Genomic DNA, 277,873 nt, shown 5'->3' on the forward strand with positions numbered 1-277,873 from the left:
CAAAAACTGTTAAAATTAAAAAAAAAAAATTTAAATCATGTGTATACAACTTTTTGCCAGATAAAAATGTAGTCATTTTTATTTGAAAGATGTGCTTTTTGGTTTTGTATATTTGTAAACTTATAGAAAACCTTTTCCACACACCTCCTCCTTCCTGTTCTCTTTGAACTGTCCAACACCTCTGCCTTCCTCCCCTCCCCAGCCCAGTAAATTAAAACGATTAACTGAGTAACTTAATTAGGCTCCAGTCCCGGGCCATACGGCCCAGACCAACCAGGCCCCACATGGTTAAATCAAACATTGGTCGAACCAAACAGCCTCCAGAGAGGCTCGGGCCTTCCGTGGGCAGCGAGGGGCATGAGCAGGGCCCTGAGCTGAAAAGAAAGGCTGTGGACCATAGGGAGGCCAGGCAGCCCCCCCAGGAACTGCTTCTGCCTCCCCTTTTCCTACCCTCAAAAGCCTCAAGGGGGCAAAGGGCACAGGAAACCTTGTGTGTTCTGTGCCCACTCAGTGACCAGTAAAGCAAGAGGCCATCGGAAGGACGGGGTGCTGTTGGCAACTGTGGGCTGAGATGGTGTGGTTTATAGACCGGGGCACCCTGTATAGTTCTGGAATGTTCTAACCAGCCTGTCAACCAGCACATAAAGCTGGGTTGACTTAGAAACTCAGTGTGTGACTCCGGGTGGCGTACCACCCTGGAGCCCTCCTCCCAACAGTCAGGGAGGCTGATAGGGCCTGTACTGAATGCCGATGGTCCATCTGTTATTGGGTGAGGAAGGCGATTGGTAGAACCACCTTGAGAGAGACATGTTCTCAGACCCTCAGTTGCCAATACAGCTGAGTGTTGTTCTTAAAAAACAAAAAAACAAAAAAAACCAATTTCTTCATGTTTTCACCCCACTGGCATGGTACAGTTGAAATCTTTGTGCACGTACCTTTGTGGATATTGTGGCTGCACTGTGGGCACCTGAGGATAGGATCAAGGTAAAGACTCCAGAAGGCTGCCTAGGGTACTGGGACCTGCCCCCAGAGAGCCATTCTCACCATTCTGACTCATTCCTGAGAATGGCTTAGACCTGAGAACATGTAAAGTCTTGGAAGAAAACTTTCTCTTTGTAACTCACTCGGCTGGCACTCCAAATTGACCCAGACTTACCACTGCCCCCCCAGCCTGCACGATGCCAGGTATTGGGCGGTGGTGACTCAGAATAACCCCTCTCCCACCCAGCTGGCATTGGCTCCCTCCAGTCTGCTGATAGACATGTCCTAGATGGGCTAAATGACCTTCTGAGGTGTACAGGGTGAATTCCTCCAAAGGCAGAACTCCAACAAGGTTTTTTTGGAATTCTGGAATTTCTCAGAAACTACTCCAAAATGGCAGCCAGCAGGTGTCAGGGCTGATTTTTGTGTAGTGGGTCTGCCACACACCATCAGCCTAAGAGCTGATCTTAAGAGAGGAATCTATCTTCAGGTGAAGAGGAAGCAGGATCCCAGTGGGCACCTCTTCTGGAGGGCAAGGACCAATGTATGAGTGTAACTCAAATGTCACGTGTTTAGTTTTTATATGTGTGTACATAATTATATATATAGATAGACTTGTGTATACACCTTCCACAGACACATCCTCACAAAGAGATACATGTGATCAATGTATATTCTTGTCTTTCCTGCTCTCAAGTTGGAACTTGCATTGTGATAAAAGTTTTGGAAATTCAAAAGTACTGCGACGTGTTGAAATAATATTCAATATTGTCAAATAATCTGTGATTGTCTTGCCATCAATAAAAATAATGCATAGATGTGTTAAAACTACAGGCAAAAATAGCCCAAGGGAATATCTCCACCACCTCTCTATGTACTTACATTCAGGGGGCACGTGCCTGCGTGGGCCAAGGTTTCCCTACTTCCCCGCCATGGGCACACCCCCAAGTGGTGCTTGTTGGAAGAGTGCTTTCTTACCTTGTGAGAATCTATGGGAGTCTACATTACAGCATCTGGCCTGGCTGGCAGTGAGGACAGTCACTTTGGGCCTCTAGGACAGCTCCGTTGACAGGGATTTGCACTGGGTCTTGGTGAATGAATATATGGTGGGTTTTAGTTTTCTTGGCACTCAAGGGTAGCTTTACTTAAAATATCCTATAAAACAAAGTAGACACTCAGTTCTCTTCTCATGTGCACACAATCCAAGGCACCATGATGTTTCCCATCATGACACAGAGGAGCAGATGGCATAGAGAATGGCAGATACCATTTGGATTGACATGACCTCAGGGAGTCCTGATTTTCCTAGACTGCACACAACGTCCTCTCTTGAGTTCAGGCTTTTCCCTGAGCCTGTGGCCTCTGAAGGTAAGGGCAATTGTCCCTTCTCATCCTCCCACCCCAGTGGGCCTTGCCATTCCATGACCCAGTCATTCTCAACCTGATGCCACCCTGCTCTCCCTAGGGTCTGTAATGGTAACCAGACCTCTTTCACAGAAATGGGTTGGCTCCTTGGCTGTCATCTTGAGTCGGTGCCATTACTATCCATTTGCTTGAGGGAGGATCTTGTCTCAGAATTAAAGTTTAACAATAAATGGCCAGGTCCTCTTGAAGATGATGTCATGAACTTGCTTTGAAATCCGCAGTGAGACTCCACATCCTTGCTGAATCAACACTGGTTAGCAGAGGACGAAGCCTAGGGTTCCTTTTAGGACATGATCTCAGTTTAGTCATTCAGCTCCTCTCCCCAAAGCCTAGAGCTGACCTGGCATTTGAGCAGGAGCCTCTTCTTTTAGCCCACTTTCTCTTTAGGGGACTCAAAGAAAAGTTGTCAGTAAAGCGCCTATTCCACACCAAAACAAGGCATCAGAAAAGTCAAGATCAAAAAAAGCAGATGGCTTATTTACAAAGGCACGTATGCACCAGCAGGAAGGCGGGACCTCAGTATCTGGAGCGCTGTGTGCAGTTGTGTGATCCCAGGTTAAAATCTGCTTGGTGGCTAGAGGCCTTCTGCCATCACTCTCCCCACTGTTTCTGTCACCATACTGCAGTGTTCCCAGGCCCAAGGAAAGCAATGGATAGGTAAGTTCTAGTGTCTCAGGAAACAGAAACAAGAATTGAAAGTGGTAGCCAAGTGCAGACATATCTAGGGTGCAGCGTCTCTATTATCCGGTGGCTAACCAGTGCCAGGAGCCCCTATCTTCAAGTAACAGATGTGACAAAGGAATGCCACCGCTGGCTTTGGTGTCCTACAGATAGAGCAGCCTCATTCCTTCACAGATGAAAGCAGGTGAGGATGTCAGGACTGGAGACCAGGTCACTGAGGACTGCAAATAGTCAGAGCCATGTGAGGGGCAGCTGAACAGATGTATGTGTGTGCACTGACTAGAGTGTTGTGTGCTAGTTTCCAAACTACCTCTCCCCAAAGAATGTGAGGCACCGTCACCTTGCCACAGCAGTATAAGGCAGAGATCCCATAACCCTTCCTGTTCTGCAGGCGGAGAATAAGACCAAGAGGGTGACTTGATCACCCAGCAAGTCAGGATGATCTGAACCAAGGTGTTGCCATTCTTTATCCATCACCAACCTGTGTGTGTCCCTCAGGCCATCTCTGCTTTGTGGTTAGGATGTAAGATTCTTCCCAGTGTATCTCAGTGAGATAGGAGAAAATACAGATATTATTTGGGGTCCCCAAGTCTACTTAGATCATCTGGGGTGACCACAGACATCAGGGCACCCTTTGAATTTCTGCTTGACATCAACTATTTTGGTATTCCTGAGTCTTGAGACCTCAGTGTGCAGCCTCCCTGGACTCCAGACCTTCCCATTAGGGTATGGTTTATCAACAAAACCTGGCAATGGGGCTTTGGCTGTTTCCTTCATGAGGTGGGAAATCTCCACAGCGTCGAAGGCCAGCCTACATCTTGTGGTGTATGTTGACTCCCCAGCTCACTTTCCCCTCTCCCCTCCCTTTAAAGCGATCTGCTGTGAGGAGCACAGAGGGTGGCCTTTCCATCTGTTACGGGCTCAGAAGGCATAGCGGCCATATTGACTTTACATTAAACTGTGTAAAATGTGGAAAAGACTCAGCATGTTGGTCAAACAATAAACTGTCCTAATTCTCAACACAAACCTCTTGTCTAATGTTTCTAAGGGGGGGGGGGCAGTCACACATGGGGGGAGGGTTCAAAAACAGATCCTCAACTGCACGCTCCCAAAAGCCCTCTTCTGTCCTGGTGTCTTTCTCCTGCTCACTCGGGCTCTATACCAACTCTGAAGGGGTAGGGTGGGACACTGGGGAGATTACATCCACACAATTCCACAATCTTGTCTGCCTAAAGGCAGATGGAAAGGGAGGTTCCAGGCAGAGCGGAGACTCAGGTGTGACTTTTTTCATCATTCAGCTCTCTAACTGCCTGGGTTAGGGGTTATGGGGGGTGGTGGTGTAGGGAATGGAGCTCCTACCCTGACTTCCAGAGAACCATTCGGAGACAAGAACTTAAGGGTGATGATTCAACCTGCTAAATAGCATTCGTAACTCACCCTACACCAGCCAGGCGACAATCCTGCAAGGCCCCTCAAGTCTGTCATCTCCAGACAAAAAAGTACCCTAAAAACCCGTTTAGTTCTGGGACCAATTCCAAAGAATTAAAAGCAGAAATGAGGCACAGAATCGCCATAGCCTGAGAATGCTGGAAATCTCTTCAAGTCCAGCTTCACCAGAGCCTTTCCCTTTAAAGGTTCTGGAACATCCTCCAATCTCTCAAGGAAGCCATCTCTCATTAGAATAGATGTGCCTCCCCACTAAGCCTTCCTTTTTCTGGTTTCCAGTTTTGAAGTGTGAGGTGGAACGGTGCAGGGAGGTCAAGGGGCAGAGGCTGACCACCAATGAGGCTTGCATGGGCCAGAGAAAAGCTATTCCGTGACAAGCAGTCCTCCCAGGGTGACGGCATTCAGGGCAATGTGACTTCACACAGCAAAGGGAGTGAGCGCTCTCCCTGGGTATGGCATTGCCACTCACAGCTGCCCAGCTGTCCCTGCCTTTGCCACGCTTAGGAAGCTCTGCTGGGATTCCCTCAACATGAACATGATGACAGAGCTGTGTGAATGTCCTGCCTGAGTGCACAGCGTGGCATCCAGGGATGCTCAGAGAGGTCACCATATGCTACACTCAGATATTTTTAGAAAGCTCAAACAATGTTCAAGTCAACAGAACCTAGCCAAGTGCATCACTCTTGGCAGACCATACAGGCACTGAGAAGAAGTGGCAGGCCCCAGGGATGCTCTAGCTTTCGTTGATCAGGAGCTAGGGCCCACAGTAATGGTGGAAGAGAAGCCTCCAAGGCCTGGGCTTGAATGAAGACCCTGAATAAAGAACTGCAGCCAGTGGCAAGACCCCTCTAGACTGTGGGTGTGCTCCATAACCACTGAAGATTCACTCCAGAAGCGGGCCTGTTTACCAATGGAGTGCCCAGGGCTTGCTCACAGCAACTGCCCTCCTTGCAGCTTTCCCTCAGCTGGACACAGGAGGGCACCTGCATCAGGTGCCCACATACAAGGCGGCTCAGACACCTCCAGTTCCTAAGGTGTTACGAGCCTTACAGTCAGTCTGTCCCTGTAACCTGATAGTACTTTCTACTCTGGTCACATCTGCCTCCCATCTTATGGAAAAAAAAAAAAAAGGGCCTGCTTTGGTTGGATGGCTTCAGAGGATACCACCTGAGTAGAGAACGCTCTCACCTTCCACCCAAGCCCTTCCCAGCTGGACGTGGTGCCATGCCTGCATATTCCAACTATTCGGGAGGCTGAAGCAGAAGGACCACAAGTTAAAGGCCTGCCTAGGCAGCTTAGTAAGACCCTGTCCATGTGAGGTAAGGACAGGAGAGTTGGCACCTGCGTACCCTGTGATCGCTGGGCTCAGGTAACTTGGAGTTAGGCCTGAACCCCACACATGCTTCCATCTGTTGTCACTGTTTCACTTTGAGCTGGACAGGTTGGTTTATTTATTAAGGAATGTATTACTCACTTAAAAAAGCAATAAAAACCCAAATGTTTAAGACAGCAAAAAACATCACTTTGAAAAGGCAATCTTTTTTTAAAGCATGAACAAATATGCACTTCAAAAATCTACAGAAAACTTTTCACTTGTATTTGTTCCACAACATTCCAGCTAAGAGTACAAAACAGGAATAACCTGAGCAGCACATGAACAAAGCCCAGGAACCCTCGGCCATCGAGAAAGCAGAGCAGTGTTTAAGTCTTCCTGTAATCTCTAGTATGACCACTAGAACACGTGAGACCCTTGGCATTTAGAGATTTGGCATCTACGACTCCATCCTCTGGGAAAGACTGATGAGATTTTAAAACCAAAATGCTGAGGCTGGAGTATGACAAGTCACTGAGCTGACAGAGAACATACCCACTGCCCACTCAGCCTTGCAGTCTTCATGTGGGGCAACGACCACAACTGCATCTGCAAAGCTGGGAACACAGAGGACTAGACAGTGCGCAGTCCGTGAATGTCAGAGGTGACTGGAAATCATCTAGTTTCATACACAGGCAGGTCTGCTTCCAAGAAAAAGGAACCAAAGCACAGAGGCAGAGGATAAGAGTTTTCAGATAACCAGAGTCTCATGATAATATCCTCTCTATGTGAACTGTGATGTCACATAGACCTCAATCTAAATCAAGAACACACTAAAGGGAAGTTACACACACCTTAACAGAGGGAAGATGAGCCAAACAGAGGTGACTCCTCTGAACGGGAGAAATACGGGAGAACTAAATTTAAACAAAAAATCTAAGCTGGTGCCAACAGTAATTTGTTTCCAAAATAAAGAAATTTTTCTAACCACATCTTGTGCCCTTTCTTTATCAATGCCAGACTACCCTTTCTCCAAAACTGCCAGTCACCCACAGACAACCATGGCTGTGCTTCAGATATACGCTCAGGCGATTTTCGCCAGCCATTTCTCCAAGTCCTGGATGTCAGCAGAGCCAGTGTCTCCTCTTCCGCCCTTGGCACTGCACTCAAGGAACTCCACTTTGAGGGGCAACTGTGAGAATTCAAACTCTTTGCCTTTCTTTCCCAGCTGAACAGGGACGGTGCTGGAATTATCCAGCGTGCTGGGGGCAGCGGAACGCGTAACTCGTAAGGTGTTGCTGTAGGAGGAGAAGAAAACAAGTCAGCAACAAAACTTTACACAGCAATTAAATCACACTTCTAAATATGTCAGCACTCATTTAAGACTAGAATAATCATGAACCTGTAAATTATGCTATTCAGGTTACTAAACAATCCTTTGCATTTGCAAGATGGAGCTCCAATTTCTCACCTAGGTGACACCAGGTCAGTAGTGGACCCAGGTCATAGCAACTTTCTCTCAGCCAAGGCCCTCTTCTGTTAGAATCTCCTGATGCCATTTTAAATTATAGTTTAAAATTCATGCTATAAGTGTTATAAAAACTTAATTTATGAAAGCTAAGCACGGGTAGACAGGGTATTTATTTTACCTTGAGTCTATTTGGATATGGAACTTATAAATCCACAAACTCTAGACTCTTATATCTAATTTGACAAAATTAACTGCTCTCCGATCTCTTCATTTGCAAAAACCTTCTCCACTAAGTCACCTTACTGCCACCTGCTGGCCCTGACAAAACAGTGCATGAACAATACATTTGCTAACTCCTCCCTTTCTGCTCCCAGAAGCAGAGGAATGCTTGCCAGACCAACTAACTTTCCTACAAGGGAAAACATTTCTTGGTTCTATGAGGTTGCTTAAAAGTTAATGAAGACCAAAGGCAAAACTAAATAATACGTTGTTTAAGAACAAAAACAGAATAAAAATAGTTCAAAAAACAGATAAATTGTTAAGAACATGAAGAGACATCCTACAGAATGGGAGAGAATCTCTGCCACCTGTTCCTCAGGGCATATAAAGAACTCAAAAAACTTAACTCTAAAAAAAAAAAAAAAAAAGAAAGAAAGAAAACCCCAATTGAATAAATGGGAAAGACTAATCATACACTGGTCAAAAGAAGAAATTACAGTTGGCCAACAAATATATGAAAAAGTGTTTAACATCTCTAGCAATCAGGAAAATGCAAAACAAAACTACATTAAGATTTCATCTCACTCCAGTCAGAATGGCAATTATCAAGAATTCAAATAATAATAAGTGTTGGCAAGGGATGTGGGGAAAAGGTACACTCATACTTTGCTGGTGGAACTGCAAATTGGTGCAACCACTCTGGAAAGCAGTATGGAGATGTCTCAAAAAACTAGTAAGAGTGGAATTACCAGATGACCCAGCTATCCCACGCCTCAGTATATATACAAAAGATCTAAAATCAGCATATTCTAGTGACGCAGCCACGTCAATGTTTAGCAGCACAATTAACAATACCCAAGCTATGTCCAACCTTCAACAGATGAATGGATAAAGAAACGTGGTACATATACACAATGGAGTATGACTCAGCCATAAAGAAGAATGAAATCATGGCATTTGCTGATAAATGCATGGAACTGGACACCACAATGCTAAGTGAAACAAGCCACATTCAGAAAGCCAAAGGTCAAATATTTTTTCTGATATGTGGAAATTAGTCCAAAATAGGAAGGAAAAAGAGAAAGAATGGGAAAGGGAAAAAAGAAGGAGGGGAGTCTGTCAAAAAAGGAGGAAGACCAACAGGCTAAATGAATGGAACTAAGGGGGAAGGAAAAGAGTCGGATAAGAGAAAAAGAGAGGAATCAATCTAACCTAACTTTCCTATGTTCATACAGGAATACACCTCAGTGAATCTCATATCATCTATATCCATAAGATACTAACCAAAAAGAAAAAAAGATCTAAAAGTAAATAGCACACAGATCAGTAGAGCAGAGAAAAAGGAACAGGGAGACGGGGGACAGGAGAAATACTGAGGACTGAATTTGAGCAAATTATATCCCATGCTTTTAAAATTATGTCAACATGAATCCTACTGTTATATATAACCCAAAAAAGAAACAATAAAAAATGTAAAAAACTGCTACAAAAAAACTTAGGATATCATTTACCTTCTGAGGGAAAGCTTTTGGGAAGGAGCACACAGCCAGCTAGGCCTTTTAGGCTTAGTGGTGAGTACATAGTATCCATCTTATAATCTTCAAATTTAATATATGCACCTTATATACTCTTATATGTATACTATGTTATAACAATTTTTAAGAAAAAAAGAGCAAAACATTATGTGTAACCAGCTTTTGCCACAGGGTTATAAAAAATAACCCTTGTAATTCAAAACTTTAAATTCCTTCAAAACTGATAGGGCCTAATTCTCAAAAATAAAAAAATTAAATTAAAATTAGGTTTCTAATTTAACTAATGTTAACCTTTACGACTTTTCAACATTTTACTTCACTGTTTATAACAGAGTGTTTAGTTCTGTACTGTTTTCCTCTAACCCTACTGTAAAAAGCAAATAACCAAAGAAAAACCTGTTTTAAATATGGGTAAACTTGGGACTGCACTGTCAAAAAAAAAAGTGGGGGGGGGGGCAAAAAGAACCCTGAAACACAAATAATATTATAATAGCTTTTGTTCTCCCAAAATGATTCCCCACAAATGCAACACAATCTTAGAAACCAAATTATCTAACTGTTCCCATGTCCCTAGCCTAAGGAAAGTACTGTTTATGGCCTCAAGAGAGAGAGCACTGAGACAGACACACAATTTCAGAAGGGTAGGATCCACAGAGAGCAGCACAGGTCAGGCCAGCAAGAGCCAGAAATTAAACATTTGGGGCTTTGTGAGCCGTATTTGGTCTCTGTTGTGTATTTTTCTTTTTTTAAACTGCCCTTTAATAATGTCAAACTACTCAGCTTGCAGGCCCTGGGCAGGAGTCTGCTACTCCTGAAGCTGACTAAATTCTGAGTACGCCTGATCTGATGAGGAAAAACTGTATAAACTGTATAAATTCAACTTTGAGAACATTTTTCCCCATCATGATCTACTTCTTTATTCATTTAACAAGCATCAAATGGTGCATGTAGCTTTTAAGCAGGGTAAATAATATTGTCAAGTAGCATGAAAACAATACAAGAAGCTACAAAATGCTACCCTTGATTTTTATATTCCTCATTCTGTCAACAATAATTTCCAGTGGCTTTAAAACTGTTTTCCTTCTTTTTTCCTGATCTTTGGTTTTTGTCTGTTTTTATCTTATTATTTTTTTACATGCACCTTTAAACAGTTTTACTGTGTGGTGAACAAACACTTCCATTTTCTGAAATAACACTGATCTCAATTGGTGTGTACAATTTTTTAGTTTCTAAGATCTTTCATATCAATTATGAGTCAGTAGCGGTGGTAAAACAAATTGAGCAAATGGTTTCAATAAATCTTCTCTACATGAAATTGAAAAAGCCAAAATACATTCTACTGTCATGTACAGCTAAAAAGAACAAAATTTTAAAATTAAAAAAAAAATTAAATAACCTAAAAATATCCCATTAATGCTTTTAACAATTCCTTTGGTGATTCTAAAAATTATTTAATAAGTACATCTCACACTAATATTCAGACAATAATTGTGATCATCACTGATAACCAGACAAAAGAAATATGAACATGCTGTTTTAAGCCTATATGTGAATGTGTTTAACCAACAGGCTTTATTCACACTTACAGTTCTTTCTCAAGCTGTTGCTGAATTAATTTTGCTGATTTTGCCATTGCAATATCTGTAAAGTAAAAACACTGTTGTAGATTAAACCAGAATGTAAACCAGCAAGTTTCTTCTCACTTCTTTTCAAAAAGAGCTTTTATCACTAATTCTTTCTCTATCAAAGTAAACATTAGATTTGCACATATGGATTTCCCAAAGTAATGCTTACAAACATGTTGATGACCCTAACATGGACTTAAGTTTTCCATACCTTACAGACCTTTCAATTCAATACGTATGAGTCCAGTTTAACATAAAAAAAAAAAAAAAAAAAAAAAAACCCTTACCAGTTCTCTGACTCAACCAAGAACTTTCACTCCAATAGACAAAACCCTACTTGTCACTTAAAAATAAACTCAGCATGCTTTCAGCTGATACTAATGATGTGAAAGCATCCTTCACACTACAGGGATGCTTGGTGTGGCCACAAACCCCAAATAAACATTAACTGCTCTCTACATGCTAAGTAAGAGAAATCAAAAGAAGTCAGGTAATGATGCTAATAAATACATCTCTCGTTAAGTATCAAAATCTAACCACTTCTGAGAAATGCTTTAAGTTCTTCACAGAACTTTAAGAAACAGATCAGTGAAAGGACGACTAGTTTATCTTATTTTATTGGTAGCAGAACTGAAGGGCAGTTTAACTGGGCTTTTAATGGTTTTTAATGGTTACCAGTTTAAAGGAAAATCTTGTAAACTCCCATTGATAAAATTTGCTGAATGATAAACTTATTTGGAAGGAGAGACTCCAACCTCTCCCTCCAAAATAGTGCAACTGACATGACACATCGAAATCTGACAAACTTAATTTGGTAAAGTAAAATAATTTATAATCTTAAAAAAAAAACAAAACCTATATCCCCAAAAAATAGGTAACAATTCCTCTGTTGTGGACCCTTAGGAAAGCCTGGTAACAAAATGAGTGAAAAGATGGGAGTAGAAATAAATTTTAAGTTTTAACCTCAGAAAACCTGAAACTCAATCACCATTTGACCCAGTTATCCCACTCCTCAGTTTATACCTAAAGGACTTAAAATTAGCATACTGTAATGACATGGCCACATTAATGTTCACAGCAGCTCAATTCACAATAGTTAAACTATGAAACCAACCTAGGTACCCATCAACAGATGAATGTATAAAGAAAATGTGGTATATATACACAATGGAATATTACTCAGCCATAAAGAATGGAATTATGGCATTCCCAGCAAATGGATAGAACCAGGGGCTATCATGCTAAGTAAAATAAGCCAATCCCCCAAAATCCAAAGGCTGAATGTTCTCTTGACATGCGGATGCTGACTCACAGTGGGGGGAGAGGAATGGGAAAGACAGTAGAATGAATCAGATATAACTTTCCTATGTTCATATATGAATACACAACCCGTGTAACTCTACATCATGTACAACCATAAGAACTGGAAGTTATACTCCATGTATATATGTCAAAATACACTCTACTGTCATGTAAAACTAAAAAAACCCAAATTTTAAAAATTAAAAAAAAAAAAAAAAAAAAAAAACCTTCCACTTGTAGTTCACGACAACTGTCTCCAAACCTCAATAATGACAACTGTGGACAACTGAACTAATTCTTAGTAGTGATCTCAGAAAAAATCTCAATTATTATGGTAGGAAACACAATGGCACCTTGCTTGTTGCAGGCTATCAAGAATGATGGCGTGTTCTTCAGACTCATACTATCAATGAGGACTTGATACAGAAACTCGGCCACATCCTTCACCTCTCGCTGGAATGCTGCGCTGTCCACAACAAACACAACAGCCCTAGAGGGAAAAAAAAGAAAAACTCACACATGAGCCTGCAGCAGTGCACCATGTTCCTGAAAATTCTAGCCTTAATTTCTTCAGATTGGTGAATCACACACTAGAGAAACATATGCAGGTCTGTGTAGAGTTAATCACACAACACTAATCTTCATTTAACAAAAACTAGTGCTGAATGATACTGTGGGTCAATGCCTGAAGCTGAGCAGAGACTGAGGAATGATGTCCACCCTCAGAGACCAAGAAATCACTCAGAGCTCTATGATAAATGCCAGGACAGAACTATGCCCATGGTGTAACTGGAACAAAGAGGTGATCATTTCAATAAGACAAGGTCAAAGACAAGGAGGATGGAGTAGTTGAGCTGAATTTTAACTAGATAAAATGTCCAGAACATAGTATATTGAAGGCACAAACAAGGGAAACACATACATTAAAGAAGTCAAGGCAAGCTGGTACATAGGGAGATGGAGAACGACACACGACCAGGTCACAGAGCAAAGAGTGTGACACATCAGCCTATGAAGTTTACGTTTTTCTGTCTTGCACAGACTACTGGTACCTAAATGACAGAAATCGTAGAAGGCAACTGAACTAGAAGAGCATGACCAGGGAGGGCCTGACTTAGCAGTGAAAATCTTCATGTGCCACAAACAAAGCTATATCAGAGTTAAAGCACAACAGCCCAGGGAAACTATAGACGACGGGCTTTAGGGACAATGGTCTAAATGCCCAGTGGGGCAGGAGACATGCAATGGCTGACATGCACTGGGGAGCTGGAACCAAACCCGCTGCACGAAGCCTACAACTTAAAAGCAGTCTACTAGAGGCCCAGGGTTGGAAAATAATACCAAAAGAAATTGAAAAACCAGGCCTCCAGGTATGGAGTGTGAATTTACACTCTCCCCAGGTGCAAGATTCCTAAGTAGAAAGATTTACATAAAAACTGGGCCATATTCTAAACCTCTCTGGTCCCAACAGAAATATGTAACTCCTTCTCGAATGAGGCTTTCATATACTAAAGTATATCAATCACAACAACAATAATGCATCCCCTTGAAGGGTTCTGGATCAAATATTACAAACCACAGAAGAAAATAAACAGTCATGCCAGAGAAAAACAAGCACCCCCAAATTAGAGATAATGAAGCCATCTACAAAACACATGGTTAAAATTATTTAAGCGCACAATACTAGGAATTATAAGAAGAAGAAACAGGCGATTATTGGGGAAAAAAAATTTAAAGACCATACATAGTAAATGAAATTAAAAACTCAATGAAAAAGTTAAGCAGAGATTATTCTTAGCTAAAACAAAATGCAGTAAACTAGAAAGCAAATTTGAGAGTATCACACAATATGCAAAGTAGAAAAATTCAGAAGATACAAGAAACAAGAAGGGCAGAAATACTAAGGTTCAATTGTGCAAATGAGTTACAAGATGTGAGAACTGAGAATGGAGAAACAGCACTAGCCTGAAGAGATTATGAGAATTTCTAAGAACTGAAGACAGATATGATCTCTGGTCTGGGACAGCACATTTAAATTCCAAACATGACAAAGCTAATCCACCCCTTGACAGAAGGCAGACCAGACAGATTTCCTAGAAAAATAACAATGAGACTGCAGCAGCAGACACAGAAGTCAGCAGTCATGCCTTCCATGTCACCATGGAAACAACTACCACCCAGGACTTTATACTCAGCTAAAATCACCATTCTAGTACCCAATAAAGATAGCTTCAAATGAACAAAAGATGAGAAATTTTACTACTCACTCACTCTCTGGAAATATTTCTAAAACTGAGAGGAAAAACAGATCCTAAAAGAAAAGAGCAGAATGCCAGAATTTGGCGAAAGAAATCATAAGAATCCAGGTATGTCTCAGTAATCATTGAATATAAGGGCAAAAATCAGCAATCATTGGAGGTGAAAAAGAATGATGTGAGGAAGAGCAGAGTTAAAGCATTCGAGCTTTAGGAAAAAAGAACTAGTATTATTGATTTTATGAGATGTTGTGCAACATTTAAAAGGAGGGACAAGGGGCTGCTGGTGTTGTGGCTCACCTAGCATGCATGAGGCACTGGGTTTGATCCTCAGCACCACATAAATGTAAAATAAAGATATTGTGTTCACCTAAAACTAAAAAATAAATATTAAAAAGGAAGGGGGGCGGGCAAGTGGAGAACCACAAAGAGTAGAAATAACATATTTCACAAGTAAAGGGGAAAAATAGAAATTAAGGAAATTTGACTTGTAATAAAAGGCACATAATAATCTTTAATATGCATTTATTATGATGAAGATTTCTTTGAACTCAGTTTTATCTTTTTCTTTTTTCATGGGGACTGAATCCAGGAGCACTTAACCACTAAGCCACATCTCCAGCCCTTTTTTATTTTTATTTTGAGATGGGGTCTCACTGACTTGCTTGGGGCTTCTCTGAGTTGCTGAGGTTGGCTTTGAACTTGCGATCCTCCTGCCTCAGCTGAGATTACAGGTGTGCACCACTACCCCATGTTTGTTCTATTTACCTATAATACTTGAGTCACAGAGTAATTATACTGCAAATTATAAAATATTTATAACTGACAACATAAAAACAAAAAAATTCAGTGGTAAATTAATACCCAATTCTAGATCTGTCTAAATTGTCTGAAGAATTAAAAAAAAATCACATTCTCTTCTGAAACAAACTGCTCATCATCACCATCTTGTAGGTAAGGAAACAATTTCAAAATCTAAGTCCACATGTGTTCAATAAAAAGGAAAGAACCAACTCACTCATTCCTCAAACCTAAGATGCCATCAATTCAAAGAAACATTTCAGGAACCACTAAGAGGAGAAAATACTGCCAGTTAAACTATCACACCTGGGATAATTGCAACTGTAAGATGCCTTTAAAATTCAGAGACATTAAAATGTCTTCAAATCATTGAAATGTGTCAGACTAATTTCCCTCTCCAGTTCTTATCAATGTTAGATATACACATGAAGAGAACACTTGCAAATGCAGCATAAGAATTTTAGTAAAGAATTTAAGGGTTAATAACATGAGGGCAGACACTGAAAGAATTATGAAAATAGTGTTCTTGAAATAAAGTTACACATAATGTTGGAGTTTAATAATTTCTGGGACCCAACAGAGCTTTAAAATTTTTTCCTAAATATTAATAATCCTGTATTATGTCACTGAATTCATCTTCAGAGTATATTTTAATAATAATGAGGGAACACTTCCCAAACACTCTGAGAAATATTCCTGAAGCATTATCCCATACAATCTTCACAATCCTAGCAAAGGTGGGCTTGCAACCCAGAAGTGGCTCACTCTAAGCTCCATGTTCTTTCTACTGCAGGACAGTGTGCTGCCTCCAGAATCCCACCAGAGCAAAACACCAGTCCCACATGTGCAGACTTGATACACAGTACCAACTTCAACAAGCCCACTTCATTTCTTTCTACTTACCTGGCTGAAGACTTAAACCGCTCCAAGAACTGAAGCCTTAAGCTCTCATGTCCAGGGAGGTCAATCAAGGTCAAGCTGTTGCCCTGAGGATGGCAGCAATAATATTGAATTAATGTTTCCATCTAGATCCATGTGCACATCAGGATCAAATTAAAGGCATATAATACTGGAGTCTAGTTAATTAATTAATACAACAAGTGTTACTCTAATAAATAAATCAAACAAATTTTCATGGAACATTTTCAAATAAAACACCAGCCCAGGGATGGGGAATGTATTCATTGGCAGACTGCTTACTTAGCATGCATGAGGCCCTGGGTTGAATCCCCAACACCAAACTCCCCCCACAAAAATAAAACACTGGTCAAAGTTCTGGGGATATAACAGTGAACAAAGATGTGGCTCCCAGTCTAACATTAAGCATGATGTAAAATTACATATAAAGTAACAATTTTGATAAATGTTGTTAGGTTTCGTAGGAAACCTGACCGAGGGAGTTAGGAATGTGTGGTCTATCTGAGGTTTAGGAGACACCAGTGTGAATAAAAGCAAAAACATGTTAACAACTGTAATAAATATTCACAAGCTTATAATGCAAAAAAGAACTTAGAATTTATAGCACATGTTGCCATTACTGGGATCCTTAATCATTATAACAAAGCATACTTTCATAGTTTCCACCCCTTAATTCTTAAATATGTGCTTACCAGATACCCATTTATTTGTTTCAAATCTGTCAAATTTTTTGCCAATTTTTGAACCCCTATTGACCAAGCACATTATGCACTAATACTAAGTCCTATTCACCATTCCAGGACTTCATCCTTGACCTTATGATCAATATAAATGTGTCTGTGCTCAGTGACAAAACTCTTAGATGTGGCTTTAGTACAAGTATCAGACTCATCAATCATTTCTCGCATGTTTACCTCCAACCATAATCACGGTTCAATAGAAGGGAATCAGTATCATGTACAGATCTGACATAATTCCAGCTGGATTCATTATGATCTTTCAGAAAGACAAATAAAAATACCTACTAGCCTTTTCAAAATATTGGTAAGAATCTGGTGAACCCAGATTAGGATCTACTGCTCCATTTCAAAAATAGCACTGAACCACACAGCATTAGCAATTCAGAAGATTCATGACTAGGTACATTACTACCTAGAGAAAACTAAATCTAAACTTAAGGGAGTGGGAGCAGTGTTTGTGAAAAAAGGGGGGAATGTTCTATATTCTCAACAAAAATATAATACAAGCCACATGTAATCTTAAATTTTCTAGTAAATATTTAAAAAGTAAAATTTGTTATAATAAGTTATATAATCCAGTATATCAAAAATATTATTAATATGTACTAAGGAACCAAGACATTATTGATTGCTTACATTCCTTTTTTCACACTGGTTCTTCAAAGTCTGGTAAGTACTTGACACTTATAGGACCCCTCTATTTGGACTGGTCAAATTTCAGTGCTCTACAGTCACGCAGGGTCAGTAGCTACTGCACTGAGAGATACAGGTCTAACACACCCTCAAATAGCCCACTTTAAAAAATTCAGTACAGGACCCCAAAAATTAATGATCTCCTAAACCTGAAATTTCAAAATCCAAATCTTTGGAAATTTAAAAAGGTTTTAGTCAGAAAAATTGCCATCATTCAAATAAACAAAAATATCTCTAGATATTTAAATGGAGTCCCTGTACCTTTGCCTACAATGTTTAACTCTAGAGGCACCACAAAGGGGAAGTGGCTCTAGGGAAAAGAGCCCTAAGATCACAATTCTAAGTCACTATCCTTTTGTCCTTCCACTCTTCCAGTCAGTCACTTAGTCCTCATTCCACTCACTCACTACAACTCATTAAGTATCATAACTGGCTTGCTTGTCACTGTTTACATTCTAGAAAAGTCTTTCTCATGATTCTTTATGGGTATTTTTGAAAGTGCTCATATATACTTTTCAAGATATCCATTGCAACAGTTTGTAAAGGCATAAGATTCTAACCACAAACAAAACTAAATATTAGCAGTACTTTGATTACATCAAAATTTAATTATATGGTACAGCCACAGAGCAGAATACTATGCAGTTCATAAGTCAGCTAGATAGTACTATGTGTTTAAATGTAGGAGAAAAAAGTGAAGTTCTATCAGTCATACTGTTAAATAAAAAAAATATGGACAAAAAAGTGTGTTAAGAAAAAATATAATTAAAGGATATATAGATACAACTGTATATGCATTGAACACTTAGAAGCTTACACACAAAAATAACAGCGGTTATTACTTCCAACAACAAGACTGGCTTGTGGGATTAGAAAAGGAAAAATTACTTCTCAATTTTTTTGTTCCGTGTACATGTATTACTTCTTTAAAACATAAAAGAAAAAGACTTAATGTCCATTCTTTTTTTTTAATATTTATTTTTTAGTTTTAGGTGGACATAATATCTTTATTTTACATTTATGTGGTTCTGAGGATCGAACCCAGTGCCTCATGCATGCTAGGTGAGCACTCTACTACTGAGCCACAACCCCAGCCCTAATGTCCATTCTTAAATAAGTAAAGTTAGAAAGAAGACAAAAAAAAAAATTAAGAATGAGTCATAACATTACTGTACATAAGTGACTACAAAGGAGAGGTAGAAATGACTACATTGGCCAACAGATTATAAAGGGCAGAATTTGTCACATAATATATTTTTATATTCCCTATAAAAATAAACTTTAAATGGTATCTACATCCTCAGACTAATTCATTCCAGTCAGATTGTCAGACTCTTTAACACTGCAGTCACATCTTACCCTGTTATTGTTGACTCTGTATACAGCAGAGCTGTCAGTAATGGAAGTCTGAGTGTCTCTGTAATGGCCTGTTAACAACTGTAAAAAATAAGATGGGAGAGATCAGAGTGAACATATTAACAATAATAGCAAATCTAATGAGTAATAATAATGTTCTAGCCTGCCCAGGTTAAAGATCAAATAAAATGAATGCTGCTTACAATAGCTGAAAAAGATTTTAATTTTTTTTAACCTGTAGAAAAATTGCAAACTTCCTCCCCCTCTCTTCAATAGGAGAAAAAAAAATATTTTCAAACCATAGTTAGTGGCCAAATTTACTTCCCTTTTGTAAACATTTTTAACCATCATAAATAATTTGAAATTATATTTCTTTAGTGGAAGGAAAACAAATTCTACTGTCCAAAGGAAGAATAAAAAGCAGAAAATCTGTCCTATTCTCATAGTAAAACACATACTCAGTTAAAAATACCAAAAACAGCAGGGTATGTTGGTGTACACCTATAATCCCAGGAACTCAGGAAGCTGAGGCAAGACGATCAAAAAATTGGAGGCCAGCCTTTGCAATTTAGCAAAGCCCTATGCAACTTAGTGTGACACTGTCTCAAAATAATAAAAAACATAAAAATAAAAATGCTGTATACATTAAAAATAAGTATTAGTGAAAAGAAACCTAACTAGCATAAACAATTAAAGAAGAATCATCCTTCAAAAAAATAACTTTTGTCAAAGCTGGGCTGGTCACTTGGAAATGGTCATGTTAGGAGTATTTACACTACAGAAATCAGCAAATACCACAATTTAGAGCTTTGTTTACTGCTTCATAGGCTGTTTAGACTTAAGAAAGTGACAAAGAAAGGTTAAAATTAAAACCATGTTGTCTAGAGCCATTACATGTGATTAGCACAAGACACCGAGAAAGTATTTCTCTAGTATTATCTGATTCATCAAAGAAGTTATTCATGTCATCGATGAATGAATAAAGTTTGACATACATTTTCATGGTTTCATTTTCCTCTTGTGAACACAAAAGTAACAACTAATATTCACATCATGTGTCAGATTTAATGACAATAAATTTATAGAGGAAAGAATCCGCAGACTGGGATGTAACTGCATTTGCCAAGTCATGGTACAAATACAACCACAGTTTGGCTACTGGGGCAAATCTTCCAAAATCCAAAAAAAAATTGAAACATTAAAAAAAAAAAAAAAGTCTTTCACAGGCTCTCTGAAAGGTTTGTTACATGATAAATTATAACTTTTAAGTAGGTCAGGTTTATATGTCTTTAACGGCATCCTTAGCCATTTAACACTTATTAAAAAATCTTGTGATAAGAATTAAATATCAGCATCTGGTAAGGAGAAAAAAAAAGAAACAGGAATGGCTATAAAATTTTAGTTCATAGGATTTTCAAGAGTCTTTTTGTTTTCATAAAGTCTAGAATTCACTCCAAATTTGGCAGGATAAGTTTCTTTTGCCAATTAAAACATGAAATCACAGGAATACAGGGATGCCATAATATTAAGTTTAACAAAGGTATAAATCAAAGCACTTACCCTGACAAACAGCAATGTCTTCCCGGAATCACAAAGACCAACAAGGAGAACAGCTCTCTGACTGCTCTTTCTGCTCCAGATGAACTTCCAGAGCACTGTGGAACAGAGGGGAAAGTAATAATAAAACAAAGATATCTATGATAACCTGTGATTTACTTTGTTATTAGCACTATTTACGGTGGTTACTTAGGCACCCGCTGAGTGCCAGCCACTATCAACTGTCAACTCTCTGTGTCTACACCTCTTCCCTGAGCGTGGATATCTCAAGGGGTATCTTATGACTTTTGTATTCCCAGAACCCCGCTCGCAAACATAGGATGTCCGCACTGGTCTTCAGACCCCGTAGGTCCCGACGGTAAGTGATGGAAAGGGAGGGGACTGCGCGCCCAGGCTTAACAGGAGTGGAGTTAGGGAAACGCGTGTCCCAAGCACCAGGACTTCACTCCCGGGGTCGCCCGGGATCCCCCTTTAACGCAGGGCTGCGTCAGACAAGAGGGTGGGATGACAGACACGTTGAATCTCACATCTAAACTCCAGTAAAACGCCCTCTCGGCTCCCGGGCCTGCCGAAGCATAGCGGAGGCCGGGACCCCGGCCACCCCGCACCCACCATAGTCACCCACCGCTTCTTTACCCAGCGTCAGCAGCACTACGAGGAGCGACACCAGTACTGACAACAACGTTGGGTCCCTCTGCTGCAGCTCCTGCCTCAAGGAGTCTAGGTAGGGCTGGAAGGTGCCCCCGGCACCACCGGTGTCTCCCATCCGCCGGGAATCCGCGGAAGCCATGGATGAGGCGCGTGCTCTCCGGTGCCGCAAAAGCGACGTGGCCCTATGCTCTGCGCAGGCGCGAGCAGCAGAGCTTCACGGGAGTGGTAGTTCCCACTTTCGGGCCTGTGGGATGCCCGTGTGCCTGATGGGAGTTGTAGTTCGCTCATACACCCAGCTCCTCTACGAAGGCCAGAACCCTCATTCTTCGCCACCTAAATGACTGTGGAAAGAACAATGAAATGAATGGCTCTCGAAATTTCCACTTAGAATTTCTAGTCGGTCTCTACGTGAGGTGAGACGCATCTGAAGGATGAGTGAGCCGCTGCGGGCGCTTAAAGGGGCAAGAAAGCTCCATAAAGAAGAAAAGAAGTAGGAGCCGACGGCATGTGCAGGAAACACAGTAATTTAGTCCCCTACACTGTACACCTAGGCATGAGACTCAAATGACTGCACTAAGGGAAGCAGCCAGGAAAATCAATGCTAGGTAAGTCTAGGAAGGCATTCAGCGGTGCTCAGGAACTTAGAGTTTAGTCTCATTGCAATAAGAAGTTGCAGTTGAGGGTGACATAGTTAACTGTAGATCTATGGATCCCAAGTGGTTGGACTCCTACATACTGCATGTTCAAACAAAGTAGGATTCACTCAATAAAAACAGACAATGGGGACTCTGGATCAAGAAAGGATGTTTAAAATGTGAGGGTTAAGAAAGTAAATAAATCACTTGATTATAAATTACCATCATCAATTACAAATATCAGATCTTGCCACATTCTAATTCTTTCTTATGGTCCTAACTCCTGCTCCATATCTACTTTCCAACACAAACATACCTTCCTAGCTTTACCTCTGTCACTCTTGCTAAAATGGCTATTCTAACCAACTTTTATGAATTTTGTAATTGATGATTCAGCATCAATTGCCAACAAGGTCAAACTAATGCTCAAAATTGTATTTCCCGCCATGGTCAGTTTTTCAAGGTTTTGCCTAAATCATATTGTTAACCATCCAAAGATCTTAACATCTTTCTTTCACTTCCTGCCCGATCAAAAATGCATCCTCTTAGCTACTCCCTGCAATACTAATAATGAGGAGAGAACTCCATGCATACACACTTTGCTCCTTTATAATAACCATTGGTTCTTCTTTAGAAAAATCCATGAGTGGGTATTACCCAAAGAGGGATTGCTAGGTCGTATGGTAGTTCTCTTTTGAATTCTTTTTCTTTCTTCCTATCATTTTTATAATGACTGTGCCAATCTTCATTTCAACCAAAAGTGTACAAGAGTTCCCATTCTTCATGCCCTAACTGGCACTTGTTATCTTTTGACTTTTTGATAATAGCCTTCTAGATGGGCATGAAGTGGTATCTCATAGTGGTTTTGTTAGCATTCCCTGATCATTAATGATGCTGAGCACATTTTCATATACCTGTTGGCAATTTTTCTTCTTTGGAGAAATGTCTATTAGGTTCTTTTGACCATTTTTTTTATTCAGACTATTTGTTTTTCTACTATTGAGTTGTATGACTTATACATTTTGGATATTAACTATCAGATACATGATTTGCAAATATATTTTCCCAGTCTACGCGCTGTCACTTCATTATGTTGATTGTTTTCTATGCTGTGCAGAAGTATTTCTGTTTGATATAGTCCCATTTATTTATTTTTTGCTTTTTCTGTTGTTTGTTTGTTTTGTTTTTTGTGGTGCTGGGTATTGAACCTGGGGCCTTATGCATGCTAGGCAAGCCCTCTACCAACTGAGCTATATCCCTAGCCCTGTTTATTTTTTGCTTTTGTGCCCTGAGGTTTTGGTTTGATATCCAAAAAATGATCCCTAATGCAAATGTCCAGGAGCTTATCATACATTTTAATAGATGGAAGAGGTAACTGGTCCACTATCATTACTCTTTTCTCAGACTTATTCTTAACTGTCTCATGTTTATTTTTTAATTGAGCAGTACTATAATTTTCTTGAGTTAAAAAATTGCTTGTATATTGATTAAGGGAGAATTGGCATCTTTACAATACTGAGTCTTCCTATCCAAGGCACTATGTCTTTTTTGTATTATTTTTTACTGAGTATGGTTTAAATCACTTTTAAATGTAGTTTTCATGAGTTTAGTGATGCATTTTACTTGTTCTTACAAAACATTATTATTCTAACTCACTCTTATTTATGTAAGAGAAATTTATTTTGTATCTCAATTTTTCTTTCCGTTTTACTGAATTTTATTTTACTTTTAAAATTTATTTTTAATACATTATTATTTGTTTTATTGATTTTCTAGTATATAGTTCTCACTAGAAATTTTGATGTTTCTTTAAATATTATATCTTATTTAGTTTTCTTATGTAATTGGATTGGCCAGTAGCTCTAAAACACTGTGATCTAAGGTTGGTGGTAATCAATGTTTCTTTACCATAGGCACATGTTAGCTTTTGGTTATATGTATAAAAGACCACTGCCCAGTAACATCTGCCTATCCTGTTTTAGTAATTAAGGATGGTGGAAGGGTGCCGAATTATTGCCATCTATTCTAGCTGGCGACCTATGCCGGGTTCACAAATCTGTCTACTCCAATAACTTAAGAAAATGGCAAAGAAAGCACACAAACACAAAGAAGTACCTTTTCAATAATCCAGGATGGCTCTCCGACCTTAGGGGTCCATGGAAAAAAAGAGAGAACCACTGGAATTCTTTATTCTTATACAGGGGACACACAAGGGGAGGTTCCATAGAACATTCTATCCCAAAAAGGGCAAAGGGGTAGGATTACAAAGGAACAGGTGAGTGTAACTCAACTCCATTGGGTGACACCTACTCCTGGAGCCTCCTCATTATCTGAGCATAAAGCCCAGGTTATTATGGGACACAATAATTGTTCAGTATCTCTTGCTCAGGACTTAAGGGTGTGTATTTCCAGAGCGACTCCTGACACTAAAAGTTGTTGTACTAGCCCAAATGCCTAAGAGTTCTGTTAGTCTATCAAAATTAGGTGTATTGACCTGTTACAACGAGACAGACCACATCCCAACAAAGGACAAGTTGACATTATAGGATCTGGGGTGACGGTGGACTTTAGGTGACTTTTCAATAGGCTGAGGATTGATAGGTTCAGAGTGAATCAAGGCTGGTATAAAAAGGTTCACACCAGGTCTAGACTGCAAAGCACATCCAGAGTCCTTATTCCTGGGATTAAGAGAAGTGTGAAAGATTTTGTGCAGAAACCCCTTATCTGCAGTTCTGCATCTGAATGGAAAGTGAGGCTGTGGTAGGAGTTGGTAAAAGGGGCAAGTGGAGAGTTATTTAGAGGTTCAGAATCAACATAGACTTTGGATGTGGAATGGAGGAAAATGGTGAATGAGACTTGATACCTCTGTCTGCAGCATGAATGACTGAGTAAATGACAGTGTCTTCAGCCAATATACTAACAATAGTTAGTTTAGGGAAGCAACAGAAGGAAGAAGGACAGGATGATTCTCTTGTTTTTTGTTTTTGTTTTGTTTTATTTGTAATGCTGGGAATCAAACCTAGGGTTTCACACATGTTGGGCAAGCCCTCTATCACTGGGTTACACCTCTAGCCCAGATTTTGATTTGTTGGGTTTCTGCTCACTGTAGGACTCTACAATATAGATCCAATGGTAATAGGTGGAATCAGTGTGTCGGGGGACACTGGAGGCTGGGGTTACAATGACCAATATGGGTGCCCAAGAGTCATTAGCATTGCTTGAAGGAGAGCTTGGAAAGTGAGAGGAGCACTGGATCTAGAGAAGAACTCCAGGAAGATTCCCGCCCCCTCCCCCCCCCCAATTCCAAGGTAGATAGGATGAGTCTACAGTAAGACCACAAATGAACAGAGAGGTAGGAATCAAAGCAGAGGAGAGAGGTCATGTCCAAGAAGCTAAGGGAAAGAGTCCCAAGGAGGAAGGTCTGGTCAACTGTATCATGTGCAGGAAACAGGTTCAAGAATGAAATGACTGAGTTGGTTTAACAGTGGGAAGGTGGTGCTGACTTTCACCAGAGTAGCTTCAGGTAAGTGGGTGGAGCCAAAGACTGGTTTCTGTGTGTTCATTCAATAATAATAAATGACACAAGGAAAAATGAGCCTCCCTCTTAGAGGAAGCTGGGTGAGAAGGGAAGGAGATGGCAGAAACTGTCCAAGGGATGATTTTTAGCCAAAGATGTTTCAGAATCAGGTTAGAATCAGAACCTTGGCTATGTCAGATAGGATGCATTCAAAATATAAAAATAAATCCAGGCATATGGCACATGCCTATAATCCCAGCAGCTCGGAAGACGGAGGCAGGAGGATCTCAAGTTCAAAGCCAGCCTCAGCAACAGCAAGGCACTAAGCAACTCAGTGAGACACTGTCTCTAAATAAAATACAAAAAAGGGCTGGGGATGTGGCTCAATGGTTGAGTGCCCCTGAGTTCAATCCCTGGTGCCTAAAAAAATAAGTCCTCTATACTCATTTCTATACTCACTGAACACTTGATCTTTGTAACTCACTCCCTGTCCTTCCTGCCCCTTCCCTGGTAACACATATGTGCACATACATAGGAGCACATGCATTTGATTCTATTATAATGAACACACAGACCCTAGACCCTTTTAGAAAATGTTCCTTCATGCGGTGGACCCAAGAGGTATGGTTATGGCACCACACAGAACTGCAGGGAAAATCTAGATGGGTCTTAAGCTCAGAAGAAGGGGTTCAGCTGCACACATAGATAGATAAAGAAATCCTTCTGGTGGAAATATTTGTAAAAAAAATGAAGTTGTTGAAATATAAAATCAACAATAGTCTTTATTTTGTGACCTATGCATGTGACAACAGAGCTGTGAAGACAAACACAGTTGACACAAGCCCCTCAAGCTAGCGAGATCAGGGGAAGACCACGGGTCACCTGAGCTCCCGTCTCCATCCGAGGAGCAGCCCCACCTCTTGGATTTTAATATTTGTGGAAAGTGCAGGCTTCCAGGAGTCCTGTAGAGCAGAGCAGAGGGATAGGAAATTCAGAATGTACTTATATTTCTTTATGAACCATTGAGTGAATAGACAGTTAAGCGTAGCACAGAGGCAGGTACTCAGACTGGTTGCCCTGCTCTTCTTGTGACATACTGGACCATTTCCCAAGTGCCCTTCCCCACTTGCCTGCACAGCACCTATGCCTCCCTCAGGGAAGGCACCACACCAAAGCTACAAAAGCTTTAACATGGTTTCCCTGCTGTATAGTATCCCCCTACCTTGTTTCTTATGGGCAGGGCTTACACACCTGAGTTCATGTGGGTGGGTCACCCTGGAAGTCTGCTCTCTGCCTGACCTCTTTAAGCAGGTGAGGAACTTACATAGTAAGAAGCATCTGCCAATTTCTGTGCTTGGGCTAGGGATGGAGGCAGAATACAGAGCCAGACAACCTCCCTTTAGAGGATACAGGTTAAGTAAATGTTAACCTGATTTTTGTAACCATGGCCCTGGATGACCACGTTGCTTACATTAGAATTATATGGGCCAATTTTTAAAGCGTAGTCATCCTGAAATAGCACAGACTTGCTGAATCAGTGTTTTTTTAGGGCCTGGAAATACACATTTTTCATCAGGACCAAGATTCACTTATTCACTTTCTATAGTTGAAGAATAACTACCCTATACCACATCTTATTCTCCCCATCTTCCAAATGCTTCCAAGTGATTGGGTTATTTCACAGATAGTTACACTGCAGAGGTGTGTTTTATTCTATCACAGTTCCTATAACCTGTTCCAGATGAGTGGTATGTTTGGCAACTTTGTATTACCAGAACTTATCTCTAGAGCCTTACTGTCTGAAAGTACTTTCTGCAATGATGTTCTCTTTGCTGACCAATAGGGAGTCACTTGTGGCTACCAAGCAATTAAAATGTGGTTGGGTAAGACTAAGGAAATAATTTTTTAATTTAATTCAGTTTGGGGCTTGGGATGTAGCTCAGTGGTAGACTACTTGCCTAGAATGCACGAGGCCTTGAGTTCAATCCTCACTACCGTCAAAAAGAAAAGGGGGAGCCTAATTTAATTCATTATTAATTCATTGAAATTTAAATAGCCACATCTTGATACTGGCTACCATACTGAACAAGTCAACTCTAATAAAAAGTTTACTGAAGAGCAATGACACGTGCTCATACCCATTAACCTCCTCATTTTCTTAGAAGATGTCCAATAAGTTCACTATCTTAGTATCCTGGGCCTCTGTCCCCCTTACTACCTGCTCATACGGGCTGACCTATCATACGTTCTGGGCTTAGGTTAGATTGTTCTCTTACTGTTTCATTTTTCCCATGGGACACATCCTGAGGGCCAGACTCCACTTCTCGTTTGCATCCACCACCCCAGGACCCACAACTGTGCTTTATTTGCAACTTTCTCATGCTGTTCCTCCTACTCACGTGAGGTGGAGCATTTTCTCAGGTTTCCAACAGCTGTGACATACTCAGCCCCTAAGTACTTTTCATATGTGGTATCATCTGGAAGTCTGACCAAACATTTTGTGTCATCCCTGAACAGAAGGTCCTTGGTTTCCGATGAAAACAAACAGAACTTGTTCGAGCAGTCCGATACATGACTTCCAAACTCAGTCTGTCAAAAGACAGAAAATAACGTGAGGACCTGTGGCCCTGAGCAGCTGGGAACATGCATCAGAGGAGGTTCAAAGCTCTGAATCAGTCCTAGCAACAAAGGGAAGCTACAGATATGCCTCGGGAATTTCCACCTCCCTCATCCACCATTTATCCACTTGAAGTCCCAATTCCAGGATTTTATGCAAGTCCTCTGTAAGGGGCCTTGTCTAGCTTCTTCTGAGATGTCCCTCCTTCCACCCACCCACTCTTGCCTTCTCTGGTCTCTTCCCCTGCTTCATTGCCCAAGTCCCTTGGGGGCTGCTTATAGGAAATGAGAGGACAATAACATGTTCTTCAATGCCCAAGAAGTTGTTCAATATGACCCCTCCTAGAGGAGTAGTAGAGGTCACTGTTGAAAGTTCATGTTTGATTGCATTTCTAGTCTTATCTGGGGCCAGGCATTTAACTTCTCCAGCTATAAGTAAAATGATGACTATAAAAAGTTTAGAATTCCATATAGCACCTAGGGGATGGTCATTACATACTCAGTATTGTTTTCATGCACTTCTGAACATTAGGACTTTTCAAGATATGCTATCTTAATTTTCTTGAAAAAAGTACTGGAGACTCATCACCTAAGAGGAAGGTGATGTTTACTTATAGAGGGGTCTTCAGGATTAGAACACTCAAGCAGCCCCTCTCTTCTCTGAGAATGGCCCTGACATGGTTTTCCTCCCCATAGGGAAGGCTTGCTAAGCATAGAGGTCCTGTGCTCTTCACACTATCGAGCATCATGCCCAGTCTGCCTAAACAAGAGCAATAGAAATCTATTCTTCAAGACTTGAAGAGTCTTGCTAGGAAACAGGATCAATCTTCTTCACTTTTATAAAGGACAGATGTGGGGAAAAGAAGGGTACCCTAAGCAAGGCTAAGAGGAGCAGGAAGGCATATTCGTGGTCCTGAGGACACAAGGATCAGACAGGGACTTATTTCCAGTGATCGAGAGACAGAAATGCCAGTCCTGAGAGGTCCAGTTGTATAACTGCTTAGCTAGCATGTTTGGAGCACTTCCCATGGATCACACATTTTCCTAAACCCTTTGGATCTAACCGTTAATCCTCATATTAACTGAGAAGCAGGCATAAGTATTGCTATTCCTGTTTTACAATGAAGAAACTGAGGCATAGAGAGGATAAACCATATAACTAAGATGGCACAGCTAGGAAACTACCAAACTGAGATTCTGGTCCATAATCCATGGCCTCTCAATTCTAGTTTTCAGAAAGAAAAGGCTTGAGCCAGGGTTGTACTTAGCTATGAACTCCCACAAACAATCTGTAACTATGTAGGAATTAAGGGCAGGAGACTCTGGCTGGTTCATACCACCTGGCTACGTAACACCTCGCGAACACATGCTGCCTTATCTTTCCGTGAGACTACAGCATGATTCGGGGCTCGGGCCAGGTGGCAGTTCTTAGCTTCAGACACAGGCTTCCTGGTACCATCAGGGCACAGCAACTCAAAGTCTTCCTCCTTCAGATTCTTAGCCCACTCATCAGGGTTCTTTCCTGGATAGAGAAAGAAAGTGGATCAGCCTGAGCTGATGGCCTTGGTCACTGGGAGGATGTTACTGACCACTGGGGTGGGGAGGATCTGGACCCTCTGGCCAGCAGAAATGCACATGCTGGGTTTACAGCAATGTGGAGAGGAAGGGACACTCAACTTGGTCTACAAGGTGATACTCGGCTCACACCAGGACCTATTTATGACTACCCTCTTCTGATCTTCCCTCCCCAGCCAGGTGAGAAAGATGTGGTTCCAAAAAAAAAGTCCTCATTTTTATTAAATTCCAAAGCCTTCAATATTTCTTGCTCTAGCATAGGAAGAACATGATGTTCTGAGCCAGGTTTATCAAGATCTGTGCTATAAATGGCATCTCCAAACAGAAACTCTTCCCCAGGGGACACTTCTGCAATCTGCACCAGCATTTTCCATCTGACTCCCCTGTAACTTGTTCTAATTCACACATGCGTATGTGGTGCAGGTCCTGGCTTATCTCAGCCTCTTGCCTCAATCTTTCCTGTACTCTCTTTGAAACACACACACACACACACACACACACACACACCATTCTCAAGGTTTCAGCTTCTTCTCCTGAGGTACTTCTCAAATGTGTTTTACCAACTTTTATTTCTCTTCCATAATATGGGATTGCAACCTTTTTAAATTTCATTCATTTTCATTTAATTTTCTTTGTTTCACTGAGCAAGTAATGCAAGAGATCATGCTCATATGTTTTGGAATATATATACTGTAGCTCTAATCCTTTATATCACTTTGTTTCAATCCAATACTTGTTATGTCTTTACCTCTACTGTGTCTATAAGATGTTACATATTTATAATTTTTCATTGCATTAGATCTTGTCAAATATAAGCCACTGACAGCTGGTAGCTTCATCTGTGTTAGCATATGTTAATCAATTTCATTCTTTTTAACTACCATATCCTAGTCCTTAGTATGGACGTAGCATAGTAGTTGTTTTCTTTTTTTATACTGGGGATTGAACCTAGGGGTACTTAACCACTAAGCCACATCCCCAGCCCTTTTTATATTTTATTTAGAGTCAGGGTCTCGCTATGTTGGTGAAGATGGCTTTGAATGCATTAGCTTCCTGCCTCAGCCTCCGGAGTTGCTGGGATTACAGGCATGCACCCCTGCATCTGCTGGGTTTACAGCAATGTAGAGAGGAAGGGACAGTAATTTTGAAAACTATTCCTTTATTAATGGACATTTAGGGTGTTTATGATTTATTTTTTTGCCACTACAGTTGGGTTAAAATGAGTAATATTGTTTGATTGTACTTTGGAAATAGAATAGCTAGTTCAAAGGATTTGTGCATTTTTATGTTAGTTGAATGAACCAAATGCCCTCCTCACCACAACCCTAAGATACACAAACACCTTTGAGCACTTGCTAACACTTCTCCTTCCCTTTCTTGCCTATTGGTCAAAATTCACATCTTTCAAATAGAATCCATCAGCTTTCCATCCAAATCTGTTCTGTTCTATTTGGAAATTCAAGTATTTATTGAGTAATACTATATAGTCTCAGCCCTTTGCAAGGAACGGTCTTTGGAGCTAAGAAAATAACACACATACCAAAGGCAAATAATCCAGACAATAAATTTTGTGGAGCACACTCTAAATGCTGTGCAAATTCAGAACCAGGGCTTCAAAAGCAGATCGATTAGGGAAGCTAGTCGGAGGAGGCAAAGTTTTAGGTGTATTGTGTATAATGCATAGGATGAGAGGTGGAGAAAGGATCCTTCTATGTGGAAGGAAAGGATAACACAGGGAAGACTCAGGAACAAGTGTGTGCCTGGTGATTCTGGAACAGAATCTTGGGCAGTGTGGCCAAACAGATGAGATGGCCAAGCTCTAAAGGGCAGTGAGTGAGGTGCTCAGCATGAGTCTGTGAAGACTTGTTTTATTTCTAGAAAGATCAAAGTAATGCATGTCTGTAAGAATTTGTAGAATGCTATATGGTGTCTGGAAGAAAATTTTGAAACATTTATAATTCCATAGCATATTCCTTCAAAATGATTACATTTCATCTAGTCTTTTTACTACACATGATTACAACATATACACACATATATACATAAAATCAAGAGCCCATGTGGTTTTGTGTCTTGCTTCTTCTATACCATAACATATAACAGCACATTTTTTGAGAGATAATATAAGACTGACTGACAGTCTCAATCTGGTTGTGATTGGCAGGAAGTATAACAAGATTCTCTATAGGGATAGAGACTATGAGAAGAGAAGGGAACTCTGAGAGAAGGACAAGGAATTTGGACTTATGCAAGTTGAGCCTACAAGGCTGGGGTACTCTGCCTGAAAATGAAACCTTGTGAAATAGAGATACTGGGCTTTTCTGTCTTTCCTATTCCTTCTACATTTGTTAATTAGATTCTATGATGAGGAAGAGCTTTCCTTCCTTTGTCTGAGCAGTTTCATTTCATGGATTCCTACTTCATTCTGTGGGTTACTATCCTCTTCTGCTATTATTATTTGTTAGAATGTTCAAAATTCCCAGATTTGGTGGTGGGAGGTCTTTCCAATTGTCTCCTGAAGTTTTGATTCATGCCATCAACCTTTTTTTTTTTTTTGAGAGAGAGATATGCATCTGTCATTTTTTGAGTCCTTCAGTGTGAGTGGGTCGCCATATAGTTTGCTGGCCCCAACCAGATTTAGCTATTTTTCCAAGGAGTTCTGGTTCCTTTTTGCAGAGAATAGAATTTAGAAGCCAATATCTTGATGCTCATTGCTACTGGTATGTAATTATCTCTAGGCCTTCTCAGTGCATGGAGCAGAAAAATATAAAAAATATAGCTATCATGGGCATTATTGGAATGATTGACAAGTCCTGAATATGTACTATATGGGATGAAATCCACATAATGTAAAATTTCCTGATCCTGATAACTGTACTACAGATATCTAAGAGAATGCTTTGTTCTTGGAAAATAGGCACTAAGGTATTTAGGGGAAAGGAGAGCCAGGCCTGAAGCTGTGGACAGGGAGGATTTAGGGCCATTGGGAACACTATGGGCTTTATTATTGTGCTATCCAGATGAATGCTTCTCTCTTCACTGAAGACCCAGGTTGAGCATTAAAGCTTTGCAACCTGTCAGTGTCTGTGATACTTCTCCAAAGTCATCCCTGCATATCAATTTTTTTCTAGTGATCCAGATTTTATGGGGACACAAAAGTATGTGCACTTACCACCAGTATTTTGCAAAACAGTCTGGTGTTTCACAAAGGCCACATCTCCCTTCTCAACCAGACACCTGCAGAGGTCCAGACAAGGGGAGAGAGAAGAGAGGTGGTCAGACAGATTCATGTCACTCACATTATAGATCCAGGATAGCCAGCTGATACCAGCAATGGTAACTTCCTCTCTGTCGCTAAGCAACATAAGGAATGAAAAACCAAAGGCTCTAAATTGCTGTACAATGATATAACCTTGGGTCCACCAACTAAGCATGAGTTTCTATTACAGCTTCTTCAACAGATTGCATCCTTTTCCTAATTTCCACACAAGGAAGAGAGAACTGGTTTTTCAGGGAGGTAATGTCTCCCCAGTATATGAAATGTGGACAAAAAAACTCCATTCCTTCAAATTTTGGAAGATGTAAATGCTGATACTACATTTGTGAGAAACTGAAACCATTAGAAATTTCAATTTAGGATACCCTTCATCCCTTCCAAAAAATTAATATTCAGGGAGCAATTTGGACATTTTTTGGACATTTTGTTTTCATTTATTTGAAAAGTACAGAGAATGAGGCAAAACCTGGTATGAAGGCACTCAATTCGACTAAATCTCAATCCACATAGCCCTGGGCAAGGTATTGGAGGTTGTGAACCACAAGTCTGAACTTCTAAGCTTCTTGTCCCCAAGAAGCTTCTAAGTCCCCAAAACCATACTAACAAAATTAACTCTGCATGAGTGTGGATATGTTATTGCTTTTTACTGCAATTCTCTGAAAATGCACAGCACACAACAAACTAATGTGTGCTCCATCATCTGCACAAGGCCCTACTCAAAAGATGCAGATGGATCAGATTCCTATATGATAGGCCTAGTGCTGCTCTCCAGCTTCCTTGACCCTATTTCCTCAGGGAAATAACCTGATTCTTCCTGCAGCTGTTTAAGAGTTTGGGGGATAACTAGCTGAAAAAATGGGGCATCTGCTGTGCCCTGTATTAATTGCATTTCATTTTCTTTTGTGTTCAGAATCTGTCAGTTTGATATGTTTTATGTCATAACTTAATGTTTTATAAGCTATTTCTAGAACAAAGAAACCTTCAAGGCACATTATGTAAGCAAAGTTTGAGCCATTTCTCCTGACCTACAATTCTCAAACATGTTACCATCAGAAAAAGATAAGGTAATCATCAAAGGGGTACTATACTTTAAGTCCCCCTAAACTCTTAAGTCCCCATAAAAACAATGCACTCCATTTTGTACAATTAGAAATGTGAATAATTGGAGTGTGAATAGAACTTGCTGTTAACTCACATAGTAGCTGTAACTGGAAAATAGGGATGACCTTTGTTTTTCCCTCCACTACTGGGAAATTCAAGTATAATACCACCATTATGTGCAGTTCATGGATTTGTGAACTACCAAGATGACAGGAGGCCTGAAGCAGAAAGCATAGCTAAAAAGTAGTAATGTAGTAAGGTACACAGGTGTCTCTTTAAAAATGATAGGCATTCTGGGGCTGGAGTTGTGGCTCAGTAGTAGAGTGATTGCTTAGCACAGGTGGGCACTGGGTTTGATTCTCAGCACTGCATATAAATAAATGAATAAAATAAAGGTCCATCAACATCTAAAAATATTTTTTAAAAAATGATAGACATTCTATAAAGTATGAATATAGTGAGGAAATTTAGAAATTATGTACTTCACTATTCTGTACCTTCAGAGGAGTCTAGTTCTAGGTTTCCCCCAAGGTGCATGGAAGAGCTTGAGCCAAACTCCTGACTCAGTGTAGAGTAAGGTTTATTTTTGCATTGGCAGTAGTGACATTTGGAACTAGATAATTCTTTCTTCTATTGTATTGTCCTGTGCATTATTCAATGTTTAGCTACCCATGGGATGCTAATAGCACACTCTTCCCAACATTGTCAATCAAAAATGTCTCTAGACATTGCCAAATGTCTCCCGGAGGACAAACTTGTAAGTGAGAACTGATAAACCATACCTAGAAGTCATAGACAGCCAGGTCTAGCAGACAGTGCCCTCGAGGAGCCTGGTGCCCCTTCACAAACAGTTCTACATTTGGTTGCAGAATTTTCTTCCCTAATACATATGGTACTTAATGAACTAATATTTGAGAATCTCGCCTTAGTTCCTGAAAGGAGTCTGGTCAGGTTGGGATGTTGTTATAGTTGTGTTAGGATTAAAAGACTCACCTGAAAGCCCCTGTGTAGCCATAATATGTCTCCTTGTTGTTGGAAGCACAAACACTTGGGCCAATGCACAACTCACAGAGACTGGAATTTTTCTCATACCCAGGGGCACAGCCTTGACTGAAAAATTCATCTGCAAAGAAGGATAAGAAATCAGGACTGGGGATATAGCTCAGTTGGTCTAGTGTTTGCCTCACATATACAAGGCCCTGGGTTCAATCCTCAGCACCATCAAAAAAAAAAAAAGAAGAAGAAGAAGAAATCAGCTCTTCTAAGTCACTACAAGTAGCTCTTATCTAACACATAATAGGGCCACAAGGTCTAGGAAAGAGAGAACATATTAATTCATTCTGTGATCTGCCACCCACCAACTCAGAATTGCTAGGCTATAGGTTTTAAAAGGAAATTTAATGAGGTTCGGAAAAGGAGTTTATGACCAGTGCCTTTCATGGTGGAGGGGATGCCCTTGAGCACCATGATGGTGTCACCACCAGCCAAAGAGAGAAGAAATGGGATTCATGAGCTTGTGCCATCTGTTTTCAGATATCTCTTCTCCCTGCTGTTCATTAGGAGAGACTTTCCTATGTCTTCAAGCTCAAGAAAGGGATGGGGAGTTTTCCTTGCAGTTCAGCTGCTCACCCATGACTGTAAATGCACCAGGAGGCTCAAGAGAGTGTAAGCAGTCCTTTGCTGATAGGGAGCCCAAGCTTTCTGAATGTGGCCACAGCTGCACTTTGCTTAATGTCAAACAGGTGTCCCAGAGCACCCCGGTGCAGAGATGTGCTCCCATCTCCAGTCCCCACATACAAGATTTAGGGGCTTCTCCTTTTTAAGGAGTTGCCCAAATTTGGAGGCGGCAGAGAGGAAGTACTCAGGAAGCTAGTGCAAATCAAAAGCATTGCAAAGCATTTGCTCTGGGGATATTTACACCGAAAAGTTTAAGGAGATAGAAATAAACTCCTACCTGATGGTGCTCAGAGGACACAGAGAATAAGCTGGGATCTACCCCTTAGGAGAACCCTAGGAGCTGGTCAGTGACTCAGTGAGACTGCTAACACCTTCAGAGACCTAGGACTACCCACACTTGTCCAAAACCCCTGTGGCAAAGATTGCTAGCTCTCTATCCAATGTTCATTTCCCTTTGTTTCTTAGTAACAAATATCTAGTCTTATTTGATATAGGAACACACCCAATGATTGATTATATTTCTCTTTTATAGCTAGGAGTGGTGATATACTCAAGTTCTGAGCAATGGGGAGTTAGCAGAAGTAATCAACTAGGCATCCTAAAAGGCATCTTTCTGACAGCATCTGGCTCTAACTCCTTGGTGCTTGGGGCTGCCTGGATCATGAATGTGATGGATCATAGGGTGGCCTTGAACATGGAAGCCTCGTCCTGGGAATAATGGAACAGAAAGAAGGAAGGAGCCCTCCTGACCATGCCTACCATGGTCTGCACTCCTCTGGTCTTCTTCAGGAGGGATAAAAGTAAACATAGATTCACTGAAGCCATGATGTACGACTGAAATGAACCATCCTGGCCCAGCTCCCCAGCTCTTCAACTCTCCTAGTCTTTTCTGATATTTCCTTAAAGTTTACTTTTACCAAATTTTACTTCCATAGAACCAGGGCCCACAGCATCTTGGACTGCATCCCTCTCCCCCAGGACCCTTCTTTCCAGTGTGTCCCTTGCTGGATTTGCTCACCAAATCTGCAGTGGTTGATTCGGCTATAGAGCAGGCCCATGGGAATGTTCCAGCCAGCTGTCCTGTCTACTGCAGTGTGGCAGGACTTCTTGCCCTTCAAAGAGTTCCAGGTGATATCAACATTTGATTTCTTTACCACTGCCACAGCATAATATCCTATAAGAAAGACACCAAAAAGGATGTGTAGCCTCCAAAGTGTCTGCTTCCAATTAAAGCCACCATCTCCCTATGGTGGCAAAGATGGCCTGAATCGTTCAGAGTATCTTGAAAGGATCTCTGCAATAGCTAACTGTGGTGAAGGACAAGGCATTCTGTAGGGAAAAGCTGAATCTGAACTTCAAAAACAAAATACTATGATAACCACAACCCATTATTAAGTACAGTTTTTATGTTTTTAGGTATCAGTTAAAAAATAAACTCAAACCCTCAAATACTAAGAATACATTATTATTAAAGCGATAGCTAGTGTACAACCCTTTCCTGAATGCACGAAGTCATTGAAGTGAAAAAACAGCAGTTCACCCTCCAATGTACTATATCAGAGGAGTGGAAACTGAACAGCTAATGTAATGCCCAACATTTCACAAATTAACACTCATTGGGAGAATGTAATAAAAGATCAGTAATTAAAACATAATATTTACTATCCATAGGATAAGAATGGCTCTTTCCAGATCTGCTAAAGAGCTTGACTCCTTGAGTGATGGGAGAGACTAGGAGGTTGTACTCAGCAGAAGGGACAAGGACAGGCTCACATAGGGACAGCCATCTGGAATATGACCTTCAGGGACCTGAGCACAAGGCCCAGTGCTCACCTTGGTATAAGATTTTCTAACTTGTGCCTGCCCCATCTTTCCTGATTCACCCCTAGCCAGAGCCCCGGGCAAGAGCCAGGTTGGCCGGGTTCCTGGGGCCAGGTAATTTCCTGTTCCTGGACACCTACCTTTGTAAGACTCTCAGCCCTTTAAGGAGTACATAAGCAAGGTTCCTTGTATAGTTCTCTTATCTAAAAATGTGCATGTCTCATGTAATTCAAGATGGTGGAAGCTGTGGGATTTGCTTTTTAGATATATGTTCCTAAACAATCTGTAAGCTCTCTGAGCCCCAGGGTCCTCTGTGCATCCTTAGAAGATGCCTGCCTTATAGGATTAAATGAGAAATCCTGTGTATAAGTCATGGCAAATGTAAAGGAATAACCAGCATTATTAATTACTACCTTCCATAACCCTTCTGCATTCTAAAAATTTATCTCTTCCATTGCCTTATCTACTTGTGATTTAAATTTCAAACTTACCAACCCCTTCCCCCAAACAGGGGAATTTACCTTATAATCTCCAAGGGTACCAATTCCAACTCACCTTCCTCCAGTGATTGACAATTGGCGCTTTCTGCAGGAAATAAAATGAAGAAGGCATTAAGCACATACAGATTAGAAAATCATGCCTTTCTCATGTAGAAACTATGAACAAAAAAGAGTCAGCTAAATCTATACATGTCACCAAATCCCCAGCAAGTTCATTCAGCTGTTGGCCTCTAAAATCTATCCACAAACTGTGAATCTCACATTTCCTGCTCTGTCTGAACAGAGCCCACAAAGGGGTGCCTGCTGACTATATTTAAATCCCTGCAACCAGGCAGCAGTAAGAAGCATGTGTTCTGGAAACTGAAAGACCTGCCAGGAATCCCACCTGCTCTGTGCAGTCAAGTCACTTTTAGCAGAAACTTCACAGCATAGAGCTTCCATAGAGCTTGAGGGTATGATAGCTGTCATATTTTCAGATGACTGTGGGGATCCTATGTGAGGGAACCCAGCAACTTGGAAGTAGAAGGCACTCGGGAGAGGAGAGCTTTAAGAAAGCCATGGTGTGAATCAGTCTATGTCTTTTCCATCTTTCCTCTCCATGGTCCAGGAGGAATAAAACCACATCAATGTTTATAGCAGCACAATTCACAATAGCTAAACTGTGGAGCCAACCTAGATGCCCTTCAGTGGATGAATGGATAAAAAAAAATGTGGCATATATACACAATGGAATTTTATTCAGCAATGAAAGAGAATAAAATCATGGCATTTGCAGGTAAATGAATGGCATTGGAGAAGATAATGCTAAATGAAGTTAGCCAATCCCCCAAAAAACAAATGTCAAATGTTTTCTCTGATATAAGGAGGCTGACTCATAGTGGGGTAGGGAGGGGCAGCTTGGGAGGAATATATGAATTCTAGATAGGGAAAAGGGGATGGAAGGAAAGGGAGGAGACAGGGGATTACCAAGGATGGTGGAATGTGATAGACATCATTATCCAAAATACATTTATGAAGACACAAATTGAGTTTCGACCTACTTTATATACAAACAGAGATATGAAAGATTGTGCTGTATATGTGTAATAAGAATTGTAATGCATTCCACTGTCGTGTATTTAAAAAAATAAAATGAATTAAATAAAAATAAATAATAAAAAGTTAATGGTAGACAAGAACATCGGGAAAAAAATAAAGTGCTTTGAAGAAATGAAAAACAAAAAAATAAAAACAGCACTCTGTACTTACCATAGTTCTCCGCCATGACAGGCATCAGACCGCACTGGCCTGCAATGTAGACATAGCCTCCATCCAAGCTCATGGCATCTGCTTCTCCATTCTGCAAAGACACAATAAATCACAACAGATGAAAAGATGCCATTTTCTGTGCCACCTGCCCTTCCAGCTGTTTCCTTGAAGGGCTTTCCCAGCACCAGCTGTGAATGCCAGAGAAACAGCAGGTGCTGGTACTGAACCCCAAATGGATCAGTCAGGCAGGCCCAACATAGAAAATAAAATGTACGTTTATGTTCACCCAACCAGTATAAGCATCATGAACTGATGATCAAGGCCACATGTCTTGCTGAGTTTATTCAAGAACAAAGACCTATATTCAATCCTCCTGTCTTCTCATAGGACTCACTGTCCCCAAGATGTTCCGACAACACCTTTTTGACCCTAAGCATCTCATCTGAGAGATGGAGGGGTGCAGTCGGGGATGTATCTGTGGAACAAAGCACCTCTGGATGGAGCTCTAACTTTTCATTTTAGTCCCATTGACTGGGTGCTATTTCAGTGCTGAGTGCCCAACAGATGAGTTTGATGGGTGAGTCAAATATTTGCAAATGATCTAGTACTCAGAGCTAATAAGTCCCAAATTTCAGAGATGCTTGGATTTAACAAAATTTGCAAGATTTCCATGTGGAAGCTAGAAAGAGGGGAAAGGAGTGGGGGGAGGGGATGGATCTCTTAAAAATAGAACTGAGAGCAGTGGAGTACAGGGGAGTGAGGGGAGAGAAAGGAGAAGTACTGGGGAAGGAAACTGACCAAATTATATGCATGTACCCACATATCACAATGAATCCCACTATCATGTATAATCATAATGCACCAATAAAAATTTTTTAGAAGATTTACAACACTTTCCTTGGAATATTCCCCTGGCTAAATACTTTATAGCAATATACCATAAAGGAATAATCAGATATGTGGACAATTATTTGGGCAAAATGTATAAGTGAGAAAAATAACAAATGTGATTTATAAAGCAAAAAGAAGAACCAAACTATGCTCAGTGACAAGAAATGGCTAAATAAATGGCAGCCTATCCATACTATAGAATAGTTATCAACATGAAAATATCGTGTTTTTTCTTTAAAAGACAACTATGGGCAGATTTGTTTCTCTCAATGCAGACAAGAATCATTGTACAGCCAAAAAAAAAAAAAAAAAAACCTTTTCAACAATGATTTGATTCATAAGCATTTGAAATTTACATAATTTTAAATGAATATATAAATACTGTAAGTAACCAGCTCATTTTTTTTATCTTCCTCTACACATCTAAACTTTAAAAAATGACCAACATATATAGTGTTTGAAAACTTGAAGTTTTGAAATACTGCTTTCCCAATATGTCTCAGAAACATCCTTATTCTAATAATAGGTGGTATATTGTAGGAGGGGAAAAAGAAAGAAGAGATATACCAAAAATTGCCCTCTTAATATCCTACCTATCCTGTCGGTTAAAAATGGTAATATCTCTAGCAATAATGGATTAGGTTGAAGGTGAAGAGTGGCGTGTACCTCGAGGGCTAAGACTAGTGTTGCAAGTATTTTCCCATTTGATCTGAGCTCAATGTAGCAAATAGTGCTGAAGGAGCAAAGTTCTTTCCTTCCACACATTTGCTCACTGTCTTCCTTTTAAGCTCTTTGCATTTCAGCTTGAAGGCTCTGTCACCAGAACAGTTTCAGAGCTCACAAATCAGGGCTCATATTAATTTTTAACACATTTTAAACTTTTCCAGATTTGCTGAAATAGCAGCTTCAGAGAGTACCTGTATCTCATTGTCTTTTTGGCAACTGTTAGTTCTTCCCAAATCCCTTTAAGTCCTTTCTCTTGGGGTAGTCCTGTTAGTTCCTCCTTTGGATTTGGCACCAGAAGTCCACTGACAGAGAATGATCTCTGTTTGCACATGCACAAATGTCATCTATTAGTGGGAGTGTTAGAGCTGCTTCTACTTTACCAAGAGAAACATATTCTCCTGCCTGTAGTTTTTTTTGTTTTTTTTTTTTAACAAAGTCCTTTTCATGATCAAAGGTCTTTCAACAACTGTCAAATTCTCCAAGATCTCTAGTACAGAGCCACTTCTGTCCATGTTCATCTTCAGAAATATCTGCTTTTGTTTTGGCTCCATGTTTGCAAAAAAATCTCATTGTCGCATGTTGGCCACCAATAAGAATTTCACCTCTGGGGTGTGGTTTACCACTATGAAGGTGTCCACCTTCCTTCCAGTTCTTTACTTTCATTTCACAGCAAACTCATGGGACTCGCACTTCTCCCGGTATTGTAAGCCCACCACCCTTGTCCAAGTGATCCAGCTGGAGCAAATCCAGCAAGCCCATGGCCTTGACCAGCAGGAGAGCAAAACCAGACAGCATGAATCTGCATGGCTGCAGAAAGTGGAGCACCTCCACACAAAAGAAGCCTATTTCCACCTAGTGAGCACTGAGATGTCCAGAAAACAAAGCTTACACAGTGGAGTGCTGTGCCCTTTTGAAGTCTGTTCCATTTCATACTCGTGGGCCATAATAAACAGATCATATTGAAAAGTGATCATTTCATCCACTTTCTTCATGATATTTTTGTAGGTCTGAGCTATGATTTCTAGAACAGCTGCCATCAGTGCTGCTTTCAACCTAGATATAGCCCCTTTTCCTCCTCTCTCTCTCTCTCTCTCTCTCTCTCTCTCTCTCTCTGGTAGTGGGGTGTACCAGGGATTGAACTCGACCACTGAGCCACATCCCCAGCCCTATTTTGGATTTTATTTGGAAACAGGGTATCACTGAGTTGCTTAGCACCTCACTTTTGCTGAGGCTGGCTTTGAACTCCTGCCTCAGCCTCCCGAGCCACTGGGATTATAGGCATGCGTCACCAGGCCTGGTTTCCTCTCTTTATTTGTAAAGATGGATTCACTAAAGTCTGGAGGAATTGCCAATTAGACATCCGTAAGAAAGACAGACAAGCTCAATATTAATTCTAGAATGTGGAACAGGCAAATATCCAAGGAAAATATCTTCTCGTGGCCGTGGAATGTGTTCCATCATTCTGATTATAACAGTAACATTACGATGGGAGATCATGGATCCCTTATTAAAGAAGCCTGTGCACTCACTTATGTGCACAGTTACTGCAATGTCTAAAGAATCTGGTTCCCTGTGAAATCTGTTTTCAATGCTCACCTTCACTTTCTCCTGCAATCATGACATGCATGGTAACATCTTCGTAAAACTTGGCCAGCGCAGTGGTTTCCCATCAACAGTGGTGATGTGTCATAGGTGTGGGACCTAATAAACTATGTCCTTCAATTTTGTTTGCAAGAGTTCTTACTAGCACTGATGTTGGTCACTTCTGTTTCATCTAATCCATGAACAAATCCTGGACCTCTTAAGGTAGCATATTATGTAATAAGCTGATTGTTACCCAGGAAATACACTTGTGCAGCAATCAGCCACTGAGCTCTCTAAGCAAATATGCTGATTTTGGTCCTTGCTTTCCGTCCCAACATCTGTAAATTATCTCCAAAAGTAAAGGCTCATGATGACATTTTAGGAAAGCACAAATTATAGTGTCCAAGAATAACTCTTAAAAAAATGTTTCTATTTGGTTGAATTTTGTCTTCCTTATTTAAGATTTCATGTATTCCCAAGAGTCTTGCATTACTTAAATTTGTTTTTGCATACATGAATTTATTTTGCAGCTAGTGCATCGATCCAACATGTAATACTGAAGACAAATTATCCAAGCTGTTAACAGATGGGTAGATAGACTCAGGTTTTGAGATGGTGGGCTTTGCTTTAATTTGGTTTGATTTTTCTTGTCTTGATTCAGACAAAAAAAAATAAATAAAATGGAATATATGTTAAAATAGTATAAAGCAATATTTTAAGATGTATGAAATGTAAAAGAATGAGGTTGATAGTCTGGTTTTCATTTCATAATTTCACATAAAATTATGTGGTTATTCATAAGTGCTCAAAAGTAGAATTGACAGATTTCAGCAAGAATTAGTGATGATGGCAGGAAGTCCTAGTACCTTTAAGATATGCACCTTACCGATTCATTATAAAAGATCTAACTCAAGAACGGCAAAAGGAAGCGATGCACAGGGCAAAGAACTGGGGGGTGGAGGGGATTCAGAAGCTTGGAGCTCTCTTGCCCTTGCCAAACATGCCACCCTGCTAGCACCTCGATGTATGCACCAACACAGAGGCTCCAAATCACATTTTTTAAAGAATGATTGATAATATGGGAAAAGCTACTTAGATATCATAAGGTGAGTAAGAGATCGTAAGCAACCTATATGAAATGATCCCAATTCAATAATTTTCTCTGAGTTACATGATTATAAGTACTTTTGATTTTCTTCATTATATCATTCAGGATTTTCCAAAATTCTCTAGAAGCCAACATGGAATACTCTTGTAATCAATGAAGCAACTTTGTACCTGCCTACAAAATCAATACAGAATCCTACCGCACTCATCGTGGCAGCCCACAGGTCCCCAGACACCCACACCATCAGCAGGACATGGCTTAGCTTGCCTGAGTCCTACAGGCATCCTTCAGATCCACAAACTAAGGTTCTGAACCTTCTGGGGCTGCTGTGCTCATACAGTCAGTGCAAGGATCCTGGAAACCAGGGTTTCCTCATCCCTCCCAGCTCAGCCTTAGTAGTGGCCAGCAGGTAGCAATAGGAGGGAGGCTGCCCTAGGGAGGGGAGAGTGACATACCATGATCTTGGCAATGCAATCCTCAGTGGACTCTGCCGATTCACACGCTATTTTCCCTCCACTGTTGATGCTCCACTCATCGCACTTGAGCCTCTCGTGATGGCTAAGTGCACACCACTTCACGGTCTTGCATTCATCCACTGGGCTTTCTGGGCCTGTGGCACAAGAAAAAGAACCAGAATTCAGAAGAGAGAGGCCCCCTGCTGTTGCCTGGTGTCTATTGAACCTACTATCTGTTTTTATGTAAATGCTGGTTTTGCCAGATTCCATTCAAAGAATTCATCATCTTAGAAAGAAAAGTGAATATACAATTCCTTGTTTTTTTTTTTTTTTTTTAGATTTAACTTTTTACTTCTTCTGAAAAGCCAACTGTCCTCTCCAGCCTCTGGGCTCCATCATTTCGGGTTGTTGTTTTTCCTTCTTCTTTTTCAAAAAATAGCACTTAATCACCTAATATATTCTTATTTTTATGTCAATTGCTTACTGTCAGTTTCCCTGAGGATAACTTAAGCTTCAACAGGCATAGGCCATAAGCATTTTGTCCTCTGTGTTTAAGCAGCAGGAGCATCCGATCAGTGCAATTAAGAAAAAAAAAAAAAAGGACAACTTTTTATCTTTCAGACTCGGTCCCCAAGTCACTTCCTCAGGGGCCTCACCTCCACCCCCAGGCCAGGGCCTATTTTGACGTATTTTGCATTCTTTTTAGGACCACAGTAATTTCTTGTTATTGCACTCCCCTCCTAAGCAGATCTTTCATTTGTAATTGATCATTCAATTATGGGACTACTCAGAACATTTGTCTTCTCCCTGGTCTGAAAGCTCTAGGGCAGCAGAATCTAATATATGTTTGTATGTCCAGCACTTAGCAGAGCCCATGGCTATATATTTAATGCATGTCCACTGAGTGAATGAATGATCACTCAAAACCATAGTGACCCAATGAGATTCTGGACCGGGATCCACCTTTCTAGAACTCCAACTTTATTATGGCACATGTAAATAAAATAAAACTTCATTTTTATTTTACTTATTTTGTGCCTATTCACAAAGTGAAATAGGGCAATCCTGATTTATGCAAGGGAAATAATATTAGTGCCAACCCAGGTCATTTACATTATGAATTTCCTTTAAAGCCTTTGGTGATGTCTGGTCCATCATGGCCAAGGCCATTTAGCTCACAGGAAGGGCAGAAGAAAGAAACACCAGGAGAGGCTTTGGTCCCTGGAAAGATTCTATCCCTAACCCCTGCCCTTGCCAAATTTCTCAAGCTGGTCCTTCCTGAGTACTTACATATGCCTTCCCGTAGATTCCGGACGGCAGTAACATACTTATAGCCCAAGTACAGTCTAAAGTCCATCTTAGGGGGCACCCTAAGGAATCCCAGGGCAGAGTCCTTAAACAGCAGGTTCTTCCCATGAGGAGAGCTGAACAGCTGGAAGTCGCCAGATTTGCCTTTGCCGAAATGTTCCTGTTCACAGTAAAATGAATAGTGAATGGCCACAGGGAGAAAGAGAAGCCAAAAAATGGAATCAAAGAGGAGACCCAAAAAAAAAAAAAAAAAAAAACCTCAGAAATAAAATTAAAAAAAAAAAGAAAGAGAAACTTCAAGATGTCAGGAGAGAGGACAGTCAGGAGTGCTGTTGCCCACCTAGCATCGTCTCTGCTCACTGCCTTCTTAGGACCACACCACATTGTTTCCCTGAGTGGGTTTCAGGCCTGTCTCCCTGAATGGTTGAGAGAGGCTCACTGAGAACAAGAAATGCATCTCATCCAGAGGCTGGCAGGGTATAAACCCTCCATGGGCAGATGCGAGGGCTGAAGGAGAGGAGGTTGGCTTGACCTTGAACACCACCTCTCCAGAGGGGTAAAATGAGCAGTGCAAGCAGCTTCCATTGAGTGAATGAATGATCACACAAAACCACAGTGACCCAATGAAAATTCTGGACCGGGATTCACCTTTCTAGAACTCCAACTTCATTATGGCCCATGTTGGCCAAAGTACTGGCTGGAGATGTGCAATCAGGGAATCAGACATTGGGAGAGAGGTTGTTTACAGAAGGAGGGTCATGAGAGTCTTCATGGAGGTGTTGATGTTTGCCCTGGGCCTTGAAGACCTGGTTTAGAGGGAAGGGAATGAACTAGAACAACAGGACCCTCTTCAGATGTCACCAGTCAAAAAGGCAAAGGGTGGTAGATGGTAATACCAAAGGAGGTTCCCTTCTGCCGTGTAAGGAGTCCCAATTCAGGGGCTTCTTGAGAAGCTGATTATGTGTGGCAGGGTTCCTACTGTGTCCTGGCACATAGTGACCAGAAGGTGAGAAGAAAAATTTCCCAAATCCAAGCAGAGAGCTCTAAGCAGGGGAGAGGATGGTGGGTGGGGATACCTGAGCCTGGTTGAGAAGCTCCCAGATCAGATCTTCCTTGCCATCCACGGTTCGAGCCACGACAGCATGAGAAGGAACCCGGGCCAAGTAGCAACTCTCATATTCATCCACAGGCTTCCGGGTGTTGTCTGTGCAAAGCAGTTCATACTGGTCCCTGTCAGCCTTCTGTTCCAGGTTCTCTGGGGAGGGAAAGTCCAGATGAGCCAACTGCTGTTGGAACTAGGGTGCCCCCTACTCTCCCCTGAAATCCTGTTGATAACAGAAAGTGGGAGCTGAGAGGCTTTGAGTGAACCCTGAGGACCATGGAACATGCAGGAAAATGACTGCACAGTCAGATAAAGGCCTGCAGACTTCTGATATCCGTGCAGCAAAACTGTCCCACATCCCATGCGTCTGATCTCATCAGGATGACTGACAGGTCAAGGTCAGCCAGACTAGCTCCCAATCCTTAGATACAGGTATACTGCCCCAGAGGCAGATTAACTTGTGTAAAGAGGCTGTATAATGCAAAAAGGCCCAAGAATCCAGATGGGGAACCCAAAAGTACCTACCTCTGTACAGGAAGAAACCCAAGCAATGATAGAAGAGAAACACTGTATGCCCCTGTCTACTTAGTGAGCATGGAAAAGCAGGCAAGGAAGAAGAACTCTCACTCCTTAGAGAGGAACTTCCAGTATCTTCTTCCATCACTTACCAAATATGGTCAAGTGTTTGACAAAGGCCACCTCCCCAGCATCGTCTTTCAGACACCTGTGTGAAAGAAACACATTAGAACACTCTTAAAAAACACTCTTGGGCACCAGGAGGGTCTGATCCCACTTTCCAGCCCTCAAATGGAAACAGAGTCTTGGAGAAGCCTCTGAGGCAGCACCATGGGGTGCTGATATTCAGGATACCAGTGGGATGGGAGGGGTGGTTGATTCCCAGGAGATGAAGGGTCCTTTACCTTATGTTGTCCAAAAACAACAAGAACAAATTGAAGGTATTTTAATGTAAAAAAATATTCTTTGAGTCCTGGTATGTCTACCTTCTCTTGAGGGTAGAAAAGTGCCCTTGGCTTATGATAAAACTTTAGGATATAGCCAAGGCAAAAACAGGAAGCAAAAAACCAGCCACATGGGCTTCTGGATAGGGGAATTAAGGGGAGGTAGGGGAGGTAGGTGCTTGGAGCCTGTTATACTGCTGCAATAGACAGCAGAGTGTCTGTCACTGTATGGTGAGCCTGCCTGTCTGTCACTAGGGATGTGCCTGTCCTTTCAGACTCTGCTCAGTCCAGCAAGAGGAGACATTAGCCAGGCTTCAGGGCTGTGAGGAGAAAGAAAGGACCCCCAAAGAGGGGATTGATCATCAGGGAGAGGGGCTGTCTTGGCCTCTGGAATCCCAGAGGTACCACCATCTCACTGGGAGCAGATTGGGACTTCTTAATAGGCAATCAGGGCTCTACTTGGGGCTAGCAAAGAACTCTGAGGACATTTGGCACTTTGGCCAGCAGGGGGCAGTGGTCAGTCTTACTCACTTGAAGGCGCCTGAGTAGCCAAAGTATGGTTGAGCAGAGGAGCAGCCACACCCTGGACACAGCTGGCACAGTTGAGGGAAGGCTACTCCATCTGCACAGGGGACGCAGCTGCCCGAGAAGAAACTGGCCACTGCTGCTCAACACAGAGAAATGGACCACAAGGCATGAGCGAGGCTGGCCAAAGCCAATGACATCTCCCAGCCCCTACTCACCAGAAAACAGGGTGAAGGGGGTTAAAATAAAACCAACCATCCCAGACCCAGCTCAGTCTTACTTGTGTTAACTTGTCAGGATCCAGGGTTTTCAAACAAGAAACAAGTGAACCCCTGTCCTGCAACCACCCAACCAAGGAAACAGGCCTGGGCCCCTTCCCTGCCCTGTGAGAGGCTGGATCAGTTCCCAGAGGTCCCTCTGGGACCCATACACTAGAAATGGGAGGACTTCCCAGAGGGGTGCCAGCCAACCTCATGGCCAGCAGACAGTCACCAGAGCAGGCTCCAGCAGAATGGGGCACACATCATCCCAGACAGAAACTCTAGGGAAGTAAACAAGAGGGCCCAGGCCTGTGGTCCAGACTAAACCCTTTGAGGACCCTGATGCTCTCTTTCTTCCCCTTCTCAGAAAAGCCTCTGCTGAAATGTTGGGAGCTCAGAGCAGAAAAGGCTCAGCCGCCACTTCCCAAGGGCAGCTGGTGCAACAGACCTGCCAGATTCAAGGTGGTTCACCTCGCCTTCCAACATGGAGTTCAGCCCACCTGTTCAGCTGATCATAACTGTGTGACCCCTGTGTGGCCTAGGTAGGTATATCCAGGGTAGAGAGGCCAGCTTACCTTTCTCAAGAGGCTTCCGGGGCTCGGGTAAGTCACAGTAAAGCAAGCCTATGGGGATGTTCCACCCAGCAGACCTGCCCAGGCCTGTGTGGCAGGACTTCTTGCCTTGGAGCTGGTTCAGCTGGAAGCCACTGCCCTTCTTCACCACGGCAACAGCATAATAGAAGGTCTGTGGATCTGCAAAGGGATGGCATGAATGGAAGATCCTTAACCCAGCACAGAAAAACACTGCACCTGTCCCCCAGGCTCTTGAGGAGAGAAGGGGAATCTAGAGGTTGTCTATATTGAGTTGGGTGGCAATGAAGAAGGCGTAAGGGAAAGCTTCCTAGGATTTCAGGAGAAAGAAAAGACAGAAAGTGTGTTTGTAATCACTCCAGGGGCCAGCACCAAAGTGTCCCAAGTGCTCTACCTACCCTGGCCCTAACAGTGTTTTTGCCTACATCTACCCATCCAAGGCTACCAGGGAACTGAAGCTGTGGGTACAAAGGGTCCCATTCCCCACCTCTCTCAAAGTATTTCCTGTCCCCTGGCACTGGCATGGACTGTCAAGTTGATCTCAAAACACACTTTCTGAGCTGTTAAGGTCCCAGGGCATGTTCCAGAGTGGGCTCTCCCACACACATGGCACCTGTGGTTCTAGAAGACCTCCAGAGACCTTGGACTTGGCACCAGCCCCCAATGACCCTCAGGCCAAGCTGCACCCAGCCTTCTGTTTCTCCAGTGAGCACATGATTGGCTCAGTGGGTCAAGATCAGGTACACCAGCTCTCAACCAGTCCAAAGCCCACAGAGGGTGTGCTCTGTGCTTGTGGTGACCAACAGGGCTCTTCTTCCCCAAAGACGAACAGTTATTAGGGTTTAGTATCCAATGCCTGTCTGTGAAATACAAGACTCATTATCTACCAGAAGGTGAGGGCCACAGACTCCCTCTAAGAGGCCCAAGAAGGACTTACTCTCTAGTGTCCCGTAGAATTCTGCTGCCACAGGCTTCAGGTTGTTGGGAGTCAGTCCTGCCTCGTACACCAAACCCGCATCTAGGGTCACAGCATCTGCTTCATTTGCCTGCAAGAGAACAGGCCAGACCTTGAGGATGAAGCCCTCACTTCCAAGGAAGGCCCACCTAAACCCAGCCAATAGGGAGTGACTAGCAAGGCTTCATAGGCCTAGGGCCAGAAGAACCCTCAACTTGGCCAGACCACATACAACACTGCTGGATTTGGTGGACTCCATCGCCCTCAAATGAGCACTTGGCCACCATATTCCTTTTCCTGCATAGAGGAAGGAATGGGTTATTTTTCTCTTTTCCCTGATGAAGTGTCCAACTCCTGGCTAAAAATCCTATGTGGTTGTACCCTGGGCAATTGCAAAGGGTTGACCTGGCAGGTCTGGTGGAGAAATCTTCCCTCCCTGTCCCAGACCTGGGCACAGTCACTGCACTGAAGTCTCTGAAGGGAACTATAAAAAAGAGCTCAGAACCTTATGGATGGCCGTGCTCCCTTCCCAGAGACCCCTATATCTTGAGACTTCCATGAGGTCTTTCTCAGGTGCCTTAATGGGGACCTTCCTCTAGACAGGGATGGAGACCTCAAAGACATTTGTCTTCCCCCCCCCACCCCCCGACTCAGTGCTCAATACTTTTCCTTCCTGTCCTGGGTCCATAAAGCTGCAGGAAGCTTTCATTCAAGGTTTGAGCACTATCTTTGGATCTAACTACATGGTTAAACTAAGTGATCATCATTACTCCCATTTTTGCTTATTTTGGGGATAGTTGTCTACTCTGACACCTAGAAGCTTTCCTGTCTATCTCAGCTCCATTTTACAAGTAAGAAAACAGGGGCTCATAAAGGTTAAGTCACTTTCCCAGGCCCCACAGGCAGTAAGTCAAGCGGCTGAGATTTGCATTCAGGCAGCTTGGATTTGCTTTTTACCACTTCACTATTTCTTCAGGGATTTTGTTTGTTTACCTTGTGCTTCTATGAATCCTCATCTTTAAATCAATAAGTCACTTGAAATTTTATAGCTGCCTTCCTACTACATCTACAGTTTCTTTTCTCTTTTCTTGAATTCTTACAGTAAGCCAAACCATGTTTTATATACCCTTAAAACATATTTTCACTCCTTTTTTCTGCTTCAGATATTTTTTAATCAAAATGATTTTTCCAGAAGCACTTGCTAGTTCTCTATAAACGGTTCTTATTGATTAAATTATAAGGCAAAAAACTACATAGCACCTTGATCTTTGCCATGTTACAGGTAAGTAATAAGACCAAGTATTTCTAAGTGAAACAAAAACTGCCATAAGCCAAACTCTTTTTCTGGTTGAAAAAAAATTTTTTTTAATATATATTTTTTAGTTGTCGATGGACACAATACATTTATTTATTTATTTGTATGTTTATTTATTTAATGTGGTGCTGAGGATTGAACCCAGTGCCTCACACAGGCAAGGTAAGCACTCTGCTACTGAGCCACAATCCCTGTTGGAATTTTTAATTGTTTTATTTTAATAAAATGTATGTAACATAAAATTCACCATTTCAACCATTTTAAGTGTACATTTTAGTGGCATTAGGCACATTTACATTGTTGTTTATCACCCCTACTTTTTTAATCTTCTTAAAACGACTCTGTGCCTATGAAACAGTTTCTTCCCATCTCCCCGCTCCACACACACCCCCACCTTAGGCTCTGCTAACTATTATCCCACTTCCTGTCTTTATGAGTTTGACTGTTGTAGGCACCTCATGAAAATGGAATCACGCAGCATTTGTTCTTTTGTATCTGGCTTACTTTCCTGTTCATCTATGCTGCAGCATGTTTCAGAATCTCATAAATTTTTTATGGCTGAAAACAACTCATTGTGTGTGTGTGTGTGTGTGTGTGTGTGTATAATATATATATATACATACACTTGCACACACACATTTTGATTATCTGTCCGCTCACCTATGGGCAGTTGCAGTGTAAAAACATATCCGTGTGCATGGGTGCATGTGTGCATGCACATGTGTTCACGGTGCTGTGGTCCCCACCAAACCCTAGGCCTCATAGGCAAGCTCTCTATCACTGAGCTATCCACCCAACCTGATAAAAGCATATCTTTAATATGACAAAACACATCAAGAATTTTTAAATTGTCAATACATCTCTTTTCAGTGTCATAAACAGGAGACACAATGGACTCTTGTGCTCCACACAACTACACTCCAGATATAAAGCTCTTTGTGGCTGTTTAAACCTGTTGGTACCTTCCCCACCTCACCCAACCTCACCCCTCATGCCACTGAATCAAAGTGAATAGCAAATAAGAGCTTTGCCTGGTGCGCTGGGGGTTGGAGAGTGGTCAGGGATCTGGACTTTCTTGGCCAGGACACCAAAACCCTGGACAGGAGTCACTAGAGCCTCAGAGGCCCTAGAAGTCAGGAAGCCCAGATCTAAAACAGGAGCCCCAACACAAGAGCAGCAGCGATTCCCAGGGGCAACCTGGACCAGTAAGAGGTCAAGCCTGACCTCACAGTTCAGATGACCAAACCCAGAAGAAGGTGAGCCACAGCGAGTGGGCTGGGGAGAAGCCGGGTGATGGGGAGGCAAAGCCATCAAGAAGATACTGATATAGGAGCAGGTAGGACACAACGGGCCAATTCTTTAAACCAGTGCTGATTTCCACCTGGCTGAGCCTACCTATTCCACCGCTTCCCTTCCAGCTATCTCTACCCGCTTGCTTTGCTCAGAGAACTAGAGAACTTTCTGCGCGTGACAAGCCCATCCAAAGCCCTGCACCAAAAGGCTTAACCATACTCCAGCATGGCTTCTAAAAGCATGAGGCCATGTCCCTAGGACAACCCCAGCCCTCTCAACATGCCTGAGAGCGTGCGACACTGCAGGAATGTTCACATTTCCTCTCACTAACACATCTGCCCTCCCTTTCTAAGAGCAATCAGTGAAAAAGGCTTATAATTGTGAATCTGTATATCTTGCACTCCGGAAGCATCTCTCAAGGACCTGAGAGCCATTCCTTTGAGATATAACCATCAGGAAGGACAAGGCATCTGTCTCCCTATCTCTGTGTGAGGGTAGAACCCTCAATGCCTAGTAGACACAGCCTGGTGTATTTTCCCTGCTTGCCTCTCAAAGAGACCGTCCCTGACCACTCAGGCCAAAGCAGGTTTCTCTGTGAGTCCCTGTCAGAACACTCTCCTCTTTTCCTTCCTTGTATGTACCACATTTTGAAATAAGTCATTTACTCATGCATGTGTTTTCCCTCTCTTCTGACTAGGATGTGAGCTCCTCAGGGTAGGGACCACGTGTGTTGAATTCCCCTCTGCAGCCCATGACCCCGCACAAGATGTGACACACGTTCATTTGCACAGGGGATATACAGAAGGGATGAAGAGTATTTTTGTAGACCTCGAGAACAAAGGGATCAGCCTTCATCTGCAATCAGGATACTATTCTCCCTCCCTGTGTGCATCCCTCATTTTCTTCCCAAGGATGTATCAAGAACTTCCAGGGCTGGCCATGTAGCTCAGTGGTAGAACAACATGCTTAGCACTGCAAGGACCTGGGTTCAATCCTCTGCACCACCAAAGGACACCAGCTTCCAAATGAGGTTATATAAGTATCATGATAGAACACTTTCTTATTTCTTCCCAGAATTCACAGACCTTTGTAGCTCAAAAAGTCAACTTTCAGAACACATTGGCTTTTGATTTTTTTTAGATGAATATGTCTAAAGATGACCTCCCCTAATTCCATTTTTGAAGTGATTCAACAATGTGTGTGCATTTCCAAAACGTCTACTCTCTTGTAGGCAGCAGTGACTTACCGCGATGGCTTTGATACAATCCAGGTAGGACGTCTTCTTCACACAAGCCATGCGGAGACCATCGGCTGGAAGGACTTTCTTCATGTTGTCACGGAAAGCCACGCATTTGTTGGCCTCATGATCTGACACAGCGCACCATCTTACAGTTTTCTCGGGGACAGCCAGACATAGCCCTGGGGGTGAGAAGCCAGATCAATAAGGGACCCACTCCCTGTGCCAGGGGGAGACAGCATCATTCTCTGAAGGGCCTTGATGGTCACATGTCCTCGGTCCTGTCTTCATCTCACTCCTATCCATGAACACCGCAGGGAACAGGCTCCCCTGCTTTCTGAGTGGGACCCCAGTGGCTTCCCAGTTTTCTGCTGACCACTCTTTGCTGCTCAGAGGGATGCTGGCATTCAGTCCACCATCTCCCAACTGCCTGCCTTCTTCTTGCCTCCTTCCCTCACCCCGGCTAGCAGCAAAACATACTCCTGGGTATGCACATAGGATTTTTAGCCACCTCAACCCATTGGCTCAGTACAACTCTGGGAGGCCAGCAGGGGAGGAATTACCACCTTTTAGAAATGAGGGAGCTGGATTCAAAGAACAATGCACCCCCCCCCCTTTTTTTTTTTTAGTTGTGCATAGACCTTTATTTTATTTATTTATATGTGGTGCTGAGAATCGAACCCAGTGCCTCACACATGCCAGGCAAGTGCTTTACCGCTGAGCCCCAGCCCCAGCCCAAGAACATTGCTTTTTTATCCAATGTCAACCCATTTGTTTGTGGCCAAGTCAGGCTTGGAACCCAGGTCTCCAGACACTTGGTCCGATGCTCAGAGCACAAGGGAAGACAAAACTCTTAGTTACTTGGCCCCTTCTTCCTCAGTAGTGGTGGGTTGGTGGGGGGGAGGGAAATGCATAAAAAGATCACGAATTTGCTTGTGACATTCATCTGCCATTCTTTTTAGTTATAACTAAAAACTCCATTTATTCAGCAGTCTTCCCTTTTTCCACTGAAATCTTCTCCAATTTTCATTTCTCTTTTTGACCGCCATTTAGAAAGCAAGCTGACTCCAGCCACACCCAGAGCTATTAAAATCCATGTGTGTGAGAGATGTCCCTATCCATGAGCTCTGGCTCCACCCCACAAGCCCTCAGTATTGTCCACCCCCCTGGGTCAACACAGCTAGGCTGACTCGCTGACTCAGGAAGATCTGCAAGACACAGAGCAACAGGGCCACAGCCAACAGTTCTCCAGGATGATAAAAGAAAGGATCATGGGGGGAATGACCGCCCCAACCTCCCTGCCTTGCTCTACCTCGGCCCTGGGAATTCACAAGAGGCATCACTACCAGTAGCAAACTCTCCCCAAACCACTTCTCCAGACCTTTCTCCCAACTTCTACAGGGAGACACAGTCCTCAGTCATGTGTGGACCTCACACACCCTCATGAAGAATTGATAGTTTCAGAGAAGGCAAATATAACTCCATGTGGAAGCCTACAACTGTGTGACAAATGAGTGAGCGGCAAGCCAGGCTTAGTGGCTTACACCTTCATCCCAATGATTTAGGAGGCTGAGGCAGGAGGATCACAAGTTCAAAGCCAGCCTCCGCAACTTAGTGAGGCCTTGTCTGAAAATGAAAAAATAAAATAAAATGGGCTCAGGATGTGACCCAGTGGTTAAGCACCCCTGGGTTCAATCCCCAGTACCTGCCTTCCCTGCAAAAAATGAGTGAGCTGGAGGAGGCATTGATATAGGAAGAGGGCTCAACAACCTCAGATTGGGGGAAGCCATTGGTCACCTGTGGCATTCTCCAACCTTGCCTGGTATCTTTGCATGACCCTCCCAGGCAGGTGTTAGGATTGCGCCTCTCACAGGTGAGGAGCCTGGCCAGGATGAGGACCCAAGAATTCTGGTTTCCAGTGGCATCCTCTGAACACAGGATGGCCCTGCCTCCCTAGTAGGGTATCACCAGCGTCAAGAGCACCCACGGGACATCAGATTATGAAGAGGGGCAATGAGTGATCCAGGGGAAGTTCAGATTCCCTGCCAAGGAGTTTAGACTTGACAAAAGAAGCAGCAGAAAAGCGCCCGGATAAACTGTGCTTAGACGTGCCCTATTTTATTATATTTGATTTACTGGATGGAGGGGGAAGAGGCATTAAGCAGGGTCAGCAGGGTGGCCAGAGGCTCAAGCAGGATGCAGCAGAAGGAGTGGCAAAGAAGAGGAACGGAAAAGGCACCCGGGCTTCCAGGGTGCAAGGGATGCCTGGGGTGGAGACTCGGTCCTTCCCGCGCAGGCACTCACCCAAGACGGCGCAGGCCAGCAGGGCGCCCACGGAGAGCCTCATCCTCCCGGTGTGGCAAGGAGCGGTGAGCAAAGACCACCTGCTTCTGCGCGGAGTCTCAGCGCCCGGGGCGCCTTTATCCCCAACGGGGGCCGCGGGGCGGGCGCAATCTTTGACCTCCTGTGTTTGCGCAGCTGGTTGCCCAATCACCCTCACCCATCCCCCTTCCTTTTTCACCCTGATGATCACCTCATTTCCTGAGCTCTGGGACAGACCCGCACAAAAAATGCTGTTTGGAAGGGAACTAAAGTAAAATCCGCTCTTTGTTAGAGTGGCTCGCTCAGTGCCAGGAGCGCGTCTTCCGCGGGCTGGGGCTGGGGTGGCTCTGCTCCAGAATCCAGGACTGCCAGGGCTAGTGCGTGCCTCCAGGCCCATCAGCTCCGTGCATAGACGGGGACTCAGGCCTGGAGAGGGAAGGGCACTGCCCTGGGACCCCGTCGAGAACCCGGGAAAGGCAGGCAAAACCCTTCCTATAGGGAATGTGGAAAAAAGAGGGGCTCAGGGTCAAAGGCACCCTTTGCCTCTCCGCAGGTTTCCTGAAAATCCTGCCCCTGGGCTCCCAAAGCCCAGCCTTGTGGCTGAGCTCAGGCTTTTGGACTTGAATACTCTCTGCTCTCAAGCTTCCTGTATCACACCTTGGGCTAGGGCCAGTCAGGTGCGAAACAAACCCCCTCTCACAAGAAGCTTCCAGGAATATGGTCGAGACGTTAAGATTCCCAACAACGTGCCATGCTAGCACTAAGAACAACCCCAAGGAATTTGTGATGGGTTCTTAAAGCCTCAGGACAATCCCAATCCCCCTCCTGCTAAGTAGTCGTTAAACTGCTTTAATTGCACATCTTTATCACACGCACACAAAAAATTATTGAATTAGTGCTTTCTGCATATGTATTTTAACTAAAAATTCTGTATATTTCAATCATGAACAAATAGATTTTTTTTTTTGAGGCAGAGTCTTACTAAGTTGCTGAGGTTCTCCCCTAAGTTTCTGAGGCTAGCCCAAACTTCTTATCCTCCTGCCTCAACCTCCCAAATTGCTGGGATTACAGCTATGCACCACCATGCCAGGCCCAAAGAATAGAAATTCATAAAAGGATGGGATAAAGATGAACACACTCATTTTTAAACATCCCTCTGCCTATGCTGCTTTATGTACAGTAAACAGTACCCCATGGCACAGTAGATAGAGAAAAGTCAAAGTTCCTCAGTCAAAGTGTAAATCCAGATTTCAGAGAGTCATCAAGATAATTTTAGGATTTTCAAAAGTTATTCTTATCCAATCTAATCATATAATTACTGTTTCTGCCTCATATTTTAGCTGACAAAGAGCTTATACCAGGCCTACTTGACATGCCACTTTGGTTTTGTTCATTTGTGATTGTGTTATCATAATTATCTTCTAATTCCAGTTTCTTTGCAGGAATAGTTTTAAGGCACTTGTGTGTCTTGTGAGGGCTGGAGAGTTAAAGCCACATTTTTAAATCTGTACATCCATTTAACTGGGCACATGCAAACCAAAAAGCATGGAAACAAACAAATAAAAAATGTCAAGGCTGAGTGGCACATATCTGTAATCCCAGCAATGCATGAGGCTCAGTCAGGAGAATGCAAGTTCAAGGCCAGCCTCTGCAATTTAAGCAAGACCCTGTGCAACTTAGCAAGACCTTGTCTGAAATTTAAGAAATAAAAAGGACTGGGTTCAATCTCCAGTACCAAAAGAAGAAGGAGGAGGAGGAGGAGGAGGGAAGAAAAGAGAGGAGAGAGAGAGACAGGAGTCAGGGTGCCACAAGCATCCAGCACTGGCTTCTCTGGGCCTCCCTTTTGTGAAGTGATCTCCATCTTTCCTAAGGACACCTCAAAGGTTCCACTCAACATGCTACTGACCGACACTCTGACCCAGCTGGGGATTCAAGGCCAATCCCCACATTAAATATTATTGAATGATGATTTGTTAATCTTTTGCAACAATAAATATAACTGTAAGTTAGGTTATGTTCTCCCACATCCCCATAGGTTGTCTCCTATAGAAAGGGTTTACATGCACCCCACTTTAGAGACCATTACTTTAGCAGGGGCTTTCCTCACTAATGAGGAAGAGAGGCCACTAGCTGACCTGTCTTACTGCTCCCTGCCTCTCGTATGGGCCCCTTGAGCTTGAGCCATGAGAAAATAAGACTATTTGCAAGAGGGGCACATGCCTACTGCCATCTGCAGTCGACCCTAGAGGATCAGAGGATAGTCTGGATCCATGGAAAGACCCTAAGGCAGGGACATAAAGGCCGATAAGACTCCAGGGCAGGCCTGGCGGGGAGGGCACCAAGCAAAACAGCATGTATATATGCAGCCAAGATATTGACAGCAGTGAGCATTCAAGGTCTGCCAGGAAGCAGGAAGTGGAGTTGTCAAATGCTGAGCTCATGCCACAAACTCAGAGAAGCTCAGCGCAGGGCATAGACATACAGATGGACAATGATCCACCACCGCACCCCAACTCAGACCTCTCCTACACTCACTCCTGCAGCCACAGGCTCCCACTTAGCCAGGGCCTCTCAGCAGGCAGCAGCTGTGTCCAGGCTAAGCCCTCTCCAGACCAGCCAATCCCAGATCCTGCCCTCAGTGGGATCCTCTGCATCCAAATCCAAGACAGGTGCTAAGAAGGGTGTGTACAGCCTCACGGGATTGAAGGAAGCTCCTGTGAGGCATGGGGGGCAGCAGTGGCCACATCGTCTACTCACACCTGGTACAGAGACTTCATTCCTACTGAAGAGCAGGACAGCAACAGAGTCCTGTGTCTGCCATTCTTCAGAGGGACAGGCAGTGGCAAGGCTGGTTTTGGGGGTGTATATGTGTGTGCAACCTTGATTGCATGGGGTACCATGCCTGTAGAGGGTTGTGGTGTAAGAGGTTAACCACACAGTGCTCCATGTCCTTGGTGGCCCATGACACTTGTACCTGTGCCCTTACTTATGTGTTTAATTCTGTTTCAGATTTTTCTGGAATCTGGGCACGCATTGTCCCTCTTATGCAGTTAAATGATGGCTGAGACTTGCTGAGAGCTTCACCATGGGCTTACCACAGCCCTCTGACATTGGTGGCTTAGAATTTCCATCTTCCAGATGAGACAGAAATGGAAGACCAGAGAGAATCATGCCTTGTTCCAAAGGTCAGCTGCTAAGCCAGAATGCAAAACCAGGACCTTTCCACCAGGAGCAGGGCTTCTCCTTGGAAGCCAGAACGTAAAGGAGGCCAAGGGCAGGTTCATCTGGGGTCACATTGAGAAAGGGTCAGATGTGGACTGCTAGCCCTGACATCTCTCCAGATACACGGCCCCCAAGTTCATTCATCAGAAGGTTTGGTCAGTCTGGGGAAGGTCTGGGTGCTGGACTGCAGAATCTGAGACAGGCTCACTGTATTGTGCTCAGCTGGGAGAAAAATATGTGTTTAGCTCCCCTGCATGCCCTGTTCTGGAGCAAGATCTTGAGCTTTTAACTGATATCCCTACAAGAGGAAATCAGTGCCCTGGTTTTCCGAAAGTGGATGCTACAGAAAAGTAATGGTTTCTTGTTCATAGAGCTCTGGGACCAGAATTCACATCTCCTCACCCCACCCTTCCTCAGACCACAGCTTCCTTCTTGATATTGACCTTCTCTTTATTTAGAGAGAACCGAAAAGGAAGAGAGGGAGGGAAGCACTTGAGGGAGAAAGAGAAGGAAATGGAGAGAGAGATTGAGAGAGGAGCTAAGGGGCTTCCATTTCTGAACCAACCTGAGCATGACCCACCACACACAAGATAAAACCCTTCCATTCCAACCCGAGGGTTGGCCCTCTTACAGAAATAGCTGAACTCATGTGTACGTGCAGGGGAGTTGGGGCAGCTGCCAAAGAGGGGGTGGGCAGGAAGGCAGTGAGCCTCTGAACCAATATTTGCTGTTTACAAAAGTTGCCCAATTTACACAGAAGCAGAGCAAACAAAGAGCCTCTGTCTGCTTCAAGCTGTCCCCCTCCCCCAGTGTCCTCTGCCCCACACCAGAGCCTTCTCTGATATTCTGGGTCTGGGTCATCATGGGGAGCCTGAGAACCCATGCTCATAAGACCAATAGGACCGCTGGGTCAGGGGGAGTATGTCAAAGTAGGTGGGAACCAGGACAGGGGCCTCTTAGGAAAATAGCAGCCATTTTTATATGTCATATAACACTCCCCTTCCCCCTTGCTCTCTGTCCTATGCCTCAGAAGTCCTTGGACAATGGAAGATACTCAAGGTTTTCATCCTTTTCGTAACAGAATCCATAAACATACCCTTCTCATAAAAAATAGTACCCCATGGCCAGGCAAAATAAATTCTATCATTTAAGAAGAAAGAATGACACCAGTCTTACACATATGCATCCAGGGAACAGAAAAGAAGCAACAGTCTCTGACTAATGTTCTAAGCATAGTATGTAGTAGGTATACTTTGAAAGGAAAAAAAAATCACCAAAGACAATAGGACATACGTAAAAATGAGTTTCATGAACACAGAGGCCAAGATCCTATGCAAAAAAATTAGCAAACAGAATCCAGTAAAACCAAACAAGGATAATAAATAATTACCCAATGGGTTTACTTCAGGAGTGCAAACTATCTTTTGAAATATCAATCAGTGTAATTGATTACATAAATACAAAGACGAAGAAAGATGACATGACCCTCTCATTCAGCATGGGAACGTTAGTATGGGAATCAGTATAGAAATGTGGACTGGAAACTTTTTCTTTGAGGTCAAGAACAAGGCCGAAATATCTTCTAGTAGCATTTCTAGTCAACCTGGTAACTGGAGTTTCTTTCTAGTCCACACTGGCAAAAATATGAAATAGCAAGTAAAAGGATTGAAAAGAAAAAAACTCTCATTTTTACAGATGATATGATATGATTGTGTATTATAAAGTTCTCAACTATTTTATATATTAGGATATATGAATTAAGAAATACGTATGGATGCAAGATAAATATATAAAATCAATTATATTTCTACATACAAAATGAAAAATACTGTCCAAAAATAGCATGAGAAAGACAAATACCTAGGGGGGCTGGGTATGTGGCTCAAGCGGTAGCGCGCTTGCCTGGCATGCGCAGGGTGCTGGGTTTGATCCTCAGCACCACATAAAAATAAAATAAAGATGTTGCGTCCACCGAAAACTAAAAAATAAATATTAAAAAAATTCTCTCTCTCTCTCTCTCTTTCTCTCTCTTAAAAAAAAAAGAAAAAGAAAAACAAATACCTAGGAATAAATCTATAAAAAGACAACTAAAACTTTTATGCATGAAACTATAAAGTATTATTGAAAAAAAAAACAAAGAACCCTAAGTAAATGGAAAACTATTTTCTAAACATAGAATGGAAGAACCAATATTGTAAAGATCTGAATTCTCCCCAAATAGATTTATTGATTCAGTGTCATTCCAAACAAATTCCTAAAAAGTGTTTTATACTTTCTGGTGTAAATTAGCAATATATTTCTAAAGTTTATATGAAAATGCAAAGTCTCAAATATACATTTGGTTGGTTGCATAGGGTGAAGCATACCAAGATAAGAATAGCATTAATTCAATTTTTCTAACTTTTGTCTTCGTACCAAAATCTGTAGTACCATTGTCAGGTCCATTGAACTCAGGTGTTGATTATGCATAAATTATCTAAGTGTGATCTTTAACATGATATTGGACTAATAGTATAGAGTAACAATTACATAGTCAAATTGGGCATGGTGGCACATGCCTGTAATCCCAAGGACTCAGGGGGCTGAGGCAGGAGGATCACAAGTCCGGGACATTCTCAGCAACTTAGTGAGCCCTGTCTCAAAATAAAAAATAAAAAAGGACTGGGGATGTGGCTCAGTGGTAAAAGCACCCCTGTATTCAATTCCTAGTACCAAAAAAAATTTTTTTTAATTACATAGTCAAGTACACACTTCAGGACACGTGCATATATATCCACCACAATTAGTATCCACTCTGTTGTATCATATCGATTTCCCACACTAGGAAGTAAACTAAATTTTTGACTAGCTATAATTTAAAAACCTTTTCAGATAGTTCTCCTCTTCCTCCTCATTCTTTTTTATGTACCTATGAAAGTTTTCAAACATACACAAATGTGGAGAAAATATTATAATAAACTCCCTTAGACAACTCTCCCCATTTCAACAATTATTAGTATTTTTTTTCTTTCAACAATTATTAGTATTTTTTGACCTTATTTTATCTATTTTCTCTGCCTTACTTTTCTTTTGGAATGACACTTGTCATATTATTTTCCCCACAAAAGTATGCATTTCTAACATAGAAGTAATGTTTTGCCTAACAATGCTATCATTCTATCAAAATTAAGTTATCCCTTATTACCATCTAATATCTAATCAATATACCAATCCCCAGTTTGTTTGAACAAGTTAAGTTAGATGTTCACAGGGGATACCAAACAAGATCCATCTGTTACATTTGGTGTCTCCTTTAAGTTACTGTAAAACAGTTCCCTTCATTTTATACTATTTACTTGTCAAAGAAACTGGATCTTTGTCCTTTGTAGTTCCCAACATTCTGGATTTGGCTGATCTGTGTCTACATGGTGACTTACCAGGTTATTTCATTTAAACAGCTACTTTATGGAAAGTCCCTCCGTTGGGGTTTTTCTGGTGTTGCCTCATAATTAGATTCAGGTTATGTACTTGGGGCAGCATTAGCAGGGGTCAGCTGCTGTTCTTAGTGTATCACATTATAAGGGACTCAATGGTGATTTGTCCCAATATTGGTGGTTTCTCTCCCTCTTCCATATTGGTTTTATTAACTCTTTTCTTGGTGCTGGGGTCTGATAGGTTTCTCCCCTGCAAATTCTGTTTTGCCTTTTTAATTGTTGAGTAGTTTGTGGGGAAATATGTTGAGAGTATTTAATATTTATTTCCTCATAAGACTTTCACCCACTGACGCTTTAGCATTCATTGATGACTCTTGCCAGAATGAATTGGTACTATGCTGGTCGCCAGAGGATATTCTGATTATATCTTCCTTCTACATTTATCAGTTGGCATTCTATAATAAAGAAGAGTCCCCCTTTCTTCATATATTTACCTCTCAGTTAGCTATCTCAGCATGGATTCTTGGATTCCTATTTCACTCAATAAATTTTAAACCATTACTGTCAGTATTTTCACACTCAGTGGGTACATATCTGGCCAGTGGGAGGCCTTTGAATCCAGATCCTTTGTAATTTTTACAAGCAATTTGTTTTCTAAGCACTTTGCTCTCTGGCAGAATTCAGGCCTACCTTATGCTTTCCCTGTGCCAGCTCTGGGATCTCTATTTCCGGAAACTCATTCACTAAGGAGACTATTATCCTTTTACTGGATAATAATATTTAAAAGACAAGTTCTAGCCAGGTGCAGTGGTGCACACCTGTGTGTAATCCCAGCAGCTTGGGAGGCTGAGGCAGGGAGATTTTGAGTTCAAAGCCAGCCCCAGCAATGGTGAGGCACAAAGCAACTAAGTACTAAGACTCTGTCTCTAAATAAAATATGAAATAGGGCTGGGGATGTGGCTCAGTGGCCAAGTGGCCCTGAGTTCAATCCCTGTTATTCCTGGGCCAAAAAAAAGCAAGTTCTAGGTGCCTGCTATTCAAGAGTCATTGATGCTATGACTTTCCAACAGACGGAACTAAGACCTGTGTGTGTGTGTGTGTGTGTGTGTAATGTGTATATACACATCCATATACCTCTACCTATTTTGATCTCTTCCTCTCTCTTCTCCATCTGTCTGTCTGTCAGTTCATCCTCCCTCCCTCTCTGGCAACTGTGAATTCACACTGATTCCTCCAACTGAACACCACGGCATACATTCTAGTTTTCTTCCATCCCATAGTTGCAACCCCCCCCCCCTTTTTTTTAGCAATGGGAGACTTCGGTCCTCATATTATCCCTGGCTTTACATATTATCCCATGCATAAGCAACCTTCTGATCCTCCCGCTACTTCCTCCGTCTCTCAGGCTGCACTGCCTCAGCCACCCCAAGGAAAGGAAAAGGGAGAGAATGAATACATGTTTAGAAATATAGAAAAGAAAAGAGAGGAAAGGGTGGAGGAAGGGAAAAGGAAAGGGAATGAAAAGGCTTTTATCATTTCCTCTGCCCAGCGCTGTGCAGGGGAGGGACCTGATGGTGTGCAGGATGGAGGGAGAAGAGAACAGAGATGTTCTGCATCCCTCCGTGTCATGAAGCCACGGGCTCCTTTTCCTCCATGCAGACATTCTTCTACAAGGAACTAGGAAAGATTAGGGGCTGTTTATCTTCATTTCAAAAGTCAGAGATATCCACTCTGTAATCCTTTCTTGTAATCCTTTCAGCCTGATGTTCAGCTGAACCCAGCCATACCTGACCTGAAGGCCGACAGCTGGAGAGGACACTGACCCTGGGCCTGAGTGGACTCTGTGAAGTCCTATGTGTAAAGGAACAAAAGTCCTGACCAAAGGCAGGCATGCAGGAATGCTGGCGCTCTCGAACATGCTGTTTACAGGACACTTGAACGGGCCTGCAAAAGACGGGATGAGAGTTCAGGGCCAGGGGCTCAGTTTAGTGCTCCACGGCAGGGCAGGTCCAGGTAGCATTGTGAAATAAACATCTGTCCCAGAGCTTCTTCAGGCCCTGACTCCAGAGGCCTCCCTCCCAGGGGACAAAGTAGGATTCTAGAGAATGGACAGGAAGGCAGGGGAATCTTGAGAGCCATTTATAAAGTAGACCTGGACACGGGGTGTCAAAGAGTCTGGATTTTAAAATAAAGCTGGAAGAGTGCACTACAAGTAGAAGAGTTCACTGCCAGAAGGGGTCTTGATTCCAGATATGAAATTGGAGATCATCTGCACAGTGCAAAACAGAAATGCAGTGCCCAGAAGAGGAGCTCCCTCTGCAAAACCTGAGACAAGAGGAAGTCATGCTCCCAGCTCTCCCTGACTGAAGACAACACTAAAGCTGGTGTGATTTGGTCATTTGCTCCTATCCTTACAGACTTCCAGGTTGGACAGTGAATTAGGCAAGTTACTTAAGCTCTCAGTGCCTCAGTTTTTGCATCTAGAAATTGGGAATCACAATGCCTCCTTCATAGACTTCTTGTGAGATCTAAATTAGTAACTAAAGTTAGTCACCTTGTGCAGAACCCAGCACGTTATTATCCTTTTTCTTATTTTTACCTGTGATTTGCTCTTTATCTTCTCCCTCTGAGTCTCTTTGAGTCCTCCTAAGCTCAGCCCCTCAAGTCCCACCATATCAAGGATCCCTTCAAGTGTGCTGACTGCTAGATCTTAGACAATACGCCCTAGAGGATACAGCAGACAGGTCCTGGCAGTGTTTTGCTCTGTATGTCAGTTACCTGTGCCCTCCTTCTAGTCACCTGTGTATTCTTGAGGACCAGGCTGGTCTGGTATTAATTCTGGTCCATAGATTAAGGGAATAATCTTAATCATTAAAATAAAATGGGCATGAGAAGTCAAGATGGGGCTTGAATCTCAGGCTATTTAGGGTCTGCATGATGTTGGGCAAGTTACTTATCTAGGCTCCATTTCCCCAGGCTCTGTTTTCTCTCTAGTAATAGGAAGACGAGTACCTCCCCTGTCATTATGAAGACTACTGGCTTTACTTTTAAAGTGCTGGCTCTATTGGACACTGATTGATGGTAATGAGTACTATCATTGTTACAGAACTCCGAGCACAGACAACATACTTCATGCACATTCAGGGGACAAAGGAAGCATCTCTGTGTGCCTTCATTATGTCCCTCCTTTGCTATTTTTCCCTTCAGCAAAACACACCCTTAAGGGACCATCTAGCACAGCACCTCATTTTACAGGTTATAAAAACTGAGGCTAGCCAGTGGACATAACGGGTAGACTGCTCAGCAGGGCAGAGGACACTGGGACCTAGGACTTGAGGCTCAATGACCTGAGCTGTCCCAACCACCTTATGACACACTTTCCTGGAAAGTGCAATTCATATTTTCTTCCAAGTTTATTTCAGAATTTTACTTCTCATTGCTTTCTTTCATTGAGAGAAGTCAAGACTCCAGATCATCAGATGGATACACAGAGGACTGGCTAAGCATGAGCACACAGACAGAGAGGACTGGCCAAGCTGAGCAGAGTCCAGTGTTCCCGGGGCCAAAGCAAACAGAAAGCTGATCTCTCTACTGCCCCCAGAGCCAATGCCAGTGTTTAATGTCCCTGCTCTCCATGGAAAGAGAAGAACAAAGTCTACCTGGTTTCTCAGCTGTCCAAAGTAACACTTTGGCCTCTGCAGATTTACAGGTTTACAAACAATGTCACTGTTGGTTTCTGCAATTGAATGATCTTACCCTTTTACTTGTTCTAAGTATTGCTCATTTATGTAAATATATCCAGCTTGTCTATAGGTGTCATTGACAAGACTTACCAGCTCCACAGGGAGCATCTGCCCCCAAACAATTAACAAGCCCCCATCCCTATCTTTCTTCTCCCTGGGAAAGGAAGTGAGAGATCTCAGAATGCAAAAATGTGTGTGTGTGTGTGTGTATTTTTAAAGTGAGAATCCCTAGTTTTTATCAATCCTTAGTCGGGCCCATTGGTACTATAAATATGTTGAAATCACTGGCCATCTTTCCATGTTCTTAGAATTGGGAGGAAGTAGAGTTGAGGTACTTGACAGCAATCTCCCAGTGCCAGTGAAAGACCCCCCTTGGACCCAGACCTTCAACTCTAGGTAACTTAGGACTGCAGGTTTGGCCCTCCTGGTGGAGGAAACTGGTAGCCAAAACTCAAGCTCTTTAGAGCCAACTGTAACTAAGCCTCTCAGCAATAAAGCCTGAGGATTTTATAGCAGGTGAAACTTTAGAGGAGAATCTTCCAGAAGCCCCAGCATAAAGGACAGGCATGTCCATGGCTTCCTGGGGGCACACTGCAAGGAGCCTATGCAGGACCAGATGTGAAAATGTCATTCCCACAAGGAGTGAGACCTCAGCCTCTAGCTACTCCTGGGGCGAAGCTCCTGATCCACCGGCCCTTCCTGCTGCCTCTCTCTTGGGACTGTATTCTGGACAGAAGAGAGGGTCTGTCCCCGCAGGCTTGACTGAGTTCTTTGGGCCTGACAGTTAATAACTGAGAGAGAAATCCTGGCAGCTCATTGAATAGACAAGCATCTTGAGCCTGGAGGAGCTGGGGGAACTTTCTATGAGGCTTATTTTGGAGCCATCGTTTCCTTCCATTCCACCAGGGAGACCAGTTGGAAACTCCATCTCCTCAAAGCTAAAGATGCCTATTTTTTTCTGAGTTGTAATCCAGTTTTCTGGCCTTTTTCAGGCGAATTCCCAGGTCTGTTTATAAGAATTTTTTATTTTTTGTACTTGAAGGCAATATGTATGAAGTTAAAATTGTTGGCTTTGAAGGGAAGATGCTTGGATTGAAATTGAGCATGAAAGGCTCCTAGCAAGACGTCACCTTCCATTCCTGACAACTAGTATTGGAGTAACACTCTTTTTCATAAAATGAATAGAAAGTTAGTCAAACATATTAAACCACTGCTTTTGGATATGTGAAAGTACCAGGTTTTGATTTTTTTAGAGAAGGAGACCAGTGAAATGAATCCTACAATCTTATTCACTTCCTGCCTTGAAGCACTTTTTCAGAACACAGCACAAGGACAGGTGAACCATGCAGAACAGGATAGTCTTGCCATACTTTGGGAACAGAGATGAGGAGTACAGAACAGCGAACCAGAATTCACATGACACTGTACTGAAGAGAAGTGAAATATGCAGAAAAAGTTATCCTGAGATCTTTACAGTTTGAGACCAGGCAATGAGCAACTTCTGGGGAAAAAGTGACTATTGGGGAAAGATATATTGAACATCTTTTGGAACTCTCCAGAGCGGGGAGAGAGATGAGATTTGCCCAGTAGCACTAGGAAGACTTCATTGATCACATACAGAATCAGGGGGGAAAACTCAGACATTAGGAGTAAAGATAAATTAGCCCTAGAGGAAAGTTTATATCCACTCTAACAAAAACCTTCATATACAACTTGAAAGCATTGAACTGATTTGCAAATATATTAACTTTTCATAAAAAAAGAACTCCCCTCATTTTCTTTTAAAGAAGGCATCAGAATCCAGACACTTAACAATGTAATAATCACAAAGTACAGCAACAAATAAAGAATTATCAGTCACCCAAAATCAGAAAAATGTAGCCCATATTCTGGAGGGAAAATAATCATAAGGAACAGATCCCAATAAGATAGAGATAATAAAATTAATAGAGAAAAATTTCAAGTATTTACTTAGAGATTTAGAAGAATCAATGAACAAGATAAGGGCAGAAATGGAAGATGAGCAAAAGAATCAAATGAATCTTCTAGTGTAAAAAATAAAATTGTTTTTTTTTTTAATTACTGGATGAATTGATCAACAGCTTAGACTCTAAAAAAGAAAAGATCAGTGAACCCAAATACAGGGCAATAGAAACTATCTACACCATAGCAAAGAGAAAGGGAGAGACAGAGAGAGACACACACACACAAGTGTCACAATGGGCAAAAGGTGTGACTTATGCAGTCGAGGGGGAGAAATAAAGAATGTCCACATGCCTCTGCCCTTTTCAATGTTTTATTTACTCAAATCACTGAATACAATTTCACTCTATAGGTTCTTAATCAAGGGATGACAATCCTTAATGCTGGGCATTGCAATAGAAATAATCAATTCAAAGCAAACAATTCTAAGTTAATTCTCAGCACTGCAAACACACCTAATCATGACAGACCTATTGCAGACATTTCCTCTGCATGCTAAGCTTAAGTGGTAGATTTAAAGTCTTAAGTCTTATATCTTAATTCCAGCAGATGCACACTTACTCAGACCACAGCAACCAGGTCAGGATCCGATAGAGGCTTCTCCTGGGGTGGAGTTGATGGCTGGCTGAGGAGGTGGTCATAAGGAGAAGTCCTTTTCTCACCAGAGTCAAGAGGTGCTGTAGAGTTTGAGGGCGGTGAGAACAACACAGAGGAACAGGCAGATGAGAAGAGTTGGGATGTCAGTTCAGGTCCTCATCAGGCTCCCAGCATGAGGGCATTTCTATCTGCTGGCTGAATGTCTGTTCATTTGCTCCATTATTTATACCAAATTTGGGGGCTTTTGACCCCCACTTTCGGACCCTATCAGCTGCCACTGGGTCTCTCAGTAACATCATTTATCTGGTGGTGGTCCCCACCCTGATTTTCTTGCCTTCCTCCCTTACGGGGCCAGGACAACATGATAGAGACTTCACTCTGAGTTTATCAAGATGGGGAGAAGTGATCTGTTTTTGTCTGAGGGGCCATACTGGAGGGCTCTGTTAGGTGTGCCTGGTAAGACTGTAAGTTCCAAACTGGAGTTTTAAACTGGAATTGCTTAGGCTCAGGCCTAAGGCCATTCTTACAACAAGGCCTCTGTGACCTGTGGAGTGATATCAAGTTAGTTAACAAATCAATTTGTAGAACCCCAGAAAGGGTATCAAATAGTACATGGAGAAATAATGGCCAAAATTTTTCTATAATTGACAAAAACTATAAACTCACAGATCTAAAAGTTCAACAAATCCGAAACAAAGAACCCCAAAGAAAATTACACAAGTATCGCAATAGGCAAAAGATGTGACTTATGCAGTCGAGGGGGAGAAATAAAGAATGTCCACATGCCTCATATTATTGAAAACCACTGATAAAAAGAAAAAATGTCTTAAAAGCAGCCAGAGGAAAAAGAGACATTAAAAACAAGAAAACAAAGATAACTAACTGCTGGCTTCTTATCTAAAACAATACAAACCAAAAGGCAATAGAAAGACATCATTAAAGTACTGCAAGAAAAAAAAAAAAATATGTTAACCTAGAATTGTAATCCCACACAAAATATCCTTCAACAATGCAGAAAAATGAAACCTTTTTTTCTGATGTACAAAAACTGAAGGGATTTGTTGCCAGAAAAACTGAACTTTTACAAAAAAGAAAAAAAAATTGAGAGGTTGTTCAGGCTGAAAACAAAGGATTCAAATGGAAGTTCAAATCTCCCCCAAAGACCTGGGAATATGGTATCAGTGGTGCCAGCATAATTTAAAATTTTTCTCTGAAACTATGTTTGAAAAAAAAAAAAAAAGAAAGGAAGAAAGATCAACTAAGTAGCAAAAACAAAAAGCCCAGAGACAATATGTGCAATAACACTAGGTAGAAAGTTATCATCATAAACTCCAGAATAAAAGTGGGTAGAGAAAAATCACCATGACCTACATGCAATTGGTATCCATGCAGAGAAAAGGAAGAAGAGGGAAACATTTGAAGGATGTAAGAAGAGGATACCCCAAATGTGGAAAGCAGTTTTATTAGAAAAATATTGACAGACCAATCTGAGATTAACAGATGAAATTAGGAGGATTTTACTTTCTACAACCATAAGACACAATAAAACAACGTGGAACAGGAGACGCTGCTGGAAGTGCAACCCAAAGCAGAAAGGAACAACAGAGGTAAAGGAGATACGTCTTGCCAGCCCAAAGTGAATGAAATCAAGGAACCCTAGAAAGCACACTGCTGAGTTTTTGAATGAACATTGCACAGAACCAGCTTTGTGTAGTTAGAAAGTTATTCTTGAAAACAGCCTTATTCTAAAAGTTCAGAAAACCTAATTTTACCTAAAATTGATTAATAGAAGTCACCAAAGTCAAATCCCATAGAAAATCATTATGAGGAAAAAAAAAATAAAGAAGCAAAACAAGATCTCTACATATGATGAGAGTATGTGACAAAGACATGCCCACAAAATAGCGACCATCTGTGACCTGTGTGAAGGTATACAGAAAGCCAAAATGGTAAAGATGTGAGTAAAAGTTTTACATTTCTTTGTTAGAAATTCTATAAAGATAATTTACTTCTTTTCATTTCTAAGGAATAAAGTTTTACTTAGCTCACAGTTCAGGAGGCTTAGCCACCCAAGGACATGGCAGGAGCATGTGGTCAGCCAAAGAGAGTGTACTTGCTGCATAAGACAGAATAAGCAAGCCACACACAGAGTTTACCTTTATGACAAAGGCACTCCTTCAGAAACCCATGAATTTCATGATGAGATCCATTTATGACCCAATCAAAAGATCCCACCTGTCAAAGACCATTACATATGATTATGAGGACTAAGCTTTCAGCACATGAAAGTCATTCAAACCATAGCAGAGCTGATGTGCTCAACATGGCTAGACACTGCCCAGTCCCATCCCCAAATACTTCAGATAGGAGGGCACCAACCCTGGTGATTTCACCCCAGAAGATCTGACCCAATAGAATCCCATTCCTTAGAAATCCTATGGCATCAGTAACAGACTCTGGTCCTATTACCTCCTCTTTTTGCCTTGCTCCTTTCTTTCAATTGTCTGTTCTTCTGTGTTCTCATTAGCCCAGAGGTCAGTGATCTGACAAAGGCACACGGTCATTGGTTATTTCAAGCATTTTCTTTCTGGGACCACTCATATTTACAAGGAAATGCCTGGAAGTGGGTCAGACCTATGCTAAGGAAGGATTCCAATCTACAGGCAGGATTTCAGATATCCATGAGGGCAATGTTTGCACCTTGGGTCCTTCCCTGATCTCCAGCATTAACATATCATTCAGTCACAGCCATGAGCACGTTCCTTGTTACTGAGAACAGAATCTCTTGGCAGCCTTTAAATGAGAATTTACTTCTCAATTTAAAAACAATAAAAAAAAACATATTGTGGAGTTTCCAGCACATGTAGAAGTATAATGTATGATAATAAAAGCACGAAGAAGAAAAGGGGGAATCATTGGAGCACCCCAGTCATCTTCTGTTGATTCAAAAGCTGACTGTGTGACTCTCTTCTCAACTCTGCATTGATTGACATCACTTTAGTAGCTTAAAATCATTCATGATAGGTGTATTAACTCCACTAAACTGGCAATGCTAAAAAATCAGGTTTGTTTTGTTTTTTTACCTTGAAGATCTGGTTAAAAGTTTACCAGCACATCACTGGGGAGCATGAAACTGTACAATTAATTAAAGAGTTTTATACTATATGCCAAATAATACAACATTATTTCAATCTTGTGTTAAGCTAAAGATGCATAATGCAAACCTTGAAGAAGGTATTAAAAAAAAAAACAATAAATAGCAACAGAGAAGAGACATCTATGAGTGTTTCACAATAAGGAAATCAACTCATCAGAAGGCATATGTCCCAAATGTGTATGTACCTGACAGAGTCTTAAAACATAGGAAGAGTTACAGGATGAAATAACCAAATCCACACTTACACTTAGGGATTATAATCCTCTTCTCTTAGTAATTAATGCAATAAACAGAAAGTGCATTACAATGTAAGGCTTGCATAATAGCAGAAACCAAGTTGACCTAATTGTTTTTTATAAACAGCATTAGGCCCAACAATTATGACACAGGCTATTTTTTTCAAGTATGCAAGGAACATCTATGAAGATAAACTATATGCTGGCCATAAAAAAAAGTTCACTACATTCTGACCATGGGGAGATTAAAATAGAAATCAATAACAAAATCATATCTGGTAAAATCATCAAATATCTGGAAATTTCAAAATAAGTTTTAAGAAACGAACATGTCAAAGTAAACCTTTGGAAAATTAGAATTTTTTGACCCAAATGATAATGAAAATACAACATTTCAAAATCTGTAGGATTCAACTAAAGCAGTGCTTAGAAGGAAATTTCTCATTTTAAATGTTTGTATCAGAAAAGAATAATGTTCTGTATAATTGATCCAATTTTACACCTTAAAAATCTAAGAAAAAAGCAGGTTAAAAGAAAAGGGATCAGAAGGAACAAAAAGTAAAATGAAATAGAATATAGACAAGTGGTGAAAAAAGCCAAAAATTTGTTCCTTGATTCAATTGAACTGATAGAGTAACTAGACTGATTGAGTAAAGAGAAAATGGAAATTTCTGGCATTAAGAAAGAAAGGGTAGCACTATACATCCTATAAAGAACAAAAGAGCAATACAGAACAACTTTGTGGCAAAAATCAACAACTTAGATGAAGTAGAGACTTTCTGTTGAACCCTAATGCAAAGAAAAGACCACCGACTCCAATTTTAAATCAAATTAAAGCAAGCTTGTATTTGCGTACACAAAGAGAGCTGTTCAGCGGCTGTCTCTCCTAACACAGGCTAGAGATCAGCACCCCAGCTCTCCAGGAATGAGGTTTTATAGCACAAAAAGTTGCAAAAGGAGGTGTCTTGAGAACCTACATCGAACAGGATTTTGACAAGCATCATACAAAGGCAGATCATAGGTTAATGATCTACATGGCTTAACATTTCAAGGTAGGGAATAAATTTAGATCCCCCAACATCAGAATTTTTGAGGTGCCACTGAGGTTTCAGAGAGAGTTGTTATCTGGTCGGGGGAGCCAGGATTTATGAGGCACCACTAAGGTTTTAGAGAGGGCTGTTATCTGGCCAGGAAAAGCCAGGCATGGGTGAGTTCAAGGCACAGGTAGGAATTCCAAACAAGTTTAGAAATCACAGTAATTTATAGTAAAACAGAAATTAACTTTTCATGACTTTGTGATGAGATGGCTCCCAATCTTAAGATGGAATTAGCCTGGGTTCATCACTTTGCTTGAAAAAAAAAAATGCAACTCTAGATTTTTACCAATTCTTTCTAAAGCCCTAAAGTGTTTTCTCTGTCCTATTCATGTATTCCTTTTTATCTTTGGGCATGTTGATAGCAACTGTTAAAAGTGCATTGTCCAAATATCACATCTCTGTGGTTTCTAGGTATACTTGTATTGACTGATTTTGCCTCTGACTTGGACACATTTTACTGCTTCTTTTGCATGTCTGATAATGTTTCCATTTGATACTGGACATGATGTATGTTTTTCACTTGATACTAGATATTTTGTATGCTGTGTTACTAAGTATTTAGAATTTGTCTTCCTTTCATGGTCTTGGACTTTGAAAGGCAGTTAAAGTTACTTGCAAACCAGTTTGATCCTCTAAAACCAGTTTCAGCTATGATAAGGAAGTTCTGGAGTTGTTACCAGTGGGCTGAGGGTTTTTTAGCGCCATTCAGATACAAATTGCAAATAAGCAAAGTGTGGCTTCCTTTGTTCCCTTTGAGTTTGGAGGACTAGCGGCTCTCTGCTTAGTGTTAGCAGCTCTCTCTGTTAATCTTCTAGCAGATAAAGGTCTCTCCCAATTGCTTTTCCTATACCTCCCAGTAGCACTTCATGGCTTTCTGGCTGCTAAACATTTTCAGGACTAACACCTCTTGGTGGTACCAGTTCTGACTGCTAGCAACTCTGTTTCAGGTGCCCTCAGCATTATAAGCTCTGCCTGCAACCAGCTCAGCCTGTTCTATTCAGAATAGAAATCACAAATAAGCAAAATAAAAACCATCCAAAACAGGCATTTTTAGGACTTATGCTGCAGCATAAGGGAAAGCACTGACCCACCAAGGGTGAGAAGGAAGTGGTTTATGTAGACAAAATAGCAGGCTTGCGTGTGCACAGTGTCCTGCCAGTTAACCACAGAGGTTCTGCTTAGCCACAGGTAGGAAGGAGTGGGACGTCTGAAGCACAGAGCCAGAGTCATCTGGAAAGGACCTGAGATCAAAGGTACCACAGCCCAAACAAGCTTCTGAGGTGCTTCAAGGCATTAGGGGCAACCATGGCTGTCAAAGTCAAAGAAAGAAAATTTTCAAACTGCATATAAGAAAAAAAAATGACCAGGCAATGTAGTCCATGCCTGCCTGTCATCTCAGGGACTTGGGAGGCTGAAGCAGGATAGGAAGATCACAAGTTCAAGGCCAGTCTCAGCAATTTAGTTAGGGAAACCCTGTCTCAAAGTAAACATAAATAAATAAATAAATAAAAGGCTGTATATGTGGCTCGGTGGCAAAGCATCCCTGTGTTCAGTCCCCAGTAACAACAATAAAAATTACCTCTTGGGGAGTATCAGGCCCTTCCTTCTCTTCTAAGAGTGACTTTAATCTACCACCACTTTAGCCCCATGTCAAGGCATGCCTTTCAGTGGAAGACTTTATGTTCAATGATGTCGCTTCACTATGGTTGGTAGAAACTGGAATAATTTCTGGCCTTTTGAACTCTGGGAATTGTTCGATTTTTGTTTGTTTGTTTGTTGTTGTTGTTTTTTTTCAGTACTAGTCATTGAACTCAGGGCCTTGCACATGCTAGGCAAGGTACCACGAAGCTACCTCCCTAGCCCATTTTCTTTATTTGCATTTAAAAACAGGGTCTTGTTAAGTTGCCCAGGCTGATCTGGGAACTTGCAATCCTCCTGTCTCGGCCTCCTGAGTAACAGAGAATACAGGCATGTGCCACCATACACTGACCATTCAGCTTTTAAGTCACAGTTTTTCTTTGCCCAGCTCATGGATTTCAATTTCAGTCTACACACACTCAGATTGGTATTTTACCAAAGACTCAAGAACATGCCTGTACAGCTCTCCAGAGGGTTTCTCTGCAAGATCCATCCTGGCTAGGAACTCCACAAATCCTAGGCACCTTGGACTCACCAAGCTTCTGTCTCTGTTTTCTCAATTCATTGCTGAGGGCATTTGTGGGATCCCTCACCCTGTATACAATCTAGAGATTTCTTATCAGCAGAAAGAAGAGTCACCGTATGCTCATCTCTTCTGTTTCCCTTCTTTCAAGGATCCCAGTCCTACAGTGCTATTGTCCCGTGTTTGCAAACACTCGTTTCATGTTTTTCCCAGGTTTTTGGTTGTTATGGAAGGAAGCCATGTTCTATACTGGTTACTCTTTCACAGGCAGAATTTCACACTCATAAATCTGATTTTTAATAGTGTGCAACTAGGTTCCCATTTAGCATTCCCTGAGGCACTTCTACAGGCTGGGACTGTAACCACAGGTATCACAACCTCTCTGGTCAGAAGCTGACCTATGCGTGTGTCACTTATCACACATTCAGGAAGTGGACTAAATAAGTATTAAGATTTTATTTATTGCAGTTGTTTTAATATTTTACAATAAATGTGAACTAAGAGTTTGATTCCATAAATTTTAAATGTTAAAATTTTTTAAATGTGCAAAATCATTCCTTATCCATTCTTGTTATTATGTAAATCCTTGACACTTCACGCACTTTTGAAAAAATTCTTTCATTTTTAAGACCTTTATTTTATTTATTTATTTTTATGCAGTGCAGAGGATCAAACCCAGTGCCTCACACATGCTAGGAAAGTGCTCTACCACTGAGTCACAGCCCCAGCTCCTTCACACACTTTTTGTGACATCTTTCTGCACCCTTGTAATCAATCACCTTGCAGACTCTTGGGGCAGATTGTTGCTTGGATTATATTTGAATGACTTAATTTGTATAAAATAATCACAGTATAGGGAGGGAAGTCCAGCTAGTCTTATAGAGTTCTAAAAAGGAAAGGTGCAATGTAACAGATATTAAATTCAGAGTACAATTTTAATATAAAGAAATAGTTGGCTTTTTGTTTTTGTTTTTATTTTTTTGTGGCACTGGGGTTTGAACCCAGAGCTTTATACATGCAACTGAACTATATCCCCAGCCTGAAATAGTTTAAAAAAAAAAAAATGAGAACTTTCAGTGAAGTGTTCTGAAAAGATATAATTTGTATTTATTTTAATTTTTTGCAGTTATAATTCAGCTATAGCAAAAAATTGTAAAGATAACTGACGTTGGCATAGGTCCACATGGAGACAAATGAGAACGGGCCCCATGTAAGGATGGCCTTAGGCCTGAGCCTAAGCAACTCCAGTTTAAAACTCCAATTTGAAACCTGCAATCTCACCAGGCAGAACTAACAATGTGGCCTCCAATGTGGCCCTAAGGCACAAATAAGTCACTTCTCCCCACCATGACAAACTCAGAGTGAAGTCTCTGGCATGTTGTCCTCACCCCATAAGGGGGAAAGGCAAGAAAATCAGGGTGGGGACCACCAGACCAGATGCTTTAACCCCAGGGCAAATGATGTCACTAAGAAACCCGGTGGCAGCTGATCAGGATTGAAAGGGTTGGGGTCAAAAGCCCCAAAATTTAGTATAAATGAAGGAGCAAATGAACAGACATTCAGCCAGCCAACACTGATGCTTCCACTCTAGAGAACCTGATGAGGACCCAGACTGACATCTCAACTCTTCTCATCTTTGCTGATCCTCTGCATTTTCCTCACTGCTCCCAAACTCTACAGCCACATCTTGACCCTGGTGAGAGTGGCAACTTCTCCCTAGGACCCTCTCCTCAACTGGCCGTCAGCTCCACCCCAGGAGAAGCCTGCCTTGGTTCTTGGCCTGATGACCGCAGTCTGAGTAAGTGGGCATCTGCTGGACTTAAAGCCTAAGGCTTGAGCTTTTGATCTGACACTTGAACTTAGCACGCAGAGTCTGTCATGAGCCTGTCATGATACAGTGTGTTTGCAATGCTTAGAATTAATCTAGAATTTATTTGCTGTGAATTGATGATGTCTACTGCAGTGCCTAGCATTAAGGATTGTCATTTTTCTTGATTAAGAACCTATAGAGTGAAATTTTATTAAGTGTTTTGAGTGAATAAAGCATTGACAAAGGCAGAGGTGCGTGGACATTCTTTATTTCTCCCCCTTGACTGCAGAAGTCGCACCTTTTGCTTTCGTGACACCCCACCACATTTGAGGTTCCCAGCATCCACGTGGTTGCCCACCCTGAGCAGTTTTTACTTCCTGTGGAATGTGCAGGCTTCCAGAAGTTCTGTAAAGCATAACAAAAGAGAAAGACTGTCAAGTGCTGCTGATGCTTACTAAATACAGTTCTGCTGCTATTTTTTAAAAATAAGTGGTAGTTATAAAGTTTTGTGGTTTCATTTTTTTTGGTTTTTGTTTGTTTGTTTTGTACCAGGGATTGAACCCAGGGGCACTTAGCCACTGAGCCACATCCCCAGCCCTTTCTGATGTTTTATTTTGAGACAGGGTATTGCTAAGTCGCTTAGAGCCTTGCTAAGTCTGAAGCTGGCCTTGGACTTGTGATCCTCCTGCCTCAGCCTCCCCAGTTGCTGGGATTACAGGCGGGTGCTGCCATGAGCAGCTTAATAAAGATTTGTTTTAAATAGGCTCAAACGCCTTCTCTGTGCATTTTCCTTTTTTCCTGCTCTCATCGTCTCTAACACATGATATAACTCAGCAAAAATTCAGGCAAACTCTCAGCAGTTTGTTTACTCCAGCTCTAGTTTTATTTCCCCAATTTATTTCTTTATGAGGCTATCTAAAAAACAAGGATAGCTAGAAAGGGCCTACGACAGAACTATGCTTTATCTGTTTCTATTAATATTATTTACACATTTTACTTAAAACCTCTGAAACTTTGTCCTCTATGGGTATTGCATACAGTATATGTCGTTTCCCAAGACCTCTCCCTGTACTGAAGTGCTCACACATTCTTCTCACTTTATGACCAAAATACAGAAATACACACGGAAATAAGTTCAACTCCCACATGATCTCAAATTCTACTGCAATCTTTTTCTCCTTCCAACAACTCAGCCTTTTTCGGAGGGTGTCTCTCACTGTTGCCTAATTGAGTCTCCTCCTCACTGATTCTGAATCCTCCTGCAGGGCAGGGAACAGCCCTCCAGGTCTTAGTGCTCCTGTCAATACCAGCCCAGGGCCTGGTACACACTTGTCCTTAGTACAAACATCTTTACCTTGAGCTCCAGGTTATTTCTCCTTGGTGTTCTATGCTACTTACCAGAGGTTAAGCATGGTTTCAAGTTAGCCATAGCCACAAGATATTCTGGCCCTAAGAATTTTTCATAAGTTGTTTTGTTCTGAAGGTTAGCCAGACATTCTGTGTCATCACTAAACAGCAGGTCCTTGGTGGAAGATTCAAACAGCTGGAACATCAAATATTCAAATCCATTTCTTCCAAAGAGCTCCTGGGTCAGACATACAAACAGAGAGGGACCATGGGCCATAGGAAGCACAGAGGTATATGTTCTGCCCCAGAAGACCTTTGTCGGTTGGACTGCTCAACTCCAGCCCCAGGGAAACCCCGAGACAAGGCAACAGTTTCGGGGGGTAGGGGGTACTGCTGTAAAATGGCAGCCGACAACGTCTCTGGGTTCAAATCCCTGCTGTCTTTTTCTTGCTGTCTGACTTAGTTCCACTGAGCTCAGTGAATTTGTTCACTCATTTCCAGATGAAGATGGTAACACCAAATAGATGATGTATGTAAAGCAACTGGTAATAGAAAGAATTTTAAGTTTTCCACCATATCACTATCTGGCTAACCACCATGAGATGTTTCCAACTTTCTGGATCATACTTGCATGTCTTTCTGCCACCTGGACTCCTGGCTGCCTTATCTCTTCTCTGGATCTGTCCCCGGTACCCAATCATTTCTATCCCTTTGTTCCTCTCTCCTCTCTATCTCTGTCCATTTCCTCTGTGATCAAGGTAACAGCTTGTCCTATGTGGGAATTTTCCTTTTGAAAGTCCACAACCCAGGACCACTTATTTTAACAGCTTTTCCTGGATTGTTATCTTTTAACTGGGATGTGTGAGTGGTATATGCTAAGACACGGATTTCTCATTTGGGGAACATCCAAGAAGGGGTTCGCTAGCGCAAAAGGCAGAGGAAGCTTTGGGTTTTCCATAAGAGATCACTTGGTTTAGGCAGGCTGCTACTCCATAAAATCAGCCCTTGCTGGCTCCCTGTAGCATCATAAGGTGTCTGAATGTTAGCTTTTTAATGGTCATGAAGCCCTGGACAGTGCCCAGCCTTCCCAGGTTTAGAAAACACCTTTGGATCCACCCACGAGTCAGCTTGATTAACCTCCATTCTGCCTTTCCTACATTTAGTTCAGCCTTGTGTGAAGGGCTCTGAGCCAACTCCCTTATTTCTGCAACAGAAGAAGAGAGAAAGGGTTAATTCCCCAGGTGCCATGAATCTGCTCCAAGTCAAGTGAGTCTTAGGCAGACACTCAGGTGCCCCTTGTCTGAGGTTTTCCCACTCTACTTGGATGTGCTAGATGGCCCCAGAGCAAGTGAGTATGGTTAACAGTTGTAATCAGAGGCAGAACTGGGAAACTCAGGTCCCACTGCCCAGGGAGAAAGGATGAGGCTTGGCTGAGCACATCTGTGCACCTCCACAAGCAAATTCAGAGCACTCAGTCAAAAAGGAGAGAGAGGGGGCCCTGGATAGCCATACCTGTTGGTTGAAGAGTATTCTGCGGACAAAATCTGCCTTATCTTTCCTTGAGACCACAGCATGATTTGGCACTGTAGCCAGATGGCAGCTGTGAGCCTCAGTCACAGGCTTCCTGGTGCCATCAGGACACAGCAACTCAAAGTCTTTCTGCTTCAGATTCTTAGCCCATGCCTCAGTGTTCTTTCCTGAGGGGAGAAAAGTGGGTCAGCCACAGCCGATGGTTTTGGTCAAGATGCCCTCCCTGGGACAATGGGAGTGACCACCAGTGCCTGGGAGAGTCACAAAGTAAGAAAGCTCTCAAAAATAAAACTAAAGGGACAAACTCACAATTCAGAACATTTTTGATGATGCTTTTTCAGTCCTGTTAAAGGCAAAGATCTCTTAAAACACGCCTGCGTGTTGGTCAGTTGGATTCAAGACCTGAGTGATAACCAACCCCAGCAGGTCTGACATGAAGAACTTTCTCATTCCCTAAATTTAAAACATTAGGACCAAAGTCACTGGAGTCTGGTAAGGTTGCCCTGCTGGGTGGTGACTCCACACAAGAGACTCAGATCTTTCTCAGGTGGGAAAGGCACATACCGTCAGTGTTCCGGAGGACAGCGGAGTGCCTCACAAAGGCCACATCTCCCTTCTCAACCAGACACCTGCACATGGAAGGCTGTGTCAGTGAGGAGAGTCAACAGTAGTGGAAAGGAGACACAGAGAGGGAGTCACAGTCCCTGGCCACACACACACACTTCCTCACAAGCAACCATAACACCCACACCATCCCTGGGCATTAGACTAGGGGATGTAACAGAAAAACAGAACTGTCTATAGAGTTTCGGTTATGCATAACCATCGTGCAGATCCTCATTCTAAAGACTGACCAGTTTCTCCAGAGGGGATGCTTGTGTTCTCCTAGTAACAGGGATATCCATGACTCTCTGGGTGAACCACAACTTTCAGCATCAGCAATTACAATCAGAGCGGAGGACGTGGCTTTGAAGGAATTTTGATCATACTTAGATCTACTCAGGATCCACAAGAACGAATGTGCTTCACTAGATATTTGTTCACCCTTAATTTCATGAAAAATGTTTCTCTATGTTCAAGGTACATTCTTTAATATGAAATGTTGGACAGATTAAAAATCAGCCTTACGATATCCGGTCAGTTGGCAATGGCTATTAGTCGTCAGGAGCACCTCTCGCTCCTGTCTTTGGGTGCCTCTATACCTAAATTTGGCAGGGGGTGGTGGAGGTGTCCATTACTCTCATTCACATTTGCTGAATTCTCTCACCCCATTTCTTTCCTTCATGACCCCTTCAGAGAATCACAGTCCTGAACAGGCATGATCACCTGTCTTGGGTGTGTCTACACCCCAGGGCGAGGCAGACAGAAAGACCTTCCTGGATATTCCTTCCCTATGCCACACCAATGGTCCTCAAGGTTGTAGGCTAGGGACCAGCAGCATCAGCGTGGCTGGAAATCTGTGAGAAATGCAAGCCTGGCCTTACCCAGACCTGGATGACAAACTCAGGAGGTGGGGTCCTGGAATATGCTTTCACAAGCCCTCATGCTAAGTGAAATAAGCCAATCCCCCAAAAAAACACAGGCTAAATGTTTTCTCTCAAATGCTGATGCTAATCCATAACTGGGCGGGCGGGGGTTACAGATAGGGAAGAATGGAGGAACTTTGGATTGGACAAAGGGGAGAGAGGGGAGGGGAGGGAGTTTGGGGATGGGAAATATAGTAGAATGAGACAGACATTATTACCCTATGTACATGTGTGATTGCACAAATGGTGTGATTCTGCATTGTGTACAGAGAAATGAAAAGTGGTGCTCCATTTGTGTATAATGAGTCAAAATGCATTCTGCTGTCATGTACAACTAATTAGAACAAATTAAAAAATCTACCTCCTCATTGAGGCCTGTAGGGCTCTGAGCCATGGCCAGCACCTGCTGCTCTATGGGTCACATGCCAGACCCCTCTCTCTCCACACTTGAACCCACAGACCTTCTTTGCTGACCTCAACCCAGCAAGATTCTTCCCATCCTCATGCCCTTGTCTTTGCTGACCCTTCTTCCTGTATTACTCTTCCCCTAAATTTTCTCAGGCCTGATTCCCTCTCATTATTTAATTTTCATCTCACCTAGACCCTCTACTTGCAAAAGACTTCCTGTCATGGCCACCTTTTCTAAAATTGCTTCTGGCCAGAGGCAGTGGCTCATTTCTGTAATCCCAATGGCTCAGGAGGCTGAGGCAAGAGGATCACAAGTTCAAAGCCAGCCTCAGCAACTTAGTGAGGCCGCAGGCAACTTAACAAGATTCTGTCTCAAAGTAAAAAATAAAAAGGGCTGGGGATGTGGCTCAGTGGTTAAGCACCCTTGGGTTCAATTCTCAGTACCAAAAATAAAATAAAATAGTCCTGATGACTGTAATAGTTTTGATGTTGACTGTCCCCAAGAGGGCCATGTGTTAAAAGCCAAGTCCCTAAGGTGATAGTATTGGAAGGCGGTGATCCTTTGAGGAGGTGGGACCTTGTGGGAGGTCCTTAGGTTATTGGGGGGGTGCCCTTGAAGAGGATTGATGGACCTCAACCCCTCCCTCTTTCTTTGCCTCCTATCCATGACGTAAAGGGTTTTGTTCCACAATGTGCTCCCACCATGATGTGCTGCCTCATTACAGGCCTAAAAGCATTGAGTCCACACAATCATGGACTGGAATCTCCAAAACCATGACTCAAGACAAACCTTTCCTCCATATAAGCTAATTATCTCAGTCATTTTGTTACAGTGATGGAAAGCTGACTAATGAATCCCCCCTCCCTTGGTTCCTTGGCAGCACTTACAGTTAGAAAGAGTCTTATCCTTTATTTTTGTGTTTATTGTCCTACTCTTCATGTGGGACTAGGAGTGGGTGGAAAGGGACAGGGACAGGACCATGTGTGTCTAATTGGCTAGTATAACTCCTCTACTTAGAACAGCATCTACCATATATTAGCTGTTCAATAAGTATTTCTTGAAAGGGTGGAAGAGCCCAGGAATATCTGTTTTTAAGATACTCATCAGCCAGGTGTAAGAAGCAAGGTGACTGGTGTCCCTCCTGTGATTTTAAACTGAGTCTCTGACAGATTCCATGACTTGTCTACAGTCACACAGAAGAAAGGGGTAATAGGAGAATCAGGATGGTGGCTCTGCAGTCATCACTCTCACCCATCCCCAGGGCCTTGAGGTGCCCTCTCACCCATCCCCAGGGCCTTGAGGTGCCCTAAGTCACCTGGGCCTACAGGAGAGTGCTGTAGAACTGGACTGGACTTTAGTCCTTGGGGCCACTAGGAACTGCAGTAGTGTGATCTCTTATTATGGATCCTTCTAAATCAACACCCAGATGCTGGGGAAATGGAGAGGGTGAGAGACTGGGGTTAGTGCAAATGGAAGTTAGTACTTGCCTAAGCGCCCCATTGGAGCCGTAGTACTTCTCGTGGCTGTTGGGAGCACACATGTGGGCTGGATTGCTGCTGCCACCACACAGAGCACAGAGGTGGGAATCCGGATCAGACCCAGGGGCACAGCTGCGACTGAAGAACTCATCTGCAAAGAACAGCCAGAGTCAGCTCTTCCCATGACAGCAGGAAGGCCTCAGAGTTTTTTTTTTCTCTAAAAATTCTGTGCAAAGGCACAGAATTATTTGGTGACATATTTTGAAGATCAAGAATCAAAATCCATTGTAGCAAAATGAAACTGAACCCCTATCTCTCATCCCTGCACAAAACTCAAAGTGGATCACGGACCTGAGACCAGAGACCCTGCACCTTCCAGAAGAGGTGCCAACTCTTTATTATGTTGGCTTAGGAGTCAAATTCCTCAATAGGACTCCTAAAGTGCAAGACATAAAATCAAAAATCAATAAATGGGATGGTATCAAACTAAAAAGCTTCTTCACAGCAAAGGAAACAATCAAGACATGAAGAGAGAGCCTACAGAATGGGAGAAAATCTTTGCCACCTGCACCTCAGATAGAGTGTTAATCTCCAGAATTTAAAAAGAACTCAAAAAACTTTACACCCAAGAAATAAATAACCCAATCAATAAATAGGCAAAAGAACTGAACAGGCACTTCACAGAAGAAGAAATACAATTGGTCAACAAATATTTGGAAAAATGTTCAACATTTCTAGCAATTAGGGAAATGCAAATTAGAACTACACTGAGATTCCATCTCACTCCAGTCAGAATGGCAATTAACAATAACTGTTGGCGAGGATGTGTGGGGGGGGAAAGGTACACTCATACATTGTTGGTGGGACTGCAAATTGGTGCAACCACTCTGCAAAGCAGAATGGAAATTCCTCAGAAAACTAGGAATGAAACCACCATTTGACTCAGTTATCCCACCCTTTAGTATATACCCAAAGGAGTCAAAATCAGCATACTACAGTAATGCAGCCATCTCAATGTTTATAGTGGCTCAATTCACAACAGCTAAGTGATGGAACCAAACTAGGTGCCCTTCAACAGATGAATGGATAAAGGAAATGTGGTATATATTTACAATGGAATATTATTCAGTCATAAAAAGAATGAAATTGTGATATTTGCCAGTAAATAGATGGAACTAGAGACTATCATGCTAAGTGAAATAAGCCAATCCTAAAAAACCAAAGGCTGAATATTCTCTCTGATACGGGCATGCTAACTCACAATAAATGAGGAAGGGAAGAATAAAAGTTCATAGGGTTAGATAAAGGGGAAAGGAAATGAAGGTAAGGTAGAGGGTGGGATTAGGAAGACAGCAGAATGAATTGGACATAACTTTCCTATGTTTCTATATGAATACATGACCAGTGTAACTCCACATCACGTATTCCCACAAGAATGGGAAGTTATGCAGCATGTATGTATAACACACCAAAATACATTCTACTGTCATATGTATCTAAAAAGAAGAATTTCATAGAATAAAATATAAAAAGAAGTTCCAGCTGGAACAAAGTAAAGGGAAATCAACTCCAGATGGATCGGGGTCTGTGAGCCCAGAAGTCCACCTGTCCTGGCGCAGAGTACTGGTGTCAAGGGACCGACACAGATCCTAGCCCTCTGAGAGGGGAAAGTGTAAGTCCTGGCTCGTTGAACCTGACCTACACACCTGCTGTCCTCTGCTGCCCTCAAGGATTGCCCTTGAGACTCCAAGTCAGGAAGGCATGGCCACCAAGGCCAGCACTCAAGTTCTGGGGGGCTCATCCATAAGGAAATTAGCCTAGGCCCTGCCCTTTCAGGAACCTTAAGCCTGGTGGGCAAGAGGCAGAAGTCAAGTAACCACAGCAGTGAATCCATGACCCCACCTCCATGTTCAAAGAAAAGGAATGTGGTTCTATGAGGCTATGGAGCTGGGAGGACGACGGGTGAGAGATAGAGAGTGAGGAGGTGGTCCCCAAGTAAGCAGCCAAGAGGAGCCTTCAGACCAGGGGGCCAGCACCAGCAAAAGGCTGTCTTGAGGTGCAGTGGAGGGAAAGGCACAGAGCGGTTCCTGGAGGTCACAGGGCTGGACCCCCACGTTAAGCAGCGGGGGAGCAAGCAAGGCAGAGCCCAGGGAAACTTTGACATCACTGTGTAGCTGTATTCTTCATCCCTAGAGAAAGGGGAGCCTCTGATGGGTTTGGGGCAATGCTGGGCCAGGGGTAGTAGGCAGGATGCAGTCCGATATGCATTGTGCAAAGATAGGCCTGGCAGTGGGGTAGCTGGGACCTGGGGCAGGAGGCCAGGGTTGATGAAGGCAGCGGGGACTAACACAGAGCAGAGGGGTGGGGAATGGGTGGCAGGAGGAGAAACGGACATGCTGGTGAGGGACGGGTATGTGGAGGGTGGCAGCTAGGTTTCCAGCCGGGTAAGTGGGTGGACTGTGGGTCCTCTATTACCCTAGGCACTTCTGGGATAAAGCCAGGCTCAGCAGAGATGACACATTCCATTTTAGACAGGTTGAGGTGATTGTGCTTTTCAAATATCTGACTAGATATGTCAAACAGACCAATATATACACGTCTGGAGAGATGTGTCCTGGGAAGAAGGACCCGAGAGTTCTCTATCTTTCTGTAACAACAGCAGCCAACGTGGACCTTGTGCTTAGCACATGCTTAGCTTTGTGGCACTCCTTTTCGTGCTAATGGAACCGCACGGGTGGATGTGAGCACTTGGGGATTGGAGGAAAGAGGTGCTTTATGCATCTCAAATATTTCTTAAATTTGTTAGGAAAGGGGGATCTTGTAGGGGTAGGAGAAAAACCAAGACTGTGTTGTTGGTTTTTTTTCACAAAATCCAGGAAATAATGTTTGAAGGGGACTTGAGGAAATGGTGCTGAGAGGTCAAGAGGAAGGAGCTGGGCACACCCTTCCAGGAGAACAACATGGAGGGCACTGGTGGAATATGCTGCCGATCCAGACAGCGGGTTGCTGAGGAGCAGGTGGGCAGTGGGTAGTTCAGACAATGCTTTGAGGATACCTGGCAGTAAAGGGAGGAGGAAGAAAAATCAGGAGCTAGAGGAGATTATTGGGAGGAGGGGGTGAGTTTTAAAGATGGAAGGCATTGGGTGTGTTGACCTGTTGAAAGAAATCGTTGCACATACCAGAGGAAGAGTAAACAGAGGGTCTGAGACTCTGGAGGGGAGGCCGGTGGGGTGACCAACACCCAGGTGCAGACAGAGAGACTGGCTGGAGAGGGGAGGAGGCCCACAGCTTCAGCAGTGGGAAGCTGAAGGGGAACCTTTCTAATGGCTTCAAGCATCTCCTGTAGGTGCCCAATCAACCATCGGCTGAGAAAGACTGGCAGATGGGTGAGGGTTTGAGGTGTGTGAACCATTAGACCATTAGGGTAACAAAGTGTGGAGCAGAGAATCTGAGGGCGCTTGTGAGTGTCGGCTGGAGCATTTCCAGTGACATGAACTGCTCTGCTGCCCTGTGACAGGTGACATTCTCCAGGTGTGTCAGCTGCCCGGACAGCAAGTCATGCTGTAGGGGTTCTGCAGGGCTGGGATTTGTCAGATAGGTGGGGAATGCAGAGGAGCAGGAGCTGTTTAGGTTCTGGCAAAAAATAAGCTGAAAAGACTCGTGTGAGAATCTAAGCGAGATGAACGTGAAAGACACAGCCCTCAGGGACTTAATGGTGGACATTTTGCAATTAAGAAAGCAACACAATTTGGATTTCATGTGAAAAAATCACACACACACACACACACACACACACACACACACACACATACATCCTCACCCCACTCTTGTTTTGCTTGTTTCCCGAGCAATTTGAGAGACTTCAGGAATAGAGCTACTTCCCTGACAGCTGCCTTTGGGGCCAAGCGGGTGAGGAAAAAGGGACACCCTCAGTGTCTGGGAACCCCACCTCCACTTAAGGAATTCCTTGCCATTCATCCAGCAGAATTTCTCCCCAGGCACACACCCAACCAGGAAGACCTCCAGAACACACTCACCAAATTTACAGGACCCGGTTTGGTTGTGTATTAAACCCATGGGGATGTTCCAGCCTGCGGAAGTGCCCACCGCAGTGTGGCAGGACTTCTTGCCTCGCAGCGTGTCCCAAGTGACATCAGCATCGGATATCTTCACCACGGCCACGACGTAATAACCTTGCAGGGGAGATACCAACATGCAACTTATTTTTTTGCGGGGGGGAGGTTGGGAGGAGGGAGGAGGATGGAGGACATAAGTGAGATCTGACAAGCCCTCTTCACCAAGCCACTGAATGGCATCTCCACATGGTGTCCAACGTGAGCTGGACATTCTCCATCTCCGTTCCATCCACCCCAGCCCCCCTTGGCTGTGGATGTGAAAACAACACTTTCAATGTTTTCTTGCAGTTAAATCCTTAGCAGAAATCAGAATGTGTGACATTGGGAGAGTGGAAGTGACCCAGGGGTCCTCTGCCTTCCCTTTTGATTCTTTCTCCTAGGAAACAAAGTCAGGAAGTATGAGGTCTTTCTGTCCATCTCTCCCTTCTCCACACTAATAGAGCAGAGGCTATTACAGCAACTGCAGGAGCAACAGCAGTGTGGGTTCTCGTCTCCACCCCGGCTCACGGCTATAGGGCATGCGGTAAAATCACTGCACTTGGGGAGGTCTTGGATGTGGGAGCTGTCCTAGAGAGTCAGTTCCATTTCTTCTGGGTGGGAGTCATTCCAGTAACCTAGGGTCTACTTTTTACTAACACTGAGATCCCCATATTAAATTCCTGCCTGCTTAAAATAATGCTTAACTCCTTCACTGATTTCTCACTAATGCCTGTCCTTTCAAGCCAAGAGCCAGACCTTCTCAGAGAAGATCCAAGTTTTCTGAGCAAGTTTGCTCAAGGGAAAAAAATAATATACATATATACATACATACATATATACATATATATATATATATATATATATATATATATGCATATGTATATACCTACATACATAAGATACTTATATACTATATATTTATAATATATGTATATATACATGTAAGTATACGTATTTAGAAATGAATTTCAGTATAATCATTGCAAATTGGGGGGGGGGGGTGTATATAGGGAGTGCTGACATACAATTTAATACTCCAGCACACTCTGAAAATGCATTCTAGAGGTGTTGCTGCTAGCCTCTGCCTGCTGCTCCCCTTAGGAGATGGGAACACCTTGAACTCCTCATCTTACTCTAGCAGGGACCCTCCCAATACCTATCATTATTAGGTCCTGGGCCAAAGATACAAAAACTACCACACCCCAGACGCATCTACACACGTGTACCTGCACGTATTGCACATGCACCCTACTGTTGCAATGGAATCCATCTATGTATTCTTTTCTGCAAGTTGCTTTATTCCTCCTCAGTAGTATATTGTGGACATCTTTTTGATTCAACAGAACTAGACATAGCTATCTCATTCTGATGGTGGAATCTAAGGTATGGCCTCTTACCTGGATTTATTGTGTTATAGTCCCCCTACTAATGGGCATTTATATTGAGACCCATTTTGTCTCATCACAAGCCACAAATTTATATAACTCTTTGTACCTATGAGAGTGCACCTTAAGTGTGTCTGTTTAATTGCAGTTCATTAGAAAGAACTTTAATAACTTCTTTCTTAATTTCTTATTTTACTGCATTCACTTCCAAAACAATGCTGCCTATCTTTGGTGGGACTGGGTAGTCTTGCCTTATTCCTGGCTCTAGAAAATTATCATTAAGTCCCAAGTTCTCAGTTCTATGAATTTTTCAACAAAATTGGCATGGGTGCATTAAAATAGAGTTGGAAATAATAATTCTGAAGCTTATGTATATTATGATATCAATTAATATTATTATTCTGTATTATATTTAAGTTTTTATAGGTGTTCAACATCTGGGACAATGGAACAAAATGGGTTACTATTTCAGTTTTCCTGTCCAAATATTATATAACTGAATTGTGCCTGTTGAGTAAGGCCTGACTACAAAATGGAATTGGCTAAATTAGAATCATAAATCTTGGCCGACCTCGGTAGCGCACACCTGTAATCCCAGTGGCTCAGGAGGCTGAGGCAAGAGGATCTCAAGTTCAAGGCCAGCCTCAGCAACTTGGCAAGGCTCTAAGCAACTCAGTGAGACCCTGTCTTAAAATAAAAAATAAAAAGAGTCGGGGATGTGGCTTAGTGGTTAAGCACCCCTGAGTTCAAACCCTGGTACCCAAAAAAAAAAAAATCTTAAATCTTCAGAATTAGAAAATAGTGTGGCTCGACACCAAAACAACCACACATGCACACTCCTTTTCTGGGTGCTGTAGATCAGATCTCTACCTACTCCAGCACGGAAAAGTCACAGTCAGCATGGCAGACACAAGGCCAGGGTGCCAGTCACTTCCTAAATGACCTCAGCCACTTAGCCTCTAGGAGCCTGAATTTCTCCTCAGTAAAATGGTGACAGGGAAATCCACACTGGAGGGCTGGTGAGGAAGGTCCAATGCACTAATGGGAGCGTATGTCCAGTAGGAACGGCAAGGGTAGGTTCCACCCTAGATGTGCAGCAGTGCTGCTGGGGACAGAGGCCAAGCCAGCTTTGCATGTTAACAATGAACTGCGGTGGCTGCTGCTCCTTTTTCTTCCCCAAATCTAATAATAATCCCTTGTGTCTCCCAACAGCAGGTCTCCACCTCTGAGTCCTGGCATCTCTGATCCCACTCACCTTCCAAGGGGGCATTCACACACTTTGACCCAAGCCGCTCACTGCCCTGTTTGGGTTCTACAAAGAAAAAGAGGAACAGTCACAGTTAGGGGCACTAAACTCCTTCACAGTACTCCACCTGAAGTTAGGAGCTTCCATGGTACAACGGCAAGACTATCCCCTTCCCACTGACCCTCAGGGGGCTTCATCTCATCGACCTCCCATCACATGTCCTCGTGATGGACCAGATCCTGGATCACACATATCCTCTGCAACGTGCATATGGCAAGAATAAAACGAGAAGCACTAACTAAGCACTCTGTCATTGGTTGTCAACTAGCCAAGGTTCTGCAAGCCCCTTTAATCTCTCTCTCCCTGCTCTTTGCCATCTGAACATTAGGTTCCATCCCATAATCTCCTCAATACTCAGGCGGGTACAAAAGAAAGAAAATGAGATGCATTGAAAGGGAGGAGAGGCAGAGACCACTGCAGATCTCGGCAAAGACCCCTTTGCATTAGCTGTGTGCAATCCCCTGTCATCTCCTGAGTTAGCAGACAGCTCTAACACAGGGGCGATTCGTCGGCCCTGGGCAGACTCTGCAGTGCATCCTCCAATGCTGCTCTCTCAGCAACAAAGGTATTATTTAAAGATCTTTCTTGACCTTTCAAGTCCTGCATCTGTATCTTCCCGATTTCTGACTTTGGGGAGGGGTGTTTTACCTACTAGCTATACTTCAACAACAACTACTGTTATCTTGTCTCTGAGCTACATTCCTTCTTCATCTTTTTATGTCCATGCCCGGCGGAAAACAGAGAGGTGCACCCCTTCGCTTACCATAATTCTCTGCCAGGACAGGCACCAGGCCACAGTGGCCTGCTATGTAGACAAATCCTCCATCCAAGCTCATGGCATCAGCGTCTCCTTTCTGAAGTTAAGAAACAAATCAATGATGCTACAGCAAGACTGTCTCCTTCCCACTGACCCTCAGAGGGCTTCATCTCATTGGCCTCACATCACATGTCCTTGTGATGGACCAGATCATCGATCACCCATACTTCTGCCACATATGTGGGCTTTAGAAACTGGACATGCCTTTGGCCTGTTGATCCTAGAATGAGTGCCGGAAGCCAGGCCATGCTCTCTGGACTTCTCTGTCCTCCCAGGAGACCCAGCTGCTCCTAGGAGACCCATGCCAAGTCCCGGACATGCCCTCACCTCACTGTGACCATCGTCAACTCAACAGTCCACATGGCCAGACTCAGGGACTGTGTGCAGGTTTCTATGGAGCATGATTTCCTTCCAATAATGAAATTCAAATCTGTTCACATAATCCCACTAGCACTGTACTCACAACCCTGGCACAACAAAGGTTCTCAATAAAAAAAATAATTACTCTAAATAATCAATGAATAATCGACTTATTATTTTAATTAAGATTTCCAACCACAGAGCAAAAAATGTATACTTATAGTCATAAATAAGGTCATTGTTAGGGTATGGATGTGATGTGTCCCCCAAAAACTCAGGTGTGAGACAATGCAAGAAAGTTCAGAGAAGAAATGATTGGGTTGGGAGAGTCTTAACCCTATCAATGAATAAATCCCCTAATAGGGATTAACTGAGTGGTAACTGAAGGGGTAGGGTATGGCCAGAGGAGATGGGAATTGGGGCATGGCTTTGGGGTATATATATATTTGTATCTGGCAAGTGGAGTCTCTCTCTCTCTCTCTGCTTTCTGATCATCATTTGAGCTGCTGCCCTCTGCCACACTCTTCCACCATGATGTTCAGCTTCACTTCGAGCCCTAAGGAATGGAGCCAGCCTTCTATGGACCAAGACCTCTGAAACCGTGAGCCCTCCAATAAACTTTTCCTTCTCTATAGTTGTGCTGGTCAGATCCTTTTAGTCACAGCAGTGAAAAAGCTGACTAAAACAGGCATCGAGATAAAAATACACAGACACATAAACACTGTTCACTTTGACATATCAGCTGTCCTAGAAATTTAAAAAATAGCAACTACAGCAGCACAATCTTGCCAAATCTTTAATATGTCCCAGGCTATTTCCTAAACATTGTACAGTGATTACCTTACGTATTCCTCATAAACTCAAATAAGGCAGGTCTTATAATTTCTCTTCTCAGACAGATTAACAAACAGAAGCAGAGGGAAATTTAATAATTTGCAATCCTTCTGCCTCAGCCTCTGAAGTCACTGGGATTACAGGCATGTGCCACCTTGCCCAACTCAAGTCTTTAAATTATAATGATATCCAACATTTATTGACTGATCATTCTATGCCAGGCAATGTTCCGAGCACTTAAGTTGTAATTCTTACAACTGGAAAATTTAGGAGATAAATATATTTAACTAGCAAGATCTTAATCCTATGGGTTGGTACCAGGTTTATCAAATTTAGGATCTTCTCAAGAAAGACTGCTGTACAGTCTCCTCAGTGTATCAGTTTTTTAGTCTTTTGTGTTTAATTCTTTTTCCAAATTGCAAAAAAATACTAACTGCCCACAGAGAAATGGAAAGTTTATAACACAGTTTCATCACTCAGAAATGATGGGACGATGATCTCTAAGTGGTGAAGGTGTGAATGATTTTGTTAACTGGGGAAGGTGTGAATGATTTTGTTAATTTTTCATGGGCCTGCCAACACGTAGGAAGATTTTTATGATCAGAAAAAAATTGAGGGCTGACAAGGTCGATCAGCACTGACAATCCACAGTGGCCCTGACCACACCCTAGAATGCGCCCCTACTCCCCACAGCTCCTGTGCAGGACATCCCAAGGATCCCAGACTCCAGAGCTGAGCCCAAGGAGTCTAACTCTGCTTCTGCCTGGTAGGTGGAGTGGCCCATGGGGAAAGTGGGGTGGGGATTTGGAGTGTGTTGGGGTAGCGTGTTAGCGTGGAGGCCGGTGAGGAGGCTGGGAAGGGGCAAAAGCATGTGGCAAAAGCACGCTGTGTCTGAGTGAGTGCAGCTGTAGAGGGACCCCCTACCACAATGGCGGCAATGCAGTCCTCAGGAGTCTCCTCCACGGTGCACACCAGGGCACCACCGCTCACTGCACTCCACTGGTCACACTTGGCCTTCTCCTGGTGGCCCACTGCACACCACTGTACCTTCTGGGAGTCTTCCACACCTGGGATGGGTGGAGAATAGTCAGGGATCCAAAGGAAGCTCCAGATGGCTGCAGAGTGGCTGCCCAAGGAACTCCCCACTGACAACAGCAAAGTGCCTTATCCCAGGACACGGCTTGGTTCTTAGGATGAGCACCAAAGGTAAAGATTTCCCTCACTTCTGCTCTCACCTCCAGCATCACTTCCCCAGGGAGGCCTCAGAGCCCCAGTCCAAATCAGAACCATCTGGAACTTTCCCTTACAGGACGAGGCTTCCCATCAGGGGAGCGGGCCCCAGCTGGGAGTCACGTGTTCTGGGTGGGCCTGATCTCCTCCCCTTGCCCAATGTCTTTCCTCACCACCCTGTGCCCACCTCCAACATGGTGGCAACCCTATTGTAGATGCTTGATGACTATTGATTGATTAGTGAGAGGCAAAAATAGAGAAGGAAAGAAGAAATCAACTATGTGAATCCAAAGGAAGGCAGGAACTGGACTAAAAACCTCCAGAATCCTAGTTCTGCTCCTGATGGTGGTAGAGCCCCTGTTCGCGCTCCCGTTCAGAACGGACTATTCTCCCTGTGAATCAGACCTGTCTCTGGGCTGGTCTCCAGAACCATCATTACTTCAAGTCTTCCATAATAGGAAGATCTTCGAAACCCTTTTGTGATCATATAACTTAGGCCTTTCTCCCAACTTAGAAGAAAATCCACCCATTAACCCAGCTCAGTTGGTAGCTCCCACGGGCTCTGCAGGCTGGGAAGGTTGCATGAGGCCTGGAGGTACCAGGAAAGCCTCAACCCATGGTCCCTGCCCTGCCTGCTGCCCAAGATGGCCAGGCCCCTCCCAGAACCTTCCATACCTCCCTTTAGATGCTGAGTGAGAGAATAGTACTCATAGCCCAGGTACAGCTTGGCGTCCATCTTACGGGGGACCCTTAAAAACCCATGGGCGGCGTCGGTAAACAGCAGGTCTTTCCCCAGAGGGGAGCCGAAGAGCTGGAATCCTGAAGACTTGTCCTTTCCAAAATGTTCCTGTTCACAGGAAAAAAAGGAAGAGTGAAGGAGAGAGATTGGCATTGAGGTAAAGAGAAAGGTCAAACAAACCCAAAGCCAGATGAACCACGCTCCAGAAATATGAAATGGAAAATTCCAGAAATAAACAATAAACCTTAACTCTTATTGCCATATATTGTCGTAATTATTCTGGTTTGTAAATTATTTTGTTGATCTCTTCCTGTGCCTAATTTATTAGCTAAACTTTATCATGGGTTTGAATGTATAGGAAAAAACATAGTACAGTTGGTCCCCAATTTATAATAGCTTGACTTAGAATTTTGTAATGTTATAACAGGTTTATCTGGACATAACTCATAAATTGAGGAGCATCTATGTAGGGTTCGGTACTATCCATGGATTCAGACCTCCATGGAGGGTCTTGGAATGTATCCCCACAGATAAGGAGGGACCACAGTGAAGGCCTGAGCACAAGGACAGTGGCCAGGACCTCTGACATCCTTGAGGCTCGTGGTGTTCTCCAGTATCTCCAGGAAATGCTTTACTCAAATCTCAGCTGGTGGCCTTGAGTAGGGCCTCAGGGAGACTGCCGGGGCTTGCCCCCAGATCTGTACAAAGGGGTACCAGGTGGTCCTGTGTCAAGCAGCTGCCCCTCTCCAAGATGGGCTTCTGCTCTGTGCTCCCAGGGGCAGTGGGGAAGGCTGCCTCGTTCTTGACTGATGTCCCCACTGGCTCTGGTGGTCTTCACCCTGAAGTGGCTGATGGTCCAGTCACATGCCATTGGAGTAGAAGCCAGGCACCCTGGGCTCCTCTTCCCTTCTCTCCCAGGCTGCCACTGAATGACCAGTTGTGAGACATCAACAGTGTCCCTTCCCCTTTCTGGCCTCCAAAAGAACAAAGGGTCCTTTTGCCGAGGACTCCAGCTGCCTGGCCCAAAGCCACTCCTGATGGCAGCTATGGCGATGCCTACCCTTGTGCTCTTTCAAATGACTGCTTTTCACTTTTGCTTTGGCTCTGCATAAATGTCACCTGCTGTCCTCACCAGAGACCCCCTTCCATTTCCTCTGGGAACACACAGTTTACTCCCCAGGGCCCAGGAATCTCCCCACATATACCCTTCAAATCAGTTTCTCTGTCCTCCACAGAGTATGCGATCCATGTCCCCAAGGCTGCGTGATTCCATGTCGTGACAAGGGGTATGTGTACTCGTTTGTGTCTCCTCCACACTCCTCCGTGAGCAATTTGAGGGCAAGTTTTTGCTTAATTTCTCAGTGCCCTGTGCTGAGCACAGAGTGTTGAGAGATGGAGCAGGGTGACGGACAGGGGCTGACTGGGACAGACTGTCACCAATGCAGGACAGAGAGGGCATGCTCACGTCCTAGGACCCACTGGAAGGGAAGTCAGGAGGGCAGATCTCAGGCCAGCAAGGCCCTAGGGTACCATCTCATGGAGACGGGTGAGGTTGGCACCTGTGAGGATTTGTTTAGAACCAGGAAAGAACAAAATGAGAGTCAGAGGAGCTTCTGCAAAGAACCTTTAGCGTTGTCTGTTATAAATATAGACCGAGTGCCTTGTCCGTGAAGTGGGTCATGCCTGGCAAAGTGGCAGGGTTCCCACTGTGTCTTGAACACAAAAGAACTTCTAGAGTGACCAGAAAGCAAGGAGGAAAAATCCCCAAATCCAAGCAGAGAGCTCTAAGCAGGGGAGAGGATGGTGGGTGGGGATACCTGAGCCTGGTTGAGAAGCTCCCAGATCAGCTCTTCCTTGCCATCCACACTTCGAGCCACGACAGCATGAGAAGGAACCCGGGCCAAGTGGCAATTCTCATATTCATCCACAGGCTTCCGGGTGTTGTCTGGGCAAAGCAGCTCATACTGGGCCCTGTCAGCCTTCTGTTCCAGGTTCTCTGGGGAGGGAAAGTCCAGAGGAGCCCACTGCAGCAGAACCATGAGCTGGGGTGTGCCCTCCACACTGAACCACACAGTGTGACCTGAAGGGGACTAAGACAGAATCTTTTCGATACACATTTTCATACATCGGAGGAAGTGGAGATCTTGGCAGTGAAATGACTGGTTCACAGTCTCACTGCAGATAGCTATGGCTGGAGGCATGCCTAGCCCAGGGCCCGCCCAGCTGCTCCACTTCTCTGTGTCTGCTCATAAGAATACTAACTGCAAGCTGAGCATTCATGGCCCACCCAATTCACTTAATCCTCACCACACTGGGGGAGGCCAATAATATAAGCATCCTATCATGGAGATGAGGAAAAAGAGGTAAGGTAACTTGTCAAAGTCTCAGCCAATCTGGGCTGACCCACTGCTGTGCCAAGACAATCTAGATCCCTACTAGAGCAGCCATATTTCCCTGGAGGCAGAGCCTGCTGGGGAAAGGCAGGGGAAGGCCCAGGGATGGAAGGAGGCCTAGGGTACCAGCCCAAGCACTCTGCAAGTACAAAGAAACAGACTCCCTGGTTCCCTCACGAAGGTGTTATGGGTTCAATGCATTCATAGGTTGAAGTGCTAATCCCCAGTACCTCACATGTGACCTTATTTGCAAATAGGGTTCTTGCAGATGTAATTAGTTAAGATGAGGTCATACTGGAATAGAGTGGGCTCCTAATCCAATACAACTGGTGTCATAAAAGGGGGGGGGATTGGGGGAGAGACAAGCAAGCAGGGAGAATTCCACGGGGACATGTAGGCGGAGATTGGGGTGATGTGTCTGCAAGCTGAAGAACCCCACAGATTGCCAGCAAGCTAGGAGAGAGGCTTGGAACAGATCCCCCCCCCACCCCCAGTCCTCAGGAAGATGAACCGTGCCAACACCCTGATCTTGGAATTCTAGCCTCCAGAACTATGAGATGCTGCTTAAACCACTCAGTGTGTGGACTTTGTCCTGACTGTCCTAGCAAATTAATACAGAAGGACTTTGAGGTTGATAAACTCTCACCCACCAACAGTTACTTGCACCCCTGAAACCAGTGTTTATTCTCTCATAAAATTCTCCTTAAAAGGTAATCAGGGACAGCCAGATATGGTTGGGGTGGCACATGCCTATAATGCCGAATATTCAGGAGACTGAGGCAGAAGAATTGCAAGTTCAAGGCCAGCCTTAGCAACTTAGGCCCTAAACAACTTAGCAAGACCCTGTCTCAAAAAACAAGGTAAGGGATGGGATATAGTTCAGTTGGTAGAGTGCATGCCTCGCATTCACAATCCCCAGCACCACAAAAAAGAAAAAGGGCTGGGGGTGTGGCTCAGTGCTAGAGTATCCGTGCATTCAATCCCATGATCTCAAAGTAATGATAATTTTTTTAAAAAGCAGTACATGAGGGCAGTCAGAGGTAAATCAGGATGGTCTGGGCACAGCCTGCGGTTTCCATAATATTAGTGTGTTTTCAAATTCTTCAGGGTGCGTGCTAGACCATGAGCAATCAAAGGACATAATGATAATTACTTGGAACAACTTGATTCTAGGAGGTGAGACTTGGAGGTGACCCCACTAATTTAAATAGCTGATAATAGGACATGCATCAATTGCCAAATTGCTGACAAAGGAGGCCAAATTATCATAATGAGACAGCGAAATGTGAACGGCTGAATAAGAGAACAAAGGACACTGAAGGCATTGTGTCAGGAAAAGACAGGAGGTCGAGGTTGTGAGGAACTAAGGCCAATGAAAATGTGAGGACTTAACCCAGCACCACAAAAAAAGAAGAAGAAGAAGTAAAAAGCACAAATATAAAAACAAAAAAGACCCTCCCCCTCGGTGTGGAGCACCTGTCTGGCTGGCTCAAGGCCCTCTGTGTGAACCCACATCCTGGGGATCAAATTGGAGGGCACTTGTTTTGTTAGTTGGTAAGTTCTGTATAAAGGTTCACTAGATTTCTGGAGAGGTGGCTGCAGTTGGCTACGTGGAAGGTGGGGACAGAGAGGCACAGGTCCCTGACACAGGGAGATGTTCAGCAGAAGGTGAGCTGAGAACAAATTGGGCCCTAAACAAAGGACAAACAACAAAAATGCTTAAGCAGAATCTCTCCTGTGGCATTAAACATCTCCACGTCACCTGTTCTGGGTATAAGGAAACCTGGGGCAAGAGCCAGCCCCCTGGCTCAGCTGGGGCCCACATGCCCTTCCTCCAGCACTTACCAAACACTGTCACGTGCCTCACGAAGGCCACATCCCCGGCGCCATCCTCCAGACACCTGAGGAACAGGAAGGCCACGGTCAAGCTCTGCCCCTGGTGTGGGCCTTGCCTCTCTCTTGTGAAGCTCCACCCGGAACACGGACTCATGGGGACCATGGCGCTCAGCTCCTGGATGACTAGTGCCCACAGTCTCCCAGACATTGTTTTGTGCTCACAGAGGTGATGGCCTCATCTGAGTGACCTTTGAACCCCACAGCCAAGCCCAAACCTGAAGCAGGCAGAAGCCCTGGAAATGCAACATCCCAGGCACCTGGGGGAGGGAGGGAAGGTGTGAAAAAGGACCCTTGCCTTCCTCTTAGAAAGCCACCGAAAGTGGCAGGGTGTTTGTTTGTGTTTTTTTTGTTTGTTTGTTTTTAATAAAAGCTTAGAGCTTTTCACATGAAGCATAAAAACACTGGGTAGCCTTGGACTTCAGCCAGTTTCCCCTGGTTTTGAGCAGTAGCATAGATCAAGGAGTGGTCTCCGCAGAGACTGAGGAATTGGCACAAGTCCCAGCACAGGAAGGTGCCGAGCAGATGATGTGAGATGGGACACCCTGGCCTTTGGCCCTGGCCCTGGAGAGTCACTATGGGCAGGTTCCAGGTTCTGAGGAGACCTGAACATCCCCCAGGCAAAAGAGGGTTGGGAGCCCACCATAGGCCATGAGAGACACTCAGGACCCTGACTGTCACATTGATGCTCTAGGTCCCTGGGACAGGCTCTGTCCACTTTTAGTGCCTTTGTCCCGCCGACATCACAGGGAGGGGGAGTAAGGGGATCTTACTCACTTGAAGGCGCCCGAGTACCCGAAGTATGGCTCATGAGAGGAGCAGGCACACTTGTCTGTCCCTTTTCCCACACACAGTTGACAAAGGCTGGGGAACGACTTCCCATCTGCACAGGGGACACAGCTGCTGGAGAAGAACCTGGCCGCTGCTGCCAAACACAGACACACAGGCCACAGGGCATGAGCGGCTGGGCCTCCAGGTTGTCCCGACCCGAGAGCCCGTGAGTCTGCCCACGCTTCCCAGGACTGTCCTGAGGAAGCGGGTGTGCACAGACTAGCAGGGTGCAGTCCTGCCAGCGGTGACTGATAATGCCCACACCAGGATGAGTGGATGGCCCAGGGTCCCTGTGCCCTTGGGCACCACACTCAAGTGTAGCTCAGTGCTCAAGCCTATGAAAATGTTCTCCAGATTGTCCCCTGCACAGTGTAAGAGCTGGTGACCTTCACTACACCAACACATAGCCCAGTGCCAATGGCATCTGGTAACTCACCAACATAGAGGCTCTAAGGGGTCAGGCAGGACCTTGTAGGTCAGGGAGTCCCCAATCAGCCCTTCCATACCTCAAGACATAGTAAGTCCCACCGCCCCGCCTATATGCAGAAGCTGTGGTGGTTTTAGGGGATCCTTCTTCCTGCAGAGAGTTGAGCTATCTTGAGGTGAGGGGTGAGGAGCATGCTAACAGCCACTGCCTAACTGCCATACAGATGTCCACTAGCAACTGTCACTGAAGCATCTGTCACTTTGCCCAAGAAATGGCAAAACTTGACTAGATCTGTGGTCCAGGCTGCAACACTTCATCAGATCCCTGCAGCCACTTGTCCCTGTCACAGTCACAGTGACTATAGAGGTTGGAAGAACTCCAAAAGACACTTTTTCAGAGTGCAGGACTCGGCCATCATCTTTAAAGACCAAAAAGGTATCCGACACTCACCTGAGCTCATCATAACTGAACAAGAAGCCTGGGCCCATCCAATCATCCTCCTCACCTGTCTCAAGCCCTCACCCAAGGTACAGAGCTGAGTGCCAGTGTGTGGCTGAAATCCCCAGCAATCCTTCCTGGGAAGCTGGGGGAGGCAGGGAGGTGGCATTTCCACCAAGCTGCCAGGATTCCCAGAAAGGCAGAACTGACAGGAGCACTTTTGCTAAGAGAAGACTCAGCTGCCAACGAGCTGGAGACCATGAAACTCACACACACTTGACAGTGACTGTGTGATCTCAGCATGACTCATCTGGGCAAATGGTACAGGAGCCCTACCTGGAGGTACCCAGCCCTCGCTGGCTTACCTGTTTCAAGAGAGCCGGAAGGAAGCAGCATGCTGACGGGGATGTTCCACCCCGAGGACCAGCCCAGGCCTGTGTGGCAGGACTTCTTGCCTTGGAGCTGGTTCAGATGGAAGCCGGTGCCCTTTTTCACCAGGGCGACAGCGTAATAGTAGGTTTGTGGATCTGCAAAGGATCAGAAAGAAACAAGGGCCAAAGGACGTTGCCACATCATCACTACTAATCTTCCAGAGTGCATGCAATGCAGAATTGGAAGGATTCTAGGACCTGCGCCATCCCCTGATAAGCAGAGAGAAAAGGAAATGAAAAAACAAACAAACAAAAAAAAACCCTTAACTGACAAGAGAGAGAAACCCGAACATTTTCAAAGCAATAAACACTACAGGTGTTCCCTGACATTATTATAAGACTTCTATTTTTTTATTATATTATTATTAATTATTGTATTGGACTTCTAATTTTTTTTAAACTTTATGATGGTGCAAAGAGATATAGTCAGTAGAAACCACTCTCTGAAATTTGAGTTTAATCTTTTCACAGACTAGTGATGTGCCCTGTGATCCTCTCTCTTAACTCTGGGCAGTAGCAATGGGCCACAGCTCCCAGTCAGCCATCCTGGGGAGAATCAACCCATACTCTCCAGCCTACCGTATTGGTAAGCTATGATGTTTGGTGGATCGGTGTATTGAATGCATTTTTGTCTTATAGTATTCTTGATTTACATGGTTTGTCAGGACATAAGCCCGTCATAAGTTGAGGAGCACCTGTAGTTCTTTTCCTGCCCGTGCCTCTAAGCCTTGGGGACAAAAAACTTGAAGTCCCCAGTTATTGCAGAGCCTGCTCGTGTTTTGTTCTCAGGGACAGTGTCAGCTCCCAGCCCTGATGATGTCACTACTTCTCTGCAAGGGGTTTTCTTCCTTCTCTGTTTCTCTGTCTACAGCTCAAAGGTAAAGGAGAGAGAGGAAGGATGCAGGGGTTCCCAAAAATAAACCAGGTCCCTGCAATTCAGAGTCAGATTGAGGTGAGCTGTGCACATACACACTAACGGCACTAAGGGACAGGTATGAGAAAGAGGCAAAGCCCATTCCTAAACTCCCCCAGCACTTGTCCTCATGTGTGTTCTGTAGCCCCAGTAGGAGACAGCAGAAGCAGCCAGATTCTCACCCATCACCAAAGATGGCTTCCTATTGGTGCAGACTCCTTGGTGGGTGATGGATGCTAGACAGCACCCTCCTCTCAGGCTAAAGCACTCCACAGCTTGAAGCACCAATGACATCTCCATGTTAGGATGCATAAAGCTTGCAGTTGCCAGGGGTAACCAATTTACCAGCCCTTGAGGGTTAGTATCAGTGACAGCCTCCTTCAAGCCAAAGAGTTCCAGCAACTTTCTTCCCATTACTATTACAATGACGAAGTTCCTGCCTCCCCTGATGGCTTCGGTGTCCCACCAGACCTGGGTCCCCAGGGAGAACATACCATCTTTTGGCCCATAGAATTCCTCCACGATGGGTTTCAGGTTGTAAGGGGCCAGGCCTGCCTCAAACACCAAACCTCCCTCGATCATCACTGCATCGGCTTCGTTTGCCTGAAAGGGAAGAGATCAGACCATGAATGACACCTGTCACCTCTGAGGAAGACTTTCCTCCCCCTCTGCCAAGGATGATCGCTCTGTAGATCCTTACATGGCTCAAACCTCCTGCACCTCCCTCCTGTCTATACTCAAATGTCACCTTCTCATTGAGGCTGTCCCTGACTGCATTCTCAAAGCTACTACCTGGGATGCTGTCTGACATCTGCATGTGTTCAGTAAAGGTGCAATTGTTAAGAATATTGTGATCTGCAGTTGTTTAAATCCACAAATGTAGAACGTGTGGACACGGAGGATGACGGCATTGTTTCTATATACTTCCCTTCTTTTTCCAATCTCATTTTTTCCTTATAATATTTTACAATAGGTATTCATACAGATATAGATATACATATACATGTACATATTTGTGTATGTGAGCATATAAAGCGAGGACACTATTAGATGGCATGTATTCGAGACCAATTAACTTAAGAAAGAATGAATTTAGCATAAAAGGTAAAAGAACAAGAAGGACACTGAGCCTTGTGAATGCCAAGATCTGAAGCAGCAAGAACTGACAAGGGTTTCAATCTATCCCAGTGGGCTGCACCTCATGACTGTGGATTCTAGGTTGTTCTTGATTTTTCTCGCCGTATATACATTTTCCTTTCTCAAGTATTTCTTCTTCAAGTTCCAATATCAGAGGCAAAAAGATAACAATATTCTTAAAGAGAATGCTTCACCAGCCCCTACAATGACACAAGGGCAAATTCCTATCCCAAATCCATCTCTGTCTCTATCTTTGTCTCTCCGCTCACGTGTCACAGATGTTTATATTGTAACAATGTTGCAGATCTCTCATGTATTATTTTTCCACAAATATTTCTCTGTTTATTATCTTAAATGTAATGAGACCACAATTTCAGGCTATTTTTCCCCAATTAGTGACTGTTGGTATTTGAAAATAATATTACTTATGATATATTTATTTTTTATCAAACTCATTTAGTCATTAATAAATAATTATAACAGCATTTCTCTCAATTCCACTGTCATTTCTAAATCCTGTACATGCACATATAAATATGAACATATGCATGAATTAAAAATTCATATGCACCTTATGATTCTTACTAAATATTTCCAAATGGTTTTCCAGAAATGAAAAAAATAACTTATAATGCCAATAGAAATTTATGACTTATAATGCCAATTGCAATGCATATCAATTTCACTGAAAACCTATCAGTGAAAGATATTATCATTTAAGAAATATTATTACATTACTAGATATAAAGTGTTACTATAAGAATGGTTTTATTTACATTTCTTTGATTATTAAGAAAGATGAACACTTTCCCTCATTGTTTATATTGTTTAGTATATTTTTTTTCTGAGTGGTTTGTTTATTGCTTATTATTCTTAAGTGTTCTCATAAATTTAAATGACATCTTTGTATAGTTTTTACAGTACAGTATGCTGATGTGATTATTTTTTGCATGCTAAGGCTTTTAAAAATATTTCTTAGTCGAGCTTCAAAATTTTTAATTTCCAAATTTTCTGCTTTTGTCCCATGTCTAATCATGTCTGTTTCTTTTAGTCAAATTGAATGAAACTGGTTTATTTAGTGAATGGATTAAGGCTCTCACTCTTTCTGTTTGTTTGTTTGTTTAATGTCTACCCAGTTGTCCAACTAAAGAATCATTTCTCAACCATTTGTTTGAAAAGTTTGCCTTATCATACGTAACTAGTTAAGTCTACATGTACTCTTGCTTAAATTTATTAAGTCTAGGTCACTGATGTCCTAATGCTGACCTTTTTTATACTTTGTATCTTTATCATATCATATAGATAGTTAAATAGGTAGAAAGTTAGGAATATGTCAGTGTTGTTCTCTTCCAGGTCTTCAAGATCTCTGCCAGTAACCTGTTCTTTTTTGGGGGGAGGGGAAGGCAGTACCAGGAATTGAACAGGGGCACTTAACCGCTGAGCAACATCCCCAGCCCTATTTTGTATTTTATTTAGAGACAGGGTCTCTCTCAGTTGCTTAGCGCCTCACTTTTGCTGAGACTGGCTTTGAACTTTTGATCCTCCTGCCTCAGCCTCCCAAGCTGCTGGGATTATAGACATGCACCATTGAGCCCTGCTAATTTATAATGCTTTTATTTAAATACAACATCCTTTTAGGAAGGGCTCAGCTATTCCTCTGTCACTTTTATTTCTCAAGGCATGTTGTAATCTCATCCACATTCTCGTCTTGAAGAATTTATAATTACTTTAGTGATTTCTTTGAAAAGACTGTATTTGGGGATGGAATCATAGTTCAATGGTAGAAACGCTTACCTAGCATGTGTGAGGCTCTGGGTTCAATCCCCAGCACCACCAGGAAAAATAAAAAAAGAGGAAAAAGAAAAAATAATTAAGCTAAAATGTATTTTGATGAAAATAATAGTAAAGTTGTGCATTAACTTTGAGAGGATATACAAGTATATGATATTTAATCTTTCTACCTGGGAATATGGCATTTTAGTTCATTTATTAAAAGGTATCGTTCACTTGTTATAGACTTTCATATTATAACAATTTTGCAGATCTTTTCTATTTTAAATTTCCAAAAATATTTTCTGTTTATTATTTTAAAAATAATGAGCCCAGGGGCTGGGGATGTGGCTCAAACGGTAGCGCGCTCGCCTGGCATGCGTGGGGCGCTGGGTTCGATCCTCAGCATAAAAATAAAATAAAGATGTTGTGTCCACTGAAAACTAAAAATAAATATTAAAAAATTCTCTCTCTCTTTAAAAAAAATAATAATAAACCCATATTTTCAAGCTATTTTTCCCCAACTAATGACTATTGGTATATGAAAATGACATTACTGTGACATATTTCTCTTTTACCAAACTACTTTGTTCATTAAAAAAAATGTAGCAGCGTTTCTCTTGATTCTATTGTACTTTCCAGGCATGAAATCATTTGAAAATACTGACATTTTTGTTTGTTTCCATCTTACATGTATTTATCTTATTGCATCACCAAGGAAATTTCAAAAACAATGTCAAGTAATAACAGTGACACTATAGTACAACCACTCTGGAAATCAGTATGGAGGTTCCTCGAAAGACTAGGTATGAAACCACTACATGACCCAGCTAGCCTACTCCTTGGTGTTTATCCCAAGGAACTATAGCATACTATAGCAATATGTGCATTCCCGCATTTATAACAGTGCAATTTACAATAGCTAAACTAGGGAACTGGCTTAGGTGTCCATCAACAGAGGAATGGATAAAGAAAATGTGGTATATATGCACCATGGAGCTTTACTCAGCCATAGAGAAGAACAAAACTATGACATCTGCAGAAAAATGGATAGAACTGGAGAACATTATGTTAATAAAAATAAACCAGACTCGGAAAGCCAAGGGTTGTGTTTTCTCCTCTACGTGGAAGCTAGAGAGAAAAAAAGGGGGAAATCTCATGAAAATCGAGTAGACCAGTAAAGCAGAACATATGGACCGGGGAGGAGAAGAGGTAAAGAGAAGGTACTGGGGAATGAAACTGACCTAAATATATTACATGTGTGTATGAATGAATCACAATGAATCCTACTATTATGTATAATTATAAAGTATCCATCTAAAAAATAATAGTGACACTGGACCTTTTTGCTTATTTCTTATTTCTGAGTTTTTGTTTGTTTTTGTTTTGTTTGGGGCAGTGCCAGGGATGGAAACCAGAGCCTTACACATGCTTGGCAAGGGCTCGTTCCTGAGTTACATCCCCAGCCCAATCCTGAGTCCTTATAGAGTCTCTCTAGTTCAATGCTGGCTTTGCTCACCATAGATATCTCACTAACACTGAATCCTTCTCTGTTGTTGGTTTAATTACGATTATGGTTTCTACTATTCATGAATGTTGAACAGCAGCATTTTCCTCTATAATAATAAGTGGAGAAAAACCAAGTATGGACTTTCTTCTGCTCTCCTTTGGGCAGCAGTGACTCACCACAATGGCCCTGATGCACTCAAGGTAAGAAGTTCTCTTCACGCAGGTGACAAGGGGACCATCTGCTTGAAAGACTTTCTTTACATTATCGCGGAAACTGGAACACTTAGTGTCCTCCTGATCCGACACGGTGCACCATCTTACAGTTTTTTCAGGAACAGCCACACACAGCCCTAAGGGAAAGAGAAGTAAGGGGACCACAGCATCACTTTCCTCTGCTGGCAGAAGTCAAAGACAAGATCCAAGTTAGTTGGATGGGATACACACAAATTGGACTGGCAGCCTGGCTCATGTGAATTCATAGGGCCCATATCTCTGCTTCTGTCCTGTCTCTTGGATTAAAAAAAAAAAAAAAAGCCAAAACCCATCCCCCAAACGCTAAACAAAATTAGCATTATAAGACGGTATTTCCTCATCCCCATACATCCCAAAGTATTGAAAACAAAGACTCAAACACCATACTAGGGTTTTCAGACAGCACTAAAAGGTAAACAACCCAAATGTGCCATCAATGAATGATTAGATAAACAAAACGTGGTTTGTCCACATAATGAAATATTATTCTGTCACAAAAGATTGAAATAGTGCTACAATTTTTTGGTTTAATAAAAACCAAAAAAATAGTTTACAATTTTTCTCTTTTTATTTTGCAATAGTGTTAAGGATTAAACCCAGGGCCTGATGCATGCTAGGCAAGCAATCTATCGCTGAGTCACAGTGAACTTCAAGAACATTACGTTAAGTGAGCCAGGTGCGGTGGTACACACCTGAAATCCCAAGGACTCCCAGAGCTGAGGCAGGAGGATTGACAGTTCAAAGCCAGCCTCAGCAAAAGCAAGGTGCTAAGCAGCTTAGTGAGACCCTGTCTCTAAATAAAATACCAAATAGGGCTGAGTTCAAACCCTGGTACCCACCCACCCAACACCTCCCCCCCAAAAAAAAGAAAGAGAGAAAGAAACTTCTTGCCTCTGGATAGAAACCTTGGACCTGGTAATTTAGTTTTAAACTTAATGTTGGCTGTTGTAACCTTACATGGTAGTAATTGCAGGGTCATTAGAACCAGTGCTTATTTATCATTTGTACTTTAAGCTGTAATGAAGAGCATTACAAAGGCAAAATGCTGTTTATAAATCTGTAGTATTTGTACACAACCTTATTTTCTTTTATTTTAGATACACCTTTATTTTAAATGAACTCTAGAGAACAAAAGATACAATAAGAACAGTGAGCTCTTTGGTTGGTTGGTTTGTTGCTGAGGATTGAACCCATGGCCTTGGGCATGCTAGGCAAGCACTCTGCCACTGAGCTAAATCCCCAACTCCTACTTTTGTTTTTATGAGCCCCTAGATGTCAGGCACTGTGCAAGTATTTTACCATCTTCTAATGTTCACAATTGTTTCTGCCATTTAAGTGTTTTCGAGACGAGAAATAACAAATGCTGAGAGATGAGAGATGCCCAATTACCTAAAACAGAGTCCCATGCCAAAGGTAGGGAGGGACAAATAGAGACCCTCAAAATGATTGGAAAAATCTTCAAAAGTAGCAACCAAGGTAAGAGCAAGATAGGGAATGGAACTGTACAGGCTGTGTGCCCTTGTGCAGAATATCAAGATGGGGCCTTTTTTGAAAGTACGGTTACCATTGTGTTTATGTTTAAAAAAAAAATGAGGAAAAGATTAAAACAGATACTTCACAAAGAAGTAAAAGAAATGGCCACGGTTATATTTTGGATATGAGGTGTCCTCCAAAGCTCCTGTGTTAATGCAGGAATATTCATTATTGAATAGTCTATTCAATAATGATTGGATTACAAGAGGTGTAACCTAATCAGTCCATCCTAGTTTGAGTGGACTGACTGGGTGGTGACTCTAGGCAGGTGGGGCATGGCTGGAGGGGTGGGTCACTGAGGGCATACCTTAGAAGGGTGCATCTTCCCTTCGGCCTCTCCCTTTCTCTGTTACCAGCTGCCATGAGCCGGGCAACTCTCCTCTGCCATCCCCTCTGCCATGACGCTCTGCCTCACCTTGGACCCTAAGTAATGTAGCGGACCAACCATGGACTGAACCTCTGAAACTGTGAACCCAAAATAAACTTTACTTCCTCTAAGTTGTTCTTGTCAGCTATTTTAGTCATAGTGACAAAAAGCTGACTAACACAGATACTAAGAACATGAAAAGATGCTCAACATCATTAGTCCTCAGAGAACTCAAACTTGAAATCACAGTGAGATCCCACCATATACTATTAGACTGGTTAACTATGAAAAGACCGATAGCACCAAGTGCTAGCAGGAATGGGAACAATGAACTTCTTCATGTATCACTGAGGTGAATGTTAAAGTGAAACACTACTTGAAAAGTTTAACTTACTTATTTTAGGGTGAAGGACAGAACCCAGGGCTTTGAACATGCCAGGCAAGCCCTCTACCACTAAACTACACCTCCAGCTCCTAAGTGTGGCATTTTCTTAACAAGTGAACATAAATTTGTAAAGGAACCCTCTTTAAAATTAAAAGATTTAAAAGAAGCTCTCAGCCTGTACTTTTTAAGGAAGGTTGGGAGCCTATACTTTAATTTTTTTTCCCTTGCCAAGCTCCATCTTATGCTGAGAATGTGAACTGCCCCAATATCCCAGTGTTGACAAACCTCAAAAAGTGATTTACAGCCAGGCGCGGTGGCACACGCCTATAATCCCAGCAGCTCAGGAGGCTGAGGCAGGAGGATTGTGAGTTCAAAGCCAGCCTCAGCAACTTAGCAAGGCCCTCAGGAAGACCTCATCTATAAATAAAACATACAAAGGGCTGGGAATGTAGCTCAGTGACAGAGTGCCCCTGGGTTCAATCCCCCATACGCACCCCCTCAAAAAAAAACTGGATTTATAAATATAACACTATGTGTATTTCTTGTTTTTTTGTTCTCAATCATAAGATTCTGATGCTACTTTTTCTTCACCAATGGATTTCTCTTACTCCTAAAGTGGGTGAGAACTGAGTCCAGCCTGTTGGGACCCCCACAGTCAAGCCTTTGGCCAAAGGCCCAGGAAACAAAATTAGCTCCCCAGATGTGACAGCGCCATCTGGTGGCATCTCTTAGATAAGATTTCCCAGAGCTTCACGTGTGGGCAATCAGCCTTGGATGAGAAGCAATTCCTTATGAATATCTAGGTTTTCGAGGGGGCGGGGGTAGGGGAGTGAGGGATGACTTTCTTTCTCTTTTGGGCCACTGATGACTGTCCTCACCATTTTCACCATTTTTTGGTGACGTATAGAAATGAATTTTTCAGACAGTGCATGGTCCTTTTCTTTATCATTTGAGCCAACTGGGGGTTCTTTGAGCCATCTGAGGCTTTGGCCCTTAGTGGACAAGTCTTGATTTTGAAAAATTGTGATGTTAATTTTCAGGGGAGGGGCATAACACATATGAGAAAAAACAAGATATTTGGAGATTTCTTTTAGTGATTCACATGGAAATGGAAAGTGCTGATTCTATCGGAAGCCCCCTGGGGAGAATTTCAGCTGACTGGTATCTAAAAGCTGCACTCTACACCAGCTTTATATTCTTTTTTATCTTTCAGCTTGGTTGTTGGCTTAATAGAAGCTAAAGAAGTTTGATGGCTGGCAGCAACTGTCCTTTTGGGAATGTACTTATAGGACAGTCCCCAGACTGTGAAGATGAGATTCCCTCTTGGTGACTCTAGATGACTAGGACCTTGATGGAGGTGTCAGGCCACTGTCCTATGACATGCAGCAGTCTCAGGATTCCATTTCAAAACATACCCTGTTCCTAGGTTTAAAGGAAGTCTAACAACTCATCTAGGAGGTTTGTACATAATGGGGTAGTCACCCTGCACCTTGAGCATCCCCACACCCTTAGTGTTGAGGGCTTTCCAGAAGATAGCTGGTCCACCAGTGACACTCTGGGAAGGAATCCTTGTAAACATCACATTTGGAGGGGTGGGGGTGGGGGACACCAGGGGATTGAACTCAGGGGCACTCAAACACGGAGCCATATCCTCAGCTGTATTTTGTATTTTATTTAGAGACAGGGTCTCACTGAGTTGCTTAGTGCCTCACTTTTGCTAAGGCTGGCTTTGAACTTGCAATCCTCCTGCCTTAGCCTCCAGAGCCACTGGGATTACAGGCATGATATATATATATATGATATATATATATATATATATATATATATATATATATATATATATATATATCATACATACATACATATATATATCATACATATATATATATCATACATATATATATATCATACATATATATATATATATAGAGAGAGAGAGAGAGAGAGAGAGAAAGTAAATGGACACAATACCTTTATTGATTGATTGATTGATTGATTGAAATTTTAGATTGATTGATTTTTATGTGGTGCTGAGGAGGATCTAACCCAGTGCCTCACACATGTTAGACAAGCACTCAACCACTGAGCCACAGCTCCCGTCCAAATAGCACGTTTGGTTGACCCCCAAAACACCTCCCAAGCACTGGTTCTTACTCCAATCACCAGATAATCCTCTAACCAAATGAGTCCTGAAAACAGCACTGGACAAAGTTTAGTTAAAACACACCAAAGTAAACTGCCCCCGATGTATATCTAGAAATAACTTTGAATAAGATACCAATGGCCACTTCATTTTTGGCAGGAATTTCTTTTCTTTTTTTTAGCTCATGTTTTTTTTTTTCCCCTGATGAATTCACTTTTGGTTCTGTGTGCTTAAACTAATATTGTTTTGTTTTCTTTGGTGGGAGGTTTTTACTTTCCTTATCGATGTTGTTGTTTTGTCTTGTTTTCTGTGGCTGCCTTTACTAAGAAAACTGGTCATTCAAGATTACTTGGAGGATAATTATTTCAGCTAGTCCCAGCTGGAATTGGGACATCAAAAAAATTAATGCTCAGACTTTTTTTTCCCCCAAGAAAGGTCAAAAGTTGTTCTTTGTTTTTTTTTTTTTGTTTGTTTTTTATTTTTTTAAGTCAAGCTATTGCCATTTAAAAATTTTGATTCAAGGATTACATTAGACCTGCAAATAAAAATCTTGAAGTTTAGCCACATAACCAACCAGGTGGCCTTGTTTCAGTGTGTCATAAATATAACTTAGATCTAACTGCTTATAAACCTGGCAAATTTATATTATGGTATTGCTTTGTCTTATGACTGAAATTTTAACATAAATAGATTTCCGACAAATGAGTTAATTTAAATTTGTTGGGAAGATAAAGACTGAGATGAGTTCATAGCTTCATATCTTGCCGGCTTGCTCAGCCAATTAGGATCACATTTTTCTCTCTTAGATGTTTAAGATGCGACACTGCTTTCTGTGTCTCAAATACAGCAACTCGTCAGGTTTCTCTTTTGTCAAAGAAATAACTTAGAGTATTGACTCTGCTTGTCTGATATCTCAATTTTCATAATTTTAAAATAACCTAAAAATAAATGGGGTAAATATAAATTGGATAAATATTTATTAATACATATGATAGAGATAAAACGTTGGAGTCATTTTAAATCCTGGGTCAATTAAAATACGAGTATAGCAATGGCTAAGTATAAATTCAAGTACTCTTGTCTCCTTAAAAATCTACAAAAAGGTAGTGTACTGGAACCTACTAAGTGTGTTTCATAAATTGTTGGTGTATAGAACACTTTGTGTTGTACCACCAAGAGATTTCTGCTCCTTTACTAAGTTTGAGAACAATACTTCTAGAGGGCTAATAGACATGAACACTTTAAAGTACACTTTCATCTAGTATAGCCAATAATTTGGGGGGAAATGAGTTTTGAACTATAAAAAATTTTAGATGATTGAGGGTCATATTTGTTCATAATTTTAAAATGCCCTAAAGTCAATAATTTATAAAAGGGCAACTCATTCAATACTTAATTTGTAAAAAGAGCCACCATCTATTTAGGTAGTGGTCAGTTTTGGGGGAAGATCATTTTGTTTTTCTGTAAAGATGCATTAATGAAGACTATCTCAGGCAGAATTAATAGCTGAAATGTGCTCATTTAATGTGACCCTTGGACAGCAGTCATCAGAGAGACCAGAGAGGCTTGCCCGCTTCTCTGCAATATTGGGATCCTACTTGGAGGATAATTATTTCCCTATCTAGTCTCGCTTACATCAGATTCTTAGAAACGTAGTTTTTAAAATCACTTTTTGTCTTACAGCAGATACTTGAAAGATTCAGAACCAAAAATCTTGGGCTTTTCACATCCCACATATCTTGTGCTTTGAATGATGTGCAGTGCTTGCATCCACATATGGCTTCTGTAGTTTGTCTGGAGCAGGGACGTGAGTATGTACACACCATTGGTCAGCCAGGCACAGGCTGTGCACACCTGGAATCCCAGCTGCTTCTGTTGGGCTGGTTTAGCCAGAGTCCCCCTTACTCCTGATGTTACCTCTTACAAGATTACTAAGACTTAATTACTAAATTATTACCCAAAGACGCCCCCCCCACTCTCATCTTTGGCTAAAATTCCCACTTGCCCACACTGTGTTCAGTTGAGCCCAGAGTCTCCTCCAATGCAAAATCCCACTGTCATGGTTGCTGGTGACTGCACCTGTCCTGTTGATCCTGAATAAAGTCAGCTGTGCTGTGCTTTAATAAGTAGCACCTTTAACGAAGGGGAGTAAGAATCAGTAACACTGAGGCTCAAACTGTTGTTGGGGAGTGGAAAAGGAAAAGTCTTCAGAATAAACAAAAACCACGGCAGCCAGGTGCAGTGGTTCAGGCCTATAATCCTAGCAGTATGGGAGACTGAGGTGTGAGGATCACAAGTTCAAGGCCAGACTCAACAATTTAGTGAGGCCCTAAGCAATTTATGGAGATCCTGTCCAGATAGATAGATAGATACATAGATAGATGCATAGACCAATGGACTGAACAGATGGAAGGACTGGGGAAATAGCTCAGCTGGAGAGCACTTCCCTAGCATGTGTGAGGCTCTGGGTTCAATCCTTACTACTGGGGGGGGGGGGGAAATCATTCTACAAAAACTTGGGAATTCACAAATGAGGTTATACACTAAGGTTAGACATAAACTGAGTACTAAAGAAGTTTATAATAAAGTGTTGTTTAAAAAGAATTGTTTAAAACATTGTCAGAATTCTTTTTTTGAGGGGGTTACCAAAGACTGAATTCAGGGGCACTCGACCACTGAGCCCCATCCCCAGCCCTATTTTGTATTTTATTAGAGACAGGGTCTCACTGAGTTGCTGAGGGCCTCACTTTTGCTGAGGCTGGCTTTGAACTCAGAATCCTCCTGCCTCAGCCTCTGAATCACTGGGATTATAGGCATGGGCCAATATTAGCAGAATTCTAAAGTTTAAGATATTTAATTTTATTTGATGTTTCTTTCCTTATCTTGGGCCTAAAAATAGGTTTCTGGGTAGCCTAAATTCATAATGGCCTAAGAATTACCAATCTGTTTTTGTTGTAAGTTGATCATATATCCGTGCAATACTTTCAGCATAGAATGGCACAATATGAATTTCTATATTTATTTCTCCTTTTTAGTAAAAAAAATGAATATGTTCAGGTTATCAACAATCTATCCCTAAAATGTTATTATTATTTTTTATTTGTTAATTTCTGGTACTGGGAATTGAAGCCGGGGCACTTCACTACTAAGCTACATACCCAACCTTTTTTTTTTTTTAATTTTGAGACAGGGTCTTCCTAAATTTCTGGGTCTGACCTTGAACTTGCAATCCTCCTCCCTCAGCCTCAAACTAACTCACTGAGAATACAGGCACAAGTCACCGCACTTGGCTAAAAAATGTTTTTAGATGAAAAAGAATTTTATATGCATAAAATGAGATTTTTCTCCTAAATTAAAATGGCTAAATTGTTCCAAGATGAAAGGCAGGAACAGAACTAAAGATCTAAGCAAATTACAGATTTTTTTTTTTTAGAGAGAGAGAGAGAGAGAATTTTTTAATATTTATTTTTTTTTAGTTTTCAGCGGATACAACATCTTTGTTTTCGTATATGGTGCTGAGGATAGAACCCGGGCCGCACGCATGCCAGGCGAGCGCACTACCGCTTGAGCCACATCCCCAGCCCCAAATTACAGAATATTTACAAAGGATAAATCATAAAGAGGAGATTTATATGCAATTAAGTTAATAATAAATAAGAAAAATTCTTTCTAGAGAAAATTATTTATAATTATCTCAAAATTTAACAAACCAATATAAAACCAGAATCTAAATGTTCATCAATAAGTGAATGATCCACAAACTGTGGTAAAACCAAACAATGGCATAGTACTCAGCAATAAGAAAGAATGAACTATGACATATGCAATCACATGTATCAAAAATTGTTTTGGATTGCAAAATGATTATACTGAGTGGGGGAAAAAAGCCAAACACAAAGGACCATGTACTATATGATTTCATTTATGTTAAATCTTACAAGACACAACATTTATCATAATGGCCAAAAGTGGGAATGGCTGAGAAGGGGTGGGGGCGATTTGAAAGTGTTGAAAATGTTCTTTATCTTGATTATGATGGTAGTTGCAATGGATTGTTATATTTGTCAAAATTCACTGAACTGAATATATACTTTAAATGGATGCATTTTCTTATATATAAAGCATATTCAAAAGAAATGATGGGGGAGGGGTGGTAATAGGGATTGAACCCAGGGCTCTTGTCACTGAGCTACATCTCCAGTTCTTTTTACTTCTTTTGAGACAGGGTCTAAGTTGTTAAGGCTGGTCTCAAACTTTGTAATCCTCCTACCTGGGTCTCCTAAGTCACTAGGATTATAGACATGTACCACTGCACTGACTGATTTTTAAGCCAGGAATGGTGGCTCACACCTGTAATCCCAGCAGCTCAGGAGGCTGAGGCTGGAGGATTACAAGTTCAAAGCCAGCCTCAGTCATTTAGCAAGGCCCTAAACAACTTAGCAAGACTCTAACTCAAAAAAAAAAAAAAAAAAAAAAAAAAAAATATATATATATATATATATATATATATATATATATATATAGGCTAGAAGAAAACAATCAAGAACTTGAAGAGACAGCCTACAGAATGGGAGAAAATCTTTGCCACCAGCACCTCAGACAGAGCATTAATCTCCAGGATATATAAAGAACACACACACACACATACACACAATCAATCAATAAATGGGCAAAGGAACTGAACAGGCACTTCACAGAAGAAGAAATATGAATGGTCAACAAATATACGAAAAATGTTCAATATCTCTAGCAATTAGAGAAATGCAAATTAAATTAAATTCCATCATATTCCAGTTATAACAACAATTATCAAGCATACAAGCACCAGGGCTGGGGTGGGGCTCAGTAGTAGAGCGCTTGCCTAGCATGTGTGAGACACTCAGCACCACATAAAAAATAAAATAAAGGTTATTGTGTCCCCCATAACTAAAACGAATATATTTAAAAGAAGAAGAAGAATACAAGCAACAATAAATGTTGGCAAGGATGTGGGGGGGGGAAATGTTCACTCATTTATTGTTGGTAGGACTGCAAATTAGTGCAACCACTCTGGAAAGCTGTATAGAGATTCCTCAAAAAACTAGAAATGGAATCACCATTTGACCCAGTTATCTCACTCCTTCATGTATAACCAAAGGACTTAAAATCAGCTTACTACTGATTGATGCACCCACATCAATGTTTATAACAGCTCAATTTACAATAGCTAAGCCATGGAACCAATGTAGGTGCCCTACAACAGATGAATGGATAAAGAAAATGTGGTATATATACACAATGGAATATTAATCAGCCATAAAAAAGAATGGCTTTATGACTTCTGCTGGTGAATGGATGGAACTGGAGACTGTTGTGCTAAGTGAAATAAGCCAATCCCCCCAAACCAAAGGTTGACTGTTCTCTCTGATATGTGGATACTAACAAACACTCAATAAGGGAGGAGAGGGAAGAATAGCAGTTCATTGGACTAGACAAAGGGGAATGAAGGGAAAGGGAGGGGAGATAGGATTAGGAAAGAGTAAAAAAAAATGTAAAGACTATAAATAAATAGAAAATCAATAGAGTAGAGGAAAGGGAAGAGAGAGGGAGGAGGTGAGGGAAAAGGGAAGAACTGGGGCTGAATTAGAGCAGATTATATTCCATGCTCTTATAATTATGTTAAGAAACTATAATATTGGGGCCGGGGTTGTGGCTCAGTGGTAGAGTCCTTGCCTCACATGTGTAAGGCACTGGGTTCAATCCTCAGCACCACATAAAAATAAACAAATAAAATAAAGGTCATCAACACTAAAAAATATGTTTTAAAAAAGAAACTATAATATTATATATAACTAAAATGAACCAATAAACATTAAAAAAAAAAAAAAATCTAATGGCTGGGGATGTTGCTCAGTGGTTAAACTCCCCTGGGTTCAATCCCTGGTACCAAAACAAAGAATTAAGAGAAAAAGAAGAAATTATTTTTAAAGGAAAGAGAAAGAAAACCTGGGTAAGCCAGCAAAGGGTGGCTGGAGTCCAGGAACCCAGGAGGGTCATTAACAGCACCCTACCCCTCGCTATCTGATCATTGAAAGAAAGGTCAATTAGCCACTGCTAAGAAGAAGTCTTCAGACTGAAAAGAAAGTTGCTGGTGGCCACCTGCTCACTAGGTAGAGGAAGCTCTTGAGCCCCAAAGGCAGGCCATATGCCTCTCCCCTCAGTCTTTTCTGTTTAAGCCACTTGGATTGCTTCTTGGTCATTTGCCACAAAGGACAACGTCATCCTGTTAAACTGGAAAGCTGAGCTTTGAGGAAGATACATCCCAGGCTCCTTCCTGACCCAGTGGCCCTGCGGGGATGGAGCCCAGAGGGACGTCTCTCATCTCCCATTTGTAAACACAGCGAGTTGGGGAATTGAACTTTTGGTCAGTGCCTGGCATTGCCAGGAGAGGAGTCAGAGGAAGGACAAATGCCACAGGCCCTGCTCAGGAGCGGTACCCAGCTGAGTCACCTCGTTGGCTACCTTTCCAGCCTGCCGGGTCCCAGCCAGAGCTGGGCTCCCTGTGTGACCTCATGTGGCCAGTTCAGGGCCAGGGAGGGGTCCCGCACACCACCTGCCCTTCCCTTGCTCTGCCCGGCCCGGGTCACCCCTCCCCCAAGTCAGATGCCCTAACCAGAAACTTACTGATGACAGCCTGAGACCGGACAGGACTCCCGGAGGACAGAAGCTGCAATTGTTGAGCCCCAAGGGCTCTCACCTGAGGCTCTTCCTCACAGTTAGTCGCCCAGCCAAGGGCCCTGGAAGAGCCCTCCCTCCTCCCTCTGGCATTTCTGTGCAGGGTTTTCACCTATGCCTGGACCTCTACCTGCCTCCAGACACCCTTTTCGCATTTTCACAACTCCGTGTTGTGAAAGGACAATGTTTACCAGCACAGAGAGGTCAGCCCAGAGTCACACAGCAGTGAGAGAGGCAGCTGGATTCATTCAAGAGTGATATCTTTCTCCCCCTTTGGCCCACAGGCTGTAGGATTCCGCTGTAGCTGACCCTTGCTGTCTGTCACCCGGTGCCCTCCGCAGACCACCCTCCAGAGCAGGCCCCTCCTCTGGTTCCCGGTGCGCACTCACCCAGGGCCCCCGCGCACAGCAGGGCGCAGATAGCGAGCCTCATTCTCCGCTGCGGGCGCGCGACACGGTCTGGCACCCCGAGCCTGGGTCCTGCACCCCGAGCCTGGGTCCTGCCTGCTCTACCAGCCCAGGAGCCGGGTGGATCCGCCTACTCCGAAAGGTTGGGCACAGGGCCATCGCCACTCCCTCCTTCCTCCCCCGGGGCAGCGGCCCAGCAGCCTGTCCCACCCTTATCTAGCAGTTCCTAAAGGTCTCAAAAGCCACGGACTCCTAGAGGCTGGGGGACATCCTCAGGATGAAAAACGGTGGCCCCTTCTTTTAGGAAAGCGTGCCCACATATACACAACGTTTCGCACACATTTTATGGGAATTCTCAGACTCACAAAGCGTCCACGTAGACCACTCCAAGGTCCTCCAGGAAGCGTCCCTAAATGGCACTGCCCCTGCATCCCTCTTGTGCTGAGAGGTCAAAGTCAGGTGGAGCGCGGACCCACTGGAGAGCTGCTACCTTGCTGCAGCTCGACCTTCCTCAGATTTGTGACTTCTGCCTGAGGACAGTCAGCTAAGTTTAAGTAAAATTTAAAAAGCTTTCTAATAAAGTGTGGATCACGTGCATAAAACTTCACATAACCTAAGTGTACAGTGTGATTAATTATCACTGGGTGAACGCACCGGCACAAGCAGTCCGCGTATCAGGAAACAGAACATCAGCAGAGCTGGGACAGCCAGCCTGTGGGGGCCCTTCCTGTCACCACCCATCTCTTCTCCTGCGGGTTGTTTTGGCTTCTAACAACATACGCCTTAATTTCACAGCTATGGAATCCTACCATATGTACAGTCTTGTATTTGGCTTTTTTGATTCAAGATTACCTTTGTGAGATTCCTCTAAGCAGTTGTGCCCCGGGGAAGGTCATTGATTTTTCAGCCTCTCTTCCACTCTATGTGATGAAGGCTATAAATTTCCCCAAAGAATTCTTTTTTCTTGATACGTTATAACCTTACGACTATTCACTTCAAAATAGATTCTGGTTGGGTGTAATGCGCACCTGTAGTCCCAGCCCTTTGGGAGGCTGAGGTGGGAAGATCGTTGGAACCCAAGAGTTCTAGACCAGCCTAGCCAGTTCCTATCTCCAAAACAAACATACAGATATTCTCATTTTCATTGTGACTTTTTTATTCAACTCATGATTTATTTAGAAATGTACTGTGTGCTGTGTGTGGTGGTGCACACCTGTAATCCCAGCAACTGCAGAGGCTGAGGCAGGAGGATCCCAAGTCCACGCCAGACTCAGCAACTAGAGTGAGACCCTATCTCAAAATAAAAAAATAAAAATAAAAATAAAAAGGGGTGGGGATGTGACTGTGTAGTTAAGCACCTCTGGTTCAATCACCAGTATAGGAAGGAAGGAAGGAAGGAAGGAAGGAAGGAAGGAATTGAGTGATTAACCAGATAACCTACTATAACCACAAAGTCCTTTGTAAAATGTGGAGGGTGAGTGGGTAGCATCTCAGTGGTACAACGTTAGAAAGATTCTCTCATCTCTGGCTCCAAAGATTGAAGAGGATGGGGCCACAAGCCAAGAAATGTGTGCATCTCTAAAGATGGAACAGCAAGAGACAGTCTCCTGCAGAACCTCCCAAAAGGAACAGAGCCCTGCTGACATCTTCTCTCTCTCTCTCTCTTTTTTTTTTTTAATTTTTACACCTTTATTTTATTTATTTCTTTATAAAGGATCAAACCCAGGATTTCACACCCAGTGCCTCAAACTTGCTAGGCAAGCACTCTACCGTGGAGCCACAACCCCAGTCCCCTGCTGACATCTTGATGGCAACCCAGTGTGGCCAATTTCAAACTTCTGACCTTCAAAACTGTAGCTGATGAGAAGTTTGTGCTACTTCAGTACAACCGTTATAGGAAATGAATAGACCTGGGGTACTTACTGGGGCCTCTCTGGGGCATGGCATTATTCCTTTTTTATTAGTACTTTATAGTTATACATAATGTTGGGGTTTATTTTGATGTAATTATACAAGCATGGAATATAATTTGCTCCAATGCAGTCCCCAGTAATTTCCCTCCTCTCCTCCCTCCCCCCTGTTCCTTTTCCTCTACTGGTCTTCCTTCTTATTTATTTATAGTTTTTTTTAAAAAATTAGTGCTTTATAGACACATGTAAAGGTGAAATTCACCGTGGTATATTCATCTGCGTACATAGACTAGTTTGGCCAATTCCATTCCACCGTTCCTCCCATTTCCAGTCCCTCCTCCTTCCCCCCCAATCCCCTTCTTCTACTCCATTGATTTCTATTTTCATGGGATTCATGTCCCTCCCCCCTTTACCCCTTATTTTGGTCTCACTTCTGCACATGAGAGAAACACATTTGACCCTTGACTTTCGGAGACTGGTTTATTTCACTTAGCATCATGTTCTCCTGTTCCACCATTTACCAGGAAATCATGGTGTTTCTTCTTTATCTCTCGTTTCATGGAAATCTCAATTGTACCCAGTCCCTTTGTCAAGTTCATTTCTCTGCACCTCCCTTCTTACTGGGATCTTGTCTCCACTTGTGTTTTTCCAGCCCCAAGACTGACATAAGCTGATGGTTTCTCTGCACCCCAGCTGGGCTCAGGCGAAGCCTGATGCCTCCTGCCTTGTGCCCAGAAGTGGCTCATAATGTAATTTCTGGTTCTTCCTCCACTTGTTCATTCCCTTGAGAAAACAGGGTCTATGAGGATGGATGCCACTATTTTCTTGTTCAATATTCTAATCCTAAGTTGGAAAGTAGATTATCAAATAGATGAATGAAAGGACAAAAAAATTCTCAAAAGTAGGCTGAGTAATCGCCTCTGTTGGCCTGTGGACAAAAACCCACAGGGTCCGGGGTGACCTCTCCTCTAAAGTTAATGATCCACCTAGAGCTAACATACCCTAAATCCAAAAGGGCCAAAGTATCCCAGAGTAGAACAAACTCTGAAAACTTCTTATGTACAGGGACAAAGTCATATTGCAATGAAAGGACATCCAAAGTGCTAAAGTCACCTTCAGGGGTCAGGCAGAAATAGCAGAACAGAAGGTTAAAAGATTGTATTGTAGAAAACCATTTTAAAAACTTCACGTCAAGAAGGATATTTGGAAAACTAGAGAATTGTAAACGTATCATGAACTGTGTAACAGTGTGAAGTGCAGAAGTGTGTAACCGGGCTAAGTGCTTTCAACTATTTATATAAATTAACATAAGCCCAGAAAGTAGGTGCTATTGGTCATCCCCTTTTCATCCAGGAAAAATAGTGAAATACAGAGAGGTTAAATAAGGCATTCAAATTAGGTACTTGATTCCACATTCCATGCTCTTCTCCATGTGGCCTCTGGCATTTGTCCCCAGAACAGTTTCCCCCTTCCAAGGACCCTGCTAGTAATAATGACAGTTTTTGCAAGAGCAACGAATTCAGAGTTGGTAGTGTTAGCACGAACTGCTACAACAGCTGCCGACATCTCAAGGGTTTAGCACAGTCAAATCCAACTGGCCACCTCCGCCATTCATCTTCACAGCTCCAATCTTCAGAGATCCAGGCTGAAAGAAGCTCTGCCATTTTCAACATGTAGCTTCCAAGATGTTTTGCTGACATCCACATGACAGAATTCATTCAAGAAGTGCAACAACTTTTCCTGAACCAGGGCTGGGAATGATAAACAATACTTCTATTGATCTCTATTGGCCAAAATTCAGTCACATGACCCCCACCTGGATGTAGGAAGGGTGCTCATTGCTCTTCAAGGTCCCTGGCAGTTCTGGAAGGGTCTTGCCTTTTAATTACTCTCTCTCTGTAACATATGAAAGGAGGGTGAAGGAGTTTGTGTTTCTTTTTTTTTTATTGTTGGTTGTTCAAAACATTACATAGTTCTTGATATATCATATTTCACACTTTGATTCAAGTGGGTTATGAACTCCCATTTTTACCCCATATACAGATTGCAGAATCACATCAGTTACACATCCATTGATTTACATATTGCCATACTAGTGTCTGTTGTGTTCTGCTGCCTTTCCTATCCTCTACTATCCCCCTCCCCTCCCCTCCCCTCACCTCTTCTCTCTCTACCCCCTCTACTGTCATTCATTTCTCCCCCTTGTATTATTTTTCCCTTTCCCCTCACTTCCTCTTGTATGTACTTTTGTATAACCCTGAGGGTCTCCTTCCATTTCCATGCAATTTCCCTTTTCTCTCCCTTTCCATCCCACCTCATGTATCTGTTTAATGTTGATCTTTTCTTCCTGCTCTTCCTCCCTGCTCTGTTCTTAGTTGCTCTCATTATATCAAAGAAGACATTTGGTATTTGTTTTTTCGGGATTGGCTAGCTTCACTAAGCATAATCTGCTCTAGTGCCATCCATTTCCCTGCAAATTCTATGATTTTGTCATTTTTTAGTGCTGCGTAATACTCCATGGTGTATAAATGCCACATTTTTTTTTATCCATTCATCTATTGAAGGGCATCTGGGTTGGTTCCACAGTCTAGCAATTGTGAATTGTGCTGCTATGAACATCGATGTAGCAGTATCCATGTAGTACGCTCTTTTAAGGTCTTCAGGGAATAGTCCAAGAAGGGCAATAGCTGGGTCAAATGGTGGTTCCATTCCCAGCTTTCCCAGGAATCTCCATACTGCTTTCCAGATTGGCCGCACCAGTTTGCAGTCCCACCAGCAATGTATAAGAGTACCCTTTTCCCCACATCCTCTCCAGCACTTGTTGTTGTTTGACTTCATAATGGCTGCCAATCTTACTGGAGTGAGATGGTATCTTAGGGTGGTTTTGATTTGCATTTCTCTGACTGCTAGAGATGGTGAGCATTTTTTCATGTACTTGTTGATTGATTGTATGTCCTCCTCTGAGAAGTGTCTGTTCAGGTCCTTGGCCCATTTGTTGATTGGGTTGTTTGTTATCTTATTGTTTAATTTTTTGAGTTCTTTGTATACTCTGGATATTAGGGCTCTATCTGAAGTGTGAGGAGTAAAGATTTGTTCCCAGGATGTAGGCTCCCTATTTACCTCTCTTATTGTTTCTTTTGCTGAGAAAAAACTTTTTAGTTTGAGTAAGTCCCATTTGTTGATTCTAGTTATTAACTTTTGTGCTATGGGTGTCCTATTGAGGAATTTGGAGCCCGACCCCACAGTATGTAGATCGTAGCCAACTTTTTCTTCTATCAGACGGCGTGTCTCTGATTTGATATCAAGCTCCTTGATCCATTTTGAATTCACTTTTGTGCATGGCGAGAGAAAGGGATTCAGTTTCATTTTGTTGCATATGGATTTCCAGTTTTCCCAGCACCATTTGTTGAAGATGCTATCCTTCCTCCATTGCATGCTTTTAGCCCCTTTATCAAATATAAGATAGTTGTAGTTTTGTGGATTAGTCTCTGTGTCCTCTATTCTGTACCATTGGTCCACCCGCCTGTTTTGGTACCAGTACCATGCTGTTTTTGTTACTATTGCTCTGTAGTATAGTTTGAAGTCTGGTATCGCTATACCGCCTGATTCACACTTCCTGCTTAGCATTGTTTTTGCTATTCTGGGTCTTTTATTTTTCCAAATGAATTTCATGATTGCTTTCTCTATTTCTACAAGAAATGCCGTTGGGATTTTGATTGGCATTGCATTAAACCTATAGAGAACTTTTGGTAATATCGCCATTTTGATGATGTTAGTTCTGCCTATCCATGAACAGGGTATATTTTTCCATCTTCTAAGATCTTCTTCTATTTCTCTCTTTAGGGTTCTGTAGTTTTCATTGTATAAGTCTTTCACGTCTTTTGTTAGGTTGATTCCCAAGTATTTTTTTTTTTTTTGAGGATATTGGAGTGGTTGTCCTCATTTCCATTTCAGAGGATTTGTTGCTGATATACAGGAATGCCTTTGATTTATGCGTGTTGATTTTATATCCTGCCACTTTGCTGAATTCATTTATTAGCTCTAATAGTTTCTTTGTAGACCCTTTTGGGTCTGCTAGGTATAGAATCATGTCAGCTGCAAATAGTGATAATTTAAGTTCTTCTTTTCCTATTTTGATGCCTTTAATTTCTTTTGTCTGTCTAATTGTTCTGGCCAGTGTTTCGAGAACTATGTTGAACAGAAGTGGTGAGAGAGGGCATCCCTGTCTTGTTCCAGATTTTAGAGGGAATGCCTTCAATTTTTCTCCATTCAGAAGGATGCTAGCCTGAGGCTTAGCATAGATTGCTTTTACAATATTGAGGTATGTTCCTGTTATCCCTAGTTTTTGTAGAGTTTTGAACATAAAGGGATGCTGTACTTTGTCGAATGCTTTTTCCGCATCTATCAAGATGATCATATGGTTCTTATTTTTAAGTCTATTGATGTGGTGAATAACATTTATTGATTTCCATATATTGAACCAGCCTTGCATCCCAGGGATGAATCCTACTTGATCATGGTGCACAATTTTTTTGACATGTTTTTGTATCCGATTCGCCAGAATTTTATTGAAGATTTTTGCATCTAGGTTCATTAGAGATATTGGTCTGTAGTTTTCTTTCTTTGAAGTGTCTTTGTCTGGTTTAGGTATCAGGGTGGTGTTGGCCTCGTAGAATGAATTTGGAAGTTCTCCCTCTTTTTCTATTTCCTGAAGTAGCTTGAAAAGTATTGGTATTAGTTCCTCTTTAAAGGTTTTGTAAAACTCTGCTGTATACCCATCCGGTCCTGGGCTTTTCTTAGTTGGTAGTCTTTTGATGGTTTCTTCTATTTCCTCAATTGATATTGGTCTGTTTAGGTTGTCTATATCCTCCTGACTCAATCTGGGCAGATCATATGACTTAAGAAATTTATCGATGCCTTCACTATCTTCTAATTTATTGGAGTATAAGGATTCAAAATAATTTTTGATTATCTTCTGTATTTCTGAAGTGTCTGTTGTGATATTGCCTTTTTCATCCCGTATGCTAGTAATTTGAGTTCTCTCTCTTCTTCTCTTCACTAGCATGGCTAAGGGTCTGTCGATTTTGTTTATTTTTTCAAAGAACCAACTTTTAGTTTTGTCAATTTTTTCAATTGTTTCTTTTGTTTCGATTTCATTTATTTCAGCTCTGATTTTAATTATTTCTTGCCTTCTACTTCTTTTGCTGTTGTTTTGCTCTTCTTTTTCTAGGATTTTGAGATGAAGTGTGAGATCATTTATTTGTTGGTTTTTTCTTTTTTTTAAGGAATGAACTCCAAGCAATTAACTTTCCTCTTAGAACTGCTTTCAATGTGTCCCATAGATTCCGATATGTTGTGTCTGTGTTTTCATTTATCTCTAAGAATTTTTTAATTTCCTCCTTGATGTCTTCTATAACCCATTGATCATTCAGTAACCTATTGTTCATTCTCCAAGTGATGCATGCTTTTTCCTTCCTTCTTTTATCGTTGATTTTCAGTTTCATTCCATTATGATCAGATAAGATGCATGGTATTATCTCTACTCCTTTATATTGTCTAAGAGTTGCCCTGTGACATAATATATGATCTATTTTTGAGAAGGATCCATGTGCTGCAGAGAAAAAAGTGTAACTGCTTGATGTTGGGTGGTATACTCTATATATGTCAATTAGGTCTAGGTTATTAATAGTGTTATTGAGTTCTATAGTTTCCTTATTCAACTTTTGTTTGGAAGATCTGTCCAGTGGCGAGAGAGGTGTGTTGAAGTCTCCCATGATTATGGTATGGTGGTCTATTAGACTCTTGAACTTGAGAAGAGTTTGTTTGACGAACATAGCTGCACCATTGTTTGGGGCATAAATATTTATGATTGTTATGTCTTGTTGGTGTATGGTTCCCTTAAGCAGTATGTAGTGTCCCTCTTTATCCCTTTTGATTAATTTTGGCTTGAAATCTATTTTATTTGATACGAGTATGGACACTCCTGCTTGTTTCCGAAGTCCATATGAGTGATATGATTTTTCCCAACCTTTCACCTTCAGCCTATGTATGTCTTTTCCTATCAAATGTGTCTCCTGTAGGCAGCATATTGTTGGGTCTTGTTTTGTGATCCATTCTACTAGCCTGTGTCTCTTAATTGGTGAGTTTAAGCCATTAACATTTAGGGTTATTATTGAGATATGGGTTGTTCTTCCAGCCATATTTGTTTATTTCTGTTACTAAACATGGTTTGTTTTCCTCTTTGATTATTTTCCCTCCCTTTACTGTCCTACCTCCCACTGTTGGTTTTCATTGTTATTTTCCATTTCCTCCTCCTGTAATGTTTTGCCGAGGATGTTTTGAAGAGATGGTTTTCTAGCTGCAAATTCTTTTAACTTTTGTTTATCGTGGAAGGTTTTAATTTCATCTTCCATCCTGAAGCTTAATTTCGCTGGATACACAATTCTTGGTTGGAACCCATTTTCTTTCAGTGTTTGAAATATGTTATTCCAGGATCTTCTAGCTTTCAGAGTCTGTGTTGAAAGATCAGCTGTTATCCTGATTGGCTTACCCCTAAATGTGACCTGCTTCCTTTCTCTTGTAGCTTTTAAAATTCTCTCCTTATTCTGTATGTTGGGCATCTTCATTATAATGTGTCTAGGTGTGGGTCTCTTATGATTTTGCACATTTGGCGTCCTGTAGGCTTCTAGGATTTGGGATTCTGTCTCATTCTTCAAGTCTGGGAAATTTTCTCGTATTATTTCATTGAATAGATTGCTCATTCCTTTGGTTTGGAGCTCTATACCTTCCTGTATCCCAATGACTCTTAAGTTTGGTCTCTTGATGTTATCCCATATTTCTTGGATGTTCTGCTCATGGTTTCTTAACAGTCTTGCTGAGCTGTCTATGTTCTTTTCAAGTTGAAATACTTTGTCTTCATTGTCTGATGTTCTATCTTCTAAGTGTTCTACTCTGCTGGTAGTATTCTCAATTGAGTTTTTAAGTTGGTTTATTGCTTCCTGCATTTCTAGGATTTCTGATTGTTTGTTTTTTATAACCTCTATCTCCCTGTATAGTTGATCTTTTGCTTCCTGGATATGTTTGTGTAATTCATTGTCGAAGTGATCTTTCATTGTCTGATTTTGCTGTCTAATGTCTTCCTTGATACTCCAGATCATCTGAAGCATGTATATCCTGAATTCTTTATCTGACATTCCATCTGCTGCAGCTGTTACCTCTTCTAAAGTTGAGTTGACCTGCATTGCTTGTGGTCCTTTCTTTCCTTGTCTTTTCATACTGCTTGCGTTTCTTTCTGCTTGGTGAAACTGTTGTGTTTTTGAAAAATTTTCCCCCCTATATATTTATATTGCTCTTGTATAGTTGAAAAGTCTCCCTTGCAGGGTCAGGCGGCAGTCTGCCTACCTTGCAGGCGTGGGCGGCGGCTCTGCTCTGCCCCTCCTCCAATTGGTGTGAGGTGTCTACCACGCCCGTGGACCCCTGGGCCTGTCCTGCCGGTCGGTTGCAGGTCTGCCTACTTGCAGGCGCGGGAGGCGGCTCTGCTCTGCCCTTACTCCAATTGGGGTGACGTGTCTACCACGCCGGCGGGTCGCTGGGCTTATTCCGGGTGCGGGAGGCGGCTCTGCCCTGCCCTTACTCCAATTGGGGTAACGTGACTACCGTGCCGGCGGGCCGCTGGGCCTGTCCCGGGCGCGGGCGAAAGCTCTGCTCTGCCTCTACTCCAATTGGGGTGACGTGTGTACCACGCCGGCAGGCCACCGGGCCTGATCCGCGGGTCGGTTGCAGGTCTGCCAACCTTGCAGGCTCGGGCGGCGGCTCTGCTCTGCCCCTCCTCCAGTTGGTGTGATTTGTCTACCACACCCACGGGCTGCTGGGCCTGTTCCGGGCGCGGGCGAAGGCTCTGCTCTGCTCCTACTCCAACTAGGGTCACGTGCCTACCACCCCGGCCGGCTGCTGGGCCTGTTCCACCAGTCGGTCACAGGTCTGCCTACCTTTCGGGCGCGGGTGGCGGCTCTGCTCTGCCCCTACTTCAATTGGGGTGTCGTGACTACCACGCCGGCAGGTCACTGGGCCTGTTCCGGGCGCGGGCGGCGGCTCTGCTCTGCCCCTACTCCAATTGGGGTGACGTGTGTACCACGCCGGCAGGCCACCGGGCCTGATCCGCCGGTCGGTTGCAGGTCTGCCTACCCTGCAGGCGCGGGCGGCGGCTCTGCTCTGCCCCCCCTCCAATTGGTGTGACTTGTCTACCACACCCGCGGGTCGCTGGGCCTGTCCTGCCGGTCGGTCGCAGGTCTGCCTACCTTGCGGGCGCGGGTGGCGTCTCTGCTCTGCCCCTGCTCCAATTGGGGTTACGTGACTACCACACCGGCGGGCCGCTGGGCCTGATCCGGGCGCAGGCGAAGGCTCTGCTCTACCCCTACTCCAGTTGGGGTGATGTGTGTACCACACTGGCAGGCCGCTGGGCCTGATCCGCCGGGTGTCGCAGGTCTGCCTACCTTGCAGGCGTGGGCGGCGGCTCTGCCCTGCCCCTCCTACCACGCCCGCGGACCACTGGGCCCGTTCTGCCGGTGGGTCGCAGGTCTGCCCACCTTGCGGGCGCGGGTGGCGGCTCCGCTCCGCCCCCACTCCAATTGGGGTCACACGACCACCACGCCAGCGAGCCGCTGGGCCTGCTCCGGGTGCGGGCAGCAGCCCCGCTCCTCCCCTCTGGCTCGACGACAAAGCGAGAGAGACTCCGGTGTCTGTGACTCACCCTTCCTACCAGGAGACCAACTGTTTCTGTCGCCGCTGGTATTGATGAAGTTCTCTCCTCCGCCGCTTTCTGATGACATCAGATCTCTGCCATGTTGGTATCCTATGCGAATGGCAGCATTTTGTTCCCTTTGCCGGGTGACCAAAGCAACAGGTGAGTCCTGACTGGCCCTCACAAGCCCCGTCTCAGTCCCGTTGCCACTGCCCACGAAGGCTCGGTTGGTATTTACCTCCACAGTACTCAGCAGGACCCGGACCGAGAAGCAGTTTCCACGGGCTCCTTAGCCCTAGGCCAGAGCAGTTCCGGGAGCTGGAACTCGGCAGCTCTGTGCTCGGTGTATGCTCTGATAAGAGCGGGCTCCAAGAAGCAGTTTCCGCGGGTTATTTAGCACTGAGCCTGAGTAATTTGTCTGTAAGCCGCAGGCGAATGGCAGCCTGAAATTACCTGTTCTATGGCTGAATGAGCTGCGATCAGTCGAAAACAGGGATGGTGACATCAGCTCTCCAAGATGGTGGCCGCTGGCCTCCTCTGTGGTCTGACCGGTGTGGAGAACCAAATTGGACCACTTCCTTCCCCCCGTCTCGAACCCAGAATTCAGCACTGAGTACGGTGCTTGCACAGCTGGCAGAAGCCCGCAGAAACTGCAGCGCTGTATACCTGCATGGCTATCTCCTCGTTTCCCAGGGCGCTCCGCAGAGACTAGCCGCGGGGCGATTTGCTGAATAAGCAGTGTGACCCTCCGTGCGGACAAATCTCTTGCGTTTGAGCCCCCGTAGCCGATCCTCGTGCGATGGAAATCCTTCCTCCAGGTTCCGGAGCACCCCACTATTGCTGGAAATTCCTAACAAGATAGCCTTTAGCCGTCCTGACTCGTCATTCTCCCGCACAGTGACGCGGCACACGGGGGCAATGCACTCCCCTCGCCGCCATCTTCCCCTGAGTTTGTGTTTCTTGAAGCTGCACTTCCTGCTTTTCAGTCTTGAGGAGTGTATAAAAGTTCGAAGATGCCAGCTCCCTGTGTCCTTGTCCCATATAACAAAAAGGATGACATGGAAACATGACTGCAGTGTGAGTTGTGGGAGACTCCAGTGCTAAGCCAAATCTAGAGGCAGCTAAGTGCTTTTATATTTCAAGTTCTAGCCAGAGATATGGATCCAGAAAGCCCTATACCTCATCAAAACCCAGGAGGTGATGAGAAACTTTCTCATGAGAAGCCAACTCCTGACCAGGCCTCTTAGCACCTCCTTGGAGTCACAGGGTGCTCTCCCAAGGCTCAGATAAGCTGCAATTCAAGTTTTGATTATATGGCTGTGGGCAATGTTGCCAGGAAGCCAGCATAGAGCCACATCCCCTACAATGGTGGCCCCCACAGTTCTTTCCTAGACATAATTTTCAGACCTGTTATTTTTTTTCCCTCCAATTCTAGTGGTTTTTTTTTGCTCAGGACCTAAGTTGCTGAGGCTGGCCTTGAACTTGTGATCCTTCTGCCTCAGCCTTCCCTACTGCTGGATTACTGGCCTGAGCCACCACATCCTTCTCGCGGCCCCATACCTCTCTCTAACATGTTTGATAGTGGCGACTCAGCCTGGGTGTGAGGACCATACTCTTCAACCAGATCTTTTCCACATTGATGGATTATAATGCAAAACCTCATTCAGATTTCTCTCTCTCTGTCTCTCTCTCTCTCTCTCTCTCTCTCTCTACTGTGGATTGAACTCAGGGGCACTCAAACACTGAGCCACACCCCTATTTTGCATATTATTTAGAGACAGGGTCTCACTGAGTTGCTTAGCACCTTGCAGTTGCCGAGGCTGGCTTTGAACTCACCATTCTTCTGTCTCAGCCTCCCAAGTGGCTACGATTACATGTGTGTGCCACCATCCCAGCTAGGTTTCTCATCTTTAGTTTTTCCAACCTTGTAAAATTCTACTTTTTTTAATTTTTAAATTCCCTTTTATCTATCTAGAGATATATTCTATCTGTAGATATAGATAGCTTCAAAGATATAATTTTTTTTTTCAGTCCTGGGAATTGAACCCAGGAGCACCCTACCACTGAGCTCTTTTTATTTATTTACATTTATTTATTCACAATTCCAGCTGTTAGGTGCAGGACAGGCTGAATTAAGTTGTCTGCAGGTCATGCCAAACAAAGTTAGCTGCAGGGTGACCTGGCCACTCAAACCCCCTCTGTCTGGTCCTTTATCACCTGTTTGTGTCAAGTCTGAACACTTAACCCACCTTGTGCCAACAAGGCAGCTTGCAGACCCAGAGACCCCATTAGATTTGGGCTATAAAAACTCCGTCCTGCCGGGCCCCTCTCTCTTACTCTCTTGCTCTTGCTCTCTCTGTTTCCCTCTCTCCTCTCCTCTCCTCTCCTCTCCTCTTCTCTCTCTCTCTCTGCTCTTCACCCCTCTTTCTTCTCTCTTCCCCCGCTCTTTCTTTCTCTCTCTTTTCCTCCTCTTTTGCACTGCTGCAATAAAGATCTCTTGGACACTCCGAGGGTTGTGGTCACTTTCCTTTCACCAGCTCTTTTTATTTTTTATTTTGAGACAGGGTCTTGCTGAGGCTGGCCTTGAACCTGTGTTCCTCCTGCCTCAGCTTCGCCAGTCCAAGAGATTATGGGGATGTGCCATCGCAGCTGGCTCACATCACTCATATTTTAAAAGTAACTGTTTTGTCATATTTGTTCCCTGTGTTTGTATCCTTTTATGGGTAGATGAATATAAAGTTCCTTTAATCGCACCTCAAGCTGAGTCTGGAGTACTTGGCTCTAAATAACAGAAATGTTGGGGCTGGGGCTGGGGCTCAGTGGTAGCGCCCTTTTCTGGCATGAGTGTGGCACTGGGTTCGATTCTCAGCAGTGCATGTAAATAAATAAAATAAGCTCTAGCAACAGTATATATATATATACACATACACATACAGAAATGTCAGAGGAACAAGGAAGTGACCCTAAGTATCAAGGAGGTGAGAGAAAAAGCTCCAGCTTCCCAGGGCACATTATAACCATTTCTTATTTTCACCAATCTTTATGGATCACAAACTTATATAACCACTTTCACCTTTCCCCAAAGGACTGCTATTTAAGTCAACTTCATGGTGCATCAGAACCAACTGGAGGGTTTGTTAGGACACAGTGCTGGGGCCCACAGGTCTGAGCTCAGGCGCAGGAATTTGCACTTGCACAAATCCCCAGGTGATGTTGATGCTGCTGGTCTAGAGACCACTCCTGAGGACCAGTGCTCTTTTACTCAGGAGGCAGATTCCCACTCTATCTGCAGACATAAAAAAGGGAGAACCTGCCCCCTGCTGGTGATCTGTTCCAAAGATCAGCTTAACTCCTCTGTTAGGAAGCTCATGTTGACTACAAGCCAAGGGACGGGGTTTACTTTCCTCCCCTTCATTAGCAGCACCTGTGAATATCATCCCTTGAGGTCTCTAGTTGGCCCCAGGAGTGCCAGGAAGGCTCCTGTCCCAGTGCTGACCTTCATGTAGAGATGGGCAGGCCACATGTGACAGGGGCCACGTGCTGTGTCAGGAGGGCTTCACTCACCTCATCTATGTCACCCAACTGTAGGGTTGCTGAGAAGAGTGAATGGGAGTAATGCAAACAGGAGTCCTTTGTCAACTATGAAGTACTCAGAGGTATTATTATGACAGCTTCTGGACAGATTTGCATGTTGACAATGAACTGTGGTTTTTTTTCATTTAATTCTAGTGGTTTTTTGGTGGGGTTTTTTGGTACTGAGGATTGAAGCCAGAGGTGCTTTTACCACTGAGCCATATCCTCAGCCCTTTTTATTTTGAGACAAAGTCTTAAGTTGCTCAGGGCCTAAGTTGCTGAGGCTGGCCTTGAACTTGTGATCCTCCTGCCTCAGCCTCCCCTACTGCTGGGATTACAGGCGTGAGCCACTGCACCCAGCTCTAGTAGGTTTGTTCTTAAGGTTTTCCTTCTCCACTCCTCAACAATAGGTATCTACCTTTGAGTGTTACTGATTCTCACTCACCTTTGTTAAAGAAAAAAAAAAAGTCAATGATACTTATTAAAACACAGCACAGCAGACTTTATTCAGGATCAATAGGATAAGTACAGTCACCAGCAACCATGGCAGTGGGATTTTGCATTGGAGGAGACTCTGGGCTCAACTGAACACAGTGTGGTAAGTGGTAATTTTAGCCAAAGATGAGAGTGGAGGGTCTTTGGCTAATAATTTAGTAATTAAGTCTTAGTAATCTTCTAAGAGGTGACATCAAGAGTAAGGGGGACTCTGGCTAAACCAACCCAACAGGATTCTTGCTGAAGACAGGCCAGAGATCAAACATCACCTGGGGATGTTGGAGGATGGGGAATTTGATCATATATCAAGGACAGAGAAGTCTGACCTGATTTTACAAGGAAGTTCACTGACAAACCCAGGAGAAGTTTCAGTAGCCTGACTAAACTTTGGCCAAGCAAAGAATCTGTCACCTCCCAGGGGTGTATGTGCACACTCACACCCAGCCTGCTCATTACCATCTTTAGGCTTTAAAAAGAAAAACAATCAAGGTACATAGCATTGAATGCATTATTCAATCTAAAGTCATTTTCTGTTTCAAAATTCAAGAATAAAATGAGAAGACACATTAAGCAGTTTATCTTTGGCTTTCAATAGGATGAGGTTTTACAGGTCCATTTTAACTTCTGCCTGCTCTTTGCCATTTGAACATTGGGTTCCATCCCCAATTCCCCAATACGAAGGCAGATGCAGATAAAGAGAATGGGGATATCCACTGAATGGGTCAAGAGGCAGAAACCCGCAGATCCCTAGGCATTAGCCCAGCCATTCAGGACATCCCACTGACTTTCTTTCCTTCAGACCTGCTGGCTGTGATAGCCAGTGATAAGATATATATATGTTTTTTTAGGTGGACCCAATATCTTTATTTTATTTTTATGTGGTGCTGAGAATCGAACCCAGTGCCTCACACATGCCAGGCGAGGGCGCTACCACTTGAGCCCCATCCCCAGCCCACCACCCAGGCGGTGGAGTCTGGAAGCCCTGGATGCAAACTTAATTCTACCATTTACTAGCTGTATGACCTTGAACAGATAGGAGGCAACTGACAGGTCTTTCTAGGAAGGGGTTGAAAGCAGATTAGCAGAGCCAGGCACCATGGCTTACCCCTGGGATCCCAGACCCTGTGGAGGCTGACACAGGAGGTTTGCAAATTCAAGGCCAGCCTGGGCAACTTAGTGACACCCTATCTCAAAATAATAAATAATAATAATAATAAGAAGGGTTGGCACTCAACTTCTCTTGGGCCTCGCTTTCGTACCTCTCTAAAGTGGAGATGGGACGACTTGCTTTGGTAAATTGAATTATCACATCACACCAAACACATGTTTTGGTTAATATAGGGTTTCTGCTACACTGCCTGCGCCAGGAAGAGTAACTCCCTCTGCCCCTGGATTATTTTGAACGTGCAGGACCTTCCCTGGCCTGCGACCCCAGCCCCGGAGCCAGGTCGCCCTTCTAAGCCTTAATAAACCGCGAAACAGGCCCAACTTTCCCGCGAGCCGCTCGGTCTGTGAACCGCCTACTCCCACCTCGCATATCCCGCCCTCCGGTCCAGACGCCGATGGCGTCACTTCCGCCGGAAGAGGTAGCGCGTCCGCGCGGTTGGCGCGAAAGTCGGTTCCTGGTCTCTGCAATTTCCGGGTTCTCCAGCCTTTGCTTGGGCCTGGGGGCGCCGCCCGGTGGCGGTGGGGGCTGTGCGCCGGGCTGGCGCCCGACCCCAGCCGCTGTCCTGCGGGCTGCGCGCCCCCCAACTCACTTCCCGAAGACCCCCAGGCTCCATCGAGGTGAGTGAGGACCCAGCTCCTCCCCGCCGCAGCCGGGGGTCGCGACCTCTCCTGCGGCCTTCGTGGGGGGCCGTGGTTTCCCGCCCTCGTAACCGGCCCTGGGACCCGCGGGTGGGCCTTTGACGCCTAAAAGAACGAGGCTGCGGTGTTCCAGCAAGGCCTTTGTCTGGGAGCTGGGGAGCAGGAGCATCCAACCTTTTGGGAGGCACGACCTGTCAGCTGGCTGCCAGGTTTATATTTAAAAATGTATTTACTTAGGGATGAACAAACCTCGCGGGCCGTGGGTATCAGCAGCCACAGATGCGATCTGTGTATCCTTAAGCCAAGTGCATTTGGATGTCCATTGGCCCTGACTGTATTCAGTTCAGGGACATTAATTTCCTTCTCGGATTTGCAAGATTAATGTGTCATCTTTTTCCTTGACTTCACCCACATTCCAGGGTTTCTTGCAAACATCATGGACGAATTCATGAGCAAGGCCTGAATGTCTATCCTTAGGCATTCTTGTCTGCACAGAAAAAAAAAAAATAGGTGCGTTGAACATTTTAACTTCTACACAATGCATTTTTGTTCTTGTTAATGGTTCCTTTATTTTTACAGTTCAAAAATGTCCAGAAATGACAAAGAACCGTTTTTTGTGAAGTTTTTAAAGTCTTCAGAAAATTCCGAATGTTTTTTTAAAGCTCTTGAGGTAAGAATAGTTGAAAAAGATTTGTCTGATTCTGTGAATTCATTTGCTTGTTTTTAAGTATTTTTGATCTGTTAGGCTTTATGTCTTAGAAATAATTTCTGCATAGTTTAGCTGCAGTCTGTGCTACTACAGACAAATCATTGCTGTGTAATTTTGAATTGATGTAAGTATTATCTGTGCATTTTGGTGAGGTTGAAATATATTATGATATTTTGGTTGGATATGGCTAACCTGAAGTTCTTAAAAGTTAATAAGATTTCTTTTGTCTACTAATCAGAGCGGTCTCTTGCGTGTTGAAAAAAAATTGAGTCCTATACTGTTCACACTTCAGTAGATTTGGCTGTTAAAAGTATGTTTCTTTGTGCACTGTATAAAATAGGATGGTACAGAGCCTTGCTACTCACAGATCCTAGCAACTTTGGCATTGGCCTAGGACTCTTTAGAAATGTAGAATCTTAAAATGGATGTGGTAATTAATGCACACCTATAATCCCAGCCACTTTAGAGGCTGAGTCAGCAGGATCACAAGTTCAAGGCTAGCCTAGGCAATTTAATGCCATCCCAAAATTAAAATTAAAATCTCAAAATTAAAAACCAAAAAGAGTTATGGATATAGCTTGGTGTTAAGACTACTTACCTAGCATGTGTGAAGTCCTGGGTCCAATTCCCCTATACTGCAAAAAATAGGGGCCCCCAACCAGGACTTGAAATTAGAATTCACATTTTAAACAACATCCCTCAGTACACATTAAAGTTTGATACGCAGTTGTACCAGGGTTTTCCATAAAGTACATTGATTCAGCAAATATTTATTAAGTGTCTATGATCTGATAGGTACTGCTCTAGGAGTTGGAATACATCAGTGGTCAAGAGCAAGGAAAGATTTCTCCTCTCTCAGAGCTTACATTTTAGCAGCAGAAAATAAATATGAATCAGATGATAAATGAGAAAACTACATAATATGTTATAAGATATTGATTGATATGGGAAGAGAAGAAAAGCAAAATGGGTTAAGGAGTTCTAGAGGATATTTTGGGAAGGAGAAGGAAATGAAAATGGGAAAGAGAGCTCAGAATATGGTGGCAACAAGATAACGTCATGAAACTTACATTCTTAAAAACAAGACAAGAAATACATGCATTCATAAAATATCAATGTTATTTTTCTTCATAAAATAGACTAAAGGGATGGAGGAAGGATATTTTAAAAAGTATGATCAGGAGGCTGGGAATGTAACTCAATGGGTAGAGTGTTTTTGCCTAACATGTGCAAGGTCCTGGGTTCAATACTCAGCATCAAAAAGAAAAAGTATGATTAGGAAAGGCATCTCTAAGGAGGTGGCGTTTAAGCAGACCTGACTGAAGTGAGGAATCATGTCAGGTGAAGACCTGGCAGAAGAATATTCTCTGCTGCAGGTATAAGCTAAGTCTAAATGGGGTCGTGCTTAGCCTTTTTTAGCTTAGCAAGGAAGTGGGTGTGCCAAGAGCAAGCCAGGGAGATTGGAGGTAGGAGATGAGTGTGGGGAGATAGGCTAGGGCAGGATCAGGTGGTCCTGTAGGCTGTGGTAAGGAACGAGGATTTTATCCTGAGTGTGATGGGAAGTTATTAGAGGGTTCTGAGCAGAGCGTAATATGGTCTAATTTGTCTTTTTTAAAAGATTACTAATTGCTGTGTGCAGAATAGATTTATACTGAAGGAATGAGAGAAAAACCACTTGGGAGGCTTCTGCAGTGGTCTAGGTGAGAGATGATAGTTGCTGTCTATAAAGAAAAGGTAGTTTGAGGTGGATTTCAAAGACTTGGTAGGACTTAAATACAGGGGGCTGACTTGGGGTTTATTCTTTTTTACTTTTTTCTTTTAGTCTATAAAAGAATTCCAGTCAGAAGAATATCTTCAGATTATTACAGAAGAAGAGGCATTGAAGATAAAGGAAAATGACAGATCACTTTATATTTGTGACCCTTTTAGTGGTGCTGTTTTCGATCACCTTAGAAAGGTTTGCTGACTTATATGGTAGATGGTTTTTGGTTTGTTTTTGTTTCATAAATTCTTTACTGATTATGAAGTATTATGCAAATCATAAATACATTGGTATTCTTTTGGTTTGGGAGACCAGAATAATGTTTTTTAAAGGCTAATTTTGTTATTGTAGGCTTTTATTATATGTAGTTTTTATTTTTAAGGGGATATAGCTTCAGTTAGTATAAGCAAATCTAAAGTAATGAAGAATTTCAGTGATAGAGCTTATTGTGCTAAAAATTTAGGTTGCAAAACATTTAGGGGAAAATAGTAGAGTAGGAAAGATCCCAATAGAATGTTTGGTAACTTCCTGTCTTTTCTATGCGCTCATGCACATAGAATTTTAGTACCTCTATCCTGTACTGAGTTTGATCAATTATCTTTGAAGGGAGCATTTTGGGTATTACTACTGCTAACATACCAATGAGCCATCTTATTTTTTTTTCGTTGTTATTCTAAAGTCTACTGACTCATTACCTTTTGGTGTCTGGACAAGAGACAAGCATTGAAATAAAATTAAACTGGCTGTGATTTCATCCAGATTACAACGATATGATTTTTGTTTGAAGAAGAAAACATAGAAGAGTAGGTCGATGCAGTATCTGTACCATTTATGGAAGGTCAGTGCCCATCTCACCCAGAGCACTGTTGCTGTTAGTGTCCTTTGGAAAAACCACTATTCATCAGGTAGAAATTAGTAACATCAGCCAGGTGCCATGGCGCACACCTTATTGCAGCAACTCAGGAGGCTAAGGCAGGAGGATCATAAATTCAAAGCCAGCTTTGTCAACTTGGCAAGGCTCTGAGCAACTTAACGAGATCTTCTCAAAAAAATTATTTTAAAAAGGGCTGGGGATGTGGCTCAATAGTTAAGCACCTCTGGGTTCAATCTCTAGTACCCAAAGAAAAAAGATAGTGCTAATGCTTTTTCTGTAGATATTTAAATCAGTCATTCAGTGATGACTTTGGCAACAGTAGGCTTTTTTAATGTGACTTGAGTATGTTGTTGAGCAAGACTTGTCAACTCTCTGAACTCAATATCTTTGAAAAATGAAGTTTTTTTTTTTTTTTTTTAAGTATAAATCTTTGTGATTCTTCCTTGGAAGGATGTTGAGGTACAAAGTATATAAAACCCAATGTAGAAATTGCCTAGTGTTGTTCATTTTTTGTGACAGTGGATTTCTTAGGATTATTATAGGCTCTTACACTCTGAAATTGCTTCATTGGCTTAGTGCTTCATTTGAAAAGCATATGTAGTTGTTTCCTAGTTGTTATAAGATTATTGTATTAGGATTATATTTCAGAGATTAAAATTTTGATAGCAGTTTTGAGTGAAGGTCTCCTGGAGGCTTTTTCTTTTGACTTGTATTGTTTATTTGGGTTTTATATCTGCCTATTTACTTAATGTATAGTGTGTCTCAGACATTATATAATGGTCATGATTTTTTTCTAAAATTTGGTGGTTTTTCTGCAATAGTCCTCAACTTTTGTAAATAATTGGTAAATATTACCAAATGTAATTTTGTAAGATGGTGGTCTTTTCCTTCTCAGCTCACAAAACCTTCTCTTTTTTATAGCTTGGCTGCAGAATTGTTGGTCCTCAAGTAGTCATATTTTGCATGCATCACCAGCGATGTGTCCCAAGAGCTGAACATCCTGTTTATAATATGGTAATGTCTGATGTAACTGTATCTTGTACAAGCCTGGATAAAGAAAAAAGGGTAGGTGTCCATAATGTCCACAGATTTGTAGCAACTAAAATAAATCTCATTTTTTTCCTTAGTGAAAAGGAAACTAATGTTCACTTAATATTTTTTCATCATAGATGGATAATCTTTAAGGCAGGATTCTAAGAACTGTGTAAAATATTTTTTATTTCTTACATGGATATAATTTATACTTTTAAAATGATGTGTATAAGCATGTAGAATATGTATATTATAGGAGCAACATAGTTTAATAAATTCATGGAGTTGAAAAGAGTAAATACAATCATTTGTTGGTTAACAGTGGGAATATAGTCCGAAATGTGTCCTTAGGTAATTATATCATTGGGAATACTTATACAAACTTAATGGCTATAATGTTATGAGGCAGTACAATCTTATAAGCCCACACTATTGAATATGTGTCTATTGTTGACCAAAACATCATCATGCAGTGTGTGGCTGTTCACGGAAATAGAATTTTATTGTTTTTGTACTAGGCGTTGAACCCAGGGGTGCTCTACCATTAACCCTTTTTGAGCCAGGGTCTCGCTGAGTTGCTGAGACTGGCCTTGAACTTGTGATCTTGCCTTGGCCTCCCAAGTAGCTAGAATTATAGGTGTACATTACCACACCTAGTGAAAATGGTTATTTTAGATTTATAATTTGTATTCATCTTCTAAATGTAAATTAATTATTTGACTTTATAATAGTAAGAAACATGTATTCAGGTTATCAATAACAAATGTAATTATGGTATATTGTATAAAAATGGAAGAGCTAATATTTGCTCTGATATTAACATATTTTCTTTTGGGGTTGCAGGATGAAGTTCATAAGTATGTACAAATGATGGGTGGACGAGTATACAGAGACCTTAATATATCAGTAACTCACCTTATTGCAGGAGAAGTTGGTAGCAAAAAATATTTAGTTGCTGCAAATCTGAAGAAACCTATTTTGCTTCCTTCTTGGATAAAAACACTTTGGGAAAAGTCACAAGAGAAGTAAGACAAACACTATGTATTTTCAAGATTTTGAAAAACTGATGCATTCAGTTATTTTGGGGTACTCTGTATTTTTAAAGGGGAGCTTTATAGCATCCTCTTTAGATTTGTTATTCAGGGACAAAATGGGGTCATTGCGCTTTTCTCCAGTGGAAACTAGGAGAATCTACAGGGGATTGTTATCAGGGTATAAGTTGAGTAAAATGGGCTGTGGGTTTAACACTAGTAGAATGTAAATGCTTTGATACTAAAGTTGTTTTCTGCAGCAAATATTTCTAAACTGAGAAAATCAGTTTGGTAACTTTGTAGCTTTTTTGTTGCATTTTCCTTCATTACTGTGCCCATATGTTAAGACTGAGAATAAATGAAATATTTAGGTAGTTTTAGTCCCTCCTAGAGGGGGTATATGTAAGCCATCAGAAGGTGTGATCACTCAGTAAAGGTAAATTGATCCTTTGCACATCTGCCCTGCGTGAGACATTAGATGTATTTCGGGAGCAGAGCAGGATATGTCCCGTCTCTTGGGGAGCTTAGAGCCAGTTTCAGGAAGCATGCAAGTTTTTCCTGAAATTAAATTAACAACTGTAAGCCCAGGCACCACAGAATTATATTGGCATTTTTCTGGGCTTGTTTTCAACATCATCCAGCACATCTAAATATGTCTCCATGTCAGTTCCTGCATTCCCAGTTCATCTGCCTGGTGTGACAACAGAATAATAATGATGTTTTTGTTGCTATTCTGCCAAAAATAATTGTTTTACTTATATTGAATAATAGAACTTGAAAGTCCATTTTATCATAGGCAGCCAAATAACTTTAGGTTTGTTTTGTCTTTTTTTTTTTAAATTTTAAAATTTGTTTTAATTAGTTATACATGACAGTACAATGACTTTGATATATCATTCATTTGAATCAGATGGGATATAATTTCTCATTTTTCTGAGTGTACAGGTTGCAGAATCATATTGGTCATGCATTCACATATATACACACGGTAATAATAATGTCTGTTTCATTCTACTATCTTTCCTATCCCCCCCTCCCCTCCGCTCCCATCACATCTCTCTACCTAATCTAAGGTAACACTATTCTTTTTTTTTTTCCCTCACATCTTCATACATGGCCTTTTTTTTGTATGTGTTTATGGTGCTGGGGATTGAACCCAGGGCCTTGTGCATGTGAGGCAAGCACTCAACCAGCTGAGCTATATCCCCATCCAAACTTTAGGGTTTTTAAGTAGTGTTTTTGGCTTTTAATTTTGGAAAATGTACCACTTTGACTAGCAAGGGTTTAAGAGTACTGAAATACATATTTTTCTCTTAATACAGACAGTAGCTAAAAACATCACTTTTTATTAGCAATATGTATGGAGCTAGATGAGCAGTTAGTATAATTCTAAAGTATTTGTCAGTTCTCCCTTTCTTAAAATGATTATAAATTCTAAAATGAGGAAAGGTGATATTTCTGTTTGTCGTTTTGCTCCTAGTAAATGTAAAACTACCTGGTATATTTAATATGTTCATTTTTATTACTTTTTACCATTTAATTTCTCCAGAAAAATAACTAGATATACTGATGTGAACATGGAAGATTTCAAGTGCCCTATTTTTCTTGGTTGCATAATCTGTGTGACAGGCTTGTGTGGCTTAGACAGGAGGGCAGTCCAGCAACTCACCATTAAGCATGGAGGCCAATACATGGGACAGTTGAAAATGAATGAGTGTACACACCTCATTGTGCAAGAACCGAAAGGTAAAACTTTTATAAATGGACAAATTCACAATTTTCTCTAATATCTCATGTTTTACAATCTTTTAGAACAGGCTTTGCTTCTGATGTCATTGATCTAGTTTGCTCCCCCTCATACTTTTATTTATTTTTTAAAATTTATTTTTATGTGGTGCTAAGGATCGAACCTAGTGCCTCACTTGTGCTAGGCAAGTGCATTGCCATTGAGGTACAGCCCCAGGTATCTTAAATACCTGGTGGCTGAGAGTGGTAATGTACACCTATATTTCTGGCTACTTGGGAGACTAAGACAGGAGGATCTCAAGTTCGAATGGCAAGACGCCATCTCAAAATAAAAAATAAACAAAAAAGATCTGAGAATGTAGCTTAGTGGCAGAGTGCCTGTGGGTTCAAGTCCCAGTATTGAAAAAAAAAAAAAAAAAAAAAGATATATCTTGCAGATGATGAGGCAGTTTAAAGAATTAAACACATTACTTAATTATTTATCGGAAGAATTTTTTAAAACTTACATTAATTTTTATATTCTGTAACCTTTATATTTATCCTGGAGAATTTTTTTTAACCCTCTTACCCTCCTACCTCCCCCACTCTATTCTGGAGAACATTTTTTACTAGTACTTTAAAAATATGTACAAATGAATGAAGAAGAGTTTTGTTAATGTGTTTTTTGTTTGTTTATTTTTTTGTGGCACAAGGGATTTAACCCAGGAGTGATCTGCCACTGAGCTAGATCCCCAGCCTGGTTTTATTTTTTATTTTGAGAATCTCACTAAGTTGCCCAGGCTAACCTCAAATGTGTGCTCTTCCTGCCTCAGTCTCTTGAGATGGCTGGAATTACAGGTGTGCACCACTGTATTCAGCTTTATCTCTTTATATTTGTACTCTGTTTAGGCTAAATAGATGGGAAAGAAAATTTGAGAAAAAGCATTAAGATTAATTGATAGTTTTCAGAACTTTGGGTATGGCAGCTGTGTAGCGCTTGTGAGGAGAGTTGATGCTGCTGCCTCCTCATGAATTAGAAGGAAGTTCATGTGGTGACTCTAATGTTAGGTATTGACCTTAGTTTTTCTGGGATGCTGTTTCAAAATATATGGTGTTAAAGTTTTTTAAGGTAATAAAAAGGTATATACGTAATATGTATCTGCTTCTCCTTGACTTTAAGTAAAATCATGTCAGTACTGGAATAGTCTATTCAATTCAAAGTTGGTATTTATTAATTTGCATACATTTATAATTTTCCCAGTTGTCTGATACATTCTTGTTAAAAAGCCACATAGTAATTCTTAGTATTCCCATTTTATAGATTAAGAAACCGGTTTAAGAAAATTGAGGGAGTCTGGAGCTGGAGTTGTAGCTCAATGGTATAGTGCTTGCCTAGCATATGTGAGGCCCTGGGTTCGATCCTCAGCATCACATAAAGATAACTAAATAAAATAAAGGTATTATGTCCATCTACAACTACCAAAAAAAAAAAAAAAAACAAACCAGAAAAAAAGAAATTGAGGGAGTCTCTATGCAAACAATTTAGTATTATCATTTGCCCCACAGTTAATGTTTTCATGCAATTTGTTTAAAAGATAAAGTCCCTCATGTAACACTTCTATTTATGTAACACCTAAAGAATATGTTTAGGTAATAACCTAAAATACTGCCCTTTTGTGGGGGGTACCAGGGATTGAACTCCAGGCCACTTGGACCATTGAGCCACAACCCAGACCTATTTAGAGACAGGGTCTTGCTGAGTTGCTAAGTGCCTTGCTAAGTTGCTGAGGCTGGCTTTGAATTCACGATCCTCCTTCTTCAGCCTCCTGAGTTGCTGGGATTACAGGCATGCGCCACAGCGCCCAGCTGAAATATTGCTTTTTAACACGTTATTGGCATACTGAAAAGTAAGAGTAATTACTGGTAACCCTTAATTTTGTTTCAGGTACATTTTTGAATTACCTATTATAATTCGAAAATTTCTGCAAAAACGGATTTTAATGGTTTGCATTTCCCTACACAACAGGTCAGAAATATGAATGTGCCAAGAGATGGAATGTACATTGTGTCACCACGCAATGGTTTTTTGACAGCGTTGAGAAAGGTTTTTGTCAGGACGAATCTATATACAAGATGGAACCTAGACCAGAAACAAAGAGTATGCCTGACACTTCAACTCCCACTGGCCAAGTCCATGCAATTGATAGTACGTCTGATCATTTTTCCATGTGTGAATTGATAATGTCATGCTGGGGATGTTGGTCAGTGGTAGGTTGCTTGTGTAGTATGCAGGAGACCTGGGTTCAGTCCCCAGCAAAGATTTGTTAATAGGATCCCTGAAATATGGTAGGAAATTTTTATATTTTCCCCTATGCACCTAGGCAAAAATGGTATAATAAAATAGCCAAATTATATAAAAAATGAGTTCAGAACCACTCCTATTTCTTTTTAGAATGAATGATTGCTTTCTTCCATATTCTAATATAATGCAAAAACATTAAGAACACAATGGATGGAGACTTAAAATAAGAGAATTAATTTTTTTTTTTTTTTTTTTTACTGTGATTGTTACAGATTATCTATCTATCTATCTAAACCTTAAAACAACTCTTATTTTATAAGCTCCATGTTGGCAAAATATTGTTATAAAGTTTTTTCAAATGTAAGCTGTTTGGACCTTAAGGCCAGCAGGTTCACATTTTCATGGGAAAGAAACCATGATTATGAACACATATTAAATATTTTTTCATTTAAATAAAGTAGGAGACTTAATTTCATTTTTTTCTTTTCATATTTTGACACAAGATTTCAGTAAAAACCTGATTCTTTAGGAATTGTTAATAATCCTTTGATTATAGGAAAAATTAGTTTATAAGAAAATATTTAATCAATTATTTTATCTCCAGGAACTTATCTTTTTTTATTGTTGTTGTTTTTTAATATGTAGGCCGTACTCTTTCAGATGTTAGCCATATTTCAAACATAAATGGAAGTTGCATAAATGAATCAATATGCAGTTCAGTTCTTAATAGCAAATTGGAGTCTTCGCTTGACAGTCTAGAAAATCTGGATATCAGTGCATTTCAAGCACCTGAAGATTTATTAGATGGTTGCCGGGTACGTCTTTAGTATGTAATAAATGCAAAGTGATAACATACCTCTGCACTCCCTAGCCTGACTTTGATTTTTTGTTTTGTTTTGTTTTTGGTACCAGGGATTAAAACCAGGGCACTTAACCACTGAGCCACATTCCCAGCTCATTTTATTTTTTGAGACAGGGTCTCGCTAAGTTGCTTAGGGCCTCTGTAAGTGGGTGAAGCTGGTCTTGAACTTGTGATCCTCCTGCCTCAGCCTCCTGAATTTTCAGGGATTATAGGCATGCACCACTGTGCCTGGCCCTAGCTCAACTTTGAAGATCCCTCATAGTTGGGCTTGCTCTTTATCTGTATAAATGGTCTAGTAAACTAAGAAGATACACTTGCCATGCCCATTCCTTGGTTGTGAACATCCCCTCATCCCCTTGTCTGGGATGTACCTTTTTGCTTTTGTTTTTGTTTTTTGTGGTTCTGGGGATTGAACTCAGGCCTTGTACATGCGAGGCAAGCACTCTATCAGCTGAGCCATATCCCCAGCCCTGTACCTTCATTCTTTATCCTTTGAAGTTCATTTCACTATTTTCTTTTTTAAATCTATTTTTAGTTGTGAATGGACCTTTATTTATTTATATGCTATGCTAAGAATTGAACCCAGTGCCTTACACATGCTAGGCAAGTGCTCTACCACTGAGTTACAATCCCAACCCTCATTTCACTTTTTTTTTCTTTTTCTTTTTTAACTACCCTCATTTCACTTTTTGAAGTTTATTTCATTTTTCGTCTCTGAACCCTTCCAGTTACATTTATCTTTGTGTTTACTGTATTTTGAGGCTTTATCTGAACTACTTACTTTTCATTTGTAACTCATTTGTTAAGTGTTTACAGTGTATTAATACTGCTAATCATTTTATATATGTTAATATGCTGTTTATACTCTCACTTAATTCTCATAAATAACTCTTAAGGTGTATATTATGTTGAGGTTAATACTTAGAGTCTTAAAATTCTTGTTCAGAGTCACATACATGGATCATTAAAGCCACTACTTTGTTTAGTACTTCTTAAGTTATTTAATGTTTTAGTGTATGAATAACTATCTTGTAAGTTCCTTGAGGGAAGCATTATATCATGTTTTACTTTTTCAGATTTTCTTGATCTGAATGCTTCCTTAATGTATTTCTATTTGTAGAATGACTTGGCTGTGTGTTATTTCTCACAGAGTGGCAAAAATTTACCATATTTTGTTAAGAAGGGAAATTGGGCAAATTACCTTACCCTTCTATACTTTTAAAACTTACCAGCTTATTGGTGAACAGAAAGTTTTTTGGGTATTCTTTTAGCCTGTGTTATACTAAGTTTAGATATGATTTACACATAGGAAGTATATATTTCTTGATTTTTGTTAAGATAGATTCTTGTAATGCAGATGATTTAGTTTGTATATAAACACAGTTAGGAATAGATTTGTCATTTTTAATTTCTTAAGAAGATATTTTATCCAGGCTTGCTGGCACACACCAATAATCTCAGCAACCCAGGAGGCTTAGGCAGGAGAATTGCAAATTCAAGACCAGCTTCAGCAACTTAGTGAGACCCTGTCACAAAATAAAAAATCTGGGGTTATAGCTCAGTGGTAAAATGCTCCTGACTTCAATCCCCTAAAATTTTAAATTAAGAAAGATATCTCTTATAAAATAGAGGTAGAAAAGATTATTATATTGATTAAATAGGCTTAAATATATGAATATCCTAAAAATAAATTAGAATCAATTATCGCATACATAGTATCCTCAAAGCATTATATTCTGCTCTTTGACACTTATTTTTTGTTTAATCAATTCTATGTGGGGAGGGAGGACCTCAACTTTTATGTAAGAAAACTGGCAAAACAGCTTAAGGAACTTTCCCCAAGTCTATAATCAGTGGCATCTGAAAACAAGAATTTAAATCTAGATTTTCTGAATTTACAAGCAGTTACAGATTGTTTCTATAATTACTTTAAAACCTACATGTAGTGAGACCTTCACAATTTAAGAAGCTACCTGAATATTAGAAATTTTTATGCACTAATATAATAATACTGTGGGATTATAAAGAAATTATTTTAAAAATCAGTTTTATAATATACTTCATTTTTTAATGGATCCTAAAATGTACACAAGCTGTCTTATTTATACACTGTGAATTTAGATGTTTTTGAGAAGTTTGTTCCTCTTAAGAAATAAAGCATCTTGAATACATTAAAACAAATATTTTCTTTCTTTACAGATATATCTTTGTGGTTTTAGTGGAAGAAAGCTAGATAAACTGAGAAGACTTATTAACAGTGGAGGTGGAGTTCGTTTTAATCAACTTAATGAAGATGTAACTCATGTTATTGTGGGAGATTATGATGATGAATTGAAGCAGTTTTGGAATAAATCAGCCCACAGGTTTTGCCAATTTTTAATTCAAAACAATTTCTACTGTGTAATGATTTTTGTTAAAATTGCATGTCTGAGCTGGGCATGGTGGTGCATACCTGTAATCCCAGCGACTCAGGAAGCTGAGGCAGGAGGATTGCAAGTTCCAGGCCAGCCTGGGCAACTTAGTGAGACTCTGTCTCAAAATAAAATTAGGGGAAAAAAAAAAAAAATGCATGTCCATGCAACTATGGGAACTACGTGGCAAGTGGGATGATGGTCTTCGTGGCTTAAACTAATATATAACTATGTGCTGTTTTTGTAGGCCGCATGTAGTGGGAGCAAAATGGTTGCTAGAGTGTTTTAGTAAAGGTTATATGCTTCCTGAAGAACCATATATTCATGCTAACTACCAGCCAGTAGAAATTCCAGTTTTAGATCAGCCTGAAAGCAAAACAGCTCTTTCAAAAAAGAACAACAGTAGCTTTTCCAAGAAAGACTCTGCTCCTAATGAAAAGCATGAACAAGCTGATGAAGATCTGCTCTCTCAATATGTAAATAATAACTCCTCAGTAGGTAAGAACTTCTTGATTAGTGCTTGCAGTCAGTAAATATTTAGTAGCTGAATGTATACATAAATGATTTCTGCCAAATTTTATAGATTTTAAGTTTTTTAATTTTTTATTCACTTAAAATTTTTTTTGTAACTTTTCTGAGCAAATGAGATCATCATTCTTTGAATCTTTGTTCATTTTTTTTTTAATGTTTATTTTTTAGTTGTAGTTGGGCACAATACCTTTATTTCACTTATTTATTTTTATGTGGTGCTGAGGATTGAACCCAGGGTCTCACACATGTGAGGTGAGCGCTCTACTGCTGAACCACAACCCCAGTCCCATGAGTCCTTTAATCTTCTCTTTTCAACTAACTGGCTACTTTTTTTTTCTTTTTTTCTTTCTTAGTTGTAGATGGACAAGATACTTTTATTTTATTGATTTAGTTTTATGTGGTGCTGAGGATCGAACCCAGTGCCTCACACACGCTAGGCAAGTGCTCTACCACTGAGCTACAACCCCAGCCCTAACTGGCTCCATTTTGATGTGTTACATATGCTGGCATTGCTAGCTTTGTTTATGAGTTAGTAATGGCATGGGCTTGGGTAGTGGGGGTGCTGGGGATTGAACTCGGCCACTCCCCTGCCCTATTTTATATTTAGAGACAGGGTCTCACTGAGTTGCTTAGCGCCTCACTTTTTGCTGAGTTGCCTTTGAACTCAGAATCCTCCTGCCTCAGCCTCCTGAGCCGCTGGTATTACAGGCATGCACGGTCATGCGTGACTTGGCATGGGCTTTAACAAATACCTCTTATTGGGTCATTGAAGTCTTTAATTAATGCATGCTGTGCTGTACTGTAAACCACCACTGCTGTGTAGTTTTGTCCATCTGGAGTATGGTAAGGTAAACTACGAGTGAAGAGTTAATGAATCACCTTTTTTTAATCACGTGAAATATTTTATGTATCCAAAAAGACATAAAGAAAAATGCAATGAATAATCATGTATCTGGTTTTAGAAAATAGAATATGAGTTGGGCACAGTGGCACATACCTGTAATCCCAGCAACTTGGTAGGCTAAGGCAGGATGATCACAAGTTTGAGGCCAGCCTAGACAACCTAGTGGGACCCTGTCTCAAAATAAAAAGGGCTTTATATCTCATTGGTAGAGCACCTCTGGGTTCAATTCCTCAGTACAAAAAAGAGAGAGAACATTACCACTATACCAAAAGCCTTCTGTGACTCCTCTTCATTTTCTTTGTAATTTGTATTAAGTGTGTCTATCTGTAAACAATATTTGTATTATTTTATAACTATTTTAATTTGTTTGAATGATATGTACTTTTATGCTGAGCCCCATACCCAATATGAAACATCATGTAATCCAAGTATCTAGTTATGAATATAACACAGTGATACAAATATACTATGGTATAGAATACTATATACACAGAATAATATACTTTTGTCCTATATTCTTTTTTTCACTGATAGACATTTTTGTCATGACTCTTTTTTGCCATTATAATCAGTATTGCTGAAGCTTTATTTTTCTATTATATGAACCAAAAAATAAGATGGTTAATTCATGGGATATATACATCTTCAACCTTCTTAGGTAATGCAGATTGTTTTCAGAAGTGTTTGGCCTATTTTACTAATTTATACTTCATTAACAGTGAGAAAAGGTTCCTGTTGTTTCACATCCTTCCAGGGTATGGTATTATAATGCTTGTAATTTTTGCCCAATTGGTAGGTGTAAAGTAGGATCTTGTCATGGTTTTAATTTCATTTTATTGTTAGTAATACAGTAGAGATTTTAATTAATTAATTTATTTATTTATTTTAATTGTAGTTGGGCACAATACCTTTGTTTATTCATTTATTTCTATGCGTGCTGAGGATCGAACCCAGGGCCTCGCACGTGCTAGGTGAGCGCTCTACTGTTGAGCCACAACCCCATCCCCAGTAGAGCATTTTTTTAGTGTTATTTGATTAAAATGTTAGTTGTAGTTGTATGTATAGTTTTTCAGTGTATTCATTTGTGGTTTTTACTTTTCTATTTTATACAAGAAGTTTCTCTACTCCATGGTCAAAAGTTATCTTGTATATTTTTTATTTAATTTGATTTTGGTACTGGGGATTGAACCTAGGGGCACTTTTTACCACATCCCCAGCCATTTTTATTTTTTATTTTGAGACAGGGTCTCACTATGTTACTTAGGACCTTGCTAAGTTGCTGATGCTGGCCTTGAACTTGCAATCCTCTTGGCTCAGCCTCTGGAATCGCTGGGATTACAGACATGCCCCAACATACCTGGCTGTATTTTTTAGAATCTTATTAAACTTTTGCTTTTTCACATTAATCTATCCACCTGGAGTTCATTGTTGATGTTTGATATGAAATGTTCTAATTTTATTTTTTTAATCTCTGTGGATGTACAATCAATTCTCCTACAGTTTTTATTGAGAAGTTCATTTTTTCTCCACTATGTTGCAATGCCATCTCTGTCATATGCTGTAGAGTGGGATCTGTGTTTAGACTACAATTCTGAATTTGTAATCTGGAGAATTGAGATCTTTACAATTAAAAAAAACAGAATACCTCCTTATCCACAAATATGCTATGTAGTTTTATCTTTTTCAATATCTTCCAATAACTATAATATATTCATAAAATCCAAGACATGTTATGTGAGATTTATTTATAATTTTTTGTTTTTCGTTGTTTTTGCAATCTTAATTTATGTCTTTTCAAATTACATTTTTTAGTAATAGGTATATAAGAACAAAATTGACATTTATTTATTTTTATTATTAGTTGTTCAAAACCAAAATTGACATTTTGAATATTGATCTTAATTATGTTTGTGTAAACTTTTCTGAAGATTGCTTTAAGTATTGGATTTTAAAAAATATGTCCCATTTCAAGTATTAGAGTTTTCGTGTTTAGGTCTTTGAGCTGAGTGTTGAATTCTATTAAGTACTCTTCCCTGCACTTGACAGAATGATCATCTCTTTTCTCCTTTAATGTGATACATTATACTCATAGATTTTATACCAAAATTAACTTTAAATTCTTCTAGATATGGAGTATTCATCTTTGATACATTACTGTAGTTAGTTTACTCATTATGTAAGTTTTTATCTATTCAGTGTGAAACTGGCTATATATTTTCCTTTTCTGTTGTCTGTTATTTGTAAAATTGATTGGTAAGTCTTTCCCTTAACCTCAGAAAGAGTTAGTAATTATTTTATATTTATTATTATTTTTTTTATGTATTTAGGTTATTTTGTACCATCTCATTTTGTGTTATTCTCCCCATATTCTATGCTCCCCTGCCTGTTTTGGGGGTAGGGGTACCGGGGATTGAACTCAGGGCCATTCAGACCACAGAGCCACATCAGCCCTATTTTGTGCTTTATTTAGAGACAGGGTCTCACTGAATTGCTTATTTTTTTGTTCCCCATTTATTTTTGCATCTGACATCTCTCTTCTGAAACAATTTTCTTTCTTCTTGCAATATTCTTTAGAAATTCCACTAGTTTCTATTTACCTGATAATGCCTTTGTTTTGCCTTTGTTCTTAAAAGACAATTCTGCTAGTTATCTAGTTCTAGACAGTTGACTTTGTTTAAACACTTTAGCAATATGAATCAGATGTCTATATTCCTGTCATTCCCTCTTTTTTTCTTTTTTGTTACTAAAGATTGAACCCAGGAGAGCTACATTCCCAGCCTTTTTTTTTAAGAGACAGTGTCTTGCTGAGTTGCTAAGTGCCTCACTAAGTTGCTGAAGCTGGCTTTGAACTCAGGATTCTCCTGCCTCAGTCTCCCAAGCCGCTGGAATTACAGGCATGCGCCACCGTACCCGGCTCTGCCATTCCATTTTTTTCCCCCTCAGTTTAATACCTTCCTTTTGTTTTTAATGTCCTAGAGTTTTACCATTTATTTTTCCTACTTGTAATTTACTGTTTTTGAATCTGAGAATGAGTGGGGGTTTTGTTTTTTTCCTTTGTTCTAGAAATTTTTCTTCTATTATCTTTTTGAATATCATTTCGCCTTCATTCTCTTACTTGCTCTATGCATGGTCACTTAACCATCCTTATTTTCTGTATTTATCTTCCTTTGGTTCATTATATGTAATTCCATCAGATTTTTCTTCATGGTCACCAATTCTTTGTTCAGCTATTATGTAATCTGTTTAAACTGCTCATTAAATTTTCATTTTTAAAAAACGTTTATTTTTTAGTTGTAGTTGGATGCAATATCTTTGTTTTATTTTTATGTGGTGTGAGGATCAAACCCAGGGCATCGCGTGTGCTATGCGAGCACTCTACCACTGAGCCATATCCTAGCCCACATTTTCAGTTTTAATGATAAAATTTTCAATTCTATATAGTTGTTTTCATAGTCTTTTTAAATAAATTTTTTTAGTTGTAGATGGACACAATGTCTTTATTTTTAGGTGGTGCTGAGGATCAAATCCAGTGCCTCACACATGCGAGGCAAGTGCTCTACCACTGAGCTACAGCCCCAGCCTCTCTTTTCATAGTCTTGTATTCTGTATTCATGTTTTTGTTTCTGGGTTTTTTTTTTTTTTTTTTTTTGGTACCTGGGATTGAACTCCGGATCACTGAGCCACATTCCCAACTTAACTTGTATTTTATTTAGAGGCAGAATCTCACTGAGTTGCTTAGCACCTTGGTTTTGCTGAGGATGGCTTTGAACTTGTAATCCTCTTGCCTCAGCCTCCTTAGCTGCTGGGATTACACGTGTGCACCACCATGCCCCGCTGTATTCATGTTTGTTTTTGTTCTTTATTTCTTTTTTTTTTTTTGTTTTTGTTTTTGTGGTGCTGGGGATTGAACCCAGGGCCTTGTGCATGCAAGGCAAGCGCTCTACCAACTGAGCTATATGCCCATCCCTGTTCCTTATTTCTTGAATCATTAAACCTGTTCCAACATCTGAGTAGGTAAGGGGTTAGTTGTGTTGTTTTTTATTCATGGTGGCTATTTTTCTCATGGATTTTAGATTTTTTTAATTGTGAATCTCATTTTAGTAACACAAACCTCAGTTAAAAAGATTCATGTGTAGGTCTCCTGAGTGCTCAGGAGTTTTCCAGCTCTTTACATCTCTAAATTTTATTGGCTGGAGACTTCTTGGACCATCAGGCAAGTGTAAATTTGTCCCCTAACCTAGTTGAGGACTAGCCTGTGATAACAAATTCTCAGGAGTGATGCTTTTGCCCTTGAACCAAAGCTGAGTGTACTTATCATCGCCCTTTGCAAATACATACATAGCTCGCTCGTTCTTTCTTTCCTTTCCTCCTCCCTTCCTTCCTTCTCACTTTCTTTTCTTTCTTTCTTTCTTTCCTTTCATCTCACTAAGTTGCTTAGGGCCCCCCTAAGTTGGTGAGGCTTGCCTTGAATTTTTGTCTTCCTGCCACAGTCTCCCGAGCTGCTGGCATTATAGGCATGCACCACCATGCCTGACCATTGAACCATTTTCAGTTACCTTGTAGAGAGGAGGTGATGAGCTTCTCAGAGCTTCCTGCAAGGCAGCTGCTGGTTTACTGATTTTATGAGGATTTGTGACAATAAATCTTCGTAAATCCTCAAGCACCTTTGAAATGATGTGATAGTGCACAATTAATTCTTAAAGCAAAATTGCTTTTGATTTAAGAGAGCTTTTTTTCAATAATAGGCTTATCAAGTATTGTCTGTTGGGCTTCAGGATGAGATCTGTTTGAAAAAGGATTTCTACTGCTAAAGTAATGCAAATCTCGAACTGCTGAAGAGCATTTTAACTTATTGAGTCTTTTTAGGTTTTACCTATAATTTTTAAGAACTTAATTTTTATAGTTTATATTTTTAGTAGTAGATTAAAACTCCATTGGTTTTCTTCCTTTATCCCATATCATCAGCTGTATATAGACATCAAACAAAGCTTTATTTTTTCCTATATGTGATTGCAAAATTTGTTGTAATTGCAAAAAGAATTGATTTTACATTTAAAACAAGCTGTTGGGGGCTGGGGGGTGTGGCTCAAGTGGTAACGCGCTCTCCTGGCATGCGCAGGGAGCTGGGTTCGATCCTCAGTACCGCATAAAAATAAAAATAACGATGTTGTGTCCACCGAAAACTAAGAAATAAATATTTTAAAACTCTCTCAAAGGGAGGGGAGGGGGATAGTAGGGGATAGGAAAGGCAGCAAAATATAACAGACACTAGTATGGCAGTATGTATAAATGTGGATGTGTAACCAATGTGATCCTGCAATCTGTACACGTGGTAAAAATGGGAGTTCATAATCCACTTGAATCAAATGTATGAAATATGATATGTTAAGAGCATTGTAATGTTTTGAACAATAAAAAAATATCTCTCTTTAAAACAAAACAAAAACTCAAAAAAAAAAAAGTTGTTTTGGGCTGGGTCTGTGGCTCAGCAGTAACGCGCTTGCCTAGCACATGCAGGGTCCTGAGTTCAATCCTCAGCACCACACAAAAATAAATAAAAAATAAAGGTATTGTGTCCAACTACAACTAAAAAAAATTAAAAATAAAAAAAATAAGCTGTTTACCTTTTAACTGTTAAAAAACAGACCTTGGACTGAGGATATAACTTGATGGTAGAGCACTTGCTTAGAATGTGTGAGGCCCTGGGTTTAATCCCCAGTACCACCAAAAAAAAAAAAAAAAAAGAAAGAAAGAAAGAAAAAGTAGAGGTAAAGGAAGGAGGTGTTATTAATAATGTTAGGACTCTAGAGTCATATTTGGTTCATATGCCACTGTATAACTGAAAGCCATATAACCTCTTTGAACCCTGAGATTCTGTTAGAAGGAAGGGCATCTACTGAAAGTATTACCTGTACAGTTAGCATTGTGTGAGCATGTACAACAGGCAATACAGCACCTGTATAAATACAGAATGAGTCCTTGACAAACTTCCAGCTTGTCAGAGCAAACCTTCTCTCTGAAGAGTGTTACTTTCCAACGTGGCACAAGTTAAGAGATTTCCAAAACATACCAAATTATTATTTCTTGTAGTTTGAGCCTGAATTTGACAATGTTTATTGCATATTAGGGACTGTGTATTTTAATTAGTGACATTTATGGTTTTTTTAAATTGTCTTTTATATGTAGATGGACGCAGTAACTATTTTATTTATTTATTTTTATGTGGTTCTGAGGATCGAACACAGTGCCTCACATGTCCTTGGCAAGTGCTCTACCATTGAACCACAACCCCAGCCTGATATGTTTTTATATAGGTGTATTTTTTTTCTACTACTCATCAGTCAACTTTATCTTAAAATGAAATAGTTGAGGTCATTTACTTGAGTCCTTGATCACTTATTCTCTTTAAGAAATTTGTACATGTGCTTCAAGTTCAATAGGAAACATTTTAAGAATTTTTTTTAAAAAATTGTAACCATGTTAAGTGCTTGACAGACCTCTAAGATTTGTGAATTTTGCTTTTCTCTAAATATTTTCTCAATTCTGTTGTAAATTACCTAAACCAGTTTGGGAACCAAGGCAGGCCTATTGGAGTGTCATAATTTTCAGTTAATTCACGATTCTAGTGCTATAGGAATACTTAAAATAAATGTGATTGCTTTTGTCCTTCCTGATGGAAGACAATGATGCTGGTAACATTCTTGGAATAACCTGGAAGATGGGGTGGGTACATATCCCTTCTTCATTATGTACATTTAAGCCTGAGTTTTCTATGTGTCAGAATTATCAGACTCCATGTAACATTAATATCCTTGCTAGGAAGTAAGCTGTGACTATAAGATAAATTATCTTTTTCTTTTCCAGTTGAAGCTAAAATGACTGAAGCTGCAGAGTCTGCAGTTGGGCCCTGTAATGGTTCTACTCATGTTGAGCCCTTTAATGATTCTACTCACATTTCTCTGCAAGAAGAAAACCAGTCTTCTGTCACTCATTGCCTCCCTGACAATTCTACGATTACTGAAGAAGGCTTATTTAGCCAAAAAAGTTTCCTTGTTTTGGGTTTTAGTAGTGAAAATGAATGTAATATTGGAAATATCATAAGAGAACATGCTGGAAAGATTGTATCCCTTCCGAGCAGAATTGTGGCTGATTATGCTGTGGTTCCTCTGCTGGGATGTAAAGTAGAAGCAACTGTGGGAGAAGTGGTCACAAATACATGGCTGGTAAGAAAACACTTCACAACTGAAACATGATATTGAAGGATATTTGAATGCTATTTATTCTTAAGGCACTTAGTTTTGACTACTGTCTGAATGTTGCTTTTAGCCAGGGAAATTGTAAAATAGGAAAATATGCAAGTGTCTTGGTTCTAATTCTGGTAGAGTAGAGATTACTGTTCTAGGGCCTCAGTAGCAACATTGCTTCACAGGAGGACACTCCTGGTTAGCTCTCTCATACAGTTAATCTTCTCTTAACAACCAGAGCCTGACATGCACTTTCTAAACTTCTCTAGAATTAAGAGAATTCTAATGTGAAGGAAGGCTATTTAAGGCAACTTTCAGTAACTCCAATAATAAATCTTACTGATTTTAGATATTTGAATATGATTAATTGATGTCTAAATTTCTTTAAATGGTATTTGAAATGAATTGAGAATGAACATATCCAGATTTGTATTAAAGTAAAATTTTTTGTGTGTAAACTAAAATTACTGCTGCTATAACTGAACCAGTGTTAACCACTGGTTTCTTATTTCAGGTTGGTTTTCTTTTTTCTCTTGTCTTAAAAGGTTTCTTGTATAGACTATCAGACTTTAATTGATCCAAGGTCAAATCCTCTCTTCACACCAGTCCCAGTAATGTCAGGAGTGACTCCTTTAGAGGATTGTGTTATTTCATTCAGCCAATGTGTTGGAGCAGAAAAAGATTCTTTGATATTCTTAGCAAATCACCTTGGAGCAAGGTATGTAACATTTTCAGTGTAACTGCTATCGTGGTATATCTTGTCATTTGTTTTGACTTACTGGAAGGCATTCTAATTAAAATTTGGCCAGGCATTTTTTGTTGTATTTGTGGGGTGGGTGGTATATCTTTGTGATGGCTCAAGGTGGTGGAGGGAAAGATGGTACTTGATGGGTGTTTAGCAAACCCGTTTTAAGACTATAGGCATTAATGCTTTCTTTACTTAGCCACCAAGAAAGGGAATATTTAAGACTGATTCATGGGCCATTATTGAGTAGTCCTTGTCTAAGTATTATACACCTTTCCATGTGTCATATGGGTGATTTATTATTTTTTTCAGTACATTTGTCTTTTCAGCCAGAAATGCAAATGGTAAGCAGGAGTAATGAGTACTTAGAGGGACAAGAAATGAATTTAAGTTACTTCCAAAATCCATATTAGCCCAATCCCTAATTGATCATTAGATGATGATTGTTTAAAATAGAAATACCAAACCATTTTATCAGTAAATGTAAATTAACTAAACTTTATATTAAAAGAAGAACACTATTTTATTAGATCATAAGGCAACTGTACTTCTAAAGACATCTAAAGCAAACTGATTGAGACTTTCGTTGGGGGAAGATGACAAGCAAAGGTACAGAAATTCAAACAAAAGGAGGAGAAGGGAGTGGCAATTTTATAACCAGACAGGTTCAAATTCAAATCAGAATGCATTAAACAAGAAAAAAGAAGAGCACTGTAAGTAAACAGTGCTATTGACACTAAAGATAAAATGTATGGAGCATCATTAATCATTCATAAGACAGAACCAACAAGAAGCTTGAGGTGGAATTAACAGAAACATTTGTAGTCTTTAATTCTCATGTTTTACTTCATGACATGTCAAATAGACAATATGAGGAAAGACATAGACTTAAATAGCATAGTTAATTATATATCTACCATGAACATAGCATATAAGAAGAAAATTGACATTTTGAATATTGATCTTAATTATGTTAATTTAAACTTTTCTGTGCATTGCTTTGAGTATTGAACATACCTGTAAGTCCCGTGGAGCACTTGTGAATATTGCTTGTAAGACAAATTTGCCACATCATTACCTCAGTAAATTCCCTAAAGTAGGAAGACTACAGACTGCATTTTCTTATCACAGTGCAAAGAAAAACTAGAAGTGAATAGCAAAAATAGAAAATTGAGCTGGGTGCAGTGGGACACACCTGTAATCCCAGCAACTCAGGATGCTGAGGTAGAAGAATCCCAAGTTCAAAGCCAGTTTTAGCAAATTAGTTAGGCAGTTATCAACTCAGCGAGACCCCTACTCTAAATAAAATACAAAAAAAAGGGCTAGTGATATGGCTTGGTGGTTACGTCCCCCACCTCCCTATGGTGATTACAGGCGTGTCCCACCGCACCTGACTTGATTGTAATCTTAAAGTGCTATTTCCCCACTAAAAGAAAGCTTGGAGAAATGGTTAACTCCAGATCTGGGAGAAAAAATGTGTGTATAAATCTAGAACATTTTTTCATTCAGATAGCAAAAACATTATTAAAGATAACAAGAAGGATAATATTCAGAGTACCTCCATTGACCAAAATAGGATTATGTAAGTATCGTTAAAGATAATAGCATGCAGAGAATGCATGCGTGGCTTCATAATGGTACTAAAGAATCTAAGGTAATTGATCACCTCTTTAAAATGCTAGGGAAGCAGCCCTTTGTTCTGTAAACTGGCAAGGGGAAAGAATCAGCTATTTATCCTGCTTTTCCTGTACAGTCAACATTGGGAACATGTGAGTGGATAAGGCAAAGTTTCCTTTTTTTAGAAATACTCAACAAATGGAGAAGGAATGATGGAATTATGACCCCAAGTGAATGAAAGAATCTATGCGTTGGACATCCAGAGTTACACAGCAAAGTGATAGCCAGACATTATGTGCCTCCTGATGTGTCAAGAAAGCACAAGCAACTTCAAGTAGTCTTGCCAAAATAATGAAACCTCAATCCGATAATGCTGCTCACTTGAATTGCTGATTTATAGGAAATACAGGAGAGTAACATGTTAAACTGTACCACAGTAAAAATCAGCAAAATCTAGATTTGAGAACAACTCTACAGTACAAAAATTCCAGTGTCTTCAACTAATATATACTAAGGGGTGAAGAAAGAAGGGAGGATCCTGTAAGCTAAGACATAAAAAACTAAATGTACAGTTTCAGGATTCTTATATGATTAAAGAAAGGTAAAGAGGTGATGATCATAAATGTCCAAATAGTGGCTACTATGTATATGTATTTTTCTATGATCTGTATTTGAATTAAGCAATAAAAAGAGTTTTTTAAAAACTGAGATTACAGAAAATAACAATAACAAACATGACAACAGACTCCATTGGATACAGCTAAAGCAGTGCTCAGAGAAAATTTCAGTAAATGGCTATGCAGAAAATTAATATACAGAAATCAGTGACCTTTATTTAAATAAACAAACAGAAGAGCTAATGGAAAAAAAGGCAAGTTTAACATAAAACTTGAAAGCTACAGAAAACTTATAAGATGCCCTTGAGGGAAACAAAATAGTCTTGAATAGTAAGGAAAGATCTACATGTCCTTGGAAAGGAAGACTTAATATTCATGAGATTTCTGTTATCTTCTATACTAACGTGTAAATTTAACATGATCCCAGTAAAAGTACAGTAATTCTCTCTTGTCCTTGAGGGAAACATTCCAGGATCCCCAGTGAATGCCTGAAACTATGATAGTACAAAAACCTATGTTATTTCCTATACAGAATATCTGTGATTAAGGTTAATGTATGATTTAGGGAAGAGATGAACAATAATAAGAAAATAGAACAAACATAACAACATATCATAATTAAGGTTTCGTCAGTGTGGTTTCTCACGTGTGAACATAATTGCAATTCCACCGAAGTTCATCTGGTAACTGATGTGACTGCTAAGTGACTAATGGTCAGATGCTGGACAAAGGGATGATTCATGCTCTGGGTGGGACAGAGTGAGGTAGTAGGAGATTTTATCATGCTTTCAAAATGGTATACAATTTAAAATGTATGGATTGTTGATTTCTGGAGTTTTCCATGTAATATGTTCAGGTTGCTGTTGACTAGGTAACTGAAACTGGATAAGGGGGCACTACCAACAATATATATATATATATATATTTTTTTAATTAGGGAGGGCACTAAGCAAACTAATTCTAAAAATCTTATGAAAAGATGAGCAAGCAAGAAAGTAAAGAATTCTGAAATAGAAAAATTGGGGCTAGCCCTAATAGTTATTAAACTATATTTTGTAATATCTCACTAAATAACAGCATACTCTAAGTAGCAAAAATCTCAATGAATTAACAAGACTAGCAATAGATCTAACATAACTAGCAATTTATGATAAAAGTGAAATTCAAATTATTAAGGAAGAGATGACTTCTTTAGTAAATGGGATTCAATAAATTTGGAGCCATATTTCACATCAAAATAATGGATCACTGAGATAAAGTAAAAAATAGAACCATAAAAGTACTAGGAAAAATTTGGGAGATTAAAAAATCTTAAAAGTCAGTAAATAGAGCATAAAGATTCAGGTCAGGAAAAAACCGAATCATTTCTATTTCAAATGATAGACCTTTGTTTCTTCCCCTTGTTCCCTGTTTAATATTTTATTATCTTGATCTACTCGCTTAGATTCTTATTTTTTTCCATGTCTCTAAAATATTGCTAATTGATAAATATGGAGAAAATCAATTGAGATTATGTATAAAAATGCTTTGGGAAGTTATAGTGGATATAAAGAAATAGTGTTATTGGGGCTAGGATTGTGGCTTAGCGGTGGAGTACTCACCTGGCACGGGCGGGACCTGGGTTCGTTCCTCAGCACCACATAAAAATAAAGGCATTGTGTTGTGTCCATCTACACCTAAAAAATAGATATTTAAAAGAAAAAGAAATGGTGTTATTAATAGTTTGCTTCTGTTATTTGTTCTGTGTATCCTTTTGGAATGAAAGGACGGGTGGGTAATGACTAAGGAGGTAATTTTTCTGTCCTTTGAAAGTCTAATTTGCTTACGATTTTTTTAAAGTTTTTAATTATTGTAATAGGACATTTTTATCCTAGAATTAGCACTTGTGAGGGAATTAGCTTAATTTAAAGGAAAAGGCTAACTTTAGTCAGTGTATATTTTCTTAAACCTACATGAACACTAACCATACTGTTGTATTAGTTTTGTTCTTAGTTTGCTGACTTATTATGAGTATGACCATTTCCTTTTCTTTAAATATAAATTTCAGCGTTCAAGAATTCTTTGTTCGCAAATCCAATGCAAAGAAAGGCATGTTTGCCAGTACACATCTTATATTAAAAGAGCCTGTTGGTTCTAAATATGAAGCTGCAAAGAAGTGGAATTTGCCAGCAGTCACTATAGCTTGGCTTTTGGAGACTGCTAGAATGGGAAAGAGAGCAGATGAAAGCCACTTTCTGATTGAAAATTCACCTGAAGAAGGTTAATACTTTTATTCTCTCTGTATATATACATATATATGCTTTTATTTTATTCTCTGTATGTACATATATATGCACATATATGTGTTTGTACGCGTGTGTGTGTGTATATACATGTGTGTATATGTACACACATATGTGTATTTTACAGCTTGATGGTTTCTAGGATATGATTGTTCCAAAGCTGCCTTTTAGGAAGACCATTTCTACTTTTCATGTTGAAAAATGATGCAGTGAGGCAGGGGTGGGAGGACACAGCCTCTTCATGGCGGCAACCCTGGGCAAACTTCAGGAACAAATTGGCAGCTTGGGTACCTCTCAGACCCATTGTTTATTTACCCAGACATACAGGAAACTTACAACTAAGGCAAAAATGAGTTTAGGTCATATGAAAATTTCATTAAGGACTTTCTAAAAACTTGAGTACATGTAACTTGGATTTTCTTTTTATTCTACCACTCACTGGTTTGATAACTCATTGATATTCTTGGCAAGTGGGCTATTGAGACCATTTTAATATCTAACAAAATGAAATAAGAAATCTGTTTTCATTAATTATTTGTTTTCAACTAGTGTGCCTGTCTAACTCATGTGTTTTACTACATCATCTGGTTTGCTTTTTGGAAAGTAAACTACCTGAGTCTTAACATGAAAAAAAGAATCACTTCTGGTGTACCTCTTTAGAGGAAAAAGGGGGATATTGGGTAGCTCATATTTCTATCTTTTCTAGAACAAAGATTGGAAACTAAAATAACAAATGGAGAGAATCCAAATCCAGATACTCCTACACATCCTTGTACACATGTGGAAACTCACAGAAGAACAGCCATTACACCACTGGATATGAACCGCTTTCAGAGCAAAGCTTTCCATGCTGTGATCTCACAACATGCTGGGCAGCTCTCGGCCTCACCAGCAGTAGAACAGCCACTGCAGAAGGAGCCCTCATTGCACCTGGACACACCATCAAAATTTCTGTCCAAAGACAAACTCTTCAAGCCTTCCTTTGATGTAAAGGTAAGGTGTAAAGGAAGTGGCCTCCAAGTTACCAGTATTATAGTTCGTGAAGGTCCAAATTCTATATCACCTCTGAAGTTTGCAGTAGTAAGTTCTCCAGAACATAGTATTGAATCCTAATATATACCTAGGTGGCAGGTATAGAGCCATGAGGTGAAACTAGGACATCAGGTTCAAGTCTCAGATCTCTCGCTCCAGGCAGATCATTGAGCCTATCTGAATTTCATTTTCTCTTTTCATACAAAGAGGATAATAGCACTTGCTCTGAAAATCCACAGGTTTATTTTAAGGATCAATTGAAATAATATGATGAAATGATTTTTATAAACTACAATAATGTAAATATATGCTACTTTGTGTATTGTGCACTAGTGCACCCAAGGCTTGGATTCTCCAAATGTCTGCAGTATCACCTTTTAGCTGGTTTCTTTAGAGGAGATAAGCTAAGTCTGTTTCTTTGATCTGAACAGGGTAGTCTGGTTCTCTTTTTGAGAACTTCATTTGGAAATCAAAGGCTAATGTAACCTTTTCAAATGGTTTCTTTTTATTTTCCAAAGATAATTTTCTTCATTTTTCCTTTAGTAGTTTTGGCCTTTCAAGTGGCTGTTCAAAGTATTGCCTATGGTTTCTTTTCGGGGTGGGGTGGGGGAGGTACCAGGAATTGAACCCAGGGACTCGGCACTGAGCCACATCCCCAGCCCTATTTTGTGTTTTATTTAGAAAAAGGGTCTCAGTGAGTTGCTTAGTACCTTACTTTTTGCTGAGGCTGCTTTGAACTCGAAATGCTCCTGACTCAGCCCCCTGAGCCGCTGGGATTATAGGTGTGCAACATCGTGCCTGGCCTTATGGTTTTTTTATCCAGGAACTTTTGCAAAATTATTATACTCATTCATCTCTTGCTGTTTTGCTCATAAGGAATGAATAAGCTACATTTTAATAATTTTTTGCTTAGTGTGTTTCAAAGTAGACTTACCAGAAAATTTACAGATTGTTCATGTTTGAGAATTTATTTTTCAAACATGAACAATTTAAATTTTATGATATTCTCCAAACTAATTTATATCTTTATCTTGGATTAGTTTCAATGATCCACATGAAAAAAAAAAAAAAAGTCTAACAGCAGACTTAAAATCTTAAGCTTTCATGTGAAATCTCCTCTAAAGTAATATTTTGTAAGTTGTAAATTGTGATTATACTCTTCTTGTACCTTAAGAAATGGAGGGAAATTACTGTCTCGGGAACTGTGAGGTCTAGGTCAGGTCTCTTCTTTGTCTCTTGTTGCCTTTACAGCACGTTGACCTCTTTGGGCTTCATTATTCCTGCCTGTAAAATAATGGAGTGAATCCAGGTAATCTCCACAGTCTCTCAGCTCACAGACCTTTTGAAGACTAAATGAAATAATATTAGAAGGCAAGAAAATAATCAAAATTCTCTTATAGGTTCCTTGTAGTAAAAGCTTTGTAGTTCTGAAATAGACTTAAAATGGTACAAAACACAAAAAAGAGTTTTCATTGTTTAGACCCATAGTTTATTTAGCAGTATTTCCTCTTTTCCTTTTTTGGTGATACATAAACTAAAGAAATGGATTACATGCATTGCTTTGCCAAACTGATGTAATACATATATTGAATTCTTGACTCAAAACACAAAAAGGGCCTATGGAATGATCACAAACAAGAAAACGGACATTTATCAGTCCTCACAGACAGCAAAACAAAAGACCCACCTCTTATTTAAACTTAATTGTTGAGTTGATATACATCCAGAATACATAGTAATGTATTGCTAAATGAAATACCAGTGCTAACCATGGGGAAGTTTCCATCCATGTTCAAATACACACCCTTGACAACACCACAGAACGTTCCTCATGCTCCCTTCCCACTGCCACTTCCTTGCCAGAGGTGGCATTCCTGGCTTTTCACACTATAGTTGTGTTATGCTTGTTTTCACTTTTAGATAAGTGGCATGGTAGCATGTATTCTTTTCAGTCTGTTTTATTGTTTTTGTTCATCCTCCATTTAGGAGATTTGTCCATGCTGTTGGTGTAGCTGTAGTTTGTTTATTTAGTCCATTGTGTGGCCATGCACAATTTATATTTCCAGCATACTGGTAATGAAGAGTAGGTGATTACTAGGTTTTTCCAAAATAATAATTTGTAATATCTTGCAAAATGATGTTATTGTGAACATTCGTGTGTGTGTGTGTTATTTGGTATATACCTAGAAGTGAAGTTGCTGGGCTACATTTCAGTTTCAGTAGAAAATGACAAACTGCCAAAGTGATTTTACCAGATAATCCTTTCACCAATGGAGTATTGCCAGTATTCAGTATAGCTCATTCTTGCAAATACCTAATATCATCAATTGTTTTGTTTTCCAGTTTTTTACTTGGAAATAATTTCTAATTTTATAGAAGTTAAAATAGCACAAAAAGTACATGTACTCTACTAACATGTAGTATTTTGAATGTATATAAAGTCTTTTAATTTTCAGATGAAAGGACTTACTTTGCTTGATCTTTTTTTGGGGGGAGGGGGTGGTATTGGGGATTGAACTAAGGGATACTTTATCACTGAGCTATGTCCCTAGCCCTTTTATATTTTTCTTTTGAGACAAGCTCTAAGTTGCTGAGGCTTTCCTTGAACTTGCGATCCTCTTGCCTTAGCCTCCCTAGTCACTGGGGTTACAGGCTTGTGCCACTGTCCCCTACTTAATTGCTAGTTCTTTTACATTGTGTTCAGAGTATTGTTTGTAATATTTTATTTCACAGAACTTACTCTGGTATTTGTGCTCTGGTGTTTGATAGATTTTTGAGAAGATGGTACATTCTCTATGTAAGGATATCAAGTTTCTTATATTTTTATTTCTTTTGGAATCTCATCTGGTTTTTGTTGAATTTTTTTATTTGAAAAAAATATTTATTTTTTAGAAGTAGTTGGACACAATACCTTTATTTTGTTTTTATTTTTATGTGGTGCTGAGGATCGACCCAGGGCCTCGCATGTGCTAGACGAGAACTCTACCATTGAGCCACAATCCTAGCCCCTGGTTTTGTTTTAAATAAATAGTTGCTATATTTTTTGATACATAGAATTCATAAATTATGTTAGTTGGAATGTGGAATGTGGCTTACAATATTGTAGAAATCAACTTTGATATTAGGATTTCATTCCCTGTTCCCTTTTTACATTTGCCTCATAAATAAATATGTATTTTTTAATTTTTAGCCTTTTTGGATTGCTTGCATTTTAAGTATATCTTCTCTGACTGAGTTGGGTTTTGCTTTATGGGCCAATTTAAAAATCTTCTAATTAGGTAAGTTAAGCCTATTCATGTTCAAGATGACTTACTTGATCTTAGTTGTCATAGTTTGATGTAATTTATGATTATGCATACATATTATGTGTCTTTGCTTCGCATGACCTCTCTATTTTTCCTTTTGGTATTTAGGGTAGATTTTTTTCTTCTTCTCCTGGTTATTTTTATATTAATACCTTATAAAGTACCCTTAAATCACCCCCCCTTTTTTTTTTTTAAAGAGAGAGTGAGAGAGAGAATTTTAATATTTATTTTTTAGTTTTCGGCGAACACAACATCTTTGTTTTGTATGTGGTGCTGAGGATCGAACCCGGGCCGCACGCATGCCAGGCGAGCGCGCTACCGCTTGAGCCACATCCCCAGCCCCACCCTTTTCTTTTATTATTTGTCAGTTTTTTGGGGGATGAGTACTGGGGATTGAATTTGGGCACTCAACCACTAAGCCACATCCCCAGCCCTATTTTATAATTTATTTAGAGACAGGATCTCACTGAGTTGCTTACTGCCTCACTCTTTTACTGAGGCTGGCTTTAAACTCACTATCCTTCTGCCTCAGCCTCCCAAGCTACTGGGATCATAGGCGTGCGCTGTCTTATTTGTCAGTTTTCAATTGTATCTTGACTCCCACTTGTTGCCTCTGTAGCAGTGATCTTACTCTTCTTTTCCCCTAGCTCTATTCTACTATTTTTTGTTGCATTTTTCTACTCTGTCAGAAAATAAAGGGTTTATGTGTTCTTCAACCCATGGACCTCATGGTTGTTGGGCCTTAATTCTACATTCAAATATATGAAATGCTTACTGTCCTTTATGAAGTCTTCCATCATCTTTTGGTAGAATGAAGTTCATTCTCTAGTAGATCTCTCAAGATTGGCACATGTGCATAATATTCCTTATGTTTGGCGTGTTCACAGGTTCTGCTATGGCCTTAATTCTTCAACAGATTGCTTTCTTGGATGTACCATTCTTGGTTTGCAACTTTTTCTGGAGTTTCCTGTACATGTTCCTCTACTACTGTCTTGCTTTGTATGTGTCAACAAAATCCATTTTGAAAAAACTACGTATCATGTCTTTAGAGATATTAGACAAATTTTTCAGAACCTGTTTTGTGTCACTTATAATAGTGACTACGTATCTTTTTGCCTAGAAGCCATATGAATTTTTCTTTTATCTTCAAAGTCTATTGGTTTACAAGAATATGTCTCCATATTAATTAACTTCAATCAGTTCTTCCCAGGATGTGATAGGTTTTCAAATGTTTAGAATTTGGTTCCTTCAAATTTTTGGTCTGAGAGTTTAGAAGAATGGAGCTACCTATCAACTGAGTGATTAAAACAGGTTGAAACGTATCTAAACATTCTGAGTTCACATTTAGACACCCGAAATTTGAGATACTTGTAGATATCCAAGAACTGTTTTCAGGGCAATTCCATATAGAGCCTGAGGTTGGTCTGGACTTGATAGAAATTTGGGAAGATGAATTCATAGATAATATTTCAAACCCTATGAAAATAGTATATGCCTAGAGAAACATATACATATACTAGGAGAAGACAAAGAAAGAAAGAACACCTCAAAGTGTTCAACTTAGAAGAGAAACCAGCAAAGAAGGCTGAGAAGGCACACAGCGGGCAGGGATTGGTGGGGAGTCAATAAAGAAAAGTATTTCAGAGAAGAATAGAGTACTAACTATATCTGATGCTACTGAGAGAATAAGAAAGGTAAGAACAGAAAGTTTATCACTGGATTTTTGCATTATGAAGGTCAGTGATGAGCTCAACAGTAAAGATTTTGGTGGTATGGTAGATAGGTATGAAATCTCTCATGGGTTTCTAAGAACTGGAGACATTGAAGTGGGATGTAATATAATGTGCCGGTAGTCCCACCCACTCTGGAGGCTTGGTTGGGAGGATCGCTGGAGCCTAGGAGTTCCAAGACCAACCTGAGCAATATGATTGGGAGATCTGTCTCCAAAGAAAAAAAATGGAGTTATGGACTATAAATTGTGCCATTAAGGAGTCTTTGTTGTAAGGGAGGCCAGGAAATGAGGTTATATTTACTAGGGCAAAGAACTGCCCAAAGACTGTTTTGTGTTTAATATAGAAGAAACTTACGTATGCCAGTGTGACTGATCTAGTAGAGAGCCAGGTGATAGTGCAAATGAGAGAAGGTGGAATTGGAGCCACATCCTTGAGTTGGTGAGAGGGGTCAAAATCCGGTGCTTTGGTCAAGGAAAATACCAGGAGAGCAGTAGTGTTGGTGGCATAGGTACTAAAGCCAGGTATTTATGGTATGGGAGCCTCTAATTTCTTTTATGTATAAAGAGTCCTCTAAAATTTCCTGAAGAAATTTTTATAATTACCATCTAGAAAGATTTATCATTGTTTTTGGAACATAGATTAAATATTTTAAACCTATATAGAAATAATGTAGATCCTATTAAAAACATAGGCAGAAATAGTGTAAAAAAATCTGAAAGGAATAATTGAGGGTAGCCATTGGTCCTGCTGGTTATTAACCTATAAAATTGTAGTAACTAAAGCAGCATGTTATTGTCACATGAATACTCAAACAAATGTACAAGATTATGCCCCGTTGATTAGAAAATTTATTATGTGATAAAGATGGTGCTCAAATCAGACAGAGAGCAGCCATCTGAAAACACAATTGAGATTAAAGCCCAGACTTTATATCAGAATAAATTTTAGATGGTCAGATATTTAAATGCAAGAAATGAAGCCATAAAAATTCTAAAATGAGGGCTGGGGTTGTGGCCCAGTGGTAGAGTGCTTGCCTAGCATGTGTGAGGCACTGGGTTCAATCCTAAGCACCACATAAAAAAATAAATAAAAGGCATTGTGTCCGACTACAACTAAAAAAAATAATAATAATTCTAAAATGAACCATGAGTTAGTTTTTAAAAAATAATTAACATATGCCCCAAATTCACATGAATTTGACAGCATTAAAAAATTTTGCAAATGGCAAAATTTGATAAATGATGAGTTGGGACTGAATATGTGGGAAGTATATCACAGTAGATATATACACTTATAAATGAACATGAAGGAATGTGACTATGTATTCATATATGTGAATATTAAAAAGACTAACAACCCAATAGAAAAATGGGCTAAGATGGGGCACATAGTTCTCACAAAAAATTAAATTATGCATGCATAAATATATTTAACCTTAGTAAGTATAAAGAGTGAAAATTAAAGCGTACAGATAAAATTATGTAACCTATTAGACTGGACAAAAAAAGAAAAATCTAAGCCAAGTGTGGGTGGCATGTGCTTGTAGACTCAGCTACATGTAAGGCTGAAGCAGGAGGATCTCATGAGTCCAGGAGTTTGAGGCCAGACCGGGCCACACAGTAAGACCGCATCTTACTGAAAAAAGAGAAAAATGTGATTATGTTCTGTACTGTCAGGCATGTTTGGAAACATTCTCACACTTTGCTCATGAGAATGTCAGTGTTGGTGAATTCATTTTACTTGAAAAAGTCCCTTTTTTCTTTGTTTTTCTTTTTATCATTCTATCCTCCTTTTTCTCTTTGTCTTTGCTCTTTCTTCCTTTCTCTCTTCTTCTGTTCTTCTTCTTTCCTTTTTCTGTATATATGTAGGATGCACTTGCAGCCTTGGAAACTCCAGGAGGTCCCAGCCAACAGAAAAGGAAACTGAGTACACCACTCTCAGAAGTCATTGTCAGAAACTTGAAACTCGCTTTGGCAAATAGTTCTCGCAATTCAGTTGCTCTTTCTGCCAGCCCTCAACTGAAGGATGCCCAATCAAAGAAGGTAGACTTAGTTTTCTTATCAACTAGAAGTTTTTAACTAAAATGTTTAGAATAATAGTGGCTGATATTTTCTTTTATCTTTTACATATAGGAAGACACTCCAAAACCCCTTCACAAAGTTGTGGTGTATGTTAGTAAAAAGCTCAATAAGAAGCAGAATGAACTAAATGGAATTGCCGCCTCCCTAGGAGCAGATTACAGGTAGTTGCCCATCTTTGTTTTTGGTGATGACATGGACTGTGTTTATGAGGGATTCTAAAAGTTATCATGATTATTTACAAGAAAATGGTTATTTCACCTTTCAGTCACATTTACAAAATGACTTTTAAATTTCCACATCTTTTGAAAATATCATCTCACATATCAATTCATTCTTCCATGTATATATATTTTTAAATTTTGATTTGTTATATATGACAACAGGATGCATCATGATTCATATTATACATAGATATACATATAGAGCACAATTTCTCATATCTCTGGTTGTACACAAAGTAGAGTCACATCCTTCAGGTCTTCATACATGTACTTAGGGTAATGATATGAACTCCAGATAGGGCAAAGGGGGAAAGGGAGGGAGGGGAAGGGAGGGGTATAGGGGTAGAAAAAACGATAGCATCCATGTATATTTTTTAGAGATATAAGACAAATTTTTCAGAACCTGTTTTGTTTCACTTATAATAGTAATAGAAACTTGGGATACATGAATGATCAGTACAGTTTAAAAGAATTCCTACTTTCAAGCCAAGCTTCGTAGCGCACACCTGTAATCCTAGCAGCTCCAGAGGATGAGGCAATAGGATTGCAAGTTTAAAGCCGGCCTCAGCAACTGGGCGCTCAGCAACTCAGTGAGACCCTGACTCTAAATAAAATACAAAATAGGGTTAGGGTTGGCTCAGTAGTCAAGAGTCCCTGAGTTCAATCCCTGGTACCCTCCCCCCTTTGTATCTTTTTTTCCTTCTTAAGAGATAGGTTCTTGGGCTGGCATGTCCCTCAGTTGTGGAGTGCTTGCCCACCATGGAGGAGGCCTGGGTTCAAACTCAGCAATGCAAAAAACAGAGAGAGAGAGAGAGACTTATTATGTTGTCCTGGCTTGCCTCAAACTCTGGGCTCAAGTGATCCTCCTGTGTCAGTCACCCCGGTAGCTGGAGCTGAGGTCTGGTTAATTGATGTCATTTTTAGAATTTGGAGACTAAGCTGTCAGATATGCCTTCAACCTAAAAGTCTTAAGCTAGAGACAGGTCCCAAGTACAAATAACCTGAGTGTCAGGGACTAAGAGACTCTTAACTGTCCCAGCTACTGTTGTGCTGGCTTTGTTGATCATTTGTGTTCATCCACTCATGGGTAGTGGTTGGTTTTATAAATGACAAATAATTTGAGGAATATGATTATTAGTTTTATCTTCTTCTTTTAATTAGTTTCCCATTTGATAAAGAATTAAGTCCGGAGAATATAAAAATAAAATTTACCCGTAATAGGGGGCTGGGGTTGTAGCTCAATGGTAGAGCACTTGCCTAGTACGTGTGAGGCACTGAGTTCAATTCTCAGCACCACGTAAAAATAAATAAATAAATAAAAGTATTGTGTCCACCTACAACTAAAAAATTTTTTTAAAAATTTATCTGTAATAGTTATAAGCTTCTTAGTATTTAATACATCTTGTGAAATAGTAGAACTTTCTTGTTTATTATAAGATTTGAAATGTTAGTCCCTCTCAGTATTAAAAAAAAATGATAAAATTTATTGCTGAAATTCCTAAACAGAATTTAACTGTTCAGTTGTATTAATTTTAGTTAAAACTGCAGAAAATAACTTATTTATATAGAGAGCATAACTTTTTATATATAAAACATTCTAGATTTCATCTAATTATAAACAACCAATTTTGCCTTTATGATTTTGTGGAGACATTACAAATCATACAGAATATGGAATAATTGGGTACGCAACTGTTCATCAGAATTCTAGTATCCCTGCACCCTGTTCCTTACCCCGGATAAAATACTAGCACCCTCCAGCATATGAATATGTTATTGTAACAACCAAAGTTTTTCTTCATACCTCTTAAAGTAGCACCTGCTGACAGGTCCCAAGTACAAATAGCATGAGTGTCAGTGGAAATACTGGTCTAGACCAAGGGTCAGTGACCCATCATCTGGATTTTTGTAGTAAAGCTTCATTGAAGCATAGCAATGCCTGTTCATTTGTAAGTGGTCATTGACTGCTTTCAAATAACAAGGCAAGAGTTGAGTAGTTGCAAAAGACATTTGCCTGTAGAGCGTAAAGTGTTTACCATCTGGCCTGTTTAAAAAAAAAAAAAAATGATAGGAACTATCTATAGCTACTTGTTCTTTCTTAAAAGGCCTCTGAGGACTAAAACTCATAGTTTCTGTATTATCACAGTGGAGTTGAATGGTAAACCCAAGATGATTGATTCTGTTTTTTCTGAATTATCTTGATAGTTTATTTAAATATTTTTGTTTTACTGTTTCTCCCTCTGCTGACATACTAGTGATTAAATAGTGGTCCTTATCCATGCTAGGCAAGCATTATACCACTAAGCTACACCCCCCCCAACCCTTTTTAAAATTTTATTTTGAGACACAATTTGCTAAATTTCCAGGCCAGCCTCCAGCTTATGATCCTTTTGCCTCAGCCTCCCAAGTAGCTGAGATTACAATTGTATGCCATTATGCCCAGCTAAATATTTTTAAATATATAATTAATTACCACTACAGCAGAATTAGAGGTTGTTGCTAGGAGCACTTACAATTGAATTAGGGAAGATGTGTGTCTGTGATCAGTAGGAAAGAGAGATGCTTATCATTTAGAGAGAAATACTACTTAATTTGCTTAACTTGGCTATTTTAAAAGATTCAGAGATTTCTTATTTAGGAAATGGAAAATATCAAGCGTCCATGAAAAAGATTTATTTTGGTGATTGTATTTAGAAACCCAATTTGTATTTTCTTCTCTTTGGTTTTTAGTTAAGCTTTTGAAAGATGACTGTTTTGTAGATTTTCCCAGATTAGGAGAATCAGGAGATTTTAGTGTGGCACAAGAGTTAAGAGCAAGGATTTTTAAGTCAAACCTGACTCTACCACTTATTGAATATTCTTGGACAAGTTATTTTACTGTGTTCCTCCAATGTTTTAGGATTTTTGAGAAGTAGGAAAAGTACGTCATCTGTTGTGAGGCATAAAGCAAATGCACAGTGAAGAGTGAAGTCTAACAACTGGAAGACAGACTTGGATGTTTTGCAACATTTTATGAATTTGAAAATACCTTTATGGCTACTATAAAGTGATACATATTATGACAACAAAATTGAAACAATTAGAAAAGTATAGACTAATATATTTTATTTCTAGTACTAGGGATTGAACTTGAGGCACTTTACCACTGTGCTATATCCCTAGTCCTCATTTTTTATTTTGAGGTGGGTCTCCCTAAGTTGTTAAGGGTGCCCTCAAACTTGGGATCTTCCTGCCTCAACCTCCTGTGTTGCTGGGGTTATAGGTGTGTACCACCACACCCAGCATACAGTAACATTTTAAAGGATGTTCTTCTAAACATCTCTCCATATTTATATAGCTAGAGATACATAAAATTTGTTAAAAATTAAAGTTTTAATGTTCTTGCTTACTCTAGTTCTGAAAATTTTCTGCTGGTTAGAATATTCTGTTCATAGTGAATAATGATCACCTTGAACTAATGGGATATTTCTTTTAATTATTTGCTTTGTTGCATTTGATTGTTTCAGGTGGAGTTTTGATGACACGGTAACTCATTTCATCTATCAAGGCCGACCAAATGACAGTAATCGAGAGTATAAGTCTATAAAAGAAAGAGGAATACACATTGTTTCTGAGCACTGGCTTTTAGAAGTAAGCAATGCTTTACTGTATCCCTTCTCTGTTAATTGAAAATGTTTATAGCCTGTCACTGTGGCTCATGCCTATAATCCCAGCAATTTGGAAGTTTAGGGCAGGAGGATTGCAAGTTCTAGGGAAGTCTGAGCAACTTAGCAAGACTCTGTCTCATAATAAAAAGTGCTGAGGATATAGCTCCTGGTAAAGCATCTGTGGGTTTAATAACTACTCCCCCCCCAAAAAAAAAAATGTATTTACAAACATTTCAGAGCACAAAACAGTTTCCATGTCTGTAAACAAGTTTGGTAATCTTGGTAAGCTGTGTGTGGCAGCATGTCATGGCAATAGCATGTGTTAGAACAGAACCACTCACCTCATAGCCAGAAAGTGAAAGAGAAGCCAGGCACAGAGGTCCAGACCTGTAATTCCAGCGGTTCGAGAGGCTGAGACAGGAGGATGGCGAGTTCAAAGCCAGCCTCAGCAAAAATGAGGGGCTAAGCAACTCAAGTGAGACCCGGTCTCTCAATAAAATACAAAATAGGGCTGGGGATGTGGCTCAGTGGTTGAGTGTCCCTGAGTTCAATCCCCAGTAGCCAAAAAAAGAGAAAGTAAAAGAAAAAGGAAGGAGTTGGAGTCCCACTCTCCCTTTTGAGGGCATACCCCTTACTCCCTACCAAAGACCTCCCATTAGGCCCCAGCTCTTAAAGTTTTCATCACTTCTCAATAGAGCTAAGCTGGGGACCAAGCCTCTTAACACACCCACCTTTTGGGGACACTGAAGTCCAGACCACAATACATGTTTCATCTCTTTGGCATCAAAAACTTTTTTATTTTTATTTGATTTTTATTGCCTTATTATTTAACAAATCTTCGATGGGTACTCTTTTTATTCTGATTCTTTTCACTAGTTAAAAACAGTATGAATAAGTTGGACCTGGTGGTACACACATGTAATCTCAGCTACCTGGGAGGCTGAGGCAGGAGGTTCACAGATTCTAGGCAAGCCTGGGCAACTTAGGAGTCCCCATCTCAAAAGATCAAAGGGGTTGGGGTATAACTCAGTGGTGGAGCACTTACCTCCATGTGCAAGGCAAGGGTAGAACAGAATCACTCTGCATGGATTCTGTTCCTAGGATTGCCCCCACTCCAAATGTGTATATATATGTGTGTGTGTGTGTGTGTGCACACACATGCGCACACGTGGGTGAATGAAAATTTTATAATAATTTGAGAGCAACTAATTTAACAGTAATACAATTTAGAACCCTCTTTCCTTTCCTTTCTTTGTATTCCCTGAAGTAATTGATACCTCAGCAAAAGCACAGAAATAGAATTAGATTTTATACTTTAGTGGCCATGACATTTAAAAAGGACAGTTTGGCTGGGGATAGCTCAGTTGGTAGAAGGTTTGCCTCACACACACAGGGCCCTGGGTTCAATTCCCAGCACCAATACAAAGGACAATTTTTCTTTTTCACTGTAAACTCTCCCTCCCACCCCTTCTTAAGGGGCACTTAACCACTGAGCTACATCCCCAGTCCTTTTTATTTTTTTTATTTTGAAACAGGGTCTTACTAAGTTGCTGAGGCTGGCCTTGAACTTGTGATCCTCCTGCCTCAACCTCCTAAATTGCTGAGATTACAGGCATGTACCACCGTGCCCAGCCATAAACTGCTTTCTTTTTAACTGTAATATTGTGAACTTTTACCATCTTACCACAGGCTGTATTGGTTGTTCTTTTCCTCCTTAACATCTTTCAGTCAATTCTGTTTCAAAACACTATTGTATTGCAGTGTGCCCAGGAATATAAGCGTCTTCCTGAATCTCTTTATCCACATACTTATAATCCCAAAATGAGCCTTGATATCAGTACCGTGCAAGATGGCAGACTCTGTAACAGCCGAGTGCCCTCAACTGTCTCTGCAGCAGAGGATGAAGAGGTAGGCAATGTGCACAGTACATCCCACCCCAAGCTGTATATGTAATCATGGATTGCTGTGGAACCTTATCCAGTGGCTTCATCTGAGCAATTATAATTTCTCTCTTTGAACAGCCAGATCATTTGCCTGTAGAAGAAAATGGTACAGAAAACATGACCACCAGTAATAAAGAATCAGCACTGTCAGATGGAAATGAAAAGAATGATTCTAAAGGAGGTAAAGCTTTTTAAATTACAAAAAGGAAAGGTTAAAAATACATATGTTTGACACAGTTGTTTTCTGTTACTGAATACTGGCAAAGCATGTGTGTGTGTGTGTGTGTGTGTGTGTGTGTGTATTTGAAGATTAAGTCAAGATTCTATGCCACTTGATGAAGTTTAAGCAATTTAAGAGTGAGACTTGTGGAATGGAACCAGGTATTTTACAGAGTCAGTGTGATATAATTGTTCCATTAAAGATAGAAAGAGTTGTTTGTTTTCCTTTCTTGTCCTGGGGATTGAACACAGGGATACTACCACTGAACTACATCCCCAGCCCTTCTTGTTTTTTAGTTGGAGACAGGGTCTCACTAAGTTGCTGAGGCTGGCCTTAAACTTGGAATCCTCTTATCTCAGCCTCCACAGTTACTGGGATTACAGGCAATTGATGATTTTTAAAAAATTTGTGCTTTATCAGAAGCAGTGTCATATGCGTGTAATCCCAGTGACTCAGGAGACTGAGGCAGGAGGATCACAAATTTGAGGCTAGCTTCAACAATTTAGCAAGGCCCTAAGCAACTTAGACCTTGTCTTTAAAAAATAAAAAGTAGCGGGAATATAGCTCAGTGGTAAAGCATCTCAAGTTCAGTCCCCAGTAACCCCCCCAAAATGCTCTTTGGTTCAAGTTTTTTCAGTGATTTCCGAACAGTTTTATTACATGTACAGTATACTTGACGTATGATTTTAAAGGTCTGGAAGAGTTTATCCTGCCCTTGTTTCCCTTTGTTACCAGTTTTGGTCTGTTTGTTTTTTGGTACTGGGATTTAAACTCACTCAAACACTGAGCCATATCCCCAGCCCTAGTTTGTATTTTATTTAGAGACAGGGTCTCACTGAGTTGCTTAGCCCCTCGCCATTGCTGAGGTTGGCTTTGAACTCGAGATCTTCCTATCTCAGCCTGTTGAGCCACTGCAATTGTAGGCATGTGCCCTGTGCACGGCTTGGTACTAGTTTCTTATGTATTCTTCTGGTGCTGTTTTCTGCATGCGTATACAATTTTATATATATACATACATACATACATATTTATATGTATGTGTGTGTGTGTGTTTTCTTGCTCTCACTTTTTAAAATGCATAAGTTTGGACTATTCCACATGCTTTTCTTTTTGTTTAATGGTTCACCTTAGGGCCTTGTTATCTTAGTACAGGTACATCTTGGAGATATTGCAGGCTTGGCTCCAGACTCCTGCAATAACCAAATGTTACAATAAAGTGAGCCAAATGGACTTTTTTGTTTCTCAGTGCTTATGAAAGTTATGTTTACATTATATTTAAATCTGTAAACTGTGCAAAAGCATTATGTCTTTTAAAAAACAATGTGTTGGGGCTGGGGCCGTAGCTCAGCGGCAGAGCACTTGCCTAGCATGTGTGAGGCACTAGGTTTGATCCTCAGCACCACATAAAAATAAGCAAATAAAATTAAAGGCATTCTGTCCATCCACAACTGCAAAAAATTTAAAAAATAAAACAGTGTGTACTCTATAATTTAAAAATACATTATTGCAAAAAATGCTACTGATCATCTGAATCTTTGGCAAGATATAATCTTTTTGAGAGAAGGTCTTCCCTCTGATGATGGCTGCTGACTGCTCTGGATGGTGGTTGCTAAAGCTCTGGTTGGCTCTGGCAATCTCTTAAAATAACACAGCGGTGAAGTTTGCCATAATGATTTTTTTTGTTTGTTTTTGTTTTGTTTCATGAAATAGTTCTCTGTAACATGATGCTTTTGATTCCTTTTTACCCAGAGTAGAACTTCTTCAGAACTGGAGCCAGTCTTCCCAATGTTCACATCACCAGAGTAGATTTCATCTCAGGAAGCTACTTCTTTGATCATTCATGAGAAGCAACTCCTCATCCATTAAAGTTTTATAATAAGATCATAGCAATTCAGACCCATCTTTAGGCTCCACTTCTAATTCTGGTTCTTTCTGGATCTAGACAGAATATTGTGGGATGTGATAGATAGGGAAATTGACCTTGACTGGTGTACTTGTTTGTTTCAAGTTCTCACACAGACCTTGGAGATGAGAGAAAATTTCCAAAAGCAACTGCAGGAGATCATGTCTGCCACCTCCATCGTGAAACCCCAGGGACAGAGGACTTCCCTTTCAAGAAGTGGCTGTAACAGTGCCTCCTCAACCCCTGACAGCACGCGCTCCGCTCGAAGTGGACGAAGTAGAGTCCTAGAGGCTCTGAGGTGTGTGCCTATCATTGAGGGCAGAAAGATTTGGTGACTTGAGAGAAAGAGAGGTCCTCATTTTAGGTACCTGGTGACTCATGAAAATGAGTTAAGCTAATTTTGCCTCTTTGTTTTAAAATTAGTGATAAAGCAGAAGTTTAGAATATCAAGACCAATAAAAGAATTGTATTTCTAGGCCTGTTTATCACAAATGTGTCATATTCTGTTATCTGTTGGCTTTGGCTTCTGCTGCCTAGGTTTTTCTCCTTCCTTCCTAGTGTTCCCCTCTTTCCCTTCCTCACTCGAAGCAATTTGAGAATTGAGAATTCTTACTTGAAGGCAGGAAGACAGCACAGAGGTTAGTCCCAGCAAGCACTGGCTTCAGGGAGACCACGATTAATGCTTTTTATTGCCTCCCCTAAGACAGAAATGACTTTAAATTCAGTTTGAAAGTGGAATCACTAGGCAGTCAGTCTCCTCTTTAGTATTAAAGTATTAAATGTTTTCTGTTTGTTGGTTTTGGTTTGGGGTTTTTGTTTCGTTTTGCTTTTTGGTGGTAGTCCTGGGATCAAACCCAGGGCTTCATCATTTATGTCACACAATCATTCTACCATTGAGCTACACCTCTAGCCCTAAATAGTTATTTCTTATTAGAGCTTTGTGTGTGCCGTGGGGAGTGGGTACCAGTGCATTGAACCCAGGGATACTTAACCACTAAGCCACATCCCTGCCCCCTTTTAAAAATTTTTTTTGGATTTTTTATTTAGGGTCTTCCGAAGTTACTTAGTCTTTGCTCATTTGCTGAGGCTGGCTTTGAACTTGCAATCCTCCTGCCTTAGCCTCTTGAGCTGCTGGGCTTACAGGTGTGAGCCACCATGCCCAGCTCTTTATCGGAGCTTTGCTTGCAATTTCTACTCCTTATGAATTTGTTTTCTAGAAAGGTGATTGTAGTTCTTAGGGCAATTCGATTTAAGTACAGTAGCATAGCTAATCTTTTCCAGATAGAAGAAAAATCTGTAACTGTAGGATGAATGTTATGGGATTATATTATCTAATTGATTAATGGAACTATTCATTTATCCTATACTATTTATTTCATGAGGCCAAGTCTTTAAATAATGAATAAATGGCTTTTTAATATACTGCAGATCATGTTTTGTCATTACAGCGAACCCAAATCCTATGCCAAGTCAGTAAATAAATGTACTCAGAATAAAAAGCTGTCTTCTTTGTTTTTGAGGCAAAGGGACTTTGGGGATACTATGTTTGGATAAACTGTTTTTACTGAGAATGCATATGTATGAAAAATGTAGCTAGGATTCTGTTTACTCTCAGATGGAATGATTATGATTTTACCATAAAATGTGCTTTATAATTTAGTAAATGGTTGGTCTGCCTTCTACTCTGGGAAGTTTGATCAAAATACCTTCTTAGGAGGCAACCTTTACAGTAAGCTTCCCATTTAATTATAGTTCCTATAATTTCAATTTTTAACAATACAACTGTTAGACTGAGGGTATAGCTTAGAGATAGAGTGCTTGCCTGGCACGCATGAGGCCTGGGGTTTGGTTTCCTGCACTGTAAAACTGTTAAGCAGAGTAACCAGTTTTCTATACATGACCATGTTTCCTTAACCTATATAATTAAGAGAAATCCCATGTTTCAAATATAGTAATTATTTTTGAATTAAAAAAAAATCTTACTATTGAAATTTGCCTTTGACATTTTATATCTGTAGGTATTTGGTCAAAATATGTGTTTAAATTTCTGGCGGAAACATTTAAAAAGAAAAAAGAATTTCCCTAGGCTCATTTTTTCAATAACTATTATCAAGTGCCTGTCTGATGCTTGAGGGTGGTCACATAATGTGAACCACAGTGTTATAATCTCAGGGAGTTTGTGTTTTGGATTTTGTTTTGACTATTCATTATTTAAAATTGTCACTTTTATTTTGTAGGCAGTCTCGACAGATAGTACCTGATGTCAACACAGAGCCCTCCCAAAATGAACAGATCATTTGGGATGACCCTACTGCAAGAGAGGAGAGAGCAAGGCTTGCCAGCAATTTGCAATGGCCTAGTTGTCCCACACAGTACTCTGAGCTTCAGGTTGACATTAAAAATTTGGAGGATTCTTCTTTTCAAGAGCCTTTACGTGGTTCAGAAATTGCTGAACAGGGTAATGAGAAAATAATCTGTTTACTTGTTTGTATTAGGTGCATGTTGAACTTGGGCCTAAACTTGAGTCAGAAGGAATTTTTAATTGAGGTACTGTTGTCCAATAAGTTGAAAATATATTTTCTTTAAATTTGGAAATGTGGGAGTAGGCACCTTTTTCCAGGCATGGCTTTCAGGGGCTTTTTTGTTTGTTTTTTTTTGGAGGGGAGGGTTGTTTTTTGGGTTTTTTTTTTTTTTGGTATGGGGGATTAAACTTGGGGGTTCTCGATCACTGAGCCATATTCCTAGCCCTATTTTGTATTTTATTTAGAAATGGGGTGTCACTGAGTTACTTAGTCTCACTTTTGCTGAGGCTGGCTTTGATGATCCTCCTTCCTCAGCCTCCCAAGCCTCTGAGATTACAGGTGTACGCCACCACACCAGGCTTATCATTGTTCTTTGGTCCATATTGTCTCATTTTTATTTAATTAATCTAAATCATACCCAGCATATATCTGTATTTGTTCTTTGGATTATATGAGTTCCTTTCCAACATATCCTATTTTTTTCTTCTTTGAGCTTTACCTTGAAAATGAAATGCTTCCTATCATCTTTCCCTTTTTTCACACGCTATGACCATGTCCCTAAACTAAACATGTAGATTTGTCTCTGCCTGTGATTTTCTCCAAATGTAAAATTGCTTTCATTTTATGAATTTGGGTTACATTTTACTGATGTAAGTTTAGTATTTAAAGAAAGGGTTGGAGAAACCCAGATAATACATATGCCCTTTAAAGCGTTAATTGTATTTATTTATAAGATCTAGAAATAGGATATTTTCTTTTGCATGTACTTTTTACATTGCAGAGTTTGTGTTTAATCTGATTTCAGCCAAGGCAGAGGAAAAGTGTGTTGGGCAGTATCACATTACAGCATTTTATTGCCCTCAGCTGTCAGTGATCCTGGAAATGGATGTGGGACTGAAGCCCCCAAACACCCCAACTCTGAAGAACTGGAAACTCCAACAAAAGACAGTCACCTGATCCCTACTCCTCAAGCCCCAAGCATCGCCTTCCCTCTAGCCAATCCACCTGTGGCCCCACACCCTGGAGAAAAGGTGGGTTGATCCTATTGTAGTGACATGGCTTTTGGATTTTGCTGTTGTGTTATAGTAGAAATTTATTGATATCAATATCAAAGGTTCATCAAATAGTGAAAACTGCATTTTATTGCATTGTTTTTGTATTTGATAACTTGGAAGACTAAGAACAATGTCAATGTAAGAATAACTGTATCTGATAATTTTTGTTAATTTTTTCTAAAATAAAGTTCTTATATTCCAGATTGTAACGACAGAGGAGAGTCGTGAAGAATTAAAAAAATACATATTTCAGCTGTCGTCTCTGAATCCTCAGGAACGTATTGATTATTGTCATCTGATTGAAAAACTAGGTACCAATATTTAAATTAAAACTGTCCCATTATAATTACCTTAGTTGGAAGTCAGATGTTGTCAATATTGATATCATGGTGTAGAAGTTGAGAAAAAGTATGGGTAGTCTGTCGGAGGCTATAGGTGAGCATTAGAGCTTTGATTTTATTAACTGACCTGAATCTAAAGTCACTAGATCATGGGCCTAAAGGTTTAAATTGAAACCAACACTTAAGAATCTGCACTAGAGCATTTGTGGACGAAAACTTGGACAAAATCAATTAAATTACAGGCCTACAGTATAAATAAAACCACACTGAGGTGAAGTTGAAAGTGTAACATCCAGTGAAGATTTCTTGCCCTGAGTTTCCCCCCTGGTCGTTGGGCTCCCCGTCTGACATCTGGAAGCAGTCCAGGAGAGGAACCTGGTGTGCTGTAGCAGCACACTGGGAATACAGCATGAACCCCACATGTCATTTTATATTTTCTAGTAGCCACACTTAAAAAATAAAATGAAACAGGAGAGATTAAATGTAATTTTATTTGCACTAGTATATGTGAAATAGTGTCATTTAGCATGTAATGAAATGTTTTACATTTTTTATATTAAAGCTTTGATGTACATTTTACATTTTAATAAGAGAACTTAGTCTGACAGCTTGACATGGAAAGAGAACATTAAGTGCCATGTGGCTCAGTTGGTAGCGCGCTCGCCTGGCATGCGTGCGGCGCTGGGTTCGATCCTCAGCACCACATAAAAATAAAATAAAGATGTTGTGTCCACCCAAAACTAAAAAATATAATATTAAAAGAAAATTCTCTCTCTCTCTCTCTCTCTCTCTTTAAAAAAGAGAGAGAGAGAAATACTCTTATCTGTGCCTTCACTTTCTGAAACTCTGCCAACTCACATGGCATCATAGTAAAACTCTGCCAACTCACAGAGTTAAAAAAAAAAAAAAAAAAGAAAAGAAAGAAAGAAATACTGGGGATAGGAAAATAGTTCAGTGTGGTAGAGCACATGCCCAGCTAGATTCCCCAGCACTGCAGAAAGAAGATTGAAGTAAGGATGGTGAGGTTTTGATAATTTTAGAACCTAGGTGGCTAATGTGTGTGTATTAATTTTACTATTTTAACTGCTTTTGCATTCAAATTTTTATAATGAATTTCAATATATATATTAATGTCAGAGTTGTGTGATTTAAATAGTTCAGTGCATTTTATTTATAAACAATTTTTATGTATAGTTGAGATTACATTTTTTCCTAGAAAGAAGTTAAGAATAAAAATGCAAACAATTTCTCTTCACAAAGGTGGGCTGGTGATAGAGAAGCAGTGCTTTGATCCCAGCTGTACACACATTGTTGTGGGGCAGCCACTTCGAAATGAGAAGTATTTGGCCTCCGTGGCAGCTGGGAAGTGGGTGCTTCATCGCTCCTACCTGGAAGCATGCAGGACTGCAGGACACTTCGTGCAGGTGTGTGTATTCACATTCATGTGAAGATTTGTTTTTCTTGAAAAGTGAATATCTTAAGGTTTCAGTTGGGTGCTATGATATGTGCCCGTAATTCCAGTGACTTGGAGGCTGAGGCAGGAGGGTCTCAAATTAGAGGCCAGCCTCAGCAATTTAGCAATACCCTTTTTAAAAATAAAAAGAGCTGAGGATGTGGCTTAGTGGTAGAGCAGCCCTGGGTTCAGTCCTCAGGCCAGGGTCAGGGGTAGAGATCCCAGTATATATATCAACCATACACGTAATTGAAATAACCACATGTGAGCCAGGCGTGCTGGCACATACCTGTAATCTCAGCGATTTGGGAAACTGAGGTAGGATGACCACAAGTTCAAGGCCAGTTTAAGCAACTCAGCAAGACCTTATCAAAAAATAAAAAGGCCTAGTGATGTAGCTCAGAGTTAGAGTGCCTCTTGGTTCAGTCCTCAGTACCAGAAGAGAGAAAGAACACCAGGCATGGCCAGTTAGATTGTATCAGCTGTATGAGGTTCTTGGTAACAAGGCAAAAAAAGAAAAAAGGTACTATACAGCCATATTCAGTTTATTTTGTTTGTTTGGTACTGGGGATTGAACCCAGGGGCACTGTACCACTGAGCCACGTTCCCAGCCCTATTTATTTTTTTGAGACATGGCCTTGCTAAGTTGCTGAGGCTACCTTTGAACTCATGATCTTCCTGCCTTAGTCTCCTGAGTTGCTAGAATTACAAGCATGCACCACCACATTTAGCTTTATTCACTTTTTGAATTATTTAATTTGAATGTCATTTTTTTTTCTTTTGAAATAAAATGAGAAAGTTTCAAGATTATCTCATTGTAAGCTTTTATCTTCATTACTTGCCCATTAAACTAATTATTGAAAACTGGCCATCACCATAGCATCTACTATGTAGTTTTTGAAGTTTTCAATAAGACCCTCTTAGGGATCTTTTCTACAGACAGATAATCAAGTTCTCATTACATGCTCCTCTGAGACTATCCTTGTACAAAGTAACTCTTACATCAGGTGAAGCCCAATAACCTAAATATTGCCAATTGCCAGGTGTAGTTATGTTTCTTAGAAATGAGTGCAATATCTTTTCTGATTTTATTAAAAGCTAGGATACATTTGACTCTAGAGTATTTACCTACCCCCTGCTCACAAAATATTTACTTAACTGCACTCTGTATTTATAACAATTCAGATGGGCTGGGAATGTAACTCAGTGGTAGGACACTTTCTTAGCATGTGGAGGATCCTGGGTTCAATCCCTAGTACCACCAAAAGAAGGAGGAGGGGAAAAAAAAAAAAAACAGATTATAACAATTCAGTGTTTAGCTTTAATCTTCGCTGATTGAAGGCTTCTTGGGGTCAGAAACACATGTCCTGTCTGCAGCACAGACTCCCTGGGTTTAGGAGCTCAAAAGTATATTGGGTTCATTCTCTAGGAAGAAGACTATGAATGGGGAAGTAGTTCCATACTCGATGTTTTGACTGGCATCAGTGTACAGCAACGGAGACTAGCACTCGCAGCAATGAGATGGAGGAAAAAAATCCAGCAAAGACAAGAATCGGGCATCGTGGAGGTATTAGCATATATGATACCAGTGGCTTGGGAGGCTGAGGCAGAGGGATGACAAGGTCTTGGCCAGCCTTAGCAATTTAGTGAGATCCTGTCTCAAAAAGTGAAAAAAGGACTTGGATTGTGGTTCAGTGGTAGAGCACCGCTGGGTTCAATCCCATGTATGTATATAATTATATAGGTAATGTAAAGGGCATTCAATCATGTGGCTTCTTTTTTTAAGGGTATATGCTTAACTAAATAATAATTCTACTTCTTTTATCCTTTGATATGTTTGTTTGGTTTGGACATTCTAAATTGCACTTAATGTATATTTCTAGTGTTTCCAATTATGTTTGACAGTAAGATACATATCTTGAAAGCTCTTTTAAAAGATATTTATACTGGGCATGGTGGCATCTACCTGTAATCCCAGATGCCCAGGAAGCTTAGGAGGGAGGATCCCAAGTTGGAGGCCAGCCTGGGCAGCATAGAAAGACCCAGAATGAAAATAAAATTTAGAAAGGACTGGAGATAAAATCAGTGATTGAGCACGTGCTTAGCATGCACAAAGACCTGGGCTCAGCTCAAATGTCTACTGAGGAATGTGCCAGAGATTATCACGTTGTGGCAAAAGTAAAGGTCATGAAATTACTTACTAGCTGGGCTCAGTGGCATATGCCTATAATCCCAGTGACTTCACAGGCTGAGACAGGATCCACAAGTTCAAGGCCAACTAGCAAATTAGCAAGGCCCTAATCAACTTAGTGAGACCCTGTTTCAAAATAAAAAGGACTGAGGATGTGGCTCAGTGGTAAAGTGCCCATGGTCTAATCCCTAAGGCGCCCCCCCCCCGCCCCAATTTTATTTGCTGACTTAAAACAGTCTACAGTTAAAATCGTACATTATCAGTATTATTTTGTTATTTTCTAAATCATTTCAACACTGATGAATAGTTTTTGTTTACAGGGAGCATTCAGTGGTTGGAAGGTTATCTTACATGTTGACCAATCCCGAGAAGCAGGATTCAAGCGTCTTCTTCAGTCTGGAGGAGCAAAGGTTTGTTTCACATCAATTTACTATGTGTCTTACATGAATTATTATCCATCCATGCTTGCTGTGATCAATTCTTCATTTCCTCTACTTTTCAGATTGGTAATGCTTAAGTATATATTATCTATTTGAAGTGCTTGGGAACACTGGTAGATTGTTTCTTTTTGTTTTTTTCATTAGGTGCTACCTGGTCATTCTGTTCCTTTATTTAAAGAGGCCACACATCTCTTTTCTGACTTAAATAAACAGAAACCGGATGACTCAGTAATTAATATAGCAGAAGCTGCTGCCCAGAATGTGTACTGCTTAAGAACAGAATACATTGCTGATTATCTTATGCAGGTTGGTGACATTGTGTCCTTGATTTTCTCATTAACAAAGATATGCTTATCTGTACCTCAGAACCTTTGGCTTGTTATTAATGGAAGATCAACCTTCTGCTCTTCTTGATTTAGCCTCCTCCAGTTTTGTTCTGTTTTTTATAATGACACATAAACATTTAGCATGAGAGTTAAATATGACAAGGTCATACAGATCTAGCGTGCTTTCAAATACTGGGATATAAAGAAAGTAGAAATTGATTTAGGAATCCAAGGAAAATCGTTTATCCAAGGTCCTTCTTAGTTTTCTTGACCTTTGTGTTGATTTTCAGTAAATACCTATGTTAGATATGGTAATAATTAGGCATTTGCTATCTGGAGGGCAGATTTTGTGTTCAGAATCAGCTTATACTGTGTAAGATTTAAATGGGCAAAGAAAAATCTTCCTGACAGTAGAGTAAGCCTGTAAGCCAGTAGAGACGGCCTGTAAGCCGTCAACAAGGACGGATAAAATCCTAAATGTCTTTATTACAAAGTCTTTAGAATAGATTGGCATAGAAATAAGGGGAACCAAAACAGCCTGCTTCGTGATCTTGCTGCTTGGGTATGGGGGTTGCTCAGGGTTTAACAGCAGGAATGCTTGAAGCCTTTATTATAAAGTGGATATACTGATTAGGAATTAGTAACCATTAATAACACTCCTGGAGCAACTTGTAAAGAGACTTTTAAAGATGCTTAGTGTAACAAGCCCCAGAGTTTGAGACCATCCTGGGCAATGTGAGATGCTGTATTTTAAAAAGAAAAGGTCAATTTACTGAGACATGTGAGGTTATAAAAATTTATATAATGAGGGAAAATGACGGGGGTTAGGAAGATATAGAGAGCTGAAGCTAGGGTCTTATTTATGAGTTATTAACCTGGAGAAGGACATCTGAGTTGTTTTGTTTTGGACTACCATGAATAGAGCTGCTGTTTTTATGTGAATATGTTTTCATTTGACTGTGACACATGCCCAAGATGTTCCCAGAATATCCATATTGTTTTACATTCTCATCAGCAATGTAAGTGATTCGGTTTCTGTCTTCAAGATTTAGTATTGTCTCTATTTTTTTCTCTTAGCCATTTCAGTAAGTATCTTACTGTGGTTTTAATTTGTGTATCTCACGTGGCTAATGAAGTCCAACATCTTTTGGCATACTTATTTGCATGTTTACATAATCTTCATTAAAATATCTGTTCATATCTTTTGCCCATTTTCTGTTTTTAGTTTTGTTTCTAGTATTGGGGACTGAACCCAGGGCCTTGTGCACACTGGGCAAACACTCTACCACTAAGCTGTTACATCCCCAGCCCTCCTTTGCCCGTTTTCTAATTGAATTGTTTTTATTGTTGAGCCCTGAGGGTTTCTTGTTTTAGATGATAGTCTTTAATTGCATGTGTGGTTTGTGAATATTTTCTCCCAGCTTATTTATCTTCTTAGAAGAGACTTTTGCAGAGACAGAGAGTTTTTCTTTGGCTTTGTGATATGGAATGGATCCCAGGGCCTCACGCATGTGAAGTAAATTTATTGGCCACTGAGCTCTCTCCTCTGCCAAAGAGTTTATATTTTGATGAGGTCTGATTTGTCAATATTTTATGGATTGTGATTTTCATATCAAGCCTTTACCTAGCTTTAGGTCTTAAAAGATTGTTTTGTTTCTTCCTAAAAGTCTTTAAAGTTTCGTTGTCTATGATCCATTTTAAGCTAATTGCTACATAAGATGTGAAGTTTAGGTCAAAGTTTGTTCTGGGATTTCTTTCTTCTGAGACTGTGCAGTGGCTCCATTTGTCACTTGTTCAAAGAACCTTCTCTCCTCTGTTGAGTTCCTTTTGTACCTTTGTCATAGTCTGTTGGGCATACTTGTGTATGTCTGTTTCTGGTTTCACTGATCTGTGTCTTCCCCTCTGTGGTGGTCTGCTGCTGTGATCCTACAACTCTTATTTTGTTAGCCCTGATATCAGCCAGTGATAGCTTCTACTTACTCCTCTTTTTAAAGATTGTTTTAGCTACTTTAGGTGCCTTTCCATTTTTCTTTCTTCAGTTGTACCTTTTTTCCATAAATTTTTAAAATAAGCTTGTTTATACTCATAAAAAAAATCTTAATTTTGATGGGAATTGCATTCATTAGTATTGATCTCTTTAAGTGTGTTTTGAGTCTTCCATCCGTGAACATGGCCTGTCTATTAATTTAGTTCCTTGATTTTTCATGAACATTTTGTTAAATTTATATATAAGTATTTCATTTTTGTTATTTTTTTTTTCTTGAGAATGAATTATGTTCTGCTTCTACATATGTAGAATAATTTCTGAATCTATCCTGCACATTATGAATAAGTTTAGAAACTCTGCATTCTGCTGTAGCCCTCTGAAAACTGCTGTTTTTATTTAGCAGGCAGTTTACTAGACTGACATAAAGCAGCCGCAGCTTAAATCTTAGTTCAGTGTCTTTGGTCTTAGCACACACATGACATGATTTAGAGGTCAAGTGAAGATTTGGGCAGGGTTCCTCCCTGAACTGGGTCCCCCGCTTGCTGTTTTTTTCTGGGATTTCCCCACCTTACTTTCCAGGGGGTGTGGTTCTCATGTGTCTTTCTTCAAGCCTTTTTTTTTTTTTTTTTTTAGCCAGGCTGCACAACAGTCTGGGGCCCTCTCCTCAAAGTCATAAAAAAAGAGAAAAATGCTCTATACTATTTATTCTTCTAAATGTCAGCTCTTCTTGATTTGTTTATTCTCCAGTTTTCTGGTAGTTGCCTTTAATATATTTTAGTCAGAATTTACAGTTGTTATACATGGAACGACCACCAATTTTATGGAGCTTTTTTTTCAGGTTACCCAGTCTACCATATTTGCCAGAAAAAAATTGATGTTATTACACTTAGAATAAAGGAAGAAATCTTTTCTTCAGTATTGTAAAATGGCTGTGAAGGAGAAGAATGTGTGGGTTTGAGAAGGGAAGGAACTCTGTAGCTTTGCCACTTGCTTGTTAAGTAACATAGGTTGTCTTATTTTAAATTGGTTTGTAAAATGGGAATATAGAGAGAATGTTATGCTAAGCTTAGCAACTTGTGTTATGATAGCTATTGAGCATGTAATCCCCATGAAGATCTGAACAGGGATTCTTCCTCTACCTGAGCTGTACTCTCATTTTTCTGATAAAAGGTGTATGCTGATCCAGCATACCATGAGAGACAGGTTTTTGCAAGAACCTAGGAAAGAATATGCATTTTCCTTTTTAAGCTTTTCTCCTCAAAAGGCAGAGTGAAGGAGTCTATGACTTGATTGCCTAAAAGTTTGAAATCTTGGGGAGAAAAAAAGAAAAACATTTCCTTTGCTCTTATAGGAATCTCCTCCTCCTGTGGAGAATTACTGTCTACCAGGAGCTGTTGCATTTCTTCAGAATAATAAGGAGCCTGCACCACTGTCACCACAGAAGAGGAGAGCTGCTGTGGAGAAGAGCAAGGTCAAACGACCTCGAATACACTAGTCGAGTCTGCCCCTTAGTTACCAAACAGGAAATGTAAAGCCTGAATGTTGTTGTGATTGTGTAGCAATTTGAAGACATGTACCTACCTGAAGAATTTTGCTTTGGAATGTAAAGATGATCCCGCCTGAAATTTTTAACACCTGAAATTTTAATCACTGAAACATTGTTTTTTAATGAAAAGTTCCTGAAATAACAGCAAGAAAATACAACTCCTCAGCTGGCTTGTCAAACCTCGTGGATGTGTGCAAAAGGCTTTTGTTTATCTTTCTTGTAAATATATGAGGCTGTAGCTCGGTGGGAATTTTAGCAAGGTGATGGATTTTGCTTCAGAATGTCTCCCTTGATTTGTAAAAAGAGTTATCAATTGGGCCTTTTCATGTTTTCCCTGATTTTTATCTTCTTATCATTTTACCTCTTTTTAACAGGAGCCTGAGCACAAGGTTTAACGAGGAAACTGGGGCTTTAAACTTCTGTGTGTGTGTATGTATATATATATATATATATATATGTATATGTATGTGTGTACAGATCTCCATGATGTTTGCCAAGTTTGGGCACCAAAACTTGGAAAATGTGACAATAAAGAATAAAAATAGTGACTCAAATTAGTATTAAGATGTGTTCAGTTAGCTCTGTTAAGGCACTAAAAGAGTTGTAAAACTTAGCTTAAAAATTAAATTGCTAATTACATTTCTGATATTTGTTATTTATGCAGAATTTTGTTCTATTAGATTGAAAAAAAAAAAAAAAACCTTCTGCTGAAACTGTTAAACTGCATTAGCTGTTATGATGCTAGACCCGAACACCAAATATTATATGCATTAGTACCACCTTCTAACTATAAAAACACCTCATCTTGTCATAGAACAAATGAGAAAGTTAGGACTGTAATTTTGATGTCAACTATTTGTTTCCTAATGAGTCTTTGAAACAGCAAAGGGGAAGAGTCTCAACTTGGACATGAACCCCTTTTGTGTTTATCAGAAGAGGAAGGAGTTGTGTCCCTGCCCCTTAAGTTTTGAGTTTCATCACAGTTGACAATGTAAATTCTACACAAGGAGGTAGCATCTTAATGTAAACTATACTCCTGCCTTGCTCCAAAACCACATGGGCCTAGTTTTATCAAAACCATTTTTAAGTTAGCTAAATCACTTTGTAGATTGTAGGGTTTTTGTGTGTGTGTGTGTGTGTGTTTGTTTTGGTTTGGTTTTAGTTGTAGTTGGACACAATACCTTTATTTATTTATTTTTATGTGGTGCTGAGGATCGAACCCAGTGCCTCACGCACTAGGCAAGCACTCTACCACTGAGCTACAGCCCCAAGCCCTGTACTAAGTTTTGGAATTGATATTACTTCTTGAGGGGGCAGTTGAGCCTCCCTCCCACCCCCGCCCCTGCTGCTGCCATCTTGGTTGTGGTACTCACATGCTCTACCACACTAAGCTACATCCCAAACCTGAACTTCTTGATGATCACAATGTTTCTTTCCATTCCAGATAAAATTACCTAATCTACTCTTTCTGCAAAAACAGTGTACTGTTCTCTTGTTTACATCTGACACAGCTGAGGCTCCAGACGTGGTGTCTCCTCCCTAGCATCTGCCCATATCCTCCCTCATGAACCACTTCAGCTCTGGCTGTGGTTCTTTATCTGTAAATGTCCTAATGCCACCAAAAATATCCTCTCACGTGCAAGGAGTACCAAGCATAGGTAGTTGTCTGTTTTTAAAATAAAAAATGTTTATTCTTAATTTACCTTCAGAATTGCTACAGAATTTTAATGTGATGTTTAAATTAGCACCTTATAGTCCTCTGAATTTTTTCATGCATTAGTCTGATCTCCTCAGCATTCATTAATTCAATAACTAGGACTCATTAGCCCACAAGGTAGAGCCTGGGATTCAGGAGTAAACCACCTAGAAACATGCTCTCAGCACTTAGAGGTGGGAACCCTGAATGCAGACCCTACTTAATTATGTCCAAATTCAGCATTTATAGTAATGGACTGAATTGTGTCCCTCCAATGTTAATAGGTTGAAGTCAGCCCAACCTTGTGTATAGCTAAAGCCTTGAAGGAAATAATTAAAGTTAAATGAGGTCAGAGGGTGGGACCCTAGTCCAGCAGGATTAGTGTCCTCATAAGAAGAGAGGGGGACATGGTGGCACATGCCCATAATCCCAGCTACTCAGGAGGCTGACACAAGAGGATCATAATATCAAGGCCACCTTGAGCAATTTAGCTAGACCCTGTGTTAAAATTTTAAAGGGCTGGGAATATAGCTTGGTGGTAAAGTGCCCTGATACTAAGGGCATGAGAGTTTAGAACTCTCCTGCCACCATCACCCCAACTCCCACCTGCATGTACACAGGAAACTGAGGACAGGGACAGGCAGACATCCATCAGGTTTCTAATTTTCAGAACTGAGAAAGTAAATTGCTTTTTAAGCCAACTACCCTGTGGACTTGCATTATGGCAGGCCCAGCAAACTACGTTACAGCGCACGACATCCTGGGGTGGATGCAGGCACGGGTTTGTATGTTCCTTTTGAGCTTAGAGCTGTCATAAAGCTAGATTCTAGACATGTGACTCCCCACCCCAATATGCCACAAATCCATGCCTATTATTTCACAGGCCTCTTGCCTGGAGGTTTTTAAATACACAGTTTGCTGATGTTACAGAGAGAGCAAATATCTTGTTTTGTGGACTGGGTCTTTGTATCATTTATCCCCAAATCTTTCAAAAATGTAAAAACCCGGCTGGGGTTGTGGATCAATGGTGGAGTGCTTGTCTAGCATGCATAAGGCACTGGATTCAATCCTCAGCACCACATTAGGTAAATAAAGGTATTGTGTCCATCTACAATTAAAAAAGATTTTTAAACATGTAAAAGCCATTCTTAGCTTGAGGCTTTGCAAAAATAGGCATTGGGCCACATTTAGTCAACCTTTTCTTTCTCCCTAAGAATGTTCTTAAATTTAGATGGGTCAACAAGCAAGGCACACAGTGTTTTTGTTTTTTATACCAGGAATTGAACCCAGAGATACTGAACCACGGCTTTTTTTTTTTTTTTTTAATTTTGCAACAGGGTCTCACTCAGTTGCTTAGGATCTTGCTAAATTGCTGAGGCTGGCTTTGAACTTTCAATCCTCCTACCTCAGCCTCCTGAGCCACTGGTATTATAGGCATATGCTATTGTGCCTAGCCCAACTGTTTTGCTGCCACACTATGATTAGTATTAACCACTTGGCAGGACAATTTCAAGCTTAGCATTTGAGGATCTGTAATGAAAATTGCTTTAAATTTGAGGTATCTACTGGAGGAAGGAACCTTAGTACAGATATCTATTTAGGCATTTTCAAGTCAAAATGTTCAAATTTAAAAGCAGTAGAAGGAGCCAATCGCAGTGACACACACCTGAATCCCAGCAACTTGGGAGGCTGAGGCAGGAGGATCACAAGTTTGAGGCCAGCCTCAGCAATTTACCAAGTTACTAAATAACTCTGAGACCCTGACTCAAAATAGAAAGGTCTGGGGATGTAGCTCAGTGGTAAAGCATCCCTGATTCAAACCCTAATACCAAAAAATGAAACAGCCAAGAAGTAGAAGAAACAAATATCCATCAAATAAATAAATGAACAAAATGTGTTCTGTTTTACTATGTCAAGTAATACATAAAATTATTTGAAACTCAAAATTTCCAGGAAAGAGCATAAATTCTTTTACATACACACACACACGTATATGTATGTGTGTGTATATTAGTTTTAGGTGGACACTATTTTTATGTGGTGCTGAGGATCAAACCTGGTGCCTCATGCGTGCTAGGCAAACACTCTACCACTGAGCCTCAATCCCAACCCAAAAAACACAAATTCTAATAATAAAAGAATATTGAATATTCAACCTTAAAATCCTGGGGCACATCTGTAATCCCAGCAACTCCGGAGACTGATGCAGAAGGATCCCAAGTTTGAGGCCAGCCTCAGAAAATTAATGAGGCCCTAAGTAACTTAGCGAGGCCCTGTCTGAAAATAAAAGGGCTGGGGATGTGGTTAAGTGCCCCTGGATTCAATCCCCAGTACCAAAACTAAAATAATAATAATAATAAAATAAAGAAAGAAACTAAGGGCTGGGGATATAGCTCAGTTGATAGAGTGCTTGCTTTGCATGCACAGGCCATGGGTTCAATCCCTGGGACCACCAAAAAAAGAAACTAATAAAATCTAGCAATTACCTTCCTATGTCAGAATGAACCTCCTTTCAATACGACAGCTGAGGAAAAAGTTCTCTTTACAGAATAATTCCAGACAACAAATGAGAGCAGCATATGATTTCACAACTCCAGGGATCACCAATAACTGCCCAAACTGCTGCACACAAGGCAAGTGGGGAAGTTCATGTTAGATGAAGCTGATGACTCCCGAGCTTATTGCTTACTCAGGACAACCAGGTGTGTGGCCCTGAAGTGATACAACAGGAAGTAAAGAACAATACCTGTGAAATATTCTTTCACCTACACTTGTGAATCAGGCTCGAATTTGATCAAGCCTCCAAATATTACGACCCATGATCAGTCAACACTGAGGAGACAAAAAATAAAGAGAGAAACTTTTAACACTAAAAGAAGTTATTCAACTAGTAAAAGGCAACTGCTACAAGGAGATTTAACTGCTGGCCACAGTGGTACACACGTGTAATCCCAGCAACTCAGGAGGCTGAGGCAGGAGGATGGAAAAAAGTTCAAGACCAGCCTCAGAAATTTACTAAGGTCCTATGCAACTTGGCAAGACCCTGTCTCAAAATTTAAAAATTAAAAGGACTGGAGATGTGGCTCAGTGTAAAGCACCCCTGGTTTCAATCCCCAGCGCGCGCGCGCGCACGCACGCACACACACACACACACACACACACACACACACACAAATGCAGAAAGCAACTACTTCCCTAACCCTGAGAAGGGACTGGAGGGGTGGAGTCCAGAAAATTAAGGCTTCAGGCCTCAACTGGCAGCAGTAACATCCTGACAATGGAGGCAGAAAAACTTCTAGGGGTCACAGCTGACCAAGCATGCCGCTCTAGGAGTGGGGGACCTTGCAGGGGAGGGGTGGTGTGGGCTGTTTCCGAATCATGAAGGTGAGCCACTGTGGAATACAGAACGCCTGGAAATAGTCCTTCCTCCAGCCCTGGCGTCTGGTGTCTCTATAGTGCCCTCTACTGACAATGTACTGATGATGGCTCCTGAAATCCCACCTCCTCACTGCAATCAGAGCCTATCTCAGTGGCACAGGTAGCTAGGCGTGGTTGTGCATGTCTGTAATCCCAGCATCTCAGGAGGCTGAGGTAGAAGAAGCACAGTTTGAGTCCAGCCTGGGTGAATTCTTTTTAAAATATTTTTTTAGTTGTTGATGGACCTTTATTTCATTCATTTATTTATGTGAGGTGCTGAAAATCAAAACCAGTGTCTCACACATGCTAGGCAAGTGCTCTATCACTGAACCACGCCCCCAGCCCCTGATTGAACTTTTAATGAGCCCCCATCTGAAAAGAGAAAATGCTGCGGGCCCAGCTCAGTGGTAGAGCACTCCTGTTCAATCCACACGACCACCCCCCAAACACACACCAAAAAGAAGGGCACAGTAGTACCTTGCTGTAACTATAATATTCCAGAATGACCAGGTTCCCTCAATTACTTCAGTGTAAGAAAAAGTGGGGAAATTAAAGGGAAGACTGGAAGAACTGCAGTCCACTGCCAACAAACCAAATTCATTCAAAACAGCACCAGAAGAGAAAAGAGAATAGCAACACCAATGGGATATGTGACACTATGGACATTTTTTTAAGGTGTGAAAATGCTGATTTGGTGAAATATGGATGAAACAGAATAATTGGAAGGCGGGGAAGGTGCCCTAGGCTGAGTTGCCACAAACTGGTAAGTTGGCTTAGGGAGCACAGGCGTTTACTACATACCATGTTGGGAGCCTGGAGCCGGAACTCCGCGAACTCCACTCTGGCAAAACGCCAGGCGCCATCCTGACTCGGCTGCGGCTCTCAACAGGCAGGGGAAAGGAAGTGCCAACTCCTGGCCCCAGTCCTCGCCGAGGGCTGCGTCTGAGCAGCTGCAGGCTCGCAGTCCCTTCTTGCATGGTGCGAGACCCAACGCTGCTCGGACTCGGGCACCGGGCGCAGTGGTGGCCGCCAACGGGCGCCCCGCCCCGCAGCAGCGCAGCGCCGCGCAGCAGAGGCGCCCCGGCTCCCGGCAGGAGAGGCAAGGCAGCGCGGCCAGGGACCCTGAAGGCTCAAGGAAGACAGGCGCAGGGCTCGCCTCCTCCGCCTGGATCCTGTCCCTTCCTCTCCCGGGTCGCCGCTGCAGCTGAACCCAGTAGCCCCTTCTTAGCGCCCCGCGGCTCTAGGCTCTCAACAATACCATTCTCTGTTCCTCTGTATTTGTAATTTTTCATTATAACATTATAGACACTAAAATTTCACCGTTGGCCATTTAAAAACAGAGTAGTATAATTCGCCCCAACATTAGGGACTTTATGCTACTTTGAGAGACGGAAGAGGGCAGACTCCCAAACATCCATACTGACCTTGGGTGAATAGGGCAGAGGGCTCCTTCAAGCCAGACTCAAAGGAGTTTTTTTCCTTCACTAGCTTTAAATCTGGTGGGAGGCAAGGAACAAAGCCTTATGGTGCAGAATATACTGAGTCAAAATACCTGTGTGGCAAGCCTCACTCCTTCCTTACTAGCTTGAATTTCAGCAAACTACTTAACTTTTCAGAACCTATTTCCCCGATTTTACGGGGCAGTCAGGAGGTCAGGGATAAACCAGTCAATATTCGTTACCTGTTCACTTGATTAGAACAGTACCTGGCCCAAGATAAAATACTCTGTTTATTTATTTATTTTGTACTGAGCCATGAGCCACATGCCAAGCCCTTTCTTTTTTGAGACAGGGCCATCCTTGCTAAGTTGCCAAGGCTGGCTTTACACTTTGTGATCCTCCTACCTCAGCCTCCCAAGCTGCTGGGATCACTAGTGTGCATCATCATGGCAGCAGTGATTTTAAAAAATTCCAATGACTGCCAAGCATGGTGGTACACACCTGTATAATCTCAGCAATTTGGGTGGCTGAGACAGGAGGATCCCAAGTTCGAGGCCGCTTCTGCAATTTAGCAACTCCCTCAGCAACTTAGTGAAACACTCTCAAAATTAAAAATTAAAAAAAAAAAAAAAAGTATGCAGCTTAATGGTTAAGTGCCCCTGGGTTCAATTCCAGTATCAATCAACAAAACCCCAAGGTCTGATACAACATTCTTGTCAGGCTGGAGTCAAGGTATTAAAAAAGATGTTAGGGGAGAATGAAGGAATAGAACTTTGCAACCTGCTCTTCACCCACACTATTATGGTACCACTGAGGTTGGGAGTCCTTGACCTCCAAAGTTCTATTCAGTTTCAGATTTTTAATAATAATAATATAAAAAATGTACTGGGGATTGAACCCAGAGGTGCTTTACTACTAAACTACATATCCCCAACCCTTTTGAGAAAGGGTCTTGCTAAATTGCTGAGGCTGGCCTTGAACTTGCCATCCCTTCTGCCTCAGCCTTCCAAAATTGCTGGATCACAGGCTTGAGCAACTGCATCTAGCCCCACATGACTTTTAAAAAGGCAGAGACTGGTAAAAAGTGACCTGCATGCCCAGTTGTGGTGGTGCAAGCGGCTGAGGAATTAGATGGTCACAGGGTTCTGCTGCTCTCATGCTTGTCTCTGATAGTTAATAAGGGTCATTTCACAGTCACCAGGGAGAAATGCAGAATTACAAGTAGCCAGGAGTACTGTAAGGTAGATAAACTTTGCTGTAATTTAGGATAAACCTCAGAACTTGAAAGTCTCTAAACTCAGGCCATACCCATGCTAATTAAACCATGTCTGGAGGTGGGAGTCGAACAGCATTTTAAGGATCTTCAAGTTATTCCAAAATGCAGGTTTGAGATCATGAACATGATCTTGCAGAATTGTACCACTTCTCATGAAGAAAACTGCTCACACAGGTAAAAAACCTTCAGAGATTGGCTTCTTAGGGCAGAATATGCTGTTTTCAACTGCAAATTAAAAGGAAGAATGTGGTCATGTGCACCTGCAATCCCATGTACTTGGGAAGCTGAGACAGGAGGGCCGAAAATTAGACAGCAGCCTGAACAAATTTGTGAGGCCATTCTTCAAATAATAAAAAGGTCTGGAGACCTAGGAGACCAGATTCAATCTCCAGTACCACATAAGAAACTAAATCAATAAAGGTGCTGGGCAACTGGATATCCACTTGCAGAATGAACCTGGACCAACAAAATTCACACACCAGAATGACTCAAAGATCTAAACAAAAAAGCTGAAACAGACTGGACTCAAAATGGAGAATTCCATGCTTCAGACACATGGGAGAAAGCATTTGCAAACTGTGTATCTGATAAAGGAGGGACCTAGAATATATAATTCTTGGCAAGTCAATAAAGACAAATAACCCATTTAAAAACTGGCAAAAGATCTCAATACTTTTCCAAAGACAAATGGTTGGTAAGCACTTGAAAAGATGTTCAACATAATTATTCATTACAGAAACAAACCAAAACCACAATGAGATTCCAGTTTACACCCTCTAGGGAGGCTAGAATCAAAGATTCTCAGACAACTGAAGAGGATACGGAGAAGTAGGATTCCTCAGACTAGATTGTTGGGAATTTAATAGGGTGCAGCCACTTTGGGAATTTGGTAGTTCCCTAAAGTATCATATGACCTAGCAATTTTATACCTAGGTACATATCCAAGAGAATTGAAAACAAGTTCTCTTTCTCAAATACCAAAAAAAAAAAAAAAAACCTTGAAAATTTAGTTTAACATTGATCATAACAAAACAAAAACCATCCAAATGTCCATCAACCCAGGAATGTATAAACATGGTATATTTATAAAATTGACTTAAAACTACTGATCTGATACATGCTACAACACAACATGGGCAAATCTGAAAAATGTGCTAAGTCAGTTAAAATTGATGTCAATATCCAGAATAGGGAAACTGAAAAATCCTCTGTTGCCTAAGGTGGAGGATTTGGGATTGGGGTGACAAGTAACAGTTCAGAGGTGGGGAATTTCTTTCTTGGGTGATGAAAACACTCAGGAATGAAGAGTGAAGGTGACTGCATGTCCTTCAGAATATGCTAAAAACTACACGAACTGTATTTTTTTTTTTTTTTTAACTTTTAAAAAGCGGGGTTAAAAAAACTTACGGGGAGGGCTGGGGTTGTGTCTCAGTGGTAGAGCACTTGCCTAGCACATGAGAGGCACTGGGTTCAATTCTCTGTACCACATAAAAATAAATAAAGGTCCATCAATAACTATACTTATGGGGGAAAAAATCAGTAAGTTTGAGTTTCTGTATATTGTTTTAAATAAGGTGGCCAAGAAAAAAGCCTCAACTGAGTACAATCAAATAATAATCAACAAAGCCTGAGATAGGAGGATCAAGTTCAAGGTCACCCTCAGAGACTTAGCAAGACCCTACCTTAAACTCAAGTGCTTAACAGTAAAGTTAACAAATATTTAAATATTTATTACCAAAAATGACTGAAAATATACTGATTTAGAAATTCAGGCACTATAATTCAAACTCTACTGCTCTAGAGAAATACGTACGTTTCAAGTAAAGCGTCAAACCTGCAGTGTCTAGAATGAATTTCCTTGCTGTAACCTAACATTTAATATTTCAAGAGACAAGTAGATTCCAATACTTCTCCAAAGATAAAGAACATTTATCATGGTTTTGCAGCCATTTTCGTTCCCCATCTTTTTAACATCGAGTATTCTGCAAGCACTCTTCCAACAAGGGTCACTCTCCCATAGCAAGGAGGCATGACATTAATTCACCGTTTCCCAAGACAGTTTAGAAGAAATACTGTCACACTCCATGATCCATATATTTACTTTTTATTGAATTTGTTAATGTTACAGAGTTCTCGCACTGCCAAACCATGCCTGAGAATCCAAAGAAGGAAATGGTATAATGGACAGCCTCATCAACCCATCATACAGTATATTAAAACTTGATTCATATGCATTTTGAGAATTTCACAATCTCTTATAAAATTATAACAAGAGTTGGAATTTAAGTCTGCTGCAGGTCTTCAAAATTTCCAGTACAGTATGCCATTAAATAAAACCACCTCATATTCATCTCAGTTCATTCCTCAACAATATAACCCAACAAAAGTTTGTGGGAAAAACGCATACTTTAAGGAAAATATGTGGCTCAGGGTCCAAGAGATTACTTGTTAAGGTTTTTGGCTCCCAAATCATGTCTTCAGTATAACCAAGAATTTTAAAAGTCTCCTTTAATCATCCTACCTCCCCGCAACTGGCTCAGCTACTCATCCAAATAAATCAGAAGGCAGGCTGTCCTACCTGCCACCTCAAATACCAACATTATTGCCCAGAAGTGGTAGGCAGGTGCTGTCAGGAGATACTATAGCCCTCCTAAAAGTCCAATTCCTGCACCAACATATTCACCAAGACCAAACTCCTACAGAGAATGGCCCCACACCAGGACAGCTGCCTTCACTCATGTACTTCACACCTGCCAGCAGCAAGCCCACAACTCCTGCCTTTGGTGAATGGATTTATTACAGAGAAACCCAGGCTCTGCATCAAGTGGTCACACACCACTACAAATATTTCTACTGAATCACAGATATAAAACTAGGAAATTTGCTAGACTGTCTCATTAGGTAGAAAGAAATGTCTCAGTAATCCTGGGGCACTTCCACAAGTCCCTTTTAAGGACTAAGTACTAGTGGATAGCTTAAGCTGTAATTATTAAAAACAGCAGGGCTATATCACTGTCTTTTGCCCTGCCTTTCTAAATGAACACTATTAGAGACACTCTAAAAGGCTGGTAACAGAGCTAGTGGGGACAATCACTGTATCTTTAGAATGTTTTAATACCTTAAAAATTTGGACACAGGTATGTAAGGAACTCTTATCAACACCCATACAAGATCCAGGACACTTAAATGGATTGTGGGTGGTTTTGCTCACATTGCTTGAATCCCTTAGTTTGAGTAGAAACCGCTGTCTCCACAGCAGTGTACTGTAAATTTAGACCTGACTGGAGGCTTTAGCAGCACCTGAAGTAGAGTGTCCAGCATTTGCTGCCCCTTATGTCAAAGGCTATTTGGTTCCACTCCAGGGATTGGCAAATTCAGGAGACATTTCACAATTCTAATGCATATTTCAGGTTACTTACCTAACCAAGCAATATGCTGTCAAAGAACTTATTCCAAGTCAAAGCAAAAAAGGCCTTAATGTGGAACACAGAAAAAGCACTATCCAAATAAAAAATGACTAAGAGAAACGAGATTATTCCTTCCCCCACCCCTTTTCCCACTTGGTAGACCCAAGTTTGGTTGAATTCAATTTGTAGTTTACCTCAGACTATAACTAAAAACTTAAATTATAATTCACAGCCCTACATAGATGATCTGAACACAGTTCTTTTGAGCGGCATGTTCCAGGAAGTATAATATAGCCACAGCCTACTACAGAGTATTCCTTAGGGTGGGGGACAGGACAGGTTAATTAAGGTCACTTAAATCTTCATCTTTTACAGCAGATCAGAACCCAGATGGCTGACTTTCTGCAGGATTTCTGATAGGAATCCAGTAGAGCTGGTTTCAAGGTTCATATCGACACCTTAATAGCTGTAACCTTCTTATCCAGAAGTTGTGATCCACATGAAGTCCACAATGAATGCAGCAAATCTGAGGTAGTCAACCCTTACGAAGGCTCAGTATCTGAACATAAAAAGATTTTTGAAATGACCACTGCTGCAGGTTTTGGTTTTTTGTATTTGCAGAGCAATTATGAAATAACACTGCTGAATCTAGTCCACACATTTATATAACAATGGAAGCTCTCCTAAATCCAGTATACATAAAGAGCAGTTGTGACACTTTAAACTTCCACAGTGCAACAGAGCCAGTCACTTAAACCGAGGGGTCTGCATCAGCTGCTGTAGGTCCAACAGAGATCGGATGAAAGGTTCATGGTGATAAGCAGTGGTCTAGTTACCTCAGAAGGGTTAGCAAAGACCATTCCTCAATTGTACTGTGTGTGGCTGCTTTTCTGATTTTCAAGCACAGCATACTGGTTGTCTAGCTGAAGTTTAAGGGCCTGGTTTTTTGAAACCTCATCCCTACCTCTATTTTTGTGTCTTACTACTTCAAAGTTCTTCTCCATTTCTTTATCCCTAAGGGAAAAGAAATGTAATCAGTAAATATTCTTCACTAGGGTTTTTTGAAAATATTCTTCCTTGGGGGTGGGGTGGGGGGGAAAGGCCACCCCTAAATATCTTGGGGAGGGACAGAAAAGGAGAACTGGTATATAAAATTCTTATCAAACCATTTTAAGGCTTCAATTGAACAGAAAAGGTAATACTGTACTGAAGCTCTATGGTCCCATCTACTGAATAGCATTAACTGCAAACCTGTTTGGGGACCATTTGAAGACAGCTGGAAAGAAGCTGTGCAATGAGATTCCTCCTAGGACTCACTTCTAGATTTAGCAATTAGTAGACAATACATCTCTTTCTTTATGCATAAGGTAAGGGTAACAATTTTCTCATTCAAGTAAAGTTCTCATCATTCAATGATTTCTCCCCACTTTTGTTTGTGAGGGGTCGGACTAGATCAGGCAAAGAAAGCTGAGTGTGGTGAGTCACTCCCCTCCCAGAGTCCCTTACGCATTCTGTAGGAGAGCAGAGGAGCAAAGTCCAAGTGGAGGTTTAAATTCAAGCCAGCTGTGCTCTCAAAGAGGCGAAAGGCTGGGATTTACTTTAAAAGCCACCCAAAAAAATTTCCATCTGATGTCATTTACATTTCTTCCCATTTTATTTATTTTTTAAAATTCATGTCCCTAAATAAGATGTAGATGTGCCATATGTGGTCATTAACTCCAGGTAGGATTCATTTTAAGTACCTGCTGAAATAAGATTATTTTAATATTAGATTTATAAATGTCAACATCTTTCATCTATTCACATTTACTGGGAAATACAATGAAATACTGCTCTTACATTTCTAGTTTCCATATTATAAGGAACATAAGCCAGTAATAATGTATTTATAAAAGATTTTAAATGAGACTTGTCACCGCCACAAAACATACCAAGCATCGGAGAATCTGTGACAGCAAAGTGTCTTCCATGCTCTTCCCCCTTGCCCTCCCTCCTGGGCCTGTAGTCCCAGCTGGTTCTCAGCTGCTTGTCAGTGGCAGCCTGGGCCTTACCAACAGGGAATAGTCTCCCTCAAGCGGGTTTTCATTTCCCCTACACCCCACTCCCTCACAAGAGCCCGAGATCCCACGTGAAATTGAAATGCAATAATTACAGTACTTACTTTCGGCTTTCTACATGCTTGGCAGTGGACTGCAGGGATGGGAACTGTGTGTCGCTGTATATTTCTGGTGGTCCTTGTGGTGTTTTCCTTGTTGTGGTTAGCCTGGCCCCAGGAGGCCTATACACACCACTAGTCATTGCTGGTTCTGGGGTTTCTGTAACTAATATTTTGTAAGAGCTTAGAGAAATCATTTAAATGGATAGTGTTTTAATAATCTATTCCTGCATGCTCAACCATTTAATAGTCATGGAAAAAAGCAACCCCTGATACGGAAAAGGTCTCTGGATTAGACAACAAAAGTTATCCGGAAAAAAAATATTTTTTTTTTGGTACCAGGGATTAAACCCAGGGGCCCTTAACCACTGAGCAACATCCCCAGTCCTTTTATTTTTAAAAATTTTGAGATAGGATCTTGCTAAGTTGCTGAGACTAAATTCAAACATGCAATCCTCCTGCCTGAGCCTCCCAAGCCGCTAGGAATACAGGTGCAGTGCATGCCACTGCACCCAGCCTGAGGAAATGTTTTAAAGTAAAAAGAATGGTTATCTTTTTAGGGTAGTTTTCTTTCTTTCTTTCCTAACTGGGAACTTAACCCAGTCCTTTTGGTTTTGATAGGGTCTCCCTAAATTGCTCAGGTTTGTCCTTGAATTTGCAGTTCTCCTGCCTCAGTCTCCTGAGTAAACTGGGATTACAGGTATACATGGGGTACTGTTTTAACTTTTCCTGTACATTTTTTTTTTCTCCCAAACGCATAAACAGGCTTATGTGGGAAAAGTAGATATAAACTCAAGGGAGAACTCAGGCCATCTCTGGAGGAAAGACAGCCTCCATGTACAATTTTAATTCTTTATATATAAACAAGTTCTATAAGCCTCTTTATGGAATATGAGAAAGAATTTGCTGGTCCTGGGATTACCTTTCAGAATGACTATTGTAGTCCTCAGTTTCCTATTAGTAAAAATGAAAGGTCACTTCCTTACCTGGATGACAGACTAAACAAGATGCCAGGTGTAAAAGACTTAAAATGCTTGCAAAGTTTGTTAAAAATCTTAAAAATAATGAACTAGATATCCTTATTTATTTAATCCTCTTCCACAATGACTTTTAAGGTTCTTGCCTTTTTTCCCCTCTTAGAAAACAGGAAAAAAATAAGCAGCTGAGTAGCCCCAAATTTTCCACTATGGCTAACATTATAGGGACACAGGTTTTCCCTATATCCCCTACTCCATCCTCAATATGTATATAGAGTGGATCTTCATGTTTGCCACCTTTTAAAATTTTAATTTTGTGTTGGCAGTGTAGTTTAGTGGCAGAGCATTGACCTACTATGTACAAGACCCTGGGTTAGATCCCTGGCACTACAAACCTTGACCCTTAATTTCAAATAAAGGTCTATTATCATTCTCTAGCTTAAAAATAATATAGCCATTTAACATAGAATTTTTTTTTTTTTTTTGGTGGGGGGAGCATACTGGGGATTGAACCGAGGGGCACTTAACCACTGAAACATTTCCCTAGTTTTTTTAAATTGAGACAGGGTCTCACTAAATTGCTTAGGGCCTCACTTAGGTTGCTGAGGCTAGCTTTGAATATCTTTTGAAAATTTCCTGCCTCAGCCTCCCCCACTGGGATTACAGATGTGATGCATGCCACCATGCCAGGTTGCCATTTGAGTACTACTATAATAGGATTATTGTTTTGTAGTCTTTTGACTCTGTGGATGAAAGCTCATACATACATTATTTCTGAGTACCTAAGCTGCACTCAGATACAAACATTAACAGAATAAGGGCCTGGGGATATAGTTCAGTTGGTAGAACGACTGCCTCACATGCACAAGGCCCTGGGTTCAATACCCAGCATCATCAAAAAAAAAAAAAAAAAAAAAAATCACAAACCTTATTATTTTAACCATTAGCCACATGTGACTATTTAAGTCACATCAGCCACACTTTAAGTACTCAACAAGCCACATGTAACAAATAATCACTGCACCACACAGTGCTATTCTATCACTGCAAAAATTCTATTGAACATAGTTTTCTAAAGGAAGGAAACAACTATGAAGAGATAGGTACTGTACCAAAAATTATAGCAAGGAAGGATTAGTAAGGGAGTAGAGGATGGGTAAGGTGGTAGTGGCGGGAGGAACTATGATTTTAAATAAGAATGGGGGAGGGTGGTAAGATGAAAATTAAGCTAAGACTTGAGACAAGTGCAAAACACACACAAAAAGCCAGCATTGGCAAACCAGCAAAGCCAACCCAAGTGATTCTGTAAAGTTCCACAAAAATATAGCTCCAACAGCAGAGCCAAGAAATCACATCAGAGCCTGCATGGCCCTCCACCCCATGTTATTTACTACTGTCTGGCCCTTTACAGAAAAAGCTTGCAGATTCCTGACACAAAGGAAAGAAAATTCCAGACTGAACACACAGCACAAAGGGTGTGCAGTAGCAATGTGTTCAGTGCATCTATAGAACAGCATCAATGAGGATCAAGTTTTAAAAAAGAAGAGAAGGCAGACGCACAAGGCCTTGTAAGTCACTCATAACTTTTAGCTTCTACTATGAATCATAGTGATATGCTCTGATGTATTTTAAAAGGAACTGGATGCTGTGCTGGGAGTCTGTGTGTACATGGGAGTGGGAGGATTGCAGGAAGAAGCAAGCAGACAAGAAGTGCTACTTCAGTAATCCACATAAAAAAATGATGATAGGGTTAGGTGTGCAGCTCACTGCAGAGCATCTGCTAAGCATGTACAAGGCTCTAGGTTCATTGTGAAAATACAAAAATAAGCAAAATAAATAAAATTTAGCAGTCCACAGGAATGTCTCTTGATTTCCAAATTCTTCTGTTAAGGATTTAAAAATCTTTAAGACACATATACAAATCCCCTCTGCCAGGAACAGAAAGAAACACCACTGCTGTTAACCCTATCTCACATATATTTAGTTGAGCAGAGACCACATGTAAAATTATACACAAATAAGACATCTCCTAAAACAGAAACAGGAAGATTACCAACTACTGGAGTAGGAGGCGCTTGTACCGGAGCTGTTTTATTCCAGGGACCTGAAGATTTTTCTATACCTCCACCACCTCCTCCTTCTTCCCAGTTATCACCTGGATCTTCTCTCTTTTCATTGTCATCTTCTTCTTTTTCACTATTGGAAAAGCAGACAAGTGAATTCAATTAAAGAACTACCAAGAAAAATATCAGTCCAAATCCTTAGTTGTAACAATGCTTATCTATGTCACTTAACTTCTTTGAGGCCTCAATGCTTAAAAGAAATGCTCAATGTTTAAAGAAAGGCGTGTAAAGAGAATAGAAGATTTTTATCTGTTTTATAGATAAATACTACTACTTGACTTCATGTGAAAAAAGGATTTCATTCCTTACAAAGTTGAAGTTCAAGACTACCCCGACAACGTGGCAAGACACCACCTCAAAATGAAAAATTTAAGGAATGGGGGTACAGCTCAGTGGTATTTTAAACAAACAAACAAACAAACCCAAGTTAAATCCCATTACCTTAATTAATTAATCAATCAACTAAAGGGTTGGGATGGAGCTCAGTGGTAAAGCTCTTGCTTAGCAAGCACAAGGCCCTGGATCCAATCCTCAGGACATCAAAAAGAAAATTCAAAAAAATCTAATACACTGGTAGGCTATGTGACAACAGCATGATTATTTGTAGGTGTTCAGCCTCTAGTGCAGAACCTCAACTGACAAGAGGAAGAGAAGCTGACATAACCTGAAATGCAGAGAAAAGGGTGACCTGAAGGGCTGAATGCACAATTAAGATTTTTCTGGGACCAAAGTATACAAAATTAGCATTTATGCCAAGTGTACTTTTAGTAAGCAAATAAAGGATTTTGGAAAATGTGATTTTGCTTATTATTTATCTTGGTACCAGGGACTGAACCCAGGAGCACTTAACCACTGAGCCACATCCCCAGTCCTTTTATTTTTTTAAATGTTGAGACAGGATTTTATTAAGTTACTGAGGCTGGCTCTGAACTTGTGATCCTCCTGCCTCCGCCTCCCAAGCCCCTGGGATTACAGGCAGGGACCACATGCCCGGCTTATTTGCTAATTCTTTAGCACATTACAAAAATGCTCTCAAAATGAAAATTTTCATTCCCACAGAGGAAAGCAAGACGACGTCCATGGTTCATATCAGAGTTAAAGTATCTCCTTAGTACCAGCCTCAAAGTCTGACACAAAGAATCCAATAGAATTAGTCCCCTAACATCAAACATGTATCTGTCACTGTTATAAAAGGAAAATATAAAAACGACATCTTTGGTTCTTCAGTTATATTATAAGGATATCCTCAGTGTTATCTAATCATCTTAAGACTGTCTATAATGTTCATTTTTGGTGACTGGGTCTCAATGTGTTGCCCAGGACGGCCATAAACTCCTGGACTCAAAGGATCCTCCCCCTCCTGCCTCAGCCCCCTGAATGTTGGAATAAAAGGCACCTGTGTCAGGGCTCCTGACTACAATGTCTTTTGTTGTTGTTGTTGTTTTAAAATATTTTTTAGTTGTACATGGACACAATACCTTTATTTATTTTTACGTGGGGCTGAGGATCAAACCCAGGGCCTCGCACGTGCTAGGCGAGCCCTCTACCCATGAGCCTCAGCCCAGCCCTACAATGTTTTTTTAATGTCAATTTTTATTACTTTATTCTTGAACTGACCTGAATCAGAATCTACCATTTTTTCAAGGTACCCTTATCTTTCCTTTTGCTGAATTACTGTCACTTTATGTAAAGCTGAATGTTCTAAATTATCAAGTACACATATCTTGTCTCCCTACAGTGGCTAGACAGCAACAATACTCAGTACAGTAATTGTTCAAACTTCCTTTTGCAGGCCAGGGGAGGCAATGCATGCCTGTAATCTTAGCTAATTGGGAGGCCAAGGCAGGAGGATCCTGAATTCGTGGTCAGCCTGAGCAACTTAGTCACCTCCTATCTCAGAAACAAAACAGAACAATCTTCCTACTGCAATTCTGACCTTGTGAATAATATACCTGGCAGAGTACTAGACTTTCCTGATCATGACATTGGTGGTCCTTCTCAGGTCCTCAGCTCCTCAGTCTCATTTGCCATCCTATCTTTCTCCCCTCCCATGAAAAACTTCAGCTGTTCCCTGAGGCTATCTATTCCTTAGACATTTTCTCCTTCTGGTATCTAATATCTAATCCACAATTATTATGGCCAGAACATGGTAGAGGTGACCTCCACCCTGACCCTCTGTGTGAATTTGAGAACATGACAATCATTCCTGGCTTCTACCTAAGGATATTTAGAATACATTCCCTCTACTTCTATTAAAATGAGATACATCTGGCTGTAAAACAAATTTCTTGACCAGCTTAACAGGCCCCTTTAAAGACACTTTGAATAAAACTTCAAAGATAGCGGGAGCATCAAGTGAAGTACCTATCAACCAGAGGTGACGCCAGTATTTAGAAGCCAAGGCTGGCAATTAAGAAGGGTAGAGAGAAACAGCTCTATCTTCAAGCCTACATTTACTTAAGACTGTTTCTGAGGAAGACGATGGATATAGCCAAGCCACTCTTCAGTTTTCTCTTGTTTATTAACGCACAATGGAATCATATGCAGCCACTTAAAATGATGTTAGGCCTAAACTTCCGTGGGAGTAATCTTCATGTCATATAAACCAGTAATTTACTAAATCATCATCTATATACCTAACATAAATAAAAAACATTTTGAGCCTAATTTTGAGACAGTATCTTGCTAAGTTGCCCAGCCTGGCCTCAAACTTGTGATACTGCTGCCTCAGCCTCCTAAGTAGCCAAGTATAGGCATGTGCCATCATGCACAGCTGAACACGCATACTTTTAAAAAGGATTTTAAAAAACAAATGCCAGACAGCATGTCCCATTTTCTAAAGGTAGCTTATTAAATCTGATGAATGACACCAAGTAAGGACAAGAAGGTAATGATTTATCCAGGAGTCTAACTAGTGGCATCCAAACATCAAAATTATCCCCAAAGGATTTTTTAAAATCACTTTTGAGGCTACTCCAAGTAATTTCATTTGCTTCATTTAAAGGGTAAAAGTATAGTTGCTATTCATCTAGCTATAAACAACTAATAATAATAACGTCCTAACAACCAAATCAGAGACTGGTGAAGAATCCACAGATGTTCATGACAACTTTTCTATACCTGAGCTGTCACAGCTTTCAGCTGCTTATTTAAATCTTGAAACAGCAGTTAACTTACCAAGGCACTAAATTGCCATTATTCAAATGTATGTATACATGTTATTCTAAATTATGCTTCCCCTTTAATATTTGGTAACTATTATTAAAATTATTAGTTTGCAATAAACCTTCAACTGAAAAGCAAAAACTTTTAACAATGATTGTCTTTGAGAAGAGATTATGAATAATTCTTTTTTTTTAACATTTATTTTTTAGTTTTAGGTAGATACAATATCTTTATTTTATTTTTATGTGGTGCTGAGGATCAAACCCAGTGCCTCACAGGTGCTAGGCAAGCACTCTACCACTTGAGCCACAACCCCAGCCCCATGAATAATTCTTATACATTTCTCTATGCTTTTATATTTTCTCAAATGGTCTAAAAACAAGAATATTATTTTTCTAACTAAAATGTTAAAGAAAAAATTTGTTTGACAGATGAATAGCATTTCAAGTAAAAGTTGTTTACTCAGTGCTATCCTTTCTACCACCTCCTTGCCCTCAGAAGCAAAGAAATGAATAAAATAATCATAAATTTAAAAACACATCTAGGTTACAAACTATTAGTAAATAAAAAGTACGATCTGTTTAATTACTGGGTAAGTCTATCTTTAATAAAACTGGAAATAGTCTAATCAAGAACCTTTATTTTGAGCTAGCATGTAGCACATGCTTACCAGCAACTGGGGAGGCTGAGGCAGGAGGATCACAAGTTTGAAACAGCCTCAGGATGTTACTAAGAATCTCTATCAAAATAAAAATACAGGACTAACCAGGCATGGTGGTGCACGCCTGTAATCCCGGCGGCTGGGTAGGCTGATAGAGGAGAATCCCGAGTTCAAAGCCAGCCTCAAGGCACAAGCAACTCTGTGAGACCCTATCTCTAAATAAAAATACAAAATAGGGCTGGGGATGTGGCTCAGTGGTAGAGTATCCTTGAGTTCAATCCCCAGTAAAACACACACACAAAAAAAAAAAACCAACAAAACAAAACAAAACAGGACTAGAGATGTCACTCAGTGGTAAAACACCCCTTGGTTTAATAACCAATCCCTCCTCACCAAAAGGATCCTCTATCTGTCAGATGAAGAAACTAATGCCCAGAAGTCTAAAAGACTGTTCTAAATGCCATTGTACTAAAGGCAAAGTAGAAGTAATTTACATAGCCTATTACATTTTCCTATTTGCATATTTCAGAAAGTGTCAGTCAACTCTCCAAATGCCAAAGTCAGAACAAGGTACAAGATGCATTTATTTCCACAGAAAATAATTAGACTAAAATGCAGTTTTTGACCCAAATCAAGATAGTTTCTCATTAGCCATGTTTTGTTTTTAAACACTGCAGTGTAAATTCAACTTCATGATCCTGTTAAATACATGTCAGTTGGTGAGCTAAGGGGAATAACCATGCTAGAAAAGAAACACTATTGACCAGATCCTGTGCAGGCAGAATTCTACCAGCTTCACAGTGACACCCAGACAGTGGCCAAACCCAGAAGCTGACACTCAGTAAGTACCTTCTCCTGGGCTACAAAGCAGCAGACCTCAAAAGGACTCCAGAGCCCATTCTTTCACCTTGCCTCTTGATGCATTTCATCCTTTTCACATCTCTTAAGTTACAACACAGAAATTTTCTTTGAGATTTGAGAAATTCTATTTCCTTAGTATGGATGATCAGTATACTTTTAAAGAAAGGACAGAACATTTTACCTCCAATTCACAGGAGATAACATACAATTCAATCCAAGTCCCATTCCCAAACACTAGGGGGAAGCAGCTGTAACAAAGACCTGACCAAGCTGCTGGAAAGCTGGGCATCTCCATAGGCTTGTCTTCACTGTTATACAGTAAAATGGGGAGGTTAAAAATGTCTCATGATTGATTCCTGGCCTTGAGCCTTGAAATATCACTGTACTTCATCCAAAGATTTTTTGCCTGACTCCTTCCTGGTACACAAAGTGTCTCTCCTCTATGCCCCACAGCACCTTGCACATCTCACATCTCTTTGAAGCTTTATTTTATTTTATTTTTTAATACTGGTGATTGAACTCAGGGGCTCATGCATGCTAAGCAAATGTCACACCATAAGCTACAGCCCCAACCGCTTTTCTAAAATTTTACTTGGTGGCATATCTCTTTGAAATTACCTACCCGTGTCTATTAGAGTACATTTTTATAACCCCCAAACAAACCTAACACTTTGCATGCCTGGCACACAACAGTCACATATTTGCTACAATGACTCGAACATGGATTTAGGAACCATTTCTTCTCTTCAAAGTACAACTTGACCATTTTAACCAATAGGTTTAAAAATGCTGATTTCTCAAGAAGGTTCCTAGAGAACCACTGGAGACTCCAGGACTCAACTCTGTATTGACACTTGACAAATGGGCAATATTTTTGTAACCTCGAGAATTAATGAGATCTTTCTTTATCCCCCAAATCTATTTTTAGAAGTCTACAATTAACCAATCATTCTATCTCAATGAGGTCACTTTCATAACCATCCAATGGCTTCTCTCCCAAGAACTTGTCTAAATGACTTGACCTTAAATAGGACTAATTTTGATGTTAAATATTCTTGGTACTTAAATCTTAAGCTGGTAGGTAAACTTGTTTGCTGATACTGAAAATTTTCCTTTAAAATATACACTTATCTTAAATAAAGGAAAGCATACTAATCTACTAGTGTCAGGTTATTTTATAAATGTCCTGTTAATGAAATCCTAATAGTACTAGCAGTCTCAGCTTTGCAGATAAGGACCAACACCAAAAAGTATGAGACGAGTGCAGTGGCACATGCCTGTAACCACAGGTACTCAGGAGGCTGAGGCAGGAGGCAGCTGAAGCAGGAGGATCCCAAACTTAAGGTCAACCTTAGCAATTTAGCAGCAATTTAGCAAGACCCTCAGCAACTTAGTGGGATCCTGTCTCAATGTGAAACATTAAAAAAAAAAAAAGAACTGGGGATGTAGCTTGTACCCCTGGATTCAATACTCAGTACTGTAAAACGAAAACAAAAAAATGACCAAGATCATACAAGTATTAAATCTCAGGCCAAAAAGTCCTTTTTTTCCTCATAATCATCTCCATCCTTTTTGTGAGTAACCTACTTCCCACTTACCTATGAGCCAATGTTTCTTTCATTAGAATCCCCACTATACTGAACCCAGGGCCACGCACATAATAGGCAAGCACTCCACCGCTGAGCTACACCCCTAATCCAACTATCAAGAATATTTAATACAAAGTTTACAGGAATACTCTATATGTATATAAGGCACAAATTTTAGTCATTATCATTAAACCTCAGATGATTTCTCACCCTCAAACTTTTTCTGGAAGCCATTATATTCCACTTTATTGCAAGATTTATGAGGGGAATGGAAATAAACAGACCCCAAATTTCAGTTTCTAAGGACTCAAAAGCAACACCCTGAAAAAGGAGTGATTTTTCAATGTTAGATTAACAGAAGATGTGGACACTAGGCAATGATTAGATGCTAAGGAGAATGAAAAACAAAAACAAAAATATAAAAATGTCTACTTCAGGTCAAACAGAACTCAAAACACTCACACTAGCTGAGACCTATGTATGCCTAAGAAATATTTAATATTTTACCATCAAGAATAGTCAAGAGGCTGGACCATGGTAGCACATGCCTGTAATCCCAGCAGCTTGGGAGGCTGACACAGGAGGATACCAAGTTCAAAGCTAGCCTCAGCAAAAGTGAGGGATTAAGCAATTCAGTGAGACCCTGTCTCTAAATAAAATACAAAATAGGGCTGGAGACATGGCTCAGTGGTTGAGTGCCCTGAAATCAATCCCTGATACGAGGGAGAGGGAGAGAGGGAGAGAGAGAGAGAGACAGACAGACATACAGACACATACACATACACACACAGACAAATAGATAGATAGACATAGGAGAATCACTTGAACCCAGGAGTTAAGGGTTCAGCCTAGGCAACATAAGCAAGGCTCTATCGTAAAAGAAAAAGTTAAAAGTAGGGTTGGGGTGAAGCTCAGTAGTAGAGCATTGTCCTAGCATGTGCAAGGTCCTGGGTTTAATCTAGAAGCAGCACACCACCACCACCACCACCACCACCACCACCACACACACACACACACACACACACACACACACACAGTAGCCAAAATAGAGAAGATTTGGAACTTCTATTCAGTGACAAACTTCGGTTCAGTTTAAATATTCTCCTTACTTTAACAAAATCAGTTTCTAATATTTCGTGAACCTGAAACTTTGCCCTTCAGAGTGCTACTCCTGCAGGGTTAAGTCAACATACCAAATGCTATCCTTCTCGTCATACAAGTCTTTCAGAACCTGCAGTCAGGAAAAGCAGACCAAGAAGAGATAACTTTACTACAGAACGGGAGCCACACAGAGCCAGGCAGTTCCATCCACAACCTTAAAGGATAGGAACCTCACAACCCTTTCCCCCATTTCTAAAGGTCAAGCCCCAGGAGAAAGAAAAATGGAACAGGGATAATTTCCAAATCATACTTCTTCAAAAACATGAAAAAATGGGAATAAAAACTCCAGTCGAATCATTTCTGCTTATCACTGCTCACAACAATCTCAAAGAGTGGAAAAGACATATTTCCTCAAAATTTCTATCAATCAGGTTTTGCTTTGGTTAATCTCACAAAATGATGGAATAACACCCAAGGAAATTAAAGTGTGGCTGTGGCAGCTATTAAAACAAAAAAAAATTTTAGCTCTAGCTTTTAAAAAAAAAGTTAATCAAGGGAAGCTGAGGCAGGAGGATCACAGTTCAAGATCAGCTTCAGCAACTTAGTGAAACTCTGTTTCCAAAAAAAGGAAAAAAATAAAGGTAAGGTATACCTCAGTGGTAAAGCGCCTATGTTCAATCCCCATAACCAAGTGGGAGAAAAGCTATAGAACCACATATTCACCCTTTCCCCCTACTTTACAAATCCCTCAAAATATGGCATTTATTTATCTTTTTAACTTTTTTTAAATGGACACAATACCTTTTATTTATTTTTTATGTGGTGCTGAGGATAGAACCCAGTGCCTCACACATGCTAGGCAAGCATGCTACCACTGAGCCACAACCCCAACCCCATGACATTTATTTAATATAAATCCAAAACTAACTACCAGAGACCAAACTTGATAAAAATGTTATTAATTTCAAATCCTTCAACCAACCAATCCAATTTTTATAAATTACTGTTTTCTTGAACTTTAAAAATAGCACACCTATTGGACAGGTGGCAAACCCCTGTAGTTCTGAAAGCTGAGGCAGGAGGATCACAAGTTCAAAGATGTCTCAGCAACTTAGCAAGGCCCTAAGCAACATTGACCCTGTTTCAAAGAAAGGACTGGGGATATTGCTCAGTGGTTAAGCACCCCTGGTACCCACCCTCCAAAAAAGTACACTTTGTTCAATTTCTTGTCCTTGAGGCCAATATATTCACTGTGTGAATTCAAAATCTGTACTTTCTCTAAGTATCCTATATTTCAACTTGCTTACTAAGAGGAACTAAAAAACACCGACATTATTTTTGAAACAGAAAGAAAAACGAAGTTCAATCACTAATATTAAAAGTTGGAATTTTGAAAGGACAAAATTCATTCTGGTTGCCTCAAATAAAAAAGACCTAAACAGAACTGAAGTAACCAAACTCTCACAGGATTTTTATTTAAATCTTGAAACTAATCTTGGCAACTAATTTGATGAACATATAGAAAGGACTGCCTTCAGAGAGGAAGAACAGACATAATACATTACAGTTCTAATCAGCACACCTAAAGCACAAGGCTACTATGATGTGGCTTTGGGGCTAAAGAAAAACCAAACCTGTGTCCAATTCCTATCCTAAATAAGGTTATCTAAACCCATTTGTAATCACACCGTACCTTATCTGCATTGCCTGAACTCTGAGTCCGCTGTAATCAACCTCTTTCTGCTCAAATTCTTTCCATTCATCTTCATCCTGTGAAAGAAATAACATCAGATCAATTAAAGCTCTTTGGAAATATACAACTAAGCAAATATCAGACCCTGAAAAGCGCTGGAACCCCAAGTAATTATGGACTCATTTTATGGCCCAAGCCCTTGCTAGATTCTGTGATATGCCTAGTCGCCTAACATACTAACTGCTGTAGGGTTCTGCAGGAACTGTTAGAGTAACCAGGGAAAGCCGAGCAGGGAGAAAAAAAAAAAAATCAATAGTAATTCCACAACTAAATTTTAACTCAATGTTGCCGTGGCTTTTTTTTTTTTTTTAACCAGCTTAGGGACCAATTCATGCCAACAGAGCTGCTACAAATACGACTTAACACGTTAAAAGACAAAATTCAGCCACAACTACTGGGCTGAAGTCAGACACCAAATTACTCGGAGCAGACGTCACTCGATAAATGCTGCCGTGCTGGGCACTGCAGTCCCAAACCAAGTGCCCCAGGAGAGTGCCGCCGCCGGGGTCAGGGCGACGCGGCGCGGCACCTGGGGGGTCCGGGTTCTGGCGAGCCCGGCCCGACGTGGGAAGCCCACGTCACGTGGCCGGCTCCCCGCCCGTCCGCCCGCCCGCGCGGGGCCCCGCGGCCCCTCCCGGACGCCTCCCCGGGCAGGCGGGGGCGAGCACATGGGGCCGAGCGCGCGGCCCGCGCCCCAGTGCCCGCCTCCGGGCCCCTCACCTTCGTCACGGCCTTGGTGGCGGCCCCGGGGCCCGTGGCCCCCGTGCCTGCGGTCCCTCCATCGCCCGGCCGGGACCCTGTGCCTGCCGTCCCGCCGTCGCCCGGCCTGGTCCCCGCGCCCGGCCCGCCGCCCGCCGTTCCGCTGCTCCCGCCCGCGTTGCCCGCCGCGCCTGCGGCGCTCGCCGCCCGACTGCTCCGCTCCTTCTTCTTCTTCTTATCCCTCTTAGCAAAGAAGTTGTCTAGGCTCCGCTCCTCCGTCTCGGCCATGGCCGCGGCCTCCTCGGCCCGGATGGGTGGGGCCGGCGGCGGGCGCGGCCGCTTGGAGCTCGGGGTCGAGGCCGGCTCTGCGCTCACGCTGCCGGGCGCGCAGACGCCTCAGCCCCGCGGGGTCGCCGAGGCGTGTGAGGCGGGGCGGGCGGCTCCCCCCGCGTGCTGTCGAGCGGTGGTACGCTCCGCCCTGAGGCTCGCGTGCCGCTGCCTTAACTAGCTCTGGCTGCCCCGACGGCGGTGCAAGATCCCGCCTGCTCCACAGCCGGGGGGAAAAGGAACGCGCGGGCCAGAGGCTCCAGTAAGAGTGCTAAGCTAGCGGCGGCGCGTGCTGGAGGAAGACGCGCGCGCAGGCCCGGAGAGGAGGGGAGGGGACAGGGAGGGGAAGGGGGGGGAGGAGGGAGGGCGGGCCTCCAGCCGAGAGAGGCAGCGCCCGCGCCTGCGTACTTAGCTCTGCCCGCCGTTGTGGGCAAGCCGAGGGGCGGGCGGCGGGAGGAGACGGAGGCAGGGCGGGACAAAGAGCCAATCAGAGGCCAGGACGAAGCACTTAGGTGACAATCCGTGCTTCCGACGGGGCGGTGCCGGCGTGAGGGCGGGGATATGCAAATTAACTGACGTGCCTATCGACTCTCTCCGGATTGGCCGAGGGTTTGGCCTTGAGGGCGGGTATTTAGAGGGCTGGTTGGTGACTTGGCTAAAGAGGACCCGCGGGAGGGGCGGTATGTCTCGACTGGGCGCATGCGTGGGGTACACGTGTGTCTGCTCGCTGAAAGCGAACTGTGGCCTTGTAGTCGTTTGAACTTTCACGAAATGGAAAGGCGCTGTGTTAAGCCAGCTGCGTTAGAGCTTGCTCCTCCCCCTCTGCTCACCTGTGTACTTTCACCTTCTCTGGGCTGGTAACCATTACTTTTGATCTGGATGATTATTATCAACTTGAGATAATAATCTTTTCTTTTAAGTCCCGTTTACTCTTAAAATAAGCCAGTAGGCATATGAAAGGAAAATGACTGAACTCCATCCACTACTAGATATGTTGATCAAAGTCAAATAATTTATCTGACTCTCAAAACTTCTAGTCTGTAAAATGGGGACACTACCTCTTGCAACATATGGGGGGAGTACCTCTTAGTACTTAACATGCATTGGAGGCGAAATAAGTGAGTCTAAAAATACAGTTAGAGTGCCTCCTGCCCTGGATCGAGTCTAGATAATGATCTCAGTTCATCCTCTGCTCCTATCCCAGCTAATTGGAGGGGAATGGCATATCATAGGGGTGGGAACCAATTTCCCATGCTACACCTGGCTTTACCAGATTAAGGACTCTTGGGGCCTTGAGAACGACGTGTGTCCTTGTATATGAAAAAGGTGGTCCGGGCAACTAAACTGTCTACTTCCTCCTTCCAAGGGCAGAGGACAGAACTGTTACAACCACTGAGGAAATGACTCAGATGTATGTTAGGACCCTATGGGACCTATAGAATCCAGCCAGAAAATGGAGCGACTTGTCTTTTCCTTTACATTTTTTTTTCATTGAAGGTATTTTTCCTACCCTCCACTACCACCTGCTATTGAAGATCTAAGTTCTGAATATGTCCATGAAGTAAATCAAGGGCCTAGCCTTGGCCAAGAAGCTTCATATCATTCCTCAAATATAAACTGCCCAAACCACCAGGCTAGGTCCCCTTAGGTCACTTCCTTCTGTGACACCACATATCTTCCTATGATGCTGGCCAAATTCAGTACTTCCCATTACCACCACCCTCCCTGAACATCTCTACTCAGATTAATTTTCCTCTTTCTTCCTTCTTTCCTTTCTTCCTCCCTCCTTCTGTATCTCTTGCCTTCCTCCTTCTGTCTTCCTCCCCCCTTTCTTTGTCTATGAAGCATTTATTTACCTATATTTAAGACAGCATCTTATTTAAAGTTGAATAATTTGTGATTCCTGCCTTCAATTCCCTTAAAATCTAGGAGAGATAGATACCAATAACTGTCATGCAGTCCCTTTCTTAAGTCCCATCAATAACACATCATTACCAAACCTGACATGAGGGCACATACCTGTAATCCCAGGGACTCTGGAGGCTAAGGCAGGGGGATTGCATGTTCAAGGCCAGCCTCGGCAATTTAGTAAAACCCCAAGCAACTTAGGGAGATCTTTTCTCAAAATTAAAAGTAGAAAAGGGTTGGGGATGTATTTCAGTGGTAAAGTGCCCCTAGGTTCAATCCTCAGTACAAACTAATAAATAATACATCATTGTCTTGAAGGAATTAATGAGAAAATGCGAAGAAGGAAGAGCAGTCAAGGGCTAACAGCAAACTTTCCCACATTTTTTCAGCATGATTCATGGTATGCTTGTAGAACTTGATCATGTGTAAGAAGTTCAGGTCAGGCCAGTAGAGAGACCAGTGTATTTGTGGTACGGTCATTGTCTGTAGTTATTCTGTCCTCTGTATAGCTGGTCCCTTCCACGTTGACTCCCCTGCCCTGAAACAAACATCTGTCTATTCCTACTGGTTGTTCAGAAGTCTCCCCTGCCCACACTCCTCTTGATTGGTTACACTGGGCTCTGAAACCTGTTTTCACCACCTCCCTCATCATTACCTGGCCCCAATGTCCAAAACATCCTCCAGCTTTCTCCTGATGAAGATGTCTTCCCTTCTACCTTCCAAAGGGTTTGGACCTTCCCATCCTTAAAGCAAACATGCCTTCACTTGTCCTTGCTAGGTGGCAAAGTTGAACCCTGACAAGGACTTCAACCATTCCCAGACATTTCAGCATGTCTTTGGGGGTTCTTAATGCTGTCCTAACATGGGGATTTCTCTGTGGGTCCTTTGAAGTGGTAAAATTCAGTGGACAAAAGTTCTCTCTCTTGAAAAGTCTTGCTGAGCTCAATATTCCGTGAACTCAAGAGCTGGTAAAGGGCAGTTGGGCCCAATCCCATTGTCCCTGGGTTCTTTTCTGCTGAGCTGTATGTTCCAAGTTCCATTCTGCTACCTAGGCTAGAAATCCCACTCTCTCTCAGCTCAAAGGAATGCAGTCCATGCTGGCCAGAGAGCTCACTAAGAAGCTGATGGCCAGAATCTGCCTTTTCATTTGTGGCTTCCTCTGTAACATCTGTGAGACAGACTGTGCTGCTGCCTGAGCTATTCTTTTTTTTTTTCCAACTGGGCAGCAACTACTTACAGATCACCTCCTGGGGGCGGGATCTCTCTCTCCTGACTTTTCTGTCAGTGTTGTGGTTTCCTGAACTTTAGAGGCCCAGAGGCCTTTCGTTTGATATATTTGATGCCTTCCTGGTATTCCCCTGGTTTGTTTATTGTTCAGTCACTTTCATTCATTCACTTATTCATTCACATAAAATCTTTGTTTAACGAGCACCTACTATGTTGCCAGGCCTTTTGAGTTAAGAATCAGCAGGTTGGGTTGGGGGTGTAGCTCAGAAGTAGGTACTTGCCTGCATTTGTAAGGCCCTAGGTTCAATCCCCAGTACCAAAAAAAAAAAAAAAAAAGAAAGAAAGAAAAAAGAATAAGAATACAGGCTGTATCCTTACAGTTTATTCTACAATAAGCTAGTAAGTAGAAGCAGATCACAGTATACATATAATTATAACACGTTTAAACTCTTGAAGGTAGGAATAGTATTGGGCATACAGCTCACATCACACAAGCATTTGACTGATGTTTGTAAAATGAAAGATATCTCCATTAATCCCCAGTTTTCTATATTAACAGAGAAATGTACAAATCATGGGCTGACAGGTTCCCTTGTTGGCTTCTGAACACATGCTCTCACAACAAAGAACTCAACCTTCTCCCTCAACCTCCTGTCCCTCCTAAGCTCCTCCCTGGCACTAAAGCCCTGGTTGGAGTAGGCAGGGGAGCAGAAGAACAAGGCATGCATGCCCCACCCCCATACAGACACATCCACTCCTACTAGCAAGGCTTGGGAAAGGGAGTCCAGCTCAATAAACCCACCCCAAAGGGGTCTGGTCTACCCTTAGTTGAGTCACATGAAATTGTAGTTATTCGATTGGTTTTGTTTGTTTGTTTTAACAGGATGTCACTATGTTGCCCAGGCTGGCCTTGAACTCCTGGGTTCAAGCAGTCCTCCCGCCTCAGCCAGAGTAGCTGGGACTAGAGGCATGCCCAGCTGTTGGACCATTTTTGACCAAAACATTTTGTAAAGTTCAAGCTAATACATTGGCGAATAAACCAAAATGTTCCGTAAACGAATGAAGAGCTGGGGAACAACTAAGCCATCGGGGTGACACTCTGTGTCTGGAGAGAGGGGAGGCGGGGCTGGAATCTGACAACTAAAGGAAGAGCAGCCTACTTGCCTTTATGATATGGAGAGGGTGAACTGAAGGTTGAGGGATGAGGCTGGAGAGTAGAGAGGAAGGAAAAAGAAGACGATGAAAGCAAAGAAGACGGAAGTTGGCACTTCCCACCTCTCTCCAGGAAAGAGCAACAGATGTGCTCACACAGATGTGGCGTGCTGTGAGGCGGAGATGAGTCACCCGGCCCCACCCTGACTTGGATAAAACAGCCCTCAAAATATCTGCCTCCCTAAACTCTTGGGATATACTCACCACCCAGCCCACTGATGACTAATTTAGCTCTCTGGGATTGCTAATGTTGGGAAAAGGGTAACCCAGCCAACAAGAGAATTCCAGTTACTGAAGGCGTAACACCCATTGTCAATGAAAACATTGATGTGTGGCAGTAACTTCAGGCTCCTCTGATTTGGATAGCTGGGAGTCAGGCTTCTGCAGGTAGATGAGCCCCTACCCTCCACCAAGATGATGATTTGGCCGTGAACCAAGGTTAGCTCTGCCGTAAACTCACTGAGGAAAAGCCACTCTGAGTGGCCTCTTTGGAAGCCAGTCAAATGATTCTGGCACAAAGCAAGATCTTCTGACTCAAGCACTTTGATCATAGGGTGCAAGGGATATAATTATGTTGGCAAGGCACGATTATCCTGTCCCTGACCCCAACTCCATTCCTGATCCTACTTCATGACCCAACAAGTAGGTGTGAAAATTGTCCGGCATTTTCTGCTTCTGAGTCAGCTCCCCAAGTCCTGGTTACCAGGTCAGTAGGCCAATGGTCTTGTCATCCTCTTGGGAAGAAGAGCAAAGAGGACAGGAGGGCAGAGTGCAGGGACATCTCCCTATGCTCAGAAGAAAGCAATTCCTTTAATTTCCCAGGGTCCATTTTGTCCTTTTTGGCTTTTTTGGTGGGTGTGGGTACTGGGGTCTTGCCAGCTGCCCACCCTTGACCATATGAGCTGGGTTCAAAAGAGCTGGCTGCTACATTAAACTAAGAAAATGGCGAAGAAATCATGCAGCACATGGACATGAGTTTCTCAGGTTGAGGGTGGAACTGCTCTGTGACCTGGGAAAGAAAGCATGCACCAGAATGCATTTTATAGGGGGCACCCACAAAGGAGATTCGATGGAATGTTCTTCACCAAATAAGGGAGGCGATGATGCTTCAAAGGTGGAGTCTTACTTTGTGATGTCTTGTGGTCAGCAGATTGATTGACATCTTGGCAAGTCACACCCATCTCAGGTGCAGTGTAGGATCACAGGTGGAGCCAGAGGAAAGCGCACTTGCATCACACGCCCAGTCAGTGTGCAATGCCAGAACTGTCCCCTCATATAGTTCCAATGCACATAGCTCACACACAGCCCATGGATGGCTCTAGATACTGGGGATTGAACTCAGGGACCCTGGACCACTGAGCTACATCCCCCGCCCCATTTTGTATTTTATGTAGAGACAGGGTCTCACTGAGTTGCTTAGTACCTTGCTTTTTGCTGAGGCTGGCTTTGAACTCGCAATCCTCCTGCCTCAGCCTCCTACAGGCGTGCACCATCATACCTGGCTTTTTGGCATTCTTTTGTTGTTGTTTTTTGTACTGGGAATTGAACCTAGGGGCACTTTACCACTGAACATCATGTTCAGCAATCCTGCTCCTCCCCTGCTTTAAAAAAAAAAAAAATTCTAGACAGGGAACATCATCTTCAGCTGCTTTTTTTTTTTTTAAATTCTAGACAGGGTATCATCAAGTTGCTGAAGCTGGCCTCAAATTGCTATCCTCCTGCCTCAGCCTCCTGAATAGCTAGAATTACAGGCATGTGCCACCATGTCTGAGTGGCTCCCTTGGACCATTTAGATTCAGCCATTTTGAGGTCATAGTCAGTTTTTGTATGAAGGCTAATAAACTATATATAGTCAGAACATTTAAGAGCCCCAAATAATAAGCGATTTCATATTTAGTAATTGCATATACAGAGCATGAATTTTTAATTCTTTCTTGGTTTTGTTTTTTTCTTAATTGTCAACCAGTGTTTATGGATGGCCCACCATGTGACAGTTACTCAGCAGGTACTGAGGATCCAGTGATGAATGAGGATCAGAAAGAGGACAGATAAAAGGATGCTCATCAAAACCCCTCACATAAATCAGAACACACACCATCATCACCGTCATAACCCTCCCCACCATTAGGTGTAACTAACATTCATTGGATTTCCCATTTGTCAAGTTGAGAGTTCATAAATTCTTCCTCTCATTTAATCCTCACATCTCACAAGGAAGATGTTTATCATCCCCAATTTACACATGAAAACACCTGAGATGCAGCAAGATCAAGTGTTAGGAAGAGACAGAGATAATTTAAACCTAGGTCTGATTCCAGAAAGCATGCACTTGACCATGGGGTGATGACCTGTGCAAAGTTCTCTGTGTGTCTGTGACACTGTGGCTCCTTCTTAGTACCTCACTGCACCTGCTTTCTCACTCACCCTTTCCCTGAGACTTGGGAGTCACTCTACCTCTCAGCCTCAATAGACCTGGGTTTACTGGTCTGCTCCCAAGTCATGGTTTGAGAGAGAGAGGGTGAGACAGCCTCAGGTAATCATTGATGATCCCCCTGTCCAATGATTACACAGCATTTTGATGATTGTGGCCCAAATGCCCTGCATGAATTCAGTCATAGATGGTAGGGTCTGGACTCTGCCCCTAAACCCATGCCTGGTCTCAGGCAGGCTTCTCCTGTCTGATGGGAAATCTAGACAAGGGAATGCAAAAAAAAAGGATAGAAATTGGACATTTTGGGGTTTTTTGCAGAATTTCTGGGGCTTTCTCTTTTGTCACTGGTGAATCTCATTCTTATGGGCATCTGCTGTTCTAGGCTCCAGAGGAACAAAGTACATGCCTTGTACTTGTAAACCATTGTGAGTTTATATAAATCAATAGGATAGAATGATATTCCATATTGGACCTGTTTCCAAACACAGGTCAATGAAGAATAGCTCAACTTGTAAGTCTCCGTAAAATGACCATGTCAATCAAAGGTTCTGCATGGTGGTGTGTCTCTCCCTGCCCTCTACCCTCATGTCCATGGCAGAGCAGCACAGATCTCAACCTCCCCTTCCCCTCACTGCCTGACTATAGCAAACCTGCAATTGCTGCAGGACTGGGTATCACTGTATCCTAACCCAATCCCAGGCCACTAGGCCCTCACATTTCCCAGGATGTCTGGAGCCCCATTTTCTGAGTGTAGGAAATGTGAAACCTAAAAATCTCCTCTCTTACTGTTGACTATGGTATCTGGTTGAAAATTACCTTGCATCTGGTCTTACCTGATCAGCCTCAGTAGAAGACAACCCTCAATGAGTGCAAGGAGATTTTAACCTGCTGAGGTCCCCAAGGACTTTCTGTGCTCTATTCAATTCACTGGAAACACTGTCCTCAGAGTCACAGGCTTGCCCAGGCTTCCTCTGTCCTGCATTTTGGTTAGGGTTGTGGACTTACCTATCAGGCTCTCTGCTGGACCCTGCCTGTTCTGTCCCATCTGTTTTCATCCATGAGATCATGGGATGCCCTTGGTGTCTCTGAAAATTTGGTGGATACTAGATTTGTTTTGAAAGATAATGTGATACTTTTCTTAGGTACTGTGGATTGAACCCAGGGGCACTTTAACACTGAGCTACATTCCTTTTTTTTTTTTTTTTAATTTTGAGAAAGGGTCTTACTAAATTGCTGAGGCTGACCTCAAATTTGCAATCCTCCTGACTCAGCTTCCTAAAATACTGGAATTATAGGCATGTGCCGCTGTGCTTAGGCTGATAATATAATACATTTAATATTATATAGGGTTATTTATGTACTTATCTCCCCCTCTAAAGGCTTAGATAGAAGACAAATGGAAAAATATAGGAAGGAAATGAAAGTCAGGTGCAAAAAGACATGAGGCTACTACAAAAAATTGCATGTCTTTATGTTCTGGAAACTGGCTTCTTGGGGGGTGGGGACAGGGCAAATTAGGGACTGAGCTTCCTAGCATTTTCCCTAGATGATGTCACTAGGAAATTTCTATCTTGCCACTGAATATGATATTGTCTTCAGAGGTAAAGCTAGACTATTGTCCCAGATCTTCACAATCTTGCAAATCTGGGCAATACAAACAATTCTATTTCCTTACATCTAGTGCCTTTCAAAGCTCCCTGGGCTCCAATTTGCCTTATATTCTTCTATCTCTGGATCCTTAGGTATTCCCTCTTCCAAGAATGTCCCGCTCTCCTCCTGTCCATCTGAGGAAGCTGGATCTTTAAGGGCCAGAGGAAGCCTTCCACAACTTTCCAGATTAAACTCTAGGTCTCCCAGGCTTGCCTAGGTCTTAACCACACACACTCTTTTTCTTTTCTTTTTTTGAGGTACTAGGCATTGAACCCAGGAGTGCTCTACCACTGAGCTACACCCCTAGCCCCTTTTAGGTTTTATTTTGAGACAAGATTCTCTCAATTGCTGAAGGTCTCACTAGGTTACCCAGGGTGGCCTTGAACTTGTGATCCTCTTGCCTCAAGGATTACAGGTGAGTGCCACAGTTTCCTTCTCTCTGCACTTCTTGTAAAGCACTGACCCAGATCTGCTCCATGTTTCCACGTGGTCACCTGCCTCCTGCTAGCAATAGACTGTACTGCGGAGTGGTGTTTTGCTCAAGTATAAAGAATTTCAGAAAAACAAGTAAAAATTTTTAAAATAGGGCTGGAACCAGGTGCAGAGGTGTGAGCCTGTAGTCCCAGCAACTGGGGAGACCAAGGCAGGAGGATCACAAGTTCAAGGGCAGTTTGGACAATTTAGTGAGACCCTGTGTCTCAAAATAAAAAGGGCTGGTGATGTAGCTCAGTGGAAGAGTACCCCTGGGTTCTATTTCCAGTACTGGTGGGGGGGGGGGAATAGGACTGGGGATTTAGCTAGGCGAGCATAGAAAAGAAAAGAATCTCTCTGAATCTTTGAATTGAAAAGCTCCAAGGACTTGAAAACTTACAACTCAGCCCCTAAATGGGGTAGCTCAGAATTCTCTACTGGGAAGAGATTAGCAGTCTTCTTGATTTATCACCTTCATGATGTTAGAATCTACCTGATGTCCCACTTTGGCTGGGCCAGCTGTGGCCTCCCAAAAGCCTCAGTTCCCTGGGCTGGACTGGCCTGTGGCCTGGGTCTATTTGACCAAGCAGGCAGCTCACAGAGCCCTGGGTAGGGAGCTCCTGGAAGCATGCATCATCTTTATTAGTGGCCTCCCCTGGGGACCTCAACTCACCTGGCCCAGAGGGAGCTCCTTTGCTGTCATTCCCTCCCCTCTCCTCCCCCCTTCCCATTCAGCTGTCCTGGGCAGAGTCCTGGGGTCCTGCTGTCTCCCCCCCTTCCTCCACCCTCCATCCTATTAATCATTAAATCCTACAACCGCCCTCCAAGCACGGTATTCTTTCTAGATCAAAAAAATCTGATCAGGCCATTACTCCTCTGTTTAAAATCATTCAGTGGCTACCCATTGCCCTTAGGATAAAGGCTCAAATTCTTAATGGGATTTGCAAATCCTTCACCTGGTCCTTTTGAGATAAGAGGATTTTATAATCTTTTCAAAACCAATAAGCATCCTGAGACAATCTTAATTTTTCTGGCTGTCCAAGCTATTTAAGATTGACGAGGTCAGCGCTAAATTGTTAAAAGGTGATTAATTCATTGGGTCTGAATGGTGTGTGAATTCCAAAAGAACTGTTCTCTCCGCCTTCCCTTTTCCACCCTGCAACTTGAGGTCAGGACACTCCTTGGGTGATGGGGGACCCAGGTGCATTAAGGCAGTGGGGGCAGAGAAGGAGCAGATGTGTGTGATGGGGGGAAGTGATGTAGATGAGATTCCTGATATGCCAAAGAAGAATGGTCCTCCCCTCCATCTAGAATTTCTGCTTTGTATTGACATAACACAACTTGTTCATTTCAAAATTCCTTTTAATGGCAAAACATTTGGGAGGAATGTCAATACTCAATGGGGGAATAGATGTAAACTATAGTTAGAATAAGATGCAACCAATTAAAGGAAGAAGTTTAAAGTCTTTGTAATAAAATTAAAAAGCACATATGATTCCATATTCAGTGACTGTAAACTACCATCACCTTGGGATCCTGCACAGATGAGGGAAGGGTATGTGATGGCGAATAAACTTGACTTTTCCAGCTGCATAGACCAGACTGGGACTTCAGTTCCCATTCCCAACTCACAAGCTGGGTGACCATCTGCAAGTTCCTTAACGTCTTTGGGTTTTGTTTTTTTCCTTTTTACAATGTGGATAATAATCTGAGCTGGATTGTGTTGAGTATTATGAGATAATGCATGTAAAAATGCCAAGCAGAAACCAAATTAGAAGTTCAATAAATCAGCATGTAGGCACAAGCAACAACTTTCTTAACAGGACCCTAAAGCTTAGGCAATAATGCCAAGGGTTAATAAATGGGACGGTATCAAATTTAAAAGTTTCTGCACAGCAGAGGAAACAATTAGGGATGTCTTCACATCAGAAAACCTACAGAATGGGAGAAAATCTTTACTAGTTGTCTTCAGACAGGATCAGTATATAGAATATATACAATGGATTTAAAAGGCCAAGTAACCCAGTTAATAAGTGGGCAAATAAATAAAACTGGCACTTTTCAAAAGAAGAAATACAAATAGCCAATATGAAAAAATATTTAACATCATTAGCAATGAGGGAAATGCAAATCGAAACTACATTGAGGGCTGGGGATGTGGCTCAGTGGCAGAGTACTTGCCTGGCATGTGTGAGGCCTTGGGTTCAATTCCCAGCACCAACAATAAATACATAAATAAATAAATAACAATAAAGTTTAAAAATATATTTAAAAAAACTAACTACATTGAGATTTTATCTTACACCAGTCAGAATGGCAATCGTTAAGAATACAAACAATAATAAATGTCAGAGAGGGTGTGGAGGAAAAGGAACACATCTACTCTGTTGGAATTGTAAATGACTATAACCACTGTGGAAATCAGTATGGAGGGTCCTCAAAAGACTAGGCATGGAACCACCGTAGAACCAGCCATACCTCTCCTCAGTATTTATTTCTAAAGAATAAAATCGGGGCTGGCGATGTGGCTCAAGTGTTAGTGCACTGGCCTGGCATGTGCGAAGCACTGGGTTCGATCCTCAGCACCACTTAAAAATAAATAAAGATATTGTGTCCACCGAAAACAAAAAATATATAAAAAAGAAATAAAATCATCATACTACAGTGACCCATGCATACCCATGTATAGCAGCACGATTCACAATAGCCAAACTAAGGAACCAGCCTAGGTGTCCATTAATGGATGAATGGATAAAGAAAATGTGGTATATATACACAATGGAGTTGTATTCAGCTAGAAAGGAAAATGAATGAATGGCTGAAAATTGAGATCATTATGTTAAGTGAAATAAGCCAAGTTCAGAAGGTCAAGGGTCATATGTTTCTTCTCATATGTGGAAGCTAGAGAGGAAAAGGGAAAAGAAAGGTGGGGGCAGATCTTATGAAAATCAAAGGGAGATCAGTAGAGGAAAGGATTGGAAGAAGGGGGAAAGTGCTGGGGAGCCATATTGGCCGAATTATATTGTTACATTATGTGTATGTACAAGTATGTAACAACAAATCCCATCATTATGTACAACTATAATGCACCAGTAAAAGATGTGGAAAGAGACAGGTGGGGTGGCACACGCCTGTAATCCCAGTGGTTTGGGAGGCTGGGACAGGAGGATCTCAAGTTCAAAGCCAGCCTCAGCAACTGTGAGGTGCTAAGCAACTCAGTGAGACCCTGTCTCTAAATAAAATACAAAAAAGGGCTGAGGGATGCAGCTCAGTGGTAGAGCGCCCCTGAGATCAATCCCTGGTACCAAAAAAAAAAAAAAAAAAAAAAAAAAGTGGAAATGGAAAATAAAGAAGTTCAATAAATATTAGGCATCAGGCAGGCATTTGTTTTCCCTATGAATGATAAATAGGAAAGCACTTTCAGAATCTTAACATTTTCCTGCTAAAAATCCTGAGGACAGAAAAATAAAGAGATTTACTGAGAGTCACTTGCCAAATTAGAACAAGACCAGGCCAATAGCCCAGACCTGTGCCTCTTAGCTAACGTGCGGGCAAATTTTATTATCTTTTGTTTTGCAGTATTGGGGATAGAACCCAGGAGCAATCTACTACTCAACTATATCCTCAGCCCTTTTAATTTTTTTTTTTTTGAGACAGAGTCTAAGTTGCCCAGGTTGGCCTTGAACTTGTGATCCTCTTTCCTCAGCCTCCCAAGTGGTTGGGATTACAGGTATGTGCCATCATGCCCAGATTTTATTTCAATCTTTAGTGATTTTCAATATATAACCTAGATCCTCCCACCATTTTGGTTGAATTCACCAGAGATACCATTAGGGCCTGGAATTTTAAACTACAAATTCAGTTTTTTATATATATATATATATATATATATATATATACACACACACACACACATACATACATACACATACATAACTATTCTGGTTCCTTATTTCTGGACATGAAACTGAGGGAAAAACCAAAATAAGCCATCCAGCTTCACTTGCTTTTAGCTTAGCTAAACAATAAAGTAATAATAGATCCCTACTACCTTTGCTACAGATAACACCCGTGACATACGGTCACTATGATAACCGTTGTTCAGGTTGTTTTTCAGAAGTGGCCTAGCTCAAACCAGTTGCAATCACCCACTGATCCTTCACCTGGGTCTGTGCAAGTGTCCAATGGGTGATCCTTTGACATCAGGGGACCAAAAACTCTACCTGCAGCTCATGCCAACATGCCATTTTCTCAACACGAGTCCTAGGAAGAACCAAGAAGTTTGACCACACATGCTCTGACCACTGATTACTTCCCTTTTCCTTACCACCTTTCCTCATGTCTTAGATCACCCACAAATGCCCCTAAACTCTATGCCTGGGGAGGTGGATTTGAGACCAATTCTCCCATTTCCACATGCTTGGTAGCCACACGAACAATCCCTTTTGCAGAGCTTGTCATCTCCATGATGGAAAAGAGAGCCTGGTTTGGTAAAAGACAATGGTGTGGGGCTCTAATCCTGGTCCGCATCAAATGTGGAAGGAACAGATGGCCACCAGTGACTGAGGGAAGCTGGCTAAAGCCTTTAAGCCCAGTCTCTGTTCTCACCAGTCTGAGATAGAGGAGGGTGGCTGAGGTAGGAGACAAGGTCAGCCGGGCCATTTCATCTCCTGAATCCCACCGAGAAGCTATCTATTTGCCACTGTGACCATCTCCCAAGCCTGGAATCACCTCTCAAGGGTCTCCAAATCTGGTTGCCAAGGCTGCTGTTGCTAGGCCAACTGTGCCATCAGAGGCAAATAAACTTCTTCTTCACAGTTCTCTTCTTACCTGGGTCCCCTGTAGAGATTACATTAATAACCTGGAGGGTAAAGCTGGGAGAGGACTTGGGACTGGGAATTTGATTGTCTATTGTTAGGTAACAAACTACCCTAAAGGTTAGCCACTCAACAATAGTTATTTACTATTTCTCACGATTCTGTGAGTTAGTTGTGCTCAGCAGGGTGGTTCTTCTGGTCTGTATGGTGTTGGCTGGGGTCACTCATGTGACCACATTCAGGCGAGAGTCTGGCCAAGGAGAGAATGTCCAGCAGAGAATGTTCTAGAATGTTTGAAGACTTAAGTGGGGGGCTAGGAACAGCTAGATGGCTAGCTCCCTCTGTCTCCATGTGGTCTCTCCTCATTGAGCAGGGTGAGCAGTGTATTCTAAGGAGACAACTGGATCTCAAGAGGCAACAGTGAAACTGTAGGCCTCTTGTGGCCCAGGCCTGGAAATGGCATGGTATTATTTAGATGATGTTCTTTGTTTTGTTGAGGTGCTGGGGATCAAACCCAGACTTAGGCTGCATTCCGTTGGCAATGTCCTGGGGCAAGTCCAGATTCAAGGGTAGGACAAATAAATTCCACTGCTAGTTAAGAGGAGTGGCGAGTACATGTAGGGACATGAGGAATTATGGGCAGCCATGTTTGGAAAGTTGGATTAGACAAGGGGATATTGATTCTGTGCTGGGCCTTGCAGGAACATGGAAATTATGTCATGAAAAGAAAACTCCAATTAGCCAACACAGTGGCCAACTGCTGTAATCTCAGCAATTGGGGAGGCTGAGGCAGGAGGATTATAAATTTGAGGCCAGTCTCCATAATTTAGCAAGATTCTGTCTCAAACTAAAAAATAAAATTAAAAAAAAGGCCAGAGATGTAGCTCAGTGGTTGAGGACCCCTGTGTACTGTGTTCACCCCCACCAAAAAAACAACTGACAACCTTATGGAATGAATCCTCGAGGAAAGGTCATGTAACCAACATATACGTCATTTGTGGGTTGGTTTGTTCATTCATTTCTTAATTATTGAGGACTTGAAAGATAAACAAGACATAGCCCTTACCCTGAATCCCACAGACTGGTTGGGAAACAGATTCCCACAAATAATTATACAAAAGTAGTGCCAATGCAGAGATAGAGAGAAGCACTTGGCAACCTTTACTGATAATTTAGCTGCATTGCAACTCATCTTCACTAGAACCCTTTGCTATAGATTTTATCATGAGCATAGCCATTTATATATGAAGCAAATGAGACTCAGACAATTAATTCACTTACAATCAAGCACCTTGTAAATGGTGGAGCTGGGATTTTTTTTTTTTTTTTTTTGCCCCTTAGTACAGGAAATTCAATCCAGGGGTGCTTTACCATTGAGTTGTATCCATAGTTCTTTTTACTTTTTATCTATCTGTCTATCTTTTATTTATTTATTAATTTGTTTGTTTATTTATTTATTTATTTGAGACAGGGTCTCACTAGGTTGCTTTGGGCCTTGCTAAATTGCTGAGGCTGGCCTTGAATGTGCAGTCTTCCCGTCTCAGCCTCTCGAGTTGCTGGGATTACAGGCATGCTTCACTGCTCCCTGTTGGAGCCAGGATTTGAACCCAAGGTTTTATGTCTCCAAAACCATTTTTTTTTTTTTTTTGGTGGGGGAGAGGGATTACCAGGGATTGAACTCAGAGACACTCAACCACTGAGCCACATCCCAGCCCTTCTTTTGTATTTTATTTAGAGAAAGGGTCTCACTGAGCTGCTTAGTACCTCTCTGTTGCTGAGGCTGGCTTCCAAAAGTCATTTTCTAAGGGCTATATATGTACACACATATATATGTATATTGTGTAATATATATATAAAATATGTGTTGGATTAGAGAGGAAGTAAGGAAGGCATTGGAGCTAAGGAAATGTCGACTTAAATTTTGATCACACGTTGGAGAAATGTAGCTCAGTGGTAGAGCAGTCACCTAACATGTAAAGGCCCTGGGTTTGAACCTCAGCATTGCAAAACAAAACAAAAAGATTGGATTCTGCTACTTATAAAAACAGCTACCACAAGTTCAGTGATCACTGTGTTCCAGCTCTGTGTACTATCTTTTAAAATCCTTATACTAACTCAGCATGGGTGAAGGTATGATTATTATTACCCACATATTCCAAACAGAGAAACGGAGGCATTGAGAGCTGAGATAGCTTCTGTGTGGTTTCCCAGGTAAGGAAGCCCGGCCTATCTGATTCCAGAGCCCACACTTTCTAACCATGTAATCTAGGATCAGTCCCATAATCTTTCTAATGCTCGGCACCTACAGCTATAAGGTGGAAATCTTTGTGAGGATTAGGAAAATAAATGTATATAAAATAATTATCATAGCAGTGCCTGGCATTTCATGGATATTAACTGAATGCTCTGTGTCACGGGTTTATGTCCCCCTGAAGATGTTGAAATTCTAAGCGCCCTCGCCTGTGAATGCGACCTTATTTGGAAATGAGGTTTCTGCAGATGATTAAGTAAGGATGAAGTCACCAGGGTGGGAAATTTGGATTTGGAGACAGATGTGCCCACGAGGAGAATGTCACATGGAGGTGCAGGAAGGATTTGGGCTGATGCATCAACAGACCAGGAAAAACCAAAGATGGCCAGCAAATCCCTAAAGCTGAGAGAGGCCTCCAACAGATTCTCTCGTAGCCTCAGTTGAACCAACCATTCTGACCCCTGCTGGCAGAATACATTTCTGTTGTTTTAAAACACCCAGCTTGTGACACTGTGCTAGGAAACAAATATGCTCAGTACATGTTAATTGTATCTTGACCTACTTTCTAGGTCTCTGGGTCCCTACCCTGAGCTTTCTGGGGTGCTCTACAAGACTGCAGCCCAATGCAATAGACAGGATTGGTCTAACCTGATACTATGGTCTAACCTGACACTATGGGTTGGAGCCAAGATCAGCCTTTTGGGGTCCCTCCTATCTTCTGTGCTCCCTTTAGGTTAAGTTTCTATTTCTTTCATGTGACCTGGGCAGGGAAGGTCTTCAAATTAACTCATTCAGAAGAACATGTGGGCGAATACATGAACAAATACCCGAGTGAATGTCTCACCGTGGAAACGTAAAATTTCAGAGGCCGAGGTACCTGGTTGAAAGAGATTTGAGGTCAAGGAGGGGCCCACCCAGGCCCTATCAAACCACCTGCATGCCCTGTGGGGCCTCCACGGTGCGGATTGTTATTTGTCTGCACGCAGCCACCTGTCCTGCTGCACGTCAGGGAGATTTCCTGGCTGTTTAAGCCGCCCAGGTAGGCACCTGAGGCCTCCAGGGAAATTGGACCGCTCAGAGCGAGTCTGGAAACGAAGCCTCAGGAGCCCTTGGGATTTATGCTAAAAGTTTAGAAAACAATTACACTGCAGTGAGCTCACCCAGCTGCAGCCAGGGCCTGCTTGGCACTGCTCTCTAGGAACGCAAGGAGTCAAATCCCCTCAAGGTGGTTTTGAGGAAAGCAAAAGAAGGCCCCCAAGTGAAAGATCATCCCAGCTGCTTAAAACAGGATGGGGGACATGCCCAAATAGAGGGGATCTGTCCTCTATTTCTATTGTGTTGGGTCATCTATATAAAATATCTAATGCCATTTAACAAATGACCCCAAATTTAGTGGCTTAAAACAACAGATATTTGTTATCCCACATTTTGTGAGGGTTGGGTTTCTGGGATCAGCTTAGAGAGTGGTTCTGGCTCAGGGTCTCACACAGGATGCTGTGAAGTTTCAGAGGAGGCTCAATCAACCCAAGATTTGGACTGGAGGACTTGCTTCCAAGATGGCTTCCCCGCGTGGCTCTTGTTGGGAGGCCTCAGTTTCTCAATCATTGCTGTACAGGTGCCTCGGTTTCTTGCCACATAGGCCTATGGTGACCATTCGTCCTGGTTTATCCAAGACTGAGGGAGTTTCACAGGGTGCAAGACTTTTTGTGCTAAAGCCAACCTAGTCCTAGGTAACTCTGGGACGAGTTACCTCTCCTGTGTACCTCTCCATGGGGCTGCTCACAACATGAAGAGTGAACTGAAATAGTGACCAAAACAGTAGTCTCAGGGTCTTTTATAGCCAGGTGCAGTGGTACCCACCTGTAATCCCCATGATTTGGGAGGTTGGGGCAGGAGGATCACAAGTTGGAGGCCAGCTTCAGCCACTTAGCAAGGCACTCAGCAATTTAGTGAGACCCTGTCTCAAAATCAAAAATAAAAAAGAACTGATATCAGAAGTCATTGAACATCTTATGATGCATTCTGTTACCAAAGCAGGTATAGGCCAGACCAGATGTAAGGAGAGGAGAGAGAAATGCTATATGTGAGAATCTATCTATCTATCTATCTATCTATCTATCTATAGTTTTTTCTCTGTATCATATGTGTGTGTGTGTGTATATATATATATATATATATATATATATATATATATATAGAGAGAGAGAGAGAGAGAGAGAGAGACAGAGAGAGAGACAGAGAGAGAGACAGAGAGAGAGAGAGAGAGACAGAGAGAGAGGAAGAAGGAGGAGGAGGAGGAGGAATTAGAATTATATGGGATTATCATACTCCTTAAAGATCATGCTTTCTCATCTCTCACTGGGAAATGTAAAAATTCCACAGAGGCTCAGGGGTACCAAGAACTCTTAAAATTATGTGTGTCCACAATCATAATCCATTCCTGCTTATGGAGCACTGTGTGAAAAGCTTTACATGTATTATCTCAATTAATTTCTGACATTCTTTTTGTTTTTAGTACTGGGGATTGAACCCAGGGTTCTGAACATGCTAAGTAAGCACTTTGCCACCCAGCCCCCATTTTTTTTCATTTCAATGTTTTTATTAAGTGCATCATAGTTATAAGTTATATGGGGATTCATTTTTACATCATCATACATGCATAAAATATAATTTATTCCACTTCGGTCCCCAGTACTTCCTCTTTCCCTCCCTTCTTCTCTCCTCTACTTCTTCCTCTACTGTATTGGTCTTCCTTCTATTTATTTATAGTTTTACATTAGTACTTTATAGTGAAATTCACTATAATATAAATTTATATGTACATAGCATATTTTGATCAATTTATTTATTTATAGTTTTTGGTACCAGGGATTGAACTCAGGGGCCCTTAACCACTGAGCCACATCCCCAGCCCTTTTTATTTTTTATTTAGAGACAGGGTCTTGCAAAGTTGCTTAGGGCCTCACTAAGTTGCTGCGGCTGGCCTCAAACTTGCGATCCTCCTGCCTCAGCCTCCAGAACCTCTGGGATGAGCCACTGTGCCCAACTCCTCATTCAATTTTCATATCAATCTGATGAATGGGGAGACTAAGCCTCCAGCAGATTAATTAATTGAATCCTAAACCAGTGCTTTGAAGCACATCCTCCCTTTTGGAACACTTGCTCATAGGAAACCCTCCTCTCAATCCCAGCTGCTACATCATGGGAAACCCAAGACCCAGGAGGAGGCCAGGTGTGGATGTTTTTATCACTAGTTGAGCTCCCAGCTGACAGCCAGCATCAATTACTAGCCATGTGAATGAGCCACCTTGGGCTTTTCAGCCTAGTTAAGTCCCCAGATGGTTACAGCCCCAACTGAGATCACATGGAACAGTTGGCTCAAGTTGAGCCATCAATCCAGAGAGCTAATAAAATGGTGTGTGGTTAAAGGCTGGGGATGAAGCTCAGTGGTAGTGTTTGCTTAGCATGTGCAAGGCCCTGGTGTTCAATCCCAACACCACAGGGAGAAAAGGAAAAAAAAAGAGTCTATGTAGGGCACAGTGGCATATGCCTGCAATCCCATTTACTCAGGAGCCTGAAGCAGAAGTATGAGCTCCCAGCCTGGGCAGTTTAGCAAAACCCTATCTCAAAAGAAGGGGAAATGGTGGTTAAGTCATTACGTTTTGGCAAGATTGTCACACAGCAATGAGTAACCCAAACCAGGCAGCCTCATTCTTAGATGAGTCCCAGTAGAGTCTGAAGAGGGGATTTCTATTCTAGGATGTGGCTGGAGTGGGGACCTTCAATCATACCTAATGAGTTCAGTGCACTCGGTGGGGTCTGTATAATATGATGGCTTTTCTTGTTCCCTTCCCCGGGCTGGGAAAAACTTCTCTGAGTCATAAACTGAGAGGAGAAACTGTATGAGCGAATTAACAAAAATCCGGGCAAGATTCCCAAAGTAAATAATGTTGATTTTTTCCAGCACAAAAGAGGCATTGCCTAATGCTTCTTAAACTCACATAAACAGTCTTTGCTTCATGACTGACTTCCTATTTTTGAAATTTTCCAATTTCAGAAAAGTAACCATTATAAGCATCATTTAAAAAAAAAAAAAAAAAGCAACTCTTGGAAAAGCCTAAACACTGTTGTGCACAGTTCCCGGGGCATAAGAAGGCCCTTGTCCTTGGGGACTGGTCTTCATAGTCCCGTGGACAGGGAGTGGTTCCAAGATGACCTTGAGGCAGTCCCAGTTGGCATCTGGATCCCAAGGGAAAATCCACCTCCTGCCTTCCACTCAGTTAACCAAGAAGGATGCTCACAGTGGTTTTGGAAGATGATGGTTTTTCAACATTCGCCAGCCTCAGTCATTTACTCCCACTTTCACCTCCCAGTGTTTTCCGGTTCAGTGGTTCTCAAATTTTAAAACATCACTATCACCTGGAAGTACGTTTAAAAAAATGCAAATTCCAGGGTTCTTCCCAAGAAGATTCCCATTGTACAAGTCTAGGGTGTGCCCCAGAATTCTCATTTTAATAAGAACCAGGTGATCCCTTTATAGCACATCTTGAAAGCCAGGTGCATAGCTTGAGATGCACTGTAACCTCAATTAATCCCTAAAAACAAGAAATCAGGATAGGGAAAACCTTGGAGGGAGTTGAGGCCTGCAGATTCTAAGCAGGGAAGGATCTAACAAAGCCATTTGGAGCAAGGGGTTTTAGCCCCAAAGGGGTCTTCAGAAGTTCCATTACTACCGTCTCAGCAGTTTCTTTTAATTGGCTTTTCTTTATTATTTTATTTTAAATGGAATGCTTCACAAATTTGCCAGTCATCTTTGTGCAGGGGCCATGCTAATCTTCTCGGTATGGTTCCAATTTTAGTATGTGTGCCGCTGAAGCAGACGCTCCGTTTTATTGTAGTGGATTTCTAAGAAAGATTTTATTAGAAGCAGAGCTGTACAGGCTGGAGGCCTAGCTCGGTGGTAGATCACTTGCCTAGCAGGCATGAGGCTAAGTTCTAATCCCCAGAACCACACACATAAGATGTTGAATCTTTTTTGGGAGGTACTAGGGATTGAACTTAGGGGTACTGGACCACTGAGCCACATCCCCAGCCCTATTTTGTATTTTATTTAGAGACAGGGTCTCACTGAGTTGTTTAGCACCTCGCTTTTGCTGAGGCTGGCTTTGAACTTGGATTCTCCTGCCTCAGCCTCCCAGTGGCCTGGGGCCACTGTACTGGGATGTGGTTGATTTTTTTTTTTTTTTTTTTTGGTGACAATTTTTACAATATGGTATTTTTAGTTATTTCTGAAAACCAGAAAACAAATATTTTCTTACCAGTTGAGTTCATCTCTTCTTGGAATCACAACTGATGGTCTTTTTCCCCCCTAATTTTGAAATATTGAACATTGAAAACATTGAAAGAAGTCAGACACAAAAGACCACATATTGTCCATTTATATGAGATTTCCCAAACAGGCAAATCCAAAGACAGAAGGACAACTAGTTGTTGCCAGAGGTTGGAGGGAGGGAGTAATAAAGAGTGACCCTTAATAGATATGGGATTTTTTTTTCTTTCTTTGGTACTAGGGATTGAACCCTAAGGGTGCTTAACCACTGAGCTACATCCCCATCCCTTTTTATTTTATATTGAGACAGGGTCTCACTAAGTTGTTGAGGCTGCCCTCAAATTTGCAATCCTCCTGCTTCAGCCTCCCAAGTAGGTGGAATTTCAGGCATGTACCACCAAGCCCAACTAGATATGGGATTTCCTTTGGGGTTGATGAAATTTCCTGGGACTAAACAGTGATAATGGTTGTACAACATTGTGATACACTAAATATTGGTAATGATACGTTTAATTGTATATGACAAAAGTTAAAATGATTCCCAATAGAACTAGAACAACCATTTTACTTTTTACCCACAAGGAAGTTGAAATGGCCCAGCTTTGTCAAAAGTAAGACCAGGATCACTGATCTCCAGTCCACCACAGCAAGCTCTCTTCCTCAAATTCCCCCTCCCCACCATCCCCTGCCCCAAAAGCAAAGTTTCGAGGGCATACAAAGGCCAGAGCTGCATGCCCTGCCTTGCCCACCCACACTCCACTAGTCTCTCTTCTGCTATCGCCAGAACTTGCTCCCTTCAAGTATGACGAATGAAAGATAAACCCGCTTTTAACTTCATACTTAAGTAAATCTTCCCAAGGGCTTCAATGGCAGCTGCAGCTGCCTGAGCGGCTGATAAGGACTAGGTGAATGGGATTCCTTACATTGCAGACATTATTCAGTTTCCCAAACTGCAACTGGGCAGACAGCCTGGAGGTGCTGCCGGTGGTTTGGCCAGGATGAATCCTAACCGTGTGCCATTTGTGCACAGTTGGTTCTTGTCTCTCCGGCTGTGAGACTACATGCACCTGTCGCATAGCAGGTGCTTAATAAAGATTCATTGGTGCCAAGGGTTCCTGCCTTGAGGATCATCCTGGGAAAGTCTTCCTCACCCTAAAGAGTTTAGGGAAAGCCTCAGTTTTCTCAGTGCTCCAGAAATGAGAAATGAGAGTCACCTCGTCTGGTCGCTTTCCAAAGTAGAATCATTCACCATTCTGGGAAGTGGTAACAGAAGCAAATAGCTCATTTGCGTTTGCATTTTCTGGGGAGCTATACCCCCTCCTGGTCCCCCTCCCCAGCATCTCAAGATTTTGCTAAGGTCCCAGATTCGGACCTTTTCTTCCATCTCCTGTAGTCTCAAAACTTATTAGAGGCTTTTTTTTGGAAGTTCATTAACATACAACAGGGCAATTGTAAAACCCTGGAAAGCCAGTTCTCTGGAAACTTACTGAACTCAGAAAACTGAGAGATCCGTTGAGAAGGGAAAGGCAGCCTGGCCCTTGTGTTCAGGGCTTCTTGCTTTGGGAGAGAAAGAAAGCAAATTCCTGACAAGGTCACCCACTTGTCTCAGCCTCAGAAAATTTTCTAACATCTCAACTCTGGAGACTGGCTTCATGCAGCAGGGATGAATGGGGACTGCAGGACAGAAAAAAGTTCCCATTTGGGATAAAGCAGGAGAGGATTTCTACAGCAAAGGGATTGGGGGTGAAGACTTAGAACTCAAGGTTTAGGCTGAACCTGGTGGGCCGCATGCGGTTTCACCAACGTATGGACAGAGGCCTCATTTCCTGAGGCTTCCTTGCTCAACTGGGAAAGCTCTCCCAAGATAAGGAGGTTTAGGAAATACTGCAGACACAGCCCTCACTGGAGATTTCGAAATGCACCACTATGCTCAAGATAAGTCTTGCAGAAAAGAAACCTCCTTTGGAATTATTTAATACAGGACTTTTCCCAAAGTTACTTGATCTCAGAATTCCTTTTCCCTTTCATAACACTCAATCATATGTTTAAGAATTCACTTGGGACATGCCACCCTAATGTCCAGGGGGAGTTGGTTCTGCCCACTGCCCCCTGCAGTAAACCATGATGAGTCGTTTGGGCAGTCCACGTAATATGAAACCCTGCTACAATCATCCAGGAAGTAGAATATGTTTATTATACCTGTCATGGCATTTGCTAATCTTCCCGTGCTAGGAGTTTTTCATTCTCTCTCTCTCTCTCTTTTTTTTTTTTTGTGTGTGTGTGTTTGTGTGTGAGGGGTACTGGGGATTGAATCCAGAGACCTCTACCACTAAGCTATGTCCCCAGTCCTTTTTATTTTATTTTGGACAGAGTCTCATTAAATTGCTGAGGCTGCCCTTGAGCTTGTGATTTTCCTGCCTCAGCCTCCCGAGTAGCTGGGATTACAGGTGTGCACTAGCACTAGTTTTCTTATGCCCTCTTTGTAATTCTCCCCCACTTTATTATTATCTCCATTTTGCAAATAAAGAAATTGAGACCCAGAGAGGTAGAAAAAGGAGGTCTCTCACATCAGGATGCGACAGAACTGAGATTCTGGTCATGACACACCACCCTGGTATTCTCTTCTCAGTATCACACCATCTCGCTAATACGCTGCATTTTATGGCATCGTGTCCAATTCCCGTTCTGTTCTTGGAGAATCTCACCAAATCCCACATGGAGCTGATGTGGATTTCAGTGAGACATCTGAATTCAGAAGCCAAACAGACAGCTGGAAGTCTTGCAGAAAAGAAACCTCCTTTGGAATTATTTAATACAGGATTTCCCAAAGTTACTTAACCTCAGAATTCCTTTTCCCTTTATGGAGTCTGGGGCAGATTAGACTGTAGAAAATAAAGTTCATCTTGGATGTCAAGAAAGCTCAGAGGCAGGGCAGCCCCGGCAGATGCTCTCCATATCACAGAATCTGAGGCTTTTTTCTGCACCTGACCGAGCAGGAGAGGGGTGGCAGATCCAGATCTCACAGGATAATCAGAGCAGAGCCGCCTCTTTTGGTTTGTCTTCTAAGACCCAACCCCTTCTCCCTGTGTCCAAATATCTTCCTGCTTCTCATTGGCTTACACCATTCAGGACAGAGTCCCCTCTGGCTGGGATTGGGTCAAATTTCTTCTTGTAAAGGAGGAAGGCAATGGATATTGGGACATTGGGACATTGGGTAGTTGACCAGATGCTTCTATATGGGGTGGGGGTGGGGGTTGGGCCAAGACAGTAGCTGTAGCTGTTATCCAGTGTGCCCTTGAACCCCCTCCCAGGAGCTGCTTCTCACCCTACTTTTTCATTTTCTTGTCCCTCCCTGTGATAGATTATGTTTTTGATCCCTTCCTATCACTCCCCCGTGTAGCCACATCCTTTGTCATGTGACTTCACAGTGCTTTTAACCCTCTGTGAACAAGAACAACCTCTCTACTTTGGGTTTGGTTGTGTCAATAATGCAGCAGTGAAAATATGAAAGCTAGGGCTGGGATTGTGGCTCAGTGGTAGAGTGCTTGCCTAGCATGCATGAGGCAACAGGTTCAATCCTCAGTACCACATAAAAATAAAGAAATAGAAAATATGAAAGCTCTGAGCTCAAGTCTCAAACATTTCCGCTTTCCTTTTTACACATCTGCCATCAGTATGAAAAGAATGTGGCCCCTCTCTCGGCCCACTGGTCCCAGGGAGAGGATGAGGGCTCCAGACAAGAACTCACGCATGCGCAAATGAGCTCAGTATGCGCAAATGAGCTCAGCATAGAGGGGTCACAGTCTGACCCACACAAGTGAGCTTAAAGTTGGGAATGATCCTTGAATTGGGGGAGATTTGTTATACAGCATTAGCCCAGTCGAACTCCCAACCATCAGCCACCACCACTGTTGGCATATCAGTGGACTATCATGGACTTGCTGCCCAGAGAGTCTTCATTTCTCCCATACTTTTTCCCCCTCCCCTCCCTCCCCCTCCCCCTCCCCTCCCTCCCCTCCCTCCCCCTCCCCCTCCCCTCCCTCCCCTCCCTCCCCCTCCCCCTCCCCTCCCTCCCCTCCCTCCCCCTCCCCCTCCCCTCCCTCCCCTCCCTCCCCCTCCCCCTCCCCTCCCTCCCCTCCCTCCCCCTCCCCCTCCCCTCCCTCCCCTCCCTCCCCCTCCCCCTCCCCTCCCTCCCCCTCCCCCTCCCACAACGCTTAATGATCAGTGTGCCTATGAATAGGTTCATAGAACAATTTGGATAGATGGTAATAAATGGGTTTGGTCCTGAAGTGACTAAACCTTGAGTTGTTTTGACCTCAGAGAGCCATCAAAAATCTGCTGCAATGGAACGAATTCTGCCGTGCTCTGCAGCAGATGTTTTGTTCCCGTGTAACATGTCCTTGTGTGTATAATTTACTCACATGATAATAATGTGCTGTTTGCGATTTACAAAGTGGCTTTGCACATATGTTCTCGTTTGATCCTTGCAAGACAGGCAACATTACTGAGATTTGGGGGAGACAAGTAATTTCCTCTAAGACATCCAGATTGGGAGCGTAGGGAAGGGGGTGGGATGGGAGGATGGTGGCAGAGGTGGTGGCTGTGCTGGAAGTAGGCTTTAGGCAAGTGGATCTTCCTTTCTTATTCTTCCTAAATCCTTATTACCTAGCTTAAAAGATTTGGAATAATCAATTCCTCACCTGTCCTTGCTGGGGACAGTCCTTCAGGATCTAGCACCCTAAACTTTTCTTTATTACTTTACATTAAAATTAGGTTTGTTGGGCTGGGGTTGTGGCTCAGTGGTAGAGTGCTTGCCTGGCATGTGTGAGGCACTGGATTCAATCCTCAGCACTACATAAAAATAAATAAATAAAATAAAGGTGTTCATCTACAACTAAAAAAAAAAAAAAAAGTGGATTTGTGCCAGGTGAGATTGTGCCAGGTGAGATCCTAACGTTTCTGGAGGCTGAGGCAAGAAGATCGTGAGTTCAGGGCCAGCTTCAGCAACTCAGTGAGGCCCTAAGCCACTCAGTGAGACCCTGTCTCTAAATAAAATATAAATTGGGCTGAGGATGTGGCTCAGTGGTAAAGTACCCTTTGGCTCAATCCCTGGTACAAAAAAACAAAACAAAAAACAAATCAATGGGTTTGTGTGATTTAGCAAATAAAAATATCAGATTCGCAGTTACATTTGAATTTCAGATGAACAATGAATAAGTTTTACAATAAGTATGTATTTATTTGACAATGGTGTATTTTATATGATAACCCTAACTAGATGTTAGAATTTTTTTTTCCTTAAAAAATAATATGGCGGGTTGGGATTGTGGCTCAGTGGCAGAGCGCTTGCCTTGCATTTGTGAGACACTGGGTTCGATCCTCAGCACCACATAAAAATAAATAAATAAAGGTATTGTGTTCACCTACAATTAAAAAATATATTTAAAAAAATAATACAGCATGTGTGATGATCCGAGTTCAATCTCTAGGATCAAAAAAAAAAAAAAAAAAAAAGTAGGAGATCATTGGGATCATTGTAATTGAATCGAATTATTGTAGTTGTAGTTGAATTCTTCCCTAGCATGGGCAAGACCCGGAGTTTCATCATTGCACTACAAAACAAACAAACAAAAAACCCCAAACAAAAAAGATTCCTTATATAAAAATTTGAAAAGCTAGACAAACAAAATAAAGAACTAAAAATTATCCTTGATTTTACAAGGAGACAACAACCTCTGTTAATATTTTGGATATCCATTGTGACCTTCTTTTCACGCATATATTTGTGTGCATACATTCCCATTTCAAGATAGAAAATGAAATAAAATAAAGAAAATTAAAAATGAGATTTCAGACTTGCTTTCCTTCACTCAACAGTATGTTCTGGACATCCTTCTGTGTCCTCACAGATTCTGTAGGAGCCAAGCCCTTCGAAGTTAGCATCAATGGAGTGTACTGTGTTTAGCTACTCCCCTGCAGTAGAAACCCTTTGCCTGTTTCCAGTGTTTTATTATTACATACCTTGTAGTGAACAATCTTACATAAGTCTCTCTGCACATTCCTGGAGTAAACTTCTGGCAGTAGGATTTCTAGATCAAAGGGTAAGCAGACTTTTAAGGTTGTGGTTATGAATCTTGGGTCATCTCAGGCTCTCACAAATTTCCTGGGAACACACTATTTGAAAATGCCCATTTCCTTACACGTTATCAACACTGAAAATTATTAAAAACAAAATTGGAAAAAAAACAAAAAAACAACCCTCCTCTTTGATTCTGAGCCTGATGACTTAATCACATCCAACAATGTCCCTAAGCCACACCAAGTAATTTTATTGCTTTCTACAAAGGCTTCAGTTTCATTCTTTTTCTTTTTTTGACACTTGGAATTGAACCCAGGAGTGCTCTATCACTAAGCTACGTCCCCAGAGCTTTTTATTTTTTATTTTGAGACAAGAACTTGCTCAGTTACCCAGGCTGACCTTGAACTTGTGACCCTCCTGATTCACTAGAATTATGTGTGTGCACCCCCTCACCCAGTTTCTGTTTGTTCTTTAGTGAGCTATTATGGTACTTTGCATGTTCCCAGGAAAAGCTATGGTAGTTTGTATGTTCCCAGGAAATTTTTCTTTTCATCTGAGTTATAGAATATATTGGCATAAAGTTGCTCATGGATTTCCCCTATTATCCTTTTATTAATCTTTGTAGAATCGATAGCAGTATATCTTTTCTCATTTCTTATATGGTAATTTATATCTAAGTTAATGTCTTTTATTTATTTATTTTTTTTAAAGAGAGAGAGGGGGGAGGGAGAGGGAGAGAGAGAGAGAGAGAGAGAGAGAGAGAGAGAGAGAGAGAGAGAGAGAATTTTAATATTTATTTTTTAGTTTTCGGCAGACACAACATCTTTGTTTGTATGTGGTGCTGAGGATTGAACCGAGCGGCAAGCATGCCAGGCAAGCGCGCTACTGCTTGAGCCACATCCCCAGCCCAAAGTTAATGTCTTTTAGATGACAAAAGAAAGATAAGATTCTTTTGTTCACATAAGAAAATCTACTTAAACCAGGCATGGTGGTGCACATCTGTAACCCCAGCAGCTTGGGAATGTGGTTCAGTGATTAAGCACCCCTGGGTTCAATCTCCAGTACCAAAAAGTAAACAAACAAACAAACAAATAATAATAATAAGAAAATTTACTTAAAAAGCCTTGGCTGCTGGGCATAGTGGTGCATGCTTGTAATCCCAGCAACTCCCGAGGCTGAGGCAAGAGAATAGTGAGTTCAAAACCAGCCTCAGCAATTTAGCAAGGACCTAAGCAACTTAGCAAGATCCTGTCTCAAAATTAAAAAAATAAAAATAATATAAAATAACAAAAGGGCTGGGGATATGCTTTTTTATTTTATTTTTTTTCAGTACCACGGATTGAATCCAGAGGCACTATACCACTGAGTTACATTCCCACCATGCATTCTGTATTTTCTTTTGAGATAGGGCCTCATAAAATTGCTGAGATTGTCCTCGAAACTGTGATCCTCCTGCCTCAGCCTCTGGAGTCACTGGAATCACAGGCATTCGCCACCATGCCCAGCATGAATACCTTTGCTTGTACACGTCTTTATAGAATTGTTTCTTATACTGAGTTAATGTAGCAGAAGGCACATGGAAAGGTGAAGGGATACAGTCAGATGAAAGTCTGATCTGTAACAGGTCTCTATCATTATGAAAAGAGAAAGCAGAAGTGGTGTTTACATGTGTTTTTATTTTATTTTTTTCCCTTTTGTTTGCATTTTTGGTTAGCTTCAGGAATCAGAACATTCTGGTCAGGGTCATTGACTCCTACATTCTGGATCCCTTCCAAACCATTCTATTAACCATCCTATTATTTCAGTAGCATGAGGCTCTGAGTGGTTGTACCATGCTTGTCTACTCCCAGGCCTGGAGAGGCTAACAGTAACATTATCTAACAGCTCACATAATATTCTAGGTCCACTTCTCCAGGAAGTATCCAGGGGTAGTTTTGAAATAGTAGGGAAAACCATGGCTTTTGGACTGAGTCAGACCGAAACTCAAAGTTTGGTTTGGCCATTCACTAGCCGTGGACTTCCTCCTGTGAATAATGAATGGGGACAACGAGACCCACTTCAAAGTACCTTGGAGATGCTCCAATGGAAAAAAAAATGTGTGTCTAGTGCATATTTTTCAAATTTCCACAGATCTCAAAGTGTGATCTCTGGATCAGCAGTGTTAGCATCGCTTGGACCTCTTCTCCAGACACACCGAATCAGAAACCTGGGAGTGCAAGTGTGTGTGTGTGTGTGTGTGTGTGTGTGTGTGTGTGTGTGTGAATAATCTATTTAACGAGGCTTCTAGTTGATTCTGATGACCAGCAGATTCAAGAGCCACTGGACTAGCATATTCTCTACCACATGGTAGAAGCTCAGTAAATGCTGGTTTTCTTTCCCTATTTATATTTTCCTCTATTATTCCAGCTTATTCTTTGCTGATACATGAATTAAACTCTTTTAAAGAATCATGACTCTCTCTCTCTCTCTCTCTCTGTCTCTCTCTCTCTCTCTCTGTCTCTCTCTCTCTCTCTCTGTCTTTCTCACAATCTTCTTTTTTCCTTTCTCTTTCCAAAGTTCCTGGCCAGCATGAACACTCAGTGGGAATCCAGAGACAGTTAACTACATTCCCATGTGCCAGATAGGGACAGAACTGCCCTTGGTGTTCCTTGGCTTCTCTTATTTATTTGACTTCTATAGCACCTTGGTGTAAACAGGTGTCCAGAAGATGAAGTGCTCAGCATGCCCCGGCAGTAAAAAGTCACCTCCCTCTGACACTAAGGATGCTGGGAGTGTGGTGTGCTCCTCCCCATGTGAGCAGGGCGCCACTTCAACCCCCATAAACATAAAAGCCTGAGCAATGGCAGGGACCATTTAGTCCTGATTAAAAAGAGCAGTGCAATAAAACCTCATCAATTCAAGGACTTCAAGTGGATGAGCGAGGAGAGGGAAGGCCAGCAAATAAATAAAAAGCCTGAGTTGTCTAAAAAATCTTTTTGCTTAAAATAATCCAATCTTATTTGCATATAGTACTTTATGGTTTTAAAAAAAGCCTCTGAAAGGGGCCGGGAGGTAGCTTGGTGGTAAAAGCACTTACAGGTGCAAGGTCCTGGGTTCTGCTCTCAGCAACATGCCCCCTCCCCCCACCCCCCAAAAAAAATAAGTAGAAGGAAAAAAAATGCCTGAAAGCCAGATGTGGTGGCATGTCCCAGTAGTCCCAGCTATAGGAAGATTACTTGAGACACCATCTCTTAAAAAGAAAAAGAAACTAAAGCCAGAGCCAGCTAATAAGCCATCTTATAGGACTGTTGTGAGAAATGAATGTGATGTTCAATAGTACTCTAAGCATGATGGCCTTTTATTAAACACTCCATAAATGACATTACAAATTATTCCTAGAAGTAATTGTAGGTGATAGGTGACTGGCCAAGTGGATGAGTGATTGATTGAATAAACTATCAATTTGTTTGATCCCAGAGCTCTTTGCTTTATCTTAGTCTAAAAGCAAGTTTCAGGGAATATTATTCATCTAATAGTAAGTGAGCCCCCTTAATGCCTATCAAAGCCTGAATAAAAGCCTGAATTAAAACAGTGGAAACTAAAAAAAAAAAAAAAAAAGGAAAAACAAAACAAAAAAATAGCTTTATGCATAACATCATGCATAATAGATAAAAACTAGAAAACACCCACATTTCTTTTTTAACACCCAAGGTTTGGAACCTGCACGCGGACTCGCTGGGGTGCACTAGGGAGGACCTGCGGTCTGGGTGCCTCTGGCTGCAGGCCACGCCCCTTCCATGCAGCGCGATTTACCAGGGCTCCTCGCCCCTGGGAAGGCCACCTTGGAAATCACAGTACGGCTGAAAATGAAGTGCTTGTTCCAAGTAGATCAAATATTTCAAGCTTGTTCCTCAGGCCCTCGCCTGTTTTGCTGTTAAACTAAATGTTAACCTCTGATTGCAGCACCGACCTGGCATGGGTCCAAAATGCATTTAAATTCGATGCTGCAAGCCCCATAGGAACCATTCGAAGGGCCCCAACAAATCTTAACAACTCGAGTCACCTTGAAAGCCTGTCTTGAATGAATCGCTTTCCAGACTCCTACAGTCACAGATTCCGTGGGACTCCCAGCCTCACTGTATGGAACCACAGTGGAGATTCACCCTAAAAGAATCCGGGCCAAAGTTGGGGACGTGAGATGAGGCCCAAAGGGGGACTGCCTCTGCCCTCTGCCTCCCAGCTACCATCTCCTTAGTCATCCATCTAGATCTTTCTCAAATAAGATTTCACAATCAAATTATAAAACCTGGTTATTTGGCTCATTTGAAGCATACAGAAAAACATGCACCAAATAAAAATCACTACAAATATCTAGTTAACTTTTGGTCTTTTTGTTTGTTTGTTTGTTATTAGGATACAACACACACAGACTTATTTAAAATAAAAATATGATCATAATGTATAAAATTGTTTTATCTGCTCTACCACTGAAATAATTCATTGGGAACATTTCCTCATGCCATCAGATAGTTTCAATCAACCTTCTATGAGTCAATTATTATTGCATAACAACCTGGAAGCGCAGGATACAATGCAGGAAGCATTTCTTTCTCAGGTGCTTGTGGATTAGTATGGGTGACATTCGTCCCTAGGTCTTCATGCTTCCCTAGGATCAACAAGCTGGTTCTAGCATGCTCTTAGGATGATGAGAGAAGAACAAGGGGACTTGCAAGTGACACACTCATCTCTATTCATTTCACATGTGCTCACATCCTATCAGTCAGAGTGAGTCACATGGGTCAGCCAGAAGCTATGGGGCAAACAAACAGACTTCACTATTTGTGGAGAAATTGTAGGTATACAATGAAGGGCATAGATGTGGGGAGAGGGTTAAAACTGGGGTCAATACTTCAATTTACAACAAAACCCATTTTTCTATGCCAGATTCACATGGGTGTTGGCAAATTTATTTACCAGTCATATAGTGCGACCTATCAACTACTGCTTTATAAATGTTTAGTGCTTGCTGGGCATGAAGGTGCACACTCATAATCCCAGTGACTTGGGAGTCTGAAGCAGGAGGATCTCAAGCTCAAGGTCAACCTCAGCAATTTAGTGAGGACTTAAGCAACGTAGTGAGACCGTGTCTCAAAATAAAAAATACAAAGGGCGGGGGATATGGCTCAGTGGTAAAGCACCCCTGGGTTCAATCTTCAGCACCCTGTACTACCCCTCCCCCACAAAAATGAAAAAAGATGGTTTAATCCTTAAAAAAGGGCCTATAAAATAAGAACTATTTTAAACCTACTTTTTAGATGAAGGGACTGAGACAAAGAGACAACTTGCCCGTGGTCACCCAGCTAGTAAGCGAGGAGTGAGGATCCATGTCCAGAGTCAAGTTGATAAGCACCGTGCTCAACCTCTCTCTTCATTTTTCCCTATCTCCCTGTCCCCACTAGACTGTGGGCAGGGATCAGCATCCAGTGCACACAGCATGTATTTGTTGAATGAGTTTAATAATGATCCTGTCGTTGGGAATTTGGGTTGGTTTTAATGTTTTCAGCTATTACACATTGATATGGACCCCACTGTGTCCCTCCCATCCAAGTTCCTGTGTTGCAGCCTTAACCCTCACTGCCTTGGAGTGCAACTGTATTGGGAGATAGGACCTTTAAAGGGTCGTTAACTGAAAACCATCAGGGTAGGTGCTAATCCTGTCTGACTGGTGTCCTAAAAAGAGCACAGGACAGAGTGACACCAGGGGACAAGGACAAAGTTGCAAGAACAGAGTCATTTGCAAGTGAAAAGAGAGGCCCCAGGAACTGAACCTGCTGCCATCTTCACCTTAGACTTGCAATTCTTTGCCGCCCAGCTACCATGGAGGAAATAAATGTCTGCTGTTTGAACCATCCAACCAGTGGTACTATGCAATGGCAGCCCTAGGAGATCTGCCTATAGACTATGTTGTTATAAGCATTTTGGTTTATATAAATTTATCTAAATCTGTGCATATATCTATAACTACTTGGGAGTTAGCCTTTGAGGAGAGAAGTGTAGCCTTTTTTTATTTTTTTCTTCAGTGTTGGAGATCAAATCCAGGGTGTCATGAATGCTAGGCAAGTGCTCTACCACTGAGCAACATCCCCAGCCCTTTTATTTATTTATTTTGGGTTTCATTAAGTCACTGAGGCTGACCTTGAACTTGAACTTGTGATCCTCTTGCCTCAGCCCCTGAGTTTCTACAGGCGTGTATTACCATGTCCAGCAGTTATGTTTTTAATTCAGTAGAAATTGACTGTTTTCTCCACAAACCAAGTCATGTGACAAGGAACATGGAATTCATGTCTCTATATCCAATGACTCCTGAATATTTGAGACCCACTCAGCATTCAGTGAACATTAATCACAGGATTTAACAGAATCATACTTCCTTCTTTCTTTTGCCTCAGCCAGAACCTAGGCAAATAATTTACCAGGGGCTTCTGGTCAGAATGAGTGAGGAGAAGTGAGGCAATGGATTATGGAAATAAAGTCTCCAGTCCAGTTATCTGCTCATATAGATCAAATGAGAATTAAGTAGTCTTCCTGTCTCGTTTCTAGGAACACGATGTAGGCAATGCCCTAGGTATACAAGAGTCAGACTATTTTGATTGTTGCTTTGACTCTCTTGTCCATTTTGGTAACCGTGCCCACCTTGCCTTTGGGAGTTTAGTGCTGCCATTTGCCCCCTGACATCCTGGTATCTAGTTAAGTTTTCCAATTGAATAATGGTGGTGCCTACCTGTGTTAGTCAGTTTCCATTATTATAATGAAATACCTGAGGCTGAGTACTTTATAAAGAAAAGAGGTTTATCCAACTCACAGTTTTGGAAGCTGAAAGATTGGGCAGCTACACTGACTTGTCTTCTAGCGTGGTAAATGTTACCATGGTAGAAGCATGTGTGAGAGGGAGAAATCACATAGCAAGACAAGAAGCTGAGGGAGACTGGAGTCCCATGGGAACAATGTCGATCCCTTCTGAGGGGATGCCCCCAAGGACCTATTAACTTCTCACTTGGCCTCATTTCTTAAAGGTTCCACCACCTCTTAACATTAGCATATGGAGGACCAAGCTTCTGACAGGTGAACTTTTGGGAGACAAAATACATGCAAACTGTAACATTCTCAGGTCTAGCCTAGAGATAAGAGCAACCCAACTACTCTTTGGATACAGGGGCTCCCCTCCACAGTCTGGAGTATTGGTGAAAGGTATATGCTCTGGATCTTTCCCTTTAGGTAAGTAGCAGTCTTAAGGGACAAATCCATACCAGTAGTCCAATCTCCCCGGGGCCTCTGTGTTACTTTCTCTGTGCTAAACTGGAGGAGATCGAGCCTCTCTAACTTCATGTGGCCTTCTTTTGATCCAAGTTTCAGCCAGTCAATCATCACACAGATAGAACCCTTTCTAGATCCCCAAGCCACAATATTAAATGCAGAATCTCTGCTTCATGGGCTCATATCATGGATTTGGCCTGTTTCAACTCACCTTTAAAATTCTGTTCCTCTAGAACAACTCCTGGTACCAAAATTCACATGAGTTAGGGTTTTCCAGAGAGAATCAACGGGATATACACAGCTATGCATTGCTTGATGCCAAGGATATGTTCTGATAAATGTGTTTGTCGCCAACTGACCGGGCTGACAAGATGAGCTGGGTTCAAAGGAGCTGGCTGCAACAACAAACTAAGAAAACGGTGAAGAAACCACGCAACACACGAACATGAGTTTCAAGGGTGGGACTGCTCTGTGACCCCAAGGGTCAACTCCATGCTGTAGAGCTCTGGAAGGAGCAAGAGATCGAGCACACCCCCAAACCCCCTGTTTATTGGGGAAAAGACATTCATAGAATATTCCACCCAAATAAAACAAGGGATAGGGTTTTGAAAGGTGGAATCTTGCTTGGTGATGTCTTGTCGTCAACAGATTGATTGACATCTTGGCAAGTTACACCCATCTCAGGTGCTGTGAGGGATCACAGGCAGAGCAAGAGGAGAGGTACACTTGCATCGCACAGCCCAACCAGCACCCAACGCCAGACCACTCCCCTTATGCGCTCAAATGTGCATAGCTCATGCACACAGCCCAGGGATGGCTCGCAAAATGTGTTGTCCTGCAAACATCATAGAGTGCAAATCTGAACTATAGGGTTTAGCTGATGGTTCCTAGGTTACAAATTGGTGCAGCATGTTATGAGCTGATACTGAAGGAAATGGCAACATAATGGTATTTGTATCTAAACATAGAAAGGGTATAGTAAAAATACCATATAAAAATCCTCATATGCTGCAGTCTGGCTGGGCACAATTCACGAGCCACTTGTCAAGCAGAAACGAACTTTATTTTTAGAACACACACAAGCACCACACGAGCCCTTCAGGAATTCCCTCAGAGCCCACTGCCACCACCGGCTTCCCAGGAGCCTCTCAACCCCCTACTCCTCCTGCTCTTGAGGTCGATTGGCTGGGTCGCATGGGCGGAGCTAAAAGAGTCCCCCAATGAGCAGCTCCGTGGTCTGAAAGGGCGGGGAAACAGCCCAATGAGCATCACCGCAGAGGAGCCAATCAGCTGGCAGCTGGAAGTTTGCTGGGGCCCCTTGGGCTGTGGCTCCCAACACTGATAAATAGTGGTGCACTTGGGCTGGGGATGTGGCTCTGTGGTAGAGTGCTTACCTAGCATGCAGAAGGCCCAGTATTCAATCCTCAGCACCATTAAAAAAAAAAAAAAAAAAAGAAAGAAAGAAAAAGAAAAGGTGCACTTAATGTGAATGGAGCTTGCAGAACTGGATATTGCTTTGGGTGATTCAATGAGTGAAGAGTGAGTGGGAAGGCCTAGGTCATTACTGGGCATGACTGTAGACTTTGTAAATGCTGTACACTTAGGTTATACTAAATTTATAAAGTATATTTTTCTTTCTTCAGTAATAAATTAAGCTTACCCTACTATAAATCTTTTTTCACTTTATAGACTTTTTAGTTTTAAAAATGTTTTGACTCTTTTGTAATAAAATTTAGCTTGGACTACACATTGTAAAGTTGTGCCAGTTATTTTCTTTATATGCTAATTCTAAAAGCCTTTCTCTATTAAAGTTTTTTTTCCATTTATTTTATTTTTTACTTTTTAACTTTTTGTTGTTAAAAACTAAGACACATTTGCCAAGGATCAGGATCATCCATGTCACTGTCTCCCAAGGGCTATCTCTCAAAGGACCTGCCTGGGGCTGCTTTAAAGGAGTATATGCTAAAGTAATGATAAAAAAAAAATGTAGTATAGGAGCTGGGGATATAGCTCAGTTGGTAGCGTGCTTGCCTCATATGCACAAGGCCATAGGTTCAATCCCCAGCCCCCCCCCCACAAAAGTATACATAGTAAAGATATGCGAGTCAGTATCATGATCATTTATTATTATCAAGTATTATGTACTCTATGTAATTATATGTGCAGTAGGTTTGTTTATACCAGCATCAGCACACATGCTGAATATGTGTTATACTATGACATTAGGATGATTATGACATCACCAGGTGATAGAAAATTTTTTTGTGGTGTTGGGGATTGAACCCAGGAGCCTCCTGTATGCCAGGCAAGTGCTCAAGCATGCAGTTATATCCCTAACCCCTCCTTCCCTTCCTCCCTCCTTCCCACCCTTTTTTTTTTCTTCCTTCCTTCTTATTTTCCTGTCTTTCTATAGGAATTTTCAGCTCCGTTATAACCTAATGGGACCATGGTTGTATATATGGCTCATCATTAACTGAAACATTGTTAAACAGAGCATGACTTATATATATGAATATATAAAACAGGATCTGTTAGGGAAATTGACTCTATAATTGTAGAACCTGAGAAGTCCCAAAATAGGCCACCTGCAAACTAGAAAACTAAGAAAGCTGGTACATGGCTCAGTCTAAGTCCAAAGACCTGAAAATGAGGGGCTCCAACTGTAGAACTCTCAGTCTGAGGTCAAAGGCCTAAGAACGTAGAACTACTGATGTGCAAAGGCAGAAAAAGATGAGTGTCTCAGCTCCAGAAGAGAGGGAGAGCAAATTCAGCTTTCCTCTGCCTTTTGGTTTTATCTAGGACCTGAACAGCATGATGCCTGCTCCCGTGGGTGGTGGGTGTCTCTGTCTTACTTAGTCCACTGATTCAAATGCCAGTCTCTTCCAGAAACATCCTTACGGGCATATCCAGGAATATGCTTTCCCAGCTATCTGAGATTCCTTAATCCAGTCAAGTTGATACCTAAAATTATATCCATCACATGACCCTTGGCCCATCAGCTATGGTTCAGGGAAGGGAGGGCCAAAGTGGCTGCCAGGCCACATCCCTGAAGGTGAGTGAGGCAGTTCTCGGGGAGCAGGGGGACCACACTTACATTCCAGGGTGTTTTCACAGTGTTCAAGAATGAAGAGATGAACAATTAATTTAAAAATCACTCAGGTGATCTGGCAGCACATAAGATGGAGAGTAATAGATACCAGAGGCCCAGGTTGAATCCCTAAAGCAACAAGAATAGATAAACCCGAGGGGCAGTAGAGTAAAGCATGGGGGGGGGGCAAACACTCTATCAGGGGATCAAGTAATAGAATGTCGTGCGATTTCTGTAGTTGATTTAACCAAGAGAGAGGAAGGATAATCAAATTTAGGGGGTCAGGCAGGGGCCTATGCAAGGAGTTTGAAAGCTGGGAATAAGGGGGGGAAAATAAGCCAAAAAATTAGAAAATTAAATCCTTCCAGGTGGGAAGATAGTCGCAATAGTGGAATGGAAGAGGGTCTGGAATTCCCATCTGAGGCACGGCAGGACCTGTGTGGTCACTGTGGATCTCCCAACCTTGATACTCGTGGCCATTTTAATCAGATAGAAAGAATCAGGCAGCCTTCCAGAGAAGGAACATTCCTCTCCCTTTCAGTTCAAGAATTTCCCAGAAGCCTTTGGGACTGCTGGAATCTCTGTTGTGAAAATCAGCAATCCTGATGATTTTGGGCAGCACAACAAAAAAGAAAAGAACAACCTCATAAAATATGAGTAACACAAGCCAAAAGGTATCACTTTAAAAAAATCTGACCACCAAAAAAGGGAAAAATGTAAGTTATAATTCTAGCTTATATTTTCAGACCTCTGAGGATATTAAACAGAGTCAACTGTGTCATCCTTGAATTCATTGCCTTGAGGACTTTCCAATGGCTAAGCTGAGATGACTAAGAAGGAAGAGGAAAAGAAAGTAACAGAGTTCAAGGCTGGCCCCCTATGAGGCTTCTAATGTTTCTCAAAATGTGGTCCAAGGAACTCTGGGGGAGAGGAGTGATTCCTCACAAGTGTTTAAGGGGGTCTATAAGATCAAACCTTTAAAAAAAAATTTTTTTATAGTTGTAGATGGACAGGACCTGTGTGATCACTGTGGATCTCCCAACCTTGATACCAGTGGCCATTTTAATCATCTTTATTTATTTATTCTTTTATGTGGTGCTGAAGATGGAATCCAGTGCCTCACAGGTGCTAGGTAAGTGCTGTGCCACTGAGCTAAGCCCCAGCCCAAGATCAAACTTTTTTTATAACAGTACTAGGACCTAATTTGCCCTCTTCACTGTGTGTGTGTATTTGCACGGCTGGTGCAAAAGCTATGGTGGAAACTCAGGATGAATCAAGGCAATGCTACCACCCATCCCATTTTTTTTTTAAGCTCTCAAGTGTACTTTATTTTTCCACTATGCCATATTTAATAGGCACACGGTGCTTTTACTTGGCATCAATTATGAGATGGTTTTGAAATAATTCAGTATTACATCAGCTGGCATGATTACTGACTTCTCCATTCCTTTAGGATGACTCTGGCAACAGGGCACAGGTTCTGTTCTATTCCAATTCCTGTTGCTGCCTAAGTTCAGACAGCAATAAGGAAAGTGGCTCCACCAGCTAATACAGAATTACCATATTTGTCATGGAAATCAGGTTTATGAGTCTGGTGCTCTGCCTTGCTATGGTTTGCCGAATGCTTTGAACTTGGAGAAGGTTTAGTTTGTTTTTGGCCAAGGGAAACTTCATGGAGCTAAAAGAGAATGGAAGCAACTGCAGCTGCTGGTTTGGTGCAGATTTGCCCCAGGTACCCTTGAAAAGAGCGCTGACGAACACAATGGCCTTGGTGGGATCTTTAGTGAGATTTGATGCCATCCCATGGTTTTGGTGATCCTTAGATTCTTTCCCATCATGCACTCACAGTGGAGAGAAATGCCAGTTTCACATAAGAGGGTCCGTGATGAGTAAGCAAACTTGCTGATGCAGTTAAACCAACCCTTGAAATGTCTGTGTTTTTAATATTCCACCAGACAGAATGGGAAGTGTGCACACAGCAGCGATCTTATCTACCAGACTCCCCGGTGGTTGTCTTGGGGAAAAAGCACTAATACAATGGAGTTGTGACCTGAATGAATTAGAGCTTTCACAAGGCACATCAGTTGTACCTGGAAGAATAAATGACAGACCAACTATCATCATTCAAGCTGGGGTGTCGGACAGACATTTTACTGAACAAAGTGAGCCTGTCACTTTGAAGAAAACAAAGGTCAGTGTTTTAGTCAGCCTTTTTGCTGCTGTGACTAAAAGATCTGACTAGAACAATTTTAAACTAGAACAATTTTTAAACTAGAACAAGTTTATTTGAGGGTTCATGGTTTCAGTCCATATGCAGCTGGCTCCATTCCTTGGGGCTCTAAGTGAGGAAGAACATCATGGTGCAAGAGTGTGGCAGACGGAAGCAGCTCACGTGATAATCAGAAAGCAGAGAGACTCCACTTGCCAGATACAAACTATATACCCAAAGCCACGCCCCCCAGGGACCCGCCTATCTGCCTTCAGCCACCACTCAGTTAATTCCATCACAGGATTAATCAACTGATTGGATTAAGGCTCTCTATTATTTCACCTCTAAATCGTCTTGCACTATCTCACAAGTGATCTTTAGGGGGACACCTCACATCTAAACCATAACAGACAGTATAATATGTCACCAGTGACAATACTCAAGCTTTCAAGTGAAAATCAGAATTATGGAAAACTTGTATCTACCATTTTGAACCTTGCTTTTTCTTCATATTTAAAGATTTTTTTCAAATCAGGTTGGTGGTGATATTAACAAATGTGATTTCTTCAAATATTGCACAACAAAATGTGTCAACATTTGAAAGATCTGCATAACTCATTATCCAAATGAGCAATGGATGATGTCACAAAATCATGCATGGGTAAAAGATCCATTCTAAGTACAAGATAAAAACCAATAGATTTTTTCGTATAATGAGATAAGAAAAAGTTCGCCAATGTGTTTTCAGATCTCACATTGCAAAAATAACGTTTAAGAACTTATCACTCATTGCTGGTGCGGTGGTGCACACCTGTGATCCCCGTGACTCAGAGGTTGAGGCAGGAGGATTGCAGGTTAGATATAGTATCAATGAAGGGCATATGGTTGAAACTAACAGGGTTTTAAAAATATATTTCTTTAGTTGTAGATGGACACAATACCTTTATTTTATTTGTATGTGATGCTGAGGATCAAACACAGTGCCTTACACTTGCGAGGCAGGTACTCAACCACTGAGCTACAACCTCAGTCCCTAACAGGGTTTTATTTCTTGTTCATGTACTGGGTCAGAGCAAGACCTGATCACCCCTGACTGATGAGACACTATAGCTTCTTCCATGTATTGTAGCCCTACCATCATCTAGAATCTGTCAATCTTCTGCTTTCAGTTATTGGGAAGGGAAAGAGCATGGGACATTGCAAGAAAAAGCATGGAAGTTGGGTATATTTCATAGATCAGAGCTGGAAGTGGTACCCATCCACTCCTCCTTCTGTTGGCTAGAACTCTCTGATACCGCCATTCTAAATTCCAAAGAAGTGGGAAAATATAGTCTGTGTAACCAGAACAGAAAATAAATTGACTACTAGATCCTGATATATGACATTCAAGGTTCCTGTTACCAATTTATTTTTAAAAGTATTCCAGCCAGGTACAATAGCACATGCCTATAATCTCAGTGACTTGAGAGGCTGAAGCAGGAGGATCACAAGTCTGAGGCCAGCCTTAGCATTCTACCAAGACCCTTAGCAATTTAGTGAGAACCTGAGTTAAAAAAAAAAAAAAAGGATGGAAATGTAACTCAATGGTAAAGCACCCCTGGGTTCACTGCTCAGTACTAAATACACACACACACACACACACACACACATTTATATTTATAGACTATAGGAAGTTACAAAAATAGCGTGAAAAGTTTCATGCATCCTGAACAGTTTCTCCCAAAAAGAGACTTTTTTTTTAATCAAACCCAGGGCCTTGTACATTAACAGGTGCTCTACCATTTAATCACACCCCAACCAACAAAAGACTCATCTCATATAGCTGTAGTACAATCATAAACCAGGAAGTTGATAATGGTTGACTATACACTTTGTATAGTTTTCATCATTTTAAAACCTACAATCATTTGTGTTACCTTAGTTTTTTTTTTTTTAAACTGTTCTAATTGGGTATTGTAATACTTTTTTCACTGCTTAGGATTGAACCCAGGGACTACAGATTATAAAGGAATACAAGTACCAAATAGGATATATCTTTACTCCTCTCATGTGAAAGGGATTCACTTTTTGTTAACACTGAAACTTGAGCAGTCAGCTGCTATAGAAAGGACTCATGGGAATTAGAGACCAAAGGACGCATAGGAATTAGAGACCAATTTATTTGGGTTTAAATCTAACTTGTACCACTTCCCAGCTAGATGATTTAGGGCAGGCCACTTGCCCTCCCTGACTCCCCTCTACTACCATCAGCTGCATAATAAATAGTCTTCAGCTCTAAGAACAAAATGAGATCACACAGATGAAGAATTTAGCACAAAGCCAGGCGTGATGGAGCACACCTGTCATCCCAGCAGCTTGGGAGGCTGAGGCAGGAGGATCGTAAATATAAGGCCAGCCTGGGCAATTTTGCAAGATCTCCAAATAAAAAAAATAAAAAGAGCTGGGGCATAACTTAATGGTAGAGTGCTTGTTTAAAATATGCAAGGCCTTGGTTTCAATATCCAGTACCATTAAAAAAAAAGGAATTAGCACAATGTCAGACACAATTGTACTTAAAATCATAATCAGGAACATTAAGGAATTAGAAGGGTTGCCAGGGGCTGGGGACGTAGCTCTGGGGCAGAGTGCTTGCTTAGAGTGTGAGAGGCCCTGGGTTCAATCCTCTATACTGTCATAAATAAATAAAGCAAAAGGTAGAAGGGTTGCCAGGGCTTCTCCTAGGTTATCTGGGAACTCAGTGCTGGAACTTGGATTCTAAAACCCAGATTCAATAAAACAGTGCACCCAGCAAAGAGGGGAATGTAAGTCCCAGCCTCTTTGGGCATGAGGATGCCCTTCTAATGTCAAAATTTCCAAAAGACCCTCCTCCTTGCTCTATCCTCATGGCCTAACACAGACAGGACCTATGACCATCACGGCCAATCTAACAGATTCTGGCAAGGGGCGAAGGGGGATAAGAAAAATAAAGACTCACAGACTCAGATTTTGAAGATAACAGCTGGGGTCAGGTGGGGCACTGCTCTCTGATGGAGAAGCAGGTCTAAATAATTATGCATGCAATCTTTATTTATATATGTCTCATTATTAAAGACTATGCAAGTATTATTCTTTGTACTCATGAAAGTTACCGAGTTAGCAGCATTATGCAGCTTATTCCCCAGTTACATTCTACAGTTGCAACGTGCAGTGTTTGGAGCTTTGTGTTTCTCTCAAGAAAGTCCATTGTTTAAAGTCACTGTTCTACAGGCCGATTCAGGAGCAGGGAGCTGGTGAAACACTGTGGTTGTCTAGCATGAGAGTTCCTCTATTCCCTGGAGCTGTGTGCCCGAGATCAGGGTCGAGGCTGATAAGACTCTAACACAGAGCCTCCTCATGGAGGGCATTATAGCAGCTAGGCATCCTGCACCTTTGCACAGAAATTTTCCCAGGCACTAAGCATGCCACAGCCATAAGGTCATCAGAGACCCCAATTTCAGACACTGCTCTCCCATTCTTTGTTACCACTCTCCATAGTTGTTCAGATCTCTGATTACATAGAATTCTGAAATCAAAGACTGAAAGGAGTCTTAAATGTCATTGGCTGGCGACATCCCCAAATAGAGGCTAACACATCACAAGACATTCTCAAATAACACGGAGGGGATGGATTTCCTCCTATATTTGAGGACTAGTCTCCATCATGAAAGTAGCATGGAGTCTTTGTTTACTAGAACCTTCTGACCACCAGCTGACCTCCAATGCCCAGACAACTTAGAGCTGAGGGAACAGGGGTCCAGAAAGGTGAAGGCTATTGCCCAAATTGCACAGCAAACTAGACAACAAGATCAACCAAACCCAGCCCCCTACCTGCCTGTTCTGAACCCTTCCCCTCACACCACGATCCCTGCATCCTGAAGCTCTTTGTCCTTTCTCTTCTTGCCTTCCCCCCATTTTTTGAGCTTCGCTCTCAGGAGTGGGTCTTACAGTTCTTGGTCTGAACTTTCTTGATTTGAGTACATCGTTCTCATCCCAACATTCATGCATTCTTTTTTGCAGGCCTCTATCCATCCATCACCCATTGACTGGTCTTTGGTACCCAGTACCACTCTGGGCACTGGGTGTAGAGCTGACTGTCAGAAGGTCCTAGTGAATGAAGGTTATGTATCATCTCCATTATCGAGACTGGTCCCCAAATGTAGAAGGAAAGCCATCCCTTGAGACCACCTAGTGACTTATAAGCACCCTCATTTCAGGGTTCTGAAGTCCTATAGGCTTCAGAGAGACTTTAGATCAGCCAGGTGGCATGTTTACACTGCCTGGTCTGCATTTTGGATCTGGTTTAATAAGGATTCTTTCTCCAACTAGCCATTTTGACATTCTCCTTTTCTCCCCTAGTGCACAGTTAAGGAAACTCAGTGAAAGGCTCGTGTTTGATTAATCAAGGAGAAAACAGTCATACACAGGCCTAAGAGAGTGAGCCATCCCAGGTCCGTGGATTTTCTTAACCACATATTCATCTCCTGCCTTTAGAACAGCTGAAGACTGATGGGATGTCAAGACATATTCAAGACAAAACCATATAAAATCAGAGCACTTACGACATTCTTTCCAGGCAAGTATTAAATCAAGCGCTGGTTTCTTATTTCTAAGATAACACATGTTTCCCTTTTCATGTTATTTCAGTTGTTAAAGAGACTGATGAAACTGATTGCTGTTTGGCTGAAAATATTTTTATTGGGTGATGTCCCTACCCTGTCCTTGCACCCAAGACCTTTATTCAAGAAATATTTATTAAATGATATTACAGGGGTGTATGGGGTTTTCAAGATGTGCGCCACGGTATTATTGCTGGGTCATGAACTCTATATATTTGAGATTCAAGCAGTGTTTGTTTTGTTTTGTTGTTTCTGCAAGCAACATTTTAAACAATGCAATAGATCCAAATAAAATAAAATAGAAAACATCAGTGTAAATTACCTGTGTGGTAAGGATCAATACAGTTGAATGAAACTCTTGATTTAATATGTATACGTATGGGCGTATGAGCATCGTGTTGTGCTATAAAATTGATTTTTTATTAAGGGTCATCTTACAAAATATTTGGAATACACTGAAGTACCAGTTAAGAGAAGAGGCTCCGGAGTTACACAGAACAGAGTCAAATCCTGCCTCCACCACATTCTAGATGAAGGATTTCTGGGATGGTCTGAAGCTCTCTGTGAAATGGGGATGGTGATAGAACTAACCTGTGGCCGATTCTCCCATTAGGTCCAGGAGACACATGGGCACAACACTAGGGTCCATGATATTTTTGGGAGGCTACTATAATGCTTTGACTCCTTCAAAACCAGAAGAGAAAAAATACAAAACTTTAGCCCTGAAGATGTTTTGATTTTTTTCTCACATCATTAAAAAAAATGAATTTTATAGGGCCCATGAAAAAGCATGATGATGGTTGGGCCTCAGATTAGGGAGGTCTGGGGTTGTGGGTTAGGCAGCTGGACTCCATCCTGAGGGGGTACTGGGAGCCTGTGGAGGTTTGAAGCAAGGCAGGGGAGCATAGGGAAAGCTCATTTCTCATATGCACTTTCTGGGCTCCTGGTGATATGATTTGGGTTTTTGAAGCCACAGGATAAATGGGTGCATACTCTTACATGCAAGTAAAGCATCAAGGGATAAAAAGTTAAGAACTATATCCAGGGAGCCACTTCAAGTTTACTTTTATACTAAACCAAGCACCCATACAACATAAACGAAAATACAAGATTTGCAGAAATTATTTGCAGGATAATGATAATAATTTCTAAGAAATTATGAGTTTGTGGTAGTCCCCATTGGGCTATGATCCCAATCTGTCTACACAAGTCAATTTTCTCTATAATCAAGGGGTTATTGGTAGAAAGTTGAAAGACCTGGAGAAAATAAACTATGCCACCAGGAAAATATCTTAATGCCCCTACCCCATATATTCCTTACCAGACTGTAGAGTCTGAGACCCCTTTGAGCTGAAAATCTTCCTTAACCGGAAAGCATCCCCTGAGTAGAAGTATCAGAGAATACATTTCATTTGCAACTTGGAAATTTATCGAAACATACTGATCTGGATTGTTGTAGTGCCAACTTGGTTAAACTGGGAATTTGATTTCCAGAATCCAATTTCCTGATTTCTAGTTAGAGTTTGCCATAGTGTAACTTGCTTGCAGGGAATTGCAAAAATGGAGGAGAAATGACAACCATTAGTCTCAGGGGCTCATCACATGGCTAGATGCAGAGAGATGCAGAGGTGGCCAGCAGGTACCAGCTTGTCCTTGCCCTTCTGCACTCTGTGACCTGCTTTTCTAAGACCCATTACCAGATGGATGGCTGTGGGCCCACAACCAATGCTGCCAACAGCTTCTTACAGATTTCTCTACCCCTTGACTTTGACAGTGGGATGTACTTCTCAGGTTAACAGGTTATTGACTCTCATCTTGCTGCTCCTCTCCGACCCTCCTTTTCCATCATTGTGTGAGGTATAACTCCCCTGCTCTTTGCAGGTCTGCCTTTCTGAGCCTGGATTGATAGAAATAATTTCCCTTTGATGCTGTACTCAGCCCTGAGGAAGGAGAGGTTTTGAAAGAAAATAAAAAGAGGAGTTAATTTTTTTTTTTTATGTTACCAGGAATTGAACTCAGGAACACTTATCCACTGAGCCACACTCCCAGCCCTTTTTTGTATTTTATTTAGAAACAGAGTCTCACTGAGTTGCTTAGGGCCTCACTTTTGCTGAGGCTGGCTTTGAACTAACAATCCTCCTGCCTTAGCCTCCTGAGCCGCTGGGATTACAGGCGTGTGCCACTGCACCCAGCCAGGAGGAGTTAATTTTAAAACAAACATGGTGGCCGTGTTTGAGAAGGTGAGCCTCTCTGGAAGGTGATAAGCCCAGTGAGCAGTGAGGACCAAGCAGGAATTGGAAGAATCCAAAGCATAGGAAGTGAGAGAGTTATCAAAGGCAAAATGCTCTCGGCTTTCTGTTTTCACCAGGGCCTTCTCTGAGCACAGTCTCCTCCTCATTCTCTTCTGACTTGTCAAGGTGGTTCGTAAGATGATGGCTTGTAACAGGCAATGCTTTTGTCCCCAGGAGAGACACAGGATCAGAGACAAAGTAGGAACACAGAAGCAGCAGAAAGGGGAACAGTGAATAAGAAGAATATTGCAGGATGGATTCAGGAGTCCAGACAGGACTTCTAAGAATTCTTTTTGTAGCATCGACTTGATAAAACTACCTCTTGCTTTAACGTCTTCCCCTCCGGGAGTATAGAAGGAACAGTGATCAGTAAATCTCCACTTATTTTTTAAAATATTTTTTATTAGTTGTTGATGGACCTTTATTTTATTTACTTATTTATGTGTGGTGTGAGATTCAAACCCAGTGCCTCACAACTTGATAGGCAAGCGCTCTACCACTGAGCCACAACCCCAGCCTCTCTACTTATTTTTTGTTAATATGGCTACTGAGAATATTGCCTACTCCACTGCTCACGATCCCATACATAATGATCCATGTAAAAATTTGTCCTTTCAGAATTCAAAGATTGGAAGAAAATGTGAGTCTTCTATTATATTTTGGGACTTAACTCCTTTAAAAACAAAAGGAAACACCCTTCCTGCTTTATTTCTCCCTTTGCCCTGGCAGTCAGGAAACCTAGAAATACATTTTCTGCTAAGATACAGGAACTGTTCTTTACTCCAGGTTGATATTTTCATTCTGTACTTGATTCCTTTGAGAGTTTGTAACACCTTTTGAAAGCAGTTCTTTGTGGCTACCTAAGGCAACTTTTTTTTTTTTTTTAATTAGCTAATGCTCTTGACTCCTGCCTTCTCTTTTTGGCTTTGGAGATATCCTAGAGGGAAAAGATATCCTAGAGGGAAAAAGATCTCCACCCCCCTCCCCCCCTCGCCCCCAAGCTTGTCACCACTCCTTTCCATTCCACCCAAGAAACCAGCATGATTTTTGACCAAGAGGAAGACACATGAGAAGGCGGAGGTCATGTTTCCAGTTAGAACACATGAAATTATGCTTGCATGTGGACATAGATACTGTTGGAACTGAGAGTGCACCTAACAGGCACAAGGTCGAACACATCCTGAGCACCACAAAGGAGAAATGAAAACAGAACAGAAAAGGTTGGTTTTGATATGAAATAAAGCTAAGAACTGGAACCCATTCAGAATCGTTCATTTGCACGGAGTTGTTAGGAAAAGCTCCGTAGTTTGCTTCTAAACAATCAATAAAGAGTTTTCAAAGTCACATGATGAATCTTCTTATAGGTTACCATGGAGATGATGAGCTAGTTCTATTGGGTCCCTCAGCTTTTATTTTTAGGTAATAGTTCAGCTACTAAAAAAAAAAAAAAATGTTTTTCCATAGAATCATGTATGGGCAATTTTTTTTTCCAATTAAAAAATGTGGTTTATTATTTGTAATTATAATCAAATTTATAAAGAAAAAATTATTCTGGTAACAAACTGAATTCACATGTGTGAGGTTGAAGCCTGCTGATTTAATCCTAACAATTCTATCCCTAGGCTACAGAAAAGTGGATCAAAATCAACATGTAGAGTTTAATCTGAAGCCCTCAAGGGAATTCAAACTGGTTCCAGATAATGTGAAAACAATGTCAAGGAAAATTTACTTCCACTTTATTAGAGAATGAAAGACCTGGATAGCACAGTCCAGTTTTAATTATCAGTAAAAGGGCAGGAAATGATGTAGCTACGTTGTAAACATTCACAGCAATCCCAAACACAACACACACATGTACTCACACAGAAGCACAAATGTACAATATAAGCGCCATGAAAAAAGACATTCTCTTCTGGGATGTCAACAAAGCCAATTTTTTTTTTTTTGTAGTAGTTACTGAAGTGTGTGTTGAATAAATAATTAAAATGCAAAAGCAAGCCCAGTGTGGTGGTGCATCCCTGTAATCCAGCATCTTGGGAGGATGAGGCTGGAAGATCGCGAGTTCAAAGCCAATCTCAGCACAAGTGAGGCACTAAGGAACTCAGTGAGAACCTTTGCTAAATAAAATATAAAACAGGGCTGTGGATGTGGCTCAGTGGTCGAGTGCCCACTGGTACCTGCTTCAAAAAGCAAAAGACACACGAAGACACCAGTGAAAAGCAATTATCATTCTCATGCAGAGGCATATCCTCCGTGAGTGTTTACCCTATAGGAACACGTGGAATATTTATATAATAAGATCTATGAGATGATAAGCTAAGATAACAGAATGGATTAAAGAGGACATTGCAGAGATAAAGAAAAATTAACACTATTAGTTTTGTAAGTAGATAAACACTAAATTAGAAGCTGGATGTGGCTGAAAATCAAATTTTGGTGGAGAGCCTTGAGATCGTTACAGTTAACACAGAGAAAAAAGGGAGAAAAATTTTTAAAAAGTAGAGAGATGGTAGACATAGAAGAGAGTGAAGATAGTTCTTTGATAGCCTTGAAGTAGAGACTCTAATAAATGAAACAAAAATATTGAGAGATATAATACTTGAAAGTTGTCCTGAAATAGAAGAATAAAAATTTCAGGCAGAAGTGGCATATCATATACTGGGAAAAAATGATTAAGAATGATGACAAAGTATGTTTACATGATAATTTTTTACATTCTTCTTGTAAACACATTAGGTATCACTTTGTTGCCCAGGCTAGCCTCAAGCTCTTGGGCTCCAGTGATCCTTCTGCTATAGCCTCCCAAGTAACTGGGACTACATACACGTGCCACCATACCTGGCTACATTTTGATTTACTCAAGAATTTGAAAAATGAAGAGAATTGATTCAGTATCCAGGAGGAAGCAGTAGGGGTAAAGAATTAGACTGACCTCAACTTACCACAATATTGAAAGCCAAGAGACCATGAAGCAATGTCGTCCAACTCTGAGGGAAACTATGTGAATCAAGAACATTATGTCTAGTCAAATTCTCATTTAAATATAACAGAAATGGCCAGGCATGATCAAACAAGAAAGAAATCAGGTAGTGTAGCGACCCATCAGCCTTTCTTGGAAAACTCCTGAAAGATAAAACCATTTCCAAGAGGTGAGCTAAATAAAGAATCCACAGTAGATGTGTCGGGGAGGTGCCTGCCTGTAATCCCAGCAATTTGGGAGGTCCAAGGGAGGAGGATCACAGGTTCAAGGCCAGCCTTAACAACTTAAATAAGAAATAAGGCTGGAAGTATAACTCAGTGGTAAAACACCGCTGGGTTCAATTCCTAGTACTGCAAACTTCAACAAATAAAAAAGAAGAATCCAGAAAAAAAAAACAACACAATAGTATTAATAGTTCACTTAAATATAGGTAGACTGAGACTACACAGCAAGAGGAATTATAGTTTCAGAAAACTGAATATTATAAACCTTGATGAAGTAAGGGGGGGGGGAGAGAGAGAGAGAGAGAGAGAGAGAGAGAGAGAAAAGAAAAATTGTCTTTATGATTACATTTTTTTTGACACCAGAAATCGAACCCAGGGGTGCTTGATCACTGAGCTGTATCCCCAGCCCTATTTTTTATTTTGAGACAGGTTTTGCTAAGTTGCTGAGGCTGGCCTCAAACTTGTGATTCTCCTCCCCCAGCCTCTGAGTTGCTGGGATTATAGGCATACAACAGCACTCCTGGTGTGGATTCTTTACTTCCTTCACCTCTTGGTCATGTTTTTATCTTTCAGGAGTTTTCCAAGAAACTTTCTAGGGTCTTGCTAAGTGGCTTAGGGTCTTGCTAATTTGCTGAGCCTCCCTTGAACTTGTGATTCTCTTGCCTCAGCCTCCCGAGCTGCTGGAATTACAGGTGTGTACCACTGTGCCCAGCTAATAATTATGTTTTACAGTATAGAGACAATTGATGCTGTATAAAATTGAAACCTATATTTAAAAAAAAGACATACTGGGAGCTGGGTATATAGCTCAGTTGGTAGAGTGTTTGCCTCCCATGCACAAGGCCCTGGGTTCAATCTTCAGCACCACCAAAAATATTTAAAAAATAAGATATACTATTACAACCTCTTAACAGTTTTATTCTCTTTTTAAAAAATTCTAGGCCAAGAAGAATTCTATAGCAATCCTATAGCAGCTATTATTCTGAGATTTAATATATAGATAGATAGATAGATAGATAGATAGATAGATAGATAGATAGATATCAGGCTTTGTATTTTAATTTCATTTTGCTTTTTATCCTTGTATTAAATTTAAGTGAAATTAAACAAAAAACTCTGTTTTCTTAAAAACTGCAAACTCAGTTTTCTTAAAAACAGCATGTGTAACACAAACCTAATTGCATGGAGTGATTTGTAGTGGCTTCTTTTGAATCTCTCTCTGCCATCAATCCTTCCTGTGCACTGGGGCACAGAGGGCTTTGAAGATGATTACCCAAGTCCTCTCAGGGGTGAGATGGATGGTGAGATTTTAAGTGCTTCATTGTTTCTTTTTTTTTGTGGTGGGAGGGTTACTAGGGATTGAATTTAGGGGCACTCACCCACTGAGTCACATCCCCAGCCCTTTTTTTATATTGTATTTAGAGACAGGGTCTCACTGAGTTGCTTAGGGCCTCACTTTTGCTGAGGCTGGCTTTGAACTCATGATCCTCAGGCCTCAGCCTCCTGCGCCCCTGGGATTACAGGAGTGTGCCTCTTCACTGTTTCTTATTTAAACTTCTCAGCATGGTGCAAGGTTCCCGTAATGCTCAGGCTTTTTTGATTTTTGAGTTTAAGGCCAGACCACTCTGAATATTCTCAATCTCATCTGATTTTTATTTTGAAATAAGCTCAGACTTTCAGGAATGTTGCAAAAATAATACAAAGAATTCTCCTGTTCCCTTTATCTATGTTTCCCCCAAGACTAATTGTCTACCTCATTCACCTTCTCATCTCCCTGGGTTTTTGTTTTTCCTTCTTTTCAATTTGGAAGAAGGTTGCAGACACCCGGCTCCCTTGATCCACTAACACCTCAGGGGGTTTTCCTAAAACCGAGGACATCTCTGACATGATGGTAGCACAAAGATCAAAATAAGGAAATAAATCTCATACTATTATCTAACTTATAGACTTTAGTCAAATTTTATTCATTGTTTCAAATATGCCCTTTATAACAAAAGAAAAAAAAAATAAAACAAAAAACAATTGCAATGCAGGATCCAGTCCAGGTTCACGGCCGTTTGGTTATCACGTCTCTTTAGTTGTCTTTATTTGATACCATGTGCCTCTTGTTCCATTCTATGGTATTCCAACCTAAAGTGTGCAGACCCAATCTGAGGAAATATCAGAAGAATCCAAGCGGAGGGGCTTCTATAAAATAACTAGTCTATTGGGGTGGGTTGGATTGTGTCTCCCAAATAGATATCTTGAAGTCCTAATTCCTGGTACCTCCGAATGTGACCTGACTGAAAATAGGGTCACTGCAGATGCATTGTTAAGATGAGGTCATACTTGCTGGGCATGGTGGTACACACCCGTGATCCCAGAGGCTGAGGCAGGAGGATGGCAAATTTGAGGTCAGACTGGGCAACTTAGACACTGTCTGAAAAAAAAAAAAGGGTTGGGGATACAGCTCAGTGGTAAAGCGCCCCTGGGGCTCAATCCTCAGTACTAAAAAAAATAAATAAATAAAAATTAAAAAGATGGGTCATACTGAGGTGGGCTCTGACCCAATATTGCTCTTCTAGAAAGAGAAGCAGAGACACAGATCCACAGGGGAAGAGTGTCACGTGAAGACAGAGGCAGAGGCTGACAAGCTGTGCTGCCACCAGCAACTGGGAGAGGCAGGGAACAACCCCCGCTTTCTCCCTCCTGCAGGGTTCAGAGGGCAGGGCCCTGCTGACACCTTGACTTTGGACTTCTAGATGTCTCCCAAAGTGTGAGACTACATGTTCCTACTGTTTGAGGCCATCCAGTTCATTCAATTTGTTAAGGTGGCCCAGGAAATGAGCATACCTGTGCTTGTCAAATGCTGATGTCACAAAACATACATGCAAAGACAGGGCTTTTTAGGAAGACTAAAGAGCCACGGCAATTGAATGTAACCCATGACTGGAATTTTCTTTTGCTCTAAAGGACATCATTGAGACGCCTGGTGAAGACTAAATCGGGTTTTCAGATTGAATAATACTATTATTGTCAACGTTATGAGAATTCCCTTTTCTTCTTTTGTGGTGCTGGGGATCCAACCCAGGACCTCATGCATGACAGGCAAGTGTGCTACCACTGAGTCACCCTCCCAGCCCCGAGCATTTCCTTTTTAAGAAACACTAATTGTTGGGGGGCTGGGGTTGTGGCTCAGTGGTAGAGCGCTCGCCTACCACATGCGAGGCCCTGGGTTTGATTTTCAGCACCACATAAATATAAATAAAATCAAGGCATTGTGTCCAATTACAACTTAAAAGAAATGAAAAAGAAACACGTATTGAATTTTTTAGGGTAAAGGAACATCATGCCTGCTATTGACTTTCAGCGGGTTCAGAAGTCACAGCAAGTTATTTTGTAGATATTGACAAAGTGACTAAAGTTTAGGGGTCAAAGACCCAGAAGAAGGATCACGATACTGAAGAACAATACTGGTACTGCCTGACTTCCAGGCTTACTGTACAGCTGAAGTAGTTAAGACAGAGTGGTTTGTGAGAGAACAAAGAAACCAGTGGAACAAAATGGCCCAGAAATAGAGCCACATGAATGTAGTCAACTCATCATTGACAGAGAATCGAAGACTACCTAAGAAGAGTTTTCAACAAAAGGTGCTGGAACAACTGGACACGGAAAGCCTTTCCAAAATAAAGCCTATTAATTTAAATTTGACAATGATTTAAATTATTATTTAATTTTAATAGCTTCGAATAATAAAATTTTAACACTTAAGTTTTTGATGCAATGTTTGCTGGTCAAAATTCCAGTCCATAAGTATAAAAGAAATTTAAATACAACTTAAAAAACAATTTTTTTTTTTTTGGTTAGGTTTCATAGCACTTCGGCTTCCAAAGTTAATGAAGTTCCAAAGTGCATTAAGCATTTTGGGACGGGCTATGGCAGCTGCCTATGAGAATACTAATATTTAAATATTTACGTAATTTGAGTTAGGCATGTACAGGTATTCTTTGCTCATTCTTCCAATTCTTCCTAAGTCTGAAATTTTGCCAGACTGAAGATAAAGCAACAGCAAGGCATGGTAGTTTGTAGCTACACTCCTAGCAATTCAGAAGGCTGAGGCAGGAGGATTTAAGTTCGAGACTAGGCTCAGCAACTTAGTGAGACTCTGTCTCAAAACATACAAAGGACTGGGCATGTAGCCCAGTGGGAAAGTGCCCTTAGGTCTTAGTACCATGATATTAATCAATCAAAAATAAAGAAAAAACACCTTGTAGTCTAATTGATTACTGAGTTAATGATTCACAGCCACCAATCTGGTTTGTGTTACTTTTGAAATCAGACTTTGCGTCTCTCTGTCTCTCTCTCCATGGTGGTTGGTATAAAGTACAACTTGCCTCTCACTTTGCAAGATCTATCCCAACAAACTCAGACTCTCAGCAGCTTTGTCCATGTGTTAGGCCCTTGCAAGGTCTCAGGGCTTATCTCCTATTCTCAGTCATGGAGGACCTTTACTAAGCAACCTTAGGGGAGTGGGCGTGGTGGTGCAATCCCAGAGACTTGGGAGGCTCAGGCAGGAGGGTTTCAAGTTCAAAGCCAGCCTCAGCAAATTAGTGAGGACTTAGGCAATTTATCGAGCCTGATTAGTATGATGAAACTATGTAATGGAACAGCTTGGACTTCTTTCCTGGGCTTTCCAGATGACATCCTGATCAAGGGCAGGCAAACTCACATAGCCCAGAGGCAAGACAGCAAAGGTATACTTCTGTTCCTGTTAGAGTAGAGTAGGAGAACTGTGTGAGTCAGTTTTCCGCTACTGTAACAAATTCCACATATGAATCAACTTAAAGAGATGGAAGTACATCATGGAGGGAGCATGCTACAGAGGAGGCCTGTTCACTTCATGGCCAGGAATAGAGAGGAGAAAAAGGAAGAGACAGGTATCCTACAATCCCCTAGGAGGGCACACCCTCCATAACCTCAAACCTCCCAGTAGAGCCTGGCTTTTAAATATTCTACCATCTCCTAATAGTGCCAATTTGGAGACCGAGCCTTTTAGCACCTGGGCCTTTGGGGGAATATTCAAGATCTAAACTGTAGCAAGAGGATTGGGCGGGGGGGGGGGGGGGGAGCATTGGCCAGGTCAGTAGTGGCACAGGTGTCAGGGACCTTGTGGATTTCCTCTAGGAAAAATGCCACCTCTGTGATTCTTATTGCATTTCATCTCTCTGCCTGATTACTCTGATAATCTGCAGTCATTCTCCATGACAACCTAGCTTACACACACACACACACATAACTCAAACAGATGAGTTATTGTGGGTACTGTAGGAATCAGCCTTCTGCATCTTCCAAGTCTTTGTTGATGGCACTAAGCTTTTGTGAGGATCAGAGGAAAAAACTTGTAAGAAGGTCTGCACATTGCAAGAGCTTGATAAGCGGTAGCTATCATCATTGTTATTGTTTTAACCAAATTTGGGTCAAATTTTATATTATTTCCACTTTCCTTTTTGAAGTAGCATATTTCACTGATCCTAAGAAGCACACTGTTTCACACTTTAACATCTCTGAAATCGGGATGTAATAACATTTGATGGTGTATTATGATTGCCATCAAATTGGATTAAGGTTGAGTTTATTCACATGGGGATTTTGACTTGCGCCTGCCAGTCACTTTGGGGCAGACTCAAATGAAACTAGAGTTTGGGATACCCTCAATTGCATATCTCTTTCAGGTCCCTAGAAGGGACCTTTTCTGGCTTCATGTGATCATGGTTTTTAAATTTTGCAAGAAAAATATATTTTGCACTTTTTTTCTTAAAGGCCAGGTTATATAACCTTTGGGCTCTATCCCTGCCAGGGAACTCATAATACTATGAGACTACCTTAAAATAAATTCTGTAAATGACTGTACAAGTAGTACCCACAAGTCGGAACCAACTTGAGTTTCAAATTACCAGGGGGAACTATTTTCTCTTCCTCCACTCAGTGGTAAAATTCAAGCGTGCAACTTTTCTTGCTGTTCTCTCTGCATGTCCTTTTCTTCCTCTATCTTTTCTATATTTATTACTTATCCCTATAGGGAGGGGTTTAGTGTCTTTGCAGTATCTGGGATCTAGTAGACTCCCATTTGAAGTGGTTTTCTTTCTTAGTGGCACATTCAGCAATGGCACATTTTACAATCAGTGAGGTATTAGGTTCCATGAACATAGTATGCTATAGGGTACAGCTGCTCCTTGACTTACAATGGGGTTGTGCTTCAATAAACCCATACTAAATTGAGAATATCATAAATAAAAAATGTACTTAAACCAGGTGCAGTGGCGCGCGTCTATAATCAGTGGCTCTGGAGGCTGAGGCAGGAGGATCCTGAGTTCAAAGCCAGCCTCAGCAAAAGGGAGGCACTAACTCAGAACCTGTCTCTAAAATACAAAATGGGAAAAAAGGGCTGGGTGTGGCTCAGTGGTCGAGTGCCCTTGAGTTCATACCCTCATTAACCCCCCCCCCCAAAAAAAACACATTTAATACACCTAATTTATGGAACATCATAGCTTAGCAACACAGTTCACTCTAGAGTACTGGTAGTTTATTTTTGTGATCAAGTGACTGACCAGAAGATGCAGCTTATTGTTGCAGCCCAATATGGTATGAGTATATCGTACCACTTATCACTAGCCAGGGAAAAGATCAAAATTCAAAACTTTGAGATACAGTGTCTACTGAATTTGTATCACTTTCACAACACTCTGAAAATTAAAAATCAGAAATCAAAATATGGTAAATCAGGGATGGTCTGTACTCAGGCTGGGTCCCGCTGAGACCTGCAAAAGGTTGTGGAGTTTGGACAACACTGCCCCCTAGAGGTCCCTCTGGAATCCGAGTGGATTAGCCCCTTAATGACAACCAAAAGGGAGTTAAAAAACAAAACAGGAAGTGTTTGGGGACATTGAAACAGATGCCTGGTCACTTGCTTTTATTTGCATGGAAAATAAATAAAAATTCAGCCCAGAGATAGGGTTATCTGCTTGAAGACCGGAAGTGGTTGGAGGTGAGTCCCTCCAACTGAGGGACCGAAGCCAGACTGAGGGTGAGGCTATGGGCCCTCACCACTAGGGAGAGAAGAAAGTGGCAGACTGGACCAGGTGAGTGGGCAGGGCCTAGCTGTGAGTTCATGCTGCCTGTGTGGATTCAGCTCGCCCCTCCCAGGGATTGCATTAGATTAAGGAAGAGAGGGAGAGAGGGGTGTTGCCTGACATGGAAGACCTAGGTCATCAGTGACTCAGCTCTGTTCATGAACTCTTCCAGAAGAGCTGGTTATGGCAAGCAGTGCAGGAGAGTGGAAGGGTTGCCCAAGCCAAGTAGGAGCCAGTGGAGCTGTTGGAATGGCAGTTTTATAGGTGGGATAGCTACCTGCCTGCCTGCGGGGAATTTCAGAGAAATTGGGGGGAAAGTAAGGATTTCTCATAAATAACCTCACCATATGGCTTCAATCATTCCCACATACAGATCAACCTCCCAAACCCATCGCACTTTCCACCTTATTCTACACAACTTCTGCTTGTACCATATGCTATAGCAGCCACTGTCCACGTGTGGCTCTGGAGCTCTTGAAATGTGACCAGTGTGACTGAGAAACTGAATTTTAAATGTTATCTAATTTTCATGGATGCGAAATTTTGATATTGAAGCAACATAAGGGCTAGAGATATGGCTCAGTGGTAGAGTCCTTGCTTGGAGTGTGTGAGGTCCTGGATTTCATCCCCAGCACTGCAAAAAGACAAGACAAAATAAAACAGACAAACCCACAAAAACAAACAGACAAAACTCCAAAATACCCGAAGCAGCATAAAACATTTGTCCTGTCAAACTCATAAGAAAAACTCAAAAGGTTTTATTTATATTGAAAATTCAGAGTTTATTTTCAATATATGTAATACGTCTTTGACAATGATGTTGGTAACACTCGGTTACCAGGAGTTACTTAACTTGGACAGGTGAAGTTTTGAAACTGATATCCGTTTGCTTCAAAGTCAAATGAATTCTTCTAAAAAAGGTGAACCAGTTATGTCAATTTGATCGTGAATATCAAAGGAAAACAATTTGGGGGGTCCTAAATTCAGGAAAACTTTTAAGTATGAAATAACTTGGATATGTGAGTCTACTGTATTCAAGTAAAAATTTTATGAAATCTTAATATGTATAGATCAAGTATTTGAGATGAAGATATATTATCTGAATTGAGATTGGCTATCAGGGTAAAATACAGATTAGAAGACTTAGCACCTCACCCAAAGTAAAATATCTCATTAATGATTTTAAAATATAGATTTTTAAAAAAATAACGATGAAATGATAAGATCTTTGATAGGATGAGATAATTAAAATGTATTATTAAAGTCATTTTCACCTGTTTATTTCCCTCTTTATAAAAATGTGGCTCCTAGCTGGGTATGGTGATGCACATCTGTGATCCCAGCAACTCAGGAGGCTGAGGCAGGAGGATCGAAAGTTCGAAGCTAGCCTCAGCAACTTAGAGAGACCCTGTCTCAAAATAAAAATAAACACGGTTGGGGCTGTAGCTCAGTGGCAGAGTGCTTGCCTGGCACTTGTGAGGCTCTGGGTTTGATCCTCAGTTGCACATAAAAATAAATAAATAAAATAAAGGTATTGTGTCCATCTACAACTAAAAATATTTAAAATAAAAAAAAATAAAAATAAACAAGGTCTGGGGTATAACTTAGTAGTATTGTACCCCAGGGCTCAATCTCTGGTACTGGAAAAAAAAAGTCACTTAACATAAGACCATGTAAAAGTTGCATAAATATTTATGGAGGAAGAGGATCTACTCTTGGAGGGAGTTTTTCTCTAGGACTGAATTCCCAAAATAGTATGTAAAGCTGCAATGCCACTTCCTCAGGGTGACAAATCACCCTCTCTCCCCCATGTTCTTCTCTGGCTCACCATCAGCTCAATGGCAAGGGCTGACCTCAGACCAGTCTCTTGATTTCCTGTCTCTCCTCCTTTGTTTCCCTCTCCAACACTCAAAGCACCACTGATAATCATAAAGTTGCAACAACTTGCCTTCATAATCTAGTTAGCTTTGCCAGCTAGTCTTTTGAGTTTTAAATTGTGTTAGGTCTATTTATCTATTTATTTTATTTTTTGGTGGTGCTGGGGACCAAATCTGGGGCCTCATCTCATGCATGCTAGGCAACTGCTTCACCTCAGAGCTACATCCACAGCTTTGTGCATTGAATCTCATACATTTTTTCCTGTCTCGAATGTCAATAAGAACTCTAGTTGCAGAAAACAAAAACAAAGCACTTCTGACTTGGCCAAAGGAATTCAGTAGTTAGTTGTTCATCTGCTTTGAAAATCCCTTCCCCTAAGATGCAAGGTGGCTTTTGGGTCCAATCTCAGATTTAATCTAAGAGCCTGACTCCCCATGGTGTAAATTACCTTCCACTTGCTGGAGGAGTGAAAGAAAATGGCGCAGAATTTCCTTTTGGGCGTGTCAGGGAAAATTAGGTTTTCTGTTGACTTTGCATTGCAACCCATCGATGCTGGGATCTATTCCCGGTCCTGTTCAACCTTTTGTTCAGAATAACCAGTGTATATGATCTAATTAAGCCAGTCCCTTCAGCTGAGAAAACAGCTTGCTTTATTTCTTCACTCTGCTAGCAGATTTCTCTCTTGAACACTTGTGTGCTGTTGTGTCAGGGGACGATTCCCAATGGAGACTGGGCGAGGACACAGTCTAGGTCACCCCTTTCTGTGCTTCTGTTGGGTTGTCCTGGCCGATCCTTCACCTATCACATGGGGTTAGAGAACACTGTGGGAGGTACAAAGTGTGGAGTGTTTCTGTCTGATCTTACTAAGGTTGCTGGATAATTTTTTGGTATATCTCATGAAGCATGTGGGCTATTGTCGTGCTAAAAATTAATTCATTGTTTTTCTGAAATCCAAATTAATCTGGGCATCCTCCTGTGTGTGTGTGTGTGTGTGTGTGTGTGTGGTGCTAGGGATTGAACCCAGGGTGCATGTGCATACAAGCAAGCATTCCACCAACTGAGCTCTAGCCCTAGCCTGCATCCTCCATTTTTATTTGCTGAGTCTGGAAATCCCCAGAGAAGATCTTAGATTTGCCCCTGAAGAGTCAACCCAGTGTTTCTCAAAATAGGTGAGATGGTTTAAGGGTTCATTAAAGAATATCTGTGGGGCGTTTAGACATAATCAGAGAGCTGCATGGTGCTGGATAGTTCTTACTGAATCATCTTGCCGAAAAGCAACTGAGGTTAGATTTGGATGCCTGTTTTCTTTCTCTCTTTTTCTTCTGCAGTGCTGGGGATTGGACCCAGGGCCTCCCACGTGCGAGGCAAGCACTTTAACACTGAGCTGCACCCCAGCCCATCAATGTCTATTTTCATGTCTTTGATGACATAATGAATTTTATGAAGGAGTCGTGCAAACTGTAATATGCTGCTGTACCTGTTTTGCTTTGTTTATCCTTCATTTTGACCCTTTTATAGGCACGTCTGGAATCCCTACCAGGATTGTAAACCCCAAAAAAGCAGGAACTGTCCTTTATATTGGTGTCCCTATAGTCCACCTGGGCACCAATGCATGCCAAGAAGTGTTACAGATGATCATGAGGGTGAGATTTAAGGACTTTGGTATACAAGAAAATGGGGTCTGAAAGCCAGTGGATGTCCCAACAATCTCTCTGGGAGTTCACACTGTGTTCTAGAAGTAAGGCTGGAGACCAATGGGGTTGCCTGGTGTGGAAAGAGAGGTCAACCCTGGCTTATCCAGAGTTGGTTGGAGGCTATTCTCTGGTCTGCTCCAGAACAAATGCTGTGTCCTTGACCCCAACATCAGCAGCCACCTCCCTTACCACCTGTCAGTGAATGCTGCCAAAGGGTAATTGTACCAGGATGTTGTGAGAGGAAGTCTGGTTTAAATAAGGCCCTGGCCAAGTCGGGGGGGGGGCAGCAGTGCCTTTTCCTACCTGTTAATGAAGCCTCATTAGAAACAGCTAGAGCCTGCGCTGAAAACTGGAAGCTCCAGGCCACCATAGTTCTCCTTGCCAAAGGGTGATTAACTGAATGATTGACAGCAGCTGCTCTTTGAGGGTGTGCAGCTCTGCGCAGCGTGCTGTCTGGGGGAAACTGGAGAGTGCACATCCATTCTCCCCTCCATGGCTAGATAGATTCTGGGTTTTGCAACATGCATGGCTATTGAGACACACAATTACCTCCCTTTGATGGCGGACCCTGGGATTTAGGTTTTGGCTGGGGCAACAATCACAGTAACAGGAAAACAAGCAAAGAGAGCGCCCTCGGTGTCCAGTGCATCCAACATAGCTGGGCCAGCAGCGTTTGTCTTTGGGAGCTGCCCTTGTACCCAGGTGTGCAGTTACCAGGCAGCTGCGGAGGAGAAATGGATGCTGTCGCATTAGGTGGCCTCTTGCCGAAAGCCGAGCCTCAGATGACAAACTGAATTATGTAGAGGTGTTGTGCATGCTGTAAAAAGCCATTCTGCACTGTGAAAAGCCATTCTGCCCCTGTCACTTATTAATACAATTCCTTTGATCCTGCAGACTAGAAAGGAAAGCCAGGTGGAACAATTCCAGCCCCATTTCTTGCTTTGCTTCTTTTTTTTATTCATTTAAACAAACAAACAGGGCTGGGGATGTGGCTCAAGCGGTATCGCGCTCACCTGGTATGTGTGGGGCCCGGGTTTGATCCTCAGCACCACATACAAACAAAGATGTTGTGTCCGCCGAAAACTGAAAAATAAATATTGAAATTCTCTCTCTCTCTCTTAAAAACAAACAAACAAACAAACAGATCAATCAATCAATCAATCAAATAAACAAGGTTTCTTTTGCTTGGTCAGCCTTGGTGATCTGGAACCTCAGGTACGGAGGACTTCAACTGTGCCTGTATTTTGGGTACCTGCCTCTGTCTGGATTGGTAGCTCACGGGACAAAGACTGTGTTTGGATAGGTTGGTCTAATTCTGCATGAAACTTGACTAAGAAGGACAGAAACTTGAGGGGAAGAATTCAGACATTAAGGTTGAGGTTGGGCTTTCTTTCTTTTTTTTTTTTCTTTTGTGGTTTTAGAGGCACGATAGGATGCAGGTGGTGGTTTCAATTTTAATCAGAAGGCAGGAGGAGAGCTGGCCTGGGTTGGGGGCAGATGCACAAACTATATTTAACTGGCCCAAGTCCCCCTACCTGAGAGGGCTGGGAAGGGACCCTGGAAGAAAATTCTGAGGCCAAGAGGGCAGTACAACCACAACCTAGTTAGTCTCCCACCGGTTTCATGGCTGAGAGTGACTCAACCATGAGCCAACTCCTCTGTGGGTCTGCACTTCAGTACTCATGCAGAGCACCTGAGAGAGGTCTGGGGACACTGTGACACCCGTCATCA

The 277,873-nt window shown here is 41.4% G+C and overlaps 5 protein-coding genes, 1 non-coding gene and 2 pseudogenes across 13 annotated transcripts; 1 reads left to right on the forward strand and 7 right to left on the reverse strand.

Moving 5' to 3' along the window:
* Window positions 1-5,954: 5,954 nt before the first annotated feature.
* Window positions 5,955-21,145, reverse strand: Srprb (SRP receptor subunit beta). The gene is made up of 7 exons (XM_027933699.2): window positions 20,954-21,145; window positions 20,321-20,415; window positions 18,764-18,841; window positions 15,957-16,039; window positions 12,351-12,487; window positions 10,657-10,711; window positions 5,955-7,143 (listed from the first exon to the last, which is right to left on the reverse strand). The coding sequence occupies exons 1-7, from the start codon at window positions 21,105-21,107 to the stop codon at window positions 6,930-6,932; spliced, it is 816 nt and encodes a 271-aa protein (XP_027789500.1). The 5' UTR covers window positions 21,108-21,145; the 3' UTR covers window positions 5,955-6,929.
* Window positions 21,146-25,884: 4,739 nt separating this feature from the next.
* On the reverse strand, window positions 25,885-55,709 carry LOC114091280 (serotransferrin). 2 transcript variants are annotated; one of them, XM_027933698.2, is made up of 17 exons: window positions 55,548-55,709; window positions 53,253-53,425; window positions 49,381-49,489; window positions 48,429-48,605; window positions 47,600-47,732; window positions 46,778-46,833; window positions 46,084-46,262; window positions 44,990-45,167; window positions 43,700-43,854; window positions 38,936-39,026; window positions 37,743-37,772; window positions 36,385-36,540; window positions 34,683-34,812; window positions 32,484-32,548; window positions 29,077-29,258; window positions 27,520-27,709; window positions 25,885-26,082 (listed from the first exon to the last, which is right to left on the reverse strand). In XM_027933698.2, exons 1-17 carry the CDS (start codon window positions 55,588-55,590, stop codon window positions 26,048-26,050), a joined length of 2,082 nt encoding a protein of 693 aa, XP_027789499.1. In that variant the 5' UTR covers window positions 55,591-55,709; the 3' UTR covers window positions 25,885-26,047. The 2 variants fall into 2 exon arrangements, with proteins under 2 accessions (XP_027789499.1, XP_027789498.1); XM_027933697.2 differs by having other exon boundaries at window positions 29,074-29,258.
* Window positions 40,664-43,452, reverse strand: LOC114091380 (fatty acid CoA ligase Acsl3 pseudogene; annotated as a pseudogene).
* A 21,645-nt stretch (window positions 55,710-77,354) lies between the features above and the next one.
* Window positions 77,355-134,565, reverse strand: LOC114091421 (inhibitor of carbonic anhydrase-like). Its single transcript, XM_071614936.1, has 19 exons — window positions 134,540-134,565; window positions 133,894-134,301; window positions 108,249-108,286; window positions 105,980-106,152; window positions 101,881-101,989; window positions 100,408-100,569; window positions 99,124-99,271; window positions 98,299-98,354; window positions 95,878-96,056; window positions 93,988-94,168; window positions 93,016-93,158; window positions 90,844-90,934; window positions 90,030-90,086; window positions 87,312-87,467; window positions 83,284-83,425; window positions 80,426-80,490; window positions 79,844-80,028; window positions 78,383-78,569; window positions 77,355-77,389 (listed from the first exon to the last, which is right to left on the reverse strand). Exons 1-19 carry the CDS (start codon window positions 134,563-134,565, stop codon window positions 77,355-77,357), a joined length of 2,541 nt encoding a protein of 846 aa, XP_071471037.1.
* Topbp1 (DNA topoisomerase II binding protein 1) lies at window positions 133,919-189,364 on the forward strand. Of its 2 annotated transcripts, XM_027933851.2 has the most exons (28): window positions 133,919-134,106; window positions 134,707-134,797; window positions 136,659-136,793; window positions 138,394-138,537; window positions 139,348-139,529; window positions 141,085-141,281; window positions 143,287-143,466; window positions 144,208-144,377; window positions 146,624-146,787; window positions 147,083-147,333; window positions 155,135-155,493; window positions 156,060-156,232; window positions 160,541-160,752; window positions 161,482-161,768; window positions 168,714-168,887; window positions 168,978-169,087; window positions 172,654-172,777; window positions 174,556-174,702; window positions 174,816-174,918; window positions 176,966-177,158; window positions 179,098-179,318; window positions 180,247-180,413; window positions 180,640-180,748; window positions 182,039-182,202; window positions 183,661-183,798; window positions 184,743-184,832; window positions 185,007-185,168; window positions 188,527-189,364. In XM_027933851.2, exons 2-28 carry the CDS (start codon window positions 134,714-134,716, stop codon window positions 188,668-188,670), a joined length of 4,584 nt encoding a protein of 1,527 aa, XP_027789652.2. In that variant the 5' UTR covers window positions 133,919-134,106; window positions 134,707-134,713; the 3' UTR covers window positions 188,671-189,364. The 2 variants fall into 2 exon arrangements, with proteins under 2 accessions (XP_027789652.2, XP_071471748.1); XM_071615647.1 differs by lacking the exons at window positions 133,919-134,106; window positions 134,707-134,797 and adding an exon at window positions 137,278-137,436 and having other exon boundaries at window positions 136,710-136,793.
* A 9,266-nt stretch (window positions 189,365-198,630) lies between these two features.
* Window positions 198,631-215,681, reverse strand: Cdv3 (CDV3 homolog). 6 transcript variants are annotated; one of them, XM_027933808.2, is made up of 5 exons: window positions 215,062-215,681; window positions 214,282-214,358; window positions 205,142-205,284; window positions 202,118-202,277; window positions 198,631-200,515 (listed from the first exon to the last, which is right to left on the reverse strand). In XM_027933808.2, exons 1-5 carry the CDS (start codon window positions 215,326-215,328, stop codon window positions 200,509-200,511), a joined length of 654 nt encoding a protein of 217 aa, XP_027789609.1. In that variant the 5' UTR covers window positions 215,329-215,681; the 3' UTR covers window positions 198,631-200,508. The 6 variants fall into 6 exon arrangements, with proteins under 6 accessions (XP_027789609.1, XP_027789607.1, XP_071471752.1 ...); XM_027933806.2 differs by having other exon boundaries at window positions 198,631-200,970; XM_071615651.1 differs by lacking the exon at window positions 215,062-215,681 and adding an exon at window positions 214,871-214,936 and having other exon boundaries at window positions 198,631-200,970.
* Window positions 215,682-236,110: 20,429 nt separating this feature from the next.
* On the reverse strand, window positions 236,111-236,215 carry LOC114091577 (U6 spliceosomal RNA). The gene has a single exon (XR_003582514.1). It is a non-coding gene; the product is annotated as a U6 spliceosomal RNA (small nuclear RNA).
* An 18,337-nt stretch (window positions 236,216-254,552) lies between these two features.
* Window positions 254,553-254,797, reverse strand: LOC114091220 (cytochrome c oxidase subunit 7B, mitochondrial pseudogene; annotated as a pseudogene).
* Window positions 254,798-277,873: the final 23,076 nt, after the last annotated feature.

This window comes from Marmota flaviventris, chromosome 8, assembly GCF_047511675.1.
Source record: "Marmota flaviventris isolate mMarFla1 chromosome 8, mMarFla1.hap1, whole genome shotgun sequence".
NCBI lineage: Eukaryota > Metazoa > Chordata > Mammalia > Rodentia > Sciuridae > Marmota > Marmota flaviventris.

Bases quoted from the DNA above. Each gene is read 5' to 3' on its own strand.
- Srprb (XM_027933699.2), bottom strand. From the start codon at position 21,107: ATGGCTTCCGCGGATTCCCGGCGGATGGGAGACACCGGTGGTGCCGGG. The intron at 20,416-20,953 runs GTAAAGAAGCGG...TCTGTTCCACAG, and splicing joins CGTAGTGCTGCTGACGCTGG to TGCTCTGGAAGTTCATCTGG. The intron at 10,712-12,350 runs GTGCCATTGTGT...TTTACTTTACAG, and splicing joins GATAGCCTGCAACAAGCAAG to ATATTGCAATGGCAAAATCA.
- LOC114091280 (XM_027933697.2), bottom strand. From the start codon at position 55,590: ATGAGGCTCTCCGTGGGCGCCCTGCTGGCCTGCGCCGTCTTGG. The intron at 46,263-46,777 runs GTAAGTGATGGA...TTCCCTCCCCAG, and splicing joins CAAACACTTGACCATATTTG to AGAACCTGGAACAGAAGGCT. The intron at 43,855-44,989 runs GTAAGTACTCAG...CTTGTGCCACAG, and splicing joins GAATCTACGGGAAGGCATAT to GCCCAGAAAGCCCAGTGGAT.
- Topbp1 (XM_027933851.2), top strand. From the start codon at position 134,714: ATGTCCAGAAATGACAAAGAACCGTTTTTTGTGAAGTTTTTAAAGTCT. The intron at 144,378-146,623 runs GTACGTCTTTAG...CTTTCTTTACAG, and splicing joins ATTTATTAGATGGTTGCCGG to ATATATCTTTGTGGTTTTAG. The intron at 183,799-184,742 runs GTATTAGCATAT...TTTTGTTTACAG, and splicing joins AAGAATCGGGCATCGTGGAG to GGAGCATTCAGTGGTTGGAA.
- LOC114091421 (XM_071614936.1), bottom strand. From the start codon at position 134,565: ATGATGTTTGCAAGAAACCCTGGAAT. The intron at 98,355-99,123 runs GTGAGTAAGATC...CCTGTTCCTCAG, and splicing joins GGGTACTCGGGCGCCTTCAA to GTGTCTGGAGGATGGCGCCG. The intron at 80,029-80,425 runs GTATGTGCCTTT...TTCTCCCCTCAG, and splicing joins TGTCCTCCGGAACACTGACG to GAAAGAACACTGAGGCATGG.
- Cdv3 (XM_027933806.2), bottom strand. From the start codon at position 215,328: ATGGCCGAGACGGAGGAGCGGAGCCTAGACAACTTCTTTGCTAAGAGG. The intron at 202,278-205,141 runs GTAATCTTCCTG...ACAAAATATTAG, and splicing joins GCCTCCTACTCCAGTAGTTG to TTACAGAAACCCCAGAACCA. The intron at 200,971-202,117 runs GTAAGTACTGTA...CTTTTCCCTTAG, and splicing joins AAGCATGTAGAAAGCCGAAA to GGATAAAGAAATGGAGAAGA.